Source organism: Dendronephthya gigantea, unplaced genomic scaffold, assembly GCF_004324835.1.
Source record: "Dendronephthya gigantea isolate DGI-Jeju-01 unplaced genomic scaffold, DenGig_1.0 000053F, whole genome shotgun sequence".
NCBI classification, from domain to species: domain Eukaryota; kingdom Metazoa; phylum Cnidaria; class Anthozoa; order Malacalcyonacea; family Nephtheidae; genus Dendronephthya; species Dendronephthya gigantea.
Genome location: NW_021163063.1, coordinates 547,008 through 835,365, shown reverse-complemented (window position 1 = coordinate 835,365; position 288,358 = coordinate 547,008). Strand labels below are relative to the sequence as shown.

At 38.0% G+C, this 288,358-nt stretch overlaps 27 protein-coding genes, 2 non-coding genes and 1 pseudogene across 35 annotated transcripts in view; 11 read left to right on the top strand and 19 right to left on the bottom strand.

The window, feature by feature from the left end:
- The window catches only part of LOC114529102 (guanine nucleotide-binding protein subunit alpha-13-like), a 9,019-nt gene extending 8,499 nt beyond the window's left edge, over positions 1-520 (bottom strand). Inside the window, exon 1 of one of the 2 annotated variants that reach the window (XM_028550848.1) lies at positions 1-520. This exon is cut by the window's left edge and continues 33 nt beyond it. In XM_028550848.1, the coding sequence (XP_028406649.1) occupies positions 1-420 (420 nt within the window). In that variant the 5' untranslated portion in view covers positions 421-520. The other variant, XM_028550847.1, reaches the window with a different exon arrangement.
- A 4,830-nt stretch (positions 521-5,350) lies between these two features.
- LOC114529095 (serine/threonine-protein kinase/endoribonuclease IRE1b-like) lies at positions 5,351-7,790 on the bottom strand. The gene has a single exon (XM_028550841.1). It carries the CDS (start codon positions 7,560-7,562, stop codon positions 5,592-5,594), a length of 1,971 nt encoding a protein of 656 aa, XP_028406642.1. The 5' UTR covers positions 7,563-7,790; the 3' UTR covers positions 5,351-5,591.
- Positions 7,791-9,946: 2,156 nt separating this feature from the next.
- Positions 9,947-12,442, bottom strand: LOC114529045 (serine/threonine-protein kinase/endoribonuclease IRE1-like). Its single transcript, XM_028550769.1, has one exon. It carries the CDS (start codon positions 12,440-12,442, stop codon positions 9,947-9,949), a length of 2,496 nt encoding a protein of 831 aa, XP_028406570.1.
- A 1,308-nt stretch (positions 12,443-13,750) lies between these two features.
- LOC114529016 (centrosomal protein of 112 kDa-like) lies at positions 13,751-48,077 on the bottom strand. Of its 2 annotated transcripts, XM_028550743.1 has the most exons (30): positions 47,685-48,077; positions 47,440-47,583; positions 45,824-45,896; positions 44,925-45,042; positions 44,735-44,785; positions 44,538-44,595; positions 43,992-44,257; positions 43,598-43,655; positions 43,276-43,340; positions 43,066-43,152; positions 42,721-42,820; positions 42,333-42,454; positions 41,507-41,746; positions 40,803-40,861; positions 40,521-40,650; positions 19,651-19,803; positions 18,925-19,004; positions 18,719-18,854; positions 18,087-18,194; positions 17,835-17,936; positions 17,520-17,600; positions 17,112-17,156; positions 16,882-16,980; positions 16,580-16,666; positions 16,411-16,473; positions 16,095-16,147; positions 15,392-15,488; positions 14,730-14,819; positions 14,460-14,525; positions 13,751-14,119 (listed from the first exon to the last, which is right to left on the bottom strand). In XM_028550743.1, the coding sequence occupies exons 2-30, from the start codon at positions 47,570-47,572 to the stop codon at positions 13,976-13,978; spliced, it is 2,964 nt and encodes a 987-aa protein (XP_028406544.1). In that variant the 5' UTR covers positions 47,573-47,583; positions 47,685-48,077; the 3' UTR covers positions 13,751-13,975. The 2 variants fall into 2 exon arrangements, with proteins under 2 accessions (XP_028406544.1, XP_028406543.1); XM_028550742.1 differs by having other exon boundaries at positions 47,440-48,077.
- On the top strand, positions 20,315-29,314 carry LOC114529017 (kelch-like protein 5). Its single transcript, XM_028550744.1, has 2 exons — positions 20,315-20,766; positions 28,048-29,314. Exons 1-2 carry the CDS (start codon positions 20,452-20,454, stop codon positions 29,263-29,265), a joined length of 1,533 nt encoding a protein of 510 aa, XP_028406545.1. The 5' UTR covers positions 20,315-20,451; the 3' UTR covers positions 29,266-29,314.
- A 181-nt stretch (positions 48,078-48,258) lies between the features above and the next one.
- On the top strand, positions 48,259-49,703 carry LOC114529044 (tubulin epsilon and delta complex protein 1-like). Its single transcript, XM_028550768.1, has one exon. The coding sequence runs from the start codon at positions 48,381-48,383 to the stop codon at positions 49,701-49,703; it is 1,323 nt and encodes a 440-aa protein (XP_028406569.1). The 5' UTR covers positions 48,259-48,380.
- Positions 49,704-50,337: 634 nt separating this feature from the next.
- Positions 50,338-55,236, top strand: LOC114529174 (probable flavin-containing monoamine oxidase A). The gene is made up of 13 exons (XM_028550942.1): positions 50,338-50,453; positions 50,534-50,653; positions 51,100-51,187; positions 51,413-51,587; positions 51,956-52,058; positions 52,166-52,323; positions 53,047-53,136; positions 53,275-53,368; positions 53,600-53,788; positions 53,873-54,015; positions 54,088-54,174; positions 54,286-54,386; positions 54,521-55,236. The coding sequence occupies exons 2-13, from the start codon at positions 50,536-50,538 to the stop codon at positions 54,765-54,767; spliced, it is 1,593 nt and encodes a 530-aa protein (XP_028406743.1). The 5' UTR covers positions 50,338-50,453; positions 50,534-50,535; the 3' UTR covers positions 54,768-55,236.
- A 368-nt stretch (positions 55,237-55,604) lies between these two features.
- LOC114529175 lies at positions 55,605-60,926 on the bottom strand. The gene is made up of 8 exons (XM_028550943.1): positions 60,721-60,926; positions 59,498-59,603; positions 58,512-58,613; positions 58,165-58,212; positions 58,011-58,040; positions 57,421-57,504; positions 56,930-56,991; positions 55,605-56,432 (listed from the first exon to the last, which is right to left on the bottom strand). The coding sequence occupies exons 1-8, from the start codon at positions 60,736-60,738 to the stop codon at positions 56,430-56,432; spliced, it is 453 nt and encodes a 150-aa protein (XP_028406744.1). The 5' UTR covers positions 60,739-60,926; the 3' UTR covers positions 55,605-56,429.
- Positions 60,927-62,699: 1,773 nt separating this feature from the next.
- On the top strand, positions 62,700-64,881 carry LOC114529186. The gene is made up of 2 exons (XM_028550954.1): positions 62,700-62,754; positions 64,238-64,881. The coding sequence occupies exon 2, from the start codon at positions 64,270-64,272 to the stop codon at positions 64,840-64,842; it is 573 nt and encodes a 190-aa protein (XP_028406755.1). The 5' UTR covers positions 62,700-62,754; positions 64,238-64,269; the 3' UTR covers positions 64,843-64,881.
- Positions 64,882-71,001: 6,120 nt separating this feature from the next.
- Positions 71,002-75,662, bottom strand: LOC114529184 (SUMO-conjugating enzyme UBC9-B). The gene is made up of 7 exons (XM_028550952.1): positions 75,439-75,662; positions 73,717-73,780; positions 73,347-73,366; positions 73,159-73,231; positions 72,881-72,990; positions 72,426-72,505; positions 71,002-71,673 (listed from the first exon to the last, which is right to left on the bottom strand). The coding sequence occupies exons 1-7, from the start codon at positions 75,502-75,504 to the stop codon at positions 71,610-71,612; spliced, it is 477 nt and encodes a 158-aa protein (XP_028406753.1). The 5' UTR covers positions 75,505-75,662; the 3' UTR covers positions 71,002-71,609.
- Positions 75,663-76,173: 511 nt separating this feature from the next.
- Positions 76,174-90,135, bottom strand: LOC114529183 (microtubule-associated protein futsch-like). 2 transcript variants are annotated; one of them, XM_028550950.1, is made up of 6 exons: positions 89,891-90,135; positions 79,511-87,949; positions 78,402-79,313; positions 77,557-78,027; positions 77,077-77,417; positions 76,174-76,850 (listed from the first exon to the last, which is right to left on the bottom strand). In XM_028550950.1, the coding sequence occupies exons 2-6, from the start codon at positions 87,939-87,941 to the stop codon at positions 76,446-76,448; spliced, it is 10,560 nt and encodes a 3,519-aa protein (XP_028406751.1). In that variant the 5' UTR covers positions 87,942-87,949; positions 89,891-90,135; the 3' UTR covers positions 76,174-76,445. The 2 variants fall into 2 exon arrangements, with proteins under 2 accessions (XP_028406751.1, XP_028406752.1); XM_028550951.1 differs by lacking the exon at positions 89,891-90,135 and having other exon boundaries at positions 79,511-88,479.
- A 2,034-nt stretch (positions 90,136-92,169) lies between these two features.
- Positions 92,170-93,147, top strand: LOC114529125 (autophagy-related protein 101-like). The gene has a single exon (XM_028550871.1). The coding sequence runs from the start codon at positions 92,170-92,172 to the stop codon at positions 92,824-92,826; it is 657 nt and encodes a 218-aa protein (XP_028406672.1). The 3' UTR covers positions 92,827-93,147.
- Positions 93,138-94,702, bottom strand: LOC114529126 (FAD-linked sulfhydryl oxidase ALR-like). The gene is made up of 3 exons (XM_028550873.1): positions 94,493-94,702; positions 94,071-94,330; positions 93,138-93,567 (listed from the first exon to the last, which is right to left on the bottom strand). Exons 1-3 carry the CDS (start codon positions 94,589-94,591, stop codon positions 93,405-93,407), a joined length of 522 nt encoding a protein of 173 aa, XP_028406674.1. The 5' UTR covers positions 94,592-94,702; the 3' UTR covers positions 93,138-93,404.
- Positions 94,703-94,817: 115 nt separating this feature from the next.
- On the top strand, positions 94,818-95,752 carry LOC114529042 (histidine protein methyltransferase 1 homolog). The gene has a single exon (XM_028550767.1). It carries the CDS (start codon positions 94,818-94,820, stop codon positions 95,748-95,750), a length of 933 nt encoding a protein of 310 aa, XP_028406568.1. The 3' UTR covers positions 95,751-95,752.
- Positions 95,753-126,121: 30,369 nt separating this feature from the next.
- Positions 126,122-130,411, top strand: LOC114529041 (annotated as a pseudogene).
- Positions 130,412-136,936: 6,525 nt separating this feature from the next.
- On the bottom strand, positions 136,937-148,913 carry LOC114529082 (meteorin-like protein). Of its 2 annotated transcripts, XM_028550809.1 has the most exons (4): positions 148,683-148,913; positions 143,449-143,701; positions 138,971-139,410; positions 136,937-138,310 (listed from the first exon to the last, which is right to left on the bottom strand). In XM_028550809.1, the coding sequence occupies exons 2-4, from the start codon at positions 143,550-143,552 to the stop codon at positions 137,997-137,999; spliced, it is 858 nt and encodes a 285-aa protein (XP_028406610.1). In that variant the 5' UTR covers positions 143,553-143,701; positions 148,683-148,913; the 3' UTR covers positions 136,937-137,996. The 2 variants fall into 2 exon arrangements, with proteins under 2 accessions (XP_028406610.1, XP_028406611.1); XM_028550810.1 differs by lacking the exon at positions 148,683-148,913 and having other exon boundaries at positions 143,449-143,977.
- Positions 148,914-158,621: 9,708 nt separating this feature from the next.
- LOC114529040 (diacylglycerol kinase epsilon-like) lies at positions 158,622-159,327 on the bottom strand. Its single transcript, XM_028550766.1, has 3 exons — positions 159,223-159,327; positions 158,983-159,054; positions 158,622-158,753 (listed from the first exon to the last, which is right to left on the bottom strand). Exons 1-3 carry the CDS (start codon positions 159,325-159,327, stop codon positions 158,622-158,624), a joined length of 309 nt encoding a protein of 102 aa, XP_028406567.1.
- An 8,483-nt stretch (positions 159,328-167,810) lies between these two features.
- On the bottom strand, positions 167,811-169,484 carry LOC114529039 (kelch domain-containing protein 8B-like). Its single transcript, XM_028550765.1, has one exon. The coding sequence runs from the start codon at positions 169,482-169,484 to the stop codon at positions 167,811-167,813; it is 1,674 nt and encodes a 557-aa protein (XP_028406566.1).
- Positions 169,485-172,067: 2,583 nt separating this feature from the next.
- On the bottom strand, positions 172,068-172,900 carry LOC114529193 (diacylglycerol kinase epsilon-like). The gene is made up of 3 exons (XM_028550961.1): positions 172,789-172,900; positions 172,539-172,650; positions 172,068-172,200 (listed from the first exon to the last, which is right to left on the bottom strand). The coding sequence occupies exons 1-3, from the start codon at positions 172,827-172,829 to the stop codon at positions 172,072-172,074; spliced, it is 282 nt and encodes a 93-aa protein (XP_028406762.1). The 5' UTR covers positions 172,830-172,900; the 3' UTR covers positions 172,068-172,071.
- A 3,861-nt stretch (positions 172,901-176,761) lies between these two features.
- LOC114529192 (beta-scruin-like) lies at positions 176,762-180,886 on the bottom strand. The gene is made up of 3 exons (XM_028550960.1): positions 180,863-180,886; positions 180,613-180,724; positions 176,762-180,272 (listed from the first exon to the last, which is right to left on the bottom strand). Exon 3 carries the CDS (start codon positions 178,851-178,853, stop codon positions 177,417-177,419), a length of 1,437 nt encoding a protein of 478 aa, XP_028406761.1. The 5' UTR covers positions 178,854-180,272; positions 180,613-180,724; positions 180,863-180,886; the 3' UTR covers positions 176,762-177,416.
- LOC114529038 (diacylglycerol kinase epsilon-like) lies at positions 180,864-188,406 on the bottom strand. The gene is made up of 7 exons (XM_028550764.1): positions 187,636-188,406; positions 186,683-186,826; positions 185,941-186,086; positions 185,335-185,389; positions 181,447-181,560; positions 181,222-181,293; positions 180,864-180,986 (listed from the first exon to the last, which is right to left on the bottom strand). Exons 1-7 carry the CDS (start codon positions 188,383-188,385, stop codon positions 180,864-180,866), a joined length of 1,404 nt encoding a protein of 467 aa, XP_028406565.1. The 5' UTR covers positions 188,386-188,406.
- A 1,440-nt stretch (positions 188,407-189,846) lies between these two features.
- Positions 189,847-197,469, top strand: LOC114529158 (anoctamin-4-like). Of its 2 annotated transcripts, none has more exons than XM_028550924.1 (8): positions 189,847-190,175; positions 191,375-191,625; positions 192,535-193,352; positions 193,736-194,563; positions 194,773-194,909; positions 195,424-195,667; positions 195,881-196,030; positions 196,587-197,469. In XM_028550924.1, the coding sequence occupies exons 2-8, from the start codon at positions 191,395-191,397 to the stop codon at positions 196,987-196,989; spliced, it is 2,811 nt and encodes a 936-aa protein (XP_028406725.1). In that variant the 5' UTR covers positions 189,847-190,175; positions 191,375-191,394; the 3' UTR covers positions 196,990-197,469. The 2 variants fall into 2 exon arrangements, with proteins under 2 accessions (XP_028406725.1, XP_028406726.1); XM_028550925.1 differs by having other exon boundaries at positions 195,970-196,030; positions 196,587-196,713.
- A 6,119-nt stretch (positions 197,470-203,588) lies between these two features.
- LOC114529131 (anoctamin-4-like) lies at positions 203,589-213,238 on the bottom strand. 2 transcript variants are annotated; one of them, XM_028550878.1, is made up of 8 exons: positions 212,828-213,238; positions 211,815-211,915; positions 209,688-210,091; positions 206,520-208,045; positions 206,105-206,238; positions 205,354-205,597; positions 204,842-204,991; positions 203,589-204,380 (listed from the first exon to the last, which is right to left on the bottom strand). In XM_028550878.1, the coding sequence occupies exons 3-8, from the start codon at positions 210,066-210,068 to the stop codon at positions 204,068-204,070; spliced, it is 2,748 nt and encodes a 915-aa protein (XP_028406679.1). In that variant the 5' UTR covers positions 210,069-210,091; positions 211,815-211,915; positions 212,828-213,238; the 3' UTR covers positions 203,589-204,067. The 2 variants fall into 2 exon arrangements, with proteins under 2 accessions (XP_028406679.1, XP_028406680.1); XM_028550879.1 differs by lacking the exons at positions 211,815-211,915; positions 212,828-213,238 and adding an exon at positions 210,674-210,985.
- A 685-nt stretch (positions 213,239-213,923) lies between these two features.
- Positions 213,924-217,330, bottom strand: LOC114529120 (high mobility group protein B1-like). Its single transcript, XM_028550867.1, has 5 exons — positions 217,246-217,330; positions 217,034-217,104; positions 215,573-215,636; positions 214,964-215,233; positions 213,924-214,532 (listed from the first exon to the last, which is right to left on the bottom strand). Exons 1-5 carry the CDS (start codon positions 217,321-217,323, stop codon positions 214,164-214,166), a joined length of 852 nt encoding a protein of 283 aa, XP_028406668.1. The 5' UTR covers positions 217,324-217,330; the 3' UTR covers positions 213,924-214,163.
- A 395-nt stretch (positions 217,331-217,725) lies between these two features.
- LOC114529197 lies at positions 217,726-217,844 on the top strand. The gene has a single exon (XR_003687591.1). It is a non-coding gene; the product is annotated as a 5S ribosomal RNA (ribosomal RNA).
- Positions 217,845-218,273: 429 nt separating this feature from the next.
- Positions 218,274-218,392, top strand: LOC114529198. Its single transcript, XR_003687592.1, has one exon. It is a non-coding gene; the product is annotated as a 5S ribosomal RNA (ribosomal RNA).
- Positions 218,393-223,994: 5,602 nt separating this feature from the next.
- LOC114529005 lies at positions 223,995-225,281 on the top strand. Its single transcript, XM_028550725.1, has 3 exons — positions 223,995-224,637; positions 224,848-224,906; positions 225,095-225,281. Exons 1-3 carry the CDS (start codon positions 224,383-224,385, stop codon positions 225,177-225,179), a joined length of 399 nt encoding a protein of 132 aa, XP_028406526.1. The 5' UTR covers positions 223,995-224,382; the 3' UTR covers positions 225,180-225,281.
- Positions 225,263-267,813, bottom strand: LOC114529003 (exocyst complex component 7-like). Its single transcript, XM_028550723.1, has 27 exons — positions 267,666-267,813; positions 267,475-267,540; positions 266,418-266,517; positions 237,400-237,484; positions 237,094-237,199; positions 235,762-235,879; positions 235,617-235,661; positions 235,390-235,452; positions 235,236-235,293; positions 234,705-234,759; positions 232,558-232,588; positions 232,297-232,371; positions 231,754-231,820; positions 231,248-231,305; positions 230,873-230,977; positions 230,672-230,791; positions 230,285-230,344; positions 230,087-230,125; positions 229,950-230,012; positions 229,558-229,624; positions 229,341-229,406; positions 228,810-228,942; positions 228,567-228,665; positions 228,248-228,314; positions 228,030-228,071; positions 227,588-227,721; positions 225,263-227,224 (listed from the first exon to the last, which is right to left on the bottom strand). The coding sequence occupies exons 1-27, from the start codon at positions 267,732-267,734 to the stop codon at positions 227,122-227,124; spliced, it is 2,094 nt and encodes a 697-aa protein (XP_028406524.1). The 5' UTR covers positions 267,735-267,813; the 3' UTR covers positions 225,263-227,121.
- LOC114529004 lies at positions 258,402-260,307 on the bottom strand. The gene has a single exon (XM_028550724.1). The coding sequence runs from the start codon at positions 260,266-260,268 to the stop codon at positions 258,535-258,537; it is 1,734 nt and encodes a 577-aa protein (XP_028406525.1). The 5' UTR covers positions 260,269-260,307; the 3' UTR covers positions 258,402-258,534.
- Positions 267,814-277,299: 9,486 nt separating the features above from the next.
- LOC114529037 lies at positions 277,300-285,084 on the bottom strand. Its single transcript, XM_028550763.1, has 16 exons — positions 284,982-285,084; positions 284,329-284,490; positions 283,773-283,899; positions 282,953-283,044; positions 282,725-282,808; positions 281,989-282,131; positions 281,483-281,558; positions 281,311-281,406; positions 280,279-280,425; positions 279,828-279,927; positions 279,405-279,685; positions 279,237-279,313; positions 279,040-279,137; positions 278,595-278,833; positions 277,917-278,024; positions 277,300-277,669 (listed from the first exon to the last, which is right to left on the bottom strand). The coding sequence occupies exons 1-16, from the start codon at positions 285,046-285,048 to the stop codon at positions 277,425-277,427; spliced, it is 2,142 nt and encodes a 713-aa protein (XP_028406564.1). The 5' UTR covers positions 285,049-285,084; the 3' UTR covers positions 277,300-277,424.
- Positions 285,085-288,358: the final 3,274 nt, after the last annotated feature.

Below are 288,358 nucleotides of genomic sequence, written 5' to 3'. Positions count from 1 at the left end.
CTGAATACCCTCGTCCTGCCATAACTTGTTCACGGCGTCGACGTACTGAAGAAATAAGCTCGTCTCGATTTTCTGAGGAGCTTGAAAGTCCAGTATAGTTCGGGCATATCTCTGATTGTTTGGGTCTCCCCATTCAATACCAAGCTTTCGTCTAGCATCGGCCAGTACCTTCATTCCTTTTAAAATATTACTATAGACAATCGGCCTGAACTCGGCGAGTGCAGCTACATCGTAGTCTTCACCGTGAATAATTCTCATTTGCTTCAAGAAGGTGCTCTTTCCTGACTCACCGGCTCCTAAAAGCAAGATCTTAACTTGTCTTCGAAGCCGCTCCTTTTCCCGATTAAGCCTTTTATCGATATCCTTGGACCTCTGCTTCTGCTGTCTCGTCTCTTCATCGTCGCAACAAGGTAAAACCATCTTTTAAACGCACATAAATTCGCTTCAAAACACAGCCGTAGACATTTTTCCACACCCTCAGATAGCAAGCACACCGAAGGATGCGATGTTTGGGAGAATTTCTCGACCGATCGGCAACTTCCTGCGCGCGCCTGATTGGCTGCGTCAGTGCGACAATATTATTACCAGATTCACACACACACACACACACACACAGGGATTTCAATATTCAAACACTGTTCGCAAACAAACAGACAAAAAAATACTAATTAAAAGCCCGGCAAACTTGCCTGCCCATTCGCGGGGCCTAAATAACCGACATCTACACCCATAATTCGGCGTAATAACAAACTCGTAATTATATTTATATTGAAAAAATTTCGCAAGTACAAGGACACTTCAGCCCGCATAACAACGTGGCTCATAACGCCGCCCGCAATGACGGGCGCCAGTGGGCGTATGACGTCACCGCGGCAACAATCGTACGCTAATTACGCAAAACAACTTGATATAACTGCTGAATTTTTCATCAGATGAAGCCTATGATATTTTCATATTAAATAAACAAAACGAGCCCCAAATGTAATGTGTGGGCTCCGACGATTAATAATAAGAATGTCAAAAGGTGAAGAGGGGTGGGGTAAGGGGGAGAGGGTAGGCCACATAAATTATAAGCGGTCAAATTTTGGTCTAAACATTCAGTTTCTGTTAATTTTTCATTTTGAAAGCTCGTTTACACCTGCAACTATTGCTGTGATTTTCGGCCAGATCTTCATTTGACAGATGCATACGAGGGAATAGTTAATGAATGCGTTGATGTGTGAGCGCCCTTATCTGAACATTCATAACTTAACCACTCGTTTGCATCTGTCAAAAGAAGAAAATCGGAGCGAAAATTGCAGCGAAAACCGCAAGTGCAAAGCCGTAAGAGTCTGTTTGCATAGTCTCGCTTACTGGCGCTTATTCGAGATGAAACGAAGCGTCAATGACTTTTGAGGTATTGAAATGAGTATATAATATGATCCTGGCAGTCGTGTACTCATCTCCCCAATAGCTCGTGCTTGTTTCTTTCATCAAGACTTATTTCAATAGCTCAAAATCATCTGAAGCCTCGTTGAATCACACATATCGGGTAACCGGGCTCATGTAAACAGCCCCCGCTAAGTATGGCTCAAACATTGAACCCTGCCATACGTTATTTACTTTCATTGTTTGAGATATTTCTCGATCGCCAATCGAAACTAATACACAATCAAAGACAAATTCGAGCCTAAAACTCCATTTTAAAACGATTTTTTACGCATGTAATGAGAAACAAGATGTCCTCAAGGGCAGTCTGGCAAAAGTCCCACATTAGATGCGATATTTTTGTAAGGGGTTTTATCAGATTGGCATCGCCCGATCTATTAATAAAAGTCTTCCCACATCCGCACGCTTACCAATAAGAATATATGGTCAGCTGTTGTAAGCGTGGGCTTGCGCGTATATCTCCTGATATAAATCTGTATAATTGCATCAGAACAACAGTGGGGTCACTCGGCTGAGGGGATAACATTGCCAAAACGGGGGACGCTAAAAAGCAAGGGAATTATAAAGGGGTGGGTGTGTAGGGTGGGGGATGGATGCGTAGGGAGGGAGGGGGGTGCTTGTGTAGGGATGGAGGACGGGTGGATGTTTGGGGAGGGAGGGTGTAGATGTGTAGGGAGGGAGGGGGGTGGATGTGTATGGAGGGAGGAGGTGGAGGTGTAGGGAGGGAGGGGGTGGAGGTGTAGGGAGGGAGGAGGGTGTAGGTGTAGGGAGGGGGGGGGAGGTTCGGCCTCCTCAAGCTTGTTTTCCACCAGGAGAACTTGTTCACTCGAACTGGTAAAAAGTAGGAAGCGATTTTTGCGGCGACTTTTTTCACAAACCAATCACATCATAGGATTTCAGATATCGTTTCGCGCCGTGTGAATAAATATTCGCCAAGTGGCGACTATAATTTACCACAGAAAGATCCGTCTACAAGAGTTTGGTTCTGCTGCTAGCTAACTACGTAAATTTCTTCACAAAAGACGAGTTAATATGATTACATCAACGACTAGCTTGAACGTATGTGCCGTTGAGGCTGTTTACATGATCCCGCTTAGACAAGATTCAACGAGGTTGAGATGACTTTGAGGTATTGGAATGAGTGTATAACATGATCCTGGCAGTCGTGTACTCATCCAGACAATAGCATGGGCTTTTTTGGTGTCATAAAAACCAATTTTAATACCTCAAAATCATCTTACGCTTTGTTGAATCTCGGGTAACCTGGCTCATGTAAACCGCCCTTAATAATATCTCAGCGAAAAATTCTGAAAAGGCAGTCACGATTTAAAAAGGTTTTGTTATTCCATAAATCATAACGATTGCTGTCAATGTCAATGTCTGTCAATGAGCATAAAAAAATTTCAATATCCAGCATAAGCCGCATTACTATAACCTTCGTAAACAACAGTATGCAGCCGAAATGACGTTCACATGATGACGTCAAACTTTTTTTACTGTTTCAGTTTATATTGCGGGATCAGAGGGCATCCGCGGCACGTAAAGAGCAACAGGAAATGATAAACTGGGAATGTTTGAACAATAATTGCTATTTCGTCATCCACTGATCATGCGATTGCTGTTTGCGTGTTTGTCGTGGAGAAAAAACAGCTGAAAAGATGAGATATTTCGACGCGAAATTTGCTGAGCTACGCGAAGCTAATGCAACTAGTGGAAATCGATTTTATATTTTGCTTCGGGAGGATTGGATGAAAATTTCAAACGGAAACAATGTAATAGGCTCGAGGAATGAACAGGATATTGCCATTCAATGCACTTGCACGTTATAAGCACATAAACATGGTCGAGGTATGCAGCCTCGAGGGCCTGGTAGTTCAGCAATGCATTCACGAAATTACTGAATATATTTTCCGCGTTCCAGAGTGGTGCGACAGATTGTTTATGAAGATCGAACCATGTCGTAATTGGCAATGGCATATATGGTTGAAAAAAACTCAACTCAAGCGTGGTACTTGCTTAAAGTTGCCAGTGTTGAGTAACACCGCAGAAATTGGTGTTTATGAAGTTTCAACCCGAAAATCTAGCCACTGGTTCACATTGTGCATTGCTGTATCGCTATCAAAGAGAAAACTATTGAATAACTTTAAAAAGTTCGGTTTTCTTTCCAATAGGCATTCTGCAATCTTTTGACAGCTCATCATACACATCTGACAGCTGTGAAATGGCCATTTTGAGGCTTAAAGTATACACAAGGTTATTAATTCAGACGATTCGTTTTTGCCATGTGCAAGCTTCAAATCTTTTGTGCAAGACATATTTTGTGTAGTATCTATAAATCTTTTTTCTCACCAAGTTTCTCGCCTAAGTATTGAGAATTGCGGCTAAGTATTTTTCAATTCTACCAATTTCCGCGGTGTCGTGTTGAGTTGATTTTGAATGATTAATATCGATTCTTCTCCCAGTCAGTGCATATGCGGTATGTTTACAAGGAAGTGGATTTCAGTTTTAGGAAGTGAAGACGGTGAACATTGAGTGATCAGGAAGCGACATGTCGCAGCTCTCGGAAGCTTTCGTCCAATTGGACAATGCTTTTCTACGCTTTCAAAAGAATGAAGCTATGCTATTGGTTGAAACAGAAATGTATTGTAAAGTTCAGCCAATGAAAATCGTTCTTGCGAGGAGCTGCGACACTATCCATCAGGAAGATATAGTTAGAGCTATTTATAGGCAAATAGGTAAGATTCTGCAATCACGTGAAATCACCAGATATCGAGAAATGTTCACGTGAAAATGCTAAACAACTCTAGCCTGCTGTTAGTGCTGTACCCTGTCGCTGATGGGTATACAATTGTCTGCCAATTGTCTGAGGTAAATAGGAGGATGTATCAGCCATCAGGGGACCTGAATAGACCTTTTTCATAATGACGTCAAACGCGGAAAGTCTGATGTTACACGAAACTTGATTGGCTCGATAGTTTTGTGGAGCCAATCAAATTTCGCGTAGGTCGACGCTTACATTGATGAATCAATTTACTTTCTTATTCAATATAACCAAGAAGCAGCGTGACAGCGTCTTCAAACAACTTAGCATCGAATGTGGTATAACAACTGCCTAAATAGACAAAACACTTCTCGACGTTTCGACCTGAGGGCCTTCATCAGGTGAGTTACGTCGAGTGATACTAACTCTCCTGACGAAGGCCCTCAGGTCGAAACGTCGAGAAGTGTTTTGTCTATTTAGGCAGTTGTTATACCACATTTGATACTTTCTTATTCGGTTTAGGATGAATGAAAATTCAGTGCTCTACGTCGGCAACTTGCTCAACACTTCCAGTTGTTGATACCATTCATTTCTCGGCATTCCACAGCATGTCAGATGTTTCGAAGATCTAAAAGTCTTTGTTGTATTTTTATCTCTTTGCGCGCGCCATTTCATCGCAGGAATGTATTTTAAATCTATATTTAACATCGCACATTGTCCAAAGAAATGCCCCCAAAATAAGCACAAAAACCACACACAGCGGGTAAGATAAACGTTTCTTATCGTTCGTATAATTACCCTCGATCACTTACATCGTCTATCACATTACATTATCATTTACTTGTTAAAGAAATAAGCAAATAGACATACAATTCCAATCTTACGTTGAACTCTGAAAAAGTGGCAACGTTTCTGGCGCGTAATGATATTCTAAAATAGTTTTCGGCCTATACGAAAATTTAACTCATTAAGTCCAATTACTGAACAAAGTTTTACCGATATTCCTGAATGGTTCCGATCAAACACCATCCATAATTTTTCAAGGTTTCAAGGTAATTTAATAATAACTCGTGGTCAGTGGCGTAGCCAGCCTGACGATTTTATCCCGTTATGTAAATTTCGAATTATTATAATTATTCATGTCTTTAGAAATCTATTGTTTTCACAGTCAGTGAACACTAAAATATTAGCATAGCGGGACAAATCGACAGGCTGGCTACGCTACTGCTCGTGGTCTCAAATACTAGGCAGTATGACATCTAAATTCGAGCAAGTTCTTAAAAAATTTTGATTAAATCCTATATTTCTATAATTAAAATATAGCTGAAAAGTTTATTAAGGCTAATATGTTCTAAGTCTTACCAAGAAAACTGTCGCTAGTTTCAATGAGGGATTTTTTGCATCATGTATCCAAGCTCAGGGCTTCTCGAATATTGCTGCGGTCATCATCGAGGCCCAATTTTTGTACAACGCCAAAGACATCAAGAACAAGCGAAGGATGGACCCGAAGGAAGACGTTTTCATCCAGATATTTCCTCGCCTCGGGCGTTCTCTCTTGCTTGTGGACGTAGGCATTGCGAATGAATCTCAACAAGTCGATCGCTTCATCAGTACGATATTTCTTCTGTCTCCACGCTCTTGTCATCTCATCATACAACTCGTCGATGTCTTGATCCCAAGACACAATCTCGACTCTTCGCCCAGTGTTTGTCGTTTGCAAACTTTTTTCCAACGTCAAAAAAGGGAAATTTCCCGGATTTACAGCTTCAGGTTGATCGCCAACTGCCTTTAGAAACTCAATCTTTTTGCTCTCGCTCCAGAGAAATGGATGCTGTTTGAGATAGGCCGCTGGCGGTCGCTTGGAAGGATCTTTTGTTAAAAGAACCATTAGGAAGCTAGTAGCCTCCTGTCCTAACGCCCGATCGAAGTGGATCTGCATATCTACGATCTTACGCTCAATAACGTGAGGTGGTTCTTCACTCTTTGATGCAAAAGGATGTTTTCCGAGAGTGAGAAGATAATGAAGTACCAGGCCTAGAGCGAATACATCAGACTGTTCAGTATGTTCTCTTGATGTCATGCTGACCAACTCTGGTGCCATCCAACATCGCGAACCGGGTGCCATGGCAACACCACTCCCTCTTGTCGACGTCATCGTGCAAGAAGTGGACAGATTCTTCGTCAATCCAAAGTCGGCGATCTTGAAATGCAATGTTGGATCAGTTGTGTACAAGATGTTTCCAGGCTTAAGGTCGCGATGAATAAACTTCTTCTCGTGAAGGTAAGTCAAACCATCGATGATTTCCTTGGCGATTTGACCATGAATTAACGGATCTTTCATGATAACTTTATTGGCGCGGTCGTTGTTGACAAATTCGTTAAGATCACCGTCCATCAAATCGAGGCAAAGATATTGAAAGGAAGGATCTTCCTCAGCTTCGTGACATTTGATGATGTTCTCACACTCGCCAGATATTTTTAGCAAGGTCGTGACTTCTCGTTTGATTTCCTGCGGATTTATCTTCGCCTTTTCAAGCCGTTTCAACGCGTACGCGCGACATTCGATTATCCCAGTTTTGCTGTCGACAAACTCATCTTTAATGGCGATAAAAACCGAACTAAATGCTCCAGTGCCGATCACAAATTGATTGGAATAACGATATTTCCCTACGACAAGGACGTCGGTTGATGGGTTGGTTAAACGTTGGGCGTTTTCCTTGTGACGCTTCGGACACGATCGTAGCTTTCGTGTTTCATTCTTAATACGCAAATTGGATATTCCGTGAAGCAAGCTGGATTGAGGAGAGGGTGGCTGGTGTTTCAATGCCGTAAGAAAGGAATTGTTTCCTGCGGTAGTACATCTTCTTGTGGCTCCGCGTTTGATAAGAAAGTCAGCGCATTTTTTGTAAAGAACCTGTCCTTTATCGAGATGCTTGAGAGTGACATCCAATGGGGTAGATCCCGTTGAGTCCAATGCATTTACGTCTGCTTGGTGGTCGAGAAGAACTTGGACTGCCTGTAAGATGAATGCTTCTCTAGTAAACTTTTTTTTGTTTTTGTCGCCCATGTCGAGTAGAACATGAAGAAAACTTTGGCCTTTTTTGTTTTGTCGTTTCATATCAACTGGAGTCGCAGATCGCAGTATTTCACGCAGTAATTTCATCAATAATGTTGGTAATTCGGCCGCAATGTCTCTAGAATGCGTGTAAACATCATGTGATGAAATCCTGATAGCAATCAGCAGTAGATCAATGGCGGTGTTCCCCTGCAGGTCAGGAATCCACACTGTTTCCTTCGCTTCGTCATTTTCTGATATGATCGTTTTTAGGTTTCCCAGTAGTTGAACAGCTTTCTTCACAGATTTACGCACCATTATCTCCACATAACCTTGATCCTTGAGCTCAGCAGCGGCAGACGTCTCGGCAAACGCGAGTTCGAGCGATTTTTTCAGGATGAACAAAACTGGTGTTTCATCGCGATCATTTCTTGCCCGACATACGGCGCCATTCTGAAGAAAAATATCAAACACTGAGGGGTTATAAGCGTAATGAAGAGGCGCCTCGCCAGCGTCGTTTTGAGCTCTTAAATTTGCACCAAATTTTAGCAAATTTTTTCTTTAATAAGCTCTTGTTGAACGATTGTAGACATCGCGTATTCGTGTAGTACTGTGTTGCCATTTTCGTCTTGTGACTTTCCCAACAGAGCAATGTCTTTCTCTGATAGTTCTTTGGAGAGCAGTTCTAACAGCTTGACTCTATCCTTAACGAACCACTCTGTCTTAGCAACGCGTTCATTCGTCAAACGCAGCGGAACATAGTCATCTATCGCTTTAAATCGACCAAATATGATGTGTAGAAACGTTTTGCCGTCTTCGTTTGTCGCCAGGGGATCAACGCCAGCTTCTAGTAAACATTTCACTAAAGTGTTGCAGTCTATGCTAACACCAGGAAGAGCGGCCATAAAGTGCAGCGGAGTATTGCCAAATTCGTCCTTGCAGTTCCTCAAGTCATACAAATAGTTTTCCATTATTTCACAACATCTAATCAAAATCATCTCTCGATATTTTGCGACAGTACCTTCCTCGAAGTCTGTGTAATTAAATTCTTTGTAAACATGCTCATCTTCATCTTGGCTGTCTTCAGAGCTGCTGTCACTATCGCCTTCGACAGATATTATATACGTGCCTTTGACACCAGGGATTCCCCTTATAAAATCGAACCATCCGCCATGGGTGATATTACCCAAGCCAAAGAAATCCATCGGTCGATAACCAGTCTTGTCCTCGAATTTCTCGCTCAATTCGCGATAGTCAACTTCATCCTCATCGTAGACGATATTATAAAGCAATTCTTCGGTGACTTCTATCAAGAATGGTTTTATCGACTCCATTGTACAGTCCGGCACAATAAGACAAAATTCCTTTACGTTTAATTTCGCAATCTCATGAACTATTTGTCGATAATAATGCACTTATTTCATATGAAACTCGAATATTTGTAACAAACGTTCTGTCGTACGGATATTGAGTGGTATTTTTAACCCTGGAACGAATTGATCTTATATCTTTGAGATGTATTACGAAAATAATATTTGTTATATTGTCATGGTTTTCTTCGAAAAATGGCTCATTTTTCTGGGTATTCCCAGCAGTCTAAAAATAACAGATCAGCAGGTGTAATACGCGGATTGATTTCAGCAAGGATAATTCCGTAAAAAGAGGAATTCAACGTATATCATACCGATTCATACTTAAGACCTTTGGACTAAGAACAAGATAATAGTTTGTCTGAAAATCCTTCTGCGTTTTCTATGTAGAAACAAGGGCAGATGATCCAATACTCACACAAACGGAGACAAATATTGTCTGGTGGTTTTCAAACGCACACATGTGAGACATTATAGTATGATAAAGCAATATAAGACCACATACAAGTAGTTTTGGGAAAACTAAGGATTCTATATTGTTTATGCCGAGGAATTCGCATATAGAAAGCTTCACGAAAGCTTCCTTATCAAATGTTGTTTTAGGAACTGCCTAAAATGTCTCCAGTCTCAACGAGTTCATTTACTGAAGCAAGCTTTATGATTTCCCGAAATAGTTCTGATTAATTAAACACCATCCCCGAATTTAATGTTTCAACGACAAAGGTACAAAGATTTAACAAAAATTTTTTAACAAAACTAAACATACTCGTAGTCCCCTGCTAGACTATGATATTTAAATTCAAACAGGTTCCTAAAACGTGATAGTGCGTGCATGTTACTGGTGAATTAATATTGTGATGGTGCTACTCTGAGCAGTGACGTAGCCAGGCCGACAATTTAGTCATGCATGCTAATATTTTGGTGTTCATTGACTGTCGGAAAACAATGAATTTCTAGAGAAAAGAATAATGATAATAACATAGCTTTGCATGGCATAACTAAATCGTCAGGCTGGCTACGCCACTGACTCTGGTTCACAAACTGGGCAAGCTTAAAAATCAACTCAAGTATAACAAATAATCTAGTTCCTGGACATCTTTGTCGATCATGTCCTAAAAAGCATTGATTAAATCTTATTTCTACAGTTCAAGTACATATAAAAAGTTTATTAAAGTTTCTAATTTTCTAATATCACCTAAGAAAACTGTCACTAGCTTTTAATGGCGCATTTTGTGCTTCTATAATGTCACGTGTTCATCATCCTCAAAACAAGAAAAACTGGTAATACGATCACCAAAGGTAAGGGTTTTGAAAGCATTTATTTCTCCAATGTCATAAATTTAAGCTCAAAGCTTGGCGAATATTGCTGCGGTTTTCGCCCAGCCCAAACTGTTGTACAACGGAAAATACATCAAGAACAAGTGTGGGATAGACCCGAAGGAAGATGTTTTCATCAAGATATTTTTGTATTTGGAGCGATCTCTCTTGTTTGTGGGCGTAGGCATTGCGAATAAATCTCAGCAAGTCGATCACTTTATCAGTACGATATTTCTTGAATTTACACGTTCTCATCATCTCAGCATACAACAATTGAATGCTCCTTTCCCAAGAATTAATCGTGACCCGTTGCCCAATGTTTGTCATCTGCAAGCTTCTTTCAATTGCTGAATTAAACGGATTAACAGCTTCGGGTTGATCGCCAACTGCTTTCAGAAATTCAGTCTTTTTGCTCTCGCTCCAGAGAAATGGATGCTGTTTGAGATAGGCCGCTGGTATTCGCTTGGAAGGATCTTTTGTCAAAAGGTTTTTAAAAAGGCTAATGGCTTCTGGACCCAACGCTAGGTCGAGGCTGATCTGCATATCGACGATCTTACGTTCAATAAGATAAGGTGGTTCGTCATTTCTGGTTGCGAAGGGATGTTTTCCCAAAGTGAGAAGATAATGAAGAACCAGGCCCAAGGAGAATATATCAGACTGTTCAGTGTGCTCTCTTGATGTCATGCTGACTAACTCTGGCGCCATCCAACATCGTGTACCGGCTGCCATGGCAATACCATTCCCTCTTGTCGACGTCATTGAGGAAGAAGTGGACAGATTCTTCGTCAATCCAAAATCGGTGATCTTGAAATGTAATTTTGGATCAGTTGTGTACAAGATGTTTCCTGGCTTAAGATCGCGATGAATAAACTTCTTCTTGTGAAGGTAAGCCAGACCATCGATGATTTCTTTAGCGATTTGAACATGAATCGATGGATTTTCTTCCATAACTTTGTTGACGTTTTCATTGTTGACAAATTCGTTAAGATCACCGTCCATCAGCTCGAGGCAAAGATATTGAAAGGAACGATCTTCTACAGTTTCGTGACATTTGATGATGTTGTCACACTCGCCAGATATTTTGAGAAAGGTCGTGATTTCTCGTTTGATTTCCTGGGGATTTATCTTCGCCTTTTCAAGCCGTTTCAACGCGTACGCGCGACATTCGATTATCCCAGTTTTGCTGTCATACTCGTCTTTAATGGCGATAAAAACCGAACTAAATGCTCCGGTGCCGATCAAATATTGATTGGAATAACGATATTTTCCGACGACAACGACTTCCGTTGATGGGTTGGTTAAACTACGCGCGTTTTCCCCGTGACGCTTCGGACACGATCGTAGCTTTCTCGTCTGAATACACAAATTGGACATTTCTGGAAGCAAGCTGGATTCAGGCGATGGTTGATTTGAGAATGATTTACCCGTTACTGCTCCGCGTTCGATAAGCAAGTTAGCAATTCTGTTGTAAAGGGCTGGTCCTTTGTCGAAGTGTTCACGTGTGATGTCTAGAGGAGTGCGTCCCTTTAAATCCACTGCGTTTACATCCGTTTGGTGCTCTAGTAGAATTTGGAGGCTTTGGAGAACGAATATTTCTTGAATGATCTTGTGTTGCTGGTCATCACCCATGTCGAGAAGAACATGTAACAAACTTTGACCCTTGCTATTTTGGTGTTTCATATCGATTGGTGTTGCATGGCGTACCATCTCGCATAGTAGTTGCATCAAAGATGTTCGAATTCCCATTCGATGAGTGCATCGAGAGCGAAAATCATACGATTCAATTCTAATAGCAATCAATACCAAATCAATTGAAGTGTTGCCGTGTAGGTCAGGAATCCCAAATGTATTTGTCGTTGGTTTTTTGTATGAAACTGTGTTCCTTAGTTCTTCCAGTATTCTTTCAGCTGACTCAATAAACATTCGGTCGCTTGCTACCTCCACATAACCTTGACTCTCGAGCTCAGCAGCGGCAGACGTCTCGGCAAACGCGAATTCGAGCGCTTTTTTCAGGATGAACAAAACTGGTGTTTCATCGCGATCATTTCTTGCCCGACATACAGCTCCCTTCTGAATGAAAATATCAAACAAAGAGGAATAATGAGCATAGTGAAGAGGCACTTCACCGGAGTTGTTTGGAATCCTCAAGCTTGCACCAAAACCCAGTAATTTCTCGCATAGAATGAGTTCATCTTGAACCATTGTATTCATCGCGTATTTATGTAACACTGTGTCGCCATTGCAATCTCGTATGTTCACCAACAGAGAACGCCTTTCCCCCGACAGTTCTTCGGAGAGCAGCTGTAACAACTCGGCTCTATCCTCAACGAACCAATCTATCTTATCAACATATTCTTGTGTTAAACGAAGAGAACTGTCAATTTGTCGACCAAATATGATGTGTAGAAACGTTTTGCCGTCGTCGTTCGTCGCCAGGGGGTCAACGCCAGCTTCTAGTAAACATTTCACTAAAGTGTCGCAGTCTACGCTAACACCAGGAAGAGCGGCCATAAAGTGCAGCGGTGTATTGCCAAATTCGTCCTTGCAGTTCCCCAAGTCATAGAAATACTTTCTCATTATTTCACAACATTTAATCAAAATCTTCTCCCGAATTTTCGCAACGAAACTTTCGCCTAAACTTTTGCAATTAAATGCTTTGTAAATATTCTCACTACCATCTGTGCATGCGATCTCGCGAAATAAAGGTAGAGATATTGCGCCTTGAGGGAAATCATTTATGACATATTGTACCCTCCTACATTCTATACCAGGAATTCCACACATGAGATCAAACAATGTACGGCCAGTGATATTACCCACACCAAAAAAATTCATGGGTTCATGGCCAGTGTTTTCCCTAAATTTCTTGCTTACGTCGAAAAGGTTGATTCCATTCTCATCGTAGACAATATTATAAAGCAGTTCTTCGGTGACCGTCTTCAGAAATAGTCCTTTTGACTCCATCGTATATAGTCATAGGTCGCGGTCACACTAGCGCTAGAACTTTACTTTAATTTTTTCGTCGAAAATTGTTGGCTGTTTCTGGGTATTCCCGACAATCTAACAACAACAAGTCAGCATGTGACAATCTCATACATGAATTGTTCCGTATTAAAAAGAATTCATACTACCAAAAAGACTGTCAATTTGGTGTCAGTGGAATGACTACTTCATGGCCTAGCCCGAGCTAGAAAGCTAGAAAGCCCAAGCTAGAAAGAAATGGTCAACTATACCAGTTCTATAAAACAATAAAGACAGAACAAAGCAGAAATCAGTGAAGGAATTCTTTTGGAAAAGGAATTCTACATTCTCCTTGACAAGGAATTCGCAATTACCGTGTATGAGGAAGCTTAAAGGGGTTATGAGGAACTGGTCGTCCCATTTTGACATGATTTTATAGATATAACTCATATACTGCATCTACAAAACGCAAATTCGTTTGAATCTGGTTGAAATTATCCAGAAATGCCAATTTAACTTAGTACATGCAAAATTGTTCATAGTATTTTTAAAACAGGAAGAGCGCACTGTGTCACACTGCATACGCCATCATGACCCCTTGGCCTTGCGAGGAATTTCATCAATTTACACTTTCATAGCCCAACATTGAATCTAAAATCTTCAATTTCTGGTTGGAATTATTTGACAAGGATGGTATTGAAATGAGCCGAGAAGATTGAAGTTTCAGATGATTTAAAAGCCTGAAAATCGACATTTTCATTGCATACACACTCTGTAAAAACTTCTCGACGTTTCTACCTAGTAAATAGGCTTCGTCGCGAGTTTTTATTACGGAAGTGGTATTCTTATTCAGATTATCCACTAATCTTGGCAACAGGAATTCCCACGATTAGCGAGATTGTAAAAGATACAAAAAGAATTTAATTCAACTAATAATTTACAGGATAAAAATATAGATTTATATTTATAAGGGGATATCTTAACTACCCTCATCTTTCGGGAAAACATGGGCATAATGATATAGGTTATAAAGAAAAATATTTGCTCAGGGGATAAATAACGATCAAATATGGATACTATGAACTATTCGCATGTTTTATCTAACCGTGACATATCCCAGGTCGAGGAGAGAGTGTTCGTCGCGTCCAGTTCCTCTTGCAAAACATCAGCACGTGACTGCAGTAGGGAAATTTGCTGACGTAGCGAACGAATTGTATCCTCGAGTTCCTATATTAAACAAGAAAACGTTTTGAATAATCCACTAAAACGTTATTACATGAAGTTTCTACATGATAACGTGAGCGCGCATTTTCCCTCCTCCAATCACAACGCAGAAAGCCAGGTTATGCTGTGTGCAAAACTTTAACTAGTATTAAGAATTGCTTAAGTCTTGAAATTTTAACACTTTTTGCACTGAACAGCTTTTTCCAATAGCTGAAGATTCATATGAAGAACGTTAAAACAATCTCGGTGATTCGTGGACCACAGGAAGACAGATTTTAGGATCAGGTTCATCAAACGAAGTGTCCGCAGATGAACTCAATCAAGATTATATGCAACAACAAACCTCTTTAAGCTCTATTGGCAACAGGCTCGTCATTCTCTCCTCGTAGTCATATTGCAATTTAGAAATCTGAAAGAAAACAGTATGTTGTAGCGATTTTCTTCTTTTGATAGATGTGAAGGAGTAATTAGTTACGAATGCTCTGATGATGAAAGCTCTTACTAAAATCGCAGCATAAATCTCAAGTGTAAACACGCCTTAAAAAAGGTATGAGTACATATTTTTCAAGTGAGAAGCATTAAAAAACTATAAATCCAACTTGCTTTCACAAACCTTCTCTTGCAACCTGATTTCGGCATTTCTTGCATGTTTTTCAACCTCTTTTGTGACAGATTTCTGTCTTTCAATGTCTCTCTCTAGCGACTGCAGAAAAAAAAATTTAAACAAAATTTAAAAAATGACGATAATTTCGACGTACCTTTTTTATAAATCCCTCTAGCTTTCAAAATAGACTGCTGTTTAACAGAAAATTGAGATATATACTCGCTTAATTTCGTGAAGAAATCCCAAATTTAATTTCAAATTGTGGTTTATCGCAATTGGATTATGCAACGGTTGTATTTCACGCGGTTGTATCACAGTTAATAGAATATACATGGTTTAGAGACTACATAAAAGTACAATAGAACTCATTAACTATGTCGGGGAACATTTATGCAAAAAATTGTCCCTTAATCGTCACGTGTCTATTGTATCTTGAACAAATAAAGCAATGGTAAGGTCTGAATTAACATGCTGTTCAAGTCACGGTTGAGGAGCTAAGCCAAGCCATTCCTATTGGTTAGTTGGGCAAAAATACAATAGACATGTGACGGATAAGGGACCGTTTTTTGCATAAACCTGGACAATAACATAGATAATGAGTTTTATTGTACTTCCATCTAGTCTCCAAAACATGTATATGTGTTGGTATTGGTAACTGTGGTTGTATTTACCTTGACTATTGATGAATGGTGGTGTTTGAGGCTTGCTTTCTCCTCCTCGTGTTTACGTATGGTCGTACTCAATCGTTTCTCTTGGGAGCTCTGTAACCTGAAACAATATTCCAAGTAGTAATATGGCTTAGATCTCGAAAAAGTTCAGAACTTGAGATCCGACCAGCAGTAGCGTAGCCAGCCTGTCGATTTGTCCCGCTATGCTAATATTTTGGTGTTCATTAAGTGTGAAAACAATACATTTCTAAAGACATGAATAATTACAATAGGTCGAAATTTACGTAGCGGGACAAAATCGCCAGGCTGACTACGCCACTGCCGACCAGTTGGGTCTGAGGCATGCACGCACACTGGAAACCACTTGTGCGAAATCCTCGAATTTCTCCGGTTTACCAACCGAGAAATTTGAGCATTAGTCTCGGGATTTTTCATTCTCCTATATAGCAACGTTGTTTTAACCTGCAGGGCAATGGATGGATTCCAACGATTCGCTAACTTTAGAACTGGTTAAGAAGAATGAATTTCAACACCACTGCTGAAAAGAGCATCTTACAACCAATAAGACAGTGATTTTTATTTCTTTCTTCTTTGGCTGTGGCATTTCACTTCAATTTTTTTACCGAGATCAAAGTTCAGTCACGCAAATTTTAAATCAAAGTACGGGATTTAGGGGGAGAAAAAAAACCAACAGAATTTAACATACGTGATTCTTTCATTTTTTAGAGTTTGTATTTCCTCTCTCAGCGCATCCATTGTCTGGAAGAAAATAAAAGAGAAATCGGAAATAGGAAAGATAAACTGGATTTTCCCAGAGATTTAGAAGAAAAGGGATACACAGGGTGAGTAAAATGTACAAAGGATACTGGAGGACAGGGGGAGTAAGGGTGCAGCGTTGGGAATGCAGGGTGCATAGGGGACGTTCAGTGGGTATGGAATACGGTGCTTGTTTTATACAGGGAGGTGCAGGAGTACTAAGGTATAAGAGGGAACAAAGGGGGGAGTTACAAAGTGTGTTGTACCTCCTGCATTTTCTGTGATCTGGTAATGTAGTCTTCTTCCATTTGTTTGAACCGACCGTTTGTCTACAGCGCAAGATTGAAAAAAAAAGTTATACCTTTGACGTTTAAATGTTTTGATTCTCGGAACAAAAGGTTTTGGAAGATGAAACCATTTTAAGCACAACAGTACCTTGTCCAAGATCTGCTCCATGTCTGTGCTGTGCTGCCGTTGAAGTTGTAGTTTCTCCTGTTCAAGTTCAGACCTGAACTTTGCAGCCTGTTTAAAAATCAGAGTTCTGTTGGCTGACTGAATGTTGGCTGTTGCTACTAATACCAGTCTGACTATAGTCTATCGTATTTTGTGAAGTATTTCGTTCAACATTCAATTCTATTTAAAGTTCCTTGTGCCTACGAACCAACCTTGAATGCGAGCCTCCATACCTGCAAGCCCGCAACAGAATCGTTTAAAATCAGCTGATGACAACAATATACCTGCGATTCTTCTTGTCTCTTAAACGTTTGCTTTTCTTCTTCACGTAGCATTCCCAACTCGACCAACTGCTGTTTGTACAACGCTTCCTTTTGCATCAACTGAAAGACAACATCAGGTGAGCATCATTCAAGCCTGGTCGTTCAAAAAGACACTCACAAAAGGTTGCAAACTTGCAAAAGGCGTCTTGCATGATTGCATCGTATTATTGATCATCGTCGTATTTAATTACCTCTTCACGAAGGGAGACGTTGACTTGCTGAAGGTCTGCTATCACCTGGGCAAATTGATAGGAAACAAGTTTAAATATTTGCTTTGGAATAAGCGCGGGAAACCTCTTTCAACTTGACTTACATTTGAATGCGTTCAGCCGCATCTCTAGTCAGTCTATCCTAACAAGGAGCTTGGCTATCATTTGCGGAATTTTAAAATATGATCTTGGAGAATACAACTTGGTTCTTGTTGTTCAAAAAGTGCAATAGTATCATTAAACAAACTTCGATTGTTAACAAGATATAGGAAAAAGCAGCACAAATACGTTATGATTTTGACAAAACAGCATTGCATGGTACAATTCTGTAGAGATTTTCTATACTTGTCATTCTCAGCCTTTATGAACACATCAGCTCAGTGAGCTCACCTTCCCGTCTTTGGACGATTTACTGCGGGACTGAGCTTCGAGCTCTTGCACTTTGCTTTGCTGTTTCTCCGTATAAAGTTCCTAAGACAAACATTATAAATTATTACACAAGATTGCATTAAAAGTAATCTCTAGAAAGGACAGTTTGATAGACTTATTGTCATCAAACAGGAACCCAAATCAAACCAGAGTCCTGGATTATACAATGTTAGTGATATACTATTATAGTTTTAAAGTTTGTTCACTATCAGAGATGATAATAACGTATTTTAAATACTCAAACAATGAAACATGTTTCTCGTAATCATTGCAAACCTTTTCACGTTCGTGTTCCCTCGTTAAGAGATCTTTTTCGTGCTGGTTTTCACGAATGAGGTACGTCTTTTCTTGTTCGAAAGAAATCTTCAACTCTGAAATCTTAAATTAAACCACTCAAAATTGATAACGCGTTCTGAACTGCATGGAAGTACAACAAGTCTCTTCTGATGAGCTTTAAAAGCTTTAGGGGAGATAAAACTAGACTTATTGCTTATTCACACCGGATATCAACCAATGTTTTGAACGTACCAATTTCTCATTGCGAGCGCGTTCGTTTTCAATTTGTCTCGTAAACTCCTTGGCTTGTTTCTCGCGAGATGTTCTGGACTTCGCCAAGTCTTGCTCAACTTTATCCATCTAAACACAACGATTATAATTATGGCATCAAAAACTAAGCATCATTATATTTTCCCGAGGTCTAATAAGGAAGGTCTCTTAACTGTTCTTCCTAGAGGTATAGTAAGGATCATCTCTTATCGATCCAGTGTTACTACAGGAGGAAACATAAACTAAACTAACTTTATTTATACTGGATAGCTCTATCAGTTCTAAACTGTTCTTCCTAGAGGTCCAGTAAGGATCATCTCTTATTGATCCAGTGTTACTACAGGGGGAAACCTAAACTAAACTAACTTTATTTATACTGGATAGCTCTATCAGTTCTAAACTGTTCTTCATAGAGGTCCAGTAACCATCATCTCTTATTGATCCAGTGTTACTACAGGAGGAAACCTAAACTAAACTAACTTTATTTATACTGGATAGCTCCATCAGTTGTGAACTATTCTTCCTACAGGTCCAATAAGGTTCATTTCGTATTGATCCAGTGTTACTACAAACGGAAAACCAATCAAGTGATTTGAAAAGCAGGAAACTCGCACCTGGGTTTTTGTATCGTCAAATATCTTCTTTGAGGTCTCCTCCATCTTTCTTTTCAACTCTTCCAAGGTATTCTCAGCTTCTTCTTCTTTCTGTCTTTGTACTGCAACTGTCTTCTCCAGCTCTGCATTCTTCTCCCTGCAAACATCCCCGCCGCGATGATTAATAAACACACAAAAGATTTGAAGATGATGCACGAAAAACGTACCGAAGAACTGCTTCAAGATCACAAATGCGTCCATCGCTTTCTCGCCTCACCTGAGCGAGTTCGTCTTGCACGCTGCGAACCTGGATTGGAGGAACGATGATGTTATAATCACAAAGTACTGCCACAAGGCCTCGTATCAGTCGATTCTACAAAGTTTTTTTTCTGGGGCCAGTTGTATAGAACCCTTCAACAAAATTTCGCATATAACCAGGGAGCAGCGTGGCAGCGTCTTCAAACAACTTAGCTCTCCTGACGAAGGCCCTCTGGTCGAAACGTCGAGAAGTGTTCTTGTCTATTTTAGGCAGTTGTTATACCACATTTGATGCTAAATTTTGCATAGTACTAATCCTAGTTAACTCAGAAATACACAACTCTGAATGGCCAATTCTGTCCTTAACTACAGTTAAAAGTTAACTATATAGTCTTCTATACAACTGACCCCTGATTTTCAAGAACACAACACGAGTTTGTTTTGTAACTGTTTAAAATATCAATTGAAAACAGTTATCAATATCGTGTTATGAGTGACTATTTGGCAAATAGCAACCAACGCAAATTTTGGAATAAGAAACAGTAAATTACAGATTATTTTGAAAAAAAATTCATCTCGCTGGAAACTCTGGAATTCTCTGAAGTTATATAATAACCCCACACGTATCCACAGGAAACACGGGGTATCCCAAAACCTTGCTTTAGATCCCGTTGCGATATTTTGATGATCCCTACCTTGTTTTCAAAATTGTGTTCAAGATCAGTTCTCTCCTGACGATGAAGGCTGGCGAGTTGTTGAATTTCGTCTTGTTTTTGTTGTTCGAGATTCCTCAGTTTCCGCTGCAGTTCGCTGACGTCATTCTTCAACTTGGTGATTGTTGAAGAGGCCTGAGGAGAGAGATTATAATGATCTATTTTCAATTTTATTATTACCCAAGTCGAGTATACCATATTCCGTATATTCGACCTTCACTATTTTTTTACCAAAGTCGAGTATACCATATACGGAAATATTCGATCTTCACTGGGATTTTATCACCAAGGTCGAGTGTACATGAACCGTCAAAGCAATTGATTGTGTATTTGCAACACTGACGATGTCATGGCGACTTTTAATACCATGAACATTCTAGAGATGTTATTCAAATCGTTAGAAAAATGTTGCAAATGTGTTTCGCTTGCTCAGCATAATTATGGCGCCTCCCGTTTCGTTGTTATTGATCTGCTGTGTGCTCACGACTCATCATTATCAGCTGAATATAGTTGGAAATTGAGTATGAATAAAATCATATGACAATTTTTGATATAATATTGGCATTTCCATGTATTTGCAAAGGTCACGACCTCAAATCACAAGACTTATTTCGCAATTTGCATTTTCCTGGAAGAACAATTCAAATTCCTAGTATACATTGCATGAGTTTGAACGAAGAAATTCGACTTGAAAGACTTTCCATCGTACTAAAAGACAAACGCAAAACAATTTGTTCAGGTCGAACAGCAAGATGTGAGTTTATTTTAACGTGAAGAAAACATATGGCTTCAGGTTACGACACAGCTCGTTTAAAATCATTCTTTGACGAAGGCTTTGTCTGCGCGATATGTCTTGGTGTTTTAAAAGATCCGATGCAATGTGAAAACAACGAACATTATTTTTGTTCGGGATGCATCAAGGAACATCTAGAGAAGACCTCGCACACTTGTCCAGTCTGTCAAGATAAACTGACCGTAGAGACGCTGAGAAAAGCACCCAGAATTGTCGAAGATTGTGTGTCTCGTTATAAGATTGCTTGCGACCACGAAGGAAGAGGCTGTGCTGCAGTTCTCGAGATCGGAGCTCTACAAGCACACATCCGAGACTGCGGCTTCACGCCTGTCTCTTGTTCAAACGATGGCTGTGATGACGTCGTTAACAAACAAGATGTGGAACAACACGAGACCGAGTTATGTCGTTACAAGACGACAACCTGTGATGACTGTGGAGAAAGAATGGCTCATCACAAGTATGGCGGGCACGGCTGTGTTTTACGACGAGATGTCGATGAAATGAAGAAAGATCTGGCGGATGTTAAAACCACGCAAAATGAAATGATCAATGAGATGAGAGAAAGCATGAAACGAATGACGACCGCGATTGAAAAGATTGAAAAGTCGGGTCAGAATGTAAACAGCGTGGTCGACTCCATGATTCATGATATTGTTGACATCGCTGGTAAAGAATCCAAAACAAACAAGCTCCTTTCTTCCGTCGAACGATTCAATCTGTTCAACCAAACCTGGACCCCACTACCCGAGTTGAAAATAGCACGATGGGGTCATGTGATTGTTGTATTTGAGAACCAACTCCTTGTTTGTGGTGGTTTTACCACTGAAGCTATCAATGAACCCACAGATAGTATAGAAGTACTGGATTTGAATCGTCATCCTCCAGAATGGAAGACGTTTTCAGTCAATCTTCCAATCAAAGTTGCTGGTCACAAGTGCGTGGTTCACGAGAATCGTTTGTTGATCATTGGTGGTTTTGACGGAGGCACGTTTTTGGATACGATCTACGAGTTGTTTCTTGTTCCTCCTTATTCGTCCAAGCTGCTTTGTCACATGAAGACCAAACGGTCTGACCATGGGGTAGAAATGTTCGATGATAAAGTTCTCATTGCTGGCGGACAAAAAAAGAAAACCGACGTGGAAATATTCGACATAAGAAAAAATCAATGCATTGAAATGCCACCATTACCATTTCCTGTTTACTTCATGGCGACAGTTCGTCGTGATGAGACCATGTTGTTGATTGGAGGAAAAAGCAAGAATGACAAACCCAGCAATGAGATTATCGAGTATGATTCTAAAACTGGCCAGAGCAAGGTTCTGTCGGTCATGGAAAATAAACGATTTGCTTGCTCGGCTGTCTTACATGAAAACACGCTTGTTGTGATTGGTGGTACTGGCGATGGAAATGCAGTGGATTGTTTCAATTTTTCATCAAATTCTTGGAGGAAATTACCCCCGCTCGCTCAGGGGAGATACAGTGCTTCAGCAGTTATTGTGAATAAGAGTTTCGGATTTTGAGAACATTCAACTAGTTATATTAGAAAAAGCTAATAGTAAAATAGTACCTGAAGTGTATAACCAAAATTTAACCGAACAGACAATATTAATATTCATCGAACATTTAATTAAGAAAATATAATCGTAATACTCTTGGGTTATTCTGTATTTCGCAGGAAATTCTTTTTTATTGATTTGTAGTTAAAAATAAACAGTATCGCAGCTGAAATCAATATTTCAACCCAGAATAATCGGGATTCCCACCTGCACCATGAATTCAGCAAGGTTTTCGCTTACGAATCATTTCTTACTAAATTGCAAAACAATAGCCCGCTTTTTGAATCACGTTCTCCCCCCCCCGGCCACACTCAAAACCTCCTGCTCCCCCCGGCCCCACTCAAAACCTCCTGTAAGAAGCTTTTATTCCTGAACTTCCATTAAACAAATCAACTCCCGCGCCAATAAAATTCGACACATCCAAAAAAATCCTATTTCATGAAACCTTTCAAACTAACTACAAGCATTCTCCTCTAGAGTTGAGAGGTAATAAAATTTAAAAAATAGGCACTCGAGGACTTCATAAGGATTTGCAATTTTGTCAGTTTTATAATGCAAGAAAGATGTGGAAAAATATTGCCCAAAATGTTGTATAACAAAGCACAACATGATGTCAACTTGAAGATCTTTTAGCGTTTTTAAAGACGAAATACTTGAATAAAACGACAAACGCACAACGAAATTGTGCTTATAATAAAGTATTTGCGATTGTATTTGCAAAGGTCACGACCTCAAATCACAAGACTTATTTCGCAATTTGTATTTTCCTGGAAGAACAATTCAAATTCCTAGTAAACATTGAGTTTGAACGAAGAAACTCGATTTGAAAGACTTTTCGTCGTTCTAGAAGACAAACGCGAAACAATTTGTTCAGGTCGAACAGCAAAATGTGAGTTTATTTTAACGTGAAGAAAACATATGGCTTCAGGTTATGACACAGCTCGTTTAAAATCAGTATTCGACGAAGGCTTTGTCTGCGCGATATGTCTTGGTGTTTTAAAAGATCCGATGCAATGTGAAAACAACGAACATTATTTTTGTTCGGGATGCATCAAGGAACATCTAGAGAAGACCTCGCACACTTGTCCGGTCTGTCAAGATAAACTGACCGTAGAGACGCTGAGAAAAGCCCCGAGAATTGTCGAAGATTGTGTGTCTCGTTATAAGATTGCTTGCGACCACGAAGGAAGAGGCTGTCCTGCTGTTCTCGAGATCGGAGCTCTACGAGCACACATCCGTGACTGCGGCTTCACGCCTGTCTCTTGTTCAAACGATGGCTGTGATGATGTCGTTAACAAACAAGATGTGGAACAACACGAGACCGAGTTATGTCGTTACAAGACGACAACCTGTGTTGACTGTGGAGAAAGAATGGCTCATCACAAGTATGGCGGACACGGCTGTGTATTACGACGAGATGTCGATGAAATGAAGAAAGAGATGAGAGAAAGCATGAAACGAATGACGACCGCGATTGAAAAGCTTGAAAAGTCGTGTCAGAATGTAAACAGCGCGGTCGAATTCTTGATTCCTGATATTGTTGTCATCGCTGGTAAAGAATCCAAAACACAGAAGCTCCTTTCTTCCGTCGAACGATTCAATCTGTTCAACCAAACCTGGACAACACTACCCGAGTTGAAAATAGCTAGACAGGGTCATGCAGCTGTTGTATTTGACAACCAACTACTTGTTTCTGGTGGTTTTAACACTGAATCTGCCGATAAAACCACAGATAGTATAGAAGTACTGGATTTGAATCGTCATCCTCCAGAGTGGAAGAAGTTTTCTGTCAATCTTCCCATCAAAGTTGGTCATCACAAGTGCGTGGTTCACGGGAATCGTTTGTTGATCATCGGTGGTTATACCGGACGCGAGTTTTTGGATACGATCTACGAGTTGCTTCTTGTTCCACCTTATTCATCCAAGTTGCTTTGTCACATGAGGAATAAACTGTCTGCGCATGGAGTAGAAATATTCAACGATAAAGTTCTTATTGCTGGAGGAATTGGAGCAAAAACTGACGTGGAAATATTTGACATAAGAAGAAATCAATGCATTGAAATGCCACCATTACCATCTCCTGTTTACTTCATGGCGACAGTTCGTCGTGACGAGACCATGTTGTTGATTGGAGGAACAGGTAAGAATGACAAACACAGCAATGAGATTATCGAGTATGACCCTAAAACTGGCCAGAGCAAGGTTCTGTTGGTCATGGAGAAAGAACGAGCTGGTTGTTCGGCTGTCTTACATGAAAACACGCTTGTTGTGATTGGTTGTTTGGGTGGGGATGCAAATGAAGTGGATTGTTTCAACTTTTTATCAAATTCTTGGAAGAAATTACCCCCGCTCGCTCGGGGGAGATACGGTGCTTCAGCAGTTGTTGTGAATAAAAGTTTTGGATTTTGAAAACAGTCAACTAGTTATATTAGAAAAAGCTAATAGTAAAATAGTTACTGAAGTGATATAACCAAAATTTAATCGAACAGACATTATTCATCGATCATTTAATTAAAAAAATACAATCGTAAAATGCAGGGGTATTTTTGCATTCCATAAGATATTGTTTGAAATTGATTTGTAGTTAGAATAGTAAGTATTGGTATAATATAAATATCATTTAAACCCTGAATGATTCTGCATATTTGAGTTTGGCAAGGTTGTTTCTTGCGCAAAATTCGATTCTCAAAATATCAACAACATTCCGTTTAATAAATCCCCCTGCTCCTACCCCACCCAAAACCTTCTGAAACAACTTCTCACCCTACCACAATCCTTTGTGAAGAAACCTCTCAATCCCATTAAAACCTGGGACATACTTTGAAAACCACCTCTCACCCCACAACAATCCTTCTTGAAGAAACCTCTCAATCCCATTACAACCTGGGACATACATTGAAAACCACCTCTCACCCCACCACAATCCTTCTTGAAGAAACCTCTCAATCCCATTACAACCTGGGACATACATTGAAAACCACCTCTCACCCCACCACAATCCTTCTTGAAGAAACCTCTCAATCCCATTACAACCTGGGACATACATTGAAAACCACCTCTCACCCCACAACAATCCTTCTTGAAGAAACCTCTCAACCCCATTACAACCTGGGACATACTTTGAAAACCACCTCTCACCCCACCACAATCCTTCTTGAAAAAACCTCTCAATCCCATTACAACCTGGGACATACATTGAAAACCACCTCTCACCCCACCACAATCCTTCTTGAAGAAACCTCTCAATCCCATTACAACCTGGGACATACATTGAAAACCACCTCTCACCCCACCACAATCCTTCTTGAAGAAACCTCTCAATGCCATTATACAACTGGGCCATTCATTACCAAACCACCTCCAGTTTTGATTCATTTTTCCTATATATCGACTTAGTTTACCACCAGGGGTCGGTTGTATAAAACTTTTTAACTACATTTTGCTTGCATAGTTAAATCCTCAGAAATGCACAACTCTGGTTGGCCAATTCTGTCCTTATGCTTGGTTTCCATTTAGTCGTGAGTGTCGTGAACATGTCAAGGTGGCTGATGTTATAGAATCATTTCTATACGTGTGCAGTCATCAATGACAGATTTGAATACAGGAATGAAGACGAATTTACATCCCGGCAATTTCTCATCGGTGAAAATGACATGTTCACGACAATTACGACCAAATGGAAACCAGGCTTTAACGACAGTTAAAAGTTAATTATAGTTAGTTATACAACTGGCTCCTATATATTTCCTATAAATTTCCTGGATTCTATAAAATTCATCGATGAAGCGAAACTATATTGAAATAATGATAGTGTTTCTTTACTTCCGCGTGGTAGATTTGGCGCATGTTAATTAACCTCGCTATTGAACAAAGTCAGGTAATGAAATGCATCGTAAAAGCAGGTTTTTTTTCCAAATGTGCTTGTTGTTCTCGAGTAGATCTCCCCTTATCGTTGTTTTTCAATCAGTTGTAGGAAAGACAGTCAGGTTTCTTCAATTGCTTAACATTCAATATAAAGTATTTAGTAATTATACTTTCGTTTTAACCACGTAGAACAACGATGTCATAGCAACTGTTCACCACCATGAAAATTTTCAAGATATCATTCAAATCGTTAGAAATATGTTGCAAGGGTGTTTTGTTTGCCCAGCATAATTATGGCGCCTTGCGTGTCTCTGGCATTGTTATTGATCTACTGTGAGATCATGACTCGTTATTATCAGCTAAATATAGTTGGAAATTGAGTATGAACAATGATCACAAGACAGTGTTTGATATTGTGGGGGGGGACAGGGGGGTCAACATCTCCCGCCTCCCGTACCTCCTCTTCTGCCTCCCGTACCTTTTTGCGAATTGTCTCCCGCCTCCCGCCCATTTTCTATTAACTTGGCTATGTTGCTATATTAAGCTGTCCTATGTAATTTTGCTCATGACTGGCATCGAGTTTCAGTTTAACAGCTAATACGCCGAAATTTTGTGGCAATTTTGCAACCTATTGATTTTGTAATATCACGTTTTGTAGTTTTCTCTTGTCAGAAGGACAATTACTAGCACCGCCACGCTTGGCCGCTTTGTTGTATCAGTTATAATACACTGTAACTCCGAATGGAATCTTAATCTTAAAGGGAAAACTCGAAAACGTGATGTTACCATTCATTTCCACAGCAAACCATTCAAATTTCTTTGATATTGCCAAAGAATTTCCTTGAAATGAGACGCAATTTCTTTGAAATTTCCTTGATTAACTGAAGTACTATTGGACACTATTCGTCAGTACTCATCAATACGTATATAGAGCAAGACAGTCATACATTTTTGGCGCAACTCTTAAAATGAAAGTACACGAGAATTTTGAAAGCTCTGAAATGGACTAAAATGTAAAATTCTAGAGTTTTAAAATTGTTCTCAACGGCTGGGTTTCAGTCACGTGGTACATTTAGACCATTTAGCGCTTGGTGGTCGACTCCAAAAGACCAAAAGGAAACACAGTTACCAGAGCAAGTTAATTTTTCATTGTAAATCCTAATGACTTACTCATAGACTGCAAAACAGTTTTTTTATACAAAAAATCTTCAAAACAATTCAGTACAATTTAGTTACTCTAAAATTCCTTAGATTTCCTTGATTCATTTTTGGCCCTTTTCCCCTCCTTGAAACTCCTTTTTTCGGTCAAAATATGTTAAAAAGGAAATTTTCTTCAATGTGGAAACACGCCGACAGAACTCCAACCACCTGCGGATTTAGGCGACTTAAGCCGAATGCCATTTATAGACATTAAAAGGACTAAAAAATGCCTCCGATGACTGTCATGACTGACAATAAAGTTTAATGCCAGTTAAAATAGTAAATAGTCAATATTGTTTGGTTCTGATTTTTGATAGTTTGCTTAAAAAGGGACTAAAAAGTCATTAAAAACTTAACGTCCCTCATTCTTCTCCCGCCTCCCGCCCTCGCATGACTCCCGCATCCCGCCCCGTCTTCTCCCGCTTCCCGCCCACCTCCCGCCCTTATTCTCCCGGGTTCCCGCCCCCCTGTCCCCCCCCACGATATTAGCATTTGTTTGAAGAGCAGTTCTCGGTAAACAGGGTGTAATTTCAAATCTATACCGCTACACATTTCGCTGTAAATTCTGCTTAAAAGACAGAAAAATTTCCATGTGTAGAAAACAAATAAGTGTTCTGGTTCCACAATAAGATGTGAACTTACTTGAAAACAAACATGGCTTCCGGCTATGACACAGCTCGTTTAAAATCAGTCTTTGACGAAGGCTTTGTCTGCGCGATATGTCTTGGTGTTTTAAAAGATCCGATGCAATGTGAAAACAACGAACATTATTTTTGTTCGGGATGCATCAAGGAACATCTAGAGAAGACCTCGCACGCTTGTCCAGTCTGTCAAGATAAACTGACCGTAGAGACGCTGAGAAAAGCACCGAGAATTGTCGAAGATTGTGTGTCTCGTTATAAGATTGCTTGCGACCACGAAGGAAGAGGCTGTGCTGCGGTTCTCGAGATCGCAGCTCTATCACACATCCGGGACTGTGGCTTCACGCCTGTCTCTTGTTCAAACGATGGCTGTGATGATGTCGTTAACAAACAAGATGTGAAACAACACGAGACCGAGTTATGTCGTTACAAGACGACAACCTGTGTTGACTGTGGAGAAAGAATGACGTATCACAAGTATGGCGCACACGGCTGTGTATTACGACGAGATGTCGATGAAATGAAGAAAGATCTGGCGGATGTTAAAATCACGCAAAATGAAATGATGAATGAGATGAGAGAAAGCATGAAACGAATGACGACCGCGATTGAAAAGCTTGAAAAGTCGTGTCAGAATGTAAACAGCGCGATCGAATTCTTGATTCCTGATATTGTTGTCATCGCTGGTAAAGAATCCAAAACACAGAAGCTCCTTTCTTCCGTCGAACGATTCAATCTGTTTAACCAAACCTGGACACCACTACCCGAGTTGAAAATAGCCAGATGGCGTAATGCAACTGTTGTATTTGAGAACCAACTCCTTGTTTGTGGTGGTTTTACCGCTGAAGCTGCCAATGAAGCCACAGATAGTATAGAAGTTCTGCATTTGAGTCGTCATCCTTCAGAATGGAAGACGTTTTCTGTCAATCTTCCCATCAAAGTTGGTAATCACAAGTGCGTGGTTCACGGGAATCATTTGTTGATCATTGGTGGTTTTGACGGACGCGTGATTTTCGATACGATCTACGAGTTGCTTCTTGTTCCTCCTTATTCATCCAAGCTGCTTTGTCACATGAGGAAGAAACGGTGTGCCCATGGGGTAGAAATATTCTATGATAAAGTTCTCATCGCTGGTGGAATTAGAGCGAAAACTGACGTGGAAATATTCGACATAAAAAGAAATCAATGCGTTGAAATGCCACCATTACCATCTCCTGTTTACCACATATCGACAGTTCGTCGTGATGAGACCATGTTGTTGATTGGAGGAAGAGGTAAGAACAACAAACACAGCAATGAGATTATCGAGTATGATTCAAAAACTGGCCAGAGCAAGGTTCTGTTGGTCATGGAGAAAGAGCGAACTGCTTGTTCGGCTGCCTTACATGAAAACACGCTTGTTGTGATTGGTGGTGCTGTTGACGATGCAAATGCAGTGGATTGTTTCAACTTTTTATCAAATTCTTGGAGGAAATTACCCCATCTCGCTCGGGGGAGACACAGTGCTTCAGCAGTTGTTGTGAATAAAAATTTTGGATTTTGAGAACTGCAAACTAGTTATATTAGAAAAAGCTAATAGTAAAATAGTTACTGAAGTGGTATAACAAAAATTTATTCGAACAGACATTATTCATCGATCGTTTAATTAAAAAAATACAATCGTAAAATGCAGGGGTAATTTTGCATTCCATAAGATATTGTTTGAAATTGATTTGTAGTTAGAATAGTTAGTATTGGTATAATATAAATATCATTTAAACCCTGAATAATTCTGCATATTTGAGTTGGGCAAGGTTGTGGTTTGCGCAAAATTCGGTTCTCAAAATATCAACAACATTCCGTTTAATAAATCCCCCTGCTCCTACCCGACACAAAACATTCTGAAACAATTTCTCACCCTACCACAATCCTTCTTGAAGAAACCACTCAATCCCATTACAACCTGGGACATACCTTGAAAACCACCTTTCACTCCACCACAATCCTTTTTGAAGAAACCTCTCAATCCCATTAAAACCTGGGACATACATTGAAAACCACCTCTCACCCCACCACAATCCTTCTTGAAGAAACCTCTCAATCCCATTACAACCTGGGAAATACATTGAAAACCACCTCTCACCCCACCACAATCCTTCTTGAAGAAACCCCTCAATCCCATTACAACCTGAGACATACATTGAAAACCACCTCTCACCCCACCACAATCCTTCTTAAAGAAACCTCTCAATCCCATTACAACCTGAGGCATAGATTGAAAACCACCTCTCACCCCACCACAATCCTTCTTGAAGAAACCCCTCAATCCCATTACAACCTGAGACATACATTGAAAACCACCTCTCACCCCATCACAATCCTTCTTAAAGAAACCTCTCAATCCCATTACAACCTGAGGCATAGATTGAAAACCACCTCTCACCCCACCACAATCCTTCTTGAAGAAACCTCTCAATCCCATTACAACCTGGGACATACATTGAAAACCACCTCTGACCCCACAACAATCCTTCTTGATAAAAAACTCTCAATCCCATTACAACCTAGGTCATTCATTACCAAACCACCTCCAATTTTGATTTATTTTTCCTATATATCGACATAGTTTACCACCAGGGGTCGGTTGTATAAAACTCTTTAACAAAATTTTGCATAGTTAAATCCTCAGAAATGCACAATTCTGGTTGGCCAATTCTGTCCTTAACGACAATTAAAAGTTAATTATAGCTAGTTATACAACTGGCTTCTATAATTTTCCTTTAAATTTTCTGGAGTCTATAAAATAGATCCATGTAGCGAAACTATATTGGAATAATGATAGTGTTTCTTTACTTCCGCGTCGCAGATTTGGCGCATGTTAATTAACCTCGCTATTGAAGAAAGTCAGGAAATGATATGCATCGTCAAAGCAGGTTTCTTTCAAATGTGCTTGTTGCCTCCAGTAAATCTTGATTTATCGTTGTTTTTCAATCAGTCGAAGGAAAGACAGTCAGGTTTCTTCAATTGCTTAACATTCAATATAAAGTATTTAGCAATTATAGTTTCGTTTTGATCATGTAGAACAACGATGTCAAAGCAGCTGTTCACGACCATGAAAATTTTCAAGATATCATTCCAATCCATAGAAATATGTTGCAAAGGTGCTTTGTTTGCCCAGCATAATTATGGCACCTTGCGTGTCTCTGGCATTGTTATTGATCTGCTGTGAGATCACGACTCGTCATTATCAGCTAAATATAGTTGGAAATTGAGTATGAACAATGATCACAAGACAGTGTTTGATATTAGCATTTGTTTGAAGAGCAGTTCTCGGTAAACAGGGTGTAATTTTAAATCTATCCCGCTCTATAAATTTCGTTGTAAATTCTGCTTAAAAGACAGAAAATTCTCCATGTGTAGAAAACAAACAAGTGCTCTGGTTCCACAATAAGATGTGAGCTTATTTTAAAAGAAATATGGCTTCAAGATACGACACATCTCGTTTAAAATCAGTCTTCAACCAAAGCTTTGTCTGCGCGATATGTCTTGGTGTTTTAAAAGATCCGATGCAATGTGAAAACAACGAACATTATTTTTGTTCGGGATGCATCAAGGAACATCTAGAGAAGACCTCGCACTCTTGTCCAGTCTGTCAAGATAGACTGACCGTAGAGACGCTGAGAAAAGCACCGAGGATTGTCGAAGATTGTGTGTCTCAATATAAGATTGCTTGCGACCACGAAGGAAGAGGCTGTGCTGTGATTCTCGAGATCGGAGGTCTACAAGCACACATCAAGGAATGCGACTTCACGCCTGTCTCTTGTTCAAACGATGGCTGTCATGATGTCGTTAACAAACAAGATGTGGAACAACACGAGACCGAGTTATGTCGTTACAGGACGACAACCTGTGTTGACTGTGGGAAAAGAATGACGTATCACAAGTATGGCGGACACGGCTGTGTATTACGACGAGATTTCGATGAAATGAAGAAAGATCTGGCGGACGTTAAAACCACGCAAAATGAAATGATGAATGAGATGAGAGAAAGCATGAAACGAATGACGACCGCGATTGAAAAGCTTGAAAAGTCGTGTCACGATGTAAACAACGCTGTTCGTTCCATGACTAGTGATATTGTTGTGATCGCTGGTGTAGAACCCAAAACAAAGAAACACCTTTCTTCCGTCGAACGATTCAATTTGTTAAACCAAACCTGGACACCACTACCCGAGTTGAAAATAGCACGATGTGGTCATGCAGCTGTTGTATTTGAGAACCAACTCTTTGTTTGTGGTGGTTTTACCACTGAAGCTAGCAATGAAACCACAGATAGTATAGAAGTACTGGATTTGAATCGATCTGCTCCAGAATGGAAGACGTTTTCTGTCAATCTTCCCATCAAAGTTGGTAATCATAAGTGCGTGGTTCAAGGGAATCGTTTGTTGATCATTGGCGGTTTTGACGGAGGCGAGTTTTTGGATACGATCTACGAGTTGCTTCTTGTTCCACCTTATTCATCCAGGTTGCTTTGTCACATGAAGAAGATACGCTATGTCCAAGGGGTAGAAATATTCGATGAAAACGTTCTTATCGCTGGTGGATTTGGAACGGAAATCGACGTGGATATATTCGACATAAGAAACAATCAATGCATTGAAATGCCACCATTACCATCTCCTGTTTATTTCATGGCGACAGTTCGTCGTGATGAGACCATGTTGTTGATTGGAGGAAGAGATAAGAATAGGAAACCCAGCAATGAGATTATCGAGTATGATCCTATAACTGGCCAGAGCAAGGTTCTGTTGGTCATGGAGAAAGAGCGAGCTGCTTGTTCGACTGTCTTACATGAAAACACGCTTGTTGTGATTGGTGGTGCTGCTGGCGATGCAAATGAAGTGGATTGTTTCAAATTTTTATCAAATTCTTGGAGGAAATTACCCCCGCTCGCTCAGGGGAGATACAATGCGTCAGCAGTTGTTGCGAATACGAGTTTTGGATTTTAAAAACAGTCAACTAGTTATATTAGAAAAAGCTAATAGTAAAATAGTGACTGAAGTGATATAACCAAAATTTATTCGAACAGACATTATTCATCGATCATTTAATTAAAAAAATATAATCGCAATATACTTGGGCTTTTTTGTATTTCATAAGATATTGTTTGAAATTGATTTTTAGTTAGAATAGTAAGTATATTGGTATAATATAAATATCATTTAAACCCTGAATAATTCTGCATATTTGAGTTTGGCAAGGTTGTGGTTTGCGCAAAATTCGCTTCTCCAATATAAACAACATTCAGTTTAATAAATCCCCCTGCTCCTACCCGACCCAAAACCTTCTGAAACAACTTCTCACTCCACCACAATCCTTCGTGAAGAAACCTTTCAATCCCATTACAACCTGGGACATACATTGAAAACCACCTCTCACCCCACCACAATCCTTCTTGAAGAAACCTCTCAAGCCCATTACAACCTAGGCCATTCATTACCAAACCACCTCCAATTTTGATTTATTTTTCCTACCTATCAACTTTGTTTACCACCAGGGGCCCGTTGTATAAAACTCTTTAACTCCATTTTGCATAGTTAAATCCTCAGAAATGCACAACTCTGGTCGGCCAATTCTGTCCTTAGCGACATGTTAAAAGTAAACTATAGCTTCTTACACAACTGGCTCCTATAACTTTCCTATAAATTTTCTGGAGTCTATAAAATTCATCGATGTAGCGAAACTATATTGGAATAATGGTAGTGTTTCTTTACTTCTGCGTCGTAGATTTGACGCATGTTAATTAACCTCGCTATTGAACAAAGTCAGGCAATGAAATGCATCGTCAAAGCAGGTTTGTTTTTCAAATGTACTTGTTGTCTTTAGTAAATCTCGCCTTATCGTTGTTTTTCAATCAGTCGTAGGAAAAACAGTCAGGTTTCTTCAATTGCTTAACACTCAATATAAAGTATTTAGCAATTATAGTTTCGTTTTGACCATGTAGAACAGCGATGTCATAGCAACTGTTCACCACCAATTTTCAAGATATCATTCCAATTCTTAGAAATCTGTTGCGAGGATGCTTTGTTTGCCCAGCATAATTATGGCGCCTTGCGTGTCTCTGCCATTGTTATTGATCTGCTGTGAGATCACGACTTGTCATTATCAGTTAAATATATTTGAAAATTGAGTATCAACAATGATCACAAGACAGTTTGATATTAGCATTTCCTTGAAGACCAGTTCTCGGTAAACAGTGGCGTCGCCAGCATGATAAGTGGGGGGACTTATTCATATATTCGGGTTTTACATTATTCATTTCTATTCAAATTAAATGTTTTAACGGCTGTGAACACGAATATATGAATATGTCCACCCCACTTATCGATGCTAGCGACGCCACTGTCGGTAAACAAGGTGTAATTTCTAATCTATACCGCTACACAATTCGCTGTAAATTCTTCTTAAAAGACAGAAAAATTTCCATGTGTAGAAAACAAACAAGTGCTCTGGTTCCACAATAAGATGTGAACTTATTTTAAAAGAAATATGGCTTCAGGATACGACACAGCTCGTTTAAAATCAGTCTTTGACGAAGGCTTTGTCTGCGCGATATGTCTTGGTGTTTTAAAAGATCCGATGCAATGTGAAAACAACGAACATTATTTTTGTTCGGGATGCATCAAGGAACATCTAGAGAAGACCTCGCACACTTGTCCAGTCTGTCAAGATAGACTGACCGTAGAGACGCTAAGAAAAGCCCCGAGAATTGTCGAAGATTGTGTGTCTCGTTATAAGATTGCTTGCGACCACGAAGGAAGAGGCTGTGCTGCAGTTCTCGAGATCGGATCTCTACCAGCACACATCCGGGACTGCGGCTTCACGCCTGTCTCTTGTTCAAACGATGGCTGTGATGATGTCGTTAACAAACAAGATGTGGAACAACACGAGACCGAGTTATGTCGTTACAAGACGACAACCTGTGATGATTGTGGGAAAAGAATGGCTCATCACAAGTATGGCGCACACAGCTGTGTATTACGACGGGATGTCGATGAAATGAAGAAAGATCTGGCGGACGTTAAAACCACGCAAAATGAAATGATGAATGAGATAAGAGAAAGCATGAAACGAATGACGACCGCGATTGAAAAGCTTGAAAAGTCGTGTCAAAATGTAAACAGCGCGGTCGACTCTAAGATTCCTGATATTGTTGTCATCGCTGGTCAGGAACGCCAAACAAAGAAGCTCCTTTCTTCCGTCGAACGATTCAATCTGTTCAACCAAACCTGGACACCACTACCCGAGTTGAAAATAGCACGATATGGTCATGCAGCTGTTGTATTTGAGAACAAACTCCTTGTTTGTGGCGGTTTTACCACTGAATCTATCGATGAAACCACAGATAGTATAGAAGTACTGGATTTGAATCGTCATCCTCCAGAATGGAAGACGTTTTCTGTCAATCTTCCCATCAAAGTTGCTGGTCACAAGTGCGTGGTTCACGGGAATCGTTTGTTGATCATTGGTGGTTTTACCGGACGCGAGGTTTTGTATACGATCTACGAGTTGCTTCTTGTTCCACCTTATTCATCCAAGCTGCTTTGTCGCATGAAGAAGAAACGGTCTGCCCATGGAGTAGAATTATTCGACGATAAAGTTCTTATCGTTGGAGGAATTGGAGCGAAAACTGACGTGGAAATATTCGACATAAGAAGAAATCAATGCGTTGAAATGCAACCATTACCATCTCCTGTTAGCTTCATGGCGACAGTTCGTCGTGATGAGACCATGTTGTTGATTGGAGGATGGGGTGGCGAACTCAAACGCGGCAATGAGATTATCGAGTATGATTCTAAAACTGGCCAGAGCAAGGTTCTGTTGGTCATGGAAAAAGAGCGAGTTGGTTGTTCGGTTGTCTTACATGAAAATACGCTTGTTGTGATTGGTGGTGCTACTGACGATGCAAATGAAGTGAATTGTTTCAACTTTTTATCAAATTCTTGGAGGAAATTACCCCCGCTCGCTCCGGGGAGATACGAGGCTTCAGCAGTTGTTGTCAATAAGATTTTTGGATTTTGAGAACGCAAACTAGTTATATTAGAAAGAACGACGGTAAAATAGTACTTAAAGTGATATAACCAAAATTTAACCGAACAGACAATATTCATCGGACATTTAATTAAGAAAATATCATGGTAATATACTTGGGTTATTCTGCATTTCGCAGGAAATTCTTTTTTATTGATTTGTAGTTAGAATAAACAGTATTGCAGCTGAAGGAAAAATTAAAACTCAGCAAAATGTCACCTATATCATGAATTCAACAAAATTTTCGCTTTGGAAACATTTCTTTCTAAATTGTAAAACAATAGCCCACTTTTTGAATCACCTCCCCCCCCCCCGGCCCCAGTCAAAACCGCCTGTAAAAACCTTTCGTCTCTGAACTTTCATTTAACAAACCATTTCCTGTGCTAATTAGTCATTTCCTAATGGAGCCGGGTGCTGGGTTTTGTCGCGAACCTCAAAGCGTCTATGGACTGTTTGGAGGGACAGCCTGACAGGAAATATAAGTCTGAAATCATTTATCCCTCCAAACAGTCCATAGACGATTTGCGGTTCGCGACTATACCCAGTATCCTGCTCGATTGGGAAATAGCTAATAAAATTGGACCCATCCAATAAAAATCCTATTCCATGAAACCTTTCAAACTAACTACAAGCATTCTCCTCTAAATTGAGAGGCAACGAGACGCCTTTTCATGCAGTTAGGCGTAACACTCAGTCTGCAGCGAAATATCATAATGCCGTAAGGGAGAATGTTGCCTCTAAAGTTATCATAAGCACAGTTCTTAGTTTATAAATCGCAATCACTGGCGATGGCCATTGAAAGAAGAGAAAAAAATCAAGATATTTTTATAACAGTTCCACCATATTTGTTATGTAAAACTTCAAAGGTTCCGACTTCAGATTATCCCCAAATGCACATTGACGACGGGCATATTTCACAGGCGGAGTAATAAAATTCAAAAACACTAAGGATTTGCAATTTTGTCAGTTTTTTAAAGCAAGAAAGATTTGGAAAAATATTGCCCAAAATGTCGAATAACAAAACACAACATGATGTCAACTTCTGATGAAGATATTTCAGGGTTTTTTAAGACAAGATACTTTCAAGATAAGATCGTTTCAACTTTTTATCAAATTCTTTGAGGAAATTACCCCCGCTCGCTCCGGGGAGATACAATGCTTCAGCAGTTGTTGTGAATAAAAGTTTTGGATTTTGAGAACTGAAAACTAGTTATATTAGAGGTTCAAAGGGTCTTAATTTCCATCAACTGTTCCTGGCTTGAATTTGAAGTGTGTATAATTCCACAGGAAATTAAGACCATTTGAACCTCTGGAATTTACCTGCATCGAGTGCCAAAAATCACAATTTATTTACCCCTAGTTATATTGGAATTTTAAAAATAATGACAGTAATCCATAATCCACATAATGACAGTAAAATAGTAAGTGAAGTGATATAACCAAAATTTATTCGAACAGACGTTATTCATCGATCATTTAATTAAAAATATAATCGTAATATACTTGGGCTTTTTTGCATTCCATAAGATTTTGTTTTATATTGACTTGTAGTTAGAATAGTAAGTATTGGTAAAATATAATGAACGTATAAACCCTGAATAATTCTGTATATTTGAGTTCGGCAAGGTTTTGGTTTGCAGAAAATTCGCTTCTCAAAATATAAACAATACTCCGTTTAATAAATCAACCCTCCTATTCCACGCAAAACCTTCTGTAAGAAAACTTTCAACCCTGCACGATCATGAATACCAATTCTCCCCCTACCACAAACCTTCCTGAAGAAACCTCTCAATCCCATTACAACGTGAGCCATTATCAAACCATGCACCTAACTCAGTACATTTTGTAGAGTTAAATCCTAGTTAACTCAGAAATGCTGGTTGAGCCAGGTCAGCCAATTCTGTCCTTAACGACAGCTAAAAGTTAACTAGCCTGTTATACAACTATCTCCGATGATTTTCCTATAAATTTCCTGGATTCTATAAATTTTATATATGTAGCGAAACTATATTAAAAAAATGAAAGTGTTTCTTTACTTCCGCGTCGTAGATTTGGCGCATGTTAATTAACCTCGCCATTGAACGAAGTCAGGTAATGAAATGCATCGTCAAAGCAGGCTTCTTTCAAATGTGCTTGTTGCCTCGAGTAAATCTCCCCTTATCGTTGTTTTTCAATCAGTCGTAGGAAAGACAGTCAGGTTTCTTCAATTGCTTAACATTCAATATAAAATATTTAGCAATTATAGTTTCGTTTTGACCATGTAGAACAACGATGTCATAGCAGCTGTTCACCACCATGAAAATTTTCAAGATATCATTCCAATCCTTAGAAATATGTTGCAAGGGTGCTTTGTTTGCTCAGCATAATTATGGCGCCTTGCGTGTCTCTGGCATTGTTATTGATCTACTGTGAGATCACGACTCGTCATTATCAGTTAAATATAGTTGGAAATTGAGTATTAACAATGATCACAAGACAGTGTTTGATATTAGCATTTCTTTGAAGACCAGTTCTCTGTAAAAAGGGTGTAATTTCAAATCTATACCGCTATATACATTTCGCTGTAAATTCTGCTTAAAAGACAGAAAAATCTCCATGTGTAGAAAACAAACAAGTGCTCTGGTTCCACAATAAGATGTGAACTTATTTTAAAAGAAATATGGCTTCCGGCTATGACACAGCTCGTTTAAAATCAGTCTTCAACCAAAGCTTTGTCTGCACGATATGTCTTGGTGTTTTAAAAGATCCGATGCAATGTGAAAACAACGAACATTATTTTTGTTCCGGATGCATCAAGGAACATCTAGAGAAGACCTCGCACACTTGTCCAGTCTGTCAAGATAGACTGACCGTAGAGACGCTGAGAAAAGCACCGAGGATTGTCAAAGATTGTGTGTCTCGTTATAAGATTACTTGCGACCACGAAGGAAGAGGCTGTCCTGCAGTTCTCGAGATCGGAGCTCTACAAGCACACATCCGGGACTGTGGCTTCACGCCTGTCTCTTGTTCAAACGATGGCTGTGATGATGTCGTTAACAAACAAGATGTGGAACAACACGAGACCGAGTTATGTCCTTACAAGACGACAACCTGTGTTGACTGTGGAGAAAGAATGGCTCATCACAAGTATGGCGGACACGGCTGTGTATTACGACGAGATTTCGATGAAATGAAGAAAGATCTGGCAGAAATGAAAGTCACGCAAAATGAAATGATGAATGAGATGAGAGAAAGCATGAAACGAATGACGACCGCTATTGAAAAGATTGAAAAGTCGTGTCAGAATGTAAACAGCGCGGTCGAATTCTTGATTCCTGATATTGTTGTCATCGCTGGTAAAGAATCCAAAACACAGAAGCTCCTTTCTTCCGTCGAACGATTGAATCTGTTCAACCAAACTTGGACAACACTACCCGATTTGAAAATAGCTAGACAGGGTCATGCAATTGTTGTATTTGAAAACCAACTCCTTGTTTGTGGCGGTTTTACGAAAATTTCCAATGAAGCCACAGATAGTATAGAAGTACTGGATTTGAATCGTCATCCTCCAGAATGGAAGACGTTTTCTGTCAATCTTCCCATCAAAGTTGGTAATCACAAGTGCGTGGTTCACGGGAATCGTTTGTTGATCATTGGTGGTTTTGACGGACGCGAGTTTTTGGATACGATCCACGAGTTGCTGCTCGTTCCTCCTTATTCAGCCAAGTTGCTTTGTCACATGAGGAAGAAACGGTCTGCCCATGGGGTAGAAATATTCGACGATAAAGTTCTCATTGCTGGCGGAATTGTAGCGAAACCTGACGTGGAAATATTCCACATAAGAAGAAATCAATGCATTGAAATGCCACCATTACCATCTCCTGTTTGCTTCATGGCGACAGTTCGTCGTGATGAGACCATGTTGTTTATTGGAGGAAAAGGTAAGAATGACAAATACAGCAATGAGATTATCGAGTATGATCATAAAACTGGCCAGAGCAAGGTTCTGTTGGTCATGGAAAAAGAGCGAGTTGGTTGTTCGGTTGTCTTACATGAAAACACGCTTGTTGTGATCGGTGGCTTGGGTGGCGATGCAAATAATGCAGTGGATTGTTTCAACTTTTTATCAAATTCTTGGAGGAAATTACCCCCGCTCGCTCAGGGGAGATACAGTGCTTCAGCAGTTGTTGTGAATAAGAGTTTGGGATTTTGAAAACAGTCAACTAGTTATATTAGAAAAAGCTAATAGTAAAATAGTACCTGAAGATATATAACCAAAATTTAATCGAACAGACATTATTCGTCGATCATTTAATTAAGAATATACATTTTATAGAAAATAGTTTTAGATTGATTTGTAGTTTGAAGAATGAATATGGCTGTAAGTATCATTAAAACCATGTGTAATGAGTTAATTTTGATTTGCGCAAAATTGGCTGCAAACGTGTAAACAATTCCTGGCTTTACGAAAACTTCTTAATTAATCATTTTCGCCCCCATTCCAACGCTTAGCTTTAAAAAACCTCTCCATCCCACTACAACCCGAGCCCTTCATTCTTCCATCATTTACAACAACCTTCCTACTTCATAAAAGCTTAACAAGCTACTACCCCCCCATCCCCGGCGACCTTGCACACACAACCCCCCCCCCTTATATCAAACCTCAACCAGAGAACCCCTTTTCCCATAACGAGCATACACTATTATCAAAATACCGAATGAATCTTAAAGTAAATGAATGAATCCTACCTTGGCAAGCGCTTTTTCCTTTTCTGACTTTTCATGATCAACGTCATTCTTCGCTTTCTTTTCAACTTGAGCAATATTCGTCTCGAAATTACCAACCAAAGTCTGCTTCTCTCGTTCGTAACTTGACACGCTGTGTGAAAACATAGAAAACAAAACATTAAAAAGAGGTTTTCAGCCGAGGTTGAACCTGACACAACATGAGAGAGTTTAGCAGTGACTACGTGTACAAGATTCGTCATTTTCGCGCAAATTCGTGCAAATGAATGAATCATCCATACAAACCTCTCTTTAAGATCGTCACATTCTGATTCGGCAGATTTCAATTGCTTTTGCAGTTCCGCCTGTAAAAGAATTCCAACGATTTCAATGGATCATAGCAAAAGAAATGGCCGCATGTACATTTGACCAGAATGCATTGCAGGCATCAAGAATAAATTATCTTTTTCGTTATGGTCAATTTTATTTAAGGTCGCATGGCCGCGTTTAATACGAGGCCAATATATAGCAAATAAATGGTTGGTCTAAACTTTGCAGTCAGTTTTACTCATTCTAAGATGCTCTTTCTAGCTGAGGTATTGGTTCTCTTCTTCTTGCTTAGATTGAAACTTCAATCACAGGAATTCCACGCATGAACCAGTGAACTCTATATAGACTGGAACGATAACTAACAGTTATTTTTCCGCCATCTTCCACCGAATAGACCATTTCAGCTTGCATGCAAATGAACCCATTTCAGATGTTCTGATCATGGAATAGCTAATAAAACTTTAGACCATGTGATTTGAAATGATTAATTTGCATAAAAGCTGAAAAGGTCTATTGGGGACCAGTGCCAGTCTCTTTCTATTCTTTTCTCGGCGCGATCGTTGACGGTAGGAATGACTGGCACTGGTATCCAATTCAACTTCAAATTGGCTTTAAAGATGGCGACCGAGTTATTGATCCAGTTCACATAGAGTTCACCGGTACGAAGCCCCAGTCCCCACCTTCTCATGTTCCAAGCCCATCCTTCCGCGCCGCAACACCTCACATTCCTCGCTTAATCTCTGTGTTTCCACTTCCAAATTCTTAACCATTCCATTCGCTGCTTCCACTTGTTGATTACTTTCACTTTCCATTTTCGCGATTCTCCCGTTTGTTTCGTCCAAAATTTCCTGAATTTCCTGTGTGTGCTTCTTCTGCATCTCAAACTTTTCCTGCTCAAACTCCGCGATCTTATCGTGCAGCTTAAAAAGTGAAAATAAATCGTTTACACTTGCGATTCCTGCTGCGATTTTCACCTTTTGATAGATGTGAACGAGTAATTGGTTACGAATGCTCTGATGTATAAAAGCTCTTAATTTGAATATCAGTAACTAATTCACTCGTTCACATCTATTTAAAGAAGAAAATAAATTCAAAATAAATCTTTTGAAGATTCTGCGATTTATGTGCGATTTTCTTCTTTTGATAGATGTGAACGAGTAATTAGTTACGAATGCTCTGATGCATAAGAACTTTTATTTGAACATCAGTAACTAAATCACTCGTTCACATCTATCAAAAGAAGAAAATCGCACATAAAAACGCAGAATCTTTAAAAAAGATTTAGTTTTACTTTATTTTCTTCGCAGCAAAATTGGCAAGTGTGAGCACGCCGCTAGAACATGACTGTTCTCAATTCAAAAGAAAATATGCAAATATTTTGCTAGCGAACTATTCCTCCGCAAGTGGAAATCCAGCCTTGCTATTGCTGATGCCTTCTTTTCTTTTTTCTTCCCCGCATAACGATTGATTGTGAAGTTTTGAAAGTCTGAGCTCGTGAAAAACTACCTTTTTCTCAAAATCGTTTTGCATCGTCGTTCCTTCCTTTTCTTGGGCTAAATTTTTCAGTTCATCTCGTTGTTTATCGCGCTGCTGACGTAGCGACTCGAGTTCACGCGCTTGTTGGACGACTATAGAATAAAAAGAATAATGCAAACTATAGCTCGGACACAATGCAAATATATCGGAAACCGACAGAAATATATATTTCAAGAGATATTTAACAACTAGTGCCATTCGTTTCCCGCCATTTCAGAATCACCTGGCAGGTCAGATATTCCAAGAAAACTAGTTTCTTAGAAGGGAAGACTGCTGACGAAGAATATATTCATTCTCTGAATTCTAGCAGTACATTGATTCGCCGCGCATGCGTTGTTAACAGTTCAAATTTCCTTACTCTTTTTATCTTGCTTCTTCAATCTCGTCTCGATCTCAGTTACTTTACTGCGATATTTCGCCTTCACTTCTTCTAATTCATTGTTTTTACGGTCAAGAATCTTAGAAGAAATAAATAACAAAATAATAAAAAACAGTTGACATAAAATACCAGAGCTGCACTCAGCAGTTCAAGTTTTAATTTTGTAGACAACGTCTTGATAGGACTTGGACGAGTATATCGCTTACTGGTCAACCTTATATTTACCTTCAATTTAGGTGAAAAGATATATAGCTATACTATAATTGTTCGAAACACAAGGACACGATCTTACCATTGATCGAAGGGACTATAATCTATATATACCTTTTGAACAGAAAGGTCATGTTGTTGTTGAATTTTGAGCTTATCTTCATGAAACCTCGCTTCGGCCATTTTCGTTCTCGCTTCCACCTGTAAAGTGAGAAACTCTAGAAAACATCTGCAATATTTAACGATGCTTTTAAATAAAAGAAACTTCGGTGTATATGAGGATATTTTGTTGCTCGTATGCTTTGAAACTACATGCACACCCACCTCTCTTTCTTTGCCGACTCTTTTCAATAAATCTTCCTCCTGTTCTGTCGTGAACGATGGCAGAGCTATTTGGAATCGCAGAGGAAAATGCAATCAGCCGCCCATTAAAAAAAAATGAGCTTTAGCAGTGAGTACAAGATTCACCATTTTCGCGCCAAACGAGGTTATTACGTCATCTGACGAAAGTCGTAGTTGTTTGGTCACGAGTTTTCACTGATGGCGTAAGCAAACAACCTGCGAGAATGACGAATCCCGTACTTGTATTCGTACTCACTGCTAAAGCTCCCTAATGTCTGACTGTTGTTAACAATTAACTTTATACCTCTTGTTTGAGATAGATAACCTCCTTGTTCACCATTCATCCTCAATGCAGCTTTGGTCTAATTTAGAGAAATGATAACATTATAAACTAATACTTCAAGTAGAAATACCTATTCCAGGTGATTTCCCGCTCATTATTTCAACCAATCAGCGCTCAGGAGGTTTAATTGTCGAAATAGAAATCCTTTCTGCAGTATTTAATCGATCATATCTTTCGTTATTCTTTATCAAAGTAGTCGAAATTTTGTGATCATGTTTAGTTATAAGAACTATAGCTCTGACATAAATTTGAAGGCGAAATAAAGTATATTTCCAGAGATATGAAGTTGTTTCAACTGAGAAATGGAGTTTTATTCGACAACTAATCCTTGTCCTCAATCCCCGGTTTATCTTACAGGCGTTGATGTCGGGTATCCCAAATCGCTGTTCAAGATCTCTCGTAAATAAACCGGTTCGTATCTGAATTTCCCACCGAGAGTTTTCCTGGCTTGATACGGCGAACGGGCGTGCGAGATATCTCCGTTTTCCGTGCCGGAGGAATGGTTCCTCAGGCTGGAACTACCCGCGTAAGACGACACCAAGCTGTTCTCGTCTCCGTGATTTCGATACGATTTCCTCGAATGGGCTCTTTCATGTTGGGAATCGTCTTGAAAACTGCCGTCTGAAATTGAATCATTGGGAGACGAATGAGACAGAAATACAAGTCACTCAAACGTGTTTGGAGAATTCTTACTGTAGCCTATGGTCCTATAAAGAGTAGGGCAATATATAGGGTCAATTTTCCCTGGATAAAAGGGAGCTTCAAAATGACTAAGTTAGTAATGGCGTATAGAATAGATAAAAGGGTAAATCCGGCCCATGGGAAAAGGGGTAACCAGTACTTTCTTTTGAAAGCCCGGATACTAACTTTTTCTTTGCATGCTATGCAGTCTATTCGGTACCTGATGAGTTTGCAAGCTCGCCTCTGATCCAGCTCGGAGCTGTGTCACTATCGTCAGCCTGGATTGTTAAATAGAAATTGGTGGTATTGATCATGAATCACGGCTGAATGCGGCAGATGTATTGTACTACACGTGATCAGTGTTATTACTACACCTGATTGCACGTGATCAGTGTTAAAACTTGCCATTTTAATTACCTCTTGTTCAGAAAGTGAACTCTGTACCGTAGGATCATCCGCGTAGATGGACTGCGCAAAGAAATGACATGTTAACTAGTTAATCCCATGCCCAGCCGTCACGAGGTGGAGGGATCTTTTCATTTTTCTAAGCACCCTAAAGCAACCTCGTTTTTAGGGGAAGCCCTGGTGACGAGTATGCTCGACTCACCATGTAAGCTGGCATAGTAGGTAGCGGGCCAGGTTCTGGTTGTTGAGAGAAAGGTTCCTCGATCAAATCACGTTTCAACATCGCCAGCAATACTTGAGCATACATGTTCCTGTTTTTTCTAAAGCAAGCGAGTTAGTTGGGTTAGTTGCAGCATAGCTAGAGCTGAATTGAATTATTGTTCTATGGTTTGCTTTATTTATCATAATTAATCGTTTCTAGGCTGAATTCGATTCATTCAGCATTCAGCTCACGATATATGGTAAAGATCAGTTACAGGAGGATAAATCATATTTTTGTTTTTTTAACTGGATTCTATATAGCTCAGTGACCCATCTAGCCAATCAGAATCAGTTCCCTTAAAATTTGACTTTTCAGGTTTATTCATAACGATAGGCAGGACCCAGATACCTTTACGCGCTCGCTCTAGCAACTGATCTCTATATTACCAGTTGGACGCAGAGATCTTTCATGCCATGCAAAAAAAGTGCCCGGGGCCTGGTCACGATTCACTCACGAAGCTGGTTATTCCTAACTTTTTGGTACGATTTTGAGGTGTGGCCAAAACGAATGGCCGCAAAAATGGGTCACAGTTGGGGGAATATTAAAAATTCACGAATGAAAATGCTACAGGTCTTACGGGGACGAAAAACCGTTAAATTCTCGAAAAGTTTACTATTTTAATGCACGTATGTATACATTTAACTTCTGGCGGATTAATATGTTAATTGTGTTCTTTCGTGTGCCATAGTAAATACACAATCTCCAATGATTTTAGAAGCGAAGAATATGTTTCATCCAGTGGAAAATTGATAATAACAAAGGCTTGTCAGGTAAAACAGGTTTAAATATCGTTCTTGAACTTATTTTGGATATTAATTATAAATGTAATATTTAATAACCTTGACATGAGCGAGGCACCGTTTCCCGGTGGCTCACAAAGCTTCTTGATCCACATTGCGATCCTTTGACGTTCTGTTTAAAGAAATTACTTCAATTTTATACGTATAAATAACAGATTATACCAGCAGCTTTCTTGACTTGAGGCAACACTGCATAAAAACATAGAAAAAAGCAAATGTTTGGGAGATCTGAGCGCTACATTACAAACTGATGAGTTATGAAATATAATCATTGGGTGCATGGCAGTTAATTTTGTAGAGCACTTGTCATTATTTAAACTGGCAGTTAATTACACTCATTCACTCATAAGTTATAACATAACCTGGCATCTGACAGAGTTAGATACTAATAAAACAGAATGGCATCTGGATGTATTAATGCATAAATGCAAGCCAATAAGTTGAGAAATTACTGACAGCTAAATTTTTCATTCCTCAACTCACCAGAAAATCACCTGCTAATATTAGACATAGCAAAATACTAAAGGAGAGCATATTGTATTAAACCATTTTGCAAGATAAAAAGCTCAAATATTGTCCTATAATATGATAGAATAGCATTCTACGTACGCTCTAGATAGCTTTAACCACAAAACGTCCTCAAATGGCGCATGAACACAATCAATGGCACTTTTAAAGTGCGACTTATAAATAAATATGCAATAATACCTTTAGCATCCCCTGAGCCACAAGGACTTGGTAGATAGAGCCAAGGCATAATGTTAAATATCTCTAGTTTTCAAAAATTGAATACCAACTTATATTTTTCAAAACATATAGGAGGGCAAACCGTTGTATTCAATAACTGCACAAATAATATATTTCTAATTACCAAAGATTATTGATGAATGGGTGCAATTTGAATGTCAACTGTCATCCGTAAACGAACTGTTCATGCAAACAGTCTTTGGCAAACATTGTTAATCCAAAAAGCTCAGAGGTATTAGTAGGGATTATAACAACAAATCATTTTTCAAAAACATTATTTACATTTAGGAAATGAACACAGAATATACAATGAGGTTCTGATTGAGATATTTACAGATGAAATATCCCAGGAGGCATTGCTTAAGTGATGATTTTGTCAGCGAGGAGGGAGGGGAGGTTGACATGATGTTGAAGGGCTTTCGCTAAATGGGCCCTGGTAAAATACAGTAGGTTGAATTGTGCAGATGTAGTGGGTTGGACTTCTCACACAAAGTTGTCCCCCTTTTTGTGTGAAAACATAGATTTTGGAAAACATAGAAACCAAGCTGGCAAGACCCATCTCACTCATGCTCCTATATAAAATGAGTCATGATTTACACTATAGTGAATCAACCCACAACGCCATCAGAACAGGACACTTAGGCCAACAGTTGGGTAAGAAGGGAAAGAACTACATTCCATACTCTCAAATGCACATTGTTCAAGTATGCATCAACATTTGTTCAAAGCAATTGACAGGCTTCGGTGTGGCACATTGAGTATGTTCACTGTCCATGAGACCAATCCAAATGTTTGAACTTGTCAAAAGTGATTTCACTGAAGACTGTTAAAAGCTATTAACAAATACAAACACTTCCAAATGCAACTTCTTCATGCAAACAAGTCCACAAATAATGCAAGATACTTACCAGTTTTCTTGGCCAACTTCAGCACAAACGGCTTCATACAATCCACAAAACTATTAAAAGTGTCATCGAGTTTTTCGATAGCAGAGCCTTCCCTGGCGCTTTTCAAATCACGTTTCCGCGCCGAAGTTGTCATATTTCCCGTCGCTTTCACACAAAGTAAACAAAACCAATCTCTTGAGCTTCTTAACGTTATGGACCAAACGAGAGCATAATAAAAAGCGTCAAATCCAAAGTTATTTTAGTACCTTGTTATAATACTCAAGCAAGGATGTTTACAGTTGCATTCCACATTAAAACAATCCTCTCTTTCATCTCTGGCTTCGTAGTTTAGTGTTTACTTTGCCCTTTTAAAGGGATCCTGTCGAAATTTAATCCAAGAGATCTGATAAAATGAACGCTATGAACCGTCGATCGCTGCTTTTTGCGTTTAATTTCCTGCCGATTTTCCTCGATTTTCTTATTTCAACGTTAAAAGACGACAGAGCGATGAAAAACGTATCAAACTGGCCCTTTAAATATATAAAAGTAGCAATTTCTCTTGAAATTTATGCAGAAACAAAATTCATATTCTCCCGCGAACCGTTTTCAACCGTTGAAATTTCGGAAGAGAATACGAGATTTGACCCCGTCGTTATGCTCCCGGGGCTCTACTTCGGCATGACGATGGTAATAAATTGGGGGTTTTTTTAAACAGTTTGGAACAAATTGAAGAGTTATTCATAGTAACTCATAAACCTAAGTATAGTTTTTGCCTTAGAATTTGTTTTATTGAAAAACAAACGGAGTTTTAAAAAGCAAAATAAAGACAGAGCTCAGACAACCGACCGGAGACCCTTACCTCACTTCCTTGTTAGGTGCAATAACCGTATTTTGGTTTTGCCATTCAAAATGGCGGACATTATTTTGCAAACTCGGTCACTTTTTAGGCGCTTTTATTAGGAATGGCGTCGAAACAACACATAAAGGAGGTGATCAATGCCTTATGTAGGATAATTCTTCACAACGGTGGGACAAAAATAGCTCCCGAGACCTTTCGACTCGCAAAATTCGGTAAAAACGAAGTCACAGGAGTGATGTGGAAATTGCTGTACGAGACGGTTTGGTTTGTCAAGTTTAACACTTTCCGAACTACCGAGAAATTTAAGGACGAAAATATGCAGGATGCGATATTGTGGACCAAATATGAGCTTTATGCAAGGGGATATTATATTCAGAATTTCTATGAATTGCCAAATGACATTAGTTCTGGGAGTAGGGAAATTTTGCTTGCCTTCGGCTGGCTGGTGTCAAAGTCGAAACTGCTCAATAGTTTACTGGACAATTGCAATAACATATTTGAGGAGTGTTTGCCAACAGAATGGGAATCATTGATTGCCTCACACAAATCACATTCAGAAAAATCAGACAAATTTTCTAGGAATTTAGAACTAGAAACTGACAAATGTACTGACTTTAACCAGCTCTCTTGGATTCTAGGAAATTTGATGTTAAGTTTTAAAGGATTGTTCTCAGCAGAGAACCAGTTAGCGTCATTGCTTGCCAAAGTGCATTCAGCCACCCAGGGTGTAGCCACGCCCAAAGGCCACCTTTCAGCTTTGGAAGTGTTTCTGCTCCGACACCCAAAGGAACTTTCAAAATTCTTAGAAAAAACTATACAGTATAATGAATATCTTGGAAATTTATTGACATTTACTGAAATGCAAGATATCTTTTGGAAATGGTTGGAAAGTGTGTATGAAGTCAAAGGTCTGCAACACACAGGCTCAGAAAGCTTGATGTGGAATGGAGAGAGGACTTGCAAAAAGTGTCGTGAAATTTCTGAGAGAAAATTATTGAGTATTTGTCGCATTCAACACGAGATCCAGAAAGTTATTGATGATAACAGCAAGCAGTGCTCAATATCATCAGAACAAGCTGCGTCTGATGATATGGAAACTGTATGCCAAATAAAATTAGAAGAGCTTAATCAGAAGTTGGATGCTTTATGTCTGGGTGGCAAAACTCGATCCAAACAAGCCGAAAGACAAACATTTCCAGAACTGAAGCATGTTGGTAATACTGGCAATGTCAAACAACCAGAGAAAAGCAGTGCACAGAGGGAAATTGAAGTATTGAAAGTGAAACATCTGGAGCTTGAATTAAAACTTATGGAACTCAGAAATGAGCATTTTGATATTTTGAATAACTTAGCGGGAAACATAGAAGACACTGTACTTATTCCTCCAATTGGGAAAAACAAATACACTGAACTAAGAAATAAATAAGTGAAAAATATTTGTTAATGTATTATATTGCCTGACAAATGAAATAAAATGCAAACAAGCAGCTATCTCGAACAGTCAGGTTTAAACCTATTGTTGCTCACTGAGCTCGGCTAAAAATTAAAAACAATGGCAGATCAATTTTATCACTACTCTCTCAAGTCTCAACGAATTGTTTTTCAGTTGTTCTGCTTCTTGATAATTTGTCAATTGCTTGTTTGCAGGTGATTACAAGGTTATATTATTGCCTTAATTCAATTGTTAAAAGTTTTTCGGACAATTGGTTTCTGCCATCATAGCTGCCATTCAACCGACTTATGATATTACAAAATTATTGCAACGCTTGAAAAGAAACGTGATTTTTGCTCGTCTATAAAATGCACAAGGTTTTCAATAGGAATACTATGACATACAGATTGTGTATTTTTGCATTAACGCACTAGCGTTACAAATTGTAAAATTCAACGAATATAAAATACCAAGTTTCAATTTTAATATAGCCATTTAATATTTTATTATTTTTCGTTAAATTATGCCTAGATCCTTCTTTTCCATTCTGATATATTATAATCTTATTTTGATAGTAATTTGAAACCGGAAACAGGAAACATCACTGTGCTTGGCCTTGTATGCCCTTCAAAACAAATTTGTAAATAAATTGACATTTGATCTTAAAATAAATCTAAAAAGACTAGAATGACGCAAGATTTTTGCAGTGTTGTAGAAGAAACGAATTGTTCATAAACTAGCAAGGTATTGATTCAAAACTTCGCTTCGATTCTTTCATTCTCATCCCTAAAATACGCTTTTATGATTGCTATATTTTCCACAAGGGATGAACGAAATCGTCTATGATGTTCTTGTTATCGGCGGAGGGTTATCGGGATTGACTGCGGCTTATCGATTGCTCCAACATAATCGATCATTGAAAGTGTTAGTCCTCGAAGCAAAAGGTATAGAGTAGTTAACAGAAACTGCAAATGTTTCCGTAATACCGTGACCATTTGATTTATTCAAATAGCAATTATAAATATTCATAAGTGATATAAAGTTCTGCAGTAAGTGCAGTGTCTAATATGTCCCTCTTTTTTATATGGGACTGAAAAAATAGGTGAAACTTAAGTAATAGTGCAATACTGCATATTTCCACTAATGTTTTTACTTTAAAAATGTGGTTGTCATAACTAATCTCATAATCAGGAATTATAGGATTAAATGCCCCAATCACATCTTCCTCTGGTTTAAGAGCTTGAAGCAGTTTCGACTTTCAACCATTTAATTAGACTGTCATTAGGGCAAAAATCCACCTTCCTTAAAACGTCCCTTAAAAGTTTACTTCTAAGAATGTTTATGTAATGTTTTCACTGCAAATGCAATTAATGCAATTTAAATATAAAAGACAGGATTGGTGGCCGCACCCTGTCAGCAAAACTCAAGTGTGAAAATGGCAAGGATATGTGGGATCTTGGTGGGCAATGGGTTGGAAGGTAATGTGACCATTAACTGTTGCATTGTCTACTGTTATATCCTTGTAAATTGTTTTAAATTGCATCCCATTTGTATAATCAGTGTGCTTAGATGCATCAACTGGGTATAATCTGGGTGCATTACTCATATAATCTGGGTGCATAACCAGGGAAAACACTGAAGTAGCAGCATTGAAAATTTGTAATTGACTTGTGTCTTGTAATTGATATATTAATTGACCATAGCCCACAGGTTCATGTTATGAAACTTATTGAGGAACTGGGACTTGAGGTTCACAACCAGTTCAACAAGGGTGCAAAGTTTGCCAGATTGAGTGATGGGAAAATCCGCAAGTACTCATCGGCTTTACCAATGGTATCACCATTTTCCCTCCTGGATATTTACTTTTTTATCAATAAGGTAAGGTGTGTCAGTGGATGATAACGACCAACTTTATGCTCATCATTATTACTCTTGGTAGTGCTGATTAAGTGACTTGAGATGGTGATTGATAATGATGATTATAATCAATGGTAATGATCATTAGTGGCGATGATGATCAATAGTGATGATAATTAATGGTAACAATTGGTGATGATCCATCATAGTGATGATGACCAATAGTGATGGTGAATCATGGTAATAATCGATGATGATCAACAATAGTGATGATTATGATTAATGGTGATGATTGGTGAAATAATGATGAAGCAATAATGAAGCACTGTTCGATCTAATTTGTAACCCTTTCTTCACAAGTTATCTTATATTGCAATCTGGATTTTTAGGCAGACAAATTATCACAAGAAACGCTGTTAAATTCAAACCTTTCAAAACGTCTGGACAGTCAAACGCTGGAAAATTTTAAACAAAATCATTGTTGGACCGAAGGTCAGGGTCTAACCTTAAATATTTCCCCCTAATAACGCAAAGAAACACTAAACAAATGAACCAAACGAACGCCATAAACCTCACCTGCTGTACTCTTGAAAATATAGGAGCGAAAGAGTTATTCGACTCTGCCTGTGGTGTAATTTTCGGGGCTCATCCATCCCAGATATCGTTGCTTTTCTTCCTGCACTATTGTCAGTGTGCTGGTGGCGTAGAACCGATCTTGGAAAGCGGCAAAGGTTCCGGCCAGGAGTGGAGAATAAAGGTTTGACTCCCAGCGCCGTTTTTAGAGCGCTCGAGAATCTCACAGACAAAATCACACGCCATACTGGCATACGCCAAACCATTAATGATAATAGCGAGGTTAACGCCAACAATGATAGCAATTACAAACAACTTCATATGAAAGTTTGCAAACTTTTAGTCCACTGGCACTGTTGGCCGTCTTGTGATTCAATCCCACAGTTTGATTTTGTTAAAGTCCGGACTATGATATTAGTAAAAAGTCCAGCGTTATTACAAAGCAACTATATGTTAGATATAACTTCGACTGTCTTCTAATAACAGGCGTTGAAAACAAGAGCTGAGATTATGCAATTTGCTGTTGTAAACGCCTTTGGGAATTCAACAATTATTCATTCTTTTCTTTTCTTTGCTAATTTTATTGTTTAATCAGCCGTCATTGTTCTCGTTTTCGTCCTAAATCTTAAGTTCCTAATCATGACAATGCCTAAGGCTTTTACGATCCACAACTTCATTTACCAGGTATTAGAAAGTTCTTGAATTCCGTTACGATTCTTTGAAGCATCCCGTAACAAGTCTGTTAAGTCAACATTGACACGACAACCTTGTAACCAATAATCATTTTTGCCCAGTTCAGTTTTCAAATTGTATGAAAGAAATTGAAAAAAGGGCAACTATCCGAATGGCAATGATATTGTCTGCTTTTAAAAACCTTGATTCGTTATGTTGATCAACATTTTAACAGGGAGGTGCACAGACGATTTCTCACAAACTATTGGAAATGATAGGTGATGAAAACGTTTGGCTTGAAGAGCCTGTCACCGAAATATCACAGGTAGATTTGAATGATATCAGTGTTTTGAAATGCTTTACATATTAACAAGAGACGCCAGTCTGCCTGTTCTTCAACACCTCTTTTCTTCGGCGAATTAAACTGATTTGGTAAAAATTGAATTGAAATATTTCGTTTCAGGAAAACGATAATGAAACGATAGATGTGGTGACAAGAACTGGGAAGAAAATCACAAGCAAATACGTTGTAATGGCGATACCACCTCATCAAGCATGTAAGCTAGGCAGCAAATAATGATGTTTTTCATTGTTCTAGTCGAAAAACTGAGATCCTGCCGATTTAAGCGGCAACTCTCATTGACTTCTGCTTCAGCATGCAATAGAAATGTTAAAATGTTTATTCCTTTATGTGTTAAGTCATGGAATTATAAAGCTTTCTGCTAAAAATACGACTTTTAAAAAGAGCTCAACTGATATGCGAATTCAAGCCTTTAAATTGTTTGCAGTGAATATCAGTTTCACACCGAATTTACCCTTCGACAAGGAGCATCTATTACGTCATATGCCCGTTGGTCACCTGATCAAGTTCGTCGTCACTTATCCGAAGACTTTTTGGCGGGAAAACGGCCTGTCCGGAGAGATCGTATCATTTGACGATTTCAAGTTTTCCGATAAAAACGTTAACGGGAACAGCGGTTAGTGTTTTGTTTTTAAAGATTTTACAGTTCTTTCTAAATGTTCTACCCTTATACAAAAACTATGCTTTCATTTTTTCTTAGAATCAACAAATGAATTTGACGATATTTCGTTCGTGGGCGAAGCTCCGGTCAGCATTGTATACGATGCAACCTCGGCCAATGGGAACGCGGCATTAGTCGGGTTCATTTCCGGTGTCGCGGCGGCGCGATGGACTCATAAAAAGGTGAGCTGAACTGGACTATATCTGACCTGATGATAATGCTGAAATATGAAATTTTTAACACAACTTTCCTAGGAAGACGAGCAAATAAAAGGAATAATCAAGTTTTTAACGAATTTCTTTGGAAAAGAAGCGGAAAACTACTTAGACTTTGGTATCAAGGTAAATCATATCTCACACGCCTAAAGTTTGCGTTAGATTTAGTTTAGAAGAGATTAAGGATTAGATTTATGGATTTAGGATCAATTTATGATCTCAACCTTGTCTTTATAGGACTGGTCTAAAGAGGCTTGGAATGGCGGGTGTCCAGTGAATTATACAACCCCAGGAACTTTATCCATTTATGGAGACTGCTTGAAAAATCCATTTGGAAGGTATAACTAAACCTTCCCAGCCTCGTACCCAGGCGCTTTAATTAATAGTGAAATAGTCCAGCGTATTATATGCCAATCAGGTTTTAATATGTCTTGTGAGACCCCAGTTATAAAATGCTATTATTTCTTTGCAGGATCCATTGGGCAGGAACGGAAACAGCAACGCTTTGGTCCGGTTTCATGAACGGTGCTGTACAATCTGGTACACGAGCTGCTAACGAAGTACTCACGAAAATTGATCCCAAGTTTATCCCTGTCTATCAAGACAACGAACAGCCGCGACAAAATATTGCCCGAAAATCCGGAAATAATTTCTTGAAATTTGGTATTTTAACAGCAGTTTCTCTGATTGCAATATTTATAGCAATGGTATGGTTTTAAAAAAGAACTTCTAGATACAACAAACAATTTCGCGCAATTCTCTAAATTTTACCGCAATATAATAAACGACGCATGCGCATGTGTTAAATAATTGGTTCCCAGAACCTGAGTTTGATGAACTCTATAGACACTGGAACTTTAACTGACGGTTATTTGGTCGCCATCATTGAAGCCAATTTGAAGACGAATTGGGTACCAGGGATCGTCAAAAAGGGATCGTGAGTGCAAAAACGATAATAATGGACTGGCACTGGTAATTCAATTTGGATTTAATTTTGGTGACCAAGTTATCGTTCCAGTTTACATAGAGTTCACTGCATGAGCTCTATTATAGTTTTATAGGAAATTTTTATACTAAATATTCTAATTTATGATAGGGATTATTTAAATTTATAACAATTCGGAGGGAAAAAACGTAAAGAGTAAATTAGTTGTTAAAGAGAAATAGCAATGAAAGTTTTTTGTTTCTCGTTTTAATTAAAAAAAACACCTAAAAATTACGTTCATAAAATATATTGGGTTAGGTGAAGACACAAGTGGACTTTGCACCACTTGTGACGTCAAATTTTCACTGCTATTTCTCTTGAGCATACTCAATTTTTTAATATTATGTAAAGTAATTATTTAAGTATTTTCAAATCATTCGTTTAATAGAAATCTTTAATTCTTTGTAACCGCGTTTTTTATTTAATTTCGCATGTTTTAGTTGGTAAAAAATTCAATTTTGAACGTTTTCCAATTTTAAACATGTATTACCCATGAAAGACCTACAACCAGCATTGTCCAAGGGAAGGGAAGGGCCTGTAAACCTGTAAACTAATGCATTAGGATCAGACATTTTTTAAGTTAAAATCAGCATACGACTACATATATTAAAACACGAATACGTTTTACAATAAAATATAGAGAAAATTGAGAAAGACAGAGTTGGTTCGTTGCCATCGATTCGAAATCGACACAAGTGCCTTTCCATTCTTCATGCATGTGCAAACAGAAATTTGCGTAATCCAGACTGTGATTTCATGCATACAGATCAGTGGTTCCTATCGATGTTTTTCATAAAGATTGCAGCCTGTAACTAGTTTTCACTTTGGACAAACTTAAAAAAAGTACTTTCAGGCATTCACAGGGGCTGTGAGGAAAGTGACGAGTAAAATATAAAACCTTCACCATCCTCGACCCTAGTTTTTGTGATGAAATATTTTCCCTGTTTCCAAGATTAATTTGTCAAAAATAAAAGTTATTTTGCATGCATACGGTAAAGAAAGATGTTCTCTTCTTTCTTTCCATAACCGTTGGAAAAAACTGGAAGTCTATCATTCAATTTAAAGTAGTCAAAACTATAAAACAGCCTTGAGTTCTTCATGAAAAACATCTATTCTATAGCTAAAGTCCCTCTACGGAATAAAATTATTCTGAAAAACTTTATTGTTTATAAGTGCAAATTGATATACTCATGCAAACACTATTTATGCAAATCCTCGCAACACGTGTGCAGTTTAACTTATTTAACTTATTTTTTTGTGTTTGTTTACAGAAGTCATAAACTGGACGTAAATTACATAAAAGTTGAAAATTAGCGACGATAATAAATAAAACACAGTTTTTAACAAAAATGATACATACAGTTGTTGTATATTCCCCATTGTTCATACCATAAAATCACTAGAAAAAGAGAATAAAGTTACCCTTGAACATTTGAAAAACACTAAAATGAATTTCTAAAGATTTGTGTCAGTAATATGAATGTCAGTCATTGTCTATGCCTGCCTTTTACTGTCAAAGTGGAACTTAGATTGGCGAATGTGATTTTGAAAGAAAAAAAAAACTGCCCTTGGAAAGAGAATGACTGCTATTGTTTCAAATACATAACGTATATAGATCATTCAACGAGTTACAAGATGCTAATCTGTGCCATTTCTCTTCAGGATGCCATTACTAACAGATGCAATAGACCTTATGCATAATGACGTAACAAGCCGTGACACCTGCAGGGAATTCTGGTCTTAGTAGTAACGGCGGGAAATTTTGAAGTTTGAATTTTTCGCCGTGACCACTAAAACCAGAATTCCCTGCAGGCGTGACGGCTTAATATGTCATTATATGCATAAGGTCTATTACGTCTGATATACATAACCATTTAAAGATTGTTATTCACTTACATTTGGAATATGATAGAAAGCCAATCCGACGAGGACTAGCAGGAAACTCACGCTCAAAGATCCTAAAATGATAACAATCACGTTCCCTCAACAACTCAACATTTTGTGACTCGATTTAAACGCTGGCAATTCAGATTAGTTGATGCAAGTTGTTGAAAACATGACTGTGAACAATGGAATTGTGCGATATCCAATGAACAGCATTGTTAACAATAGTTGTTCACCCATCAATATTGTTGCAACTTGTTGGTAATCATGTCAACAAGTTGCGTCAACAATGATGGTTCAACATGGTTCAATGCTTCGAGCAAAAGTTTCAATCAGAAATGTGATTAGCCAATCAAGTTCAACTGCCTGAACTATCCAAGACGCAACTGTCAGATTGGTAACCGGGCTATTGCAAATCCTGCGTCGTGTGCATGAGCAGGTGATACGAAAATTATGTTCGGGTAAAACATTCATTACGTTTGCATTAAAATGCATCTATATACCTTTGTTTTGATTACCACTACTCTTCTTGGTTGTGTTGCTTGTGGGAGTTACAGAAGCCGAAGCAAATTGCTGCTGATCGATGCCTAAAATATACGAAAAACAGGGTGTTTTAAAGAAGTGCTACTACTTCAAATAGAGTGACAAGTTCAGGGTATTTCTACAATCTTGGCAGCAGAAGGTGCAAAGTCGGTGAAAAAATAGCGACGCGCACGTGAATAAATAATGTAAAGTCATGACGGATGTAATGATGTTGTTGTTGAATTTCCTATTCTCTCCGCATCACTATTCTCCTATTTCTTATTCTCGCGCCCCAAGACGATGGAAAATGCTATAATCAGATTTGGTTTGGTTCAATTCGACACATGCACAAGTCACATACAGGACGAATGGCTGAATAAATTGAGGAGGATAGCCTCAACGCTATTCTTATTCAGTGGCGTAACTAGAATGATAATTTGGGGGGTGAATATTCATGCATGCGTCTATTCAGTTCTGCCATACGAATTTCTTTTGTAAGATCACCCCCCCCCCAAATTATTGTTCTAAATTCGCCCCTGTAATTCTATAGGTGGAGATTCGGATGGTGTACCTGAAGTTAGCGTTGAGTTTGCGTCATTTCCTAGAAAATTTTGACATCAAACACATTATCATATATAGCCGCCTCATTGAAAATTGCATGAATTATACTAGAAAAATAATAAAATACATAATGTATATTCATATTAAAAAAAAGCATGATATACCTTTATCAGAAGATGCCATTGTAACATAGGCTGAAGTGGGGGTGACACCTAGATTTCATCAAAATAATAGATAATGAAGCTCCTATAACATCCCTGCTATATATGTTGCAAAAGTTTACTGAAGGTTGCAAAAGAAAATGTAAACTCGTATATAGTCTTTGGCGCTGGCCTGTATAGTTGCTGCAACCGCAGTGTGATTTGTATCATGCATATGAGCGACAAAGGGACTATAAAATTCTAGTGAAGGGGTATTAGCAGGTAATCTCGGGCTCAAAAATCAGCCAATCAGCGCTCAGGTAGGTTGTCGAAAAAAAATCCATTCTGCAGTATTTAATCGATTATATAACCTGGAGTATGCGTAATTGATTCTTTGTCATAGTTGGTCATAGTTGTTGCATCAGAAGGAGTCACAGATAACGAAGCTTTTTGACTGGATCCCATCGACATTTCTACAAATGAAAAAGCATAATTAATACCGCTATGATATACGTTCTGTATTATATTTACACTATATGCATGTGAAATTTGTATATATAATCTCGTTATCTCGCGGTTCATTGTTAATTATGTAGAATTTGTTTGAAATAGTCATGAAGAATGCTAAATTAAAAATTTAAGTATATAATTTTTCCGGCAAAGTGCAGAGGTTTCAAAGCTTTTCAGTTGCGGATGATACAACGAAATTGTAGGCCCAAAGTGATCAAGTAGTGTGTTTTTTTAGAGAACAAAGGGACAATTCAGTATAGCAAGAAATAAACAGTTTAGACAAAGCAAGTAAGAAAACCCAAAAACAATTAAGTATAGCATCCATGTTGACAAACAAATAGACTGTAAACAAACAATCATGCATACAAACAAATACCGCTATGCAAACAAAGTAAACAAGCGCTTAATGAAACGAACAAACAAACAAACATATTCAGAATGTAAACAAACTGTACCCGGGCAAATCAGAAAGATGCCGAGTTCCAACTTCCAATAAATATCATGTACATATATTGTTCCTCACGACATATATATATATATATATTATATATATATATATATATATATATAAAAGTTGCGTTGTGCCAAATACAAGTGTAGATATAGAAAAAGGTTGCTTGTCAACTAGAGAGATATTATTCGAAATAAACATTGTGAATAAAGTGATATTAAAAAATACAAAGCAGTGGTTATGTTCGAATAATATCTCTCTAATTGACAAGCAACCTTTTTCTATATATATATATATATATATATATATATATATATAATATATATATATATTATATATATATATATATATATATAATTTAACAAAAGAGTTATAAGGAATGCAAAGCAAACTTGCCTGATTTATTCATTGACTGGAGTGTCGGTGATGGAATGATTGAAATAGTCGAGGCCTGTGCATATACTCCATGCACGACAGTAACCGCCAAAAGAACTGCGCCAAACTAAAAGTACAATATCGCCAAGAAGATTATTTTGATGTGTTTATTGCAAATGGAGATCAATATAACGAAAGTAGAATCGGCCGATTGTATGAAAACAAATTTTACTTGATGGCAGAATTGGCCAATCAGAGTCGTTCATTTCTGTTTCAACCGCGTCGTTTTAAGAAGGCAATTTATAGTTTGAAGTTTTATACAACAACCCGAGGGCCGAGGTTGTAAAGATCAAGCGATGTTGATTTATTTATCCAAATAGAGGTATAGCTATATTGTAAATAGGCAATAATTCTCGAATTCTCGAAATTCCGAATTCGTCATTTAAAACCTTCTCAAAGACAACAACGCTGATCCAGCATCGTGACATTCAAAAACTGAGTCGATGTTCAAGAACTTATATATTGTATTTTTCACGCTTACCTAACTTGAAAGTTAAAATGTTGTTAGCACTTATTGAAATAATCTTGGATTATATTTCTGATGTTTTAGATCGTTTTTTATTATAGATTACACTTTTTACAAATCTCCAAATGGTGTGGGGGGGGGAGGGAATTACCCCCCGACCCTAGCTCCTATAGGGTTGAGGCCCGCCTATAGACTCGAATTCTTTTATATAATCTGGCTTAACAAACGCGGTGTGTGGTATTGCTCTTAATCCGGTTATATTGTCCCATCCAATTAGCCAACGATTTACAAAAACGTTAAGTTAGGCAAAAGAAAATGAAATGGTCGCGAACTTGGAAACCATATGACGCTTGTATTATTAGAAACAAAATTGTTTCGTGACAAAAGATTTCAATTCATGTTATAATGGAACTGATAATGATCCCAGTTTTACCTCGCGTGTTCTCGCAAGATATACGTGATCATTTTCCACAATACTGACTTATAATATTACATCATGCAGACATATGTTAGCTCCATTACAGCATTTTGAATTCGAAGCATGGCAATCGCTCGTCAACTTTGAGCTAGTTCGAATTTTGGCAATACCTCCACAATTCGATTGAAATTTCCGCGTGGACAATTTTCAATTCAATCCCCATCGACCAGCAACAGAATCACTACAAACACTTTAAACGACTTTAAACATTCAAACTATACAAGCTTTGCTAAAACTTACCATACTAAACTTAGCCATTAGCCCGAATATGATATGAACTTGATCGAAAGTTCGTTCTTCAATACAACCTTAGGTCTGTTGAGACGCCTGAAGTGTAGCGGTAAACTATATCGCAATTAATCAATGCTTTAACGCTTTGGTTCAAAGTAGTTTTAAGCCCTGCACAAAAAGCGTTTATCTTCTTTCGTTTATACGGAGATTAAAAAGATAAACAGTGCTTAGACAAGAAGCGAGCTGCTAGGCAACACAAACAAACAACGAAAAGTCCAAGTAAAAAATAAATGCAAACATAGTTAGATATTCATATGCAGACTTGTGTCTCCAAAGGAGAAGAGCCGAGCACTTCCGTATATTTCAGAAGAAACTGGTACCGATTATTATATATCAATTTAATAATGTTATTGTCCAAATCTACGTTAAATCCACAATTCCGCAATTAACACCTTGATTTTTCAGTGCAAGAAATGCGATATCTTTTTTTGTGTCTTGAAATAACCGTCACCTTGGTTACCAAGAGCTTGCGACAAAAATTTAAATTGTTTGTTTAAGAAAAAACGGTTTGTCACTTTCCTATTCGACGACAATGCTTTTAGTTTGTATTTCAAATTTACTTCTGCAATCTAATAATTTCAGCTGCTGTAGTTATTTCAGTTTCGTTTTAAAATTAAAGTTGATAGTTGTATAGTAGGTGGCTTGACTTCCGTTGTATCCTTGTTATTCTTGTATACTACGGATGTAAGATAGCATTTCTGTTATAACTATGATCCTTTATTGACATTAAAACCAGTCTGTTTTACTTAATAGCCGTTATATATTATTCATAAAGATCTAGAGCAAATATGGCTGAATATTTTTCAACTATATTGCAACTATTTCCACAAACGCCATGCGAATTTGGGATTTTCAGTGCTAAAACTTAGAAAATATTAGAAATTTATATATGAAAATTGTACATTTTTTTTAACTGAAATTAGGATTGAGGGCATTGTTATTCTAATCTTGTGAGCAAACTATGTTCTAATTTGAATTTTTTTATGACGCTATGACGCTGCAAACCTGTAATGGTAATGCAAATATAATTTTTCTTTCATTTTCGATTTTGTCATCATTTTCAGCGATGTGAATATAATTTCGTTTTTATATTTAAATTGGTCATCGGTCATCATGTTGACCGCACACACGTGGCAATATTCTATCAGATCAAGCACCTTGACATGATCATGAAAAAATACGACTAAAATACAGTGATAATTTCATGTCCAGAATCCACGAATATAATCCTTTTTCTAATCCTTTGGTGTAAGTAGTTAGGTAAGGATTAGGGCCAGGTTTAGGATTAAAAGTTAGGATTATATTCGTGGATTCTGGAAATGAAATTATTACTTAAATTACAACTAAATGGCAACCAGGCTTAACTGGAATCCGGTAACCTTTGTTCGTTTTTTTAATAGTGCACCCGCTGCAAACTAAAACCTTAAAACCTTTGCCCAAATATTGAGAAGCAACTTGTGCGCCAAAATGGCCGAATGCCATTTTTTACTTCCTTCCGAAAATATCCGACTGTGCGTCATATCTTATTTTGTGTAATAGGGTTTGGTCACACGGAGGGAAAGATAACAAACAGATGGGCCCAAAAATCTGCTAGCATTAGCTTTGTTGAATATGAGAGATGTGGGGGACGTGCTCAACAATTTGATTTTGGGGGCCGTGGATTGCTCTCACCAACCCGGGTTGAGTTCATCGTTTAAGAGTTCATAAAATTATAGTACATATAAGCAAACATTTATTTCATTGCAAGTGTCCTGAAACAGGCAAAAGGTTGTCATTTTTTAATTCTAAGACTTTTGCAATTCTAGGTAATTCTACAATTGTAGATGAACACCTAACGAATTCTAGGTAATTCTACAATTATAGGAATACCTAACCCGCGAACGGGCATATTTTAGAAAATTTTTGAAATTATTGCATATTTTTAATAAGAAACTGTGTTTTGTTCTTCACTACAACAATACAGACGACCTCACATTTTCACAGGTAAGGAATCGTTTTAACAATTTCTATATAGTTAATAATATCACTCAATATAATATCTTATGTCGGAAATGGTTGGTAAACGAAGACATGCATGCGCACCATATCGAAAAACACCAGTATTTGAAGGTTCAGTAATTTTAGATTCGTTTGTGTAGTCCATATGACGACATATAAATTGTCGGAAGACAGGAGTAGAAACACTGACTTTACAATTCTCCTTTTGTGCTTCATTATGATCAATATAACTGTTCCCGGGAAAATAAGCTGGCATGTGTTATCTAGGTTTATTTTAGGTAAAGAGATATTCGATATTTTCAAATTCATCAGTTAGTTCCGATTCATTGCCCTTCCTGGAGTTATAGTAGATGTTTTCATTTTGCACTTACAAGTATATCGAAGTTATTCTTATTGTTTATGCACAAGTTTTCTGGATCCGTAAATATTTCTACCCCAGTGCAGGAATCTATAGTGTCTAAGCAGCTATGTTGTTCCACATACGGTATTAAACCTGTTCAGCTGCCAAACACGAACAATCATAAATATTCAGGCTATAAATACGAATTTGTATATGTGGCGGCTTCTTTAAGTCCTGTTATACGGCGTATATAATTAAAACCAAAATCATATAAAACATAGTGTCGTTGAACATAAAAAATATATCTTTGTGGTTAACAGCAAATGTAATTAAAAGTGAAAATTTTCAAAATATGGTCGAAACAAATTTCTGAAAGGCGAATTTCTGAACGTTTTAAAATAGACCCGCGCATTAGGAAATTTTAATCTAGATTTTAATCTAGGCCATTCTCCACAAGAATTTTAAAAATGCGTCACAAAGCTACGAAAGTTTCGTTGCAAATAGTTGCAAAATATGAAAAATATAGTCCATCAACGTTTGTTTATTTTGTATGAATTAGCGTTACGCGGTTGAAATTAATGCTTTTCAGAAACTTACGAATTTTATTAATTTTGTCATACCCTCTCCTGCTGAAATTAAGTTTCGTTATATCAATTTTATGCACCGTGGATTTTTCTATAATAGTGAGGCATTCAAATCATTGTAATGATAATCACCTTAGCCATGTCATTCTGTTCTACAGGGGCCGGTTGTATCAAGCCCGTTTAGTTTAAACGGTGGATAAGTTCAAAATGGAAAGCAAGTCTGTCGTTTTATTCAACAAGCAAACTAAATGTTTTTCACCTTAATACAAAGATATTGTTTACAACTACATATTCAGTGCATAATATTCAAGTTGACTCTTTCAAGATAGTTGTAAGAGTGTTATTTAATTTTGACTTATCCACCGTTTAAGCTTAACGGGCTTGATACAACCGGCCCCTGAGCTATAGCCTAATAGAAATAATTACTAAATAGCTATTTGTGGCTCTCGGAATGTTCAAGGGCACACACATTAGTATGTAAACTGAAACTTCTTTGTACTATTGCAGGAGGCATAAATTAAATATCTTCTCCTATTTTTTCTAGCTGCATTTTTGGAAACTGTGTCAGATGTCATAATGGAGAGGTTTCTTGCAGTTCCTGGTAGTGATATACAACTTAATAGGGAATTGCGTAACAGTTTAGAAGCTTCAAAAAAATCGATAAAAGAAGCAGAAAAAGCCCTCAATGGCAATCGTTACAAGTCGTTAAAAGAAGAATATTTATGTGATGCTTTTAAAGAAATCGAAGAAAATGATTTCGAGAAAGTGGTGGATGAATTGCAAAAGTTACTCAAATTGCGAGATGAAACAAAAACAGCACTGCTTGATGCATTGGGCACGACTGAACGGCTAGTAACGGATTGGAGCTATTTTGAGATTGATGATAGCAAATATGAAATTATTTTCATTCAAATTGTCTTCCAGAAAAAAAAAAAAAAAGTGAATCTAGGGGTCGCAAAATATAGCATGAAGTTTGAGTTGGCCATGTTGGTCGAAAAAAGGCTTCGTTGGGGGTGCATCCCCATTAAGACCAGAAGGTATTTGGATGAAGAAACGCTAGCTATGACTATTGAACGTCAGAAAGAACAGTTCAAGATTCTGTGCAAAGCCAAGTTATTTCGCTATGTTGATGAAAAATGTGAAAACTAAAAAATCAAAAGCTATGTTTAAATAAAACGAATGTAATAATTGCACATAAATGATGGGCGAATCATTATTTTAGAAAGGGATATGGTAAGGCCATATTGAAATGTGATATTGGGGGATCAGCTTTCTAATGCCTATTTCACGGGTTTTTTCCCACCAGCGCAATTTCTGACTGAATCTATGATGGTGTTTGGGTGGGACACACACCTTTTTTGTAGAATTTCTGAAGCAATAATCCATTCGCCCTCACGTCGAAGCGTCAAGACGTGTTTTTGTCTATTTTAGCAAAGTTAATAGAATATACATGGTTTGGAGAATGAAAGTACAACTCATTTACTATGTTATTGTCCAGGTTTATGCAAAAAAATTCTTTCTCGTCACGTGTTTATTGTATTTTAACCAAATTTACCAATGGCAAATACAATAGACGTGTGATGAGAAAGGAACAATTTTTGCATAAATCTAGTCTCCAAACCATGTATGTTCTATTAACTGTGATTTTAGGCAGTTGTTACACCACATTTGATGCCAAGATAAAACAGTCTTCCTTATAGCGATATGCAAGCACGCAATTTTGCCTTTATGAGAATTCTACTTTTTCTCCTCGGACACGGTACTTAATTTTCCCTCCCTATCTTTTTCTAATGGCTATTAGGGGAAGTTATTCTTACTGCCAATTCACATGTTTTCTGGCTCTGTAGTTATTTCTACGTAGGCGAAAATGTCTAAGTGTCTAAGTTAGCTATACTTGATTTATGGTTCAACATACGCTTTTAAACCGGTTCAGCTGCCATGCAAACACGTATATATTAAAGCCATTCATAGTATATGTGGCGTTTTCTTTATCAAGATCGTTGTGTATAAAACCAAAATGATATAAAACATATATAGTGTGATTGAACGTAAAAATATCTTTGTGGTTAACAGAAAATCTACTTAAAATTAAATGAAAAATTTCAAAATATGATCCAAACAAATTTCTGAAAGGCGAATTTCTGAACGCTTTTAAGTAGACCCACGCATTAAGAAATTTTAATCCAGATTTTAATCTAGGCCATTCTCTAAAACGCGTCACAAAGTTAGAAAAGTTTCGGAGTTTCGTTGCAAATAGTTGCAAAATATGAAAAATATAGTCCATCAACGTTTGTTTATTTTGTAAACCCTCTCCTGCCGAGGTAAAATTAGGTTTCGTTTAATATATCAATTCTATGCACTGCGGATTTTTCTATAATAGGGACGCATTCAAATTCAAACTAGACCTTGTTTTCATTGTGAGCGAAGTTTCGCAGTTTCGTTGCAGAAGGTTGCAAAGTACGAAAAATATAGTCCGATTAACGTTTGTTCATTTTGTATAAATGTTTTCTATTTCTTTTATAATATAACTCAAAAACAAGATTTTGTATAAATTTTTTGATTCGATCAATTGATCAATTCTCATTACACACTTCGCTTCGAGGAAACAATTTAATTAATTTAGTTGACGAATTTAAGTTTTACATACATACGGCTTTATTCTAATTCAAATTCGCTTCAGCCGCCTGGTCGTATAATATATCAGCACGATAACGTTCACATCTAGAAAGGTAAGGACTGAAACAATTTTTATATGTCAGAAATGACAAGTAAACACAAACAAACATGGGTTTTTGATGGTAAATTTGACTCTCATTGCCATTGCCAATGGGAATTGATCGTAAATGACGACATAGCTATATAGGTAATCAGTATCAATTAGGACTAGATATATTATTAAAGGAACCATATAATTCCCTTTAACGTTTAACAGTAGCAATCCAACATTGACGAAGAAGATATGACAGCATCTATATTAGGGAATTTTACGGAAAATATAACGCCGGATTATTGGGGACGTCGTTAGTCTGTTCGACGATGTATAAATTGCCTCAAAGAACACACCTCAGTCTCTAGTAATACTTATTATGCTCTATAATTGTGAATTTCGAGCTTATATATACATATATTATTCCAAATATATACAGTCAGGTTATTACTCCGGCGCCAGCGACGGAGTTGAAAATTCGCCTCGGTTTTTTTTTTTTTTTATTTTTCGTCGTCGCAAGTCTGTAATGGCACGAAAATTAAAATACTAGTATTTGAAATGTGTATGTGACCGTATAGTTATCTACGTCCCAGTCTTATCTCCCAAGAGTTGTGCTGCACAGCTTTGGCTAATTTTCCGATGCGCGATTCGATTTCGCTCGCATGATACGGCAATTCCTCCAAGAGGAACAAATAAACCGTTCTTTTCATGCTGTTCGATTAGTTTAGATTGAATTGGGGTAAGAACATATTTAATACGTGTAGATTCTGGTCCTATTTTAATAATATCGCTGCTATTTTGCCGTTTAACAAGATGATGTGGTCGTGTATGGGCGCGTTGACACGTCGTAGTTTGGACAGGATTGAAGATTTAATATAACTATATAAGCGCGAATTCCAAAAGCAAAGTGTAAGACAAAGCGAATGTATCATGCGGTTTATTTACATTTTTGAACAATTGAACTTCTATACTTTTTTAAGTACGATGTGCTTCTGAATTTCGCGATCGAACATTTAGGTTCGCAAGGCATCTAAATAGATATGAACTGTAACTGTTCAGAAGCTTTATAATATTGAAGACTGGCACGTGCGCCGGAATTAACGCCAGAACAGGCGTCTTGTTCGGTTTTTAGATTCATAAGCTTGTTCCGACCCATTGCCCTTCCTATAGGACTATATATTGTACATACACTTTCACTTTGTTACATACCGTAGTTATATATGGCAACTGTACGTTGCACTTTTTTTATCAAAATCTGGGCAACTGATACCAAGATGCATGTGTGAAACTGTGTCATTGAACGTGAAAATATTTTGACTTATAGCGAAATTCTTGAATGCGTGGTTCAACATGAATGCAATTGTAAAGTCTTCGAATAGCTTAGGGGTATTCAATTAACTCTCGGTCAAGCGATCTCACAGCTTTTGTTCGATCGCATAAGCGCTATTTGTGGAGGACTTTCCCACAAAATGTTTGATTCAGGCATTGCCAGAATGTTTCCACATTTTACAACGCGACCCAAAAGTTCCTGTTATTGACGTCATGCTTCAGATGGCATTTCAATGTCTGGGGCTAAAGTGAATGCGGATTGTTTACCAAATGCGAGTGTTGAATATGCTGAACTACAGATTTTAACAGTCCACACATAAAATAGATATTTTCTTCTATTTTTTCTAGCTGCATTTTCGCTTAACAGGAAAAATTGTCAGTTGTCATAATGGAAAGATTTCATGTACCTCCTGCTAGTGAAATGATTTTCAAACTTTACAGACAATTGCGTAACGTTTTAGTCTCTCCCAGAGAGGGGATTAAAGAAGCAGAAGAAGCCGTCAATGGCATTCGTTACAAGTCGTTAAAAGAAGAATATTTATGTGATGCTTTTAAAGAAATCGAAGAAAATGATTTCGAGGAAGTGGTGACTGAATTGCAAAAGTTACTCAAATTGAGAGATGAAGCAAAAACAGCACTGCTTGTTGCGTTGGGCACAGTTGAAAGGCATAGCGATTGGAGCTATTTTGAGGTTGATGATCACGAGGGTGAAATTGGTTTCGGGCAAATTGTCCTCCATAAAAGCAACGGAAAAGTAAATCTCGGAATTGCAAAGTATAGCATGAAGTTTGAGTTGGCCATGTTGATTGAAAAAACGTATATTTTAGGAATCTTCCCCCACACGACCACAATGTCTGCAGATGCTGGACCACTAAGCATCAGTGAACGTCAGAAAGAACACTTCAAGACTGTGTGCAAAGCCAGGCTATTTCGGCACGTTGACGCAAAATGCCGAGAATAAGAAATAACAGACTATTTTGGACACTGGAGACGATGGAGCGAATCAAGGCTATATATATCACGTGACTATTAAACATGGCTTATTTTCTTCACTTTTCTCTGGTTTCTTTATTAATATCATATTGTTCGCCTTACCGGGATATTTAAGTAATTTTCAAAAGAGAATTTCCAACGATTTCCCATAAAATTAACGTAGATATATATACTGTATAGCAGAACAAACTGCGTTACAGTGGTAAAATTGGTGAGCCATATAAAAAAAGTATATATCATGTAACAACATTAATTTTGCGTAGACACTGGATAGTATTTTACCAAATAAAAGTTGCACAAATATATTGTATTTATTCACATAGATCAATTATAGTGATGAAGCTTTGATGAACCTAATGCTTCGCAATAAGATATCTACAAGTCCGAAAGGTATGGGGTCAGTGCGTCTGGGAACGCAGTTAGTAGGAGCCCCAATTATTAATTATCAATAGATAGATAGATAATTACTACATCAGGGTGGCTTAGAACCAGACTTCTTCAGAGCAAAAATCCTAGTTATTGGGACGGGGGTAACGGGGTTGGCCTCTTCAAGGTATAGTCGATGCGAATATTCCGTGAAACCTAGAAGCTTGAACTTGCATACTCGTTCAACACAGCAGCCAAAAGGACAATATGGAAATTCCGTTAACTATGGGGGCAATACACTAGGGGAGTAACCCAGCTTTCTAGAGAGTTTGATATTAATGTGTCGGTAGATATAAAAAATTGTTCTGAAAAATTGAACTGTAGTTGATATTAAAATTTCCCGCCTATTTTCATTCTTTGGCTCGTGCGCAAAATCTCCGCGATCCGTTATGAAATTTCAAATGTTTTCGTCTTGCGGGGGTTTATTTATTGATCTACAAATGGATTTTAGCCAACCAGTGCCTCCTGCAATAAATGTTATAGTCCGGAGTCTGAGTCTAATATATTTCACTTCTGTAATCTGGGCGGAAGAACCATGCACTAGCCTGAACACAGACCTTCGTTTCGCCCACCTTAAAATTCGCGGGGAGACGCAAAGGCGAAACAAAAGTCTGAGGAAAAGTGCTCAAAAGCGTATGCAAGCTGATTGGCTAATTCGCAGAAAGATGCCTTTTGATATAGCTAACGTACATAACAAAGGATATTTTGAAAGGTTCGTTGGCAATCTTCAGCAATTAGGTGAAATGACAAGTATTTATACTTTTTATATTTGAGTAGAGATTTTACGAATCACAGAAATGGATGTAACGATATTCGCGTGCGATAAGTAGAAAAATTAAAACGTCTCGGAATCCGGCTGTGTCCTACGCACCCTCAATGAAACTGTTTATACAGCGACAATTATTATTACTAGTGAACACTTCTGTGTAAACGGCTAAAAATTACCGAAACAAAAGACACACTCACCCGACATACTCCGTGAATGTTTACATGAAACTATAGTTAGCATTGAAATAACATTAAATGTGTCAATCATCAGCGAAATTATTTAATTAAGTAGCAACGTGGGAGAAACACGCGTTTGAACACTTTTTCATCAGGCTCAGACCTTTGTTTCGCGAATTTTAAGGCGGGCGAAACGAAGGTCCGTGTTCAGGCTAAAGAACCACCAGTCTTTGTAGCGATTAATGCCCTTAATTTTCGCTCAAGAAAAGAAGGATATTTCTGGCTTCTTGAGAAGTACAGCAGGACCGCGATTTAGAACTACAGTGAAAGACTGACTGAATATTACAACATTCAGAAAGCGATTAGTACTGTAACGTTTGGAAAATTATAAGTACAGTATTATCACTGGCAATTCCGTTTTTTGGTACTTCTGCTTTCTCGACTTAAGGCGGATTGCAAGGGACATACGGGGTTAGCGTTATGATTTGACAAGAATTTTACCCAAAACAAAACTGAAATCTAATACCACAGCTCGAAGTTAGAATTAGGGTTAGATTTAGGATTAGGGTTAATCTTAATCAACCATAATCCTAATATATGACACCTAATTTTAACCCTAACCTAATTTCACGTTTAAATCCGTGTAATTGGGTTTTACTAAACATGGAATTACCCCAGAAAGAGCACCTCGGAATGAGCATACCTGCATGCAACGCTTTTTCCTGGTCATCAATTCACTACTTTAAACCGTTTAGCAGGCAAACTTTGCCGTTTTACTCATTTGAAGATGCTTTTTCTAGCTCTTTGTGCTCTGATATTTACCTAGAATAAATTTTGTTGCTTGGCTGGAGTCGTCCACATCAATCGCCATTTTCCACAACATGCATTCCAACAAAACTACATTTGCATTTCAGAGATCTAGCTTTTAATACAACTTGAGAACGGCAAAACATTGTAAAAAGCAACGAATCTGCCTCAGTGTTTAACAGATGATTCAAACGATAGACTAAATTTCGAACAGAACAAAAAGAACATAATGCAAACAACACAACTAGAAAGAGCATCTGAAATAAGTTTCACTGCAAAGTTTTGCTAAAAACATTTCGCCGAAGCAGAAAATACTAGCCTGAAAATCTGCAAATCTCATATTTACAGGCGGAGGAAATACTCATTTTCGGACGGAAAAAGGCTATTTCCTATATTTTTACAATATTTCAAAATCAAACTTTGGGGTTTAACTCAATCTAAGATGCTCTTTCCAGATGTGGTGTTGAATTATATTCTTCTTGTCGGGATCAAAAACTTTGTCGATAACCGGAGCATTAGTCTACCCATTGGCTGGTACCAGCTGTCGCTATCTTGCTAACTATTACATGATCAAAAGATGTACAATTATAGGTCCTTTATAGCCTATGTCAACGCCATTACAAAATAAATACTTTTAATATGTCTTATTATTTTGAAATTGTGTTGTCTTCACTGGACCACAGGCGACGGATCGTTTTGAAAGCGGCCTTCATGTGGCCGCGTGTCTCTGGGCCTGAGCTCGAACTCTTTTCTCGTAGTCGACCCGATTTTGACTAAAAATAAAGGGCCGCGTGCGTGAGAGAAAACACACGAAAACGTTTTCTGGCCTGGCATGCTCAATTTAAGCATGCGCTGACACTGCAAAAAAGAGGGCTGCTCTTTCAAAAAACAAAAATCCTGGTGCACCCTTTCTCTAAAAGGAGGTATGGTGCCCAAAAAACTGGGTGCCACCTCGACCAAAAATAGCTTGGTTTCTCGTTTCAAAAAAAAGTGCAAGAAGTGCGCCTGCCCCATAAAATAAGGGGCGTGGCACCCAATGTAAAAAGGCCAGGTGACCCTTTGAAAAATAGGCCTGACCCTGGATAGAAAAATATACCATGCCTCTTCAAAAATATGAGGGTTGCCCCCCCCCCCCATGAAAAGAGCCTATTGCACCCTCCTCCAAGGAAGTGGACTTAGTGCTCCTCTCAAAAAAGGGGCCTGCCTATCTCAAAGAAAAAGAGAGGCTACTGCCAAGGGTAAAAACAGAGGCTTCCCCATTGGAGAGGCCTGGTGGTGGCCCATACATGAACAACCACATGCCCCATTTAAAAAAAGTAGGCATGGTGCCAGCACTGGTGCTAAATTCATGATGTGAAATTGATCTCAGATGAACTTTCTGGTTTAGTTCAAGCAACTGGGTAAGATAAAAATCTTAGCCTCAATGAGAATTCCATTGGCAATCCTGGATTGCCAATAATAACTCTTGACCAGGAGTCCAGGACTCCACTGGCCACAAATACTTGTTGATGCATTGCAACGGTACCTGTATATTGTATAAGCTTCAGCTTGCGCGGGATCCTTTATATTTGGATCATTTAAGAGATCTTGTACGCCTAAAAGAATCTGGAAATAAAAGGAAAGAACATCTTAGAGCTCTGAATGAGAGTCAACTTTTGACTTACAACAGATTATGATGGCTGATTGTAGATCAGTTATGATTTTTGGCACTTCACTCAATGCAGGTAAATTCTAAAGGTTTACAGGGTCTTAATGGCAAGAGCATTGCATCGGCATCGCAAAAGCGTAGGTTCCATTCCTGCCGGAGGACCTATAGTTTACTCATTTTCCCATCAACTGTTCCTGGCTTGAATATGAAGTGTGTATAATTCCACTCGAAATTAAGACCCTTTGAACCTTATGATGGCTGATTGACTATTCTGACACAATTCACAGGAGTTTTATAAGGTTATTCATACGTCTGTAGTATTTTAGACTTACTTGTTTTATAGTGACCGCTGGTCTCCAATCTTTTTCTTCATCTAGTAATGATAGACAAACCGTTCCCGAAGGGTATACATTTGGGTGGAATATCGGTGGTTCAAATTTACCTAAAAGTGATTGTATAACATGGTTAATTGTCTCCAACCTTGAAAAACAAAAAGGCTTGGAAATTATTGTGTTATAATAAGTAACTAAATTTGTGTACCCCAACACGGAAAATCTGATTTAGCACATTTGGGTCCATAGTGAGAGTCAGATGGATGATGTCAACTTACATTTTGGTGGTGACGAGGGATAATCATCTTTAAAAATCATTCTTAATTTATACTGTCCACCTTCCCATGGAGTCTATTGAGAAACAAAACAACCAAATTAACAGGAGTATTTTTTGGTAATTATGTGAATAATATTTGTGTAACTTCCAGAAAGTTGTACTATCATATCCATAATTGCTTATACATACTCCTTTCTTCCCAGGTATAGCTGCAAAAATATACAGAGATATTAAATAAATGTGGCTCAGCCAAATATATGCAGGCATGTTAATATTCAAGAACTACCATCTATGTTAGCTAAGGTTGTATTTTGAATAAATAACAAACTCATAACCCCCAAGACCCTAAAAGATGATTCAAGTCAATTTTTCCAATAAAAAAGGGTTTTATTTATATATTTCCATCTCGTTATAAGCAAAAGATATACACAGAACAGACTTCACTTCATCTTAATGAAGAATTGCTAATGTGACTCTCAATTATACTCAAGTATGTTACATAAATATTCTTTAATATTTCAGTGAAATTAATTCATAAACAAATATACACAAAACATACCACATTCCCAATTCATAAGATTTAAAGTTCCATCAGGATTTTTCGTAGGTTTGGCAACAAAACCCTAAAATGACGTAGTTAAGAAGAATTTGAGACAAAGAAACTTGACTTAGCTTGAGATTATCAGAGAAATTCCAAAGTCCACCACTTTTGGCATGTGGCAAAGTAATGTGTTAACAGCCAGGATTTAAGTGTTGCTTATTATGGCAAATTCACACAGGGATAAAACTGTAGTTTTAATTGAACTGATGCAAATAGCACAGCCTGTCAAACAGTTTAGTCTCAGTATTCTCACATTTTTATGTTTATTGACTGTGTAAACATATTGACTGTGTAAACAATTTTTTTCTAAAGAAATGAATATTTACAAAAACTTCAAATTTCCATAGTGGGCTTAAAGCTATGCAACTGGATTTCAAATAGATTTCCTAAAAATAAATTAACTTAAAAATAACCCAAATACTCAGTAATCCTTTACACTTTAACAGTCAAAGTATATGAATAGCTACTGTAAAAAAAATTGTTCACATCATTGACCTACTAAATTTTCAACAAAAATACCTCCACTTCCTGCTGTAATTAGCTAAGCTGGAAATGTGCCCAGATGCGTTCTATTTTGGCATTCTATTGTGTCATAAGCATTATGGGAGTGCCACAGACTAATAAAAATTGTCTGGTGTTAAACAGAGCGAAATACTGATACAAGGCAGATTTGGATACAATGCCTGTGAAAGGTTTTATTCAGAGACAAAAAGTTATTTTTTTTCTTGAAAACATTACTCAGCAATACGCTTAGTTTCAAGGGGATAATATCCAGATTGCTTATATACACTGTATGTGAACATAGAATATTGTTCATGAAATCATCTTGGCCCTTGAATGTGATAATCAAAATGCTACACAATGATTCGCACTGGCCCATCACGAAACAATCCTGGCAATCCACAACGATTCGCACTGGCTCATCAAGAAACAATCCAGCGAAATATTATATGCTTTTTTATTTCGTGATTGTCTTTTCTTCTATCTATTTCACATGTTTGAGACTTATAATACATATACACAGGACCATAACATGTTGAGAACCAAGCCAAAAGATTGAGGGCCAACTTTTGACTTTTCAAATCCTCAATGCCATTAAACATGAATAAAATTCAGAAAAAAAACATTTAAAAAGAAATCAATTCTGCATTATTTTACACCTAACATCTCTAGCTATTTCTCTGCGAGAGGAAGTCAAATTATATTTATTTGTCATGTACTTTATATATTTCACAAAAAATATGAATAAATCAAGGACACTTCATGTGTATACAACTGAAATAAAACGAAACATAAACAAGTGTAATTTTTTGTACCTAAAGATCGCTATCACGGATAGTTAAAGCAAACGAACTCGCTCTCAAACAGAACACTTTGCGGTTACAGAAGTACTGTACAAAATTATAAAGTTAGACAACATAGAATCAGACGTGACTCATCACAGAATTGTATAGAAGATGCTTAGCTATAAAAAACTCTCTATGAAAGGGGAAAGTGTTGCCAGATAAAGCTATTCTGTATATATCATGAAGCAAGTTTGAGCTTTCTTTCAAAGTCTCAATGATAGACGGACAAGGGATGGTCATTACACGGGCTGATCGGAACTGTCCGGGTCTACATCGTGTATAAACAAAGTTTCTAACTTCTAACACAAGCCACATGTCAACTTTGAATACGTACAAATGGGTGATCTTTTCGCCAGGCTTTCCTTTCCTCTGACAAACGACCAAGAGCAATGCCAGACATCGTTAGAAATTCACCGAAAAGATGCCAAATTTGAGAGATCTCCTTGAAATCTACATTGGAAATATGAAATTTTGTGATTTCAAAAACGATTCTTGCCAAAAGTTTACCTCAGCTTTTCAGAACCGAGGACCGCGGTGCGCCTTGGGTAATATGTGTTTCCACCATGTGTCAGCTAAATTTCATCCGACAATTTTCCTTATATTTTCACTATCCTCCTGGAATTGAAACACAATAAGTATCCATGATTTTGTCACGAAAAAACATCAAATTTTGAATTACTACCTTTTTTATATAAACTCGGATTGGCCCTCGCCAGAATTAATGAAATACTGTTCATGCCTAGAACACTTCATCATCCAGGAAGTATTAAGTTTCCATGGTGGAAACATAATGCCTGAGGGTGTGACTGATAGGAGAATTTCGTTTTTGATCAACTTGAGCGATTTATGTTAATTAGGAATATCCGGCGCTTTTTACCTCGATATTGGCCAGCGATATAGGCCCTGCGGAAACAAAAGATCCGTCACAGGCCAAAAAACAACTTGAAAATATAGCAAAAACAGCTTAAAATTTTTCATCAATTAGGGATTCTAAAAAGAATAATGTAATCAAACCTGCTTTACCTGCATTTGATCTACGCATTTCATTCTTATTTAGCAAAAATTGAAATCAGCTTATTACATTTAGCAACAGTAAACAGTTGGTTATTTATATTTAGAAAGATTACATATGCATATATTTTCTATTAAAAAAGTATAAAAGTGCTGCCAAACCCATGATAATTTGTATGGCATGGCAGTTTTTACAAGAAGAATTTAAAACATTTGAAAGATACAGAAAATCTTCCCGAAAGGTCGAGAGATCTTCTGTATTCCAGAATATTCCAATACAAAAATATTATGAGTATTTTCTTTACATAACTTTACATAAAATTATCCAAATTACAGTGTTTTTGAATGAATTTTGTAATTAAACTTCATCTCTTTTCTTCCAGTAAACTCATCGTCGGACGAATCATCATCTATGGGTACATTTGAACTCCGAGGGTTCTTTTGGGTCGCAGGAATCTTTCTTGGTCTCTCGAGGCTCTTATACACTCGTTCCATAAGTTTCGGATCAAATTCTGAATCCTCGCTGAAGGAGTAAATCGCCGAGGAGACTTCGTTGTGTGAAATGGAGCTATCCTCAGGCTCCGATAACAATTCATCATCGCAGAGTAACCGTTGCAGTCGAACCAAAAGATCTTCGCTCGTATCACTTGCCGTTGTTCCTTTTTTCTTCCGCTGTTTCATTGATTTTGAAATTGAGGACACTTCTTTACTCTCATTTTTCTTCATTGCATCATTCTAAATAGATAACAATCTGCTGTAGTTACTAGTTTTAAAAAAGATATTTTTGGAGAAATAAATTACGGTAATTTTTAAAAAAAAAGATCAAATGCTGGCTCTTCCCTTCAAAAGAAATTTGCCAAACGAAAATTTACTAGTGCGTAAGAGGTTTTCACTCCAGAATACATGTTTTCAAATGAATTAATTTACAGAGACTTTGATCAAGTCCATTCGTTCTACTCACATCTTCGCTCTTGAGTTGTTTGAATGTGTGAACGGTCACACCACGAGATGCCAGTCTGTCTTGCGAGGTTTGTGTGGAAAAGCTTGTGCTACTGGTAAACCCAACCCTCTCATTTCCATTCGAAGAGTTCAACATCTTTTGTTCATCCGCGCCCCGGGCGTTGTAACTTTCTCGTGACGACTGAAAGTTGACAAACGAGAGGCTGCTATTTTGCACGTCCATGAATCCAGCTGGTTTCCTCTGATGGTGTTGCAATGATGGTCTCTCCTCTGTCCTCTCTGCCTGAGATACCCCATTTTTACCCAACACAGCAAGATTTGGATCTTTTACCCCATTTCCACCTATGGAAGCAAAAGACCTTTGAATTATTTTCATCATTTCATCATTCAAACTAATTTTGTGTTTTTACGTTTTGTTTGGGGTTAAAAACACAGACATAAGTAGCCAGCAAGTAAACCTCAAGATAGCAAGATCACCTACCTTTATTTCGCTTAGGTTTTGGAGGAACAGGTGGAGGTTTTTGTTTCTGTTGAGATGCAAAATTTGTTCCAGTTACGGTTTTTGCTGTCATAGCATCTCTCGAAATTTTGACTTCCTGAAAGTGAATATTTTCTTGCGATTTTGAAACAGTGGCGCTATCGTTCTTCGCTTCTTTATACAATTGAGATTTGGGTCGAGTGAGCTTTCTTTCAACATTACTTCCATTTTGTCGCTCGACAGAAGGGATGACTGTAACACCATTGGTTGTTCGTTGTTTTTGAAAGTTACTGGGGTAACTCTGGGTTTGATTTCTTGAGTAGGGCGTTGTTGTCCCACTGGGACTTAATTGGAAAGGTTTCACGTCTGTAGATTTTACCAAACTGTTTAAAATGGAACTAGAAGATTGAGCTGTGGACGGTATTTGCCCGGGAGTTGTTGTTGGATTTTGGGATGCTCCAAGTCTCTTCTTTTCTGAAGATGAAAGAAGAAAACTCAATGTAAAATATGGTATGCTTGGACATGGCATGGTATATGTATGCTTTGTTATTTAAGCCATGGTCAAACTCGTTTAGCTATGATGTGATATATATATATATATATATATATATATATATATATATATATATATATATATATATATATATATATATATATATATATATATATATATATGGTATATATGATATATGGTATGTGGTATGATATGGTATGGTATGGTGTGGTATATTATGTGATAATAAGGTGCAGTGTAGAACAGTAAGGTATAATGTGCTACAGTATGGTATAATAAACTATAGCATAACAGCAGCACATGCAGAGTAGTAAAACATGGTTGTGTATTGTACCTTCTGCATCTAAAGGTCTACCACGACCAGCTCCATCGGTCTTGTCCACTTCTAACGAGGCAGTACGAACCAAGATTGGAGTAATAGCACCCTCACGCGAACTACTCAACAACAAAGACGACTCCTCGTCAATGGACAGCTTATGTTTCCCAGGTTTGTCATCTTGTATCGGTGTGGAAGAATCCTCCGGTTGTAATTGCTTTGGAGTATCTTGAAATGCGATTTGATCCTCAATAAGTTGAAGTAACTCGTCTCCAGCATCATCGATGTTATTGGTTTCCTCGTTCGCAAAGTGCGTCGTTTCAGCTTCATTTTTCACGGCGAATTCTTCGACAACATGGCCGCTGTTCTTTAAAGCCCGTTCTTGGGACCTCTCTTGTTTTCTCACGGTTTTGATAACGTCTTTCTCAGCGCTTGAACGGGCCACCTTAGCTTCCTCACTAGTCACCCCAAGCGTTGATACAATATTTAAACTGTTTGAGTCATCCTGCACATGATTTCCAGAACCAGGACGCGCGGACTTTGAAGACATGGAAGCTGGGTACGAGAAACGCCCTTCGGACATATCCTTTGCTATATCTTCTTTGGACATCTGGTGAGTCAGCCCTTCCTCACCAGAACTCGAACGGACGTGATTTGAAAACTTGGAAACTGGAGCCGAGGAAAGCTCGTTCGATTCTGCAGTAGTCTCGGTAGGTTCTCGTACCAGCTTCTTCACATCGCTCGCGCCACGGTGAACAGACACCATGACCTTTTCGACGTACTTCATTTGCTGTTCCTTGTCTTCGTGATTAACAAGAAAGGCTGTAGTACCACGTCTTGTTTTATTTTCATCCTCTTGGCTCGATTTACTCAATTCCGTCTTCTGAATGTCAGTTTTTGAGCTTGAAGTTTTCATATTTCCTGCGTTGGCTTTGAGAAAAAAGAGAATGATTTGATTATAAAAGATGATCAAAATCGAGTTAAACTCTTCTAGGTTGTCTTCGATGACAATCAACTTATTGTTATCTGTTATTTGCAAGACAGAAAGACGAGAATATACATGTCTTTCAACAAAAAGGTACAAAACTGATATACTGTGAAACAAAATATGCTTTTAACATAAATACCTTGTTTTCTATCCAAATCATTTCGTGCCGAATTCCCTTGAACTTCTTTACCAATGCCATCCTCTTTTCCAATGCTTTCCAAACTATCCTCCAAACTCTTGCTCATAACCAGACTGCTAGTCTTCTTATGCATGATGGTAAAACCTTTGATCTGCTCTGAAGTTTTGTCGCTGTTCGAATCCTCCTCGAGATTGGTTAAAGAATGTTTTGTGTCAACCTCTGTTCCGCGGACTCCTTTCTCGGCCGTCTCTTCAAGGTTTTCTTCTTTATTCAATTCTTCTTCGAAGAAGTCAAAGGCCAAATCAAAGGCTTCAACGTTATCCACTACTTCTGTTTTTGTAATGGTCTCATCTTGTCTAGCAGGTGTCTCGAATGAAATCCCTCTTGTGACAGGACCACTATAACGCTTCCAGCCATCTTGATTCTTCTCTGTTGCTAAAGTTTTTAAGCTTCTTTCATCCAAACTTATCCGTTTCTCAATGTTTTCCACTCGTACTGTATTAGAATCACCCACATGCCTCACCTTCGAGCCATGATAAGTTGCTCTTCTTTCTGGATTTGACGAATCCACTACGATTCCTCCACGTTTCACACGCTTTCTTTCATCGTCTGAGGCTCTGCTCTTCTCGTTGTCAGATTCTCCCAAATGTTTTACCACGAAAACGGCCCTTTGTGATTTTGTTCTGCTGTTTACTAGTTGTTCGCCATCTTTGCTCTCATCTTTCTGATTTGCTGTGGCAAAAGCAATCGTGGTTGTGTTGTTATTTTCGTCCAAAGTTGGATCCAATTTCTCTGCTTTTTCTCTGTCGGAAGCTGTTTCATCGTTACCTTTCTCAAGTTTGTTAACAGTTTTGTTCTTTTGCGGTAAAACTTTGGTAAAGATGCCTTTAATCTTTGTACCAAATTCACCTTTCTCCTTCTCATCTTTCATCTTCGAGGGTCGACTTTCTTTTGCTTTTTCAATATCTTCGATGCTCTCGTTCTTTAAAACTTCAACTTCCACCTTGTTTTGATCCGGCTTGGAATCTTTCAAAGTTGGAATTTCTTTCTTACTTTGTATTAGCCCGTTCTCTTTACCAGACTCTTTTCGACCAGAATCGATTTCATCCTGAGATGAACTACCTCCCTTCGAAAACATTCTCTTCTTAAAAAAGCCACGATGCTTGGTTTTAGGACTTGCAATTTCGGGTTCTTTACTGTCCTTTTTGCTAAGATCTTCTTCTGACTTTGAACCATTCCTGACTTCTTGCTCTTGAAGTATTCCCGACTTTATCTGAACAGTCATACTTTCCATGGTCACGTCATCTTTGCTTCCCACTCTCAAATCCTCGTCGACGGAGTTTCGTTGCTGGTTATTTGGACCGTTTGGATAGCCAGCTTTGAATTGATTACCAGCAATATCTTTAGGTTTCTTGTGACCATCACTCTTGAAAATTGTTGAATCTTCGTGTAGCGAATATCGTTGCCGGTTTTGTGTTTCCCAGGCTGTTACCCGAGTGCTTGAGAGAAGATTTTCTACCGAACTTGATTTCATATTACCGCTTCTTCCGTCTTGATTGTACAAATCAATATCCTTAAATGGCTTGCGAAGATTAGGATCGGTTGAGGTGGACGTTTGCTTTGCATTGCGAGCACTTCTTCTCAAAACCACACCATCACTTGACGATTGATTTGTAATATAAGCAGTAGATTTGGCAGGCAATTTACCAGACGCCGACTCCTCTTCACTTGTGGAACTCCGAACGAACCTTGAACCGTTTTGGCTTCCGTTGTCAACGCCTTTCTTACTTGATATTGTTGACCTCGAAGTGACTTCGGTAACGCGATAACCAGTTTTCCTTTCTTTAGATTCGGCAGTTTGATTTTCAGTTGATTCGGGCGACACTAGATCCTTCGTTGGTCCTTTATCGCTCTCAGAAGTACTAAAAACTGTACCCCTGATCTCGCTTTTACGAATTCCATCAGAAGTTAACATCGAATCCGAGGTATGTTGCTTAACAACAGAAGAGACTGGAATAACACGGATTCCCCCAGGAAAGAAGCGCTTCTTTTTGCTTTTTGGGGATGTTACAAGACTTGATGGTGAGACTTCATTTTCCCTGCCACTGGCATTTGAAGACCGCTCAACTTGTGCCACGTTTTTGGACACTTCAGTACTATCGATGTAGGATTCTCTAGGACTAGTTGGATTTGTGCTTCTCGACGAAATCGAAGAATCGATGGGTTTGTTTCCGATGTCATCAGGTGCAGCAGCATCACCTGCACTTTCACTGAGCTGAACAGTTTCTCTTTTGATTCCATCATCCGAGAGAGCTGCTCTTTCTAAACGGTCTTCACTTTTCGAAATATCCTGCCCAGAATCCACACTGCTATCCTTTAGACTTCCTCCAGCTTTGTTCTGCTTCGACTTCGAGAAGTTTTTCTTGAAATTCTTCAACTTGGGATAAAACGACGAGGCTTTGAGACCACTCTTGGAACTGCTTGGTAATTTCTCCTGCGAGGCAGCGGGTGACGTTTCCTGCAAGCCTTCATCTTTTTCACCTTGTTTTTGAGGACCCTCCTTCTTTTCAGCAAGATCGGAGTCGACATCAAACACACTAAAATTCTTGTCCAGATTTGGTTCAGACTTCGACTTTCTAATCCTGCCGAAGAAATTCCGAAATCCTCCGTCTTTCTTCGAAGTTTTCATCGGTTTCTCTGTTGATTGGTCTTGAGGTTGGGGCAATGTCTCAGTTTTCTTTGTGTCATTTGATGCGAGTTCATCGGTAGACTTTGAAAGGTAGCGCACGCTTGCTCTTTCCCCACCAATAATATACCTCGCTCTTTGCTTCACGATTGGTTTTCCATCTTTCTGTGTTGTATCCACCTCCATCTTCTTTGCTTTCCTCGTCGATTCTCGCATTGCCACTTGCTTATCACTTCCAATTTCGCCTGCTGTAATGGACACGATATTTGAAGTCGACCTTCCAACCGCATTCCTTTTAAATTTCGGATTCTTAGGATCTCCGTTTGGTCCAACTTCGACCACATTCAGTAGCAATACCGAGGAACCACTCAGCTTTGTAATATTCGCCACTGGTTCCTTCTCTAAACTTCCTAATTCTTCTTTTTCGATTCCATCTTCAGACACCTCTATTTTCCCGCCGTTTTCAAATCTTTCCGGTCGGCTCTCGGGCTCGGAACGACTTCTTCGATGAAGCACTTCGCGGTCGGCAAATCTTGAATCTGATTGGTCGACGTTCCTCGATGCAGCTTCGGGGGAGAACCACGAGTTCTGATCATACGGGTCGTACATCGCTTTCAACTGGTCCACGCTAACTTCGCTTTTCGATTGCTTCAACATCGGTTCATCAGCAAAGCTGGTGATATCAAATCCCGAAACATCAGCAGATTTTGGACGAGATCTTGGTCTTTGAGTTGGATTAACCACATCTTTATCGCCGTGTAACTTTGTAGGTTCATCATAATAGCTTGTCGCATCGAACCCTGAAACATCAGCAGACTTTGGTCGAACCTTTGGTCCTCGCTTCGAATCAGAGCCTTCCTGACTTCTTGATAACTCGTTTCGCTTTTCTACGACAGGTTCTGATGACAGATTCACCGCTCTGTCGTGATGGATCGTCATATCGTCAAATCGGGAAACTTCAGCGGATTTCGGCCCAGCTGTGTTCAATGTTTGCATTGTACCAGACAGGTTTGTTGTCATCTTATCCTGTTTTTCTTTCATCGCCAGACTCCTCGCTTCTTCGTTGTAAGTTCTGATATCAATTTCAGAAACATCGACAGATTTTGGTCGAACTCTTATCGGCTTATTTTGGCTTGAGTTAGTCCCTTCCATTTTCTTATCCATTCTCGGTTCATTTTCACTCGAGGGAAAATTCTTGTCTTCATTTTTACCAATGCCAATGTCATATCTCGATACATCGGCCGACTTTGGACGCGTCGCGAGTCTGTTATTCGAACCATCCCTCAACTTCACTGGACTTTCTTTTGATAGACTCTGCTGTGGCTTCTCCTGAGACAGATTTCTTTGATTGTATTCAACCTCGGTGTCTTTTTCCAGTGGTGTTAGCGGTAATAATCTATCCTTGGCTGGCTCATTTGCACCATTCGCTTTCGACACTTTCGTGGCATCTTCGAATTTCTGTGTGTTTCGTTCAAGCGAATTCGCTTTGGTGATGACTCCAGACGCTGGTATATGAACAACCTTTGCCTGGTGTTTACTGGGGTTTGGCTCGAAATATTTGTCGTCAAAAGGATTATACATAGCATCGAGTCGTTCAAAATCCAGTTCGCTTTTCGAATGCTTCAGTTTATGATCGGAGCTTTCGCCACGGCGTTGCTTGTGAAGCTCGACAGATTTCGTCCGTCTTAAACTTGGCTCTCTGCTAACCTCTCTCTTAAAGTTTATTCTCTGTTGCTCGATCCAAGCGGATGTCAATCTTCGCTTGTACGAAGCGTCGCTGTTGAAAGATGAAAACCTTGCCAGGCTTGTATTACCGCTGTTTGCTCTGCCGTTGCTAGTTTTACTGTATAAACTAGGATGGGAGACCTCTCCTTCACGACTTTCCATCCTCTTAAACGTCTTCTTCGGGGTATCATACACCACTTCCGCCTCGGGTTTTTGCGGACGCAAATCTTCCTCTGAAGACAGACTTTGTTCGCTGTTTCTTCGTGGACTATCGTCGGAAATCCGAGCATCTGCCTGATCGATTCCCACCGAAGACGTTGTGGATTTAACCGGTTTCTTCGAACTAACTTCGCCGTTGTAAGTCACACGACTCGCCTGGCCGTTCGACCACAATGAAGATGACGACTGTTGGCTTCTGTTTGCCAGTTTATTCTTCGGTATCTCGCTTTCCTTGAGGTTCCCCTGCAGAAAATTGCCTGATAATTCGGCTTTGGGTTTGAACGTTTCAAAATCTTGAAACTGAGAAGGCTTCATAACTTCGTACCCAAGTTTGGAATCTGGTTCATCGTGGACAACATCCGTTGTGGTCTTGGGTACTTTGTATAAACTTGTTCCCGCCAATTTCGAAGGTGGATTCATCTTCTCATAATCATATTCTTCGTATATTCTTTCTCCAGAGAAATTTGGTTGCTCGTAAATGTGTTCCACTGTCTCTTCGTAATGATTTGTGCTGTGATTTCTTGATTCAATTTCGTCGTCAAGTGGACATCTTGTGGATGAAAGATTCGAGTTATTTGGGACCTCGTAGTAGCTTTCGTTCGGAGTAAGCTGTGTTGGTGTAACTGGCAGCGGCTTTTTGTAATCATTTCCATGAATTGCTGGACATTTTTCTGGCAAAAAATTCGAGTTCTCATCCGTCGGCTCTTCGTAAAGGTCTTCGTTGGTTTCCAGTTCAATTCGAGGAGGTGGCGTGGTTTCAACTTTTACTGGAGACTTTGGTTGTTGATAATATTGTTCATTTTGATAAGTCGACTGCTTTTCCGAAATTATGTAGGTAGATTTGGTGTAGTTTCTCTGGATTTCGCTTTTCTCTTGTCTACTTCGTTGTGTGTCCTCGTTCCTGCTGTCAAAATTCGGTTGTTGGTAATAATCGCCATTCTTGATATAGCCTGATGTTGGTTTCCCAGGAGTGACATACGATGAAGATTTTATGTTTAACTTCTTGTTCACTGTGCCTTCAACATGCTTTGAAGGAGATGCCTGCTTTGTTTCAACCCTCTTCACTTCAGGATTTGGTTGATGGTAATAGCTTTCGTTCTGGATAGGAGCTGGTACATCATGCGTCGCGTTCCAATGATATCTTAAACTTCTCCTGTCGACTGTATTTTCGTCTTGTTTGGGATAACCATTCTGGTCAGTTTCGAGTTGTTTATTTTCCCTCATTAATTCAAAACTTGGCTGTTTGTAATAATCTTCATTTGGCTCTGTCGTCTGTTCCCCCGGATGAATTATGATCGATGGAGATTTTGAATTCCCATTCATATAAACGGTGCTTTTAAAGCGTTTCGGTCGGATGCTTTGGTCTGGCTCGAAGGATTCCACTTTTCTTACCTCAACACTTGGTCCGGAAGTCGTGTTCAATGAAGAACTTGGCTTGCCGCTGTAAGCTGAATCTTCACCTTCACTAGGAGGACTACTTTCAAGATTTTCATTTGTTTTAAACCTTTTAACTTCTTGTTCTGGTTCTTCACCTTGGCTACGCGGTTCTGCTTCGGGAATATCGTCCGATAAAGATTTCAACTTTTTGGTATAAACTGTGTCTTCCACTGGTCGCTGACGGTCGTCATCCTCCTCTGTCTCCAGTGGATCCGTTGTGAATATTTCAAGATCTGGCAGTTGGAAATAGTTCATTTTGTAGTCACGAGTAACTTGCTCAGAAATTGCATTCACAGTCGAACCAGGTTGATTGCTGTGGTCTTCAGCGCCAAATTGGCGAGGGTAAGTACTATCGGGAGCTTCAAGTGTCTTCGCTTGTTCATCTTCAAAACTCGGTTCTTGATGGTAGAAACTTTCATTCTGCTCGGATATTACCTGTTCCAAAACTGGCTCCACCACGGACTTCGGCTGCTGATTTGTAAAGTTATCTCTGCTCTCAACATCCATTGGTGAAGATGGATTTTCAGTTATCGATAAACCTTGCCAGGCGAATGAACTGCTAGTCATCGATTTTTCATTTTCAGGCTTTAACTTATTTTCATCTACGGATGATTCAATTGAAGATGCTTCTCCCATCATCAATGGGCGTTTATCCACTGGATTCTCATCTGGAGAGCCTTTGACTACTGATGGATCACTATTCAAGGATGATTCTTCCGAAACAGGTTTGATATCATCAGGCACTGGTGTTGATTGAGAGTAACCAACCTTAAATTCTTGAGGTGGCCAATCATGATGAGGACTTGCGTTCAATTCTGAACCAGGCGGACTGTGATATTTTTTATCCGTCCCAGGCAAACCGAGACTTGGACGATGTGAATACGCTGAATGGTTACCAGGTTTCTCCATTGCTGGACTGCCACTCGTCCTTGTATTAACTTCTGACCCGAATTGCCGGGAAGGGGGAACTTCCTGGGGTTCATTTCTTCCGGGTGTTGTTTCCTTGGGTGATATTTTCCGGGAGGAGAATTCGTATTGACTAACACTTTGATATGTAAACTTTGTGCTTGGATTTGAAAGAATTCGTGGCGTAACTTTTTGCGGAAACTCTTGCTTTACACCTCCGACGTAGGCTTTATTCCACGATAGAACATCCCGCTCTGACATTGGTTCTTTCGATTTTTTTCTCCGTGGTGAACGGTTCCTGCCGGTGGACTCGGGACGAGACTGTCTGGTGCGTGGCGAGTGCACGGAACGAAGGAACGTTTCGCTGTCCGGTTTCTTCATGCTTGACCTGAGCGTGCTGATCAAGGAGCGTGCTTGGTTTGTGGGATCTTGCGTGCTGTAATCTGGTGAATCACCACCGTCCGTCTGGTCATCACCTCGAATGCTGTAACCGTTTCTAGATTCCACGTCACCATTCATGACGTCACCATTGCCAATCTGATAGGATATAAAGTCATCAACAATGGCACCGTGAGGCTTCGAAACACTACCTGTGACATTTCTTGTTGTGGTATTCGTAGTTGCGCTGTTTAGATCATCATTATTTACGACTTTATCGATTGCGACACCATTATTTCTGACGCCATTTCTGCTCCGGGAATTGCTGGCATTATCTCCATATGAACTGCCAAAGTCTTCATCCCAAAATTTCGAATCAAAACTTTCGACTTCATTGACTTTTTGAGCGGATATTCTCTCGTGGGCCAGGCCTCTCGGGTTCCCACCGGAACTTTGTACAGCCATTCCGCCCATATTCCGACCGGCATCTTCTCCTACCGGCGTATCCACTTCATCGAAACCAAACGGATCGTCCATTGACATTCCTAAGGATTTCGACCTTCGATGAATGGGTTCAGGCATATCCAATGCATCATAATTAAAAACAAAAGACCCTGGTGGGGCAGATCTCCGTCGTTCAGGAAAGGCCCCGGGTTTCGATCCTACCGGAGAATTGAGTATACACAACTTGCTATCCCCGTGAGCTACGTCACAATCTTCGAAAGCTCGTCTCCACGCCACTACGTGAGGCTTCTCGATCTGGCGGTCGAACGCATGCGTGTATTGCGTGATATAAATTTCTTCCATGCGACCTTGTTGTTGGGACGTTTCCCCGGTCGGTTTTAGCGTGACGCGGCAAAGTTCCGGTATGCTACGTGCCCGGTAGTACTTCATGCGCCCGCGCTGGTTATTCTGGGGGCATATTTTCAGCTCGATACGATCGGGCAGCGGTTCGACTCGCCTCGGAGAACGATCGCGCGTGCCTCGCTCAAAGGCGGAAACGTAAATTTTTTGATCGTACACCTTTCTCCCTCGCTGGGGATCGACATTGTCAGGCACCTCAAGATGAAGCGGTTTCATCGCATCAGCTAAAAAGTCGCAATAGAAAATGAATCAAAAGCTAATGAAAAATTAAATTGAACAGCATTATGTCTAGATATGGCATGCACAGATCCAAAAGTTACTAATAGCTGAGATAATATTCAGGGATTATGCTACCTTTTCAAACATTCAGAAACTACGAAAAACACATCGTCTTAGCGAACAAGCATTACAACCTTTCAAACTGCGAGCACACCTTTCGAAAGTATTTCATACTACGGACCCTGTATTCATCCGACAACGTAGGCGTCCCCCCCCGCCGTTCAATAGAACAATATATATTAACACACAATACCGGGTCGTGTGTCTTCCGACTGAGAGAAACGCGTTCAGCTTGATAATTATGTAGAAATGTATTCACATAACTTATTTTAATTGATCAGATATTGACAATTGTAACTTTAGTCGAAATGGTTGTAATTAGCCAGAGTTAATTGCCTATTGAATGCAGGAATCTCATTTAAACATTTTTGTTATCGTTTGTATACTATTGCCCCTTAATCTATTGTATATAAACTCATATTGTTTAGTTTAAGGACTCGCAATCAATCTTCACCATGCAAGCGGTGAGAATTGAAAAGCGAGAATTTTCTAGAGTCAACCTCGAAAAAAGGACCATGGAAAAATTATTGCCTGTTATGCCAACAGGAAACCCAAGCAGATAGCTTGCTATTAATAACCTATCAACTAGCAGGAACCGGTTGTATAAAAATGTAGTTAATTCTTAACTAGGTTTAATGAAAAAAATGACCAATCAAAATCGCCGATTTTGGACTTACATATGGCGAAAAAATACTGAAGAGTTTTACATGACTGACCCACGTCCTTTTCCACTGACGTGAAAAATAAAAATGAGCAAAATGACAGGGTAGAATGATATAGATTTTAAAAACACTGTGATATTGTATAAAATAGCAGAAGTAGCTAGTTCCCAGTCACAGTTACATTTTCTATGCATTTTGCACCTAACTTTACTACTTCACTCATTTTGACACGCTCTTTCGAAGAATTCCGCTGTTCTCGCGCCTGAATCGAAATTTAATCTTTTAAAGGAATTATGTTTTGGCGGTAAATCTTCATGCAGAAGTTACAATACTAAATCATTGTAATAACAATCAAACTCATTAACAAATTCATACACTTCGGTGATCAGTGATGCGAGTCAAAACAATCAAATTTATATAAGACAACTTGCGGGGTTGCTGAAATTCACCGGCTGAATGGAATGAAAACTCTCAAACACTATCTCTTTCGTCAATTTCCCTATGCGACAACTTTAATTTTTGATTCACTATACATATAAGAAGTCCAAGTATCCGACAGTTCAATTTGAAACCGGGTCTTTTCGGAAACTATAACTATAGCTACAAGCGAAGAGATTTCTCATTGTGCATGCAATGAGGAACTCTCATGACAGCCACTTGCCAACTTTCATATAACTTTTGAGTTAGAATATAACGAAAGATTGTGTGTTTTAGGAACGCAATTCATAGAGAGACATATTATAAAAGTTGAACGAAAGCATTGCTCGCGAGAAATCGACTTCCAAAACTCCCACGGGATTTAAGTTCTGGTTTGATTAAATCACGAAAGTGTTGCAAACTCGCAAGGTTCGTATTTAGGAACTCGCTTACGGTGCTTGTACACGTTTAACTAAGTCATACAACCGAGAAAGCTTTTATTAAAACCCAACAAGCTAAATTATGCCCTCTCCTGTGTCTATTAATATTCCGTTTGATCGAGCAACGAAACTCAAGGAAGCTCTCTTAGCAACGCTCTTGCTTCTTAACCAACCTTTGTGCAACTTTAAAACGCCACAAAGTTTGGGCAACCTTGATTCAAACTTGCATTTTGTAAATCCTCGTTCATAAACTTCTATGCTAATCGTTCGGGCGACTTTAAAAAACAAAACAAACAATAAAATTTACCTTAGCAATTGATGCTTTGCTTTTATCCTTCTTGAAACGACGCGGTCACTTGAACACTTGAAACTTTCACGACGAAACCGGAGTATTTTTGAGGAAAAAGTACGAAATTTTTAAGTCGACACTAAGTATTTTCCCAGCTGTAGTAATTTGAAAACAGACTGAAGAGTTTCTCACGATATTTTTGGTCGCCTTTTGTGCCTTGATGCCTCCCCGTTGGGAGCTTTTGAAATTTACATCGCGTGAAACAAGTTCAGTAATTAAAATATTTTTATGAATGCTTGCTTATTTTGAGTGGCCTCTTCAAAACAAAAATTTGTATGGATACATTTTGTATGTTTTGGGGTATATAGTTATTTGCTTTTTGGATGGGTTGTTTACCAATCTACGATCATCGAGCAACCCAAAAATATCATTTTGGCCAGAAGTCAAAAATAAGATATGCAGCATATCTATATAGGAAAATACCCGTACGGGTAAAATGCCTATATAGGTTAAACATGCATTCAGGCAAAATTTCCATGTGGGCAAAATGTCCACATGCTTGAAAATCTCAATTGGCAATCGTCCGTATAGTTGAAATGTCCATTGGGATAAAATGTCCATATAGGCAAAATGTCCACATGCTTGAAATTGCTATATAGGCAAATTGTCCATATAGTTGAAATGTCTATATGGGCAAATTGTCTGTATGGTTAAATGTCCATATGGGTAAAATCCATATGGTTGAAAATCTCCATATGGGTAACATGTTTATATATATGGGTAAAATATTCATATAGGTAAAATCACCATATAGGTAAAATGCCCATATGGAAAGAATGCCTGTATGGGGTAAATGTCCATAAATAATTATATGCATCATTTTCCATAATAATCTTGCATAAAATCATTTGGAAACTAATAAGAATCCCACAAACTAGGTATAAAAACATATTAAAAATATATCACACAACATATTCGTAATTCACACAACAAAATATTTTTATTTTATCAACATGGTACCTCCAGACATAAACTATATTTCGCATCAAATAACGTTCTTTGCTTAAAAAATGTCACGTCTCCTCATTCATTTTACTAGCAGCTCCATCAGAGATGGGATCTACAAAAATTGACATAATTAAAATATTGTAGTTTTGCAAGCAGACACTCACAAGGTAATATATTTATACATATGCCTGGGTACATTGCCACCTGATAGGTAAGCAAACTACACCTGCAAATAGTTTTGTGGAATAAATAAAATAACCAACTTCATTCCATTTGGTACGATGAAAACACAGCTAATCAATTGTACTAACTTATTGTGTAGTCAAGGTTAAGTTACTTATGTAGAAGAGCTTGGAATTGCTCAAAATTTGTCTGGACAAAACTAGCAACTGGAATGAAATACTTCAATTTGATTAGACTGTCATTTCATATTCTGTTATCAGCTAATGGTGCCCCATGTTAAACTTGCAATATTAACTATCTTGCGTTTATATTGGCACCGCTCTTCTGTCTACCATATAAATTATATTTATTTATAAATATTGTGTTTTAAAATAGCAAATATACATACATGGATATTTCATTGGTATGGCATTGTTCTTTTCAATCGTTCTTTCACTCAGTGGACTGAGAAAGACAATTAATGGACCTGAAAATACGAAATATTTTAGAGCAGATATTTCTCTCAGATAACTCTCGAACTTTAATAGTACCTGACACTTGGAACAAAGGTAAAATGTACAATTTATACATATTTGAAAAGGAAAAACATGACGTGGATATAGTGTACATCTTACCTAGCGCTCCAAATACCGTAGAAACGAAAAGTACAGGTTGTTGAACCCAAGCTAACTTCAGGAATTTTATACTCCTTGAATATAACGTCGCCATATTGCCTTCGTCTCCGAGCTTTACGCATGCTCAGTTTGCCCCAGCTTCCACTTCAATGCTAAAGATTCCTCAAAATGTCCAAATTTCCGTAAATCACACTGATCTCAGTATAGAAATAGCTAACGAATCTTTATAAAGAATCCATAAAAATCTTTTCCAGCTGCTTTAAAAAGTATTTTAGACGAACAGTATATCGTATATGTTTGACAAGGATTCTTAGAAGTCCCATGGCTTCTCGTAGATAATGTTTTGGGACTTTAAGGCATAAAAATGCGGCGATTTTAATACCATAAACTTTACCGAGTTTACGACAGAGATCAGTGGAAACGCAGCTGCCGCTGTCAATATGTTCCACGGACTCGTTTCACTTCAAAACAATAACCAAAACAATAACAAAGATGAACGCAAAGTCGTACACATTACAAATTTCTGTCGAAGAAAAGCAAATAGACGATGTCCTTCTGAGCTTATTGCACACCATTTTGTTCCACCGAACGACGGGGAAGTTCAGCTACCAAAAGGAAGGCTCGTATACGATAGGAACGCTCGGATTTATCGACACGGATTGCTCAACTTTTGATTTGACTTACGTACGATGCAATTCCAAAACCTTGGACCAAAACCTAAAGCGACAAATCTCTCAGTTTAGGGAGGCTTTGAGAGGCAATCCCGCCGCCAAATGTGGCACGGTAATACTAGAGTTTTACCAAAAAAAGAAGGGCCGTTGGCCGTTTGGTATTGAACTTATTTCATGGGAAATTTGGAACATAACTTTGGCTATCAATCGTGCTAAAGGCGAGTTGGAAAGACAACGATTTCGAGAAAAAGTCGCTGAAAACGTGAGCGAAAGGATCATGGAGATTGCCCAAGCAATAAACAGACCGGATTACGTACCAAAGATGCCAAATCAATCCGAACTTGCCAACGTTTTTGACACAAGTTATACAAACATTCAGCCATATTTATTTAAAATTCACTGTCAGATGTCAAACGAGGTTACGACGTCCGTTGGAAGCACAATGAGAAAACTCATACGAGACACATTTTCTTATTAGATTTTGGGCAGTGTGTCTTGTAAAATGATGTTAAAGTATTTGATATCAATAGCACCTAGAGTGCTTATGAAGTGAAAATTTACCTTTAAAATTTAAAAATTTTATTTTTTTGTTGGAAAAAACTTTTGAGATGATTACGAACTGATTATGTGATTTCCAAAAATTCCACATGCGAAAATGTCAGCCCCAAAGTAAACCTATAATTCAACCTATTTTATGCAAATGAATTCTACTTCAACTGCCAAATTTTCTTGGCCTTCAGTACAAAACTATTGTACACAAATCTGAGAAACATGTACATAATAAAGTCGTGTAAATAATATTGTGTAAAATCAAATATATATATTTCCAATTATTTTATATTACTAAATTGTGTGTTTATCTAAATCATCTTTAGCAAGTGGTATGGCCCCTACATTTTCAATTGTATCCACACCTGGTGATTATAATCTAAGAAATGCAATTATTTTAAAGCACAAATAAATATTGTTTTAGCCTAAATAGTGACGTTAAGAAAGGCACCCTGCAATTCTAATGCTTTATAGGTTTTGCTTTTAAGCTGTTTCCTAATTTTCCATTCAGTCGCAAGAGCCGTCTTTCCAACCATCTCTCCATCGCTCATCAACCTTGGAGCAATCAAATTCTTGCTTTCCTAACCTTTTATTAATTTCATTATGTATCCCACACAGCCATTGGGATAGCTCCACTCTATTCTTTGTTGCTGGCGGATTGTCCTTTAATCTATAAGAACAATTTGAACGTGAGCAAATGATTATTTCTTTACTTTCCACACATGTGTAGCGATATCTACGACCTCTTTACAGAGACCCTAAACATACATGAAAAATATTCACTCCCCTTTTCCCTTTTGTATCAATGCTCCCCCTGTCAGTCACAGCCATATACGCACATTACTGGGCTATTATACTCTGTCTATTGCCAGATGATATTACTTGTAAGTAGCCAAATGGCAAGAATTCAATTCATCAATGAATTTGCAATTGTAATAGCATAATAGATCTGGGTGTGTACTTTGTAGAATGATAGATAGTTTCATTTGTCACTGAACAAGAAGAATCAATTGTTCAGACTTCAGAGGATGTAGTATTCTTCTGTATTAAATGCAAACAAGTCCACAGTGATTCCATGAAAGAGGTCCAAGAAGAACCAACAGGAGAACCTAGAACTAGGCGGTTGTCACTGGTCAGGTACAATACATACAGCCTCTCCTAAAAAAGACTCACCTGTCACGTAAATCCTCTGCACAATCTTCACAGGGAAAAACTCGTGAAAATGATTTGAAGAACTGACTCATATTGCTCTGTTGTTCCGTCGTGGGCTTGTCAGGATAATATGCAGCCATTGTGTGAAGGAATCCCCATGTTCCCTGACCCAGTTCTGTCAAGTCAAGTGGACACTCCACCTTGGGGTCCTCTGTCTCTGAGCTTGCCAGTGTTTCACTGCCTGAAGTATCAGCACTTGTTTTGCCATGGACTTCATTTGCCTACATAACAGAATTTTTTCTGTGCCATTAAAATGACTCTAAGAGTTAACCTATTTGTCTAAAAACGATACCCCCCTGCATCCACTATACCTACGCGGTACCATGGACGGGGGGGGAACACTCAGCACAATTAATCCACTACAATATAATAAATTTTTATACCTGTTCGACTTTCTTCTGTTTCGTCCAAGATTTAAAATCAGTACAAACTCTACACGGTCTTTTCCCGGGTTTTTCATGAGACAACGAATCCTCAGTCATGTTAAAATAATAAAATCCGTCCCAAAATCATCGGAAACTGCAGAATTTTCTCTAATGTACCTTGTGAAGCATGGTATTTACCAGATTTGGATAAAAGAATACGTGTTAACCAATGGCCAGCCTCGAAGTAATGAATATACTCGATAAGATCTCTCAAAAGTATGATCAAATATATTCGATACATTCTGAAAAATTTGGATCCAAGCTCTCACGGTCAAAATCTAAAATGGCCGCCAATTTTTGCTTTAATTTTGAAATTCCTGAACAAAACCCCGAGTTTTCTATAAACGAAGAAAAATCAGGACATAAAGAAGTAAAGGGTTCTGTAAAGGCCGAAGCCACGTTTTTAAATCCGAATCAAAATGAGTTAGAAGTTGTTTTGAAAGGAAACTATGAGGCCAAAGAAGTTGAAATCGCTGGTTTTGACAATGGGCCATCATCACGACTTGTCCATTTGTCGGAGGCTTTTGTTGAGAACCTTATTCGGAACTCCGAAGAATATTCAACAACCGCTAGTAAGCGAGCGTTGGAATCAAACACGGATCTCATTCCTTCATTTTATGAGGGAGGACTGAAGATCTGGGAGTGTTCTCTTGATCTTGTAAACCACCTTAATAGACTTTTCCTAGAAAACAAGTTGTATTTCCAAGATAAGGCAGTTCTAGAACTGGGCTGCGGTGCTGGCTTGCCAGGAATTTATGCGTGCCTCAAAGGTGCAAGTGTTTGTTTCCAAGATTACAATGCAGAAGTATTGAAACTTTTTACAATTCCTAACGTGGCATTAAGTATGAATTCTGGGAATTCTTTTGACTTTTCCAGGAACCCAACACTTCTAGAAAAGATCAATCGTTGCAAATTTTTGTCAGGAGATTGGGAATTCGCTAAATCATTACTGGAACCTATGTCATTCGATGTCATTCTTACTTCAGAGACAATTTATAACAGTGATGTACAAAAATCGTTGTATGAACTTATAAAGTTCGTATTGAAGCCCTCTGGCGTAGCATTTGTTGCGGCAAAGAGCTATTATTTTGGCGTGGGTGGTGGTACGGACCAGTTTTCCCAGCTGGTTAAGCAAGATGGGGCGTTTGATATTTCCAATCTAACAATGTGTAGTGAAGGTGTTAAAAGAGAAATATTAGTCATGAAAAGAAAATAAATTTTTGAATCAGATTAAATGAGTCTTTGTTTTTTTGGATTCCTACAGTCAGGTCCAGAATTGGATGCAAGCATTGGGGATGGGGTGGGCCGTGGGGGGTGTGGTCGACGCTCTGTATTTTATTGGTATATCTATGTCTATATAGAACTAATATTCTAAACCAACATTCCACGGGAAGTCAGATGCTAGATTTACGGAAAAGTTTCAGTTTTAGATTCATCGATAAACATTACCCTATGAGATATAACTACCTGGAGTATGTCGTACGCGCGTTTTCAAATGCCGCGAAATCTAGACAAAGAAAACTGTCCGTGAGGAAATGATTTACTGCAGAGAACTGAGTTTCTGAGAACTGAGAATTTGCACTAAATTCACACTGCACTAAATATGCTTGCAAAGCAGTATTCACTAAATTTGCTGTACTGGCAACTTTCGCTTTCTGCTTTCTAGGAATAAAATGTCCTTCGACACTTCCGGTCTCTCGGTGCTTCTATAAAATGAGGCTATTTTGAACGGCTTCGTATTAGACTATTAGTTATAAATATAGTATTTTTGTTTACCAGAAGGCAGAAGCAAAAGCTCACAGAAGCACCCTTCAGTATAGGCGTATAAGCAGTATGATATCTACGCGTGACGATGTGTTATCATCTGACTGGCTCCAAAGCGATTTCAAATAATTTGGCGGGCTAAGTCCTGGTAAAACGTACAGTCATGATAAATATTCTGCCTACGTCAATAATCGGGTAATATTCTATGCTATAAGATGGTACACCATTGTACACCAGCATTGTGTTGATGGACTGCTTCCTGTATCACAGGCCAGACGTTTTCTGGAAGACGTCGCAATACAAACCAGTCTGTTGCACCCCCTCTTGCAGGATCTTTAACTGCTCCAAGTAGTGCTACGATCGCATTTTGAGCCGCTGTTTCAGCGCCTCTCATGTTATTGGCCATCACAAAATTATACAACGTAATGTTTGGGTTATTCTCTTGTTGCTGTATCTGATTCAGACGTACAAATGGATTTCCTGAACAACCAATCTTGTGATATCTTGTGTTACCTGCCGTGTAGGTCATTAGATACACGTAACCTAGACCATCCCATCGCCCGGCAGCCCCACCAACTTGTGCCATCTTGCAAATGTAAAATCAAATACCAGAGCAGCTCTTAGCCTCTTGTTAACTACACACACTTGGAAAGCAAAAGTGCTCTAGATAAGCAACTTTTTACTGTAAGCGCGCTTCCGCAACGTGCTTTGGACATGGCACTGCAGGAAAATTTTACGTAATGCGATCACTATATGTCAGCGGTCGGTTGTTTAGGACTCTTAGGACTGCTTTGCCACGTAGGTACGCGCACGTAAAAGCTTAAAACCTTCTAAGTTGTTGTATAATCAATTTTATGCCAGAAAAAAACACACCAAATCATCAACAGAATCCAACCCTATGCATATATTCAATCGTTGATTTCATAAGTATCATTTTAATGATTTTAAGCTTTTACGCGTGTACGTACGTGCAAAAAACGTGACACTAATAGGAAAGCGGCGCTAATAGATACATTTATACCTCCAACCTTTCTCCCATATTTATTCAAAATTTATTTTGGAGGGATTGAAAATCCTTGGGGATTAATGATGAATCTTTACTCGGACATAGGGAGAGGAGAAGGGTTTAGATAACTTAGGTTTAATATATATCGCTTTTGTAGAACTTAGAAGGCAGGAAGAAGCTTAGCCGACCAAATCGCCTTGAAAATATGCTGGAGTGTTTATATTTTGATTTACAACGCCTTCCTTTAATTTCCATTAACTTATGCTGTAGATAGACTGTAGATTGTTTGTTGGAAGAACGAAAGCTTACAATATCAAACAAACTTAACAAGACCAGACTTGTCAAATGTTAGTACAAAAAACCTTAAACCTATTTTAACCTATAAAACTTTTCCTTTCCGCCTCTCCGTTGCTTCCTGTTTTCCAGGAAATATATGTCATACGATACTTGGAAATCAAAGATGAATATTATGAACAACAGACATAGTCAGTCAAATAAGAGGCAATATACTCGTGGGTCTACTCTATACTCTAACATGGCAAATTTATTTACTGAATATTACAGGATAAAAATATCTGTTACAGTCTTAATAATTAACAATTAGGTATCACTACTCGCTACTCTACTATAATAATAAGTCTTAATACTTAACGAGTAAGGCAGTTGTATAAGTAAATTAAATTCATTTCTTAGTCTTGTTGAGCACGATTGTGCCGATGGACAGCTTCCTTTATCACAGGCCAGACGTTTTCTGGACGAAGTTGCAATATAAACCAGTCTGTTGCACCCCCTCTTGAAGGATCTTTAACTGCCCCAAGTTGGGTTACGACTGCATGTTGGGCCGCTGTTTCAGCGCCGTTCATTTCATTGGCCTTAACTGAATTATACAACGTAATGTTTGGGTTATTCTCTCGTCTCTGTATCTGTTTCAGACGTTTTTCTGGTTCTCTTGAACAACCAATCTTGTAATATCTTGTGCTACCTGCCGTGTAGGTCATTAGATACACATAACCTGGACCACCCCATCGCCCAGATGCCAAATCAACTTGTGCCATCATGCAAATGTAAAATCAAATACCAGAGCAGCTCTTAGCCTTTTATTAACTACACACACTTGGAAAGCAAAAGTGCTCTGAATAAGAAACTTTTCACTGTAAGCGCGTTTCCGCAACGTGCTTGGACATGGCATTGCAGGAAAAGTTACGTAATGCGATCACTATATTATGTCGGCGGTCGGTTGTTTAGGACTCTTAGGACTGCTTTGCCACGTAGGTACGCGCACGTAAAAGCTTAAAACCTTCTAAGTTGTTGTATAATCAATTTTATGCCAGAAAAAAACACACCAAATCATCAACAGAATCCAACCCTATGCATATATTCAATCGTTGATTTCATAAGTATCATTTTAATGATTTTAAGCTTTTACGCGTGTACGTACGTGCAAAAAACGTGACACTAATAGGAAAGCGGCGCTAATAGATACATTTATACCTCCAACCTTTCTCCCATATTTATTCAAAATTTATTTTGGAGGGATTGAAAATCCTTGGGGATTAATGATGAATCTTTACTCGGACATAGGGAGAGGAGAAGGGTTTAGATAACTTAGGTTTAATATATATCGCTTTTGTAGAACTTAGAAGGCAGGAAGAAGCTTAGCCGACCAAATCGCCTTGAAAATATGCTGGAGTGTTTATATTTTGATTTACAACGCCTTCCTTTAATTTCCATTAACTTATGCTGTAGATAGACTGTAGATTGTTTGTTGGAAGAACGAAAGCTTACAATATCAAACAAACTTAACAAGACCAGACTTGTCAACATAGGCGTACGGGCCTAGAAATTTTGGGGGGGCGGGGGATATTCTGCCCGACGAGCGCCGAGACCGAGAAAAACAAGGATGGTCCAGAGGTCTGCTCCCCCGGTATTTTGGAACGTACAAACGCTGAAATACAATTTTCTGCTTGGGTACTATGACGAAACTTTAACAGCCTTCACATTATTTAGGAAATTTGATAAGTTGATTTCCACTCATAGCGAAGCGCGTAGTCGGAAAGGGAAATCGTTTTGCCGAGTTTAGGCAGCGGCGTAGCCAGAGTCAGTGTTTTGGAGAGCCGAGATGCGAAAGCCGAAAGCGTGTGGCATACTAGGGGGGTCCGGGGGCATGCCCCCCCGAAAATTTTTGAAAATTAGCGACCTGCAAATGTGATTTCCTGCATTTTCCGCGTGAGATTTTGCAGAATAAAGTCAGGATTCTGAGGTCTATCAACGATTAAATCTCGGATTAAATTTTGCACAGTTGCTATAAAAGTTAGTAAAGTTACAAACTTACAGAACGATAGATTTGTTTCGTAACTACATGGTGAGTTTTGCTGCGCCAATCAGTTGTGGCACATAGGGTAGCCAGTGGCACAAACGGAAAAGCATGTTTATTTCAATTATTTTCGTTTTCTTTAATTCGGGTTTACGCAAGCTGCAAGCCAGTTTGCAGAGTGTGTCACGTGCACTCGCGAGATTTTTTTTGAATAAGTCACGGAGCACGCCAAAATTTCACGTGTCACGCCGAAAGAATGTTTTGACCACTGAGTACAGTAAAATGCGTTTCGCATCTAACTGTGGGCGCTTAGATTCCGTATTGATGTATCTTACACGAAGTACTTCAACAGAACAAAAACAAAGATCTAACCGGGGTCCGTTACGAAATTTCGGTTATTCGTTGATCATGCCCTTGTTTGATTTCAATATAAAGATATTTAAAACAGCTATTGTGCCCTGGTTTGCAGTTTGCACGCGATGCACGCCACTAAATTGTTTTTGCACGCGCGAGATCTCGTCGAGAATTGCCCAGGTCTGCAAACTGGGCTGCAAGCATATATATTCTACCATTTTCTACCATATTTGAGGATTCTTAAAACTTTTTATGTAGTGTGGAGACCAAATTCACTTAAGTATAAATTGCCCGACTCGTGAATATAAATTGCCCGACTAATTAATATTTCTGACTAAACTGGGGGGGCTGCAGCCCCCCCAGCCCCCCCGCCTCGTACGCCTATGCTTGTCAAATGTTAGTACAAAAAACCTTAAACCTATTTTAACCTATAAAACTTTTCCTTTCCGCCTCTCCGTTGCTTCCTGTTTTCCAGGAAATATATGTCATACGATACTTGGAAATCAAAGATGAATATTATGAACAACAGACATAGTCAGTCAAATAAGAGGCAATATACTCGTGGGTCTACTCTATACTCTAACATGGCAAATTTATTTACTGAATATTACAGGATAAAAATATCTGTTACAGTCTTAATAATTAACAATTAGGTATCACTACTCGCTACTCTACTATAATAATAAGTCTTAATACTTAACGAGTAAGGCAGTTGTATAAGTAAATTAAATTCATTTCTTAGTCTTGTTGAGCACGATTGTGCCGATGGACAGCTTCCTTTATCACAGGCCAGACGTTTTCTGGACGAAGTTGCAATATAAACCAGTCTGTTGCACCCCCTCTTGAAGGATCTTTAACTGCCCCAAGTTGGGTTACGACTGCATGTTGGGCCGCTGTTTCAGCGCCGTTCATTTCATTGGCCTTAACTGAATTATACAACGTAATGTTTGGGTTATTCTCTCGTCTCTGTATCTGTTTCAGACGTTTTTCTGGTTCTCTTGAACAACCAATCTTGTAATATCTTGTGCTACCTGCCGTGTAGGTCATTAGATACACATAACCTGGACCACCCCATCGCCCAGATGCCAAATCAACTTGTGCCATCATGCAAATGTAAAATCAAATACCAGAGCAGCTCTTAGCCTTTTTTAACTACACACACTTGGAAAGCAAAAGTGCTCTGAATAAGAAACTTTTCACTGTAAGCGCGTTTCCGCAACGTGCTTGGACATGGCATTGCAGGAAAAGTTACGTAATGCGATCACTATATTATGTCGGCGGTCGGTTGTTTAGGACTCTTAGGACTGCTTTGCCACGTAGGTACGCGCACGTAAAAGCTTAAAACCTTCTAAGTTGTTGTATAATCAATTTTATGCCAGAAAAAAACACACCAAATCATCAACAGAATCCAACCCTATGCATATATTCAATCGTTGATTTCATAAGTATCATTTTAATGATTTTAAGCTTTTACGCGTGTACGTACGTGCAAAAAACGTGACACTAATAGGAAAGCGGCGCTAATAGATACATTTATACCTCCAACCTTTCTCCCATATTTATTCAAAATTTATTTTGGAGGGATTGAAAATCCTTGGGGATTAATGATGAATCTTTACTCGGACATAGGGAGAGGAGAAGGGTTTAGATAACTTAGGTTTAATATATATCGCTTTTGTAGAACTTAGAAGGCAGGAAGAAGCTTAGCCGACCAAATCGCCTTGAAAATATGCTGGAGTGTTTATATTTTGATTTACAACGCCTTCCTTCAATTTTCATTAACTTATGCTGCATGTAGATAAACTGTAGATTGTTGGTTGCAAGAACAAAAGCTTACAATATCAAATGAATTTAATAAGACCAGACTTGTGAAATGTTTGTACAAAAAACCTTAAACCTATTTTAAACTACGGAACTTTCCCTTTCCGCCTCTTCGTTGCTTCCTGTTTTCCAGGAAATTGTGTCATACGATACTTCGGAATCAAAGATGAATATTATAATGACAGGCATACCGTAATTACTCGAATAAACGCCGCGGCGTTTATTAAATTTTTACCAATTAAAATGCGGCGTTTATTCGAGGGCGGCGTTTATTCAAGGGAGGCGTTTATTGTAAACTTGTGACAACTGTGAATTTATTGTGTAATTTAAACGCCAATTTAACCAATACAATCTAGTGGTACCGGCAAGATTCTCGGCTGTTACCACGGAATTACGCATCGCAGAAGTTTTGGAGAGAGAGCTAAGCAGCAAAGCTATGAAGTATAGCCACTTTGAACTGAATAACATTCAAATTGAGAAAAAAATTTCCACTACTGGTTTAGATTCAATGTTGTCTTTTTTTGAAGATAGATACTTGAATTTCTTATAGTGGTTATTAATAAATGCTTCGAATAAACGCCGAAAAAGTTGCGGCGTTTATTTGAGGGCGGCGTTTAATGATATTTTTGCTTGTCCATGCGGCGTTAATTCGAGGGCGGCGTTTATTCGAGGGAGGCGTTTATTCGAGTAATTACGGGGTCAAATACGTGACAATACTCGTGGGTCTACTCTATATTATAACTTGGTAAATTTATTTACTGAATATTACAGGATAAAAATATCTGTTACAGTCGTAATACTTAACAATTAGATATCACTAACATTCAGGTATATAGCTACTCTACTATAATAATAAGTCTTAATACTTAACGAGTAAAGCAGATGTATAAGTAAATTAAATTCATTTCTTAGTCTTCTGTTGAACACGATTGTGTTGACGGACAGCTTCCTTTATCACAGGCCAGACGTTTTCTGGAAGATCTTGCAATATAAACCAGTCTGTTGCACCCCCTCTTGAAGGATCTTTAACTGCTTTAAGTTGATCTACGATCGCTTTTTGGGCCGCTGTTTCAGCGCCGTTCATTTCATTGGCCTTAACTGAATTATACAACGTAATGTTTGGGTTATTCTCTATTGGGTGTTTCTGTATCTGTTTCAGACGTTTTTCTGGTTCTTTTGAACAACCAATCTTGTATAAATATCTTGTGCTACCTGCCGTGTAGGTCATTAGATACACGTAACCTGGACCACGCCATCGCCCGGCACCCCCACCAACTTGGAATTGTTCCATAATTTAAATGTAAAATCAAATACTATAGAAACCCTTCGTCTCTGAAGACTCTGAACTATACACATAGATCTTTTAGCGTGAGTATCTGTATGTGACTTGTTGCCGTGCGAATTGATATAAAATACTCAGGACGCTAATGTAATTTCGATATCATATAATTTATTTCACATAGAAATTCGTCGATACAATCAATAGTTTGAAGAGATGTTCTCTTGAGAGCGTAAAGCGAGACTGTATGCTTACAAAAATTGTACAAGTTATTTTATACTCTAGTTAGTAAAGGCGAGGCGGAAAAGCAATTAAGATTAGTGTCAAGATAATTAAGGAGTGCATGTTAACACCATTAGGCCAGAAGCGATAATGAGCTATAAATATGTACAAGTGTTGCTGCCAAGAGGAAATATGAGGTAAATAATATTTGCGGCGTAAAGATTAAACTAGGCGAGTCTATTTCCTAACAGAATTATAAACTATAATCTAGGCGAGGCTATATCCTAAAAGAATTATACATTTAAATAATGTTGTTAAAACTTCCTTGCGCGCAGTCCGGAAACCCGATAATATGCGCAAAGTTATTCGGTGACAAGGCGCTACAATCTCAAAGCAAGTGCTTTATAAGCAATTTTTACTACTACGTAAGCGTGTTCACACCACAATATATGAGGGAACCAATAGGAAGGAGTGTTTTGTTTTGTTTGCTATTATTTCGGCGTGGGTGGTGGTACGGACCAGTTTTCCCAGCTGGTTAAGCAAGATGGGGTGTTTGATATTTCCAATCTAACAATGTGTAGTGAAGGTGTTAAAAGAGAAATATTAATCATGAAAAGAAAATACATTCTTTAAGTCAGATTCAACGAGTCTTTGTTTTTAGATGACGCGATTATTGACACGAGGGGGATGGTCAGGGGTTTGGCAATGCTGTGTATTATATTTACATATCCATGTTTATAGAAATGGGATTTTAAACCAACAATCCGCCGGAAGTCAAATTTTAGTTTTAGATTAGTCGAAAAACATTTAACAACATTCTTCACACATTAGGCTTAGCTGGATATTCTGGCCAACCTATGATTGTTAACTTCTTTATACAAACAGTAGTTATAGAGACATAACTACCTGGTATGTCGAACGTGCGTTTTAAAGTGTCGCCAATAGGGAGCTTAAGATGCTCCAAATCTACGACGAGTAATACTTCACGTCCGCGTCGTAGTTTTGGTGCATCTTAAGGTCTCTATTTTTAGACCAAAAAAACTGTCTTTGAGGGAATGATTTACCGCAGAGAACTGGAGAAAGTTGCACTAAACTTACTGAATAAGCAACTTTCAGTTTCGCTGACAAGAAAAAATATGCTTACAAAGCAGTATTCACTAAATTTGCTGTACTGGCAACTTTCGCTTTCTGCTTTCTAGGAATAAAATGTCCTTCGACACTTCCGGTCTTTCAGTGCTTCTATAAAACGACGCAGTGGCATATACGAATTATTGTTGTCGAACCGCTCATTACTGATTGCCTCCAACGTGATTTCAAATCATTTGGTGGGTTAAAAGAAAATCGTACAGTCATGATAAATATTCTGCTTATTCATCATGATAAATCACACAATCCCTGGAAAACCACACTTTTTACTAACAAAAATCATACAATATTTAGATGAGTTCCAAGCCCTTCGAGTGGAAAGCTGAGACTACAAATGTGTTAAATAGCAACACTAATCGCTAAACTCTGGTATGCCATATACAGTCTAGAGCTACAGGCAACAACAGTATATTTATATAAAGATTACTTGTGGTAATTTCTCGACGCTGTTCCATTCTCGGTGATCATAATTCATACACTTTAAATTAAACCTTTCATGCCAATAGCTAAATAGCACACGATATAAATATGTTAGATTCAAGGCTATAATTTGTAGCACTCACTGTTTGTTACATACTTAACGGTTGTGTTTTATAACAGCGCCGCTGACAACGGGCCAAACATATTTTGGAAGGCGTCGCTTGATAAACCAATCGGTTGCTTGTCCTCTTGAGGGGTCTTTCTTTGCCCCCAGTTGGGCTACGACTGCATTTTGGGCCGCTGTTTCGGCACCGTTCATTTCATTTGCCTGTACCATGTCGTACAACGTGATTTTCGGCATTTTCCCAGAGTTCTTTCGGTTTTTCTCGTTTTGTTGCACCTGATACAGACGTCCTTCTGGATCTGTTGAACAGCCAATTTTATGATATCGCGTTCTATTTGCTGTGTAAGTCATATGATACACGTAGCCATCTCCAAACCATCGTCCTGCACCTCCGCCTCTTTGCGACTTCATCCCAGTGAAATTTTTATACCAAAGAAAACTCGAGTCTCTTATTCAAAACCGACAAAATCAGGTTCAAAGCAAAAGTACTTCAAGCAACTTGCCGATTCAAATATGCCACCAGTTAACAGGCGTTCACGTCACATTATTTGTCGAAACGGGATTGGTCAAGAAGCTCATTACATATTCCTATTTGTCCACTTATCACTATGCGACGAAAAAAGGGGGGAAAACCCGTTGCATCAGTATCGAATTCATCGTTGTATTCTTTGACTCCTCGACAAACTGGGCAGAATTTTATCTACTAAAGTCAGTCAAACAGTTTGAAATACTCGTGGTTTTAAATGGCGCGATATAAGAGAAAAGGTAAGGGTTCTGGGACTTCTGGCCGTTACAACGGACCAGGGTCGGTTTATTTATTCAGGCAAAAGAAAAAGAGAAGAAATCTATTCAAAATAGGATGCAGTAAGCGTCCTAAGCGTCGACTTAACGAAATCAAAAGGTCGGAAAGGAATCGTAATGTGAAGCTCATAGCCTCGTTTAAAGCCAAAAAAATGAGAGATGCCGAAGGAACGGCACAAAGAGCTTGCAGAAGAATTGGTTTGAGGAAGGACAGGTCGAGAGCACCGAATACCGACTGGCACACAAGTGGAGGCCGAACAACAACAAAAATTAAAACGGCAATTGGTGACGCAGTACGCCGCCGGAATGCAAAACGTCGAAACAAGCGTAAATAAAACAAGAGTTGGATGAATTAGCGGATAATTTATAACTTTTTCGAACTTGCACGTAACATAATTTCCTATAAACTTGCACGTAATATAAGTTTCTAAACTTGCACGTAATATAAGTTCCTAAACTTGCACCTAATATAAATTCCTGTGACCTGTATCTTCAGAAAGTAAATATAATTTTGATTCCAGCACGAATTCTTTGAAAATATTATGTTTTAGTGTTGGGGTGCCGTATATATCATTTAGGTTTAGTGGACATGGCGCGTTTGTAGCAGGCAGGAAGAAGCTTATGTTGACCAAATCGAATTAAATAGGAAATATGAAATGTTTATTTACCGCGCCTTCCCTCAAAATTCATTAAATTATGCTGTAGATAAGTACGAATATAACCAAGGAGCAGCGTGGCAGTGTCTTCAAACAACTTAGCATCAAATGTGGTATAACAACTGCCTAAATAGACAAAACACTTCTCGACGTTTCAACCTGAAGGCCTTCGTCAGAAGAGTAAGTAAGATACTAACTCTCCTGACAAAGGTCCTCAGGTCGAAACGTCGAGAAGTGTTTTGCCTATTTAGGCAGTTGTTATACCACATTTGATGCTAAATTATGCTGTAGATTGACTGTAGGTTGTTGGTTGGAAGAATATAAGCTTATATTTAACGAGTTCAAGACTTTACTTGTGAAATTTTTGTACAAGAAACTCAGTAAACCTATTTTGAACTACGAAACGGAAACGAAAAGTGCTTTATAAGCAACTTTTCCTTTGAATAAGTCACCAGTTGACACAACTCCACGTGATGTATAGCCGGAATTTGATTGGCCGAAAAGCTGATTATTTATTACTACTCACGCTTATGTCGCTTAATTCTATACTATACAACAAAAATTTATCAACTGAGAGTTATTACGTGGACAGTTTTGCAATCTCTTCGTCGCTTCCACTAAAAAGCCTCAATCTGATATTTCACAGCTAGTACAGACCTCGCGCTAGGTCAATAATCAGTTGATAATATTCTATACTCTGGTACCGTTGTACATCAGCATTGTGTTGGAGGACAGCTTCCTGTATCACTGGCCAGACGCTTTCTGGAAGACGTCGCAATACAAACCAGTCTGTTGCTCCCCCTCTTGAAGGATCTTTTTTAGCTCCAAGTTGTTCTTCGATCGCATTTTGGGCCGCTGTTTCAGCGTCTCTCATGTTATTGGCCATCACAATATCATACAACGTGATGTTTCGGTTATTCTCTTGTCGCTGTATCTGTTTCAGACGTATAAATGGATTTCCTGAATAACCAATTTTGTGGTATCTTGTGTTACCTGCCGTGTAAGTCATTAGATACACGTAACCTTGACCATCCCATCGCCCGGCAGCCCCACCAAATTGTGCCATCACAAACTTGGAAAGCAAAAGTGCTCTGAATAAGCAACTTTTCACTGTAACGGAACGTGCCTGGACCCGGCACTGCAGGAAAAGTTACGTAATGCGATCAGTATATTATGTCAGCGGTCGGTTGTTTAGGACTCTTAGGACTGCAGTGTCCAGTGTCGCGTTTTTTGCACGAACGTACACGCACGTAAAAGCTTAAAACCTTCTAAGTTGTTGTATAATCAATTTTATGCCAGAAAAAACACACCAAATCATCAACAGAATGAAACCCTATGCATCTATTTAATCGTTGATTTCATGAACATCATTTAAATAAATGATTTAAGCTTTTACGTGCGTGTACGCACGTGCAAAAAACGTGACGGTCCAACCTTTCTGCCATATTTATTCTAAATTTATTTTGGAAGGATTGAAAATCCTTGGGGATTAATAATGAATCCTTACTCGGACATAGGGGGAGGAGAAGGGTTTAGATCACTTAGGTTTAATAGATATCGCTTTTGTAGAAGGCAGGAAGAAGCTTAGCCGACCAAATCGCCTTGGAAATATGCTGGAGTGTTTATATTTTTATTTACAACACCTTCCTTCGATTTTCATTAACGTATGCTGCATGTAGATAGACTGGAGATTGTTGGTTGGGAGAACGGAAGCTTACAACATGAAACGAATTTAACAAGACCATACTTGTGAAATGTTTGTACGATAAAACTTAAACCTATTTTAAACTACGGAACTTTCCCTTTCCGCCTCTCCGTTGCTTTCTGTTTTCCAGGAAATTTATGTCACACGATACTTCGAAATCAAAGATGAATATTATAAACAACAGACATAGTCAGTCAAATATGTGGCAATACTCGTGGGTCTACTTTATACTATAACTTGGTAAATTTTATTTACTGAATTTTACAGGATAAAAATATCTGGCATAGTCTTAAAACTTAACAATCAGGTATCTCTACTGGCTACTCTACTATAATAATAAGTCTTAATACTTAACGAGTAAAGCAGTGGTATAAGTAAATTAAATTCATTTCTTAGTCTTGTTGAGCACGATTGTGCCGATGGACAGCTTCCTTTATCACAGGCCAGACGTTTTCTGGACGAAGTTGCAATATAAACCAGTCTGTTGCACCCCCTCTTGAAGGATCTTTAACTGCTCCAAGTTTGGTTACGACTGCATATTGGGCCGCTGTTTCAGCGCCGTTCATTTCATCGGCCTTAACTGAATTATACAACGTAATGTTTGGGTTATTCTCTCGTTTCTGTATCTGTTTCAGACGTTTTTCTGGTTCTCTTGAACAACCAATCTTGTAATATCTTGCGTTGTCTGCTGTGTAGGTCATTAGATACACGTAACCTGGACCACCCCATCGCCCGGACGCCAAATCAACTTGTGCCATCATCCAAATGTAAAATCAAATACCAGAGCAGCTCTTAGCCTTTTGTTAACTACACACACTTGGAAAGCAAAAGTGCTCTGAATAAGAAACTTTTCACTGTAAGCGCGTTTCCGCAACGTGCTTGGACATGGCACTGCGGGAAATGTGACGTAATGCGATCACTATATTATGTCAGCGGTCGGTTGTTTAGGACTCTTAGGACTGCAGTGTCCACTGTCGCGTTTTTTGCACGAACGTACACGCACGTAAAAGCTTAAAACCTTCTAAGTTGTTGTATAATCAATTTTATGTCAGAAAAAACACACCAAATAACCAACAGAAATAAACCCTATGCATCTATTCAATCGTTGATTTCATAAGTATCATTTCAATGATTTAAAGCTTTTACGTGCGTGTACGTACGTGCAAAAAACGTGACACTAATAGGAAAGCGGCGTTAATAGATACATTTATACCTCCAACCTTTCTTCCATATTTATTCAAAATTTATTTTGGAAGGATCGAAAATCCTTGGGGATTAATAATGAATCCTTACTCGGACATAGGGGGAGGAGAAGGGTTTAGATCACTTAGGTTTAATGGACATCGCTTTTGTAGAAGGCAGGAAGAAGCTTAGCGGACCAAATCGACTTGGAAATATGCTGGAGTGTTTATATTTCTATTTACAACGCCTTCCTTTAATTTTCATTAACTTATGCTGTAGATAGACTGTAGATTGTTTGTTGGAAAAACGAAAGCTTACAATATCAAACGAATTTAAAAAGCCATACTTGTGAAATGTTTGGCACAAAAAACCTTAAACATTTTTTCAACTTTCCGTTGCTTCCTGTTTTCCAGGAAATTTATGTCATACGATACTTCGAAATCAAAGATGAATATTATAAAGAACAGACATAGTCAGTCAAATACGAGGCAACATACTCGTGGGTCTACTCTATCCTATCACTTGCTAAATTTATTTACTGAATATTACAGGATAAAAATATCTGTTACAGTCTTAATACTTAACAATTAGGTATCACTACTGGCTACTCTACTATAATAATAAGTCTTAATACTTAACGAGTAAAGCAGTTGTATAAGTAAATTAAATTCATTTCTTAGTCTTGTTGAGCACGATTGTGTTGATGGACAGCTTCCTTTATCACAGGCCAGACGTTTTCTGGACGAAGTTGCAATATAAACCAGTCTGTTGCACCCCCTCTTGAAGGATCTTTAACTGCTTTAAGTTGTTCTACGATCGCATTTTAGATCGCACTTAAAATACTTAGCTCTTGTTGACCAAATCCAATTAATTAAATAGGAAATATGAAATATTTATGTTTTTAGTTACAGCGCGCCTTCCCTCAATTTTCATTAAATTTATCATGCTGTCGATTGAATGTAGGCTGTTGGTTGGAAGAACAAAACTCACAAAATTTAACGAATTCAAGACCTTACTTGTGAAATTTTTGTACAAGAAACCTAAACCTATTTTGAACTACGGAACCGAAACGAAAAGTGCTTTATAAGCAACTTTTCCTTTCAATAATATCACCTTAAATTAAATTAAATTTATTTCTTAATCTTCTTGAACACGATTGTGCCGACGGACAGCTGCCTTTATCACAGGCCAGACGTTTTCTGGAGGTTCTTGCATTATAAACCAGTCGGTTGCACTCCCTCTTGAAGGATCTTTTACTGCTCCAAGTTGTTCTTCGATCGCTTTTTGGGCCGCTGTTTCAGCGCGGTTCATTTCATTGGCCTCAACTGAATTATACAACGTAATGTTTGGGTTATTCTCTCGTCTCTGTATCTGTCCCAGACGTTCTGTTGGTTTTTTTGAACAACCAATCTTGTGATGATATATTTCGTTGTCTGCCGTGTAGGTCATTAGATACACATAACCTGGACCAAACCATCGCCCGGAAGCCACATCAACGGCTTGTTCCATAACTTAAATGTACGATCAAATACTATAGAAACCCTTCGTCTCTGAAGACTCTGAACTATACACGTCGATCTCAAAGCAAGTGCTTTATAAGCAATTTTTACTACTACGCGGTAACCGTGTTTACACAGTTACACTGCAATATACGAGGGAGCCAATAGGGAGGAGTGTTTTGTGCATTAATTAGCTATAAACTAAATTGCATTGTCGTTGTCATTGAGAATTGTCAGCCGGCATATTAGGGGCTGATTACATGGAGTGTTTTCAACTGAAACTTCAGCCCGGGGTTGTTATAAAATTCCAACAAAATCGCGCACGCGATTACATGACAAGAATTTCTGAAATTTAGTGTTGTTGTCATCTAATGATCTAATCGTTAATAAATTCAAACCCGAACAGAAAAATTCGCCTTGACAATGCTTTTTCGTTTGTTTATTTCATTCTTATGTGCTGTCATTGTCCCGGTAAGGTTGAGTTATTGTCGTTCGGGACTTTAAAGCGCTCAAAGAATCACCAAATCATTAACAGAATGAAACCCTATGCATCTATCATTTCAATGATTTTAAGCTTTTACGTGCGTGTACGTACATGCAAAAAACGTGACACTAATAGGAAAGCGGTGCTAATAGATACATTTATACCTCCAACCTTTCCGCCATATTTATTCAAAATTTATTTTGGAACGATTGAAAATCCTTGGGGATTAATAATGAATCCTTACTCGAACATAGGGGGAGAAGAAGGGTTTAGATCACTTAGGTTTAATAGATATCGCTTTTGTAGAAGGCAGGAAGAAGCTTAGCCGACCAAATCGCCTTGGAAATATGCTGGAGTGTTTATATTTTTATTTACAACACCTTCCTTAGCTTCGATTTTCATTAACGTATGCTGCATGTAGATAGACTGGAGATTGTTGGTTGGGAGAACGGAAGCTTACAACATGAAACGAATTTAACAAGACCATACTTGTGAAATGTTTGTACGATAAAACTTAAACCTATTTTAAACTACGGAACTTTCCCTTTCCGCGGCCTCTCCGTTGCTTCCTGTTTTCCAGGAAATATATGTCATACGATACTTCGGAATCAAAGATGAGTATTATGAAGAACAGACATAGTCAAATACGTGGCAATATATTCGTGGGTCTACTCTATACTATAACATGGTAAATTTATTTATTGAATATTACAGGATAAAAATATCTGTTACAGTCTTAATACTTAACAATTAAGTATCACTAACACTCAGCTATATAGCTATACTCGACTGAGTAAATTAAAGTCTGCTGAGTAAATTAAAATAAAATGTCATTTCTTAGTCTTTTGTTGAACACGATTGTGTCGATGGACAGCTGTCTGTATCACATGCCAGACGTTTTCTGAAGAACGTCGCAATATAAACCAGTCTGTTACACCCTCTTGAGGGATCTTTTTTAGCTTCATAAGTTGTGATAGCTTTGATCGTTTTTTGGGCCGCTGTTTCAGCATCTCTCATGTTATTGGCCATCACAAAATCATACAACGGAATGTTTGGGTTATCCTCTTGTTTCTGTATCTGATTTAGACGTTCTTCTGGATTTCTTGAAAACCAATCTTGTGATATCTTTTATTGTCTGCCCAGACTGCCCATGCAGTAACCGCAAATGAAGCTAGTGTTATCATGTCATGCGTAAACCAAAAAGTTATAGTTATCATCGTTGATCTTAAAACCCATATAATAATTATTATATAGTAATATAACATTTTTTGGTTCTCATCACAGTTTTAAATGCGTGTTATTAAAATGTTTTTAGGAATGTTTACGGTCCATACAAAATTTCGACACCAGCGTCCATCATTTGCTTTCTTTGCACGTTCCATTTACCTTCAGCGTCCCGATTGCTGTAGAGAAACAAGAACTGCGTTGGCTTACTTTGGGCGCATCTATCAAACACACCTTTGGTAGTTTTAGCAAAGTCGATCCCACACCCTCCTTTACCCTCGGTGAAACATGGATAAAGTCTTGTGGCAAGGACTATGAAGTCTGGACAGCCATTTCCGGAGAAAACGCTTGTCATCATCGCGTCAAAATTTTGCAACAACCTCCTTTCAGAGTGGCCTTGATTATTCCCGGATTGTTTGAGAGATTCGTTGACGCCAGCAACTCGCATATTCGATTTTGTTGTTGGCGGCCATATATCTCCATTTTTCAACGGAGGCATCTTTGTAGCAATCTCACTGTTGAATAACTGGTTTACATCATCATTTGTGAAATGAGCATTGTCTTGGTTAGCGGGATGAAGATAGAGGAATGCAAACTGAGCATTGCTGTTTGTGTCGGCTTGATTGAGCCTTGCTTCCACTTTGTTGTAAAGATCAAAGGCAAGTTTTTTTGGCTCCAAAGCAGAGCCACCGAGAAAAGTGGCGTAAAAAATAATAAGCTTGATTTTTAGCATCTTGTTATTTCTGTCGTCAGAAACAAGAGTTGTATTTCTTTGTTCCAGCGGACTAAATTAAGGCTATTTTAGCTATTCTATTCTTAAGCTATTTTATGATATGATATCATCTTCTTGTGGCTGATTTGAGTTAGCTTTACGCATCAGGAAATTAATTCATCTCTCACACAGTCGGTGGTCGGTTGTAAAGGATGCATTTATACGCCCACCTCGTTAAATTTACTCTGACTTTGATGTGACAGAATCTTTAAAACGTCACTATTTCAATATCTAGATCGATAAATAAAGCAAAAGAAACCGTTTAGCATCTTGAATCATACCTCAAACCAGTGGCGTCGCCAGCATGGATAAGTGGGGTGGACATATTCATATATATTTCATGTTCACAGACCGTTAAAACAATCAATTTGAAAATAAATGAATAATGTAAAACACGAATATATGAATAAGTCCCCCCCACTTATCAAGCTTGGGCGCCACTGCCTCAAACACACAAAAGCGCCCGAACTGTGAATGAAATTTGACACTGAGGTTAGACAAGGAATATATTTGTCAGTTCATCACCTGCTAAATAAATTTCGTATGGCTCTAAATATGTCAATAATTTTTTTGCAAGAATGTTGTCTAATGGGGATATGCATGTTTTTATATAGTATTTCATGTTTATGATAAGTTTGCGTGCAAAAATATAAGTTTTAGTGTTAACTTTAGAAGTGTGCCATTATCCTCCGGAAGTGGTTGCACGCAAATTATGCTACTTACCAGTATCTAAACAACATAATCACGGGTACCAACAAAGACGTATGACAGTTGTTAAAAGCATGCTTTACGATATATATAATTTCAACTATTTGCAGTAATTTTCGTTCGCCAAGATAGACAAGATACGAAGTCTGAAATGTTTAAGATAACGGTATTTCTGCTTGTAACCCTTCATGCTCTGCATTGCGAGTCTGGTGTGGGTGCGAACGATCCGATCAAGCATTTAGCAAAGCAAGTATACAATAAAATCATCTCACGGTCGGACAAAGCGGACAAGAAGGGTGGAAAGATAAGTTATCTGTATTTGCATGGATGTTCTGATTATAACATGCCGCAAACGTATGGCAACCAAGATGTGGACGATATAATTATTTTTAAAAAAGGAAAAATTCCAGCTCTTCGCACAGGATGGAAAAAGTATTTTCCGCCGTGTGACGAGAAGAGTAAACTTTTCATTGGCACCGCAGAGTATGCGAAACAGATACTGCCACAAGACCACCGTTTCGACTGCCCACATCTCGCAATACTCGGTAGGGGAAAATTTGCCGCACCGGCCATTGATGTTGATGGCTGGCCGAAAGGTCCCGGTGGCTTCATCGAGTGGAAAAAGAAGGCCGCTCAACGCTGCCCAGGCACAAAGTTCTACTATTACATCTATCAACGAAAACCAAAGGCTGAGCTTGTCATCGAGCAATTCGAAAAAGATCACGTGAACGTCTTTCACCGCTCAGACTTCCTATAAATTGAATATTTCATCAGTGGAACTGTGATTTCCAACTGCACGATATAGTATTGGTTTATACCACAAATAGATTGCAAATGTCGCTTTTAAAATGAGGTAAACAGACTTTAGTCAATATCATTTAGACAATCGATTATATGTATGCATTAGACAATGTCCAGCAGTGTATATTAAGATTTATTGTGGAAATAAAATATGCACTCAATATTTAAAAAACTTTGAACTTCTGTTAAAGATTGAACTACCACGTTACTAAAACTACCATATTAATGTTGGGGAAATCGAGACTTCGATTTATAGATTCTGACAGGGAAATTAATCCAAGTTAAATCGATATTCAAATTAATCACACGCAAAAGTGGCATTACTGGTACTAAGGGAATTAAGTTTTTTTTAGCAGCTGAATGAGCCCTATATTTACAGCTACCTAAGTGAAGTTCCGAGGTCCCTTTTTACACCGATGAAACTGAAAATCAACCTTATTAAGAAACGCTTCGATGGCATTGCTTACTGACATCTTGACACAGCGACCACAAGTAAGTTATGTCAAACACACGCTGAGCGTTAGCAAGTGGTCCTGGAGAGAACTTAAAACAGTAAAAAGTTCAATATATACTCTACTGGATGCTGATTGGTCGAGAGGAGTGCAGCTATTTCACAAATTGTACTGCAATCTGCAATACAATTATCCATTTTGCCAAAATAAACTAAAAACTATCTACTAAAGTCAGTCAAACAGTTTGAAATACTCGTAGTTTTAAATGGCGCGATATAGGAGGAAAAGTAAGGGTTCTGGGACTTCTGGCCTTTACAACGGATCAGGGTCGATTTATTTATTAAGGCAAAAGAAAAAGAGAAAAAATCAATTCAAAATAGGATGCAGTAAGCGTCGTAAGCGTCGACTTAACGAAATCAAAAGGTCGGAAAAGAATCGTAATGTGCTTGCAGAAGAATCGGTTTGAGGAAGGACAGGTCGAGAGCACGGAACACCGACTGGCACACAAGTGGAGGCCGAACAACAACAACAATTAAAACGACAATTGGTAAAGCAGTACGCCGCCGGAATGCAAAACGTCGAAACAAACGTAAATAAAACAAGAGTTGGATGAATTAGCGACATATTTATAACTTATTCGAACTTGCACGTAATATAAGTTCCTGTATATACAGAAGAAAAATATAAAGATACTAACTCTCCTGACAAAGGTCCTCAGGTCGAAACGTCGAGAAGTGTTTTGTCTATTTAGGCAGTTGTTATACCACATTTGATGCTAAATTATGCTGTGGATTGACTGCAGATTGTTAGTTGGAAGAATAAAGCTTATATTTAACGAGTTCAAGACCTTACTTGTGAAATTTTTGTACAAGAAACTTAAACCTATTTTGAACTACGGAACCGAAACGAAAAGTGCTTTATAAGCAACTTTTCTTTTGAATAAGTCACCAGTTGACACACCTCCACGTGATGTATAGCCGAAATTTGATTGGCCGAAAAGCTCATTATCTATCACCATTCACGCCTAATTCTAGACTGTACAACAAAAATTTATCAACTGAGAGTTATTACGTGGATAGTTTTGCAATCTCTTCGTCGCTTCCACTAAAAAGCCTCAATCTGATATTACACAGTACAGACCTCGCGCTAGGTCAATAATCAGTTAATAATATTCTATACTATGGTACACTGTTGTACAGCAGCATTGTGTTGATACAGCTTCCTGTATCACTGGCCAGACGTTTTCTGGACGACGTCGCAGTTCAAACCAGTCTGTTGCACCCCCTCTTGAAGGATTTTTTTAGCTCTAAATAGTGCTACGATCGCATTTTGAGCCGCTGTTTCAGCGCCTCTCATGTTATAATTGGCCATCACAAAGTTATACAACGTAATGTTTGGGTTATTCTCTTGTTGCTGTATCTGATTCAGACGTACAAATGAATTTCCTGAACAACCAATCTTGTGATATCTTCTATTGTCTGCTGTGTAGGTCATTAGATACACGTAACCTGGACCACCCCATCGCCCGGCAGCCCCACCAACTTGTGCCATCATGCAAATGTAAAATCAAATACCAGAGCAGCTATTAGCCTCTTATTAACTACACACACTTGGAAAGCAAAAGTGCTCTGAATAAGAAACTTTTCACTGTAAGCGCGTTTCCGCAACGTGCTTGGACCTGGCACTGCGGGAAATGTGATGTAATGCGATCACTATATTATGTCAGCGGTCGGTTGTTTAGGACTCTTAGGACTGCAGTGTCCACTGTCGCGTTTTTTGAACGAACGTACACGCACGTAAAAGCTTAAAACCTTCTAAGTTGTTGTTTAATCAATTTTATGCCAGAAAAAACACACCAAATCATCAACAGAAAACAACCCTATGCATATACTCAATCGTTGATGTCATAAGTATCATTTCAATGATTTTAAGCTTTTACGCGTGTACGTACGTGCAAAAAACGTGACACTAATAGGAAAGCGGTGCTAATAGATACATTTATACCTCCAACCTTTCTCCCATATTTATTCAAAATTTATTTTGGAAGGATTGAAAATCCTTGGGGATTAATAAGGAATCCTTACTCGGACATAGGGGGAGGAGAAGGGTTTAGATCACTTAGGTTTAATAGATATCGCTTTTGTAGAAGGCAGGAAGAAGCTTAGCCGACCAAATCGACTTGGAAATATGCTGGAGTGTTTATATTTTGATTTACAACGCCTTCCTTCAATTTTCATTAACTTATGCTGCATGTAGATAAACTGTAGATTGTTGGTTGCAAGAACAAAAGCTTACAATATCAAATGAATTTAATAAGACCAGACTTGTGAAATGTTTGTACAAAAAACCTTAAACCTATTTTAAACTACGGAACTTTCCCTTTCCGCCTCTTCGTTGCTTCCTGTTTTCCAGGAAATTGTGTCATACGATACTTCGGAATCAAAGATGAATATTATAATGACAGGCATACCGTAATTACTCGAATAAACGCCGCGGCGTTTATTAAATTTTTACCAATTAAAATGCGGCGTTTATTCGAGGGCGGCGTTTATTCAAGGGAGGCGTTTATTGTAAACTTGTGACAACTGTGAATTTATTGTGTAATTTAAACGCCAATTTAACCAATACAATCTAGTGGTACCGGCAAGATTCTCGGCTGTTACCACGGAATTACGCATCGCAGAAGTTTTGGAGAGAGAGCTAAGCAGCAAAGCTATGAAGTATAGCCACTTTGAACTGAATAACATTCAAATTGAGAAAAAAATTTCCACTACTGGTTTAGATTCAATGTTGTCTTTTTTTGTGAAGATAGATACTTGAATTTCTTATAGTGGTTATTAATAAATGCTTCGAATAAACGCCGAAAAAGTTGCGGCGTTTATTTGAGGGCGGCGTTTAATGATATTTTTGCTTGTCCATGCGGCGTTAATTCGAGGGCGGCGTTTATTCGAGGGAGGCGTTTATTCGAGTAATTACGGGGTCAAATACGTGACAATACTCGTGGGTCTACTCTATATTATAACTTGGTAAATTTATTTACTGAATATTACAGGATAAAAATATCTGTTACAGTCGTAATACTTAACAATTAGATATCACTAACATTCAGGTATATAGCTACTCTACTATAATAATAAGTCTTAATACTTAACGAGTAAAGCAGATGTATAAGTAAATTAAATTCATTTCTTAGTCTTCTGTTGAACACGATTGTGTTGACGGACAGCTTCCTTTATCACAGGCCAGACGTTTTCTGGAAGATCTTGCCGATATAAACCAGTCTGTTGCACCCCCTCTTGAAGGATCTTTAACTGCTTTAAGTTGATCTACGATCGCTTTTTGGGCCGCTGTTTCAGCGCCGTTCATTTCATTGGCCTTGTAATATCTTGTGCTACCTGCCGTGTAGGTCATTAGATACACGTAACCTGGACCACGCCATCGCCCGGCACCCCCACCAACTTGGAATTGTTCCATAATTTAAATGTAAAATCAAATACTATAGAAACCCTTCGTCTCTGAAGACTCTGAACTATACACATAGATCTTTTAGCGTGAGTATCTGTATGTGACTTGTTGCCGTGCGAATTGATATAAAATACTCAGGACGCTAATGTAATTTCGATATCATATAATTTATTTCACATAGAAATTCGTCGATACAATCAATAGTTTGAAGAGATGTTCTCTTGAGAGCGTAAAGCGAGACTGTATGCTTACAAAAATTGTACAAGTTATTTTATACTCTAGTTAGTAAAGGCGAGGCGGAAAAGCAATTAAGATTAGTGTCAAGATAATTAAGGAGTGCATGTTAACACCATTAGGCCAGAAGCGATAATGAGCTATAAATATGTACAAGTGTTGCTGCCAAGAGCAAATATGAGGTAAATAATATTTGCGGCGTAAAGATTAAACTAGGCGAGTCTATTTCCTAACAGAATTATAAACTATAATCTAGGCGAGGCTATATCCTAAAAGAATTATACATTTAAATAATGTTGTTAAAACTTCCTTGCGCGCAGTCCGGAAACCCCATAATATGCGCAAAGTTATTCGGTGACAAGGCGCTACAATCTCAAAGCAAGTGCTTTATAAGCAATTTTTACTACTACGTAAGCGTGTTTACACCACAATATATCAGGGAACCAATAGGAAGGAGTGTTTTGTTTTGTTTGCTATTATTTTGGCGTGGGTGGTGGTACGGACCAGTTTTCCCAGCTGGTTAAGCAAGATGGGGTGTTTGATATTTCCAATCTAACAATGTGTAGCGAAGGTATTAAAAGAGAAATATTAGTCTTGAAAAGAAAATACATTCTTTAAGTCAGATTCAACGAGTCTTTGTTTTTAGATGACGCGATTATTGACACGAGGGGGGTGGTCAGGGGTTTGGCAATGCTGTGTATTATATTTACATATCCATGTTTATAGAAATGGGATTTTAAACCAACAATCCGCCGGAAGTCAAATTTTAGTTTTAGATTAGTCGAAAAACATTTAACAACATTCTTCACACATTAGGCTTAGCTGGATATTCTGGCCAACCTATGATTGTTGACTTCTTTATACAAACAGTAGTTATAGAGACATAACTACCTGGTATGTCGAACGTGCGTTTTAAAGTGTCGCCAATAGGGAGCTTAAGATGCTCCAAATCTACGACGAGTAATACTTCACGTCCGCGTCGTAGTTTTGGTGCATCTTAAGGTCCCTATTTTTAGACCAAGAAAACTGTCTTTGAGGGAATGATTTACCGCAGAGAACTGAGGAAAGTTGCACTAAACTTACTGTATAAGCAACTTTCAGTTTCGCTGACAAGAAAAAATATGCTTACAAAGCAGTATTCACTAAATTTGCTGTACTGGCAACTTTCGCTTTCTGCTTTCTAGGAATAAAATGTCCTTCGACACTTCCGGTCTTTCAGTGCTTCTATAAAACGACGCAGTGGCATATGAAGCTATTTTAAATGGCTGTGTATTGTAAATATAGTATATTTGCAGAAGCGTGATCGAATTATTGTTGTCGAACCGCTCATTACTGATTGACTCCAACGTGATTTCAAATCATTCGATGGGCTAAAAGAAAATCGTACAGTCATGATAAATATTCTGCTTATTCATCATGATAAATAGTCATGATAAATATTCCCTGGAAAATCGTACAGTCATGATAAATATTCTGCTTATTCATCATGATAAATCACACAATCCCTGGAAAACCACACTTTTTACTAACAAAAATCATACAATATTTAGATGAGTTCCAAGCCCTTCGAGTGGAAAGCTGAGACTACAAATGTGCTAAATAGCAAAACTCTGGTATGCCATATACAGTCTAGAGCTACAGGCAACAACAGTATATTTATATAAAGATTACTTGTGGTAATTTCTCGACGCTGTTCCATTCTCGGTGATCATAATTCATACACTTTAAATTAAACCTTTCATGCCAATAGCTAAATAGCACACGATATAAATATGTTAGATTCAAGGCTATAATTTGTAGCACTCACTGTTTGTTACATACTTAACGGTTGTGTTTTATAACAGCGCCGCTGACAACGGGCCAAACATATTTTGGAAGGCGTCGCTTGATAAACCAATCGGTTGCTTGTCCTCTTGAGGGGTCTTTCTTTGCCCCCAGTTGGGCTACGACTGCATTTTGGGCCGCTGTTTCGGCACCGTTCATTTCATTTGCCTGTACCATGTCGTACAACGTGATTTTCGGCATTTTCCCAGAGTTCTTTCGGTTTTTCTCGTTTTGTTGCACCTGATACAGACGTCCTTCTGGATCTGTTGAACAGCCAATTTTATGATATCGCGTTCTATTTGCTGTGTAAGTCATATGATACACGTAGCCATCTCCAAACCATCGTCCTGCACCTCCGCCTCTTTGCGACTTCATCCCAGTGAAATTTTTATACCAAAGAAAACTCGAGTCTCTTATTCAAAACCGACAAAATCAGGTTCAAAGCAAAAGTACTTCAAGCAACTTGCCGATTCAAATATGCCACCAGTTAACAGGCGTTCACGTCACATTATTTGTCGAAACGGGATTGGTCAAGAAGCTCATTACATATTCCTATTTGTCCACTTATCACTATGCGACGAAAAAAGGGGGGAAAACCCGTTGCATCAGTATCGAATTCATCGTTGTATTCTTTGACTCCTCGACAAACTGGGCAGAATTTTATCTACTAAAGTCAGTCAAACAGTTTGAAATACTCGTGGTTTTAAATGGCGCAAGGAAAAGGTAGGGGTTCTGGGACTTCTGGCCGTTACAACGGACCAGGGTCGGTTTATTTATTCAGGCAAAAGAAAAAGAGAAGAAATCTATTCAAAATAGGATGCAGTAAGCGTCCTAAACGTCGACTTAACGAAATCAAAAGGTCGGAAAGGAATCGTAATGTGAAGCTCATAGCCTCGTTTAAAGCCAAAAAAATGAGAGATGCCGAAGGAACGGCACAAAGAGCTTGCAGAAGAATCGGTTTGAGGAAGGACAGGTCGAGAGCACCGAATACCGACTGGCACACAAGTGGAGGCCGAACAACAACAAAAATTAAAACGGCAATTGGTGACGCAGTACGCCGCCGGAATGCAAAACGTCGAAACAAGCGTAAATAAAACAAGAGTTGGTTGAATTAGCGACATAATTTATAACTTTTTCGAACTTTGCACGTAATATAATTTCCTATAAACTTGCACGTAATATAAGTTTCTAAACTTGCACGTAATATAAGTTCCTGTATCTTCAGAAAGTAAATATAATTTGATTCCAGCACGAATTCTTTGAAAAGATTATGTTTTAGTGTTGGGGTGCGGTATATATCACTTAGGTTTAGTGGACATGGCGCGTTTGTAGCAGGCAGGAAGAAGCTTATGTTGACCAAATCGAATTAAATAGGAAATATGAAATGTTTATTTACCGCGCCTTCCCTCAACTTTTATTAAATTATGCTATAGATAAGTTCGAATATAACCAAGCAGCAGCGTGGCAACGTCTTCAAACAACTTAGCATCAAATGTGGTATAACAACTGCCTAAATAGACAAAACACTTCTCGACGTTTCGACCTGAAGGCCTTCGTCAGGAGAGTAAGTAAGATACTATTAAACTCTCCTGACAAAGGTCCTCAGGTCGAAACGTCGAGAAGTGTTTTGTCTATTTAGGCAGTTGTTATACCACATTTGATGCTAAATTATGCTGTAGATTGACTGTAGATTGTTGGTTGGAAGAATAAAAGCTTATATTTAACGAGTTCAAGACCTTACTTGTGAAATTTTTGTAAAAGAAACTCAGTAAACCTATTTTGAACTACGAAACGGAAACGAAAAGTGCTTTATAAGCAACTTTTCCTTTGAATAAGTCACCAGTTGACACACCTCCACGTGATGTATAGCCGGAATTTGATTGGCTGAAAAGCTCATTATTTATTACTATTCACGCTTATGTCGCTTAATTCTATACTATACAACAAAAATTTATCAACTGAGAGTTATTACGCAGACAGTTTTGCAATCTCTTCGTCGCTTCCACTAAAAAGCGTCAATCTGATATTTCACAGCTAGTACAGACATCGCGCTAGGTCAATAATCAGTTGATAATGTTCTATACTCTGGACATCAGCATTGTGTTGACGGACAGTTTCCTGTATCACAGGCCAGACGTTTTCTGGAAGACGTCGCAATACAAATCAGTCGGTTGCACCCCCTCTTGAAGCATCTTTTTTTGCTCCAAGTTGATCTACGATCGCTTTTTGGGCCGCTGTTTCAGCGCGGCTCATCTCATTGGCCTTAACTGATTTATACAACTTAATTTTTGGGTTATTCTCTCCTTTCCGTATCTCTTTCAGACGTCTGCTTGGATTTATTGAACAACCAATCTTGTGATATCTTGTTTTATCTGCCTTGTAGGTCATTAGATACACATAACCTTGACCATGTGATGGCCCGGCAGCCCCACCAACGGCTTGTGCCATAATTTAAATGTAAAATCAAATACTATACGGAAACCCTTCGTCTCTGAAGACTCTGAACTATACACATAGATCTCAAAGCAAGTGCTTTATAAGCAATTATTACTACTACGTAATCGTGTTTACACAGTTACACTACAATATATGAGGGAACCAATAGGGAGAAGTGTTTTGTGCACAATTAGCTATAAACTAAATTGCCTTGTCATTGTCATCGAGAATTGTCAGCCGGCATATTAGGGGCTGATTACATGGAGTGTTTTCAGCTCAGGCTGAGTTTGAAACTTCAGCCCGGGGTTGTTATAAAAATCCTAACAAAATCGCGCACGCGATTACATGACAAGAACTTCTGAAATTTATTGTTGTTGTCGTCTAATCGTTAATAAACTTAAACCTGGACAGAAAAATTCGCTTTGACAATGCTTTTTCGTTTGTTTATTTCATTTTTATGTGCAGTCATAGTCCCTTAAAGGTCAAGTTATTGTCATTCGGGATTTTAAAGCGCTCGAAGACGTGTCATAACACAGCCTGGGCTGAAACTTGCCATGTAATTGAAAAATACTTAGCTTATGTTGACCAAATCCAATTAAATAGGAAATATGAAATAAGTAGATTACACATGCATATAGCGGAAAAATCGCGGGGCGTCGGGAAGCCAATGGGATATTCTGGAAAAGGACGAGAAATTATGTACTTATTTTGATAAAGCTCAGGCACAAATATGCGAAGCAAGGGTCACGCATGCGCAAGCTTTTACCCGACGTCTCTGCGATATAAAACCCATTGTTAGTGCAATCGAAATGCATCTTGTTGATAAAATTGTGTTCGTCGTATAAATCATTTTTATTCTTAACATTAAAGCCTATTGTTATGTTTAAAAGGTAGTATCGGTCACAATTTTTGTGCGATTCGGAGCAGATGAGCACATGCTCATAACTGCTCATGATCATAAGCAGATGAGCTGCTCATCTGCTCATACTGAAACTGCATTGCTGCTTTATAACAAGGCATTTCCACACTTCTAGTGGTAAGGGAATGAGCTGCCAATTTTTGCGGAAGATACTTTAACCGCAGTTACAATCAGCGTAGACACGAACGGGAATACTGTCCATTACGAGAACAAGAAAGAAACATGTCTCAAACAGACTCGCACAGTCAAGAAAGAGATTTCCAAGATGATATCTCGACAACTTCCACTCAGCAATCTGGAAGTTCGACGACAACTGACTCAGAATGTGAAGAAGAAATAGATCCTTGGATACCGTTAATAGAAGAAGCAAAACAAAGAAGTAACACGGCTTTCGAGGAAATGAAATAAAGCCTGATAAACAGTGGTTACGATGAGCACTCTGCTAAAGAGAAAGCTTACTTGAATGTTATGCCTAGACTCCAGAAAGAATTAGAAAATATCTATTTAGAGCGCCTTTTGTGGATGAGACAACTAAAGAAAGATCCGGTACATAAGAAAATAATGCACAAAAAGATGCGTTTATTACAAATGATGATTTTGACCAAGAAGAAGCAATAGAAGCTGCAGTTGATAAGAGAAAGTTTCTTATTAAGAGGCTTTTAAACGACCACGAGATTGAAGATGTGAAGGAAAGTGAAGGCAGTGATGATGATGACGACGATGATAATATCTACTTTTAAAATGAACAGTCCTCATGGTATTAAAAGAAATATTCTCAATGTTGTAACATGTGTAATTTGAGTAATAAAATATTTTTCTCGCTAATCCTTAGTTTGCATTCATAATTATGTATAGCATAAGCGCACAGCCCTCCCACGCAAGTCATTCCACGTGTAAGGTATGTTGCAATAACATACTTGTGCGCACATCATGTCGCGTGAAGACCACGCAAGGGGGGTAATCTACTTAAATATTTATGTTTTTATTTTCAGCGCCTTCCCTCAATTTTCATTAACGAATGCAATTCTTTATGAATAAGGAAAAAGAGCGAGATAAGTGCAAAATTTTGCCCTATGTTGGGGCAGAAATTGTGAAATATGAAGCCGTGAAATATGAAACTAGTTTTTGTTAAGCCTAAGTTTGATATATATTCAATCGTTGATTTCATAAGTATCATTTCAATGATTTTAAGCTTTTACGTGGGTGTACGTACGCGACACTAATAGGAAAGCGGCGCTAATAGTTACATTTATACCTTTAACCTTTCTCCTATATTTATTCAAAATTTATTTTGGAAGGATTGAAAATCCTTGGGGATTAATAATGAATCCTTACTCGGACATAGGGGGAGGAGAAGGGTTTAGATCACTTAGGTTTAATGGACATCGCTTTTGTAGAAGGCAGGAAGAGGCTTAGCGGACCAAATCGCCTTGGAAATATGCTGGAGTGTTTATATTTTGATTTACAACGCCTTCCTTCAATTTTCATTAACGTATGCTGCATGTAGATAGACTGTAGATTGTTTGTTGGAAGAACGAAAGCTTACGTTCGGTTGCTATGGAATTTGCTCCCGCTAGGTTTCAATTACCCAACTCGGACTTAGTTTCCTGTAGAGCGCATCAGACGCGGTCATTGCTAACCAATATTCCACGGCCTATATTTTCCTATTTTTATTGATCACGGAAATATTGAGGCAATAAGAGATAGTTATATATCTCATCGCAAGGATAAAGCTTTAAAAAACGTTAAAACATTTACCAAAGTGAAAAAAAAAGAGTTCAAATGGACCTAGTTTGCCGGCCATTTCCTGGTTTACACGGCCACATGTAGGACTTAAAACTACCTTGGGGGGTACCCTAAGTAAGATATTGTATATATAAACAAATCCCCCTTGGCAACCCCCACTTCGTTTTTATATCTTGGGAGAAATTGACAAGAAAGGTCAGATATCGTCAATTTTCACGATATATTCTCCTAAGAAACACGATTAAACAGCATTAGAAAAAAAATCTCAAGGGGAAAATTGAGATTTATCAGTAATTTAAATATATGGATGGCCAGTGGCCCGCAACAAAGGTAAGAAAGTGCGCTGTAAATCGAAATAAATTTGCATATTTTGCTTTCATTGTATTTCGCCATATTGATTGCTCGACCCCTGTTGTGCATTTTATTTTAGCTTGCCTTTACAATGTATAAAAAGCCGAAAATGCAGCAAGGTTAGGTACCACGTCGGAAAATGCAATTCGCAAAAGCAATTCAACCGTTTTTGGGAGGAATCGGCGTTCTATAAACTGAAGAATAGCCAACGAGAAGTACGAAAGGACACTGACGATGTCGACAGAAGGCAAGCTGATATTTCTCATGCTGAGCAAGAAATACTTGTAAAGCGTCAGGAAATCGCCGAGGAAGTTAACTCCGCTGCTGAGAAACTAGCAACTGCAAGTATGTCTTATATTTGAGTTACTAATAGTAAACCGAGTGTTTTGGGCTTTTAGATCCCATGTAATTTATTATTCCTATACTCAGTCTAAGATAATACACATAATTGCCTGTAGAAGAATGTTTTGCCCCTTATAGTTTGTTTCATTCTTTGACAGAAAATGAATTGAACACTTCACTTGAAGAAAAAGAAGCCAATGAAACAGAAATAGCCGAGCAACAAGTAAAGCTAGATGAAATTACCAGGCAGTATGAGAAGCTAAAAACTCTTCTTGACCAGAAAGGTTATTCACGAGCGAGAAGAGAAAACACTAGGACAACAATTGAACATATTACAAGCCGCACCTCAAGCCTTCGCTACAGAAGACGGCAAGAGACAAAAAATGTTTTGGAGTATATCCATGGGGGAGAAGAAGCTTCACTGCTTGGCGCTTGGGATTTGGTAGCAGCAAATGCCCCAAAAGAACTGATGGACAATCTTATTGGCAAATATAAACGAGGAAAATATTTAGAAGGTATAGCCTGTGAAGTTATGAAAGGCTTAAGCCAGTCAGAAAGTTCCATGACACAAGCTATTTCATTCAAGTATGAAATTTCTTGTCACGCCGGAAATATAACTTGCTGTGTAAAACACAGTCAACTGTGTTTGATGCAAATAATGAAGTATGGATCCCTCGTAATGTTAAGTGTTTGGGTCTTGACATTCAAGTCTCCCTCTCCAAAATATCAGATGAGAGTGTTGAGAAATTTGTCAAAACCCTAGATATAGGTAGTGTTAGTCAAATTCCTAATGTACCTGGTGTCACCAGGACAGTAACAGGTCTAGTGTTCATGATAATTGATCTGCATTTAAGGTTGCCACATCTCTGCCGGCAGCTTGTGTGGTTCAATGGCAATACTAACCATTTTATTTTCCAGTTCTCCGACGATGGTGCCCCTGAAACCAGCCAGCTCACAATGTCGATAGGTAGTTTGACATTTTGGAATTTAGGAGAAAGGGTTAGGAGTAGAGAATTCCAATATCTTTTGCATTGTGTTAGTCTTGGTGAGAAGCATGAGGTTCTTGAGTCTCTTTGGCAACAGCATACTGATGAAATGCTGTTGCTTGAATCAAGTGTTTTTACTGTGTGTCAGAGGGAATGTACTTTTGAATTCCAGCCTAGTGCAGATATGAGCTGGCAGAACTGGGGCTGCAACGAGGTGAACAATGCAGCAACATACCCTTCTCCATATGCGAATGTTCATAAAGGTAATATGTGTACCATGGGTGGCAGTATTGGTTTTAGTGATAATTTGTGGCAGCCCTATTCTTGTGATATCCGTGAGAAGCACTTGGATATGGTAAATACATATCTTGCTACCCTCCCAAAAGAACTTAGTGTTAAGGCTATACATGCTAAGAAACTTTCTTTTATGGCTGACAATGGCATTCGTCAATTGGGAAAGCCCCGAATTGGGATTTTTGCCGATCGAGTGAAACCAGATCCACTTCATTGTGAGATCAATGCCTGGCAGCATTTTCTCGATCTAATTTATAGTGAGGCATTGAGACGGGGGCTTTTTGACAGGTTTATAGAGATACTGTCTGCACCTGTTGGATTGGAAGTTTCTGAAAGTGTGTGTAATGATACTGCTGTTGCTAATTTAATTCCTTTAACAGGGTCTTCTCTTAATGGGTTAGCTGTTTCAGAAAGTGGTGTAGTAGTTTCATGCAGTGTGAATAATGAGAATGTATTGTTAGGTAGCCCAAGTGTTGATACTGTTGATATTTCTAAGGTTTCACCTGAAATTACCAGGCAATTTTCAGTGCTAAACTTGCAAAAGCAAACGGCTGCTGACAACATGAATATCATGCTCAAAAATGCCGCAAGTGCTGTATCGAATAAACCTTGTACTAGTAATTCTTCAGTGCATGGATGTGGGCTAGCCTATTTAAGGTCAAAGCTAGAAGAGCATTACAGTGATGAAGCAAAACGCTTCAACAAGCTAAGTATCCGTCTTATTGGTGAGCAGGCAATAGTTCTTGCCCGACATTGCTACCGACTTGTTGATGGCTTAGAATATCCGGATGAGACAGAGGGGGAAAAGCTGAAGAGGTTAGCTCTTTCTAAGATAGCAGAATACTTAAGGAATGCTGGTGGATTATTTAATAAAATTCATGTCCAGTCCCTTGGTGAAATTGATCAGCTAGAAGAATTCTGCCAACATTACTTTAATATGCTAGTCCTTTTCTTTCCTGGAAGCATTAATGTTACTGTCTGGACAGTGGCATATGCTATACCATATCATGCACGGAAGTTGTATGATCAATATGGTATTGGTTTTGGCATACTATCCCTGCAAGCCAAAGAGTCCAAGCATGCTGGACTTAAAGCAGAACTTTCTTTGACTAATAGATCAAGGAAATGTGACAATAATGGAAAGTGGTGGCAGATTATGAGGGCAAACTATGTTAGGTCATTTTACCTACCTGAGCACCAACCTTCGCCATCATCTTATGCCTCACATTTTCGGTCCCGTAAACCTCCTCATTGTAATGAACCTTTTTGGTGCGACTGTGGTAGAAAGAAGGTTGCAGTTCAGCAGGCATATTGTAGTGTGTGTCTTGATGCAAGACATGTTGTTCAATGTGCACAACAACGAAAGTTGTCTTCAGAAGTTGTTGCAATACTTAAACCCATTACTTGCAGTACATGTAACGAACGATTTCCAGATACAGCAGGGTTAAAAGTGCACACAGATGTTGTACATACCAATGTGCTTCAATCTGCAGCTATTTCAGTTGGTAACTTAAAATCTTTGACGGTAGAACAGCTTAAAAACCACTTGAGGACAAAAGGACTTTCCACTTCTGGTAAGAAGGGTATTCTTATAAGGCGTCTTGAAGGAGCATTATCTGCTGACTCTTAAATGTATTCCATTCAATTTATAGAAATCAGTGTAGGTCCTTATCCATCGAAAGAGTTTTCAATTGAAAAAATGTCAAAATTCAAAGATTTTGGGCTATGTACAAAATGTACATATTAAAAATTCCTTGAATTTCCTTAAAAATTCCTTGTTATTGCAGTTTACTTGTTTGAAATTTTTCCATCTATCAAACTTACAATGATATCATTTTAAGAAGAAATACCTACAGTACATACAACTTAACATGACCACATATAAGTGTGATAGATGGAAAGTACAAAAGTGTATTCATTTGCCAGTGAAGGCATTTCCTATATTGAAAACTAAGAAGGCTCGCTCTGAAAAATGCTTTGTTTGAATAATATTGCCATTGTCACTGATATTCAATTGCAACAATTTGAGTGTGGCATCCTTAAATGCAGATTGTGATTGTGAATGTAGGAAAATTGATCAAAATATAAAGGTTGGTTTATAACTGTAAAATTAGTGAAATCGAAAACTGTTTTTTGGGCATATGCCATTTATTAGAGTGAAAAATTATGAAAATTTATGTACATGGTAACAACATCAATACAACCTGTTGCATATAACATGATTTAATAATCCAAATACATGTAATATTGTTTCATATAGTTTATGATCTATGTAATGGTATATATAATCTCTAATATAGTTCATGTCATACTATGATTGGAAATTCAAACCTCACATATATCAGTACCTTTGCATTCATAGTTTGATGTTATCCATAATTTTAATATCTAACCCAATAAGTATTATATCACGTAAATGTAAATGTCCACTATGAAAATGGTACTGTAATAGAAATCTCACACACATCTGTCCATAAGTGTTTTACTCCAGAATTTATTGCTAATTTTGTAAATTTGCACACCCAGGCACAATGCAGCTTAATAGGTGAACAAGAGATAATGGTAACAAGACGCCGTTCTGGCGTTAACTCCGGCGCACGTGCCAGTCTTCAATATAGAGCTTCTGAACATAAACAATACAGTTCGCGTATTGTTTCGCATACATATTCGCATTTAGATGCCTTGCGAACCTAAATGTTCGATCGCGAAATTCAGAAGAACATCGCAGTATAGAAGTTCAATTGTTCAAAAATGTAAATAAACCGCATGATACATTCGCTTCGTCTTACACTTTGCCTTTGGAATTCGCGCTTATATAGTTGTATTGAATCTTCGATCCTGTGCAAACTACGCGACGTGTCAACGCGCCCATACACGACCACATCATCTTGTTAAACGGCAAAATAGCAGCGATATTATTAAAATAGGACCGGGTCTACATGTATTAAATATATTCTTACCCCAATTCAATCTAAACTTAATCGAACAGCATGAAAAGAACGGTTTATTTGTTCCTCTTGGAGGAATTGCCGTATCATGCGAGCGAAATCGAATCGCGCATTGGAAAATTAGCCAAAGCTGTGCACCACAAGTCTTGGGAGATAAGACTGGGACGTAGATAAATACGGTCACATACATGTTTTAAATACTAGTATATTTCGCGCCATTACAGACTTGCGACGACGAAAAATAATAAAAAAAAAAATAAAAAAAAAAACAAAAACAAAACAAAACCGGGGCGAATTTTCAACTCCGTCGCTGACGCCGGAGTAATAATTTGTAGGTACACCACGTAAGTATTAAATACTGCAAAGCTTTCGGTCTGTTAACCCGGACCTTCAACAGTGCAATATGAATTATTATTATCATTGCACTGATGAAGGTCCGGGTTAACAGACCGAAAGCTTTGCAGTATTTAATACTTATGTGGTGTACCTACAAGTTATTGTAATTACTAAAGTCGCCATGCAATCGTACAAGTGCAATGACCAGTGCATATAAAGTAGAAAGCTTGCATTGCCTTGCAAAATTGTTTAAACTTAATGGTTTATGATCAGCAGCTCCCAGACTCAGGACAGTAAAGTATGTAATAAAAACAGAACAATTTAATTATATAGTATATACAGTATATTTACATTTTGTTGATGAGTGCCTGAAGACGCAAATCCAACGAGAAATCTTCTTTGTTGTACCTCTGGATGTAGAAAGTTGTTGTTAGCTTTTGCTGTTTCATATTGTACTCAAACAGCAAAGGAGTACATTTGCCAACAACAACTGCAGCCCTCCCGGAGTACTTGAAAATATTTCTGCCATTTTCGTTAACTTTCTCGAAGTGCCTCTTTTTCAAGAAGTTCGTCCCAGAGAACCTCACAGGAGAAAACACTTTCGACGCATTTTCAAATGTTTCTATTGTCACGGACATCGTTTTGCTAGTGCTTGTCAGCTTCCCGCCATAACCAACAGCGATGTTGAATATGTGTCGCAAGATAGTAAAGGGCACAAACAGTCTCACAGGTGGCATTAATCCAGTATTGCGAGATCTTCCGAGCTTTGCATGTATAGATTTTCCCAATTCGCCAAGAAAACCATCTATCAGCGGCCCAGTCAGCTCAAATTTGTTTGAAGCGCGCTCCTCTAGAATGGCATCAAGATTACGCATACCATAGTTTGGCTTGTCCTTACACTTCCATACAGCGTCCAGCCAAAGCTTTTCTACACTAAACTTCATTTCTATAGTAGCCCTATTCCAAAAATGTTCGGATCGCTCTGTATCATCGTTAGATGAGCCGAGATTCATGTTAGAAAGTCTAGATAAAACATCGCTAACTGCATCGCTATTAATTATAATAACTTGTAGGTACACCACGTAAGTACGTGGTGTACCTACAAGTTATTATAATTACTAAAGTCGCCATGCAATCATACAAGAAAATTATTGCATCGCTATTGCCCGCCATATTTTGCGTTGTTATGGGGAAAACCGCTTGCTTGATGCGAGCCCGCACTTCCGGGAGCAAAATGCATAGCAACCGACCACCGTGACAATATCAAACAAATTTAACAAGACCAGACTTGTCAAATATTTCTACAAAAAACCTTAAACCTATTTTAAACTACGGAACTTTCCCTTTCCGCCTCTCCGTTGCTTCCTGTTTTCCAGGAAATATATGTCATACGATACCGGCTTCGAAATCAAAGATGAGTATTATAAAGAACAGACATAGTCAGTCAAATACGTGGCAATACTCGTGGGTCTATTCTATACTATAACTTGGTAAATTTATTTAATGAATATCACAGGATAAAAATATCTGTCACAGTCTTAATACTTAACAATTAGGTATCACTAACATCCAGGTATATAGCTACTCTATACTATAATAATAAGTCTTAATACTTAACGAATAAAGCAGATGTATAAGTAAATTAAATACATTTCTTAGTCTTGTTGATCACGATTGTGCCGATGGACAGCTTCCTTTATCACAGGCCAGATTTTCTCTGAAGAATGTCGCAATATAAACCAGTCGGTTGCACCCCCTCTTGAGGGATCTTTTTTAGCTCCAAGTTGTTCTTCGATCGCGTTTTGGGCCGCTGTTTCAGCGCCGTTCATTTCATCGGCCTCAACTGAATTATACAACGTAATGTTTGGGTTATTCTCTCGTTTCTGTATCTGTTTCAGACGTACTTCTGGATTTCTTGAACAACCAATCTTGTAATATCTTGCGTTGTCTGCCGTGTAGGTCATTAGATACACGTAACCTTCATCAAACCATCGTCCGGCAGCCCCAGAATATGCCATTATGCAAATGTAAAATCAGATACTATAGAAACACTTCGTCTCTGAACTACACATAGATGTCAAAGCAAGTGCTTTATATTTTTACTGTAAGCGTGTTCACACTACAATATATGGTGTAACCAATAGGGACGAGGGCTTGGCGCATAAATTAGCTGAAAGTAAATTGACTTGCCTTGCCATTGGTTCACTATAATTACAACAGATCATATTTCGGCATATCAACCTTGATTAACTTTGATTCACCCACTGCAGGAAATGTTGCGTAATGCCATCATGCACTATGCGTGGAAACACAAATTTAAAAGGTTCAGACTTCAATTCGTATTAGGCCTGGTTTTCATATGTCTCCGATGGTCGGCTGATGGCTATCGTCGGTGAGCACTGATGAATGAAGACTGTGTTTTTTTGAGTAAATTTTCTTTGTCATCGGCCACAAACAATACGTGGCCGACCGTCGGCGGCCCATTACGACAGTTAGCGACTAAGCCGACATTTTTTGTGAAATTGAAATTGAAATTTGGCCTTTTCCCAGCGCTCTCAAATGCAAATAGCTAAAGCAAATCACAAAGTAATCACAATAATAAAACAATCTATTTGAGAATTGTCTGCCGACATATTAATAATTATGGAGTTAAATAGCGAATATCGAAGGACGCAACTGCACATAAACTGCTATAAAAAAAGTTAATTTAGACAGTCCAGTAACCACAAATAAGTGGTTAGTATCAGGCCATGCGCAAACCAAAAAGTAGAACACCTTTAGGTGTTATAGTTATCATCAATGACATTAAAACACAAATAATAATTATTATATAATAATATAACATTTTTGGTTCTCATCGCAGTTTTAAACGCGTGTTATTAAAATGTTTTTAGGAATGTTTACGGTCCATATAATATTTCGACACCAGCGTCCATCATTTGCTTTCTTTGCACGTTCCATTTACCATCAGCGTCCTTATTGCTGTAGAGAAACAAAAACTGCGTTGGCTTACTTTGGGCGCATCTATCAAACACACCTTTGGTAGTTTTAGCGAAGTCGATCCCACACCCAACGGCGCCAGCCCCTCCTTTACCCTCGGTGAAACATGGGTAAAGTCTTGTGGCAAGGACTATGAAGTCTGGACAGCCGTTTCCGGGGAAGACGTCTGCCATCATCGCGTCAAAATCTTGCAACAACCTCCATTCAGAGTGGCCTTGATTATTCCCGGATTGTTTGAGAGATTCGTCGACGCCAGCAACTCGCATATTCGATTGTGTTGTTGGCGGCCATATATCTCCATTTTTCAACGGAGGCATCTTTGTGGCAATCGCACTGTCGAATAACTGGTTTACATCGTCATTTGTGAAATGAGCGTTGTCTTGTTTAGCGGGATGAAGATAGAGGAATGCAAACTGAGCATTGCTGCTAGTGTCAGCTTGATTGAGCCTTGCTTCCACTTTGTTGTAAAGATCAAAGGCAAGTTTTTTTGGCTCCAAAGCAGAGCCACCAAGAAAAGTGGCAAAAAAAATGATAAGCTTGATTTTTAGCATCTTGTTATTTCTGTCGTCAGAAACAAGAGTTGTATTTCTTTGTTCCAGCGGACTAAATTAAAGCTATTTTAGCTATTCTATTCTTAAGCTATTTTATGATATGATATCATCTTCTTGTGGCTGATTTGAGTTAGGTTTACGCATCAGGAAATTAATTCATCTGTCACACAGTCAGAGGTTGGTTGTAAAGGTCTCTTGCGGATGCATTTATACCCCCCACCTTGCTGTTAAATTTACTCCGAATTTAATGAAATTGATTCCTTAAAATGTCACTATTTCAAATTCTAGGTTGATAAATGAGCAAAAGGAACCGTTTAGCATCTTTAATCATACCTCAAACACACAAAAGCACCCGCGTTTGAATCAAATTTGACACTGAGGTCCGTTAGACAAAGATTATATTTGTCAGTTCATCACCTGCTAAATAAATTTCGTATGGCTCTAAATATGTCAATAATTTTTTTGCAAGAATGTTTTCTAGCGGGGATATGCATGCTTTTATATAGTATTTCATGTTTATGATAAGTTTGCGTGCAAAAATATAAGTTTTAGTGTTACGTTTAGAAGTGAGCCATTTATCCTCCGGAAGTGGTTGCACGCAGATTATGCTAATTACCAGTATCTAAACAACGTAATCACGGGTACCAACAAAGACGTATGACGGTTCTTAACAGGCATGCTTTACGATTTATATATCATTTTAATTATTTGCAGTAATTCTGTTGGTCAAAATAGATAAGATACGAAGTTTGAAATGTTTAAGATAACGATATTTCTGCTTGTAATCCTTCATGCTCTGCCTTGCCAGTCAGCTGTGGGTGGGGTGGATCCGGTGAAACCTTTAGCGAAGCAAGTATACAAGGATATCTTCGCACGGTCGGACAACGCGGACAAGTCGGGTGGAAAGATAAGTTATCTGTATTTGCATGGATGTCCTGATTTTAAAAAGCCGAAAACGTATGGCAACCAAGAAGTTGACGAAAAAATTCTCATGAAAAATGGAAGAATTCCAACTTTGACCACAGTACAGGATAAGTCATTGTCGCATTTTCCGACGGGTGACGAGAAGAGTAAACTCTTCATTGGCACCGCAGAGTATACGAAACAGATTCTGCCACAAGACCACCGTTTCGACTGCCCACATCTCGCAATACTCGGAAGGGGAAAATTTGCCGCGCCCGCCATTGATGTCGATGGCTGGCCGAAACCTCCCGGTGGCTTTATCGAGTGGAAAAAGAACGCCGCTGAACGCTGCCCAGGCACAAAGTTCTACTACTACATCGATCAACGAAAACCAAAGGCTGAGCTTGTCATCGAGCAATTCGAAAGAGACAACGTGAACGTGTTTCACCGTTCAGATTTCCCATAAATTGAATATTTCATCAAGGATTTTCAACTGTGATTTCAAATTGCACGATATAGTCTAGCTCGTCACAATTGGCTTATATATATACCACAAATAGATTGCAAATGTCTCTTTTAAAGCGAGGTAAACAGACTTTAGCCAATGTCATTTAGACAATCGATTATATGTAAGTATATTAGACAATGTCCAGCAGTGTATATTAAGATTCATATAGTGGAAATAAAACATGCACTCAAAAAACTTTGAACTTCTGTTAAAGATTGAACTACCACGTTACTAAAACTACCATATTAATGTTGGAGAAATCGCGACTTCGATTTATAGATTCTGCATGAGAGGGAAATTATGATGGTTAAATCTATATATTCAAATTAATCACACGCAAAAGTGGCATTACTAGTACTAAGGGAATTAAGTTTTTTTAGCAACTGAATGCGCCCTATATTTACAGCTACCTAAATAAAGTTTCGAGGTCCCTTTTTACACCGATGAAATTGACAATCAACCTTTAAGAAACGCTTCGATGGCATTGCGTACTGACATCTTGACACAGCGACCACAAGTAAGTTTTTTTCAAACACACGCTGAGCGTTAGCAAGTGGTCCCGGAGAGAACTTAGACCACCGACTTGGTCGAAACCAGTGCTTCATTTGTGATTTTAAATGCTTCAATGCATTATAGAAGATACGGTTTAAAAAAATGATTTACGACCGCGGTAAAACGCAGCTGAATGCATGAGAAATGGATTACTGGAGTGGAGAGTAACAAAAGTAAGAATCAAAATTCATTCTCGAAAATACAATTATCCATTTCGCCAAAAGTAAACAAAAAAGCGGAACAATATTTGCAAACAAACGAAACTTGTTCTATTATATATATTTCGATATTAAAACCTTGTCTTTATAATTGTTTAATTGGTGATATAATTATATATATTTGTATATATAGGCTTATATAGCAGGTCTGTCATATACATAGGTAGTTACACCTTACCAATGCATCGTTTTTGTACAAAACCGTTGATTCCTTGGTTTAATTTACCGAGGACCAGTGCCAATCCCTTTTTATAGTTGTGGTCGGCGCGGTAGTCGACCGTGCTGACTTAAACAACAGAAATGGACTGGAACTGATCCTCCAGCTCGGCTTATTCAATACAATTCGTTGCTTAAAACGCAAAATATACGGGAAGAACAAACGGCTTGGGGCTGGTTGTATATAACCTGTATCTATATTAAAAAGAAAGTTGTGTAACTTTTAACTCTATATTATTCAGTGACAGAATTGTCTAATCATAATATAGCATCAAATAATTCCGAATTAACATCCGAAGCCAGAGACGTTTTCCTTTATACGCTAAAAATGGCCAGACCGGTGCAATTGTACCGTACAGACAGATTACTGGTATTTTTTTGAGTTTGTAAGTGTTTCAAGAACTCTGCATTCAAGTATATATCGTTATTTACATCTGCCTAGCACGGGAAATGCAGTTTTGCATTCATTCGAACTAAGTACTCAATTTCAATTCAAAATATGACCGTTTTGACCATTTCGACCGCCCAAGAGAAAGCGCCCAGTTCTGAACATCTTCCTATTGACGCTAACGGTTATTTTATATAGTTTGAAGTTTCATACAATCGGTCCCATGGCTTTGTTGCAGCTGATCAAAAATTCGCCATGATTTCTTCTCGCACCTTGTGTTTAAGACACTTAATTGCACCGCAATAGTATGTTGTAATTATCGAGCCCTGGATTAACCATTTATCAACGATAAGGGGAAAATAACACGAGCTTTCACATCTCGAATAATTTTACCCAGCAAAGGCCTGAAAAGTATATAAATAATTTTCGGTGTTGTCCGCCAAAATGGCCAAAATTACTGCAATCTCTCCGAAAACCGGCCAGAGAGACAACTTGCCCGCCTGCGCATGCGCTACGTTCTCGCCACGATTGTACTGCAAATTTTCCTGTGGTACAGCCTCCGCCACAATCCGAACTTTATCCGACAGCGAACGACCGGTCCCCATCCGGGTTCCAACTTTCCCGTAAAAAGATAGCCGTGCTTCGAGCGTTTCTTCCAATGGCAATACAGCGGGAAGTTTACGCTTCCGAGAATTTCAGAAGAGCTACCTTTTGATTGGAAAATGTTCGCCGTTTGGCGAAGGACTTTCTTTACAACCACAAGCACCTCTCCACGCTCCTTGGCCCCGCCAACCGTACTCATGTGTTTGACATTGCCATGGACAGCTAAAGAAATAAACGACGATTTATGACTTGAGTTCGTTCAGGTGTTTGAGATCGAGAATATTGCAAAAAAACAATGAGATTTTAGACATGGAAGGAAGAACAACGAGAGTTTGAACATTCCAGGTTATTTCGCGCTCATGCATATTTCAGCCAATCAGCGCTCAGGATATTTGTCGTAATAGAAATCCATTCTGCAGTATTTAATCGATTATATCTTTTGTTATTCGTTATGAAACTAATCGAAATTTTGTGATTATGTTTAGTTATAAGAACTACAGGGTGTATAAAAAAAGGCAACACTTAATATTCATGAATATCCAATGTTTTTTCAACACAAAAGACAAAGATGACAAGCCGATGAAATCCCGATTTCGGAAACCTAAAATCTATTGTTGCTATACACCCTGTATAATTTTTATACAAACATGAATTAAGCGTATTTTGAATTATATTAAATTGTTTCAACCGAGAAATGAATTTCTTTTTTGACAATAATATCTCGAGTATTTTCCCGCCATTCAGATCACTTGGTTGACATGGCAACAGCATATTACTGTGCACTGTCATAATAACGGGCTAAACTGGAGTGTTGTTTGTTATAAAGTAGTCCTGGACAAGAGGAATGTCTGTATTATAAAGCAGTTATCATGCATGACTTACCGAAGTCACTGTTGCAAAAGCTTTTGATCAACTCTTTCCTCGAGCAGATTTTACAATCCTTCGGCCTGCGCGAACCTCGACCGTTTCCAAGAAACACTGTTCTGTACGTAAACACAGCTTTTTTAGTGTGTATATTTTTACCAGATTCCATGTAAATCATAACGTTTTTCCCCTGCGAACTGACGCATATATCCGCGGATGTATTCAACGTTTTGTAGCTCCGTAAAAGCTTAAAATTGTCTTTGTTTTGCGTGAAAATATCAAAACCAGTATTTAACGAGGAGATGCACACATTGTAAGCTCCGTGAGTGTCCTCAGGCACCGCACTTTTGAAGGTCATTTGAACCCCCCCGTACGGTTCCTCCCAAGTTAGCTGACCTCTTTCGCAAGCGTAGAAGTGGACGGGGGAGACGCTGGCTGGCATTGTCCTCTCGGCAGCCCTGTAGTAAATGAGTGATTACATTGTCATTGTGAACTGAGCTCAAGTAAGAACTGGACTCACATAAAGCAACCTGTGACTTCCTGCAAGTTTCGATCGCAACTGATTGATTGGTTTTTGCAGTAAAATAATGATAAGACTAACTATGATAAGATACTGGAAACAGCATGCATATAACTAGAAAGGAAATTAAACTGACTTAGATTATAGACAATTTAAAAACTAGCGAAGTTAGTTCAGAATTCGACACAAAAAATCTGACTTTAACAAAAATTTCCTGGTCTTAAAATCGGCGGGTCACTCAAATCGACTAGGCATCCTGTGGATTTATAAGAGACGTTATTTAGTATATTTTCCTGAAAATATTATTCTCGCCGAGTTACCCCGCAGTGATATAGAAAACATATTTGTTTTGGAGAGGAAAATTCCAAAAATATCGCGCTTTTAAAGCAATGCCGCTTGGCTTGTGTCCCGTTCGACGGGTTCCTTCATTCATTTTGAACTGCTACAAATCAGGTTCGGAGAGGAATTTAATATGATCGCATTCAGATGGCATTTGATGTGACATACGTCAGAAAAGTAAACAGAATTTCCCCAGTTATTCCAAAAATTCCACAGAACAAAAGCATTCCGAAGTATTAGCTCTTAAACAGGGCTTAGCCCGAGACTAATTGGAAAACAAACGAGAGTTTTATGCCAAGCCGGACAATGCGCGGACGGAAATGCTAGCGATCTTTGTTTGTTTTATAAAATCTTGTATTTCAATTGAAGGAAACAGTATATCTGATCTGTTAACAATATCAGCCGACGTAGTTCTGAAAGAGTTCCTTGAGGTATAATCGTATTTCGAATTTTGTAATCATTTTGCACACAATATTCAGAGTTTATTCAGAGTTTTTTCTGGATGTTTGGTTTTTATAGCAGAGCTATTGTTCAATCCGGTGTAATTTGGTGATAGGCAAATGCTCTAACGTGCATTTGGTGATAGGCAAATGCTTTCCTAAAGCTTAACAAAACCCAGCGCCTATGCTATGCGCAATGCTATGTTAAAAAATAGTTCCAATAGATACATGGTAAAGTATTTGACCTTTTTTGAGTGACTTGTCTGAAAAATCTGCAGGATAAAAATGCAAAGATAGAACTAAGTTTCTGCTTGCAAAAACCATAAGAAAAGGAAAATTGAACACGTTTCATGTAATTTGATACAGGTATAATTTGATGTAAGTATTCCATGCATGTTCATAACCAAAGAATTGTTAAAATATTATATGAAGAGGTCAAGGTCTGCATGCAATCACATGCTAATTTATAGATATATTATCAAAAACAATTAGCATTTGAAAACACAGACTAGCAGCTGCTTGCTAAAAATCAATCATTCATCAAATAAAATTTTTTGATGAGGAAATCAGACCGAATATATCAAAATAAATTAGTCATAGAAGACGTAAAACTACATGAAAATATTAAAGAAAAATATGTCATCAGCTTTAAAACATGACTATGTCAATTGTGCAATCGCATAAAGCCATAATATTTATCTTCATGTATATACTAATTTTATTATACAGACTATATGCGAAATTTGTACAAACACGTACAGATAAAATTGAAATGTTTTACGAACATATTTCACAATCTTATAAATCGGACGCCAATTCTATAATTTGTTGCAGTTTCGTGCACGGTAAATGTTGAATCATTCTGTGTCTGATTCAGCAAGATTGAGTATAAAACCGAGTTGTTTTTGCATGCACGGTTGTTTTTGCAAAAGTTTCCCACGAGCGTTGGCAAGCTAGGGTCTGCTGAGAGGTGAGAACTTTTCGACTTAGCTGGCGTCCTGCAGAATCTGCAGAGTATTCTCCGAAGGCGATGCAGTAAATTGCCAAAAACTATGACCAAGTTACGTTTTATCATTAACGCGACATCACGGCGACTGTTTCCTGTGTCCAAAACCGTAGCTCGGAAAGTAAATTTGTTATGCAGAAAGGAACCGCTTCTATTAAAAATTGTTAATGTTTAAAATCACGCAGTTTCATGCTGTTTGGTATTGTAATGGACGTTTTGTTACACTTTCAATACACGGTGGTACTTTCCACAGCGTTTTTTTTTTCAGAAAACTCGAGAAGCCAGCACAAATGAACAATTTCGAAATGATTGCGAGAATATACATTTCAAACGAAGCCATATAGACATATCTTATCGCAGTGAGTCTGATAAAAAATTAATTAAAAATGATCAATTTGTTTATGAAAATTTGAAAGCGATGCTTATGTAAACAGCAAATGTTTTGCATGCGTTTTTGCACGCAATTCTATTAGCGCTGACATATATATTGATAGAAATTTACGCGAAAATTCATGATCATAATTAAAGGTATAAATATTTCAAACGCCGTTTACTGTATTTTTGAAGCAATAAAGATTTTGCAACGAGTACTAGCCTTGATAAATCATATATAGATTGTTGCTATTAGTATTTGCAAGAAACTTGCGAATTATATTAATGTTATATGCATTGCACTTCTAAATATGGAATTCTTCCTGTATATACGAAGCCTTTAAACATTAGAGAAAATGGACTTTGAATGAATTTTGACTGCTAACAAATTTGATCAAATCTTGAGCTGTTCCGTGCTATTTGAATGATGAATACAGAAAGAAGCATTATAATTATTTTACTGAAACGAAAATCGCTTCAAAATGTTGTACTATTTTAAAGTTTAGGGTGCATGATATTGGAAGCCTTGTAAAGTCTATAGCTGAATATTCAGGTTTAAATGATATCTTTATATAGACGTTTTGTGGGAAGAAACAGTGTTATTGTAGGGCCTTGTCAGTTGTTGATGATGTCGAAAAAACTGCACGGGATCTTTCGATGTTGCAAGGATCAATCCTCTTAGACAGGAATTGCTAATCATTAAGTATACATGCACTCATTGATATTTGGAAACCATTTCCAAAACCAAATCTTTCGTTTCATGAAAGAATTAAGACTAGCAACTTGCAGCCGGTGTTGGTTCAAAATCAACTTTGAAAACTCATAGCGTGTTGGTACATATGCAAGATTATAGTTTTATACATGTATATATACATTTCATATAATATAGCTATATATATATATATACAATGGTCTTCCCTAACACGGCAGCAACGTTAAAATGTATACAGAACCTTTCTCCACAAAGTACTTCATTTCCGCTGAGATTGAACGAATTTTCACGGTCTACAAATAAACAATCTTTAAAACCCGACAAGATCGAAAGATCTCTTCGAAGAAGAACTGTATTATTTTGCCTGCCTGAATGCACAGAGATCATAAGTTCAATGATATTTCAATCCGATGGACTTTGGTTTGAGATTTAATTATTTTTATCCCACGCAGACATGAATAGCCCTCGCTAGCGCTTGTACGAAACCAACCCCACAGGGAAACATAAACCTCGTTCTCCACGCTATTTAAATTGAATATTCCAGGCAAACGACGAATTAAGGATCGGTTTCATTGGAAGGGAATTTCGAGAATTCGCCACAAACTGCAAATGCATGCCTTGTTTTCTAACAAACGTGGCTAGTATAACGGGAATCGATACTTTGAAACAGTTTAAAATATACCAGCAACACACGCAGCGATTAAACCCGGCACGAACTCTCCAGATTCCCGAGCCTATATCTCGGGAGATTGAGTTCTCACAACAAAACATACTTCATTCACGGAATTGCAATCGATCCGAATACAAGGAACCTTCGCTCGAATCTCAGAAGAGATGGCACAATTATATACATGGCATTGTTTAAATTAACAAACGTTATTTAAGAATGCAATAACGCCACGCAAATAACCAATGCATGAACGGATCAGTTCGAGTCGATGTTTCCTGGCATACATAAATTGTAGCAAGTGGTTGTAATATACCTTAAAGAACGTCTTTGTCGAATAGGGTTCGGCGTACCCAAGCTAAACTCGAGATGGGCGGTTGAGCAGGCATTGTTTATACGTACAAAGTCTATACTAAGAACGTATTTAAATCAAGACTAACCTTACTGTCCAGTTGCACAGTCCTTCGATGATATCAGATTCTTCCGAGGAGACTAGAACCAATATAAATAACAGCAGATGCCAAGTCGCTCCGAACGAAATCATTTTGTTGGCAAAGCGAGGCGAAGCTGGCGGTGATATCCTCGCGGTTTGTATTCAAAGGAGACTGCTACGGTGCACGGTGCTGGGACCAAAACAGGCTCTTTTGTGTTGGCTGCCGAGAACTCAGGAAGGCGGGAGAAACGTTTTTTGATCTGCAGCAGGAAACAAACAATAAAGACTTAAGCATACATCAATTATATTGTGCGTCGCAATACGTCGTCGAGCGTAGCAAATTGTCCACTTGTCAAGTCGCTAATGGCTTTGCTTTCGTCTTCCTGGTCAACAGAATGTTTGATCAACGTCAAAGTGATTTGCGGTGCTCGATAACGATCGGCCAATATGGATCGGCCTCGGCCTGGGACGCGGGCAGCCGTTAGACTAGACGAAAGCGATTGCATCTAAGAGGACACCGTGTCTATTTGTGTGGGAGGAATTTCAAGAGCCATTATTAAGTGTTGAGGTCAGGGAGCAGGGGCCATGCAAGCGAAGACAGGGGAGGTTGGACCTGGGGAGGGGAGGGGTAGTAGCATATTAAAACGCATGCTTGATGATATTCTTGTAAGTTTACATCGGTGATATCAATAAGTAAATTATTATTACCTGGGGAGGGGAGGGAAAGTAGCATATTAAAATGCATGCTTAATCAGTTCTGTATCTTCTATAGAAGCCATTTAGTAAGTGATTACTTGAAGTATCCAGCTCAAAACTAAGTGATTTTCCTAACGATTTTTGCAAATAAATATACGCAATGTGCTTCGATATAACGAGTATAAAATAATGAACTGTATTTTTGCATAGAATTTGCATGAAAATGATTTCCCTTATAAGCTATTCTAACACCAAGTACAAGGTTAAATCGACTGCCTACGTTGACGTTGTAGATTAGTTTAATGCCATAAAATCATAGGAAGCCCAGACAAATGAGTTGAAGTTAATAAAAATCCGTAAAACACTTGAGATATGTGTTAAAATGAATTAAAGTATGTAATATGCTACAAAACTACTGTTAGAACCATGTATGTAACGTGCTCCAGAGGTGCTGCCATTTGACTATGCAACTAGTGACGTAACTTACTATATTATTAGGAAGGATGGAAACTCTCACCTCAATTTTCAACATGTTCACAAATTAAAACACAAATTACTATAGTAAAACGGCACGCCGACTGCTAAATGCCTACCCTAGGTTTAAGTTGAATAATCAAACTATACTTTCATCACAAAAATAATGCTGAATTCAAAAGAAAGCGCTGGAAAAACGTACACAAACTTTGTAAATTTGCCGAAATTTTCGTAAATTCATGCGGGATGTAAGTACCTACCCAAAATGGCGGCGGCAGAAGAATCTGATTGGTCGAGAAAGGTAAACAAAGTATGATAAACCAATTTGATTGGTCGAGAAAGGTAAACAAAGAATGATCGACCAATCAGATTCTTCTGCCGCCGCCATTTTGGGTAGGTACTTACATCCCGCATGAATTCACGAAAATTTCGGCAAATTTACAAAGTTTGTGTACGTTTTTCCAGCGCTTTCTTTTGAATTCAGCATTATTTTTGTGATGAAAGTATAGTTTGATTATTCAACTTAAACCTAGGGTAGGCATTTAGCAGTCGGCGTGCCGTTTTACTATAGTAATTTGTGTTTTAATTTGTGAACATGTTGAAAATTGAGGTGAGAGTTTCCATCCTTCCTAATAATATAGTAAGTTACGTCACTAGTTGCATAGTCAAATGGCAGCACCTCTGGAGCACGTTACATACATGGTTCTAACAGTAGTTTTGTAGCATATTACATACTTTAATTCATTTTAACACATATCTCAAGTGTTTTACGGATTTTTATTAACTTCAACTCATTTGTCTGGGCTTCCTATGATAAAATATGAGAAAAATTCCCCTCGAGCAAAAAATTTAAAAGCCGAATTCAAAAGAAACGCCTTTCACCATAACCAAACATCGTCAAAGACAATCACTTATGTAACTAAATAATAAAACACGTCTGCATTTTGTTATAATATTATAAGTAATCGAAGCCAATGGCGGCCATGTTGAATGGCCTAACTAAAATCTAATTTGCTGTTGCTGTAATGTCTAAAGTTGTTTTACACGATTTTAGTTGTTGGTAGGAGTGGTTGGGTAAAATATTTCGAAGATATTCATCATAATATTCATCATTTCTAAAATAACAACTAATTAGGGCAATTAAACATGGCCGCCATAAACTTCATTATATTATTAATATAAATGCACTGTTTATAACGAATATCTCGAACTTTTGGAAACTGTATTTCGCAAGGCAGAAGGGAAAAAAATATTTGCTTTATTGCATAGCTATAAGAATCGTAATATTTAGCTTAGTATAGAATTTAACTTATTTATATAGATATTCCATCTTTGAATTTAATTTGCACGATGGCCGTTAAATTCACTAAAGAAAACGTTATTCAAGTCTAGTCTTAAAACATGATTGTATCGATGTTGAGTACAAGACTAAAGTTGACTAATTGTTGGATGATGGTAAATGTAAACTAGTCCAATGGCAAGAAGTATAATTAATATATATTAGCGAATGAGAAATATAGTAAAGAATATAATTTTTAAAAAAAAACTTCTAGAATTTTGAGACCGTAAATTGATGCAGAACTGCTGATCAAAATACATCTATACCCAGCTAATTCAATTAAATTTTACAGCTGCAGGAGTCACGGAATACAATTGTTTATTGTGATTTAATCAAAATAAACACGATTATGATTTGATTAAAATAAACAATTGTATTCCAAACATATTTTTGCGCTCATATTGAACATTTGACAATTGTGGAAGTCAAACTTAAAATATTGAACAAGCTGTATTTGTAGTCTGAAGAACCTACGTATCTCGACTTTGTGTCGCGTTGCTGAAATAATTTGCTAATTCCGAAAAGCATTATCACGTACGATAAAGATGGCTTCTGCGCCAACATAACTCTATAAGTTTTAGTCGACTGGCTCCATACCTGAGTTTGCCTACCCTACAGTACACGTACTATGAAAAGCTAAGATCTGCTTGAATACTCTACAATGATTGAATAGATTTTAGCTTTTGAATATTTTGTTTCACTTGATGTGTTTCTGTTCAACAATATCAAGCTCTTGTAGAAAGACACAATATTTTCGTTTGTTATATGCGTAGATTGTGGTGAAAGCGAGGAGGAAGCAAGCTTTATGATGTAAATGCAAAACCACAATGAATTGTACAATACAATTATTACAGAATGTCGCAATACGTAAACCCAAAACAACACAACTCGCAAGGAGACTTCAAGAAACATAAGAGCAGTTAAGTGCTGCTATAATTACAGCCTACAGGCATTTTTTAGACAATTTCCGGAGAACAGTTTACAGCACTTGAAGCATTTAGTCACGTTCTAATACACATCGCTTTACCGTCTTCAAGATCCTTCCACATGATCACATCGACTTATTTAGCTAACAGATTTCAGGTGCAATGGATCGGAAGAAATAAGTGGATATTCCTCGAAGATTCCGATTAGGGAAGCCCTCAAAATCAGGGCAAGTCTCGCTGCTCCACTCAAAAGAAATTATAGCACCAAAAATGGCAGTAAAATTACATGTCAATCGATCAGGCCTTTAGAATTCTCCATATATAGAGTGTTAATAAATTGATTAGGTAACTGGTGCCTTTTAAAAACTGCTCTACACGAAGTTTGTGTGGAAAGAGAAGTGCGGAGTAGCCAAGCAGATATTGAGAAAGTTAAAGCCTATTAGCTACATACAAAAGGCATGCACAATTTTAGCTCATTTTTAGTTTGATAAAAGAGTACGAATGAAATTTCGACCATCTATTTAGGTAGTCCGAATTTTATCTGTATACGAAACCTAAAATTGAACATGGTGTAAACTGATAAAATCGGTAAAGTACGGATAATAAAATTTGATCAGCTTTTGGCCAGTTGAAATTTCATGCGAATTTTTTTGGGACATGGAAATCAATTTGTTGAAAACGCCATACTGCTCGAAGTTTAGCCAACCACTATCATTTTTTTCTGAGAGCTTGTTACAGCCTCGTGTGTTAATGTAAATAAAGTTTTGCATGAGAATTTACATGATATGTTATATATATAGGGTCCACTGTAATTGGTGTATATATATGTATACGTTGTTGTGGTGACCCTGTCGCTAGGTTTGTGGCAGAGTTAAATTAACTTTTTCGTGTGTACAGGCATGACCTATATAAAACCTATATCATGAATTTGATTTTGACCATATCGATGACTCCTTTAAGCAATCGGCATGCGATTGTTGAAGTTATCACAATGATAGCAAATCTTAAGCCCGGTACAGACGGGCAAGTTTTCCTTGACAAGTTTTCTTGACCAGTTCACTTGCTTGTATGTATGGCGAACAAGTCTTCCTTGACAAGTTTTACGATAATATATATCTCGAGTATATTTACGACAATATGATAAAATGAGTATACAATCGAATCTCAAAACAAACAGAATGATAAAACTTTCGAAAACCGCTCAATTGGCTCGAAGATTTGTTGCGCAGTTTCCTGCTTGAAAAGCTGGCATGACTAGCTTTTGAACAAGGATCCTTGTCAAGGAAAACCTGTCAATTTTTTCACTACACACGAGCAAATAAAACTTGGTAAGGAAAACTTGCCCGCCTGTACGGGGCTTTACAGTGTGTTTATTCCACCGTAACTTTTATGCAAAACATGCCTTCATATAGATTTTAGTTTAGACAGCTTGATTCAAACGAGCGAAGTACTGTCTTCCGTACGAGCGGCGTTGACTAATTCAATCACTATAGGCACGCAAAATAGCAAAGATAGTGCTCCTTTTAAGGATAAAGTCATGCAGATATAGTTCATCTTAATTGTTATTCCGTTTGTTTGTCCGATAATATAAAGGCTGATGGATTATCAAATGAACTATATATAATTTCTTTGCTAAAGTTCCTCTAGATCGAAGCAGATGTATGACCCATATCACTAGCATAAATCTGGCAAACGTTGTCGAAGAGAGCCATTATAAAGCTAAGATTATTAAGTCAAGTTTACACCCATATTTCGTTGCCTTTGTAATAAGCCTATCTACAATACAACAGGGAATGCAAATCGTACCTGTGTTAAGTCGAACAGAACTTCGAATATATCTAACCACACTCCAATCACACTTCCTGTGCAGATCAAATGCTTCGTAGGACAGCTAAAGGAAGGTAGCTTTGGCGTAGATAATTCGCAACAAGCCTTAACTGTAGTGCTGAAAACGTGAAATATACGAGCTTGTTAGAGACAGAGTGTCTGTGCGTGCTATTCACAAAGTACAACGAATGCAGACGCATGTCAAATTAGGCGAGCACACTACAGCATTCCCTAACACAATAGAGGCAAACAAACATTAACGTCCGAATCATTGTCTGACACACGTGCAGATCCATGCATGCGGAACGTTTCAAATAGAGCACTAAACCTTTTAAACACTTCAAAGTTTTAACAAATAAAGCAATTGACACGAACGGCAAACAAAATCTGTCAGAAATCAGTTAAAGTTTTCCAGATACTCGGATTTTTGGCGCGATTAACCTGCCAATTTAAATTGCAAATTTCAAACGCACTTCTTCACTGATTTCTTTATAAATTCACTGTCGCGACCGTTTACGAACGCCAAATTAGTACGAAATCGCCAGGATGACTACGGTCCTAATTCAGACAGATACTGCGGTTATATACACTAATAACAAAATCACTAGAACGGATATTCACATGCGATGCTAGAAATGACAAGTTCCATGGATAATTCCAGGCTTGCAGCTTGAAACTAGCTTTCATATATTTAGAAAAAGAGAATGAAGTTTAATACCAAAGCTGTAGGCAAGCATACTCCAACGAGTGAAGTCAGTTAGTCAGTTGTGAAATTTGTAAAATGTGGGAATGTGCCCGTGTGTGAAAGACTGCAATTTTTAAATATATTGTATTAGTATGTAATAGCGCAGCGTCTAGTGGAGGTACGGAACATGCACGAATCAGCCATTGGGGTGTGTAGATTTGAATATAAAGCTATTCAGTGGCATTTTTTCCATAGTTGCATGCGAATCCAGGATGAAAACAAATCTCGATGCTGAAAAAATAGAATGCGCAAAACGAGTCCCCACCAGACTGCAGTACTCCTGCATTTACGCGTGGTAAAAAAGTATACTCTTTCTGAGACTTTCTCAGCAGAAAATGGTTATATTTTTTTAGTGAGTAATTGAGACATGCATGCCTTCCAGGAATGAGAAAAATGGAACTATATTTCATAGCAATTATAAGTTTGTCCGACAAATGCACAATTGACACAGTTTGTCCGACAAATGTACATATACACAGTCCGACAAATACAGAGCTTACGTCACAAGCATTTATGGAACTATATTTCATAGCAATTATCAGTTTGTCCGACAAATGCACAATTGACACAGTTTGTCCGACAAATGTACATATACACAGTCCGACAAATACATGGAGCTTACGTCACAAGCATTTATGGAACTATATTTCATAGCAATTATCAGTTTGTCCGACAAATGCACAATTGACACAGTTTGTCCGACAAATGCACAGTCCGACAAATACAGAGCTTACGTCACAAGCATTTTGGCATATAGGAAAATGTTTAGAAGACCATGGAACTAAATTATCTATGAAGTAGTTTTATTCATACTAAATGAATGATAAATGAATAGCTCAATTCTGAAGTGTTCCTCCTAGAGGTCTATACTAGGATAATCTCTTATTGATCCAGTGTTACTACAGGAGGAAACCTAAACTAAACTAACTTTATTTATACTGGATAGCTCTATCAGTTCTAAACTGTTCTTCCTAAAGGTTCAGTAAGGATCAAATCTTATTGATCCAGTGTTACTACAGGAGGAAACCTAAACTAAACTAACTTCATTTATACTATAGATGTAGCTCTATCAGTTCGAAACTGTTCTCTTTATATTTTACTGTAACCGCAAGAGCAAACATAAGCTATAACTTTCACAAAATGCCTATGCAGTTATATAATATAATCTATACTAGCTATTGCAATCGATAACAGCGATCGATGATGAACAAGGTTGGACTTACCTTAACAAACAGACGAGGTTTTAGTCTACATCTGATCATGAATCAACGTTTTCAGTTCATGTCAGTTGTTGTGATCGTGTCCACAGCGGCTCCATGCAAGAAAGACTGAACAATATTAATATTACTTTACGCACAAACCATAAATAGACGAACTCTTGCACTTGAACCACTCGAGCAATCAAAGAACTGGAACAATCTAATGTAAAGTGTGAGAAAATAAAGCTGTCTGTCCTAAAAGGCGATGCGATACATTTTCTTAATTATATGGTAATGAGAATGTTTTGTTGTCGCTTTGTGTATACGTATTGTCCTGCGGAAATCTCGCAAACAACTTCTTTCAAAACAATTATATAAATACCATTGTGATTGAACAGTTTATGATATAAACAATAAGCTTTAAAAAACCTTTCATGTCTGGCAGTTAAGGTCCAATGTCTATCAGGCTATGCACAATCCAGTTCCTGATTAATGAGAACCTTATTTGAATCCATGCAAAGTTCAGTATCATTTCCCATCAAAAAAGTAGGAAACAACGGCTGGCGTGTGAATATTTCTCTTTAGCTTTGCTTACACTCAGAGCATAGGCCAGTGTTATAGATTTGAACTAGATTTCAAACAGATTCCATCTAGAGCTCCTCAAAGCACAACGGCCAGTCCTTGCCATGAAAAAAACTGATTCACACGTGACACGTCCCAAAACAGCCTAAATTTCATAGCGAAAGCTCGCTGAAGTGCGTTCACGCCACGCAAATTAAGTTCGAAGCTATATTATAGATGTGTAAAAAGGTCAGACCTACAGGCCCGAGAAGTAAACAAGGTTTTTGACAAACGAGTTGAGGCAATTCTTATACTAATTTTTGATCAAGGCAAGGAGGCGAACTGAAGCACTATACAGGTACAAATGGAAAGAAGATACTAAAATAACTGAAAGTACTTTTGTATTGAGTGAGAACTCTTTGTCATTTCGGCCCAAATGTGGTAACAATTTCCAGGCGCCAACGATAAAAAATATAAAAAATTGGCGAACTTTGTAAGGCTTCATATATTTCCCACATTGTGCTGCAAGGTTTTGTAATTAAACGTAGGAATTTTACTAAAGGTTAGTCGAAGGACTAAATAATTGATCGGAGAATGAAGACTATAGTCTATGAATGCAATGTTGCCATTACAATAGCAGTTATGTCGACTTTGTTTTGGAAAATCGACTTCATTTTTACTGCGAGTATGTTTTTCAAAGTAGAATTTTACATTCGGCTTTGCAATTTGGGCTCATTCAGTAATGTGAGATGTCGCCCAAAAAAGTAATCAATTCGCTATTTAATATACGGAGTCTACGCGTAATGTTAGGAATTTGGTAAAGTGGGTACTTAAAAACTTTAAAGAGATATTTGGCGTGGGAAACGGGAAAATGCTATATTCCCAAACAACTAAAGCGACGTTTCTGGATTGTGCTTGGCAATTTCTGACACCAAATTTGTCGCCAGTCTCCTAGATTCTATGTTGTGATTACGACATTTGCCGCCATATTGAAGAGTTCAAAATTGGGACACTTTCTCCGCGATCCCTTTACGGGAATTTTTCTCGAGAGAATATTTTAAAATTTTCTACATTCCTAACAGAGCTTAGCCTGGTAATGTTGTAAGTTATATCTTGACGCTTGTCTTTCATGATATTGCCATTATAGATCAACTCTCAGATGTGTAATTCGAAGTTTCTGGTCTCTATAAGTGATCTGAAAGACTGGAGAGATAAACATGCAGAATATGATATCAGGCAGACATGCCTAGTAAAGTCCACGAATTTGTCTAGAAACATTGTTCACTGCAGACTCATTGGATCTTCGTTCGAAATGCATGTAAGACAATTGTATTTTCAAAAGCGATTTAAACAGGAATAAACTACGCTACGTACAAGGAGTATTTCAAAATCAGTATATTATATTCTACGCTATTTTGTTAATACTCAAATGCTCATGTAACGACAATGTAAGGGCAAGTTCGATCTACTTAGATCTTATTGCCGTTTATTATAAAACCCCTCAGATATTAATCAAACTTCAACTCAAAAAACTGCTGCTCCTCGTTCGGCTTACTTCTTTTGTTTCATTGTAAAATTCATGACAAAAATCTCTCATGATCTCTTGCAAATGGTAAACTTACACATATTTGCTGTGGGGTGGTAAAACTTCTGCAACTGCATTTTTCCTGGCTTTATTCATGGCAGGAAGATATTTCCATGTGGAATCTCCCATTGTAAAACACCCCACTCAATCAAGCTTGTTACCTCTCTCATCGAAACCTCCCATGACGACAATGGTATTTCCAGTAACAGCCGCACAACATTCACATCTCTTCTCCAACATGGATGGTAAAAGCATGATCTTGTCACTCTTAGAATCGTACATGTAAACATATTTCAAACCTCTAATGTCCTCGTCAAGGCCTTCAATAACAACCACTTGATCTTTCCAGGTAATGGTGGCATTCCTTTACACTTCTTCTTCCTTGGATCAAACTCTAATACGCGGCTTAGAGCATGAACATCGTCACTTTGTCCTCCAAAGATGGTATTCTCGTGGTAGAGGCATTTGACACAACTCTCCATAAATAACTGACCATTATGGACGAAAGATGAGGCTGCTTTATGATTTTCATTCATTGGTGATGCTTTAAACCAACTATTTTTCTTCCAACAAAATATTTCCGTAGACTGTCCACCACCCACTGCAACCAAAATGTCCTCTCTTATGGCGTTCAACATTCCCTCAGTCGGAGATGATAGTTTTATGGATAGTTCAAATATATTAAAATTCTCAAACATTTGACTCATCATTTGACCACAAGAGATTGAATGCGAAATTGTTACCACGAGTGAATAAAACAATAACTTAGTAAAAACTCGTAAAGTAAGGTAAATCAAGGTCTGACTTCGCTCAGACAGGAGATTTAAATAAAATTTGTCTAATAACTTACACAGTTTGCCTTTATGGTTAAATTATCTGGCACTAAAAAATGCTTCTTAAAACCATTATCAAATTATTCTGGTCTTTTACCTGTTTAGATACAGAAAAAAAGGAACATTTAAACAAGAATGAATTAGCTAAAAAGCAATTAGTTTGTAGGACAAACTTTATTATGCTATTTCTAATTTTGAAAGCAACTCGCAAAAGATAGCTATACACTACGCATTACAAGAACATAATTACAAAACTATTATCTATCACAAAAACAACTATTTACAACTATACCAAATTATTAAAAGCCTGATAACCAAATACGGCTATAAAGTTTGGTGTTACGGTAATTCTACTGTAAAACCATTTAAAATAACTTTCTCTGCAATCAAATTTTAAACGACCACTAATACGGCTATATTTTTAACGTTTTACAACTTCGAATAGTACAGTTTACTATAAACTGACGAGCTATACCTTGATATCACGTGCAAATTTCGACGAAAGCCGAATGTTAACTATTTTTATAATTTCTGGTTATGTGTGATGTGTATAACCGACCACAGGCAAGTTCGAGCTTGTCAAATCTTCATATGAACAATGAGAACACTAGCATCGGATTTCATTGTACACAACTGCAGTTCTTAATTGATCTGGCTTCGTTTCATCTTGCATTTATTGTTCATGCTAACAGTCGCCCATGACCTTTTGCTAATGTCAATCTTACACATATTTTTTTTGGGGTGGCAAAACTTCAGCAACTGCATTGCGCCTGGCTTTATTCATGTCCGGAAGATATTTCCACGTGGAAACGCCCATTGTAAAACACTCCACTGAATTAAGCGTCTCACGTTTCTCATTCACACCTCCCATGACGACAATTGTGTTTCCAGAAATAACTGCACAACATCCCCATCTCTTCTCCAACATGGATGGTAAGACTGTGATCTTGCTCGTCTTGCAGTCATACATGAAAACATCATTCAGAACTTTGTCGTCCTCGTCACGACCTCCAATAACAACTACTTGATCTCTCCAGGGAACTGTTGCCATTTCCATCAACAGACGAGGTAATGGTGGCAGCACTTTACACTTATTCTGCTTTGGATCAAACTCTAAAACACCGTCCATAGAATGAAGATCATTCTCTTGCCCACCTAAAATCAATATTTTATTTCCAACTACCTCAGCGCGATGACAATCTCGTGGCTCAGGCATTTGACACAACTCCTTCATAGTGCAAGGTGAGGTAAGTTCCAATTCACTAATCACGTTGGATCTTCGGTTTTTGTTATAATCATAACCACCAATGTGAAAGACACGCTGTTGGTAAACAACAGTTTGACCACAGCCATAAAAAAGCTTTCCAGGAAATATCATCCATACCAATGGAAATTCATTGAGATCCAAGTGCGCGATTGTACTACAGGGATATCCCCCAATAATGAACACCTGATCATCATAAATGAAAGATGAAGCCCCTACATGCTTCTCATGCATTGATGACATCTTAAACCAGCCATTTTTCTCCCAGGAAAATATTTCAGCAGTTTTTCCAGTCTTATTGGAAGTCCCGCCGCCCCCTGCAATCAAAATGTCCTCTCTTGGTGTGTTCAACATTTCCTCAATCGGAGATGTCGGTTTCCTCGACACTTCAAGAATATTAAACCTCTCTAAGATTTGACTCATCATGACTTTCACTTCTTGCACGTCTTTGTTCACTTTGCAAAGATTTTCTTTTACATCTTTGACTTCCTTCTTAACTTCTGCGACTTCGTTCATTGTTTTTGCCCTTGATGCTTCCACTTTCGCATTAAATTCCTCTATTAATTTTCCATTCGCTGCTTCCACTTTTTGATCTAACTCCACCTGACTACTTTGCACCTTTCCACCAACTGCTTCCACTTTTCGATCAAGTTCAACCAAACTTTCACTCAAAGTTCCCACATCTTCTCGTATCTGTCCACAGTCATGACATTTCACCGTCCTATATTCACACTCTACAGTCTCATGACGAACCTTGTCTTTCTTGTTAATCTTCGCACCACAATTTTCGTTTGAACATGACACAGGAGCAAAGCCGCAATTCGCAACATGAGTTTTGAGATCTTCAACACAGACAAACTCTGGACAACCACGACTGGCGTGATCACAATTAATCTTCAGCTTTGATAAATAATTATTCAATACCCGCGGTCGACGAAGCGTGTCGACACTCAAATCTTCACTACATTCAGGACAAGTTTGAGAGTTAACATTCAAATGTTCAGTGATACAGTCGAGACAAAACATATGTTCATTATTTCTACAAGACCTTGGTTCCTTAAGGACATTGTAACAGATTGAACAATGAAAATGTTCGTCAACATCTTTCTCAAACCTGCTGTCGTCGAAGCCATATTTCACTTCTGTTGGACAACAAGCCATTCTTTAAAGCTGACGATAGATTGCTGGACTTTACATTGTTAGAACAGCTAAACAAATAAATGAATTATCTTACATAATGAAGAAGATAACTTGAAAGCAGATAACAGGCGATGTTTTGAAACCCTTCCACTTTCGATTCGCTCACAAACAAGCGAGAAAAAAACAACATTCCAGGAATACATGAAGTATTCCGCACCTTGTGTACTCAACTTCCAGTTCCGCAATTTTTTTGTCAAAACAGATAACTACTTCCGCAGACTACTCGTACGGCTAAAGTTAAAAACGAACAGGTTGCTGCATTATTGACATGAACAGGATTGAAATATGCCGTTGTGCTTTCCAACATCGTATCATAACGGATTATGTTTCAACAATATCGCTCAATGTCATTGACTTGTGTAAACACTAAAGAAGGCACAATATTGTTCGATGTTATTAAAATATAATCTTTTCCGTGTATTTTTAGTTATCAATAGAAACGAAGTCGTCATAAACGTCATGTCATATACGAGATCAAATGACACACATGACCAAAACATGACTTGATATGTTTGACTTGTAGCGAAACGTTTTTCTTTGTTTTAAAGTCATTATTTCTAGCCGAGTGGCGAGGAAATACACTACGCTTCGCTACATTAAAGTTGAAGTTGAAAAAACAGGCTTTACTTTACTTAGCCAAAGTGAATACATAATCTCGAGAATCGTTGATCTCGGTAAGAGGTCATGATTAACTGGATTAACCCACTGATCTCGGATAACCTGAATAGACCGGGTTAGATTGAGTGGATCGGACTGGATTGATCCACGGATTTCAGATAGACAGATTAGATTTATTATTTCTATCGTGTTGATGCTCATTAAATATCGTCACTATCAATTGATAATTATTAAATAAGATGTTTGCGGCGAACTTTAAGAAGATGATTATTTACAACTGATGTGTATGAAATTACTTTATATAATAACTATAGTGAAACACGCAATGTGATTGGTCAATAGCCGTGCAGGATCAGACAATCCTGCACGCGTTTTAGACAATCCTGCACGCGAAATTTAATTTTAATAAAGTTAACCGTTGTTTCACTACAGTTATTTTATAAAACAATTACCAAATGATTTTCCGTGCAGGATTGCGTGATCCATGCACGCGGGATGTTGCTCGACTTTCGGAAAGCGTGAAAATACACTCGCCTACGGCTCGTGTATTTTCACGCTTTCCGAAAGTCTCGCAACATCCCGCGTGCATGGATCACGCAATCCTGCACGGAAAATCATTTGGTATTCCTTTAATCTAAATGCGATGGGGATTGTTGAATCCTCGTACCCAGGAAACCACCCCAAGCACTACTGCGCGCTTTCTTTTTTCAGCTGACCTATATATAAGACCTGAATGCAACGTTATATATTTTACTATTAAAGCGCCTGGGTACGAGGCTGGGATTGTTGTATATCCGACATCGTGAATTTATGTTGAAATAATTTGAAAGAGAAAATTGTTCGATGATCTTGGACCAAGACCTTGGGTTTCTTGAGCGAAGTCTTGGGTGAATTAATATGATATGCATTTACACGCTAATCGCATTAAAATATTTCCCTGTAAGTTTAACTAAGAATGTCAATCCGAATTGGGTACCAGTGCTAGTCTCTTTCTATTGTTTTTGCCAGCGCGATCGTCGACCGTGAAGGTAAAAACAATAGAAAGGGACTGGTACTAGTGCCTAATTCGGCTTCAAATTGGTTTTGAAGATGGCGAACGAGTTACCTTTCCAATTCATATAGAGTTCACTGGTTTTACCCAAATCACAACCCAAGGCAAAGCCAATCACTTGTAAGCAAGCTGTTCATAACTTCCCTACACTGACTAAGCCCTAATCTCACTATACTTATCCGCACGAAGGTTTCATCACAAGGGTATATCACTGGTTAACATCATCGTTTGATTGAGATGAGATATCGTGACAACACTTGGCCCTTGTTCCCAGGGCTCGCCGTCAATCTGCATGGGTAACTTCCGTTTTTCTTTCACAGTTATCTACATTAAAAAATATTGGCGCGTAATAAATATGATGACTTGTTTATATTGACTCGTTACATATTGGAATTCTCCGACCGGAGAATTTTTAGGCAAATTATAATAAAGGTAACAGAGATTATATGTTTGGTTATGGTTGATGCAGCATCGTACCCAAAAGCCATATTGAGAAACGTCAAGGTTGCATCCAGCTACTTTATAGAGATCAGTGACTGGGTTTTGTCTTTGTAAAACAACTTAGGTTGCATGTAATCTCGGAGTTCCTGTAATCAAACTTCAAATGAATGGGTACGTGATATTATACCTTCACTTCATGGGCTTGTCCAAGTAATAATGGATCAGCCAGGTTGACATGCATTCTGGCGATATGAAAGGACGAGTAGAGACCACAGACTTCAAGTTTACCATCGCTAAAACTGGATACGAATATTCTTGCGTAAAAATAATGCATAAATACACCATTGATCGATGCTGAATGAAAATTTATAAGTACGCATGCTTAAAATATTTACCGTATTGAAAGATGGATGGTAAAACGCTACCTTACGGGGGGAAAATCGTCTTCATCATTACCAGAAATCATTTTGACACCAGCGCACCAGCTGTTAATATTCAAAACAACTATTCCTTCCAGTTCAGGCAGTTCAACCACCTTGCCATCCATTTCCAGCTGAACAGAGAAAGTGAAACTCAATGAGGCTATATATAACTATTAAATTCGAGTCCTTGAAATGATATTAGAAGCAGTGATAATAACCATGAAAAGTGTATTACATACAGGTAGTTCAGTGTTAATAACAGCAAAAAAAGATAAGAAAAAAGTTACCACAGCAACAACACCAATAAAAAACAACAACAAAAACAGCAAAAACAAGAGCAGTAGTCGAAACACAGCATACCTGAATCTTTTCTTGCAAATTTTTACAATTAGCTTCTAAAACTTCGTTTACTCCGTAACTAAAGTAAATTGCCTTTAGCGAAAAACATTCAAAACTTAATAATAACACGCCGAGTTTCCATAAAACAAACGAACAAAATGAATAACGAATTCAGTCATTTCGCAGAAATACAAAAGAATACACTTTATTGTACAAAATAACGCTCACAGTATTTTTTGATAATTTTCATAATTTTCTTACCTTGTTAAACAAACGGCTGCTAAAAAGCGATGGTTGTTGTTCACGATGTTTGTGAAATTTTAAGACGACCGTAGCATCGCATCCAACGGAAAAATAACTATTCATTTTAAACACCTGAAATGTAAGGTCACAAACATACAGTTCACTGTACAACCACTCTGATCTGATTTGCGGGCAAATATACAATCACCAGAGATTGATTGCGAGATTGTTATCATGTGTGAGTAGAACTATATTTAGTGATAGCTTGGGTTTGTAAAGGTAAATCAAGGACGGTAATCGATGATTTTCTCAAAAATAAAATGAAAATTAAAAATTGCATCGCCAATATACAAGAATAACTCAAGACACTGGTAAAATCTCTCATATAATATAAGTCTGCTTCGAATAACAACGAACACCGGAAAGCGCGCGAAAGCGCCGGAAGTGAGTCTAACATGCAATACTACTTCATGTAACATGCCACAAAGGCGTGGCGTGGTTTCTTTCTTTTATCTTCTTTATGCTAATGTTAATAATGTAAATATAACTGGAACAGTAACGTTAACAATGTTCATACCCAAAGTATGTAGGAGGGTTTCTTTTACGGGAGGGTCTCATGGGCAAACTCGGTGGACTTGCTTGCAAAACGCCGGGGACCCCTGGTGGACTGGGAGGTACGGGTTCGGCAGGACCTGTGTCCTCATCATCGCTATCATCGGACTCTGTGAAACGTTTGGGAGGAGGTTGGTCGACCCCATCGGACACACGGAAACATTCATCGATTCGAACCTTATACGAGGCTGCGCGCAGCTGTGTGTCGGTGAATTTTTGAACAAAACACCAGGGGAGCTTGATTGATACCACAATATATCGGTTGCGAGCTTTGGTTTTGTCTCTATCGGTGGACAGGTAAACGAGATCGCCAACTTGTATGCTTTGTGACTTGCGACGTGTGTGGGCATTTCTTGAGCCTTTGGACTGTTCACTATAGGGATGGTTCTTAATACGATCGTGGTGTTGCTTCGCGATAACCTCCGTGTCTTTAATTGGAATTTGAGCATTCGAGAACTGATCTCTGTGAGTCCAGAGCTCATGTGCAGATACACCGTTCCGGCGGAGACGGGAATTTAGTCTGGAAATCACAAGGGCAAGCTCAACTGGGGTGACTGGGCTTCCGTCTGGGTTTCGGCGACGTAGTTCTTCTTCGAGTTCCGCAATGGCTTTTTCGGCGACGGGGTTTTTGTTAACATTTTTAATTCTGCCAATCTCTAACGTGACACCTATTTGTTTCAGAGTCAAGTCATTCTGTAATCCGATGAAACCGGGAGCGGGATCAACCCGGACAGTAGCGGGTGGTCCGTCAGGTGAACGGAGAGCAGCAACTAAGGTGGATAAACTGTCCCGAAGTGTCGTGCTCTTCTCATTGGGAATGATGGTGGCTGACGTAAACGACGTTGTAGTTTCCCGTAGTACAAGAATATTTTGTCTGCTTCTACGTAGCACATCTGCCGCAAATGAAACTCCGACCACGCTGGGTGGGTCACTGGTGGTGTGTTGTAAAAGTGGTTGTGGGAGATGTCGGAGTGAGGCGCAAGTGTGACATGTATTGGAGATGCGTTCGATAGCTTTTGTCAAATCGAGAGCATAGAAGTGTCGCTTCATGGCAAGACTGAGTTGGTGGGGAGTAGGATGGTCGAATCGCAGATGGAGAGCAGTTACGAGTCCGTCAAGGGCACTTCTCGGACAATGATTAATTCAGTGCTTGGGGATAAGGGATCTGTGTGGGGCACAACGAGGAGGCCGTCTTTGGCGATGGAAGCAACGTTTAAATACTTCTTGACATCTTTGATGTTTGTAGTCTTCTTTGAGGGACGTGTTCCTTGCTTTAAGTGGGCATGTGTCCGACGAAGATCAGGACACTCGGCTTGAATTGTGCTCCAGGCAGATCTGGTAGTAAAAGGAAGATGGGACAAGTCCCGTATGTCTTGAACCGAGGTGGAGCGAATGACAGAATCTTCAGTAACAGCGATGAAGGTACAAACTTGACAACGCGGCTCAGTGCACTCAGCAGCGTTACGGCTGGAGAAATCGGAGGGGATGTTAGCTGATCCTGCAAGGTGTTGGACACTGACTGCATATCGACTGACAATAGAGAGAAAAGATGTTACACGGGGGCTTGCGGAAAACTCTCCACGGCATAGTTTCTCGATTGCCTGTACACATGGTTTGCTGTCCGTTAATAAACAGGTTTGCTGGGTCGACTGGATTATATAGGGACTGAAATGCTTGATGGCAGTGGCGATGCTAAGTGCCTCTACTTCACATGGCAACCAGGTAACCTGGTGTTTTCGAAGCTTAGCACTGAAGAAACCTGCGAGGTGGATCTTGTTGTCACGGTTGATGTACAAGGTGGCGCCAATACCGTATTTACTGACGGATCCATCTGTGACAATCCACAGCTGGTCTGATGGCCGGGGCAGAGTGATCGACTTGTGTTCAGCAAGAGACTTTTGGGCAAGATGGAACTGCTCCAACAATGTGTCCGTCCATTTTATCTTGGTGCAGGATTCCTGACCTGCACTGACCTGTTCCAGTGGTGCGAGAAGTTGAGAACACCTTGGTAGCACACGACTGAGGGCTTTATAAGCTCCAAGAAATGATCGAAGGCTGCGCACTGTCTCTGGTGGGGGGCAGGAAGATAATGTAGCAATACGATGTGGGCTTGCTGTTAAGGAACCTTGGGTCCATATCCATCCAAGAACAGTAGTGGAGCGAGGACAAATGATGGTTTTAGATGGAGAAAGGTGTAGGTTACACTTCGCAAGGGAATCCAGGATACGTTGCCAGTTCTGAAGAAGTTCCTCGGGTGTGTCTGCTCCGCAATACAGGTCATCAGCCAATTTTGTGGCTATCCCGTCCTGTAGACAATCACCCAGGACTCGGCACATCAACTCTTCTAAGGCAGTCTCTGAGCCAGGCATGCCCATGGCACAGCGGGTGTATGCTCGGATGCCTCGGAATGGTGTGGCTACCCCACAATACTTGATCGATTCTTTTGCTAATGGGATCTGGTAAAATGCACTAGTTAAATCAGTGACGATTAGGTACTTCCATTGAGCAATAGTGCGTAAGGTGGTATCGACATCTGGCATGAGCGATGGTTGAGGCTTGCTGTACCTGGCAACATCAGCAAAGGCTGTGACCAACCTATGACCTCCAGAAGGTTTAGCGACCAAGAACGATGGATTGAGGTATTCTATTGTGACGCCAATGTCCTCTGGGCGTTTGAATACTCCTTGGCGTTCAAGCTCGTCGAATTTATCTTGGAGTTCAAGAAGCTTGTTTCGAGAGTATTGGGGTAATCGACCCTTTCGTTGAGGGGGTTGGACTGGACCCATGTTGACAGTAGCTTGAAAGGGCCAACAGCTCCATTGTATCCGGTGAGGGCGGGGTCGAATACGGTATCATACTTCTGTAGGGCTTTTTTGAACTCGGTACGAATGTGGACAGGTAAAATATTGTCAGGATCCAATTGAACAGTGGAAGAGTGGGCAGCTACAGTAGGTGTTGTAGGGACAACATTGGAGGGAACTGACTGTGTGGTAGGTGTCTCTGGTGTTTGGGTGTGAAGTACCTGGCAGAAATGCTCATTCCGAGCAATTTGTTGTGGCTTGTTGGTGGCATTCAGGATACGCACCTGACCAGCTACAGCTTGGACAATGTGTGGAGGGGGCCAGTCACGACACCTCTTGGAACAATCGGGACGAGGTTCGATTGCAAGGGTGGCATCAGGTTGGATATCAGTTGGTAAGTCTACCTCTAGGTAGTCTCCTGGCCAAACAACTGTTAATGTTGGTGGGGCACGTAAAACTTGGGCATGGGTTCTCCTGATGTGATTTGGGGAGGCCTCTGGTGCATCATCACCGTAATAAGAAACATGAGCTCCCTGAATGGATATTTGCTGTTTGGCAGGTCGAACAGAAATGTCGTTGACTGACATGAATGGTGTTCCTGCCAATATGTCAACGTCAAGTTCGTCTACTACAAGAGCATCAAGCAGGAGGTTTACATGGTTGTGGTGTAAGGTAAGGTGGACCTCTCCAATGACTGTTAGGGGGGTAATGCCATCGGCCTGTAGGGCAGACTGTCTTGTCTTGCATATTGTTGCCCCAATTTTCTTGATAACAGATGTTTTGATCATGCTTGTCTCCGCTCCGGTGTCGAGGGTAAGCTGTAATGCATGGTGTTGGTAGAACACGTTTAGTTGAGGAGATCGTTTGGTGCGGACACGTCGGCCGGTAGATGTTACTCGGTGGCTGTGGGTTGCAGGCTTGGGTAAGACAGGCTCTTCTGGCTCAGAATCAGAGGAGGCTATGTTTGGGTTGTCTGCCATTACTTGTCGAGCGCGAGTTAAATACTGGCGATCTTCTGCCGGAAGGAAAGGGCATCGACTGAGGTAATGGTGGGACTGTGCTCGATTTGCTTGTTTACATAGGGGGCATGACTTAGCTCTTGAGGTCATACCTTTAGGCTTTGAGGCTGTTAAGGACTGTGCGTTTGCAGTACGGGGTTTGGGGGTTGGCGAAATGCAGTACGTAACACCTTGGCTTCATTGGTGGTATGTATTTCATCAAGTAAAGAGTCGAGGGCTTGCGATATCTCCGGTTTCAAACTGGCTAATGTTTGGGATCGAAGCTCTGTGCCATAGCGCTGTTTGACTAGCACAGGTAGGTCAGGGTGTACTAAACGTAACCATGTAATTACAATAAAATTTTCCAGGGTGGGTGTGACTTCCTCATCAGTAGTGGTATCTTCACCATGGTGACGGATAGTGTCACTTGCTTTAAGTAAGTTATCTTCAATAAAACTTACCAGTCGTTGGTAAAGATCCTCAGGACGCTCTCCGGCTTCCAGGTGTATATTGCTGACATCGAGGAAACGTGCGCCTGTTGATTGAAAACCAAAGTGGGCGCGAATGGCTTGCCAAATAGACTGCGTGGACGTGGAATTTTTAACGATAGTATTACGGGATATAACTGGACAAAAGTTAGCGATTTGCCCCAACATCAGCTCTAGATGCGTTACCTTTTGGGCAGCTGTACGACGACTGGCTTGTGGTACGTCTTCGCCGTCGTCAGTGAATCCTCGAGTTGGGTTAGTGCTGGATTTACGCTGCCATGTTGATTCTTCGAGCAGAAAATTGGCAAAATTCGAGTCGAGTGACAAAATATATTGAAGGTTCTGACGCCACGATTCGAATGAGGTAATGGTTTCTTGTTTGGTTAAGGCCCACTGTTTAGGTGCTCGATTGCTTGCCATTCTAGCAGACGAGAAATTAACTTTTCACAGTCTATATAAGCTGGCGTGTCTTTACTAATCTTGAGTAGGAGTACTCTTGTTGGTCTGATATTATGAAGTTTCGCTTCGTCGAAATTTCTTTTATTAATAATAAGATAAGCCGTAGAACGCTGCCACCACGCCAATATACAAGAATAACTCAAGACACTGGTAAAATCTCTCATATAATATAAGTCTGCTTCGAATAACAACGAACACCGGAAAGCGCGCGAAAGCGCCGGAAGTGAGTCTAACATGCAATACTACTTCATGTAACATGCCACAAAGGCGTGGCGCATGCGAAATAATAGCTCAGGCACATTTTGCCTCTGTGGTGAAATTATCTGCATGGGCCTTCTTAAAACCATCATAAATAAAGGAACATTTAAACAAAAAATTATTATGCTATTTCTGGTTTTAAAAGCAATTCACCATTTACAAAACATATTGTTATGTAACAAATTCATAATTAAACAAATTGTACACCACGGTAGTTCTTCATCTGGCTTCGTTTCATCTTGCATTTATTGTTCATGCTAACAGTCCAATGACCTTTTGCTAATGTTAATCCTACACATATTTTCTTTTGGGTGACAAAACTTCAGCAACCGCACGGCTCTTGGCGTTATTCATGTCCGGAAGATACTTCCATGCGGAATCTCCCATTGTAAAACACTCCACTGAGTTAAGCTCGTCACCTCTCTTATTCCAACCTCCCATGACGACAATTGTGTTTCCAGTAATAACCGCACAACATCCCAATCTCTTTTCAAGCATGGATGGTAAGACTGTGATCTTGCCCGTCTTGCAGTCATACATGAAAACATCATTCAGAACTTCGGATTCCTCGTCACGACCTCCAATAACAACTACTTGATCTCCCCAGGGAACAGTTGCTATTTTAGTCAACGGACGAGGTAATGGTGGCATCTTTCTACACTTATTCTTCTTTGGATCAAACTCTAAAACACTGTCCATAAAATGAAAAGGATTCGCTTGCCCACCTAAAATCAATATTTTATCTCCAACTACCTCAGCGCGATGACATTCTCGTGGCTCAGGCATTTGGCACAACTCCTTCATAGTGCAAGGCGAGGTAAGTTTCAATTCACTTATCACGTTGGAACTCCGGTGTTTGTTATAATCATAACCACCAATGTGAAAGACACGCTGTTGGTAAACAACAGTTTGATGACTATCACAGCCATAAGGAAGCTTTCCCGGAAATATCGTCCATTCCAGTGGAAATTCATTGACATCCAAGGTCTCAATTGTACTACAGTCATATCCCCCAACAATAAACACCCGATCATCATAAATGAAAGATGAAGCTCCTACATGATCCTCATGCATTGATGACATCTCAAACCAGCCATTTTTCTCCCAAGAAAATATTTCCGTAGTTTTTCTAGTCTTATCGGAAGTCCCTATGCCCCCTGCAATCAAAATGTCATGTCTTGGTGTGTTCAACATTCCCTCAGTCGGAGATGTCGGTTTGTTCGACACTTCAAGAATATTAAACTTCTCTAAGATTTGACTCATCATAATTTTCACTTCTTGCACGTCTTTGTTTACTTTGCAAAGATTTTCTTTCACATCTTTGACTTCCTTGTTAACTTCTGCGACTTCGTTCATTGTTTTTGCCCCGGATGCTTCCATTTTCGCATTAAATTCCTCTATTAATTTTCCATTCGCTGCTTCCACTTTTTGATCAAGTTCAACCAAACTTTCCCTCAAAGTTCCCACATCCTCTCGTATCTGTCCACAGTCATGACATTTCACCGTCCTATATTCACACTCTACAGTCTCATGACGAACCTTGTCTTTCTTGTTAATCTTCGCACCACAATTTTCGTTCGAACACGACACAGGAGCAAAGCCGCAATTCGCAACATGAGTTTTGAGATCTTCAACACACACAAACTCTGGACAACCACGACTGGCGTGATCACAATTAATCTTCAGCTTTGATAAATAATTATTCAATACCCGCGGTCGACGAAGCGTGTCGACACTCAAATCTTCATTACATTCAGGACAAGTTTGAGAATTAACATTCAAATGTTCAGTGATACAGTCGAGACAAAACATATGTTCATTATTTCTACAAGACCTTGGTTCCTTAAGGACATTGTAGCAGATTGAACAATGAAAATGCTCGTCAATATCTCTCTCAAACCTGCTGTCTTCGTAGCCATATTTCACTTCTGTTGGACAACAAGCCATTCTTTAAAACTCACAGTACATTCTTGGCCTTACATTGTGAAAATAAATTATCACTCATATGATTTATCTTACATTTTAGCGAAGAAAATTGAGTAAATTGGCAGACAAATTTAAACCATCCTACTTTCGCTTTGAGATGATACTAAATGAAGCACTTCCGGCTTTTCAAAATTTCGCAAGGCGCAAACAACTACTTCATGTAGTTTACTATTACATATCACAGGTTGTTATTACATATCACAAGTTTTTTTATTCGATGCTACGACGGATTAACTTGAAGTTCTTTCCCTAAATCTTGGATTTCATAGAATTGAATTTTCCATAATGCCATTTATAATGGGGATTAATGGCAAAAATGACTGGATTCGAAGTAAAAACAATCAATTTTGAATTTAAATCCGTTATCAAATTGTTCTGGTTTTTTATCTGTTTAGATACAGAAATAAAGGAACATTTTAAAGAAAAATTTGCTAAAAAGCAATTACTTTATACGACAAACTTTATTATGCTATTTCTAATTTTGAAAGCGATTCACAAAAGATAGCTATACACTACGCATTACAACAACATAATTACAAAACTAATGTTTATCAAAAAAACCCAACAATATTACCGAATTATTAAAAGGCTGATAACAAAATACAGCTATAAAGTTTGGTTTTCTTTGCAACCAGCAATCTGGGCAAATTTTAAACGACAACTAATACGACTATATTTTTAACGTTTTAAAACTTCGAATAGTACAATTTACTATAAACTGACAGCTATACCTTGATATCACATGCAAATTTCGAAGAAAGCCGAATGTTAAATTTGTTAATTATTTCTGTAATTCCTGGCTGTATGTATAACGAACCACAGGCAAGTTCGAGTTTGTCAAATCTTCCTATGAACAATGAGAACAAGCACCACGGATTTAATCAAAATTTGACTTAATCAATATTTCTTCATTGTACACACGGTAGTTCTTAATCTGGCTTCGTTTCATCTTGTATTTATTGTTTATGCTAACAGTCGCCAATGACCTTTTGCTAATGTCAATCCTACACATATTTTCTTTGGGGTGGCAAAGCTACAGCAACTGCACGGCTCCTGGCGTTATTCATGTTCGGAAGATATTTCCATGTGGAATCTCCCATTGTAAAACACTCCACTGATTCTAGCTTTGTACTTTTCCAGCTCAAGCCTCCCATGACGACAATTGTATTTCCAGTAATAACTGCACAACATCCTTCTCTCTTCTCCAACATGGATGGTAAGGCTGTGATCTTGCCCGTCTTGCAGTCATACATGAAAACATCATTCAGAATTTTGCCCTTGTTATAGCCTCCAATTACAACTACTTGATCTCTCCAGGGGACTGTTGTCGTTTTCGCTAACGGATGAGGTAATGGCGGCATCTTTCTACACTTATTCTTCTTTGGGTCAAACTTTAACACACTGTCCAAAGAATTAAAATCATTCTCTCGCCCACCTAAAATGAATATTTTATCTCCAACTACCTCAGCGCGATGACATTCTCGTGGCTCAGGCATTTGGCACAACTCTTTCATAGTGCAAGTTGGGGTAAGTTCCATTTCACTAATCACGTGGGATTGTCGATGTTTGCTATAATCATAACCACCGATGTGGAAGACACGCTGTTGGTAAACAACAGTTTGATGATCATCACACTTAAAAGTAAGTTTTCCAGGAAATATCGTCCATTCCAGTGGAAACTCATCGAGATCCAAGGTCTCGATTGTATCACTTTTATCTCCCCCAACAATGAACACCTGATCATTATAAATGAAAGATGAAGCTCTTTTACGCTCCTCCTGCATTGATGACATCTCAAACCATCCATTCTTCTCCCAGGAAAATATTTCCGTAGATTTTCCAGTTTCATTGAAATGACCTTCCCCACCTGCAATCAAAATGTCTTCTCTTGGTGGATCCAATAACATTCCCTCAGTTGGAGATGGCGGTTTTTTGGACAGTTCAAGAATATTAAACCTTTCTAAGATTTGACTCATCATGACTTTCACTACTTGCACATCTTTGTTCACTTTGCAAAGATTTTCTTTCACATCATTCACTTCCTTCTTAACTTCTGCAACTTCGTTTATTGTTTTTGCCCTTGATGCTTCCATTTTCGCATTAAATTCTTCTAATTTTCCATCTGTTGCTTCCATTTTTCGATCGACTGCCTCCACTTTTCGTTCAAGGCCTACTAAACTTCCCTTCAAAGCTCCTACATCGTCTCGTACCTGTCCACAGTCATGACATTTCACCGTCCTATATTCACACTCTACAGTCTCATGACGAACCTTGTCTTTCTTGTTAATCTTCGCACCACAATTTTCGTTTGAACATGACACAGGAGCAAAGCCGCAATTCGCAACATGAGTTGTGAGATCTTCAACACAGACGAACTCTGGACAACCACGACTGGCGTGATCACATTTAATCTTCAGCTTTGATAAATAATTATTCAATACCCGCGGTCGACGAAGCGTGTCGACACTCAAATCTTCATTACATTCAGGACAAGTTTGAGAGTTAACATTCAAATGTTCAGTGATACAGTCAAGACAAAACATATGATCATTATTTCTACAAGACCTTGGTTCCTTGAGGACATTGTAACAGATTGAACAATGAAAATGATCGTCAACATCTCTCTCAAACCTGCTGTCGTCGTAGCCATATTTAACTTCTGTCGGGCAACAAGCCATTCTTTAAAGCTGACGATAGATTGCTGGACTTTACATTGTGAGAACACTTAAACAAATAAATGAATTATCTTACATAATGAAAAAGATAACTTGAAAGCAGAAAACAGGCGATGTTTTGAAACCCTTCACTTTCGATTCGCTTACAAACAAGCGAGAAAAAAAAAACATTCCAGGAATACATGAAATATTTCGCACCTTGTGTACTCAACTTCAAGTTCCGCAATTTTTTGTCAAAACAGACAACTACTTCCGCAGACTACATATACGGCTAAAATTAACTAGGGATCCAAGGATAGTGCAAAGTTTTCATGTCCTGCAATACCTAAGCAACCAGACGTTTGTCCCAACATAAACGTTTTGACTTATGCCAGTAAAAATAGAATGAACTAGGTTAAACATTAATCAAAAGGAAATTACTCAAAGTACTCAAATTACGTTAGCCGCGGATACTGTCACTATTAAATTATAATTTTAGTTGCCCATGTAAACCGGCCTAACCGGGCGCGATTTTCTCAGTGTAGTCTCTTTTCTTCGTCAAACAACTGTGACTACATTCACTACATTTATATGATGGCTACAATTTATCCGTCACTTCATAAGAATAGCCAAAATAGTTGCGTAGTAAATAATGTAAATAAACCGCAGTGCATATTATGTCGATGATGTCGATACTTCGACGCGTATAAATCAATACAAAACAATATACTTATAATCAATACTGTATACCGCCAAAATGATTTGAATACTGCACAAAATGTCCGTTTTGAATAATATCATTTTGTACTGTATGCAGAATATCAGGTATCGACTTGCTATCGACAATTTAATATACATGTGTAGGAGTCTATAAATACATAAACAACACAGCGTCGTTTCTTCCTAACCTCTTAGCTCTATTTATGGAATAAACCTTCCAAATTATATTTGTGTTGAATTGAATGCTCGTAATTCATAACATAAGTTGATAAATTGCGTAGCTTTTCAAAGAATTGCTCGATTTTTACGCCCGGAATGTTTCGAAGCAATGCTCGTCGCTCCTCGTCTCTTTACATCGTGAATAATGTTCAAGTCTCGACGGCACATGCGCAGTTGCGAGGTGTGAGAAAGAATCGGGTGTTCCGGGGGGTAATTCTGCGCAAATCCCTTAAAAACAAAACCCAAACCGCGGAAAAGCAATGCTTCAAAATTTACAGTAACCGCCAAAATTCCTCAATATTTTGGTGAACTTTGCAAAAGGGACATAGTACATTAATAAATAAAGCAAGTTAAACTGATTTAAAAACCTTAAATTACTGATCATATTCCAAAAGTTACTACACGCATAAATCAACCCCCGTAAAATTTACACTATGACTGACTGACTGTCTGACTGACTTACTGACTCGTTTGAATTTTCGCCACTCATCACAATACTGCAAAGTTTCTCAAACTTTGCACTAAAAACGAACAGGTTGCTGCATTATTGACATGAACAGGGTTGAAATATGCCGTTGTGCTTTCCCATATCGTATTACAACGGATTCTGTTTCAACAATATTGCTCAATGTCATTGACTTGTGTAAACATTAAAGACGGCACAATATTGTTCGATGTTATTAAAATATAATCTTTCCGTGTATTTTTAGTTATCAATAGGAACGAAGAGGATATACGTCATGTTATATACGAGATCAAATGACACACATGACCAAAACATGACTTGATATGTTCGACTTGTAGCGATACGTTTTTCTTTGTTTCAAAGTCATTATTTCTAGCAGAGTGGCGAAGAAATATACTACGCTTCACTACATTAAAGTTGAAGTTGAAAAAAAAAGCTTTACTTCGCCAAAGTGAATACATAATCTCGAGAATCATTGATTTCGCTCAGAGATCATGATTAACTGGATTAACCCACTGATCTCGGATAACCTGAATAGACCGGGTTAGATTAAACGGATCGGACTGGATCGATCCACGGATTTCAGATAGACAGATTAGATTTATTATTTCTATCGTGTTGATGTGATTAAATATCGTCACTATCAATTGATAATTATTAAATAAGATGTTTGCGGTGAGCTTTAAGACGATGATTATTTACAACTGATGGGTATGGGATTGTTGTACATCCGACATCGTGAAATTTTGTCGAAATAATTGGACCAAGACCTTGGCTTCCTTGAGCGAAGTCTTTGGGTGAATAATATGGCATGCACTTACACGCTAATCGCATTAAAATATTTCCCTGTAAGCTTAACTCAAAATTTGGAAATTTGGAATTGGACTGGTAACTCGTTCGCCATCCTCGAAACCAATTTGAAGCCGAATTGGGTACCAGTGCTAGTCCCTTTCTATTGTTTTTATCTTCACGGTCGACGATCACGCCGGCAAAAACAATAGAAAGAGACTAGCACTGGTACCCAATTCGGCTTCAAATTGGTTTCGAGGATAGCGAACGAGTTATCGTTCCAATTCATATAGAGTTCACTGGTTTTACCCAAATCACAACCCAAGGCAAAGCCAATCACTTGTAAGCAAGCTGTTCATAACTTCCCTACACTGACTGAGCCCTAATCTCACTATACTTATCCGCATGAAGGTTTCATCACAAGGGTATATCACTGGTTAACATCATCGTTTGATTGAGATGAGATATCGTGACAACACTTGGCCCTTGTTCCCAGGGCTCGCCGTCAATTTGCATGGGTAACTTCCGTTTTTCTTTCACAGTTATCTACATTAAAAAATATTGGCGCGTAATAAATACGACGACTTGTTCATATTGACTCGTTGCATATTGGAATTCCCCGACCGGGAAATTTTAGGCAAATTATAATAAAGCTAACAGACGATCATATATTCTGTTATGGTTGATCATACCCAAACGCCATATTGAAAAACGTCAAGGTTACATCCAGCTACTTTATAGAGATCAGTGGCTAGGTTTTGTCTTTGTAAAACAACTTAGGGTCGTAGGTTGATTTGGGTAGAATACGTGTTTAGGCTGAGGTTACATGTAATCTCGGAGTTTCTGTAATCAAACTTCAAATGAATGGGTACGTGATAATATACCTTCACTTCATGGGCTTGACCAAGTAATAATGGATCCGCCAGGTTGACATGCATTCTGGCGATATGAAAGGACGAGTAGAGACCACAGACTTCAAGTTTACCATCGCTAAAACTGGACACGAATAATCTTGTGTATTAAAAATAATGCACAAATACACCTTTGATCGATGGTGAATGGAAATTTAAAAGTACCCATGCTTGAAATATCGTATTTATTTATAATCTGAAAAGATACATGCCAAAACCCTACCTCACGGGGGGTAGGTCATCTTCATCATTACCAGAAATCATTTTGACACCAGCGCACCAGCTATTAATATTCAAAACAACTATTCCTTCCAATTCCGGCAGTTCAACCACCTTGCCATTTCCAGCTGAACATAAAAAGTGAAACTCAATGAGGCTATATAATTATAACTATTAAATAATAATAATCATAAAACTGTATTACAGACAGGTAGTTCAGTGTTAATAACAGCAAAAAAAACATTAAAAAAAACGGTAACCACAGCAACAACACCAATAAAAACAAACAACAAACAAAAACAGCAAAAACGAGAGCAGTAGTCGAAACACAGCATACCTGAATCTTTTCTTGCAAATTTTTACAATTAGCTTCTAAAACTTCATTTACTCCGTAACTAAAGTAAATTGCCTTAAACGAAAAACATTCAAAGTTTAATAATAACACGTTTCCATAAAACAAACGAACAAAATTAATAACGAATTCAGTCATTTCGCAGAAATACAAAAGAATACAGTTTATTGTACAAGATAACACTGACAGTATTTTTTGATAATTTTAATAATTTTCTCACCTTGTTAAACAAGCGGCTGCTAAAAAGCGACGGTTGTTGTTCCCGATGTTTGTGAAATTTTAAGACGACCGTAGCATCGCATCCAACGGAAAAATAACTATTCATTTTAAACACCTAAAATGTAAGGTCACAAACATACAATTCACTGTGCGATCGCTTTGATCTGATTTGCAAGCAAATGCACAATCACCAGAGATTGATTGCGAGATTGTTATCATGTGTGAGTAGAACTATATTTAGAGATAGCTTGGGCTCGTAAGGGTAAATCAAGGACAGATAATCGATGATTTTCTCAAAAATAAAATGAAAAATTGTATGCGTAATAATAGCTCAGCCACAGTTTGCCTTTGTGGTGAAATTATCTGGGCCTAACATATGCTTCTTAAAACTATCATCAAATTATTTTTTTTAATTATTTTTTTTATTTATTTTTTATTTATTTATATGCCCGAAACTATTTAGCTAACAATTTCTGTTAGAATACTTGTTCATTCTGATGTTTTTTTTGTTGTTGTTTGTTTGTTTGCTGTTTGTCAGACAATTTGCATGTTAAATTTGCATGTGAAAATGAGGTCAGATGACTTCGAAACGTCGTTCTTCAATAAATTTGTTATCGCTAACATATTTGTCTAAAATTATTTCTTTTACCTGGTTTAATACAGAAATAAAGGAACATTTAAACAAAAAATAGCTAAAAGCAATTAATTTGTAAGACGAAATTTATTATGCTATTTCTAGTTTTAAAAGCAATTCACCATTAACAAAACATATTGTTATGTAACAAATTCATAATTACACAAATTGTACACACGGTAGTTCTTCATCTGGCTTCGTTTCATCTTGTATTTATTGTTCATGCTAACAGTCGCCAATGACCTTTTGCTAATGGCAATCTTACACATATTTTCTTTGGCGTGGCAAAACTTCAGCAACTGCACTGCGCCTGGCTTTATTCATGTCCGGAAGATATTTCCATGTGGAATCTCCCATTGTAAAACACTCAACTGAATTAAGCGTCTCATGTTTCTCATTCACACCTCCCATGACGACAATTGTGTTTCCAGTAATAACTGCACAACATCCCCATCTCTTCTTCAACATGGATGGTAAGATTTTGGTCTTTCCCGTCTTGCAGTCATACATAAAAACATCATTCAGAACTTTGACTTTCTCATCATAACCTCCAATAACAACTACTTGATCTCTCCAGGGAACTGTTGCCATTTTCGCTAACGGACGAGGTAATGGTGGCATCTTTCTACACTTATTCTTCTTTGGATCAAACTCTATAACACTGTCCATAGAAGAAAAAATATTCGCTTGCCCACCTAAAATCAATATTTTATCGCCAACTACCTCAGCGCAATGGCAAACTCGTGGCTCAGGCATTTGGCACAACTCTTTCATAGTGCAAGGTGAGGTAAGTTCCAATTCACTAATCACGTTGGAATACCGGTGTTTGTTATAATCATAACCACCAATGTGAAAGACACACTGTTGGTAAACAACAGTTTGATGATTATTACAGTCATAAGGAAGCTTTCCAGGAAATATCGTCCATTCCAGTGGAAAATCATTGACATCCAAGGTCTTGATTGTACTACAGGGATATCCCCCAACAATGAACACCCGATCATCATAAATGAAAGATGAAGCCCCTATATGCTCCTCGTGCATTGATGACATCTTAAACCAGCCATTTTTCTCCCAGGAAAATATTTCTGTAGTTTTTATAGTCTTATCGGAAGTCTCTCCGCCCCCTGCAATCAAAATGCCCTCTCTTGGTGTGTTCAACATTCCCTCAGTCGGAGATGTCGGTTTCCTCGACAATTCAAGAATATTAAACCTCTCTAAGATTTGACTCATCATAACTTTCACTTCTTGCACATCTTTGTTCACTTTGGAAAGATTTTCTTTCACATCTTTGACTTCCTTCTTAACTTCTGCGACTTCGTTCATTGTTTTTGCCCTTGATGCTTCCATTTTCACATTAAATTCCTCTATTAATTTTCCATTCGCTGCTTCCACTTTTTGATCCAACTCCACCTGACAACTTTGCACCTTTCCACCAACTGCTTCCACTTTTCGATCCAACTTTACCTGACAACTTTGCACATTTCCACCAACTGCTTTCACTTTTCGATCAAGTTCAATCAAACTTTCCCTCAGCGCTCCCTCATCCTCTCGTATCTGTCCACAGTCATGACATTTCACCGTCCTATATTCACACTCTATAGTCTCATGACGAACCTTGTCTTTCTTGTTAATCTTCGCACCACAATTTTCGTTCGAACACGACACAGGAGCAAAGCCGCAATTCGCAACATGAGTTGTGAGATCTTCAACACAGACGAACTCTGGACAACCACGACTGGCGTGATCACAATTAATCTTCAGCTTTGATAAATAATTATTCAATACCCGCGGTCGACGAAGCGTGTCGACACTCAAATCTTCATTACATTCGGGACAAGTTTGACAGTTAACATTCAAATGTTCAGTGATACAGTCGAGACAAAACATATGTTCATTATTTCTACAAGACCTTGGTTCCTTGAGGACATTGAAACAGATTGAACAATGAAAATGTTCGTCAACATCTTTCTCAAACCTGCTGTCGTCGTAGCCATATTTCACTTCTGTTGGGCAACAAGCCATTCTTTACAACTCACAGTAGATTCTTCGCGTTACATTTTAAGAACAGATTACCAAATATCTTACACTATAACGAAGATAAATTCAAATCAAAAATGAGTCGAGCCTTATGAGTTCTTTGGTGATAGCGTTGTTGTTTCGTTTAACGATGTTTCGTTTTGCGATAACAAAAGCTTGATTATTCAAAATACTTGGAAGATGAAATCATGCGATTTAAAACGCTGGGACTGTCTTTGTACGAAAGCACTACCAAACTATAAAAACAGTTGAGCCGCATACCTCTGCCAGCAGGTCGCATTTTTAATCTAAACATGCATGATTAGATGACTTCCGGTGGTATAAATTTGCTTAATAATTCATTGCCTTAATAATTCATTCACGGCCTTGAATCAGCATTAAAAAAATTAAAACATTTAATCACTGCGCCCTAATATTCCTGCAAAAAATGCCGGCCAATTTTAAAAAAGAAAAAATTTATGCTTTAAAAAAATATAAAAAATATGAAAATATGAATGAAAATATGAAAAAACATAACTTTTGGAGTTTTGGTCGAATAATCTGGCCTAAAGAATGCATTTTAGAAGAACTATCGACCTCATTCTAATTCTATACTTGGTTGAAATTTAGCTCTCAGAAAATTGGCAGCCTAACCCTTTCCCCTCCTTCCCACTAGAAAAATTTGCATCCCCTAAAGTGGCGGATAGTCAAAAACAAAAATAAGATCATTCGAAAAATTGCAATTCTCCAAAATTTGCTACGATTTATTGTAAAAACTGAGGATAGGATATTAACGTATACAGACAAGTTCGATCTAATTAAATCTTCCTGAACGAAATCAGGACCACACCTTAAGGCCCGTTTACACTTGCAATTTTTGCTGCTCGAATTTCTTCTTTTGACAGATGTGAACGAGTGAATTAGTTACTGATTTTCAAATAAGAACTTTTATACACGAGAGCATTCGTAACTAATTACTCGTTCACATCTACCAAAAGAAGAAAATCGCAGCAATAATCGCTGGAAAGTTACACTTTTTCTGCAGGAAAGATAACTGCAGCTTTCCATCTGACTTCATTTCTTTCTGCCTTAATCATTGTTCATGTTAATAATCTTACACGACGTCTTACTAATGTCAATACTACAGGTATTTTCTTTGAGGTGGTAAAACTGCTGCAACAGCGTTTCGCCTGGCTTTATTCATTGCAGGAAGATATTTCCATGTGGGATCTCCCATCGTAAAACACTCCGCCGAATTCAGGGCTTTTCGTTTCTCGTTAACGCCTCCCACCACAAAAATCATGTTCCCAGTAATGACTGCACAGCTAATATATCTCTTCTCCAACATGGATGGTAAGACTGTGATGTTGCCCGTCTTGCAGTCATACATAAAAACATCATTCAGAACTTACCCTTTTTCGTCACAACCTCCAATAACAACTACTTGATCTCTCCACGGAACCGTTGCCATTTTCGTCAGCGGACGATGTAATGGTGGCTTCTTTCCACACTTATTCTTCTTCGGGTCATACTCTAACACACTGTCGAAAGCACCAACGCTATCATTTTCCCCACCAAAAATCTGCAGCTTGTCTTCAACCAGCTCAGCGCGGTGACACTGTCGCGGCTGAGGCATTTTGCACAGCTTTTTGATACAACAGGGTGAGATAATTGAGGATTCGCTGATCACACTCAAGCATTTCTTCTCGTCACGATCATAACCACCAATGTAAAAGATACGCCGTTTGTAAACAACAGTTTGGTGATCAGCGCAGTCATAAGGAAGCTTTCCTGGAAATTTTTTCCATTTCAATGGTAATTCGTTGAGATCCATCGTCTCGATTGTACTACCATTCTCTCCACCCACTATAAACAATTGATCATAATAAATGAAAGATGAAGCTCGTATATGATCCTCATTCATTGCTGACGCCTCAAACCAACCATTCTTCTCCCAGAAATAGATCTCCGTAGATTTGCCAGTTTCCTGCGTCGACCCAAATCCACCAGCAATCAAAATGTCCTGTCTTGGGGTATCCAAAACTACTCCTTCAGCTGGCGACGGCGCCGGTTTCTTTGGCAGTTCCAGGATATCGAGCTTCTCTAAGATTTGACTCATCATGTCTTTCATTTCGTTCATGTCTTTCTTCACTTTGTCAAGATCTTCTTTCACGTCTTGAACTTCTTTCTTAATTTCTTGATGATCCCAAGTTATCTGGTCTAAACTGTTCCTCGTTTCCGTATTTGATGCTTCCAGTTTTTGATCTAATTCTACAAAGCTTCCTTTCATATTTCCCACAACGGTTGACATTCCTGTTTCCACTTTTTGGTCTAGTTCTACTAAACTTCCTCTCATATCAAGCATATCTTCTCGTATCTGTCCACAGTCATGACATTTCACCGTCCTATATTCACACTCTACAGTCTCATGACGAACCTTGTCTTTCTTGTTAATCTTCGCACCACAATTTTCGTTCGAACACGACACAGGAGCAAAGCCGCAATTCCCAACATGAGTTGTGAGATCTTCAACACAGACAAACTCTGGACAACCACGACTGGCGTGATCACAATTAATCTTCAGCTTTGATAAATAATTATTCAATACCCGCGGTCGACGAAGCGTATCGACACTCAAATCCTCATTACATTCAGGACAAGTTTGAGAGTTAACATTCAAATGTTCAGTGATACAGTCGAGACAAAACATATGTTCATTATTTCTACAAGACCTTGGTTCCTTGAGGACATTGTAGCAAATTGAACAATGAAAATGATCGTCAACACCTGTCTCAAACCTGCTGTCGTCGTAGCCATATTTAACTTCTGTCAGGCAATAAGCCATTCTTCAAAGCTAACGATAGATTGCAGGACTTTACATTGTGAGAACAGTTAATTAAACAAATAAATGAATTATCTTACATAATGCAGAAGATAACAAAAAGCAGAAACAGGCGATGTTTTTAAAACCCTTGCACTTTCGATTCGCACAATATTGTTCGATGTTATTAAAATATAATCTTTTCCGTGTATTTTAACTATTTTTAGTTATCAATAAGAACGAAGAGGAAATACGTCATGCTACATACGAGATGAAATGACACACATGACCAAAACATGACTTGATATGTTCGACTTGTAGCGAAACGTTTTTCTTTGTTTTAAAGTCATTATTTCTAGCTGAGTGCCCAGGAAACACACTACGCTTCGCTACATTAAAGTTGAAGTTGAAAAAACAGGCTTCACTTAGCCAAAGTGAATACATAATCTCGAGAATCGTTGATCTCGGTCAGAGGTCATAATTAACTGGATTAACCCACTGATCTCGGATAACATGAATAGACCGGGTTAGATTAAATGGATGTTGGATCGGACTGGATCGATCCACGGATTTCAAATAGACAGGTTAGCTTTATTATTTCTATCGTGTTGATGTGATTAAATATCGTCACTATCAATTGATAATTATTAAATAAGATGTTTGCGGTGAACTTTAAGACGATGATTATTTACAACTGATGTGTATGAAATTACTATCTAAATGCGATGGGGATTGTTGAATCCTCGTACCCAGGAAACCACCCCGAGCACCACTTTCAGCTGACCTCTATATAAGACCTGAATGCAACGTTATATATTTTACGATTAAAGCGCCTGGGTACGAAACTGGGATTGTTGTACATCCGACATCGTGAATTTATGTCGAAATAATTTGAAAGAGAAAATTGTTCGATGATCTTGGACCAAGACCTTGGCTTCCTTGAGCAAAGTCTTTGGGTGAATTAATATGGCATGCACTTACACGCTAATCGCATTGAAATATTTCCCTGTAAGTTTAACTAAAATGTCAATCCGAATTGGGTACCAGTGCTAGTCTCTTTCTATTGTTTTTGCCAGCACGACCGTCGACCGTGAAGATAAAAACAATAGAAAGGGACTGGCACTGGTGCTTAATTCGGCTTCAAATTGGTTTCGAAGATGGCGAACGAGTTACCGTTCCAATTCATATAGAGTTCACTGGTTTTACCCAAATCACAACCCAAGCCAAAGCCAATCACTTGTAAGCAAGCTGTTCATAACTTCCCTACACTGACTAAGCCCTAATCTCACTATACTTATCCGCGCGAAGGTTTCATCACAAGGGTATATCACTGGTTAACATCATCGTTTGATTGAGATGAGATATCGTGACAACACTTGGCCCTTGTTCCCAGGGCTCGCCGTCAATCTGCATGGGTAACTTCCGTTTTTCTTTCACAGTTATCTACATTAAAAAATATTGGCGCGTAATAAATATGATTCACTCGTTACATATTGACTCGTTGCATATTAGAATTCCCCGACCGAGAAATTTTAGGCAAATTATAATAAAGCTAACAGACGAGCATATATTCTGTTATGGTTGATCATACCGAAACGCCATATTGAAAAACATCAAGGATACATCCAGCTATTTTATAGAGATCAGTGGCTAGGTTTTGTCTTTGTAAAACAACTTAAGGTCGTAGGTTGATTTGGGTAGAATACGTGTTTAGGCTGAGGTTACATGTAATCTGGGAGTTTCTGTGATCAAACTTCAAATGAATGGGTACGTGATAATATACCTTCACTTCATGGGCTTGACCAAGTAATAATGGATCCGCCAGATTGACATGCATTCTGGCGATATGAAAGGACGAGTAGAGACCACAGACTTCAAGTTTACCATCGCTAAAACTGGATACGAATAATCTTGTGTATTAAAAATTATGCATAAATACACCTTTGATTGATGGTGAATGGAAATTTAAAAGTACCCATGCTTGAAATGTCGTATTTATTTATATTCTGAAGAGATACATGCCAGAACCATACCTTACGGGGGGTAGGTCATCTTCACATTACCAGAAATCATGAACACCAGCGCACCAGCTGTAATATTTAAAACAACTATTCCTTCCAATTCAGGCAGTTCAACCACCTTGCCATCCATTTCCAGCTGAACATAAAAAGTGAAACTCAATGAGGCTATATATAACTAATAAATTCGAGTCAAACAGAAAGAATAGAAGCAGAGATAAAGCATTAAAAGTGTATTACAGACAGGTAGTTCAGTGTTAATAAGAGGAAAAAAAAACATGAAAAAACGGTAAGCACAGCAACAACACCAATAAAAACAAACAACGAACAAAAACAGCAAATTGAACAAGAGCAGTAGTTGAAACATAGTATACCTGAATCTTTTCTTGCAAATTTTTACAATTAGCTTCTAAAACTTCATTTACTCCGTAACTAAAGTAAATTGCCTTAAAAGAAAAAGATTCAAAACTTAATAATAACACGTTTCCATAAAAAAACGTACAAAATTAATAACGAATTCAGTCATTTCGCAGAAATACAAAAGAATACAGTTTATTGAACAAAACAACGCTCACAATATTTTTTGATAATTTTCTTACCTTGTTAAACAAGCGGCTGCTAAAAAGCGACGGTTGTTGTTCACGATGTTTGTGAAATTTTAAGACGACCGTAGCATCGCATCCAACGGAAAAATAACTATTCATTTTAAACACCTAAAATGTAAGGTCACAAACATACAGTTCATTGTGCGATCGCTCTGATCTGATTTGCGAGCAAATGCACAATCACCAGAGATTGATTGCGAGATTGTTATCACGTGTGAGTAGAACTATATTTAGAGATAGCTTGGGCTCGTAAGGGTAAATCAAGGACAGATAATCGATGATTTTCTCAAAAATAAAATGGAAATGAAAAATTGCATGCGTAATAATAGCTCAGCCACAGTTTGCCTTTGTGGTGAAATTATCTGGGCCTAACATATGCTTCTTAAAACTATCATCAAATTATTTTTTTTAATTATTTTTTTATTTTTTTATATGCCCGAAACTATTTAGCTAACAATTTCTGTTAGAATACTTGTTCATTGTGATGTTTTTTGTTGTTGTTGTTTGTTTGTTTGCTGTTTGTCAGACAATTTGCATGTTAAATTATACTAATTATATAATTAGAGAACTAAGAACGTTTAACTGTCACATAATGACAAATTTATTTGCTTGCGCAATTTGTAAACGCTATTCATAATTAAGTCAACCATTTTCTGCAATCATTTGAACTTGAAAATGAGGTCAAGATGACTTCGAAACGTCGTTCTTCAATAAATTTGTTATCGCTAACATATTTGTCTAAAATTATTTCTTTTTCCTGGTTTAATACAGAAATAAAGGAACATTTAAACAAAAAATAGCTAAAAGCAATTAATTTGTAAGACGAAATTTATTATGCTATTTCTAGTTTTAAAAGCAATTCACCATTTATAAAACATATTGTTATGTAACAAATTCATAATTACACTCATTGTTCACAACTACAGTTCTTGATCTGGCTTCGTTTCATCTTGTATTTATTGTTCATGCTAACAGTCGCCAATGACCTGTCGCTAATGTCAATCTTACACATATTTTCTTTGGCGTGGCAAAACTTCAGCAACTGCCCTGCGCCTGGCTTTATTCATGTTCGGAAGATATTTCCATGTGGAATCTCCCATTGTAAAACACTCCACTGAATTAAGCGTGTCACCTTTCTCATTCAAACCTCCCATGACGACAATTGTGTTTCCAGTAATAACCGCACAACATCCTCCTCTCTTCTTCAACATGGATGGTAAGACTGTGATCTTGCCCGTCTTGCAGTCATACATGAAAACATCATTCAGAACTCCGGTGTTCACGTCCCAACCTCCAATAACAACTACTTGATCTCTCCAGGGAACTGTTGCCATTTTCGCTAACGGACGAGGTAATGGTGGCATCTTTCTACACTTATTCCTCTTTGGATCAAACTCTATAACACTGTCCATAGAAAAAAAAATATTCTCTTGCCCACCTAAAATCAATATTTTATCTCCAACTACCTCAGCGCGATGGCAATCTCGTGGCTCAGGCATTAGGCACAACTCTTTCAAAGTGCAAGGTGAGGTAAGTTCCAATTCACTAATCACGTCGGAATACCGTTTTTTTTTATAATCATAACCACCAATGTGAAAAACACACTGTTGGTAAACAACAGTTTGATGATTATTACAGTCATAAGGAAGCTTTCCAGGAAATATCGTCCATTCCAGTGGAAAATCATTGACATCCAAGGTCTTGATTGTACTACAGGGATATCCCCCAACAATGAACACCCGATCATCATAAATGAAAGATGAAGCCCCTATATGCTCCTCGTGCATTGATGACATCTCAAACCAGCCATTTTTCTCCCAGGAAAATATTTCTGTAGTTTTTATAGTCTTATCGGAAGTCTCTCCGCCCCCTGCAATCAAAATGCCCTCTCTTGGTGTGTTCAACATTCCCTCAGTCGGAGATGTCGGTTTCCTCGACAATTCAAGAATATTAAACCTCTCTAAGATTTGACTCATCATAACTTTCACTTCTTGCACATCTTTGTTCACTTTGGAAAGATTTTCTTTCACATCTTTGACTTCCTTCTTAACTTCTGCGACTTCGTTCATTGTTTTTGCCCTTGATGCTTCCATTTTCACATTAAATTCCTCTATTAATTTTCCATTCGCTGCTTCCACTTTTTGATCCAACTCCACCTGACAACTTTGCACCTTTCCACCAACTGCTTCCACTTTTCGATCCAACTTTACCTGACAACTTTGCACATTTCCACCAACTGCTTTCACTTTTCGATCAAGTTCAACCAAACTTTCCCTCAGCGCTCCCACATCCTCTCGTATCTGTCCACAGTCATGACATTTCACCGTCCTATATTCACACTCTACAGTCTCATGACGAACCTTGTCTTTCTTGTTAATCTTCGCACCACAATTTTCGTTCGAACACGACACAGGAGCAAAGCCGCAATTCGCAACATGAGTTGTGAGATCTTCAACACAGACGAACTCTGGACAACCACGACTGGCGTAATCACAATTAATCTTCAGCTTTGATAAATAATTATTCAATACCCGCGGTCGACGAAGCGTGTCGACACTCAAATCTTCATTACATTCGGGACAAGTTTGACAGTTAACATTCAAATGTTCAGTGATACAGTCGAGACAAAACATATGTTCATTATTTCTACAAGACCTTGGTTCCTTGAGGACATTGAAACAGATTGAACAATGAAAATGTTCGTCAACATCTTTCTCAAACCTGCTGTCGTCGTAGCCATATTTCACTTCTGTTGGGCAACAAGCCATTCTTTAAAACTCATAATACAGTCTTGGCGTTACATTGTGAAAACAAATTATCACTGATATGATTTATCTACATTTTAGCGAAGAAAAATCGAGTAAATTGGCAGACAAATTCAAACCATCCTACTTTCGTTTTGAGATAATACTAAATAAAGCACTTCCGGTTTCCCCAAAATTATGTACAGGGCTCTCACAACGAAATTGATGAATTCCTCAAAAATTTCTCAAAATTTCCCCACATTTCCGATGAATTCCTTAGACATAAATAACGTAGAACTTTAATCGGCCACATGTGACTAATTAGACCAAAATGATCATGCTGCTATTTGCAATCAAACGCGCCGCGCGCCGAATTTTTATCGTTGTTTGCTAGCAGTCAACGTGACGTTCTTCCCTACTCAACGTTACGTTCTGGCCTAATCAACATTATGTTCTGATTGAATATGCAGGGATGATTTGAGTGACAGTTTTAAAAATATTTCAACCGTCAACTCATTAGAACTGGCTAATCAAAACATACGCATTTTAATGATTTTATTGTCGGCTAATTTTATTCAGTAAACACTCTACTGGCGAAAGTGTGCAATGAATCTTATATAAATGTAAGAATATACAGCAATTTCCCCGAAAAAGTTACTCCCCCCCAGATCGCTCCCCAAAAATCCACCAATTTCCCCGTTTTGGGTGAGAGCCCTGATTATGTAACACGCAAAGATTACTTCATCAGCATTCTTGTGGTGTACTGTTACATACATATCACGGATTATAAAAACTTATTTCATATCACAAGTTTTTTTTATTCGACGCTACGAGGATTTCATCGAATTGAATTTTCCATTATGGGGATTAATGGAAAAAATGACTGGATTCGAAGAAAACACAACTATTTTTGAATTTTAATCGGTTATGTATCACAAAAACAAACTCGAAAACAAATTTTAGCTATGTGATGAGGCAGATGAGCACTGGTTATTTTGCCTGCCTGCGAGGTATTGCTTTTGAAGTGAAGCCTTTGAAAATATGATTTTCATGAATTTTTTCTGCAAAAGTGGAAGTTGTTATAACTTAAATTCTATGATTGAATTTTAAAAAATATTTGTATGAAATTTATACAAACCTTTCTTGGTTTTGGCACGTGAAAATACGTGTATGTGTCTATCGTAATCTTCCATCTGTTATAAAGTAGAAAATCTAGCTCTTCAAAAACTCTAACCTCTGTTCAATATTATTATAAGTTTGAATCAAAACTAACTTGATTGATTGATTGAATGAATTTTCAAATGATTTGTGTATTTATAATTTCTAGTCTCCTATAGATTTATTTATATCATGTGTTTTTCATGGGTGAAGGCACAATAGTTCTTTTGAAAATAATAAAAAATATCACCAATGCAAAACACAGAAACAATTGCATCCGAGGGACGGAGGGAGTCCAAATTTTACACTTTCCAGGGGAAGCCCAACCACAACCACCCCAAACTAAGATCCATGGTAATGAATACAGTATGGATGTGCAGCTCAGTCAATGGTTATCAAAACAGGAGACAATAACAAGCATTACAAAAACCAATTGTATAAAATACAGTAATATAACCAAACCCACCACAAATGCTAGGATAGTCAGACAGTCAAAATCAAAGCCACTCTCAGGTAAAAAATGAATAAAGAGCTAAGTAAAGTGTATATATATTTTATAAGTAATTTTTGATAACAAACCAATTACCTGTCCAAAGCAGATGGCATTGCATTTTCAACCTTTTCCAAGATTTCACCCATACTTTGAACTCCAGTATAACCACTGCCCCACCCCAGCACTCGGGCGAGGTCATTACCAGTCCCCAGGGGAAGCACTGCTACATATGGTGGGATCTATAGTGGTGCACAATTTTGCAAGATATAAATTTTGAAGCTCTTGATCAGACAAGGCTGAGTGGAATGATAATGAGACGAGAATGTGCAAAATTGCACAGATCAGGAGCTTGTTAAAGTTTGCAGATTTAAAAATAAGAGAAAAACTCACATCAACTCTGACAAAAGCTGATCAATGAAAGTTGACGAATGTTAAAGAGATTTTTTGGTCATTAAACTATATACTCAAGGGAAATTGACTAAGAGTCTAAATTAATCTATTAACTGGCATTAAATATCTGAAACCTAAAACAAACCATCAACCCTTGCATGATACAATATATCATGAAAACTAAGAAACAAAATTCATCATATAGACCACTTGCAGCATCCCCATTTTGAAGGGAAAATGTTGTAGTTTTTAAATCTGTCAAAGGTTGTGAAGGGCAGCAAATGCAAATTAAACATGTCTTTGCCATATCTAAGTTTGTACAAGGCAGGTGCTTTTAAAGAGTCAAAGTAAGTACTAGTGAATTTATTGTGTTTCACCCCAGAGTTACGACGCTCGTCATGATCAAGTGATGTCACAGACAAGTGGTCTATTTTTAAAATCTTACTTTTATATTTGCAGAATCCAGGGCGCCCAGCACCCAACCAACTGTACCATCGCCTCCACAAATCAATATTCGACAGCGATGGTGCGGCAGCAGTTCACAAAACTCCAAAGCTGATTCTGGAGAGACATCTATCAGGTCAACCACCTGAAAGTCAAACTAACAGTCAAAATTGGAGGTATCTAAGTGCAACCTGGGCCTTCATCAGTGCAATTATAAGCTTTTAAATTCCAAACATCATTTTTTATCAGTTGGTGATACATTTGTTCTCACTGTATTTGCAAATTTTAAAAACAGTTTTACCAATCTCGGCATATAACAAATACATGTGGTGTTCATATTATGATTTAAGTTATCAGTTTAGCTAGCACGCAAAACTTAAAGTGGCACTTAAGTCTGTATGTAAACAAATTATTGTTTGTTTACATTTTGAAGTTCTGTACTGTTTGAAATATGCTGTGTTGTCTGAATATTTAACAACATGTAGATTTGCTATGCCATTAAATGAATATGAACTAGTGTTTTTGATGAAAAAAACTCTTTACTCACATTGTCATGGGAATAACTGATGGGCAGAACAGCATTGAGGTGAATAAACAACATAAATAATGACATTAAGTTGAATAAAAAACACAAATGATGACATTGAGGTGAATAAACAACACAAATAATGACATTGAGGTGAATAAACAACACAAATAATGACATTGAGGTGAATAAACAACACAAATAATGACATTAAGATGAATAAACACCACAAATAATGACAATGAGATGAATAAACAACACAAATAATGACATTGAGATGAATAACAAACAACACAAATAATGACATTGGGGTAAATAAACAACACAAATAATGACATTGAGATGAATAAACAACACAAAACACTATAAAGACAACAATTGGTGCCTTATGCTGCTAATTTCAAGACTCTGACACCAAATCATATTACCTGAATTGGGTTAAGTAATTCTCTGAAAGCTCTCAACAATCTCTCTCCCTCATTTTCACCACTCTTTCGATTCGCCAGCACCAATAATGGTGACCAATCCTTGAATTTCGGTGGATCTACTTCCCGTACCATATACCGTCGGTAGGTGCCCTTCCATCTCTCGTACTTAACCGTCACACAATAGGGTGGCACCACCATGGTTTGGAACTTCCCGAAATCACAGTCCCGAGATACCATCTGGATGCAATTCTCGTGAACCGTTCGCTGGCACCAGACGCACCGTAGATCGCAAAGGCGTGGCTCGGTACCACAGTGCATATTGCACACCTCACACACGCTTGTCAGGGGTAGGTTCCCCCTTATCCAATGGTGTTTCATGGCAGCACGTCTGGACAATACCACAACCTTGCATGCATGCTTCTTGTTGGCAGCATCCAAACATAAGTCATGCACGGATAGTGCACATGTATCGCAAAAACTTCCTCTCACAACTGATATTTTACACCAGTTACAATAGGTAGGCTTATCAAGGAAGTCCGCGTGCTTCCATCTGTGGCCTCGATGAGGGTCACCGACTTGCAAACCTTTTTTTGAACGTCTTCTGCAAAGTTTTGTGATTATCCAGCACACAGCAAAACACAGCAGACAATAGAATGCTATCTGAGACGGATCTCCGCGCCAGTAAAAAAAGTCCTCCACAATTTTCAAGCAATTTTCTAACCTACTTTTCTCGATATTTCCAGCGTTCATTCTGCATGTTTTGAAAATACACCTGCGCCAAATAACATCGTTCAGAAGTTGACTCACTCTCAATCTCCGAACAGGTTTCGCGCCTATCAAGAGTTCTGGAAAATGACAATTTTCGTCGCCACATTGAATTGTAACGCATTAAACGCATTATGGGAAAATATCGAAATTATGAAGATGCTTTTTAAATTTTCATTACAGTGAAAATTATTAAATATTAAAATGAAAAAAAACCACGAATAATTCTTTAACGAAAATTTTAATCTTTGCCAGGAAATGAGCATTTTTAATATAGCAGTAAATATACAGTACACTTGTGTCGTGAAATACGCCATTTTTGTTTTGAAGTTTGTAATATTTGTAATATTTAAATTTGAAACATCTGGGCAATTAAAAGTAGTTAGATTAAAAGTAGGTTTATTATAAAATGCTGTAAGTGAAAACGAAATTAAATGTGAACAAACAAATATATTATCCCTTTATATGCAAGATTTCACTTAAAATAACTTTCTAAACTCAAATTCTGTTCAATTCAAGTTATTCAACAAAGAAAATCACTTCAGGGGATAGTTGTTCGAAGCTAGGTTAACGCTAGCCTACGTCATTAGCGCTAATTGATACAGATAATAACCATAATTAACTTCAGTGTTGCCAAGTTCGGGATTTTATCCCGAGATCTCGGGATTTTTTGAAGCAGTTGGGATTTTTTGGGGATTTATTTCTCAAATGGTAATCTCGGGATTTTTTTAGGGATTTTTGGGAAAGGGAAGTTTGGAATTTGGGAAAAGATGTTTTCGTTAAATTGACAAATAAACATGTTAAAAATCTAAGGTAAATTAATACTTGCGGCAAAAACGCTACTCAAAGTCACTCAATAAAGACTATTTGTCCTATTTGTACAATCGGTTATGCAGAGAAGTACCGCTTTTGAAACGCAAACTGACCGGACTGGGTACTAGGGTGCGCCAAGGCTAAGGACTGGGGTCGAAATTAGAATCTCGGGATTTTAGGGGGAATCTCGGGATATTTCAGGCGCTTACTTGGGATTTTTACAAAATTACAGTTGGCAACACTGATTAACTTTTATATGCAAGCAAGCAATTGAAGTTTATGTAAAAATTTACGTGAGCCCAAAGTGAAGTTAACCGACTTTTTAACCGAATTCAAGCGAATGGATATAAGTCTTATAACTAAATGAGCAACAATTCCAGTGCACATTATTCCCATATTTTTTTGGGACTTTGAATATATTTAGTATTACCACTCTATAATTGCTGAATTTTGTGTATTGTAAATAAATACAAGTTTGATTTCGAGGAGTTTGCAACTTTGTGGGGACATTCTTCATAATAAATTTTGAATTTTCAAAGGTTTTTTGTAATCCCTTAGTACTGACGTGTGTAGGAAGCTTTATAATTAGAGTCTCACATTTCAATCGAAATCGCACAAGGAAATATGCAAATATTATAAATAAATAACTCCAACAGCGGCATTTTGACATTGATTAGAATTTAAATATCATTACTATATAAAAGATAGCTTTTGTAATGTTTGGGAGCATTAAGCGTCGTTTTCATCGTTCGTGGTGGGTTTGTAACGATGGTTGAACGCTTGCAACATTGTATCAATATTTATGTGGCAATGTAATGTCGCATGCAAGCGGAAAGAAAAGATACGAATACATATGTTGATGAATAGACAAATTTTGTCGCATGTTCCACATAGTTCAACTTGTCGCCTTCGTTATGAGCGGTTGATGAAACGAACGATACATATTTTATAAAATTCATTTGGTAAGTAAGTTCCTCTAAATGTGTAGCACTCATAGTTACGGGCTTTATGGCTGAAAAATAATAAATCATACGCCACTACTGCTGTACCATGTACAGGCCTACCCATTGTCATGAAACCGAACGCTACAGGTTGAATTATATCGCTACAGGTTGAATTATATCGCTACAGGTTGAATTATATGACTTGCTCTGACAATTTCGACACATATTCCTAGCCTTACCATGAGCATAAAATGAATGAATCATGTCTGAACTCAATCAAAAGGTCGAGCCAAGGAAGAATATATTTGCTTTATATGCTCGTATTATCTGCGGAAATTTTTATGCTTGTTTATAATATATTGGCTTTCCAATTTAGCTATATGCTTGATACGAACTTCCGCAGCGAACATAAATTAACCACAAAAGCGTTTCCAACATTTGGTAACACGACATTTGTATTCAAGATTTGAACCAAAACTTTGTTTATCCGTCTGTAGGTTTGTATGTATATACATGCATCATTTTGGAAAGTCTACAATTCTACAGGGCAGAGGCGAGCTAATAATGCTAAAGCTTTCTTCCTATGTAAAGTTGTTAGTGTCATTAGCAGAAACTTATCTTTAATTGCAACTATTTTGCAGCTTTCTCATTGTTAACTTTTTAACAAGAAGTCGCAAAACGGCGAATATTCAACACTTTGCGACAAACACATGCTCTTGTGTATACACTTTCGTCAGCCTAATTCGCTTTGTTTGTTGCTGTCGAGGTTCAGCCATGCAAAACCTCCAAAACTTTGACCTTTTGTCCACTGGTATTTGTTGACAATTTCATATTCCATTATAAGTTGACAAAGTAATATTTCCTGTTTTATTGCTGATCTGATAAAATTTCTTTTGAGACAGAGAAGTCGATTACAATGTAAAATTTCGGACTATTACGTTTTATATCACATGAATTTTACTTATAACCTACTTACTATTTTTTTTTTAAAACTTAACCGGTTTTTCTTTTTACCTCAGACGAAATCATCAACCCCTCTTCGAGATCTATAAAAGAGACATTGGACTTTGTTCTGTCTTTTGGACACTCTTTAAGTGTCCTAAAAAGTAGTAGTTCAAGGCTTTTATATACAAACTTTATTGAACAGGTCATGGTTGCGACTTGCCAACAAATTTGATAGAAAATATACATTTCATAATTGAAATTTTGTCCTCTAGATGTACTGCTTTAAGACAATATGGACGCATCAGCAACGACGTCTAATTACAAGTTACAACAATTAAATAAAGAAAATGGCTGTGCAACGGCGGCAAATGATACTTCGCAGACCGAAGACAACAAAATAGACTTCATCCTCGTCTACACGCAATCAGACGATGAAGACAAAAATGCAGACCGGGAGATATTCGAAGGGAATTTAGCATTGCGAGGATTGGAATTGAGACACGTTCCTTCATCTAGCGCCACGGTTTGTAAAATATCTCTTTACTCATTTTTGACTTTCGGTTGTGAAAAGTTAAGAAAAACCTTCTATGTGAAACATCCACTTATTGACATTAGGATGGCTCACCCCACCGCTATTCAGTCTGACAATGACCGGCGGTTAGAGATTTAGTTTTCTATATGTGGTTCCAACAGCATTCTTCTTGATCCTTAACAAGACACCCTGGGGTAAAGAATGGGGCCCCAACCCCAACGTTTGACGTTCAAATGACTAAATTCGCACACATTGAATGGGAGCCCCCATAACCAATTATTTAACAGCTATAATAGAGGAACGATTTCACACTAGTTGCATTGACTGGAATGGCACTCTCCCCTCTCCAAACCATACTCAGCCATACCTCCCACTGACCATACTCAGCCATACCTCCCACCGACCATACTCAGCCATACCTCCCACCGACCATACTCAGCCATACCTCCCACCGACCATACTCAGCCATACCTCCCACCAACCATACTCAGCCATACCTCTCACCCACCATACTCAGCCATACCTCCCACAAACCATACTCAGCCATACCTCCCACCGACCATACTCAGCCATACCTCCCACCGACCATACTCAGCCATACCTCCCAACCGACCATACTCAGCCATGCCTCCCACCGACCATACTCAGCCATGCCTCCCACCGTTTAATTGACCAATCTAGTGTGCACTGGCGTAGCCACCATCGATAATTGGGGGGGTCCATATTCATATATTCATGTAAACAGACTGTAAAGACAATTGATTTGAAAAGAAATTAATCCTGCGTATCACGAATATATGAATATGGACCCCCCCAATTATCGTTCTGGCTACGCCGCTGCTAGTGTGAAACGCGTGTCATTAAACAATCCTATTTCTATTAACTGTGCTACAACTTTAGGAACAAAACTTGGTTTTTGTACAAGTACATGCCCCACTCGAAGTGTTGTACCAGAAAGCAGAAGATATGAACATTCAGATGCCAATCAAAGATAGCAAAAAGAAAAAGAAAAAGAGAGATTCGGAGAAAACCTTTTCAGGAAACCTTTACGAAAAGTACGAGCATCGGGATCCATTCGTCGTAAAAAATCCCACTGTTAGACGTCGAAATCCAAGTACAACAACGACGTTTTCGACGGCGAATGTTGCCGCTTTTGAGACAAAGAATGGCCCGTATTTTTTCGACAATGCGGAAAGAAGTCGAATGGTGCGACGGATATTACAGTTGACGTCATTTAAACGTACGGAAACCTCTGAGGAAGTCGAGGAACACGAGGACGACACGACACTCGAGGAAGGTCATGGGATAGAACAGTTGTGTCACAACGGTGTATATCAATCGTACTACCCCCTCCATGATGGACCATTACAATCACCTGATAATCACGAGATGTCACGTGAAAACCACAATGCGTCAGGTGGTGATGGCAGTGTGACTCGAAGCAGTTACATGACATCACGTGACGATTACACCGATAACGATCGACAAAGATTGCGCCAGGACTGGGCCTCTTTTTCAAAGATATTCAAATACCAACCTCTAGACGCCATCCGGGACTATTTCGGCGTACGCGTAAGCTTCTATTTCGCATGGCTTGGGGTCTACACCACGTTCCTTGTACCAGCTGCGATCGTGGGTTTCCTGTGTTTCTTGTATGCCCTTGGAACCATGACAACGTCTGAACCTCTCAAGGAAATTTGCGATCAGGCAAATGAAAGGTAGGCCGGATCTGTAGGCAAATCTGCCCCATACTTCTAAAGGGTGTTAAGGCGGTGTTACACTATGCAAGTTTCCTTGCAACTTGCAATGCAATTCTACTCCTAAGGCATCTAAAGATGTCAAATACAAACATTTCTTACGATCTGGTAACGTTTTCTTTGCATTTCGAACACTCTTTACTAATTAACATCCCTCGAAATTATAATTGCATTGCAAGTCGCAAGGAAGATTGCATAGTGTAACAGCGCCTTTAGTCTTGGAAGATAGGAGCGGAGAACATTCCGTTCTTTTGACCCTAACCTCCCAATTCTTCCAACGCAACAAAATGTTTGTGTAAACAATGCGAATCGTAATGAAATATTTTGCTTTTTCTTTCATACAGACTGTTTTACATGTGTCCTCAATGCGACCGACATTGTAGTTTCTACAGTCTAACAACTAACTGTCATTACTCAAGATTTGCGCACCTTTTCGACAACGAAGCTACGGTATTCTTCTCAGTCTTCATGTCGATATGGGCGACCCTTTTTCTCGAATACTGGAAGCGCACGGAGGCCACGCTTGCGTTTAAATGGAACGTCTACGACCTTTTGAGAGAGTACGAGCCGCTACGGCCTGAATTTGTTACCAAAGTCAAGGACGAGAGGGAGAATACCGTCACGGAAAAGCCAGAACCTTACATTCCACGCTTCACGAGGGTTCGTCGAACGATGGGTGCTTTGGGAGTGGTGTGTTTGATGGTGCTGGTTGTAATTGGTACAGTGGTTGGAATCGTCGTGTACCGGGCGAGCGTTCTTGCTGCGTTGTACGCAAATTCCAGCCACAGCCTTCGTGAAAACGCCAAGCTCATGACCTCTATCACTGCTGCCGGGATTAACTTGATCTTCATTCAACTGCTAACGTGGTTTTACTTCAAAATCGCCGTGAACTTGACGAACTGGGAGAATCCTCGCACAGTCACGGAGTATCACAACAGCTTTACGTTGAAAATGTACGTTTTCGAATTCGTCAACACGTATTCGGCTCTCTTCTACGTAGCGTTCTTCCAAGCTGGTTATATTAATGGCAATCCGGTGAAATACAACAGAATAAACGGACGAAGAATTGAGGAATGTCACCCGGCCGGGTGTCTGATTGATGTCTGCATACAACTGGCTGTGGTCATGATCGGAAAACAAATTTTAGGAATGCTCATCGAATTTGTTTACCCGTAAGTAGTCAAGAGTCAAGACCTCTCATAAAAGAACTATACTCTGACTTCAATGAGTATATTTTAGGCATATTTACTCGCTGGATATATTTCTGGGCAGAAAAAAATGTCATAAATATTGAAGTATTTCATGCACCCAGATATATTTGTTATACAGAGTCTCTAAACTTGGGATTTGTAAATGCATATTTCAAACTTTTGGTTTTTAGGTCAATTCGCAAATGGTGGTACGACAGACGCTTCCGTCGTCCTAGCAACGCTGACGAAGCCTTGCCAAGGTGGGAAAACGATTATTGGTTGCATGAAGAACCGGAGTTCCGAATGTTTTATGAATATTTGGATATGGGTAAGTGATCAGTGCATGGCTACTACCTTTTGGCGAGTTATGCTCTCTACATGCCGCCCTATTTTTGTCAACAAAGCCAAAGGAACAATCATTTTCAAGCGGGAAAATTTGAAACATGTTGATATGAATATGCTCCTTCGCAGAAAGTAAACTTTTTTACCTTGCAAATACAATTAATGGATGTGGCAAATTTTACATTTTCAGTGAGGTCTGCGCATTCGTTCTGCTCCTAACCGTGCAGAGACCATTGTTTAAGTACTTACATTAATTTCGCAGGCCAGTTTTAAAATGATATCGTGGTTTAGAACCATCACGAACTAAAAGCTATATTCGTCAAAGTTCGTCATCGGAAATTGTAAACTGTGAACAAACATTTGTTTACATTATTGACTGCATCACCTTTAATAATCTAATCGTAAGCGATTTAAATTCGCAAAATATTATATTCTCGATCGGTTTGCCGTCATTTTTTTTTATTTTCATCAATTCACGATAGATCCCTTTGATTTTGTAGTCATTCAATTTGGCTTCGTGACAATGTTCGTTGCTTCGTTCCCATTGGCGCCACTCTTCGCTCTTCTGAATAATTTCGTGGAAACACGAGCAGACGCCATTAATTTTGTCGTTAACTACCGTCGCCGAGTCGCCGAACAAGTGAAAAATATCGGAATATGGTTTAAAATCTTGGAAGTTGTCACCAAAATCTCGGTCGTGGTTAATTCGTTTGTGATTGCTTTTACCACAGAGTTCATACCGAGGTACTGTTAACAACTTGATTTTAGCCAGGTGGAGTGTACCATTTTTCGGTATATTCGACCATAGTCGAGTGTACCATTTTTCGGCATATTCACCATGGTCGAGTATACTATTTTTCGGTAAATTCGACAATGGTCGAGTGTACCATATTTCGGTACTTTGGACCATGGTCGACCACAGGATTTCATTATTATATTCTCATACTTATATTTCAGGCTGGTTTACTCTTATCGGTACAGTGCGGACGGATCGTTAAAAGGTTATGTCAACAACTCGCTAACCTACATCAACATTTCCGATCTAGAACCAGACTCTTTGCCCGACAATCCCTTAAAGAATCTCAACTATTCGCTGCCTTACTGCAGGTATAAAAACACCTTCAAAAGTAGCAAGCCAGACCCTTTTAGTAGCACAGAGCAGGACTGACTTGCCGATGATTGAAAACACTAACAAGAATAGATCATATAAATGAAATAATCGAGAATTTGAAAGCATCCGTAAAACCCAGCCAACAAAATTTCCCTGCTGTTTTCAACGGCTCAAACGATGCTAAATAATAATTTAAACTGAAAAACAAATAGAAAAGTTCGAAGACATTTGTGATTCTATCATTTGGTCGCAGTATCATTGACTAATCTCTACTTTAGAATGTCTAAAGTGATACAGAAATGAGCACTTTTGCATCGACTAGTTTGAGGTGTTTGCACCATTTACAACCATATATAAGAATAGAATACATAAATTTATACTTTATGAACATTATACCTATAGATCACATCTTGCTAGGGCACTGGATTTTATAGCGCCAGGGTGGCGCTGAGTGCGTTCAAAGTTAAGCTGCTTGGCATGAACGACACCTGATGTGGAATTCCTCAATATCTATGACAATGGTCGTAATACACAAACTTTCATTTTCCTTAGATTCAAAGAATACCTGGAACCGAACAAGCCATATGACGTCAGCAAACAGTTCTTATACGTCATGTTATACCGCCTTGCATTCGTCATCGCCTTTCAATATTTTGTATTTCTCATCAAAGACACACTATCCCGTCTCGTCCCGGACATCCCCAGGTCGCTGCAGGCAAAGATCGCACGCAAGTTGCACGTGGAGCGCATGTGCTTTCGCAAGAGTGCCGTGGAAGCCACGCGCGAGTTCTCGCGGCAGCAGCAAGAACGGGTACAGCGAGCATCCGGTCCAGCGCACTTCGACGGCAAAGTACTTCATGTTGGTAAACGAAACTCGAGCAAGAAAAAGAAGCGGGAGAGAAAGCATTCAAATGAATTCCCAAGTTCCTTTTTTCATCACCAGTCCTACGTTTGAAGCAGCTCTCGGTCGAAAATATTTTAAAAATATTGGGCAAATAGCAAAGTAGCAACAGAATCACCTACGATCAAATCAATGAAGATATCCAGCCTTTAGATTTTAGCCAATAGCCGGTCACTTTAACACGTACAAATGTGCAAGCGCTGTTTTCAAAGTTATTGAATAAAGCTTTCCTAATTCCACTCAGTATAAACGATTTGAAAAGCAAGAGACTTAGTAGAAAAGAAACATTATATGAACGATTCATTCCGTTGTAATTTCAATGTCTGAGCAGTATTTTTAAATACCCTCATTATCAGGTGTGTAAATTTCCACCTTTGAAGCATAAATAACTTTCAGTAAAGAAATATCAAGTTGCAGGTAATTCAAACGATCACACAGCCATGGCGAAAATAATAGTTCAGTTGAGAATAAAATGATGAGTATTTATTTAACTACACACAACGGGCAGACCATTTATGGCGATAGGAGTTGTTTTTGATTCCTAAAGCGAAGGTTTAGGGTTTAGCTTAAGGCCGGCGCACACTAGAGCTATGTGCTTAGCAAAAAGTCATTCGTGGCCATTAGCCTAAGCCAGTTGCTCTCGTGTGCGGGCGACTTTTCCAGTGACTTTTGTCATTCGTGCCAAAAGTCGCCGGAAAAGTCGCCCGCACACGAGAGCAACTGGCTTAAGCCGATGGCCACGAATGACTTTTTGCTAAGCACATAGCTCTAGTGTGCGCCGGCCTTTACTACCGCAGAGCCGTTGCGTGTTTCGTAGATGATTGACATGAATTTGCATATAGTATTTTCTCCAAATATTAGGTACATATAATTATTAATAATCATCGGTTTTGAGTATGATTAATGATGTTGAATCGTAGAAAATTTTCAAAAAGATCACACAAGATAGCATTGTCTTTGTTGAAAGACAAACAAAACCTTAAACTTGTGTTTCTTAGTATAACCATGGTCGTATATTTGCCATTTTCCGGCGATTATATGACCATGGTCGTGTATTTGCCATTTTCCGGCGAATATATGACCATGGTCGTATATTCGCCATTTTCCGGCGAAAATATGACCATGGTCGTATATTTGCCATTTTCCGGCGAATATATGACCATGGACGTATATTTGCCATTTTCCGGCGAATATATGACCATGGTCGTATACTTGCCATTTTCCGGCGAATATATGACCATGGTCGTATACTTGCTTGGAAAATTTTTTTTTCATTTAAAAATATTTGATATTTTTAAGTTTCCTTTGAAGCATTTCAAGAGCTCTTGAATCATGTTTATCGCATGTAAAACACGCAACTTCTTGTCGTGTTTAATTTGAGATAAAACATGCACAATATACTTTTTGAACTGCGATTTTGTCTAGACAAAAAATAAGTCGTACCATTTCAGCATATACGCTAGCTCACCATTCGAAATTCGGCCGCCGAATGGCCCATTGAATTCGACTTCAAAATCGCAACAAGTCCAGTGTTTTAAGGCCAAATTAGCGCACACAGGCATTTAGTCCTAGTCAATAATGCGTGGTCGGAACAAATATAAGAAGAAATCAGATAAAACACTTTTAAAAACCCTCAGCCATAATGTACCACGAGTATAATGTTACATTTCAAATGATTTTGACACCCACCTCATTGTTTTCGCAATGGATCAAATGGATTTTACATTATCTCGAGCGCTGCATCTATAAAACCATCAGATATATCTTGCCTCTTCATTCAATCCTGTGGGTTGCTTGAGGTATGTGTGAACAAGCGTAAAGCTAGTCCTATAAAGAAGTATACGTTTAAAATAAGTCTGGAAACATGAACTGGGTACTTTTTGTTGGTGTGATTCTACTGAAGCAGTCTTTCCAAGGTAAGTTCGTATAGACCCAGAACTCAGGTTATGTAAATAATGATGGTGAATTGTTTATTTATTGAATTCCTAACGTGAATAAACTCTATTTTCAATCTCAAATGTTAGAGCATGAATACTTATAAGGTTATTCCATTATCCAGTGTTTTTTGTTTAAAACGACGTGAACGCTGTTTGTATTAAAAACATGCTTTTATAAAAGGGTATATACCCTTAAATACTTTATTTACAGTGTTCCTGGCAATACGAAACTTTCATGTAGCTATAATTTTGATTGTTTAACAAATCCATCCATTTTAAAGACTCAAATTATATATAACCCGCGTCGCAAATTGTATAAAGAGAATATTCTACTTTGATCTATTGATTTATTTATTTCCAATGCTGTGTGTTCATGATGCATGGCAATGATTATGTCCTTCAAGTCGAAATTTTAGTCAGAATTTCAGTGTCAATAACTATAAATAAGGTCACTGCAACACGGTTGAAATGTAAGTTAAATAATTACTCTTAACCCATTCAAAAAGGTACTACCCTTGTACTCAGTAGAATCGACTTAAAAGAGGCCTTGTTTTACGAGAGGAATTTAACGATAATAACAATTTTGATATTTTTTAACCAAGGATATTTTAGCTCCTCACACAACAGCTCTTATATCGCGGACTTCGTATCGCGTGATTTAATAGAACTGATAAGTCTGCCTTTAGAAAAACAACCGCCAATCCTAAATTGTGGGAGTAAGTGGGACGAATTCATATATTTTCCCTGAGTCACGATCACTGCCATGCATGTGCAAGATTTCGCTCAGCGAGGATGCTAGCGTGTTTTGATAGCTAAAATATATCATTTAAGAAAGACTCAATTTAAAGTTAATTAAACAAAACCTGTGTATTCAACCACGCCTTCTGTTTACCCAAAGCGAACAGCGAAATCAGCCTCCCGCGCATACGGAGACCCACTCAGTGGCATGTCTGAGTTGCGCAAAACGTTTCATATGGTGCGCAAAACGTTTCATATGGTGCGCAAAACGTTTCATATGGTGCGCGAGTGTCTCTGATGTACAAAACTCTTCAGAGAGTGCCATGCAGTTACTTTCTTCATATAAGACGATCAACATCGAAGATTTAAAATGTAACGAGGGTAAAATTTGTATCGGCGGTGACATTCTCGTTCGTCTCTTGCAAGATTTTGGAGATAAAATGTTCTTTAAAAAACATAATTATAAATGATATCCCCAAGTGTCCTTGAAGATCTAGGAAGGAATTTTAGAAAATCTCCAGAAAATTTCAATCAAATATCTGTTGAATTTAAGGCGTGAAATTTGATTTTGAAAACAATTGGAAAACATTCCTTCCAAGCGAATTGCATTACGAGGCGCATTTTACGCAAATATTTGTATGCGACGCACTCGTCGGCCTCTTCCCATGATCTCCAGGGGCGATCAATTCTTGATCCAAATTCAAATGCGCCACCTGAAAGACACAGTCGATTTCTCAACTCACAAAAGCCTTTTTATCAATATGGTTCTTTTTAAAGCTCTCACTCATTTCACAACAAAACACCTCAATGGCTGATGCCAACCATTTTCGGGCATGTCGGTTCTTGAAGAGTGTAACTTTGATATTTCATCCATTTTTAAAAATCGATTAAGTTCAGTTTTAGATTTCTTGATAATTGTAAGGACTTTGAGTTTAGTGACATTCCTAGCTTATAGCCAAGCTTACAATGTTTTCTCAACTGGCATCCACTATTAAATCGTCAGCCGGCCAAGGCATTGCTGAGAAAGCTTTCACAGTTTTCACACTATTTCTATATTAAACTAGATAAACAACAAACAGTCTGCGAAAACTTAAAAGCTTGTTATTCATGGCCACGTTGTAGATAAGATTTATTCAATCAGACGCTCTTCTCACGAAGTTGTAATAGAGATAACTAAATATTGATTAAAAACTCAAGTATTTGAGACCACACGTATGGAACCATGTATATTATCAGTCTATCAGATACGGAGTCTACAAGGAAAAACCTGTTGTAATCTTTGTCACAAAACATCGATAATTTCCCACGGAAGTTTTATTTGGTAAACATGCTTTATGGAGCTACATTCGCTATTTGAATGCCTCCTGGGCTTTCGTTGGTAAAAGATTGTCCCCATTACTGAAATTCACCACTAGCCCGCAAGCATTCTTCGCTTAGACGAGTATTTTAAACCCTCGTGTCAACAAAGCCTGCCATGTTGAAGCAGTCATTGCCAGTCAAGTAAATCAGTAAATCAGGAAGTAAACAACCGTATTTCAGACGACAAAACCGTGCGAGATAAATAGATTTGGATGATGTATTTGCACTTATAGTACTTATCACAAACATAGTTAAGTTACCTGCATGGTGGCCCTTCTTTTGACAGTTTACCGAACAATCTTGTAATTAGGTCCAAACAACAATTAGGTCGCCTTCTGTCCCGCAAGTAAAGGAGTAACGTTTCATCATATCAATCATTTAAATTCATCGATTAAGATCAGTTAAGTGTGGTTACATTCAGACAAATGTACTTTAACGTCTTTCCTGTTGATACAAGAGACAAATCAGGCTATAGACAGCGAAGAAGACGATGTTTTCATGAGATTTCAACCTGGTTTCGTTCGTTGGCAAAACATCCATTACCATTGCCATGTTTTTTAACAATAATACCCAATCTTTCTTGAAGGAGATTTGAATAACTGACAATAGCCCCATTCGTTCCTCCCTGCCAGATTATTTGAACAAATTAGCCAAGCATCGTCATTAAAACTGTCACGAAAACAATGAAAACAATAGGTCCGAACAAAATTTTTAAACGACGGGCAAGACATGACTATGTATGGTAATTTATTTAGCCAATTTGATAACTCTTAGGGGCTGTTTACATGAGCCCGGTTGCCCGAGATTCAACGAAGCGTGAGAGGACTTTGAGGTATTGAAAAAAGTCTTTATGACACCAAACAAGCACATGCTATTGTTGTGGTAATTATACGACTGCCAGGATCATGTTATCTGCTCAGTTCAATACCTCAAAATCATCTCATACTTCGTTGAATCTCGGGTAAACGGGCTCATGTAAACAGCCCTTTAGTGAAATACTATTTAACTGCCCGTCATTTGCTGAACTAAGAATAAGTATAACACAAATATCTTTCATTAGTCAATTAAACAGTATTCAACGATAAAGTGTTTATTCTTTTCAAGTTAAATTTAACTCGAGTCAGCTTTGCACAAACACGCTAGGGTTATACAACACCATATTTGAAAGCCAGATTCATGATTAATGCACATTCAAGCTAAATAAATTCATAGTGAATGGTGATGGCAAGATATTTTCTGTGAGTGTTTATGTAAAGTTATGGAAGCATGCTTTGTGAATGCGAATAGCAAAAAAATCATGGTAAAAACTACAATCTGAACAATAAACTGACAACAATATACACTGAGAAATCTTGTACGGTTGTAGTTGGTGAACGGTTTCGCTAATTTGGATATTTGAAATAAGCTGCCACTTTGCTATCTGACTTGGCTTAATTCTCGAATCGTACTGGCTGCATGATTCAATGATCTCATTATTTTTCGATATTTAGTTTCATCCAACGAGGTCTATTACTCCCATATGTACAACTCGGTCGATGAATACTGGTCTTACTGTGGTCAAATGATGTGGCCGTTCGACCCCCATACTCAAATCTGTTGCAAGGGATACGTCCGGCCACTTCTGGGGCCCTGGTACCTCAACAAGTGCTGCGGAACTTTGAACTACAACCGACAGACCCACTGGTGCTGTGAAGGCAAACTGAGAAGGTATTGTGAGATGGAAGCTGCATGGGGAGAGGGAGATCTAGGGGAAGTGTGGGCCTGTGTGGCGCAAAAATTTGAATGTGACAGAGCATCAGCCCCCCCCCCAAAAACCTATAGTTAAATATTGCATATTTTCTTTCAAATTGGGATCTACAAGATGATCAAACTACTATATTTATACTGTCAAACTTTCTCTGCAAATGAAAATCCTTTCCGTAAAACATGACATTATCAATATCTCATGATATATTTCTTTAGGAACGTTTTGGGTCGTGTGACGGCCAGACCAACGTGCTGTGGTCGAACGAGCTACAACCCCACCACCCACAGATGTTGCAAAGGGATCGTCACCCCGAGTAACGTTCCATACTACCTACCCAACTCGTGTTGTGGTCGCACATCCTACAACCCGTTCAGAAACACGTGTTGCGGGGGAAGAGTTCAATCCTTGGTTGGCGGGTTTCGGTATACGCAGTGTTGCGGAATACGGAGCATCAACACCAATGCGGCAAAATGTTGCGCGGGGAATGTAAGGTATACCTCTAAACCAAGCGTCGACAGATGTTGTGGGAAGACCCTGTACCACACCAACTACGCGAAATGTTGTGATCCACGAAGAGATGCCATAAGCTCAATCTGGCGGGATTGTCCAAATAGAAACGAAAAGATTCCGCTTACCGAAATTCGCTGAATGTTTGAATCATTGAAAACAATTATATCAACATTTATCGTGTATAACTAAGTGTAGATAATGTAGAACTCAGACACCAATACATTGATTGGAATCAACTCAAACACATTTCCAAAATCACTTTCCACTCGACATTTTTAGGAAAGTGCTCTTACCTATTACCCAGAATGGAGGCCTTTAACTTTAGTCAACGAAAATAACACACTCGCATATCTTGGGAAAATCAATTACGAAAATTAAGCATCCCTGATTACAGACACCCTATAGCATTAGTACGAACGAAAGTATGTTTATTTTGACATATAGTTATATAAAGCCGTGGTCTACGCGGTAAAAATTGATCAGGTTGTTACATCAGGGGCCAGTTGTATAAAACATATAAACTACATTTTTACATAATTAAATCATAGTTAACTCTGATATACACAACTTTGATTGGCCAATTCTGTCCTTGACTACAGTTAAAATTACCCAGTCTTTTAAACAACTGGCCACTGACGTGAACAATTTTGTGCTGCAACGGATGAACAGTATTGCCAACAGTACAATAGCACCAATGGTAAACAATTGGTAAACGCAATATTGTTCACCCTTGAGTTAAACAACTTGCATTAATATAATTTGTACGCGTGATATAATTATTATATATGCTATGCCTATATGTTCATTGCCAAAGGTATTGATTTTTAATATTTCCTGTTAATCAACAATGGATATTATTCGCAGGGGGAAATAACGATTCGCACGAATGATACGGGGGAGTTGCTGCTTCCACAGGTGTCTCTTGGGTCGCCTGTACCTCGCTCTTGCGTAGGCACAAGCGCGCCACGTGATTTTCACGTTTGATTTTGACCTCCAACGACTTCGGTACGTCTGGAACCAGCCAGGCGAGCAGGTCTTTGACAAAAAATACGATATACTGGAAAAATATGACGAAAAGTACGCGCGCTAATGTGACATGGAGGTATTGTTTGCTAAAATCGTATGAAGGGGCTGGCTCCAGATATTCTTTGAACCTAAAATAAAAACAGTCGTAGTTTATCCACCAACTAACATAGTTACCCATAGTTATCCATAAGCTAACATAGTTACCCATAAACTAACATAGTTATCCATAGTTATCCATAGTTATCCACCAACTAATATAGTTACCCATAGTTATCCATAAACTAACATAATTATCCATAAACTAACACAGTTATCCTTAGTTATCCATAGCTTTCCACCAACTTATATAGTTACCCATGGTTATCCACCAACTAACATAGTTATCCGCGAACAAACATATCGGGAATTTCTGTTCCCAGGGCCGATAGCTATCAGTGCCTCTGGTTACTCATAAACTGACAATGCCCCCCAAAATATGCCATGTCTATATTATTTTACGCGGTCAAAATGCAAAGGGCTGCCCGTAAATAGCTCAAAATTTTTTAGTAGAAGAAGAATTTGTCACCAGCGTGAAGGGGGACAAACATACCTGCAATATGTTCGAGTGAAATTAAGATGCTTGTTTGGGTCAGTCGGCAAAAATTCTTCTTCCAAATCACTGATATTGATATATGCTAGCGAGTTGTTGACATAACCTTTCAGAGTTCTGTCCGGACTGTAGCCGTACAAATACACCAGTCTGAATGAGAAATAGATCAAAGCGTGTGATGATATCCACTCGAAATCAACGATTTGGGCAGGAATTTAGTATTTGAGGAATCTTTCGTATTTCAGTATTTAGTACTGAGGAGCTGCAGCCCATAGTTTAGCTAATCCCAAGGTATTTCAGGCTGTTTTATAGTTTCCCCTAAGGCTAGCCAGGAGTTCTATGCTATATGGTTTAGCTCACTGGAGGAATCTCATGCAATACCTTAGCTATCCCAATCGAATTCCGGGCCTCTGTTTAGCTGCCTCTGAACAATTCAGGGGTTTCTCAAAAGAAGAACACCGGAAATTAAGTGGAATAGGCTATGAATAGGCCAATATCCATGAATTCTTTACCTTGGTACGAGCTCTGTGGTAAATGCGATGACGAATGAATTAACAAGCACGGATATTTTTGTCAAAATCTCAAGAATTCTGAACCAAATTCCGATATTTTTCACCTCTTCTGCAACCGGTCTGCGGTAGTTCACGGCGAAGTTCATGGCGTCAGCACGGAGTTCAAAAATGTTGTTTATCAGAGCAAAGAGTGGAGCCAGTGGGAATGACGCAACGAACATCGTTACGAAACCAAATTGGATGACTGGAAAGGAAATGAAAAGAAACGTAAGACTTTCTAATTTTCCTAAGAGACATTAAGGAGACAAAATAAGTTCTGGTCTTATTTGAAAACACAGTATAGGACCATCGACAAAATGTGTTGCAAATGCGAGGACATAGAATTAGTCAGTAACGTAAACTTTGATTTGCAGATGATTGGGTCGTGTCGCAGCTCCTCACAAGACAGATTTTCATTGGCTGAACTTTACAATACATTTCTGTTTCAACCAATAGCATAGCTTCGTTCTTTAGAAAGCATAGAAAAGCATTATCTAATTGGATGAAAGCTTCCGAGAGCTGCGACATGTCCTAGATGATTCAGTATAGATGTACCCATTCTGTTACAGGGCGGCCAGAGCTCTTCTGAAACATTGTATTTACTTAAACGTTACCATTTCATGCGCCTTGGTGCAGTGATAAAAACTCTTTATAAGAATCCCTGTTTCATCGTGAAATCATTTCCAACAATACAACAATACCAAGAACTTACCCATTTCAAGATATTCATAAAACATCCGAAAGTCCGGTTCAGGGTTGAGTAAATAGTCAGACTCCCATTGCGGTAACTTCTTATTCTCTTTCGTCGGCTTGTGGCGCCATTTGTTCCACGCGCGGACGGCGGACCTTGAATAAACAGTAATATGCATCTTCTGCATAGAACCGAGAAAAACATTATGCTTGAAGCCTGGTTTCCATTTAATCGTTATTGTCGTGAACACGTCATTTTCGCCGATGAGAAATAGTCCGGTTGTAAATTTGTCTTTATTTCCGTATTCAAATCGGTCATTGTTGACTGCACACAAAGAGAAATATTCTATCACATCAACCAGCTTGACATGTTCACGATACTTACGACGAAATGGAAACCAGGTTTTATGGCTGATTCATTACAGAAAATGACTTACGGATACATGAACTCCAGCGCAAAGCCCAAGATCTGTTTCCCAATCATAATAACCGCCAACTGGATGCACAGATCGGTCAAGCAACCGGAAGGATCACATCCCTCGATTCGTCTCCTCTGCATGCGATTGTACCCCGTTGGCCTTCCGATGATCAAACTGCTTTTGAAAAAGGCGATGTAGAAGAGCGATGAATACGTGTTAACAAACTCGAACACGTACATCTTGAACGTGAGCATGTTCTGGTATTCAGATTTCGTGCGCGGGTTTTCCCAGTTCGTGAGCATGACCGCGAGCTTCACGTACACGTAACTCAGGATCTTGATGAAAACCAGGTTCATGACGGCCGCGGAGAAGGACGTAACGAGTTTCGCATTTTGACGAACTTCGTTGCTGGGATTAGCATAAAGCGCGGCCAACGCGGACGCCCTGTAGGCGACGATGCCCGCAATTGAGGCGACGACGACGGAGCCCATGAAAAATATCACTCCTAGGCCACCCAGCGTCCGTTTTAACCGAGTCAAGCTCGGAATGTAGGGCTCCAACTTGTCCGTCACGGGATTGGGTCGTTTGTCGCGCACCGAGAAAAGGAACTGGGGCCGAGGTGGCTCGTATTCGTCCATAAGGTTGTACACGCCCCATTCGTAGCTGAGTCGTACTTGGGTTCGCTTCCAGTACTCTAGGAAAAGCGTCGCCCATATCGACATAAATACGGAAAAAAATACCGTCGCCTCGTTGTCGAATAGATGGCTGACCTTGGCAAAATCACAGCTGGTAGTTAGGCTCCAGAAGCTGCAGTGTTTGTCGCATTTCGGGCACATGTAGAACAACTTTTCGTTCTTTTTGTCGCAGATTTCTTTGGTCGGCTCGAACGTTTCCAGGCTCCCGAGGCCGTACAAAAAACACAGGACGCCCACGAACGCAGCTGGAACGAGCATCGCAATGTACACCCCCATCCAGGCGTAATAGAAACCGATTCTTCCGCCAAAATACCTTCGCACGGCGTTGATTGGCTGATACGCGAATATGCGTCGGAACGACGACCAATCAGTGCGCAGCCTTTGCCGATCGTTTGCCACGTGATCGCCCTTTTGAATCGACGGCCCGTCGTGCAACGGGAAACACGCGGTGTAGACTTCGTTGTCGCATAGACTCGAAATCCCATAGTCGTTATCCTTAGGACCGAATGACGTCAATTGGAGCATGCGGTACACCATGCGACAGCGGTCAGCGGTATCAAAAAACAATCTTCCGTTTTTCGACTGAAATGACAAGCGATTATTATAACTAAAGGTGGCAGTGACAAGTTTCTCCATCGGTTGGATACATGGAGATTTGTTTACGAAGGGATCGACCTTTTTCCACCAGCGTAGGAATCGATGATAAATGTTCGGTCTCTTCATCTTTTTCGGCGATAAATCTGGCGAATCATCGCTTTTTTTGACGGGCATTCGTATCATAAGTTCCTCAGCAAGTTTAAATAAAATTTTCAGCGGTGCGTGGACTTTGACGAAATGAAGGTTTTCATCCTAAAATATAACGGAAATATATAATTTTAAAATTCACTTCTAAACTGTTCTTCCAGAGCTCCAGGAGGAAATCTATAAACTAAACCAACTTTATTTATCAAATTCGAACAGTTCTTCCTAGAGGTCCAGTAAGGATCATGTCTTATTGATCCAGTGTTACTACAGGAGGATTGAGGAAACCTAAACTAAACTAACTTTATTTATACTGGATTGCTCTATCAGTTCTAAACTGTTCTTCCTAGAGGTCCAGTAAGGATCAACTCTTATTGACCCAGTGTTACTACAGGAGGAAACCTAAACTAAACTAACTTTATTTATACTGGAATATGAATAGAATACGTAATAGCTATAATTAAACATACAAATATTGCATTGCTATAATTATCCAATGTTTAGCATACCAGTTCGTTTGAATTATCAACGTAATTATAATAAATTGTAACGGTTAAAAGTAACAATAAAAATTTAATTTCTTTTTGTTTGTGACTGCGTTCACATGCACAATACCGGATCGGATCTGCTTGTCAGGACATCTTCGTTTGCCGTCACAAAGCAACCGTTATTAGCAAATGCTTATGAATTTGAAAGATTTAGTTTATTTATTCTGGTCTCGAACCTTAAAGATCTCCACTGTCTTTTATTGACTTCGCAATTTGACCTGCTTCGCTTGCATTCTTGCAATAATCTGGTACCGTGCGAAACGGGGGTTATGTTTATATTATTGCCGCGTGGAGAAGCGGTCATCAATGTTTCATGAATCACAGGTGGTGTGCTTTTGACATTTCAAGTACCACTTAATACATTGTTGATGTATTTCAATGATTCAAACAATCGCACGTATTCGATATCTTAGTTTATATTTACAATAATCGCAAATATTTAGCGAAGATTGTATAAATATACCACCAAAGTCAAAGCCAAAGGCAGGCGATACGCAGATTTCGCCCAGACTAAACAATATTTTGAGACAATCCTTAAACAAGGACGTCTTTCAAACAAAACTTTCATAAACTAAAAAGCCAATGCTAGAAAGGGTGCAACTCGCAAGCCGGTAATGCCATACAAAAACCAAAATATACAGTACTATATTTCCTGACGCACACAGCGTATATCGCGAGTTATTACCGAAATCTTTTATGTATCGCATTTTTTCAGCCTCTCCCCTAGTGAGACTTCCGTATTCATGTATTTGGGAAGCGACAGGGCACGGTGAGAATAAAATATCAGGAGTTTAATATTTTATTAGATGAAAATTCTTCCCGAGCGTAAGATCCGTGTCGCTTCTGAGTGTGATGAGAAAATAGTTTTTCCTTAACGCAACTTTACACCTAAGGAAGGCCAGCACTTAAAAAATTTACACCAGTAATTTTCATCATAAACTTGAGACATATTCAAAAGCTAGACACAAGAATTAATTCCCATACACGACAAATCCTAAACACCTAAAACCGCACTTTTCACGAACGTTTCCAGGAACTGCTCGCATACATTCGCACCATGTGCGTAGGAACGAAGAGTCCACCCCTTCATGCACAGAACCTTTGATATCAAAAGTCTACTTTGAAATTGTTTACAATCCGTTTGAATATCACAAGCTAAATATTCCCCGGCTTCTACTGATCTCATGATACATGATACCAACCAGGAGTGAAGGCTCTTCCTCCAATTCCAAGCCATGTTGCCTGACAAGATTTTTCTGATATTCCCTACGCGTCTCCGCATTTGGATCGACTCCGTCGTCGCCTCGACTGGTTTGATAAACCAAAACAAAGTCGATTTTTCTTTGTCCATCGCCAAAGAACAAAGTCTCGGGATAAGGAGATTGTTTTTGACCCGAGTCTTGTACGAGCAATTCGATATTTTCAATCCTTGAATCCCGACCATTTTCCTTGTCGATCAGGCCGTCTGATGATGCCCACATTTTGCCTCCAGGAACGCCAGTTTGATGAACTTTTGCACTGGCAGCACGCGATGCTTCGTCGCCCAACGGCTTAATTCCGGCGGAAGTCGGGTTGTTGTCCATGTATTAAATATATATAATTTAATCTGAAAGAACGTGGGAATGTATTAATTATTCATGGCAGAATTAGAATCCGTGCAGTGAATGCAGTGTTCTAAAATGCATGGATTGAAAGCAATTTTAATTATTTATCAAACTCGTGTAGCATAAATTACCCATATACCTTCTTCCTAAGTTTCTAAAAACCGCTTTGAAAGTTTTTGAATACTTGATTTGGTCTATGCTCGCATCATAGACTACATCCTTCATTTATATAAACCGTGATTATTTCAATAAGCGCCGCCCTCGAATACACGCCGCATCCAAAGTGTCGAAAATTTAATAAACGCGGCAACGTTTATTCTAATAATAATAATTACATTAGTCCACCTTGAACTGATTCAAAACTTTCAAGAATAAATTCGTTCTCAAGATTTAACATACACTACACACATCAACAACCAGTCAACTTTCTCAATCCCTTGTGCAAGACACTCTTGTTTAATATACAAATTTATATGTTTATACAAAGCGGGTTCCTCCCTTACTTCATGTTGTATTCGGTAAAACGATAAACGCACATTAAGAACCCGAAAAGTACGAGGCTTAGCTCGATTGGTTTGGCTTACCTTTCACAATATACAGACTAAGGTCTCAGACGTTTCAAGGTTTACATCCTGTTTATATTGCTTATTTTACTTGAGGATTATAGTTCGCAATTGTCAAAAAGATCCGTCCAAACAGGAATATAGCCATTTAATCATAGTTATTCTTCTATTTAACCGTAATTAAGTGAAGCATGTGATAGGTTTTGACACGATTGAAGACGCGTTTCTATAAATGTACCTTTGAATCATGCACTCTTGAGCTACGACGGAAAATGCATCATGATCATGAGCAATATTTTTGACTTGTATGTGACAGGTATACGTGTACTACATAAGATACCGTCAGCTATAATATTGGCCCATTTGTCCAGAAAGTATGAATTGTCGTCGGAATCGTAGCCTATTGGAATCGCCAATAGCGCTTTGAACCAAAAATGGTGTTGAATACTCCGAGAATACATGATATTTTTCATGTTATCAGTTTGATGAATTCGTATAGAGCAGTTCAAAGCCAGGCATAAAATACAAAGGTTTGCAGTGAACCTATACTGCAAGCGCTTCTTAGAAAACCACATGGACTTCCGGTAGCAGTCATTGCTACAAATTAGCCACACGAAACACTATTTAAATCGAATTAAATAGATTAAAATACTACTTTTTAAATGAACCATGCTTCAAACAGAAGATGTCCCATTGCCAAACGAGCTATGAAGTGTATATCTAGTTTTCCTCCGTACCTTTCACTTTTAAAACATAACTGACTGGTCCTACTATAATCACGACCGACAAAACTTGGAAAATCGTACATGCTGTCAAAGTTGCCCAGGGGTCAGTTGTACAGAAGACTAGTTAACTTTTAACTGTAGTTAAGGACAGAATTGGCCAATCAGAGTCGTGTAAGTTAACTAGGCTTTAACTATGCAAAATTAAGTTAAAGACTTTTATACAACCGGCCCCAGTTAAATCGTGAATAACCCTGAATGTGTGAATGAACATTGGGGGACATATCCCTATCGGCATGCACACAACAGTTTACCCCTCTTTAACCCATTGCCTCCCTCACTTAGGCACCATGAAACCTCAAGTTTGCAAAGGTTGTTATGAAATGAATCCGGCAGCTGTAATTTACGGAAAAAAAAGCTCTGAATTTGAAATCGTTTACCTGAACAATGCCAAAGTGACCTCATCAAGACCACTCCCTAAACGCAATATTTCCACTGCCAAAACTCTGGGCGAACTTGACTCGTGTATATGGCTTGAAACCTAAATGGTTAATGACATGCAATGACAATAATGATAGTGTTCATAATATACTTTAATATACCGATAGCTCACATGCAAATGCGCTTTTAATAAACATGCGATGTTCGATTTTGTCCGAAGTATTAACTGAGGTTGAACGAGAGTTCCCGGCTTTCCGCCAATTCTAGACAAAATTCCGCCATTTAAAGTGTTTGTCGTTGTATTTTAACAATAACAGTGAAAAGCCATTCCCTACGTTAGTTATGCGATATGACACAATATCTAACGTGATATTTTTGACAAGCTCATTTCAAAATTCGCAGACGAGCCAATGACTTCGAAACAAAACCACCTTAAGTATCGTGTCTCGTATTGTATCAATTCATCGATACAGCATGGCGTACAAGAAATTGATATCAATTTGCGCTATCAATGTATCAAATCAGGCTTGTCTGCATGGACAATGTCGCCAGCTGTGAAATTAATAATATTTCATCATATAGAATGGTAAAATAGCCCCTCTGGCTGCTTTCCACTGTCGCGTTTTTTGCACGTTCGTACACCCACTAAAAACCCTCTAAGTTGTTGTATAATCAACTTTTTGCCAGAAAAAAACACAGCAAATCATCAACAGAACCAACCCTATGCATCTATTCAATCGTTGATTTCATATCGAAGTAGCATTTACATTATTTTAAACCTGGAAGCGGCCCAAAGAATGATTTATAACATATAGAAAAGCAAAGCTTGTCGACACGGTTGGATAAACACTTTAAAAATCAACGCGCGAGCATATTGAAGTACAAAAAAATACAAGGTGCTTGATAAAGCTGTGAACGAAATGTATTGTATTTAGAGCTATGCGCGACCCACAACCCGCGTTCGCAAGCTAAAGACCAAAGCAGAAATATATCATTTAGGCCGTCCACTTACCCAACAGTAGGCTATTTGAAAGAAGTTCTACTCAATCCTTGTGTCAACTTTCTCCAGAAGAGAACAATATTTCTTCCCGCTTCGGCCCGAAGCATCGTCTCAGTTGTAAACACATTTGAAGCGATCTTGTGGTGTAGCTTATGTCATGAAATGTGATCTACTTAGCGGCGGTATTGTCTTGATTGAAACGCCACTTTCCCAACGGGAATCTTTCAACAAGTGCTGGAAAACTTCACGGCGGCAGTTCACATTGCCTTGTATACAACAGCGAACATTTTTTGCTCCAAAATCGTCTATAAAAACACTTGCAAGTGCGCTTAATTTGGAAATTTAATATAGTGGGTGTCGTTATTAGAAATCAATGATTAGTTAGGCGGCAAAATTCATAAATATTTTAACTTATTTATTATGTTCCTTAATTCAAAAAACATAAACCCACTCGATAATATCAAAGAAGTCATGTGTTGATGATATGCAGGATTCGCTCTCACGGCATCCATGGCCGGGCCAATCGAGCTAAACACGTCTAAAACGCTATAATTTTGCATTGCCCTTGGGAAATAGATGCGATATCCCAGAAAGCACTTGCTAAGATTCATAAAACGGACAATTAATCGCAGAATGTTAGAAGATGCGGAGTTTTGATGCGGAGAATATGGTTTGTTTGAACGGTCAAGTGTGTAACTAAATTATTAGTCTGCTTTCCGCAATTAAATACAAAAGCATACAAAATATTTTCCTCATTTTACAAAATTTCCCAACTTAACTTTGCTTTTGTATCAATTTTAGTACGTCTTACAGCTTTGTAATGCAATTCCCGGGATATTTCCTATATTTCTCACCTGAGGATTAAAATATCTGGATCTTATAAATATTGGATTGCAATCCATTACAAAGGCGTTTATTGGAAGAGTTCCTTCTGTGCTGAATTAATTTGCCCTCGTTTTTGGGGTGGTAAAACATTTCTGGAATTCGAAATGAAAATTACCTATAGGAAATGCCACATCGTTTACGACGAATCGAATAGAACGTCAGGGCTCAGGCAACCTCGTTCCCAGGGCGTTTCCCTTCAAAAAGGGAAAAAACTTCACCACTCTATACTGATTGTTAACAATTCAATATTTCGATATCAACTTTCGATATTACATCAGCCCTGCAAAGGCTTTACTGCCACACTGACACTTATGCAGATTTTCCGTCATGCATATGGTGCAATTGGTGTTGTTACCACAAAGCCAGGATTATGGTATTATTATCACAATATTCTTGGATATAAAGTGGATATAATTATATACAAAGTGTCCCACTGTCTCAAGCATCGGACATTTCAAATTTTCTAAACGGTATTATACTCAAAACTATTGAAAGAATCATCGTCGTTGATATCACCGCCTATATCCAACATGGGTGAAGGCAGGTCGGTGGAAAATGACATATTGTTTAAAAGATTGAACTGTGACGATGGCGACTCATCGTTCTCTAAGGAGTCGGTCCTAGGCTCTTCCATCGGTACGCAGCCTACGGGGCTTGGGGATGACTTTGTCAGCTCGACGGGTTTCGGTGGGGCTGTGGCGGCCGCCTTCTTTGTTTTTTGTTTTTTAGTTTTAAGAATTCTCGTTGGTTCTTTAGGTGTTTTCTCTTTCGCATATTGTTTCATTTCCTTATCGTAACGTGCTTTATCTTTTTCGTACATCTTATAGTAAACCTAAAATTTGAAAAATGGTCAAAATGCAAAGTCATTAACAGACTAGCCAAAAAACTTCTTGATAAATTTAAAAATATCTTTGTATGTGCACCCCCCCCCGGCTGCTCGTTGTTCAAATTCTGATTTACTAAGAATGAGGATGTGCAGCACGGGGGGGGGGACGGGTGATCACATTTAATTTGGGTATCTGTACAAATTTTAGTATAATCAAAGAAAGTAGGAACCCAATCATGATTATTCTGGTCAACTTGGAAGTATGGAATCTTAACTGAGGCTGGGACAAATCTTTGTAAATCATAGTAAAACAAATCTTAAATATCATCAAATTTCACAATTTGACCCCACCCTATGACCAGGGGCTGGCCTGCAACACCCCCTCTCCAAAACACCAAACTGAATCTATCTCTATGCGTATTTTAAAGAAATCTGACCTTCTTTCCCTCTGCCCCTAAAGTGTTCCATTCTTTCGCGAGATGTTTCGTCAACTCGTGGTGTCCAACAGTTGGATCTTTCTGATCATCGTGCATGGAATTTCTTTGTTGTTGACAAAACATGAAAAAAGCATTGGCTGGTTTCTTCGGCGCGTCAGGATCCAGCTTGTGATGTGCACGTCTCGTACCTTTTTTTGTCAACGCGGCAGATTTTGTGAGCTGGGAGCGATTGTCTTCGTAAGGTGCGTTTATTTCCGCGAGCATTTGGGCCTGGAACGAGGAAGAGGTCATTGAACTATATAGGAAAACTGGAGGGCTAACTCAGACAAAGGCGGGGAATGAAAGCAAATTGAGTTTTTCTAAGTTATGGACAAAAGTTGTCATATTATTATAATAAATTAATTTGGTATAATTAAACTAATTAAATAATAATTAATTATTACACTAAAGTAATTAATTAATTAACAAAGGACATTGTGCTTAATATGAAATGAAGGTTAAAGTTGGAAATTTCCATGAATGCATCTCTGAGCTGAACTGAAGATGAGTTTTAAAATTTAAATTAAGGTCAAAAGCCAGTGTAAAGAGTCAAACTCAAAGCTAACTCACCGTGTATAAAGATTGTGCCTTTTCGTAGTCAACGCCATATGCTTCACATTTCTTTAAAAGGTAGCTAATTACAATTAAAGAAAGAGCGCTGGAATTTTTCCATGAAATGAAGAGGAATGTATAAAGACAGATGTAGCCACATTTGTTGACAATTTTGAGTCTATTTTTCACAGTATAAAATAGTTTATGCTATAGAGTATTGAATTTTGCTGCCTTTGAGCTCTGTATGCTTTTTTTTCAACAAGATCTGAGATGCAGGAGATATCTAAGATAAAAGTGTGCTAGCTTAGTGCAGGTGTTGGGGATTTAATTTGATTCGCACAAAGAACAAAAAGCAGTGTATATGCAGATACCATGCAAGGAAAATTTTGACATGTTCAAGAAAGGTTCGATGTAAAATGGAGGCCCTCATTGTTAGTGGAAATAGAAGAACATAGGAATCTAGGCCACCATTTCTGCAAGATGACAATTAAGTACATTTGATGTAATTAAATCAATGAGACAGAGTTAAAAAAAATTAACAGAAAAATTTCTGATTTAGGAAAAAAGTTCTTGATTGCATATTGGTTGACAAAATTGCAATCTACAACCGCCATTTTGCTTTTCTTTCTTAGTTGGCACAAACAGGCCATTGGAAAATTTACATCATTATTTCTTCACAATTAAAATCAAATTGACGGAACTCAGGCATCTTACGCCTTTGTGCATTTAGCCACCCTCATATCAGAACCACCCAATAAAATGGTGCATTTAGCTACCCTCATATCAGAACCACCCACCAAATGAGAATACAAAATGCATTAATTGTGCACAAAAAATGTGGTGTGTAAGTACAGATGACACCAAAAGTTATATTACTTAATAATATAACCAGGGAGCAGCGTGGCAGCGTCTTCGTCAGACTCTCCTGACGAAGGCCCTCAGGTTCAGGTTGACACGTCGAGAAGTGTTTTGTCTATTTTAGGCACTTGTTGTACCACATTTGATTCTTACTTAAAAATATCTAAACCCACACACATTTATTATAAGCCTGTCAACCAAATTTCTCCTATTCCCTCTTTCATGCAACAATGGGTGAAATGTTGAAACAGCACTCTGGAGTCAATTTTAATCAGACTGGCTATAACAAGTAGTTGACTAATGCATGATTGCTTCATTCTTTGCCTCAACATCACTCTCTGTGCATGTCACTGTGTCCTTAACTCAAAGCGTCCAGGGACGAGGTGTCAAAGTTGAGGGAGTTCGAAATCCAGATTTAATTCTTTGAGGTAAACCTGGTGGTGCCTAGTAAAATGGGCTCTCTTATCTTAGTTATTCACTGCAAGAAATGACAATCTCCCAGATTAATGTTGATGAAATGACAATCTCCCAGATTATTGAGATTAACGTTCATCAGGGAACAGATTTCTACCACCCTAAACTTTGGGATGCATTCTGTCTGTCCCCCTTGTAACTAAATACCTTCTCTCGCTTCTAGACCTCTTTAAATGCTTTCGAACATGATAGATTCTATTCACAATTTTCTGATTCTCCTAGAGAAAAAAAATTTTCCAAAACCAAAATTACAAACTTGAATATAAAAAATGTTCGTAGCATTAACGATAAATAGCTGCATAATCACATCTCTAGGGATGAATATCCTGCTAAGAAGCAAATAAATAACGCAGACTTACCAATTCGACGTGTTTTACACGACTTTCGAGCGTCAGAAACTTTCTCTTCCAAATATTATCAGTATTTTCGTCCGCCATGTTGAGAGAAAATATTTTAAAAGACTGGGCGCTAATTAGATGCACAGCGTTCCCAAGCCAACTCTTGAGAATAAAAACAAATTTGAAACTAAATGGATTTATAATTCTCATTATTTTTACTATTCCTATGCATAATGTATCGTATATAACGTGATTTTTAGTCAGATTATATGAACCAGTATTACCAAAAGATTTAGTAGTGTTCTTCAAAGGATAAAGGGAAACGAAAGCAATTCTATTAAATCTAATAAATGTATTTCAAAAGAATATCACATTTTGTCTTTGAGTTCTCAGCATAAGATCCCTAATTCGACGGTTTTTGACATAAATTGCCATATAAATTGCAACATGAAACATAGGCTTGATACGACCTTTTTTATACCGTAATTTTCAATAGCTAGTGTCTACGATCATACCACCAGTAAAATTCCGGTTCTCGTTCGATCACCGAAGACAAGCCTGGTCGGGCGAAGTTAGTACTTGGATGGGTGACCGCCTGGGAATACTTCGTGTTGTAGACTTTTTAATTTTTTAAGTCCAGTAAACCGCAGTTCCAAAAGAAACAAGTTTCTTCTTCTGTAATCTGTATTAACCAAAAGGTAGAAATGGACAAAATTACTATTCTATTATAAAATACTTTGAGTTTAAGCAACAACAATATTTTCCCCTGAAACAACGCTTTGATTGTGAAGAAAAGGCTAGTTCCTAACAACTATGACTACTTCAGCTATTCTCATTCTACACAGACTACGTAGTCAAAGGATAAAGGGAAACGAAAGCAATTCTATTAAATCTAATAAAAGTATTTCAAAAGAACATCACATTTTGTCTTTGAGTTTTCAGCATAACATTCCTAATTCGACGGTTTTTGACATAAATTGCCATATAAATTGCAACATCAAACATAGGCTTGATACAACCTTTTTATACCGTAATTTTCAAAATCTAATGTCTACGACCATACCACCAGTAGGATTCCGGTTCTCGTTCGATCACCGAAGACAAGCCTGGTCGGGCGAAGTTAGTACTTGGATGGGTGACCGCCTGGGAATACTTCGTGTTGTAGACTTTTTAATTTTTTTAAGTCCAGTAAACCTCGGTCCCAAAAGAAACAAGTTTCTTCTTCTGTATTAACCAAAAGGTAGAAATGCACAAAATTACTATTTTATAACAATTGCTCGAAATCCCTGGGCAGAAAAGCTTGCCAGATAGACTAGACTGTCAGTCTCTGTCTCTCTGACAGGCAGTAACAGATTTTTACTATGTTTATTTTTCTTTATAATGTCATTAATGTGCCCTATTTTTGAGCTTCAGAAGTCTCAGTACAAAAATATTCAACTAGAGATGTCAAAATAATGGAACCACGAATTTTGCATTTTCCAATACAATTCTATAACAATCCATGGGAATTCCGAATTTTGGGGAATTCTAGAACACATTTGTCCCGCGAGATTTATGGGCGTTTTGAAATATCCACGAAAAAGTCTCGCATCGTTTAAAGCAACAACAATATTTTCCCGATATCTAAAGCCAATTTTGGTTAATTTATCACTGAAACAACGCTTTGATTCCGAAGAAAAGACTAACTCCTTACAACTATGAGTACTTCAGCTATTCTCATTCTACACAGACTACGACGTTCTCGGCTACCGTTTCTACCGACGGCTCAACAAGTTGTGTCTTCTAGTGGCGCGTTCAATTCTTTTCCTCAACGAGTTTCTTTGGGTCTATTGAAAGTTTGCGCCATAACCGTGCCAACAGTTTACATTGGGGCAGAATTGGCCAGGATGTCGGCCACTTTCCTTGAAGATTGGAATATATTTGTACCAGATGATGATGACGATTAGAATATATTGGAATAGTCTTTGAATTGTTCTAATTGGGATTTGGTAAATATTTAATTATTGAAGTATTTATTGAAGTGGAGTGGATGATTAGGGTCATTCGGGGATTCTTAACTAGACTATTAAGGGTTCATTACCTGTCTTAATGATCAGGACTCCTTTGCGATTACATGAACAACCCCAGTACTGGTATATATTGCTGGATTAACTTGATCGCCACCCATCTGATTTCTCTTTTTCATCTAATCAAAATACTCAATTAGACGGAAGCATTTTGTTTTGTGATGACTGAAAAAAAGGCTCAATTAAACTTCTTAAGCAGTCATCTCTGCCTAGGGGTGAATTTGCTTCTGTGATGTAATATCTAATAGCCAAAAAAAAGTTATTTTGAATCCAAACATTAAGACTAAAAATTGGCTCTCCTTATTATAACCGTAATAAGCCAACCACATGGCCATGGCTAGGACACTGCAAGTCCAAAGTTGAACTTGGACACTTTACCCAAACTGAATATAAGTGTGTGAGGGGTGAGGAATGTATCAAAACAAAAGAAACAGTGTAATCAAATATTAAATTTTGCTAGATTTTAAGGTTACTTAGGTTGAGGTTTGAAAGTGTTAAAAGTGTTACCAGTATGTAATGGCACAACTTATGTTCCACATGCATTAAAACATAACTATGGCATTTTTTGTTTTTTCCAGGGACTTATTCTCAAATCCAATGTTTGGACAAGTTGTGGTTTAATTTATGGAACATGAACTATTGAAAACTATATTTTTTATACTTTGAATTCAGAGTGTGTTGAGTTCATGTAAATACTAGAATGGTAATGTGTATATTGGATTATTGGAAGTAAAATGCATCATTATAGGAAGAGATTTTGTACTTTGTTGATTTTTGTGGATTAATGCTTGTAAAATGTGGAATAACCAGCAAAAGATGAACTAATATCATCAACTTGCCATGCCAGACTCCCAAAGCAAGGTACTTCATTGATAGAGAATAAAGGAGGGGTTAAAAGAAAAGTAATGGTTTGGTCAGTCCCATCCCATTGTTCAACTTTAGTTTATTCTGATGGTGGTTGAAACGAGTTGAAGCGCGCGAAAAATGAGGAAGCAATTTTTCCAGTTTTTCATAATGCAACTCTGAACATTCTTTGTTTTCACTGATCTATATTAACTGATGATGCACTGAATGCGGATTGAGAGATTAGACATGAGAGTGATGAGACCACTGATGAGACCATATAATGGTTGTGAAAACAAGTTCTACCAGGAAATGCTATATTTTCGAAGAGCATCGCACCACCTTTACTCAAATTTTAATCTCTAGGCGCTTCACGTCTGGGCATGTATAAGATCATGTTTCATGATACACAACCTCCTTCCTTAGACGAGGACAGATATTTACAATTTCCCAATAAAAACAATACCCATTAGTATCATTAGGATAAAAAACTAACATTCTAAAAACTTCGAATGGCCTTAAAACTCGCAGATTTCGAACAGATTATAATTTGACATCCGATTTTAACCAATAACTCGGTGTTTTCATGCGTAAATCGGTAAACGTGATATTTAATTTTATAACCGACCGGAAAGCTCTTGTCATAACAAAGCACCCTGCTGTGCATAACCTTAGCCAGTTGGATTCAATTTTGCCAAACAGCCAAAAAGCACTCGTCAAATATCAAAACTCCCCGCCGGTTTGTATGTACTAAATTACTATAGTCAGTCCAGTTTAAATGATAATCGAATTTGGCACGTCGCCACAAGTTGAGTTCGTGAAAACATTTAAACACCGTCTTTTTGATAAACCTTGAACGAAAGCACTTTAATCTGGGTAAATATTTGCCAACACGAGCATGTGTTCTAATTGGAATTCCTTCGGTTTTGGGTTTATATTTTATTGAAAGTCTTGAAACTGGAATCCAGATTATAAACTCATAATAAAACTCTGGATTTTGTGTTAATCCGAATACACCGTATCCTGAGAGAATGACTATTTCTAGATGGAATTTGATAAATACACGTGAATGCTGAAAAAATTCACACCTGTGCATTGCTTGGCTTATGTAACCGAATAGCTTGAATACCATAGCAAATGTTGCATAATATTAATTTACATTTATTTATGAAAATAAACAAACTTTGTACTGTGTACAAAAGTACATACTCCGATTATTATTCAGTGTATTGTTAAAAACACCAGCTTCCCGCCATTTTGAAGTTACGGCATACAAAATAATTCACGACGGTTTATTTTTTGCAACATATACAAATATCAGACCGTTCCTAAATGTTTACCAAATCTTCCGGCAAAAAAGGCACCAATAGACTCATTAGATGGTGGTAGAAATACAGTTTATTCATTTTATTTTTTTCCTCCTGTTACAACCATTTCAAGAGTTATTTCTGGTGAATTTTTCAAAGCAAATCTACTATAAAGAAAACAACAACAAATATATTTAAATGTTATGCCCTAAGGATTGCCAAGAGCGAAGCATTCTCGAACGTCCGCCTGTCTCGATGGGTTTCCTGTTTTCTGCCGTTAATGCGAGCACGACTGACAACTATTAAATAGAGCCACTGCAGTTACAGTTTAGACATACTAGAAATTATATATGGTACAAGCAGACGTCAGTCCGCAGCAGAATATCAAAATACACAACGTTGAATTGTGGTGTTCGCAAAACTTTCGTTGCAAACAACTCGTGGGTGTCATAAGTATTAAAGTAACGACAAACCTCACCCAGTGTGCTACAATTTTAAATGTCTGAAAATGTCAATGTTTTTTTACAATCTTTCATATAAACTACTGTCTACACCAAACGTTTAAATGTTCCTTAAATAAATATCGACAACAATTCCATTTTCTTCGAATGACTGTGCGTTTCCCGTAGAATGTCACATGCTAGGACTTCCTTTAAAATGGAAGACCTCGCTTCCAAATTGCCAATGTTTTGTGATTATTTTTGAAGCGATTGCTGTCCTATACGAGTATACTACAACCAATTAAATACGTAGTTTCTTTTGAAACAATCGCCAGCTACCTACGTACTCCTCCTAGCTACCCAATGTTTACGTTTCGTCAATTTCACTACATATCAGACTTCGTTTCGTTTTCCTTCATATTTCATGTCCGAAGACACTTGTCGATTCTTTTTTATTCTTTTACGGTTAAATTACTTGATCACGGTGCATTACAAGATCAATTTTATATGAAATCATCGTGTTTTTAATCGGTTTTCTTCGACACAACCTTGCCCGCCAGCGAACAAGGTGTCCACTACAACTATGATACAAACGTATATATACGCGGTAGCGTGGTCAATGACAATGGTGGCATCATCTTACAACTTGTTGGCTATTTTTCGAGCTGTTTTCCGACGCAGATAGTCTCTGAAAGGCTAGCAGTGCTTCAGGAAAGTTCGGCGGTGTAGCTGGGGTATTCGCCGGCGTCACAAGCTGTGAAAATATCGAGATAGTGAAAAGAAAACATTTAGCGTCACGACAACAAACGTGCGTAAGAACCAAACACACTACAAAACGTGCCCGAATAAGTTGAAAATTATACTAACCGAATGCTGTGAATGACAGGGAATCGCTGCTTCTTGAAAGAACAGGCTTAAAGCGGTCTACAAGGGACGAATAAGATGTGTAAAAACTGGCGGGAATCGGATAATAACACAAGGAAATGAATTACAACAGACATCATGGCCGGACAAAAACAAACACATTCGCTCACCTCGAATTGCCAATTTCCCGCTTGTAAAAGCATTTTCGCTTGATCAACGGCGCATCCTGCGACGTTTACGAACTGATTTATCATAGCTTGTTGTCGAAGGGCATCCATTTTGTCGGCAGAAAGAGAAAATGAAGGTTTTCACACAGGAATTACAAGCCGTGAATTCGCCGCGACACAGTAACACGCTGCCTGAATAGCACAAAAACAATGACGTCAAGATTTTTTGTTTAGCTAGCAAACGCCTGACAAAAACAAACGCGCTGATTGGTCAGAGAAGCGTTTAAACAGGCCAAGGGCATCGCGATTAACCAATCAAATGCCCGGATACTGTTGATACGCGATAATTTATTCCAAATGCGCGAAAATGAACTATTTCACAATACACTGCAGGTGATCATACACGTCGTAAACGACGTAGTAATTTTAGCGATAGATATTGTTACTCAATGGCCAACATGGCAACCCAGTAACAAGTAAAAATATTGGAATTTCAAGCCTTAAAAGTACACTACTTTCAAAGGGATATAAACATCTGTATGAAATATATACGGCAAAGCGTATAGAATTTCGCAAAGCTCCCAAAACCCTGACTTTTGCTTTCAATACAGATGACAAATAAAAATTCTTTGTATCGTAAATTAACATAAATATCAATTTTCACGCGTGTATGGCGCGCGTGGACTATATTTGGCGGGAAAACGTAGTATTCGCGGATTGTAAATTGCAAAAAGAAAACAAACTCATTCTTTCTCGAAATATCTTGAATGATGCGGCCACGAAAGCAGAAACATCCTAAATACAAAGCGTATTTTGATCATCAGCAACGAATAATGCAAGAAAGGTTTCCATTTTTGAGCATTCGGCAAATAAAAGCGAAAATTTTGTCATCTTGGCAAAGCTTTTCGCCTGAAAAGAAGGATGATTGGGGCAATAAAGGTTGGTGAGAATGTATTGTATATATTTACAAAAACATTCAAGGCTTGAACTGTTTCACTGACACGTTTACAGTTAAGGGTAGTCTTCTTAGCGACTCACGGTCAATCAAAACTTTTGCCTTGCATCGATTAAATGCTCATGTTTGCAAACTCAAAATGAGATTTTGTAGTATATCAAAATTATACTTGTCTTTTTCAAAATGAGTTCAGTCTTTATCAAAATGAGTTCAGAATACAGAAACTAGGGCAATGTTATACATGCACATCGATTTTTTTATAAACTTTTCCAACGAAACCAAACACAACGTAACATTGAATTTCATTTCAAACACTTCTTTTCTGTTTTGAAAGGTAACTCTTCACAAGGTAGTGATGGAACAGGGGTTAGCCCCTCTGAAAGAACACCTCAACGCTCCACCTCAAAGTACGGCTCCCGTAATCTGACACCCCCTCGTCCCAAATACAGTCCCGAGAAGGTGCGGTTCTCAAAACCTCCTTCGGACATTTCGGGCGCCTCGGAATCACCCGTAACGATGACGGAGTATTCCGAATCATCTACAGAAAATTCCCAGAATTCTTTGCCCGAACTCGGTGCGTGGCAAATTTCGGAGGAATTCAATCTAATCTCAAAACACAAGCTTGTCGTGGAGCAGAGAACACGTGACAAGGAGAGCCAATCACCACAAGATGAAGAAACGTCTCCTGGGGACACGGGTGTATGGCCGGCACTCTTTGGGGATAGTACGTCTATCTTCAACGCCAACAAAAACGAAATTGACACAGAAAAGGTGATGACGTTTACCCGTGGGTGGTGAAGCTCTTTTACGCATGCGCACTGAGAGCGCGTGACTGGATGTCAAATTCACGTGAACCCTGTATGCCACCTGGGCCAGGAATATTATTTCTTAATCCTGTTGAAATGAACAGCTCAATTTTTTTTAACTTTAAGGAAATTATGACATTCCTCTAATGTTAGGAATACCTTTGTATAATTTTAGGAACAGCCCATGTGCGGCTTATTTGAGAAGGCCGAGCGAAAGCATTTCTCACAACGCAGGTACGAGCAAAATATACACAAGCATCAGCCATTCAACCTCTACTGAACTGAGAAACCGTACCAACAATCAAGGGGGAAAATAGTTGGAATAGATTGTTGAATATAATAATCTTTGTTATGTTACGGCCGAAGCGATCCAAACAGTCTCTTCATTTCAGATCTCTTGATAAGGTATCTTTTTATTTCAGAATTCTCGCTGGACTCAGTCCATCGGAGGTGAAAGCGAGCAGAGATATATTCGAAGGCGATGATGCCGAGGATATATTTGCCTAATGCACAATATGTGACCTAGTTTATTTTGTGTTTGTAATAGAGCTGTTTTAATCAATGTAAACAAAAAAATCTTCGTTGACAAATAGTACATTGGTTAGAAAATTAAAGAGATTTTCCGAGATCTATGCATTGCACTATGAATTATCTATATACTAAACCCACCATGGTGAACTTTGCGAATCAAAACATTTTTTTCCAAATCAGTCCTTGGCATAATTACTTTACAAGACAAAATATATAATGAGTGAGTGTTTATAAAACATGGGCGGATATCACTGTATCATAATTAAAGGAAATGGGATCTTTTTTACAATAATTGCTATATTGTGCTATAGGGGAATTGAGTATGGACCAAAACTGTCATTGAACAGTTCTTCTAAATACTTTCCACAGACGTTAGAGAGGGGATTACAGACAACCCGAATACGACAATGTACCACATCCTGGTGACTTTTTTCCCAAACCTTTTCCACGCACTCAAATTCAGCCTCAATTCTCGAGCGTGTTTAAGCTGTTGTTTGTTGCGTGCGGTAATAGGTTCCTGGAGTGTTGTCAAGATTCTATCGCAGTTCAAGGGAAGCCGCACCAAAAATATCAAAATCCCCTCGTAAGATGAGACATCTGCCCGTGTCTTCCTGGTGGTACTTAGTGCCCAATAACCCGTAGCAGAGCTGATATTATAAATTTAACAATACCCGGAAATTAAATCTTCAAATCTCGGCCACAACACGAAAATCTGAGGAACATCAATAATCAAAGAGCCTGCTTTATAATACACCACGTTTGTAGTTTTGGCTGGATTTTAGATGCGATTTTCTTCTTTTGGTAAATCCGAACGTGTGGACAGGCTACGGATGTTAAAATGTGGGCGCATTTACGTCAGAGCATAACTGTTACGTCAGAGCATAACTGATCGCTCGTTTGCATCTGCCAAAGGATAAAAAATCGCACGAAAAATCGAGTGCATGCTAAAGCTGGCGGGTAACTTTGTTATTCCATGCGAAATAAATGAAAACTGTCTAAAACTGCTGTGAATTGAATTATTGAGATGACTAAATTAATTTAAGTAGGATTCGGCAGGAAAAAGGGGAAATCTTTGTGGGGGTATTTGAAATCGCATTCATGAAGCGCTGAGTCACAAACACGTCAGTAATTTCCGGGCGTTTTATATTGGAAGCACTTGCGTCTTGCGACGAATTCCAGCGGGCTCAATGACTCAAATGTGGCAGCGGTTTACAGAGCTGAAGATTAGGGTCTTAATGCGGCTCCAGACAATGGGTTTCTTGACTCTTGTCACTCTCCTTAGTTTCAATTCTTATAATACAACAACTGGAGAAAATTCTATATTTCAGAGGAATATTTTGAAAATGAAAATATTTAACCAGCAGAGTTTTGGTCGGCAGGATTGAAAGACCGTAGAAGATAAAAATATAGAAATTTATCGCGATGTCCAAATCCAGTACTAGCTAGAAGCTTGTTTGGGCGGTGGGGGTAATCGTATTTTCGTCTCATGCCCGACTGATTAATCAGTGAAAGCGATAATTCCAACGGTATGTAAACATGAATATATGACTATATCCCTCCCCGGAACAAGCGGTCTAGCTATGGAAAATTATAATATGATCAGTCTCTGTTTATCAAATTACTATTCTTAAAATTTGTTGTTTCTTTGATTTTCCATAATTAATCTATGTATTATCCACCGGTCCCCCAGGAAAAGTATCACTAAAATCGTGAAAACCATCAGACATAACTCAGGCAGGAAGTTGCAACCAAAATAAACATTAGGCCAAATATCATCCTCAGCATTGAACAGAAATTAACTTCCGTAGTTTCAAAAACCAACCCTTAGAGTTCCTCTTATCGGTTTGGACACCAAAATCAGAGCATACTCACTACTGAAATTTCCGATTTAAAGAATGAAAAAAATTCAGGTGAAAATTTAGGCAGATAAATCGAACAACGTTGACAGTTGTTTTTTAACGTCTTCTGGCGTGTACTTGACGTATTTTTCGACGTTCTTTGTGAATTGAATGGCCGTGTACCTAGAAAAGCGAGGCCATTTTGCTGATTTAATACGCTTTTATAAAATTCACTCGCAAACAAAAAGTGTCCGGTATATGGTTCTCTAGGGGTCTATATTCATCATCTCTCGTGTGGAGATATTTTGACTTTGAACACTCCAGTTCAAATGAACTAATTTGCTAATATATACAGAACAGTGGGACCGCGGGTGTCATCTATTCTGGCTTGTCATCAAACCCTGCTGACCAGAATTACAGCGGACGCAGTTCGCTTTGACTAAGTAAAAGGTCAAATTGTAAGTTGCTCTAGCACCTTATGGCGCAACCTGACCCATCCGGGAGCACTGCAGTCACAATGGAAGTGTCATTTAGGTCCATACTTACTTTTCTTGAAAGGAACGATAATTATTTACAATCAAATCGATATTTTCCTGGCGTAGTTCATCCCTCAGATTTTCGTCAGGTACGGCATAAGTTTTTTGTGTTTGACATATCTCTTCAAACTCGCTGTTAAAACCCTGAACGTTCGAATACATGAGTGGCTGGGTGGGTGAGTTGATGAACAAACAAACAAACGATTGAGTGATATCTGGCATTTATCTGCCTATCTAAAAATCTCATCAACAGGGACATTTCCCATTGATCTTAGCTGTGACTAAGGGACATTTCCCATTGATCTTAGCTGTGACTAAGGGACATTTCCCATTGATCTTAGCTGTGACTAAGGGACAATTCCCATTGATCTTAGCTGTGACTAAGGGACATTTCCTATTGATCTTAGCTGAGAATCCTTCAGGGTCTGGTTGAGAAGAAAATTTCAACTTACTTTGAACTTATCTTTGATAAGTTGCTTTTGTTTTTGACCAACCTATATTGATAATAAACACAATTAACATTATAATGTTGAAAACTTTATTTTCATCTTTTTCAAGCCCGCATTATATTCCCACTTTCTGGGCATGCGCAAAGAGGAATGTAGATTACTTATACTTAACCAGAAAAATAAAAAAGCACAGTCGCGTCCGTTTCAACAAATTGACTCACCTTTGCGTCTTTGCTTTGAGTATATGGCTTGTCCATTTCGAGAAGGCAGTTCATGACTTTCGACCAACTAAAAGGATACAAGTTTGAACGGTTATAAAGGCTAGTTTCCACTCAGGAAAAATCTCCTTGGGATCGGAACGGACAAGAAAATTTCCTTTGTCGGTGAGTTCCCAGGCGGCGTTTATACAAAGGAAACTTTCCTGTCCTGTCCGATCCAAAAGAGAATTTTCCTGAGTGGATCGAAACTAGCCTTAAAACGCCCACCAAAGTATTCACACAAGAAGTGATAGTTTTCAATACATAAACGATCTTTAAATACCCCTTCTGGTACGTAATTTTCTGCTCTTTAATGAGAGTGATGTATTGTGTCTCAATCTTAGTAAAGCCTCCTTCGGTCATCAACAAAAGCACGCCAGTTCTACAAAAAGTATATAAGGTCAGTTACCAGCATATGTTAAGGTCGATGGCTAACACCCCAGAAACATATAAAGGTCAGTGGTAAAAAGGGTGAATGTATAATGAATGATAAATTCTAAGGAAACGGTAGGATAACGAGGGATACCTTTGTAATCCTTTCAGAATGTAGTTGTAGTTATTGAGTAAGAATATTCCCGATAAAGCGACTTGTCCAACGATATGAACGTAACTTTTGGATTTGAGTTCAAGATTTAATCCAAGAGCAGCGAGTACTCGAACTGCATGGGGATAACGAAAATACATCAGTCGTTATCGATGATGATGATGATGATGATGATGATGATGATGATGGGTATAGCAATCATGATAATTACAGGATTATTTTACAGTGATTGGCAATCATAGTTGTTGATTAGGAGTGTGGCAATGATGGCTGATTATATGTGACGATAGTTGATTATGAAGATGAAAGTTGATCATTGGGATTATCCGATTATGGCTGATCAAAGTGATGATGACCGATCATTTGATCATGTTATTATGTATAGCGATAGTACTTGCAATTATGTCATCGATAATAATGATGAAAATGGGGGTAATGATAAGGATATATATTTTCTGTGAGGAGGATGCTGAATTTTGTTTCAAAAATATTCTTAAAGATATGGCAACTAACAGATATATTTCGCCACAGTTCTTTTTGGCGACTCAACATCGTTGGTCGTCGGATCGATCACTTGTTCTAAAAAAGCAATGATACTCAGACTAGAGTAAATTAACAAATATCAACTTAGTTAACTTTCATTAATTTAACCACATCATGATTGACCCTCGATGACCGTTGAAGGTGACCACGATAAGAAGTCATATAGGCGACACAAAACACCACATACCTTTTGAATTGAGCATGTTCCCGACGGTATCAGTATAGCCCAGTAAATGCTCCAAAAATATCAGCGTCTACAACAACGATTGAAAAAGTATGAGACATACGAGTGTATCAAAAATTCTAGCTATTATTACTGATCAATGTTAAAGTCCTTTCTTAATCTACGAAAGGATGGAAGGTAAAACATTGAAAACTGAAGCTCTTATTTCTGAAAATACGGCTAAGGGATCGATATGAGAAGAACGAGATCTCTCGAGTTTGAATGTGAGTGAGCTTTTAGAATACAGGCGATAGTCTTTAATGCATTTACATTATATGAAATATTTTTGGTCTGGACAAAGCGTTCTAAATCAAAGTTGACCCCGTGGCGAAATGTTTCATAATTATATGACATACATTACTGGTGAGTTCGTGGACTGTACCATCTTTGGGCATATTTGATTGCTTGTCCGGGTCGTGCTGTACAAACAAAGAGACAAGAAAACGTGAGTATTCATCAAGCATTTACGACGTTATCGCCTGGAAAACCCCACCTTGATATTCTCAGTGAAATCTTCCAGTGCTTTAGCGCCCTACAAAAAAGAAACATGATTACTCACAAATCGAAAACAGAGTTGAAGACAGCAATGAGGTACATATTTGCAACTGGGAATCTTTGTTGGGATGGTGCTTAAGAAGATATGTATCGCTGTCTTATCAAGCGGGGTGAACAAATACATTAATCTACATACCACAACTTCCAAGTTCATAAATAGATTTGTGACTGTGGCTTGGGTTGCCTGACGAACATCCTTAACAATGAAATGAATGAATGGGAATGAACGAGAGGATGTATGACTGAATGCAGGCTTGAGAAAATTAATCAGTATAACAAGGGGGAATTTCGCTTTAGACCAATCAGCAAGTTTGTTTACATTTTCAGTAAACCAATCAAAAGCATAAATTTTGACCACTTCCAGTAAAAAGGTACATCATTTACCAATGTAAACATGTAAACAAATATGCCGATTAGGTAAAAACGAAATTTCTCCTTGTTAGTCAGTATAATTCATTGGCTAACTTCGAGATCTTGAAAACATTGATACTTTAATGAAAATGGAACGGCGAAGAAAGATTACCTGGAGAACGCTTGAAAACTTGATGAGAACTGACCCAAGGTACTTCAAAACAGGCAACAACGGGAGCAACGAGAAATATTCTCTTTTTGCAATGAGTCGACGAGCAGAGTTTGCCATACACTGAAGAGCAGATATTGCAGAATGTGGTTGGATTCAGTGTATAAAATAAATAATAGCAATGTGGCTACGAGCAAAACATACCTCGCCATCAAAGGCAAGAACTTCCATGGAACTTTGAATCAACACATCAAATATATCAGCCCGGTGGCTTTGAGGAATGATCACATTGATGAGACTCTGTTCACTCTAAAACACGATCAGACAAAAAGATGTTTAAAGCATAGCACAGAATACGTGGTTCATTTCTTTAAAACAAACAAACAACAAACAACAAGCATTGAATTACAAAGAGACTCACATACTTTCAGAGGGACAAATTTCTATATATTAAACATTTCGACAATGCTGTCCCAACTAATTCCAATTTGCAAGGATTTATGTTTACGGCATTTCTCTATATCTTTCTTATTCTGGTGATTTATAAAAGTAACATGCTCACAAGTAGACGACGATTACCTGTAACAATTTTAGAAGGGCTCCACAAAGCGTGACGAAGCGACCAGCCTCAATTTCACTAGAATTTTTAGAGTTAAAAACAAGTTTTCAAGTTTTCCGTATCTTAATAATATTTTTGTAGGTTTGCATGGTGACAGTCGATAAGTAATTTAGCTTGTAGGTACACCACGTAAGTATTCAATACTGCAAAGCTTTCGGTCCGTTCACCCGAGACTTCACCAATGCAATACACAGAATTGCACTGATGATGACCCGGGTTAACATGCAGATCGAAAGCTTTGCAGTATTAAATACTTATTTGGTGTACCCGCAAGCTAAATTATTTTCCGTATCTTGCTACCCCATGCACTGATCCGAATATTATAACTGCATGGACACAGAGTCTGTTGTTCACATGAAGTCAGATTTATAGGTCTGTTCAAATCTCACAAGTTCACTCCAAAGTACAACGAGACATGTCGTTTCAAAACTAAAATACATTCAAAAGAAAGTAAAATTTATCATACTCCTCATCTTCCTTTAGACCGGGAGAATCAAACGTTGACGCGGGAGCTCCAATTTTTCGACTTCCTCCTAAAACACACAATTTATGAAAATAAGCAAAAAATATAAAAACGTCAGTGTTTGGGTTCAGCAGGAGATCTGTTCTCATACAACTGGAGCAATAAGTGGTGATAAATATTCCACAAATAGCCTGAATCGATTCAACCTTGGTAATAAATCCATACGTTTCTCAATTGGAAAGCATATAGAGTTATCTATCTGGGGCTAGTTGTTCGAAAGGCGTTTAGCTTAAACGGTGGATAAGCCAAAGTTTAAAAATACTCTCATACATCTTGTGAATGACTGAACCTGCATCTTATGCATTAAATATGTACTTTCGTTGAAAATTAAGCTATTTACATCGAAATATTTTAGCTTATTTGTCCAACAAAGAGATAATTTTGTTTTCCATTTTGAACTTATCCGCCGTTTAGGCTAAACGCCTTTCGAACAACCGGCCCCAGAGAAATAAGCTAGGGTACAATGGAGAGATCTTGGAAAAGTACCATATTCAAAGGTTTTCGATGGCACTCGACGAACGACACTTCTTTTCAACGTAGATTTTCTTTGCGGAGTTGAACCTGGAAAAGAAATCCATTCGATGATCTATCGATGTATCGATCGAACTATATCCCCCGTGCAGCTATTAGTGATTTGGTAAATTCTAAGCAGCAGGCAAGGTTTATCATTAACTACGATTTAAGAACCAACGCAAGGTGTGCTTGAAAGTTATATGTACAACTGGCTCCAGTGTGGTTAAACTTTACCTGTGCTGGACTTGATCTTGGGACTTATCATCTTTAAAAGCAAAGGAATGAAATTACACAGTTATTACGGATTTTAAGTAGTCAAAATCCCTTTTTTAGCTCGCCTGCACTTTAGTGCAAGAGAGCTATTGCTATAGTCTTGGCGTCCGCATCCCCGTCCCGTCCCCGTCCCCGTCCCCGTCACTGTCCCCGTCCGCGTCCACACTACATGATAAGTAGAATGTTAAGATGCCACTTTTATTTTCCCATTATTTTCAACTTATCTACTTAAGGAGTCTATTTGTTGCAAAAGAACCATTTACCAGGGGGGAGTGAACATTATACAACAAAATATAATGATAAGGTCAATGTTAACATGCTATATTTTTTCTATACTTTGGCTTTACATCAGAGGAATCATTATCAATATAAGTCATCAATATGCATTGTGACTATTTAGTGCCATTTGGTACGCATTTATACAATAATAAAGAGAGTTTTGCTCAAAATTATCAAATGATAAGGTGAATGTTAAGCTAATTAGCATAATGATAAGGTCAATGTTAAGATGTTATATTTTTTAAATATTATGGCTTTGCATTGGAAGATTCTTTATAAATATAGCTCATCGATATGTCTTGTGACTATATGGTGACATTTAGTACACATTTACACAAAAATAATGGGAATTTTGTTCAAAATTATCAAATGATAAGGTGAATGTTAAGCTAATTAGCATAATGATAAGGTCAATGTTAAGATGCTATATTTTTTAAATATTATGGCTTTACATCAGAGGAATCATCATAAATATAAGTCATCGATATGCATTGTAACTATTCAGTGCCATTTGGTACACATTTATACAATAATAAAGAGAGCTTTGCTCAAAATTATCAAATGATAAGGCAAATGTTAAGCTTATTAGCATCATGATAAGGTCAATGTTAGAGTTATCCAGAGTTATCACGCTCATTACGATTTTCAGGGCTATTGTGTAGCCCTGTCTTTTTTAGTTCAAAGTTGTAGCTGAATCATATTTAACGAAAGTATTTGTACAACCCTAAGCCAAATGAGAAACTTTCAAATATTTTCACCTGTATGCTACCATATGTTTGTATTGTACATGTACAATTATAAATTATGAGATTGTGTTGTGACATGCCGTATCAAAATTCAATCGCTTAATATAGAAATCATTCAGGGAGTGAATATATATAAAACATAGTGCAACGTTAAAGTTTAAAGAATATTGTCAGATAATTCGCAATTACAAGCTTTAGCACATAAGTATTTATAAGTAGAAAGCCGATAGGCTCGGAATGCAAAGGCAAATGGCAACGCATGTGACATATATTTGCATATTACTTATGTAGATACACATGCAAATATATTATTAAAGCACCTATAAGATTTATGTACATACTTTTTCGTTGTTTGATGCATAATCCTTTTTTGTGTAGGTATAAAAATCCAATCTTGTCTTTTTCATAAAGCTAGGCGCACACACGACGATTTTAGTCGGCCGATTCCTGTCTAGATTGTCTAGATGGATGTTTTCATCAAAATGTGGCGACTGGCGATCTATACTTGGTCAGATTAGACCAAGTAGACTCGCGTACACGCGCGAGGCGCGAGCGCCGCGAGAAGGAAAACATGTCTGGGCAAGGGCTGCCTATATGTCTAAACCTGAATGGACCAACTACCGTAAAATCGTTGTGTGTGCGCCCGGCTTAAAGCAGGGCCTTTTGCCTGGTCCGTTAACTTACCTGTTGATATCACGTGCGCGGATTGTGAGAAACGGAAGAAATATTGGTCACAAATAAAACTAATGTAATTCCGAGGCCGGTTTTGGCCAGTAATTCTGAGGTCACAACTAATATCTGAAGTTTGTGCTTAATATTACCTTCCAAAGCGGATTTTAGCCTTGTAGTTTCTAATAAAAAGATCGGTAATTTGTGCTTCATACAGATACCTTTCATACATTCCTTATTCTAGACAAACAGTGCAGGCGAGCGTTAGGTGGTTTCAGCACCTCTCTGGTTATAAACTACAACAACAGTTTTTTTTGGTCAAGTGCATGCATACCACGTGAGAGTATGTTAACCATCGAGTGCTCTATCACATTTCAAAAATAAGAGAAAAAACCGGCGTTTTATGAAACTTACAATATTCGCTGGTGAGTAACTTTCTATTTTTCCTTGTGAATGTGCTTCGATTAACCTTCAAAGATACATCAGACGTTATCGCAAATATGCGCAAGAACTAAGGTGTTAATCATGTTGAAATAAGACGAATTATACGTTTAGTTATAAAAGCTATAGTTTTGGGGCCGGTTGTATCAAAGCCGGATAGCGCTATCCACCGGATAGCGATTTTTTCAACCGTTCTAAAAATGCTCGAAAAGCGATAAAATTTCAGCTTGGAAGCAACAATTAAATTAAAAAGGACCTTCGATTTAGGAATACTAAGATTTAATCAAAGTTGTAGCATATAACGGGCGATTTTGAAGCGATTGAAAAAACCACTATCCGGTGGATAGCGCTATCCGGCCTTCATACAACCGGCCCCTGACATAAATTTCAAACCAAAATGAAGTTAATTTCAAGAGATATTTAGTTGTTTAAATGAGATTTTCAAACAACAACTAGTCCTAATCTTTTCCCGCGCCATTTCAGATCACCCGGATTCATACATACCCTTGCAATGTTCTGCTAAGCATACTGGATCGTATTTGAGCATACACATTCATGAAATCTTGAAGGAAAGAGGACATTAATTCAAGTCAAAGGATGCAGAGGAATCGGGCTGGAATTTCAGGCCATGCGGGCAACATCGGCATACGATACTAACCATTACTTTTCGTTTCGTTCACCAGCCAAGTGGCAATCTTACTCAAATCCTCGATCACTTCATCTGATTTGATTTAGAAAAAATACAGAATTTAGAACCCAATGACTCGCAATATTTAAGACTCACAAAAGCTTAATGAAAATGCTCGACCAGGAAGCTACGATATATATAAGACTTTGATTTAAAAGATGCCATAGAATATGTGTAAATTCACTAAAAACACAAACCATTTATTTGCTTCAGTTGAGGTTCAGCATCACCTTCTTGTAGGTCTAAAAAAACAAGCCGGTCGATTGCAAAAATATAGGTACCTGGGGCTTTTTTCTCGCAACTTTTAGATCGTGGCTATATAGAGAAGTAACTCTTCTATACCTTCTCCTGCGCTCAATATATCCAACAGAGTTGTCGCCGAAACTGGACTGCTGCTTCGAGTTAATAGATTTCGAAAAGATCTTTCCATTTGTTCTCGTCCGGTCTCCATCAATGATGTCTACAAGGAAACATGAAGGCATGGTGAAATGAGCAGGGTGAATGGTGTTTTGAGTCTTGTGCTGTTGTTGCTTTAGTTTCTAACAGTCTTGCATGTTGTGGCTTTGTATGTTGTGAGTGTTGCATGCTGTAGTTTTTACATGTTGTGTGTGTTGCATATTGTGGCTTTGTATGTTGTGAGTGTTACATGTTGTGGCTTTTTATGATGTGATTGTTACATATTGTTGCTTCGTATGCTGTGAGTGTTACATGTTGTGGCTTTGTATGTTGTGAGTATCACATGTTGTCGTTGTTGCACGTTGTGATTGTTACACGTTGTGGCTTGGTATATTGTGATTGTTACATCTTGTTGTTGTTGTTGTTGCATGTTGTGATTGTTAGAGGTTGTTGTTGTTGTTGCATGTTATAATTGTTACACGTTGTGGCTTGGTATGTTGTGATTGTTACATCTTGTTGTTGTTGTTGTTGCATGTGGTGATTGTTAGCTACATGTTGTGATTGTTACATGTTGTTGTTGTTGCATGTTGTGATTGCTACATGTTGTTGTTGTTGCATGTTGTGATTGTTACATGTTGTTGTTGCATGTTGTGATTGTTACATGTTGTTGTTGCATGTTGTGATTGTTACATGTTGTTGTTGCATGTTGTGATTGTTACATGTTGTTGTTGCATGTTGTGATTGTTACATGTTGTTGTTGTTGCATGTTGTTGTTGTTGCATGTTGTTGTTGTTGCATGTTGTTGTTGTTGCATGTTGTTGTTGTTGAATGTTGTTGTTGTTGAATGTTGTGATTGTTACATGTTGTTGTTGTTGCATGTTGTGATTGTTATATGTTGTTGTTGCATGTTGTGATTGTTACATGTTGTTGTTGCATGTTGTGATTGTTACATGTTGTTGTTGCATGTTGTATTGTTACATCTTGTTGTTGTGTGTGCATGTTTGTTGTGTGCATGTTGTGATTGTTATTTGTTGTTGTATGTTGTTGTTGTTGAATGTTGTGATTGTTACATGTTGTTGTTGCATGTTGTGATTGTTACATGTTGTAGTTGTTGAATGTTGTGATTGTTACATGTTGTTGTTACATGTTGTGATTGTTACATGTTGTAGCTTGGTATGTTGTGATTGTTACATGTTGTAGTTGTTGAATGTTGTGATTGTTGGTTGTTGTCATCAATGTATGTTACGTTGTGAGTGTTTTTGCATTTTTAGAACTTACCAAGAGAGATAACTCGGGGCTATTTGGATTATTTATTTCAAAGAATTCAATGGCATCTTGTACTTTCTCTAAACTTCTCAAATAGCTATCAACGTCTGTCCCGGGTCTATGTGGGTAAAGAATCGTAACAAAACTTGTTTACTAACAGTCTAAACCAATAAGGCTGAAATATGCGAACGAAATGCCTTAAAAAAGGAAAATTTTGCTTTTAAGACAAAAATTGGCAAAGACAAATTTAAAATATGTCATTACTGAACTATTTCAAACTTATCCTAGAATATAATGGATAAAACTTTATATTCTTACCCATCTCTGATATCTTGATCTTCACTTGAGGCAACATTATGATAACTAATAACGTTATCCAATCCACGTAACACTTTGTCGATATCTGATATTAGACAGTTAAGGAAGCTACGAGGTTTATCAGCACGTGAATCAAACGATAAAACGTTGTATGCATGAGGAGTTTGGTTGATGGAATATACGAGAAGAATTCATATGTTTTAAAAACCTAAACCATATAAACAAAAACAGCAGACTAAAATTTAACCCAGGGCTAGCACTATCCCAGCTTCGAACAATCCCCTCCCTTTATCTCTTTGGTAACAAGCCTGACTAAGCCAAAGGTGAGGTTCAGCGTTATAATAATCTTAAAACATTTTTCACAGCTGAACATTTTACAACTGATGTTCTAGCATGACACATGACTGCTACACGTGACCACCACGTGTATGCAAAGCTTCCACCCTGGACAAGGGAAGATAGTTGATGAACAGTTTGCAAGCGAGTGTTCGTATAAGAGTTTCATCCATTGTGAATCCTTTATTTACCGGCAAAAATAAAAACCCGATTTCCGTCCTCCCTACCCCAAGGACATTAAACTATGCTTCGTTTATTCACAAGCAAATATGACGCATGGTTACGATCATGATTACATTTGAAAAAGACAAACAAAGAGACTTGCCTTTTTGTTAAGAGCAACCGTTTTTTAAAAAACCTGCTCATGCAGGCACCAATACAATTGCGACGAAATTTATATTTATTAACTTACAAGTCCATAGGATATAGGTCAAAATTACATTATAAAACGAAGTCAAGATTATTATTAATTCAGAACTGACGCTAATCTAGATTAGCGTTTCATTAGCGAATTACAATTCCGCTGGAAACTTTTGTTTCAGATACAAATTTTAGACTTTTGTGATACATAAATATAGATATAAGTAAATTTAATAGCTCATCAATTGAACTGATGAAGGTCCGGGTTAGCGGACCGAAAACTATGCTTACTTATAATTATTGTGATATGCAAAGTTACAAGAATATTATAATGTATTATAAAATAATGTATTAATTGAAACTTACTACATGCATATATCAGTAAGGAACACATTGAATGTAAAAAGTTAAAAACTCCATCGGGCATCAACATTAGAATAAAATTCCCCGAACAGAAAAAAAACCCTATGCAATGAGCTGTACTAAATAAACAGTCAATTCCCAGGGAATAACAGCCAAACACAGAGAGTTGAGGGTATTTATTATGAATTTTACTATTCTATATTTATTAATTTTATTACTAATTTTAGTTATAATTTTATTACTAATTTTAGTTATAATTTTATAACTAATTTTAGTTATAATTTTATAACTAATTTTAGTTATAATTTTATTACTAATTTTAGTTATAATTTTATTACTAATTTTAGTTATAATTTTATAACTAATTTTAGTTATAATTTTATAACTAATTTTAGTTATAATTTTATTACTAATTTTAGTTATAATTTTATTACTAATTTTAGTTATAATTTTATTACTAATTTTAGTTATTTTATTACTAATTTTAGTTATAATTTTTTTACTAATTTTAGTTATAATTTTATTACTAATTTTACTAATTTTAGTCGTAACTAGAGTTTTATTACCATGCATTAATTGTCGCTTAACTTGGATGGAATTTAAACATCCCCACCTGATTTTATTAATTACAAAATTTATTCCAGGACGGGGCAACCCAGCATGATTTGAGCAGCTATGCTTATAAAATATTCATTTATGGTGACACTGGATCGCAGTGCATTTTATAAATTTGCCTTGACGAAAAGATCTCCCTACAATTGAAGGAAAGATATTCCTATCAAACTAACCAAAGCAACCGCACCATGTGGATTAGAAAAAACATGAGAAAGGCGGACACCCCTCAGATGTATATCGTCTTTTAGTTCTCCAGTTTCTGAAAAACTACAAATACATCTTCCCAAGCCAGTATTAACCAGGATCCGTTTTGTGATATGATTTATTGCAACAGAATGAATATATCCATATTTTTTAGGTATCCTAACTTTGCGTTCCAACTCGCCGTTCTCCTTGTAGATATAAAAACAATCTTCATTATAACCAGCGCCAATTATTTTTGTTCCATTATTATCTAGAAACCGTATCATATGCACTCTGCCAGATAATTCTTTGAGATAAAAACTATTATCGAGTGCAAATGAATCCGTCTTACATGAAGTTCCGACATGTAGAATTTGTTTCTCGCGATCAAAAACGGCGATCATTTTGTCATTGTTTACTGCCATGCACACTAATGGGCATGAGCGGTGTTGAAAAGGTAATAGAGACTCAAATTTTTTGTCTCCATGCTCATCAAAAATTAACAATTTAAAACTCCTTTCTCGGAATGTCGTGATGACGTAAAGGTTATCTTCGGCATCGATATCCATCGCAACAACCTCGCAACCTGCCAAATCTTCTTGTTTGAAAGGATCAAATATTGTACGGGATTCTCCTGAGGGTTTCAATATTTGAACAGAATCATTACTCGCTATTTTCGCAACAATTTCTCTTTTGCTATTTACAACACAGCGAGATTGATAAATACTTTCGGAAAATGTGTAACCCAGGTACGGCGACGTAATTTCCACACCAGACTCTTCGTATTTTTCAATAAGGCGATCACTCCCGACTAATGGATGATGAGTTTTCTTTCCAAGCAAAATCTCGGGCCAAATAAAAAACACTGTTTGCAAGTTCGAAAACCTTTTGGCAAACTCAAACAAAAGCAGATTCATTTGGTGAACAGACGAAGCATTGTTGAGTCGCTTCGTTTTATTAAACCGAGATTTAAATCCGCCGTCAATCACATTAGAAAATATTTCTTGAATAGCTTTGATATTATGAAGCTCCTTCAGGTATAGCAGGCAATCGCTTACCCCCGCGTCAGGATCTTCTGATTTTTCTAAAATACTGGCCATCATTCGAACCTGCGTCGCTTGAATTCGGTCCTCGATGGACAAAGCTTCGTTGCTGAATGCTTCGGTGGCTTTTTGACGAGCGACTTTGAACGACTCTATGGCAGAGAGATAGCGTTCCTTGGAATGTATTTTCAATGAATTGAAGGTGTTTATCAAAGACGTGACTTCGTTGATTTGAGAAACAAGACCAGTTTCTTCAGAAGACGTAGCGCCAGCTGAGGTTGCTTGTTCGGTCGATTCTGATCCATTCTCGGATTCCTTAAACTGCTGTAGCGACTGATAAAGACGATTGATTCCTTCTTGAAGAAAACAAAAACTGCTCAGTAAATCCTTTCTCGCCAATCCATCCAACTTCGTCTTAATATCATCGAGTTCTCTCACGATCAAGCGTCGACATTCTTCGTCCGTGACGTCGCCATCGTTTAAACGTTCTGAAATTTTACTGCGAGCCTTGTTCACTAAAAATCCAAACGTCAGCTTCAAAACTCCGCTTACGATCTCAGTCATTTTGAAATAAATGAAGCGTTCTCCAAAACAAAGACATTATATTACCTTTGTTTAGTTTATGACTTTATGTCTCTGCAGCAGCTGCACCAGCAGCTGGTGTACATGTCAGAGAGACAAACAAAGTAAAGATGAAAATACCCCGCAACACAGAAGTTTTAACAACAACAATCAGTCACAAGATTAAAACACCCATTCATCGCGTTGCAAGACGACTATTTCGATTTAAATTCAAACTCTAAATTTAATTTTATTTTCCAACGATGAGCTGCTTTTATGCTGATGACTAATTAAAAATTAATCTCAAGTGTATGACTGTATAGACGATAATGATAAAGGCCTTGTAGGCTTGTAAGTCCTTCGCGTTTTTTTTTGCATGTTTGGTATGCAATATCACGTTTACACATATCCATAATCATGATTGATAAAAAGTTTGAATATATCTTACGTTTACTCGAAATGTAAATCCCCATATTGAGCTATAATATCTTTATAGTTCAATACGGTCTTGTATGGAAAAGAGATTGATATAGGTTTAATAAAAAGTTTATCTTTATAGAGACTTTATCTTTATGTTTATATTGACCGACATTCTTGAGATTCACACTTAGGATATCTTTATAAACCCAGACACGCACAACAGATCAATTATAAATCGTAAACAAAAAATCGCAAGAATTACTTCTCGGCAACATCGAGGGAAAGAACTCTTGGATAAAATTGCCCTAGTCTCCCCACACTTCTCCCCGCCTTGAAACGTCAAACGTGTGCAGGTCATTTCATTTATAAATATTGTAAACACAATTCTGTAAAATATTTCTTTGTGCTGAACAGGACGGCGCCCACGCAAATAAATACTAAAATATTGTCTGGAATACAAAGTATTTTCAATTTCCGCCTACGCCAATACAGAAGTGAAATAAATTTCCAACTTTGATTGAAGCAGCTCTCAGGAGATTGTTAAGTTATGACCTGGGTATAGGAAGGAAAAATAAGCCCCATTAAATACGTTTCATTTATTCACAAGCATTATATACGATCGTCATTACACTTGAATGAGGCACATAAAGAACTTTTGTCTTCCTGTTTTTAAAACATACGTTTCTGAAATTATACAGGAAACCTTCAGCAGGTTTGTTTTCAACGGTGTTTCACTCACGACCAATGTTTAGGATTTTAATTGCACTGGTTGTAACAGTTGGGACATCAGCTGTTTGCAGAAATGATAAAATGCACTGGTTTATAATTATTACATTCAAAGCAAGTATTTTGCCAAGATCAGCTGTAATCAGGTCAGTGATAATCACTGCTGACACAGCGTGTAATAACGTTCCTAGTATTTGTTAGAAAGCAAAAGCAAGTAAGGATTAGTTTTAACATGGAAAGAAATAAGAGTATATACTCGGTGAACTCCCACCTTTGAAACAAATATACAGGAGAGAACTCTTCATTTAAAATTACCCATTTCTTCCCACACTTTAAAACGTTGGCAAGTCAATTTTTTGATAAAATTATTCTGATAAAATTTGCCAGACAGGAAGCCTTTGCGTTGAAGGGAACTACTCCAACACAAGTTGGTTATTATTAAACATAATTACTAAAATAGGGTCGAGAATACAAAGGATTTAGAAATTTCGATCACGCAAAGGCAAAACTCAAGTTATAGGTACACCCTACAAGTAATAGATATTTATTAACTTACATGCTGAAGATAATAAGTCAAAATTCAAAACTATATTACACAACTAAGATTGGTCACTTGTTCAGCGTAACTAATCTAGAGCTACAATTTTGCTTGAAACTTAGATACAAATTGAAACTTTTGTTATATAATGTATATTTGAAACTTATTTACTGCATATCTATGAGAAAAACTTCCAACATAAAAAGTTATAAAATAAGGAATTTTCGAATTTTTTCGCTGACAATAAAAAACTAAAAAATAGCGTAAAATGCTTCCTTAATGACCTAAATACTAAATAAACAGTCAATTGACACGACAGTCACACAAGTTTTATTACCAGGCATTGTCGTTCATAATTTATGATCATAGTGCATTTTATATATTTGCCTTCACGAATCCAACACTCTTACAGTTGAAGAAACGTTACTCGTTCGACAGTAACCAAAGCAACTGCACCATGTCGATTAGAAATAACCATAGCATCGTACAATTCACCATATCCCGGCTTAGACATCAGACATACGTGGTCTCTTAGTTCTCCTGTTTCTGAGAAACTACAAAGATGAGTGCTTCCCTGGCGGTAAGTTTCAACCAGAATCCGTTTTGTGATGTAATTTATCGCAACACAAGTAAGATCTCCATATTCCTCGGGTATCATAACTTTGCGTTCCAACTCGCCGTTCTCGGCCTTGTAGATATTAAAACTAAAAAAATCTGCGACAATAATTTTTGTTCCATTATTATCTAAAAACCGTATCGCACGCACTCTGTCAAATGATTCTTTGAGATGAAAACTATTATCAACTTTAAACGAATCAGTCTTACATGAAGTTCCGACGTGCAGAATTTGTTTCCCTGGATCTACAACGGCGATCTTTTTGTCATTGTTTACTGCAACGCGCACATGATGTACAGAGCGGTGTTGAAAAGGCAACAGAGACTCAAGTTTTTTGTCTCCATGCTCATCAAATATTAACAACTTGAAGCTCCAAAGCTGATCATCGCTTTCTCGAAATGCCGTGATGACGTAAAGGTTATCTTCGACATCGATATCCATCGCAACAACCCTGCAACCTGGCATATCCTCTTGTTCGGAGACATCAAATATTGTACGGGATTCTCCTGAGGGTTTCAAAATTTTAAAAGAATTATTCCATGTTCTCGCAACAATTTCTCTTTTGCTGTTTACAACACAGGAAGTTTTATGAACACGATTGGGAAATGTAAAATCTGGATACGCCGACGTAATTTGCTGTTTCTCTTCGTATTTTTCAAAACGGCGATAATCAGTGACTAATGGATTGTAAGTTTTCTTTCCAAGAAGAATCTCAGGCCAATCAAAAAACACTGTTCGCAAGTTAGAAAACCTTCTGGCAAACTCGAACAAAATCAGATTCGTTTGTTGAACAGACCAAGCAATGTCAAGTCGCTTCGTTTTATTAAATGGAGATTTAATTCCGCCGTCAATCACAACAGAAAATATTTCTTGAATAGCTTTGACATTATGAAGCTGCTTCAGGTATTGCAGGCAATCGCTAACCCCTCCGTCAGGATCTTCTGATTTTTCTAAAATTCTGGCCATCATTCGAACCTGCGTCGCTTGAATTCGGTCTTCGATGGACAAAGCCTCGTTGCAGAATGCTTCGGTGGCTTTTTCACGAGCGAGTTTGAACGATTTCTTGGCATACTTAAAGAGTCCCTTGGAATATATTTTCAATAAATTAAAGGCGTTTATTAAAGACACAGCTTCGTTGATTTGAGAAACAGCAACAGTTTCCTCAGAAGAGTCAGAAGACGTAGCTCCAGCTGAGGTTGCTTGTTCGAATGCCTTAAACTGTTTTAGCGTCTGATAAAGACCATTGATCCCTTCTTGAAGAAAAAGAAGACTGCTCAGTAAATCCTTTCTCGCCAATCCATCCAACTTTGTTTTAATATAATCGAGTTCTCTCAAGATAAAGTCTTCGTCCGTGACGTGACTAACCTTTAGACGTTCTGAAACTTTACTGCGACCCTTGTTCACTAAAAATTCAAATGTCAGCTTCAAAACTCCGCTAACGATCTCAGTCATCTTTAAATTTGCGAGGCGTTCTCCACAACCAACACTATAAATACTTGCAACTTGAGATGGTCACAAGATCAACACATGACAGAAATATCCGGTTCTCGTTCTCGAGACATTCACAAGATCAACCACAGGATCAACCAACAAGTCAACACACCGCTTCGTCGCTCTGCAAGACCTCAATGGAATCCATATATTTTCATTCAAATTCAAACCGAATATTTCATTGTCTTATACTCGAAAGAATTCCAACGAAGAGGCGCCTTAATGCTGATGGTACACAAAGTTGGCTAATTAAAATGAATCTAACGAGTATATAAGTGCCTCGCTATTAAATTATATATTTTGAAATCCACGATGATTGTTGACGCAAAATTTTCCACTCATAATATGATTTCCAATTGAATGCTAACCCTCAGTTAATAATATTCTGTGTGATAATATTGACTACCTGATAATTTCAAGATGGTATTGACTATTGTTATTCAGGATTTGTTTGATAAGTGTTAATATTCAATTCGTGGTTTTTCCAAGCGACGACATATCACAATGTGTTTGATATTACTCGAAATAACGAAGTTTTGGTTGCTGTATAAAGATCACATAATTTTTGTATTAGCACACACTAGGACATTTCAGTTAATAGCTAACAATACATCTCAGTACGGTAAAGAGTTATGCCTCCCGCATCCTCTCATAATAACTAATTAAATTGTATATTCGGGTGTATATTTTGCCGGAAGTTGGGGAAGAGGAGTGGCCGTTTGGTTTCATACATGCATGCAGACATTTCAAAGCCTCGAAATTACTGCGCACTTCCGTTAATCTCGCGCGTTTAAAACGGGTCTTATGGTCAAATATTGAGTCTGGTTTTAATGCATTATCGATTATTGTAAATTTCCCTAGTACTAATGAGAAATCGTATTCCAAGACCAAGACAAAAAAAAATAAATAAATTGAGTGTGGTGTGGGGCTTAAGTCCGGGGTCATCTGCATTCATATTTGACAATAATTTCCACGGTGGACAGTAAGCAGTAAAATAAAACGGACTATTTTAGTGAGGTTTTTACTGCTGTTGGTGATCTATCTGCACTTCTTAGCCAAGGTCAGAAAGTAGTCTATAATGCGAAAGGTCATTAGCTGCATTGGGAATAATTTTAGCGATAATAACTTGAGAGAGTCACGATAACAACACATTACTTAAAATCATATTTAACTACACTTTTATTGTCCTATATACTTGCGAAACAAAAATTCTAACGACAAACCATCGCTATACCCTGATGATAAAAGGTTCGCCATTAAAATGACTCTGTATATAGGTGTATCACGGTAATCGAACCTGACGCCTTTGCTTTTAAACATAGAACAATGCATTTAACAGCTGAGGTACTTATTCATTCGCCAAAAGTCCTAAAATAAACTATTTACTTCAGGGAAATTATTTTGCAGAGGCTCAACTGGAATCATGTCAATGATAAACACTGGTCGCACAGCATGTAAAGAATCTCTTGTGTTGAAGAGAATTTCACCCACGCAAATGGGTTATTATTAGATATAAATAGTGTCAGAATTCAAAGAATTTTCAACTTCCGACCACGCAAATGCTAAACTCGATTACATTGCAGTCTTCGATTCAACTAAACGAAACAAACTCTCTCGCCCCATGAAACATGTTTCCTTCATTCACAAAAAAATATGACACAAGGTTACGATCACGATTTATACACTTGAACGAGGCCAATAAAGAACTTTTTATTAACATCCGTTTCTCAAACGATTAAGGTTTAGTACGGCACTAGTTTATTTATTGTATAGATCTACACATCGTTTCAAGGTTTGCAAAAGATCAAGAATGTTAATAAAATGCTGATATAAATTGATAAATATTCCTAGTGGTATGACTGGGAAACGTTTAGTGATTGAATACAGGGTGTATCAAAAAAAAGGTAATCCAACTTCAACAAGCTATTGTACGTGAACTACTCAGTGTATGAGCGAATTTTTTTCATATTCAGAAAGATCAGGCTTTTAACTATCGGGTGACATGTTTTTAATACCAAATGGTGAAAAAGTGAGCACATACGAGGCTGATAAAAAATGTTAGTCGCAATCGCATATTTTCACCTTTGAGCCTAATTAAAGCAGTGCATAACAAAAGAAAAAAACAATTAATCATGAACATGTCACAGCTTGCACCGGTTTTATGCCGCATTGCTTGGAATGTTCTCCTTATTCCTACTTAATATGCATATGCGGGTAGTTTATTCAAAAGCAAAATTCTTCAATTAAGTCCCAAAGAGAGTTAATTTTCAATGGTTTCAGTCCCAACTCTCAGAGGTGAAAATATGCGATTTCGATTAACACTTTTTATCAGCCTCCTATTTGCTCATTTTTTCACCATTTGGTATCAAAAACATGTCATTCGATAGTTAAAAGCATAACCTTTCGGAATGTGAAAAAAATTCGTTAATAGAATGAGTAGTTTACGTACAATAGCGCACCAAAGTTGGATTACCTTTTTTTTGATACACCCTGTATAATTCTCGTGTGGGGGAGAAAAACTGGAGTACCCGGAGAAAACACCCTGCAACATCCGCCAAGCATACTTTTTGAAGCATATCCGGTACAGTATCCGACCGGAGATAATCCCTTCCTGGACCTATTTTTTCACAGGCCTGACTAAGCAAGAGGTAAGGTTTAGCGTCTTTACCATCTTACAGATTTTTTACCCAACAGCTGAACATTTTACAACTGATGTTCCACCATGACACATGACTGCTACACGTGACGATCACGTGTATGGATAGCTTTCGCCCTGGACAAGGGAAAATAGTTGATGAAGAGTTTGCAAGCCAGTGTTCATATAAGAGTTTCATCCGTTGTGAATCCTTTATTTACCGGCAAAAATAAAAACTGATTTCCCTCCTCCCTACCCCCCGGACATTAAAACAATTGCGATGAACAAGTAATAAATATTTATTAACTTACGTGCTGAAGATATGTAATAAAGTCAAAACTATATTATACATCTAAGATTGGTCATTAGTTCAGATTCATTAATCTGAAGCTATACAATTCTGTTTGAAACTTTTGTTATAAAATGTATTAATTGAAACTCATTTATTGCATATCTATATGAGAAAAACATCCAATATAAAATTTTTATAAAAAAGGCAATTTTCAAATATTCTGCTGACAATGAGAAGTTTTTATTACCGTGCATGTATGTGCTTTAATTTATAAAGATATATAAAGGGCATTTTATGTAATTGCGTTCACAAATGTAAGTCTTCTACAGTTGAAGAAAAATTACTCGCTCGGAAGTAACCAAAGCAACTGCACCATGTGGATTAGAAATAATCTCAGCATCGTACAACTCAGGATATTCCGTCTGAGATTCCGGACATACATGGTCCTTTAGTTCTCCTGTTTCTGAGAAAATACAAATATGAATACCTTTCGAGCCAGTTTTAACCAGAATCTGTTGAGTGACGAAATTTATTGCGACAGAATTGATATCTTTATAACCCTCCGGCATCATAATTGTGCGTTCAAACTCGCCGTTCTCCGTGTAGATATGAAAACAATCATAATCTGCGACAATAACCTTTGTTCCGTTATTATCTAGAAATCGCATCGCACGCACGCTGTCGATTAAATCTTCTAGGTGAAAACTATTATTGACTTTAAACGAATCCGTATTACATGAAGTTCCGATGTGCAGAATTTGTTTCCCTGGATCTACAACGGCGATCTTTTTGTCATTGTTTACTGCAACGCGCACATCACGTAAACAGTCGAGTTGAAAAGGCAACGGAGACTCGAGATTTTTGACTCCATACTCATCAAATATCAACAACTCGAAATTCAATAATTGATCGTCGTCTTCTGCAAATCTCGTGATGACGTAAAGGTTATCTTCGGCATCGATATCCATCGCAACAACCTGGCAACGTGGCAAATCCTCTTGTTTGGAAGAATCTAATATTGTACGGGATTCTCCTGAGGGTTCAAAAATTTGAACAGATTGATTGAACATTTTCGCAACAATTTCTTTTTTGCTATTTACAACACAACGAGATTTATAAACAAGACTGGGAAATGTGAAATCTTGATACGGCCAAGTAATATTCACACCAGACTCTTCGTATTTTTGAATAAGGCGATCATTAATGACTAATGGATGGTAAGTTTTCTTTCCAAGCAAAATCCCCGGCCAATCAAAAAACACTGTTCGCAAGTTCGTAAATCGTCTGGCAAAATCATACAAAAGCAGATTCATTTGATGAACGGACGAAGAATTGTTCAGTCGCTTCGTTTTATTAAAACGAGATTTAATTCCGCCGTCCATCACAGCAGAAAATATTTCTTGAATAGCTTTGATATCATGAAGCTGCTTCAGGTATTGTAGGCAATCGCTTACCCCCGCGTCAGGATCTTCTGCTTTTTCTAAAATTCTGGCCATCATTCGAACCTGCGACGCTTGAATTCGGTCCTCGATGGACAAACCTTCGTTACTGAATGCTTCGGTGGCTTTTTCACGAGCGACTTTAAACGATTTCTTGGCAGACTTGAATCGTTCCTTGGAATGTATTTTCAATGAAATAAAGGCGTTTATTAAAGACACAACTTCGTTGATTTGAGAAACAGCAACAGTTCCTTCAGAAGACGTAGCTCCAACTGAGGTTGCTTGTTCGGTCGATTCTGATCCATTCTCGAATGCCTTAAACTGTTTTAGCGACTGATAAAGACCATTGATCCCTTCTTGAAGAAAAAGAAGGCTGCTCAGTAAATCCTTTCTCGCCAATCCATCCAACTTCCTCTTAATATCATCGAGTTCTCTCACGATCAAGCGTCGACATTCTTCGTCCGTGACGTCGCCATCGTTTAAACGTTCTGAAATTTTACTGCGAGCCTTGTTCACTAAAAATCCAAACGTCAGCTTCAAAACTCCGCTAACGATCTCAGTCATCTTGAAATAAATGAAGCGTTGTCCAAAACAAACGTTATATTTATTGTTCATGAGACAGTCACAAGATCAACACACCCATCCGCCGCTCTGCAAGACGACTATTTTTATTCAAATTCAAACTTTTTCATTGTGTTTTTTTCGCGAAAGAATTTCAACGATGAACTGTCTTTATGCTGATGATATATACAAAGTTTGCAAATTAAAATGAATCTAAAATGTATTTCATTGCATTATTAAAATCATATTTCGAAATGATGCATCTAGTCTTCTCTTTGACTGCAAACAGATGATATTGTTTTCCCTTCTTCGGCCCCATAGCTCATATAATCATGTTTGGTATGCAATATCACGTTTAGACATATCCAATTATCCATAATCATGGTTGATAAAAAAGTTTGTAAAGATCTACTGTTTCACTCGTATATCCCCATATTGACTTTATGTCTTTATATATCTTTATTTTTACGGTTTTGTAAGGGAAAGAGATTGATATAGGTTTAATAAAAAGTTTATGCATGGGTTGATATATAAAAACGTTTGTATATATCTTATGTTTCACTTGAAATGTTAATCCAAATAGTGTTCATTTTATATCTTTCTTTTTTGCGGTCGGAATAGAGAATGATGTAGGTTAATAAAAAGTTTATCTTTATAGAGGCTGTTTATATTGACCGACATACTTGAGATTCAAAGAAGTATGAAATGTTTTGAAGCATTAGGATGTCTTTATAAACCCAGACAAGCACAACAGATCAATTATAAATCGTGAACAAAAAATCGCAAGAATCACTTCTCGGTAACATTGAGGGAAAGAACTTGTGGATAAAATAGCCCCAGTCTCCCCACACTTCTCGCCGCCTTGAAACGTCAAACGTGAGCAGGTCATTTCATTTATAAATATTGTAAACACAATTCTGTTAAATTTTGGAAGTTGAAATGTTTCTTTGTGCTGAAGAGGACAGCGCCCACGCAAATAAATACTAAAATATTGTCTGAAATACAAAGTATTTTCAACTTCCGCTCACGCTAATACAGAAGTGAAATAAATTGCAAACTTTGATTGAAGCAGCTCTCTCTCAGAAGTATGTTACGTTATGACCTGGGTATAGGAAGGAAAATTTAGCCCTATTAAACACGTTTCATTTATTCACAAGCATTACATACGATCGTGATTACACTTGAATGAGGCACATAAAGAACTTTTGTCTTCCTATTTTTAAAACATCCGTTTCTGAAACAAGACGCCCGGCAGGCGTTAACTCCGGCTCAATAAATACACTGCACTGAAACTGAGCTATATTGATACACTGTATTGCCTGTAAATACGCGACTGTCCGCGCGGAAGACTAAGCCTGCGACACGAAAAAAAAAATAATAATAATAATCGCGAAACCTAGACTCGGCTACCACAGGTAGCCCGAGTAATTATACAGTAAACCTTCAGCAGGCTTTTTTTAACGTTGTTTCACTCACGACCAATGTTTAGGATTTTAATTGCGCTGGTTGTAATAGTTGGGACATCTGTTTGCAGAAATGATAAAATGCACTGGTTTATAATTATTACATTCAAAGCAAGTATTTTGCCAAGATCAGCTGTAATCAGGTCAATGATAAACACTGCTGACACAGCGTGTAATAACGTTCCTAGTGTTTGTTAATAAGCAAAAGCAAGTAAGGATTAGTTTTAATATGGAAAGAAATAAGAGTATACTCGGTGAACCCCACACCTTCGAAACAAATATGCAGGAGAGAACTTTTCATTTTAAATTACCCAATTCTTCCCACACTTTAAAACGTTGCCAAGTCAGTTTTTTGATAAAACAAGACGCCTGCTCAAGGCGTTACTCCGCCTGCAGGTGAGGAAACTACAGAAGGTGACAAAAGGTCACAAAATGAGGTGATTTTACTTTTTGTAGTGTTGGATGTCATACTGTTGTCTGTCATACTTTTGGGATTTTTTGTTATACATTTTGTATTCATTAATATAAAATTATTCATTGATTGATGCATCTTTATTCATTGATGTAACTTTATTTAATGATGTAACTTCATTCAGTTGCTTAACTTTGGTTACAGATGTAACTTCATTAATTAATAACTTTATTCATTGTAACTTCATTGTTGGCATTCAAAGGTAAGTTGGCATTCAAAGTTAAGTTGGCATTCAAATGTGACTTAAATTGGTATTCAAATGTGACTTGGTATACAAATGTGACTTGGTATTCAAATGTGCATTCATGGAATTCACACTCAGGGACATATTTTTTTTTGCAACTTCCTGCAAATGAGCACCAAAACCTGGAAATTAGAACAAAAATAGGGTTTTATAAGTTTGGCAAATCAATCCTGTAATAGGAACAGTTTTAATACCCCTTTTAACCCTGTTATGGCTCGCTACTCTGTTTATATAAATGATCACAAAGCCTGGTCAAATTGTAATCAGGACCTAACGTTTCGACAGTCAAGTCTACTGTCTTCATCAGGGGTGATCTGAATCATACCCAAGGGATGATGTCACCTGCCAATAAGATTCATATATTCCTCTGGCAAATGGGCAATGTCGTCCCTATTCAGAGCATGATTACTCATATTTATATGCCACGCTTTTAGGCAAAGTCTTCGACCATGTATCGATTGTTAGTGGTAATTACTTGTGATTGTTAGTGGAGTTTTCCCATGCAATCTTGTGTTTGGTGTCACACAGGTGCTCTTCCAAGGGAAAACTCTAAAGTAATTACCACTAACAATCGATATGGTCAAAGACTTTGCCTAGAAGCGTGGAATATAAAGATGAGTAATCATGCTCTGAATAAGGATGACGGTGGCTATTTGCCAAAGGAATATATGCGTCTCATTGGCAGGTGACATCATCCCTTGGTTATTTAAGAAGCTTCGATTCCATGCAGCTTTAGATCACCCCTGATGAAGACAGTAGACTGGACTGTCAAAATGTTGGGTCCTGATTACAATTCGACCAGGCTTTGTAATAATTTATACATTTATATTTGTGATAAAAGAATATCTTGGTGTAATCTGAAATACGACACAACTTGGCCATTTTTGATTCTGTGAAACCAATTGCAAAGAACTGAAAGAAGCATGTTTCACATAAAAATTCATTGCCGAATTTAGGCATTTTATAAAACAGGCTTTAAAATAGACTCTAGTAAATAGAAATATCGAATTCTTAAACATGCAGGGTCGCTAAACTTGTAGTATGTATAATTTCTGAGAGCAAACAGTACTTTGTATATACCTAGTTTGTATTATAAAAACACTACGTCAACGTGAATCACTACACCTAAATCAACTATAAAACAGAAAATCGTGGGTATACTAATATGCAATTACCGCCACAGCATATGAATACAAACTAAATCTTAATAACTTACCCTTGTAGTTGTTGAACATGGTTCTGAAAGCTCTTTCAATTCGACATTCATATTTTTCAATTTTTCACAAGGGAAGAACCTCGATTCAAACACGAGGCACAAGGCCACGAAGAAAAATAAACATTGCACAAAATCAACCCCAAACCTCCCTAAATGCCAACTGATGTACATATTGATGTACATAATTCATCCGTATTCATCCGTGTAACCCAGGGCTTCTCGGTCAAAATGTTTTGGGTTACCTGTAGAAATGCCAACTTCTGTCGCCCAAAACTACGACGACGACTACGACGAAAAGGAAAAAAGACCATGGCATTTTAAGACTCCGCTGCGCATACGCAGGCGGAGTAATTATTCTGATAAAATTTGCCAGACAGGAAGTCTTTGTGTCTAAGAAAACTACTCCCACATGCACAAGTTGGTTATTATTAAACATAATTACTAAAATAGGGTCGGGAATACAAAGGATTCAAAAGTTTCGATCACGCAAAGGCAAAACTCAAGTTATGGGTACACCCTACATGTAATAGACGTTTATTAACTTACGTGCGAAGATATATAATAATGTCAACGATACATAAAAATAATGTCAACTAACTATATTATACACAACTAAAATTGGTCATTTGTTTACAGTATAGTTAACTAATCTAAAGCTACAATTCTGCTGAAACTTTTGCTTTAGATATGAATTTAAACTTCTGTTATATAATGTATCAATTGAAACTTATTCACTGCATGCAAATCTATACGAGAAAAAAGTCAAAAAACATCGAATATAAAATGTTATAAAATGAGCAATTTTCAAATGTTCAGCTGACAATGAAAAACTCCATCAAAAATAGATTAAAATGCCCCTAACATAAAGTGCAACCTTATTGAATGACTTGTACTAAATAAACTGTCAACTCCCAGGGCACGACAGTCAAACACAGACAGTTCCGGGAATTTATTATTACTTTTACGTGACTAACTCAAGTTTATTACCGTGCATTGTAGTTTAATTTATAAAGATATATAAAGTGCATTTTATATAATTGCGTTCCCATATGTAAGTCTTCTACAGTTGAAGAAAAATAACTCGCTCGAAAGTAACCAAAGCAACTGCACCATGTGGATTAGAAATAATCTTAGCATCGTAGAACTCACGATATTCCGTCTTAGACTCCAGACATACATTGTCCTTTAATTCTCCTGTTTCTGAGAAAATACAAATGTGAATACCTTTCCAGCCAGTTTTAACCAGAATCCGTTTAGTGATGCAATTTATTGCAACAGAATTGATATCTCCATATCCCTCCGGCATCATAACTTTGCGTTCCAACTCGCCGTTCTCCGTGTAGATATCAAAACAATGCCAATCTGCGACAATAATTTTTGTTCCATTATTATCTAGAAACCTTATCGCACGCACTCTGTCAAATAATTCTTCTAGATGAAATTTATTATCGACTTTAAACGAATCCGTATTACATGAAGTTCCGACGTGCAGAATTTGTTTCCCTGGATCTACAACGGCGATCTTTTTGTCATTGTTTACTGATATGGGCATATCACATCCTGACTCAAGTTGAAAAGGCAACAAAGACTCGAGTTTTTTCTCTCCATGTTCATCAAATATTAACAATTCAAAATTCCATACTTGATCATCGTCTTCTGCAAATGCCGTGATGACGTAAAGGTTATCTTCGGCATCGATATCCATCGCAACAACCTCGCAATATGGCAAATCCTCTTGTTTGGAAGGATCAAATATTGTACGGGATTCTCCTGAGGGATTCAAAATTTGAATAGAATCATCCTCCACTCTCGCAACAATTTCTCTTTTGCTATTTACAACACAGCAAGATTCATCAACACCACTGGGAAATGTGAAATCTTGATACGGCGACGTAATATTCACACCAGACTCTTCGTATTTTTGAATAAGGCGACCATTGATGACTAATGGATGGTAAGTTTTCTTTCCAAGCAAAATCCCCGACCAATCAAAAAACACTGTTCGCAAGTTCGTAAATCGTCTGGCAAAATCACACAAAAGCAGATTCATTTGATGAACGGACGAAGAATTGCTCAGTCGCTTCGTTTTATTAAACCGAGATTTAATTCCGCCGTCCATCACAGCAGAAAATATTTCTTGAATAGCTTTGATGTCATGAAGCTGCTTCAGGTATAGCAGGCAATCGCTTACCCCCGCGTCAGGATCTTCTGAATTTTCAAAAATTCTGGCCATCATTCGAACCTGCGTCGCTTGAATTCGGTCTTCGATGGGCAAAGCTTCGTTGCTGAATGCTTCGGTGGCTTTTTCACGAGCGAGTTCAAACGATTTCTTGGCGGACTTAAAGCGTTCCTTGGAATGTATTTTCAATGAATTAAAGGCGTTTATTAAAGACACAACTTCGTTGATTTGAGAAACAGGAACCACTTTCTGAGAAGACGTAGCTCCAGCTGAGGTTGCTTGTTCGGTCGATTCTGATCCATTCTCGGATTCCTTAAACTGCTGTAGCAACTGATAAAGACCATTGATTCCTTCTTGAAGAAAATAAATACTGCTCTGTAAATCCTTTCTCGCCAATCCATCCAACTTTCTCTTAATATCATCGAGTTCTCTCACGATCAAGCGTCGACATTCTTCGTCCGTGACGTCGCCATCGTTTAAACGTTCTGAGATTTTACTGCGAGCCTTGTTCGCTAAAAATCGAAACGTCAGCTTCAAAACTCCGCTAACGATCTCAGTCATCTTGAAATAAATGAAGCGTTCTCCAAAGCAAACGTTCTATTTATTGTTCATGAGACAGTCACAAGATCAACACACCCATTCATCGCTCTGCAAGACTCCGACCATTTTGATTCAAATTCAAACTATTTCATTGTTTTTTTTTTCGCGAAAGAATTTCAACGATGAGCTGTCTTTATGCTGATGATACATACAAAGTTTGAAAGTTAAAATGAATCTAAAATGTATTTCATTGGATTATTAAAATTATATTGTGAAATGATGCATCTAGTCTTCTCTTTGACTGCAAACAGATGATATTATATTCCTTTCTTAGGCCCCATAGCTCCTCAAATTTCAAAATCATGTTTGGTATGCAATATCACGTTTAGACATATCCAATTATCCATAATCATGGTTGATAAAAAAGTTTGTATATATCTGCTGTTTCACTCGAAATATAAATCCCCATATTGATTTTATATCTTTCTTTATTTTTATGGTTTATAAGGAAAAGAGATCGATATAGGTTTAATAAAAAGTTTATGAATGGTTGAAAAATCATATCTTATACTATGTCTCACTTGAAATGTTAAATCCAAATAGTGTTAATTTTATATCTTTCTTTTTTATGGACAGAAAAGAGATTGATATAGGTTTAATAAAAAGTTTATATTTATAGGAGCTGTTTATATTGACCAGCTGACATTCTTGAGATTCAACGAAGTATAAAATGTTTAGGATGTCTTTATAAACCCAGACAACAGATCAATTATAAATCGTGAACAAAAAATCGCAAGAATTACTTCTCGGCAACATTGAGGGAAAGAACTCGTGAAAAAAATTGCCCCAGTCTCCCCACACTTCTCGCCGCCTTGAAACGTCAAACGTGTGCAGGTCATTTCATTTATAAATATTGTAAACACAATTCTGTAAAATATTTCTTTGAGCTGAAGAGGACGGCACCCACGCAAATTGGTTATTATACTAAATAAGCATGGTTGATAAAAGTTTGTATATATCTTATGTTTCACTCGAAATGTAAATCCCCATTTCGAGTTTATATCTTTATATATCTTTATTTTTACGGTCATGTAAGGAAAAGAAATTGATGTATAGGTTTAATGAAAAGTTTATGCATGGGTTGATAAAACCGCGTTTGTATATATCTTATGTTTCACTTGAAATGTTAATCAGAGTATAGTGTTCATTTTATATCTTTCTTTTCTACGGTCGGAAAAGAGATTGATATAAGTTTAATAAAAAGTTTATCTTTATAGAGGCTGTTTATAATGACCGACGTACTTGAGATTCAACGAAGTATGAAATGTTTTGAAGCATTAGGAGGTCTTTATAAACCCAGACAAGCACAACAGATCAATTATAAATCGTAAACAAAAAATCGCAAGAATTACTTCTATTCTCGGTAACATTGAGGGAAAGAACTCGTAAATAAAATAGCCCCAGTCTCCCCACACTTCTCGTCGCCTTGAAACGTCAAACGTGTGCAGGTCATTTCATTTATAAATATTGTAACACAATTCTGTAAAATATTTCTTTGAGCTGAAGAGGACGGCACCCACGCAAATTGGTTATTATACTAAATATAAACACTAAAATATTTAAAGTATTTTCAACTTCCGCTCACGCGCAAATGCAGAACTCAAATAAATTTCAAACTTTGATTGAAGGAGCTCTCAGAAATATGAATGTCAAACAGAGAACGTTGTGACCTGGGTATAGGAAGGAAAATTTAGCCATACTAAACAGTATAAACGTTTCGTTTGTTCACAAGCAAATATGATCGTGATTACATTTGAATGAGAAAAATAAAGAAAAAGAACTTTTTGTCTTCCTGTTTTTAAAACATCAGTCTCTGAAATTATGCAACAAACTTTCAGCAGGTTTTAACGCTGTTTCACTCGCGATTAATGTTAACAACTGCACTATTTGTTATTATAAAGGACAAGACAACAGTTCAGAGGAAATGTCTCTTTGTTTGTACCAGTTTGCACCCTGGACAAGGGCAGATACTTCATGAAAAATTTGCAAGCGAATGTTTGTATGATATATAGCAATTTTGAATCTTTTCTTTACAAATAGTACGATAAAAACAAACTGATTTCCCCTTCTTGCAGCTCAGCGTATAAATACTGACAATTGCGATGAATAAGTAAGGGATATTTATCAACTTGGTTATGAAGATAGTTATGAAGTATATGAACTTGGTTATGAAGATATTTATGAAGTATATGAACTTGGTTATGAAGATAGTTATGAAGTATATGAACTTGGTTATGAAGATATTTATGAAGTATATGAACTTGGTTATGAAGATATATATGAAGTATATGAACTTGGTTATGAAGATATTTATGAAGTATATGAACTTGGTTATGAAGATATATATGAAGTATATGAACTTGGTTATGAAGATATATATGAAGTATATGAACTTGGTTATGAAGATATTTATGAAGTATATGAACTTGGTTATGAAGATATATATGAAGTATATGAACTTGGTTATGAAGATATTTATGAAGTATATGAACTTGGTTATGAAGATATATATGAAGTATATGAACTTGGTTATGAAGATATATATGAAGTATATGAACTTGGTTATGAAGATATTTATGAAGTATATGAACTTGGTTATGAAGATATATATGAAGTATATGAACTTGGTTATGAAGATATATATGAAGTATATGAACTTGGTTATGAAGATAGTTGTGAAGTATATGAACTTGGTTATGAAGATAGTTATGAAGTATACTATACAACTAGCTAAGATTGGTTATAAGTTCAGAGTTCCTAGTCTATAGCCACAATTCTGAAGTCACGAAAATTGAAGAAAAAGTACTCGCCATAGCTTAACCAAAGCAACTGCACCATGCGGATTAGAAATAATCTTAGCATTGCCCAATTCAGTATATTCCACCTTGGACTCGAGACATACATTGTCTTTTAGTTCTCCTGTGTCTGAGAAACTACAGAGATGAATATTTTCCCAGCCAGTTTTAACCAGAATCTGTTTTGTGACGTAATTTATCGCAACAGAATCAAGACCTTCGTATTCCTCGGGCATCATAACTTTGCGTTCCAACTCGCCGTTCTCCGTGTAGATATAAAAACAATGCCAATATGCGACAATGATTTTGGTTCCATTATTATCTAGAAACCGTATCGCACGCACTCTGTCAAATAATTCTTTGAGATGAAAACTATTATCGACTATAAACGAATCCGTTTTACATGAAGTTCCGACGTGCAGAATTTGTTTCCCTGGTTCTACAACGGCGATCTTTTTGTCATTGTTTACTGCAACGCGCACATCATGTGCCGAGCCGTGTTGAAAAGGCAACAGAGACTCAAGTTTTTTGTCTCCATGCTCATCAAATATTAACAACTCGAAATTCCATGGTTGATCATCGCTTTCTCGAAATGCCGTGATGACGTAAAGGTTATCTTCGGCATCGATATCCATCGCAACAACCTCGGAATATGGCAAATCCTCTTGTTTGGAAGGATCAAATATTGTACGGGATTCTCCTGAGGGATTCAAAATTTGAATAGAATCATCCTCCACTCTCGCAAGGATTTCCCTTTTGCTATTTACAACACAGCATGTTTCATCAACAAAATCGGGAAATAGGAAATCTTGATCCAGCAACGTAACATTTACGCTAGACTTTTCGTATTTTATAAGAAGGCTAGCACTTCTCACTAATGGATGCAGAGTTTTCTTCCCAGACAAAATCATGGGCCAATTAAAAAACACTGTTCGCAAGTTCGTGAACTCTCTGGCAAAATCAAACAAACGCAGATTCATTTCGTCAACAGACGAAGCATTGTTTAGTCGCTTTGTTTTATTAAACCGAGATTTAATTCCGCCGTCAATCGCAACAGAGAACATTTCTTGAATAGCTTTGATACCATGAAGCTCCTCCAGGTAGTGCAGGCAATCGCTTACCCCCGCGTCAGGATCTTCTGAATTTTCAAAAATTCTGGCCATCATTCGAACCTGCGTCGCTTGAATTCGGTCTTCGATGGACAAAGCTTCGTTGCTGAATGCTTCGGTGGCTTTTTCACGAGCGAGTTGAAACGATTTCTTGGCAGACTTAAAGCGTTCTTTGGAATGTATTTTCAATGAATTGAAGGCGTTTACTAAAGACACAACTTCGTTGATTTGAGAAACAGAAACAGTTTCCTGAGAAGACGTAGCTCCAGCTGAGGTTGCTTGTTCGGTTGATTCTGATCCATTCTCGGATTCCTTAAATTTTTGTAGCAACTGATAAAGACCATTGATCCCTTCTTGAAGAAAACTAAGACTGCTCAGTAAATCCTTTCTCGCCAATCCATCCACTTTCCTCTTAATATCATCGATTTCTCCCACGATTAAGCGTCGACATTCTTCGTTCGTGACGTCGCCATCGTTTAAACGTTCTGAGATTTTACTGCGAGCCTTGTTCGCTAAAAATCGAAACGTCAGCTTCAAAACTCCGCTAACGATCTCAGTCATCTTGAAATAAATGAAGCGTTCTTCAAAACAAACGTTATATTTATTGTTCATGAGACAGTCACAAGATCAACACACCCATTCATCACTCTGCAAGACTCCGACCATTTTGATTCAAATTCAAACTATTTCATTGTCTTTTTTTCGCGAAAGAATTTCAACGATGAGCTGTCTTTATGCTAATGATATATACAAAGCTTGCCAATCAAATTGGATCTAAAATGTAATTTATTGCATTATTAAAATTATATTTCGAAAAGAATCATCTCGTCTTCACTTTGACTGCATACAGATGATATTATATTCCTTTCTTAGGCCCCATAGCTCCTCAAATTTCATAATCATGTTTGGTATGCAATATCACGTTTAGACATATCCAATTATCCATAATCATGGTTGATAAAAAAAGTTTGTATACATCTACTGTATCACTCGAAATACAATAAAATCCTCATATTGAGTTCGTATCGTTTTGTAAGAAAAAGAGTTTGATATAGGTTTTATAAAAAGTTTATGCGTGGGTTAATAAAAACGTTTGTATATATATTATGTTTCACTTGAAATGTTACTCCAAGTAGTGTTAATTTTATTTTTTTATTTTTTACGGTCGGAAAAGTGATTGATATAGGTTTAGTAAAGAGTTTATCTTTATAGAGGCTGTTTATATCGACCGACATACTTGAGATTCAACGAAGTATAAAATGTTTTGAAGCATTAGGATGTCTTTACAAACCCAGACAACAGATCAATTATAAATCGTGAACAAAAAATCGCAAGAATTACTTCTCAGCAACATTGAGGGAAAGAACTCGGGAATAAAATAGCCCCAGTCTCCTCACACTTCTCGCCGCCTTGAAACGTCAAACGTGTGCAGGTCATTTCATTTATAAATATTGTAAACACAATTCTGTTAGATTCTGGAAGTTAAAATGTTTCTTTGTGCTGAAGAGGACGGCGCCCACGCAAATAAATACTAAAATATTGTCTGGAATACAAAGTATTTTCAACTTCCGCTAATACAGAAGTGAAATAAATTTCAAACTTTGATTGAAACAGCTCTCTCTCAGAAGCATATGTTACGTTATGACCTGGGTATAGGAAGGAAAATTTAGCCCCATTAAACACGTTTCATTTATTCACAAGCATTATATACGATCGTGATTACACTTGAATGAGGCACATAAAGAACTTTTGTCTTCCTGTTTTTAAAACATCCGTTTCTGAAATTATACAGTAAACCTTCAGCAGGCTTTTTTTCAACGGTGTTTCACTCACGACCAATGTTTAGGATTTTAATTGCGCTGGTTGTAATAGTTGGGACATCAGCTGTTTGCAGAAATGATAAAATGCACTGGTATATAATTATTACATTCAAAGCAAGTATTTTGCCAAGATCAGCTGTAATCAGGTCAGTGATAAACACTGCTGACACAGCGTGTAATAACGTTCCTAGTATTTGTTAGAAAGCAAAAGCAAGTAAGGATTAGTTTTAATATGGAAAGAAATAAGAGTATACTCGGTGAGCCCCCCACCTTCGAAACAAATATGCAGGAGATAACTCTTCATTTAAAATTACCCAATTCTTTCCACATTTTAAAACGTTGGTAAGTCAGTTCTCTGATAAAAATTAATTATTCTAACAAAATTTGCCAGACAGGAAGACCGAAGACTTTGCGTTGAAGGGAACTACTCCCACACAAGTTGGTTATTATTAAACATAATTACTAAAATAGGGTCGGGAATACAAAGGATTTAGAAGTTTCAATCACGCAAAGGCAAAACTCAAGTTGTAGGAAGACTCACCAAGTAATAGATATTTATTAACTTACATACTGAAGATATATAATGTCAACGATATATAATAATGTCAAAGATATACAATAATGTCAACTAATAAAGCTATAATTCTGCTTGAAACTTTTGTTTTAGATGCAAATTTAAACTTCGGTTATATAATGTATTAATTGAAACTTATTTTTTACTGCATGTATATCTATATGAGAAAACACCTCCAACATAAAATGTTATAAAATGAGCAATTTTCAAATGTTCTGCTGACAATGAAAAACTCTATCAAAAATAGATTAAAATGCCTCTAACATTAAGTACAACCTTAATAAATGACTTGTACTAAATAAACAGTCAATTCCCAGGGGATGACAGTCAAACACAGAGAGTTCAGGAAATTTATTATTACTTTTACGTGACTAATTCAAGTTTATTACTGTGCATTGTAGTTTAATTTATAAAGATATATAAAGTGCAGTTTATATAATTGCGTTCACAAATGTAAGTCTTCTACAGTTGAAGAAAAATTACTCGCTCGGAAGTAACCAAAGCAACTGCACCATGTGGATTAGAAATAATCGGAGCATCGTAAAACTCACTATAATCCCTCTTAAAATCGTTATAATCCGCCTTAGAATCCAGACATACATTGTCCTTTAATTCTCCTGTCTCTGAGAAAATACAAATATAAATACTTTTCCTGGCAGTTTTAACCAGAATCCGTCTTGTGACGTGATTTATTGCGACAGAATCAATATATCCATATTCCTCCGGCATCATAACTTTGCGTTCCAACTCGCCATTCTCCGTGTAGATATAAAAACAACCCGACTCTGCGACAATAATTTTTGTTCCATTATTATCTAGAAACCTTATCGCACGCACTCCGCCGAATAATTCTTTGAGATGAAAATTATTATCGACTTTAAACGAATCCGTCTTACATGAAGTTCCGACGTGCAGAATTTTTTTCTCTTGATCTACAACGCCGATCTTTTTGTCATTGTTTACTGCAACGTACACATCACGTGCCCGGTCGTGTTGAAAAGGCAACAGAGAGGCGAGTTTTTTGTCTCCATGCTCATCAAATATTAACAACTTGTAACTGCATAGTTGATCATTGCTTTCTCGAAATCTCGTGATGACGTAAAGGTTATCTTCGGCATCGATATTCATCGCAGCAACCTCGCAACGTGGCAAATCCTCTTGTTTGGAAGAATCAAATATTGAAAAGGTTTCTCCTGAGGGTTTAAATATTTTAACAAAACCATAAGAGCCTGTCGAAACAATTTCTCTTTTGCTATTTACAACATATAAGCAAGATTCCCTAACACGACTGGGAAATGTGAAATCTTGATACGGCGACGTGATATTTACACCAGACTCTTCGTATTTTCGAATAAGGCGATCATCAATGGCTAATGGATGGTAAGTTTTCTTTCCAAGCAAAATCCTGGGCCAATCAAAAAACACTGTTTGCAAGTTCGAAAACCTTTTGGCAAACTCATACAAAAGCAGATTCATTTGATGAACGGACGAAGCATTGTTGAGTCGCTTCGTTTTATTAAACAGAGATTTAATTCCGCCGTCCATCACAGCAGAAAATATTTCTTGAATAGCTTTGACATCATGAAGCTGCTTCAGGTATTGCAGGCAGTCGCTTACCGCCCCGTCAGGATCTTCTGATTTTTCTAAAATTCTGGCGATCATTCGCACCTGCGTCGCTTGAATTCGGTCTTCGATGGACAAAGCTTCGTTGCTGAATGCTTCGGTGGCTTTTTCACGAGCGAGTTTGAACGAATCTATGGCAGAAACATAGCTTTTCTCGGAATGTATTTTCAATGAACTGAAGGCGTTTATTAAAGACACAACTTCGTTGATTCGAGAAACAGGATCAGTTTCTTCAGAGGACGTAGCTGCAGCTGAGGTTGCTAGTTCGGTCGATTCTGATCCATTTTCGAATGCCTTAAACTGCTGTAGCGACTGATAAAGACCATTGATTCCTTCTTGAAGAAAAAGAAGGCTGCTCACTAAATCCTTTCTCGCCAATCCATCCAACTTCCTCTTAATATCATCGAGTTCTCTCACGATCAAGCGTCGAAATTCTTCGTTCGTGACGTCGCCATCGTTTAAACGTTCTGAGATTTTACTGCGAGCCTTGTTCACTAAAAATCCAAACGTCAGCTTCAAAACTCCGCCAACGATCTCAGTCATCTTGAAATAAATGAAGCGTTCTCCAAAGCAAACGTTCTATTTATAGTTCATGAGACAGTCACAAGATCAACACACCCACTCATCACTCTGCAAGACTCCGACCATTTTGATTCAAATTCAAACTATTTAACTGTCTTTCTTTCACGAAAGAATTTCAACGATGAGCTGTCTTTATGCTGATGATACATGCAAAGTTTCAAAATTAAAATGAATCTAAAATGTATTTCATTGGATTATTAAAATTATATTGTGAAATGATGCATCTATAGTCTTCTCTTTGACTGCATACGGATGATATTATATTCCTTTCTTAGGCCCCATAGCTCCTCAAATTTTAAAAACATGTTTGGTATGCAATATCACGTTTAGACATATCCAATTATCCATAATCATGGTTGATAAAAAAGTTTGTATATATCTGCTGTTTCACTCGAAATATAAATCCCCATATTGATTTTATATCTTTCTTTATTTTTATGGTTTTATAAGGAAAAGAGATCGATATAGGTTTAATAAAAAGTTTATGAATGGTTGAAAAATCATATCTTATACTATGTCTCACTTGAAATGTTAAATCCAAATAGTGTTAATTTTATATCTTTCTTTTTTACGGGCAGAAAAGAGATTGATATAGGTTTAATAAAAAGTTTATCTTTATATAGGGGCTATTTATATTGACCGGCTTGCATTCTTGAGATTCAACGAAGTACAAAATTTTTTGAAGAACTTAGGATGTCTTTATAAACCCAGACAACAGATCAATCATAAATCGTGAATGAAATTTCGCAAGAATTATACAGTATAACAATTCTGTTAAATTTTGGAAGTTTTAGGACTTTGCACTGGTTGTCATAGTTGGAACATCTGTCTGGAACATAGTTGGAACATCTGTTAAGCGTAAGCGAGTGTGGTTTAGGTTTAACATGAAAAGAAACAAGAGTATACTCGGCGAACCCTTCATCTTCGAAACAAATGCATGAAAGAACTCTCAGTTAAAATTACCCTATTCTCCCAAAACCTTGAAACGCTGCCAAGTCAGTTCAGTGATACTGCACGATCCTGATAAAATTTGCCAGGCAGGAAGCCTTTGCGTTGAAGGGAACTACTCCCACACAAGTTGGTTATTATTAAACATAATGACTAAAATATATCACGCAAAGATTTACGATCACGCAAAGGCAAAACTCAAGTTATAGGTACACCCTACAAGTAATAGATCTTTATTAACTTACATACTGAAAATATATAATAATGTCAACGATATATATAATAAATAATGTCAACTAACTATATTATACGCAACTAAAATTGGTCATTTGTTCAGAGTAACTAATCTAAAGCTACAATTCTGCTTGAAACTTTTGTTTTAGATACAAATTTAAATTTTTGTTATATAATTATGAAAAAGAAAACATTTTCCGTGTTTCTATACAGTTATAGAAATACGCGTGGGAGTTTGGGAGAACCGACCTCTGAACTATGGATTGCAAACTTGGCAGAACTTCACAGGGTTTCGACTCGGAATTTTATTAACTGAGGGCTTGGTATAACTCGAAATGATGAAGTTTTGGTCGCCGTATAAAGATCGCATCATTTTTGTATTAGCACACACACACTGATGAGATATTTCAGTCAATGGCTAACAACAATACATACATCACTGTACTAGAAAGTTGTGCCCTGTGTCAAAATTCCCTTGAGCTGCGCAGCAGGTAACTGCAGGTAACTCAGTGGTGACAATGTCGCAATGAAAGATGGCAAGATTCGCATTTGGTCAGGACATTTGTTAACTTGTTTACTGCGCATTTCAAAGGAATCTATGTATTCTCTAGTTTAGAATGTGATTTGGTATAGTTTTGTACTCATGTCAGACACTGAGCTTAACACAACACAGTGAATAACATAATATAGAGATCAGTTTTTTGCCACTGATCTCTATAGCAATATGAATATGCATAAAAACTTCAATTTTCGAAGTTTTTTTGCTCTCATTTTTGGGAAAAACTATACATGGTATACAACAACTTATTGTTGTATGTGAATGTTGTAAATGGACCCCACACAAGAAGTACAAACTGCACCTCCACCAATAGCAAGAATTTGAAATAAATCTAAACATATTGCCTACCACTTTTGTCATAGATTTCCTTGAACTGAAACTGATGTAGTGGACTTTTCCTAGTCACTTCATGTAAGGATACTTTTCTGTCTCCTCTGCAGGTCGACAGTTTCACGGTGAACAGGCAGTATATTTCCTTCCAGCTTGCTCAAACGACTATCAAATGACGACAAAATGCCCAGCTAAAATAGATCACAATACAGGAAAATTAATCATCAAGAGATTTGTCACATTTCATCAAAACAAAATCTTTACCAACTCAAAGCAAATAGACACCTCCCATTTGCTTGATTGCATGCAAAACAATAGCCTCAAAATGAGGTGGACAATGTAATCTATCATGGTTACCGAAGGTTATCAATGGTTTTCATTTCCCGAGAACAAATTTGAGAAGTGTCTATTTAACAAAAAGTCATCGAAGGCAAGGTGGTTACAAGTCTATATTCTCTGAACTTAAGGAAAAGTAAATATAGGCTTGTAATTACCAAGCCTGAGGAGAGAGTGGGGATCGAGAGAGGAGAAAGTGGGTGAGCTGTGTATTCTGGGGGAGGTGATCATGAATGTTTTGTGAAATTGTCAATTTTCAGGCAATCATATATACAGGAATGTTAGAAAAATTTTGTTGAGTCAACAAAGCTTCGCTCACATGTAGAAACGTCGAGAAATGTTTTGTCTATTTTAGACAGTTGTCATACCACATTTGATGCTATATTTTATTAGCAATACAGTCCCACTGGAAAAAGATGACATTTGGCGCTAGGTCAAGGGGGTATAGATAGATTGCTAGCTCTTTTGTACCTATGGTGTGAATGAACTCTATGATTGCAAAATTGGACCAGTTAAAACTGCCATTTTGCATGACATTGACAAAAGGTACATTACAACAAAGGGATTCCTATTAGATTTTGCAAAATATCGATTTTGACAAGTTCCCTTGATGGTTCATCAGGTTTAGGGACATCTCAGATATATTTCAGGTCACATCTCTGCTAGGTATGAATAGGTATGGGTATGAGCAATCTGGACCTCCTACATCTATGGTTGAAAGCCTCAATTTATGAATTGAGTCAAAAGCAAGCATGAACTATAATTTTCAGGGGAAAATAATTATAATTTAATAATTTTCCTAATGTACGCACCATATTTTGTGTTAACTGTTCACTTTTAGTCAGACTCTCTTTCAGGAAGGACAAATTAGCTTGTTCCTGTGGATAAAAAAGCACTTACATTTAGCATTAAGGCAGAGAGGTGCAGAAATCATATTTGCTATGAAATTTATTCAGCACCATCAAAATCATGGAGCGTATTTATTTGCGCTGAAACTCCGCACCTTTGAGAGTTTTTCTGCAAGAATCTTCTTCCTTTGAGTGACATCGTCTCCAGCTCCACCTAGCGTCATATTGTCAAAAAGATCTCGATTCTGCGAAGTTTATTCGCAGTTCAAAAACAAGGAAACACAAGACTCACTTCTCGATCGATCGCCATTTTGAAATTTTGACTTTAAATTTGCGGGTGTTCAGGCTGAACGCAATCAGGCAGCTTCGCCATCCAGTAATGTAATGACAGATCAGATGAAGGTTAAATCAGAGTCACTGATCAGAGCACTGGATCAGAGGTTGTTTTCAGCCTTTCAGGTTATCCGTGAGATATGATTTGAGTGAATTTACTTTCTCTTTACTGCCACAATTCAAACCACTAATATTAACCGTGAGCCAATGACAGATTTCAGCATTCCATAATAGACCTTTTTCATGATGACGTCAAACGCGGAAAGTCTGATGTTACACGAAGTTTGATTGGCTCGATAGTTTTGTGGAGCCAATGAAATTTCGTGTAACATCAGACTTTCCCCGTTTGACGTCATTATGAGAAAAGTCTATTAAAGATGCATATGCATGTGACAATTGGCCTAGAGTACAAAATATCACCATTACCTTCCTATAGCCCCCACATAACCACATTGCGTTGTGACGTTGTGTAGAGACAAGACTAAAGAACAAAGACAATTAGACAGACAATTCCACCTTAGCTATATGATGTAGAAATTTGTTATATAAGAACCGAAGGACGAAGGTCACCTTTCGTTTCACAAGTAGCATGTTTCTATTGGAGACTTTATCACCCTGCGAGTTACTTTATCGTGTGACCAACACAAAGTGCATTTCATGTGAACTCAACTGCATGTACACAGCAGCATTGCTATTGACTTCAAACACGCTTTCTTTCAGAAACTCTGGTCAAATGAGAATAATTTATTTATTCTGTGATCATTACTTATATACAGTATTCTGTAGTGTATAAGATTGTACAGTAAGCACTACAGTACGTATTGATAAATGATAAATACCCTAATTTTGTCAATGGTATATAGGAGTGGAAGTAGTGGAGTAGTAGTATTGTACAACTATTGGAGTATTGTAGTGTTTACATAGATTTTGGGTCACATTTCACAACTAAATTTGATCCCAAAAAGGCCAAAATCTCTTTTGCCGCGGCTTCTTTTCGCAATTTTCCTGTAATTTCATCATTTTGAAAGCTTGACCTAAAAACTTCACATGCAAACTTTTCACATCGACCAATCCTAATAATTGATAAAGTTAGTGACAATGCACATTCCTCAGTTACCCATATCAACTCTAGTATCTTGGATAAGGCACTTTTGCTTTTCATCAGCAAGAGATTCTTCTAAAGTTCTAATGATCAAATAAGTGTTCACTGTTCAGTGAGCTATAAAATGCATGGGACACAACACCAGTCACTTCCGCAGCTTTTCTGGAGATGCACAGCATATCAGGCATTGCGTACGAATAAATTTACGAAACTTAATTAGCTTAATGCAGAGTAATGATTGCGCCCGAATTGTTTAATTATTTTAAGGTCAGTGTTCTGGGAATCCAACCCAGAAGCCAAACATACCAATTTTTAACAGTTCATTTGTACAAATATTTGTTAATTTTTTGTGTAAAAATACGGAAGAAAACTTTTCATGATCACCGAACACGTTTTGGTTTGGCCCCAGACATGGACACTGTTTTTTGTTTGCCAAATATGAAAAGGAGGGAAACCGGAGTCCCCGGAGAAAAACCCTCCTGACCGCGCAATATGAAATCGGGATTTCAGATTACCTGGTCTGGCCAGCGGCCCGAATTTGTTATTTTGATTTAGAAATAGTCCGCAATGAAGGCAGTACAGACAAGTTTTGTTTTGATCTGTCGTAATTAATTAACCGTTTTAGTTGCGCTCATTTGAACAGAGAGTCCCAAGAATTGCCATGCAATTTTTGAGCTTCCATCAAATGGATCCTGGTGGTCTAGCGTGCGCATGCGTGCATATCGTGCGTTACAAAACAGCAGGCTGTTATCATCTGAATTGAATTGAATTGCATTTCGTCCGACAGTGGCAACAAAAATTATTTTTGGGCGATCGCAACTTTGGTGAAATCGTCGAAAAACATTTTTTTAATTCTGAAATTGTTGTAAGGATTTCTCAAGCGTAATCTCATCTTCATTCATACACGACTTGCATGCTTTTTGATCTTAAACCGATGTAGACAACAACACTCTTCTATTACCCTTCTCAAGAAATTTCTCATGCACCGTTTAAGTATTTTTGTAGATTACGGAATCGACAACGTTATCGGAATCAACATGCATTTTAATCATAATAGCTACTCCTAACATCTAGTATACTCAAGAATGGATGATGGTCCTTACCTTTTACGCCTTATAATTACCTTTCGTGAAACGTTCATCAAATTTCGCTTGCCTTGTTCGCTTGATTGCTCCGCTCCATTCCAAACATCTTAACAAAATCTCAAAACACGGTGAAGTGTGCAAAAGATTAATGAAACAAAATGAAACAAAATAATAGTTGTGTCAAAATTCAAAAGGGTCTTTCTACCGTACAGTTAGTTAAAACAGACAAAATACAATATTTTATTAAATAATTTAATGAAGTTAGCCAAAATGATTAATTAAACAAAATTTAGACTGTGATGCGAAAATTGAAAAACAATGAGAGAAACAGAAGAGTGTTGTGTGTAATCATCATCAAACCATTGATTTTTTGTTATTTGAAAGCTAAATAATCCGAAAGCAAGTTTTTACGTGAAATTTTCATTCGCTTTTACACAAGGATACATGCAGCATGCTCTGAAATGTTAAAAGTATAACTTTTGATGCCACTGACGTGCTTCGAAGCGGTCGATTTATAAGCAGGCTGAACAGAGGAACTTATATGATCATATAAGTGCTCGCGATTACCTTCGTATTAATCTAAAATTAGGCTAATACGAATTCGAATATGTATTTTCGCATTGCGTGCGCGTCGACCATGCTAATTGCGTTTGTTAGATTCATTTTAGCGCTTTAGAGCTGGCATGCGTCTTACGCAGCAGTTGGAATTCACACGCAAGTGACAAAACTGGGAATGTTTCATCGAGTAAGTTCGAAAATGTAGTCATCGGAACTTTGAAAAAATTTAGTGTTATCATGCACTGCCGAAAAGGGAGAAATGTCACTTGGTATGTGAATATACTAGGTTAGACCACCAGGATTACCCGAACCCAGAAAAAACATGCAATACTCCAATCAGTATACTTATAGTATGTACCTCAAAAAGCTTCTACTTGAACACTCGCCTTTTCGTCGATCCGATCATCATCTGGTTGGCGGTCCTTCATCATTTAGTTGGCGATCTTTCATCATCTGATTGGTGATCTTTCATTATCAGGGTGGCAATCCTTCATCATCTGGTTGGTGATCTTTCATCATCTGGTTGGTGATCTTTCATAATTTGATTGGCGATCTTTTATCATCTATTTGGTGATCCTTCAAAGGGTGAAGTGTAAATATACTAGGTTAGAACAACTGCTGAATCACCAAAAGCTAGAACAACCATGCCTTAAACAATATATTGGTATAATATAGTATGTACCTCGAAAGAGCTTCCACTTGAACACCCGTCTTGTCGTCCAATGTCAGATTGGCGATCCTTCATCATCTGGTTGGTGATCTTTCATCATCTGGTTGGTGATCTTTCATCATCTGGTTGGTGATCTTTCATCATCTGGTTGGTGATCTTTTATCATCTGGTTGGTGATCTTTCATCATCTGGTTGGTGATCTTTCATCATCTGGTTGGTGATCTTTCATCATCTGGTTGGTGATCTTTCATCATCTGGTTGGTGATCTTTCATCATCTGGTTGGTGATCCTTCATCATCTGGTTGGTGATCTTTCATTATCTGGTTGGTGATCTTTCATCATCTGGTTGATGATCTTTCATCATCTGGTTGGTGATCTTTCATAATCTGGTTGGCGATCTTTCATCATCTGGTTGGCGATCCTTCAAAGAGTGAAGTGTAAATATACTTGGTTAGAACAACTGCTGAATCACCAAAAACGAGAACAACCATGCACTTAAACAATATAATATAAATATAATATAGTATGTACCTCGAAAGAGCTTCCACTTGAACACCCGTCTGGTCATCCAATGTCAGATTGGCGATCCTTCATCATCTGGCTGATGATCCTTCATCATCTGGTGGGTGATCTTTCATCATCTATTTGGTGATCCTTCAAAGGGTGAAGTGTAAATATACTAGGTTAGAACAACTGCTGAATCACCAAAAGCCAGAACAACCATGCACTTAAACATTATATAAGTATAATATAGTATGTACCTCGAAAGAGCTTCCACTTGAACACCCGCCTTTTCGTCGATCCGATCATCATCTGGTTGGCGATCGTTCATCATTTGATTGGCGATCTTTCATCATATGGTGGGTGATCTTTCATCATATGGTGGGTGAACCTTCAAAGGGTGAAGTGCAAATATACTAGGTTAGAACAACTGCTGAATCACCAAAAGCATGCACTTAAACAATATATAAGTATGATATAGTATGTACCTCGAAAGAGCTTCCACTTGAACACCCGTCTTGTCGTCACCAATCAGATTGGTGATCTTTCATCATCTGATTGGCGATCTTTCATCATCTGATTGGTGATCCTTCATCATATGGTGGGTGATCTTTCATCATATGGTGGGTGAACCTTCAAAGGGTGAAGTGCAAATATACTAGGTTAGAACAACTGCTGAATCACCAAAAGCATGCACTTAAACAATATATAAGTATGATATAGTATGTACCTCGAAAGAGCTTCCACTTGAACACCCGTCTTGTCGTCCAATGTCAGATTGGTGATCCTTCATCATCTGGTTAGCAATTCTTCATCATCTGGTTAGCAATTCTTCATCATCTGGTTAGCAATTCTTCATCATCTGGTTAGCAATTCTTCATCATCTGGTTAGCAATTCTTCATCATCTGGTTAGGAATTCTTCATCATCTGGTTAGGAATTCTTCATCATCTGGTTAGGAATTCTTCATCATCTGGTTAGCAATTCTTCATCATCTGGTTAGCAATTCTTCATCATCTGGTTAGGAATTCTTCATCATCTGGTTAGGAATTCTTCATCATCTGGTTAGGAATTCTTCATCATCTGGTTAGGAATTCTTCATTATCTGGTTAGGAATTCTTCATCATCTGCTTAGCAATTCTTCATCATCTGGTTAGGAATTCTTCATCATCTGGTTAGCAATTCTTCATCATCTGGTTAGGAATTCTTCATCATCTGGTTAGGAATTCTTCATCATCTGGTTAGGAATTCTTCATCATCTGGTTAGGAATTCTTCATCATCTGGTTAGCAATTCTTCATCATCTGGTTAGCAATTCTTCATCATCTGGTTAGGAATTCTTCATCATCTGGTTAGGAATTCTTCATCATCTGGTTAGGAATTCTTCATCATCTGGTTAGGAATTCTTCATTATCTGGTTAGGAATTCTTCATCATCTGCTTAGCAATTCTTCATCATCTGGTTAGGAATTCTTCATCATCTGGTTAGGAATTCTTCATCATCTGGTTAGGAATTCTTCATCATCTGGTTAGGAATTCTTCATTATCTGGTTAGGAATTCTTCATCATCTGGTTAGGAATTCTTCATCATCTGGTTAGGAATTCTTCATCATCTGGTTAGGAATTCTTCATCATCTGCTTAGCAATTCTTCATCATCTGGTTAGGAATTCTTCATCATCTGGTTAGCAATTCTTCATCATCTGGTTAGCAATTCTTCATCATCTGGTTAGGAATTCTTCATCATCTGGTTAGGAATTCTTCATCATCTGGTTAGGAATTCTTCATCATCTGGTTAGGAATTCTTCATCATCTGGTTAGCAATTCTTCATCATCTGGTTAGCAATTCTTCATCATCTGGTTAGGAATTCTTCATCATCTGGTTAGGAATTCTTCATCATCTGGTTAGGAATTCTTCATCATCTGGTTAGCAATTCTTCATCATCTGGTTAGGAATTCTTCATCATCTGGTTAGGAATTCTTCATCATCTGGTTAGCAATTCTTCATCATCTGGTTAGGAATTCTTCATCATCTGGTTAGCAATTCTTCATCATCAGGTTAGGAATTCTTCATCATCTGGTTAGGAATTCTTCATCATCTGGTTAGCAATTCTTCATCATCTGGTTAGGAATTCTTCATCATCTGGTTAGGAATTCTTCATCATCTGGTTAGGAATTCTTCATCATCTGGTTAGGAATTCTTCATCATCTGGTTAGGAATTCTTCATCATCTGGTTAGCAATTCTTCATCATCTGGTTAGGAATTCTTCATCATCTGGTTAGGAATTCTTCATCATCTGGTTAGGAATTCTTCATCATCTGGTTAGCAATTCTTCATTATCTGGTTAGGAATTCTTCATCATCTGCTTAGCAATTCTTCATCATCTGGTTAGGAATTCTTCATCATCTGGTTAGCAATTCTTCATCATCTGGTTAGGAATTCTTCATCATCTGGTTAGGAATTCTTCATCATCTGGTTAGCAATTCTTCATCATCTGGTTAGGAATTCTTCATCATCTGGTTAGCAATTCTTCATCATCTGGTTAGCAATTCTTCATCATCTGGTTAGGAATTCTTCATCATCTGGTTAGGAATTCTTCATCATCTGGTAAGGAATTCTTCATCATCTGCTTAGCAATTCTTCATCATCTGGTTAGGAATTCTTCATCATCTGGTTAGGAATTCTTCATCATCTGCTTAGCAATTCTTCATCATCTGGTTAGCAATTCTTCATCATCTGGTTAGGAATTCTTCATCATCTGGTTAGGAATTCTTCATCATCTGGTTAGCAATTCTTCATCATCTGCTTAGCAATTCTTCATCATCTGGTTAGCAATTCTTCATCATCTGGTTAGCAATTCTTCATCATCTGGTTAGGAATTCTTCATCATCTGGTTAGCAATTCTTCATCATCTGGTTAGCAATTCTTCATCATCTGGTTAGGAATTCTTCATCATCTGGTTAGCAATTCTTCATCATCTGGTTAGCAATTCTTCATCATCTGGTTAGGAATTCTTCATCATCTGGTTAGCAATTCTTCATCATCTGGTTAGCAATTCTTCATCATCTGGTTAGCAATTCTTCATCATCTGGTTAGCAATTCTTCATCATCTGGTTAGCAATTCTTCATCATCTGATTGGTGATCCTTCATCATCTGGTTAGCAATTCTTCATCATCTGATTGCCGGTGATCCTTCATCATCTGGTTAGCAATTCTTCATCATCTGATTGGTGATCCTTCATCATCTGGTTAGCAATTCTTCATCATCTGATTGCCGGTGATCCTTCATCATCTGGTTAGCAATTCTTCATCATCTGATTGGTGATCCTTCATCATCTGGTTAGCAATTCTTCATCATCTGATTGGTGATCCTTCATCATCTGGTTAGCAATTCTTCATCATCTGGTTAGCATTTCTTCGTCATCTGGTTGATGATCCTTCTTCACCTGATTGGTGATCTTTCTTCATCTGGTTGGCAGTCCTCCAACATCTGATTAGCTATCCATCGTCCGGGTGTCGATATTTTCCACGCCACTCACCCGGGGCCTTCGCATTGTGCAGGCAAATACAAAATATATGTCATGCAATTTTGTAAGAAATATTGATCGAAAAACATGCAGCTTTGTTTCCGTATTGGTGGCGAGAAAGCAGTAACACTCGACTATTATCTCCTTGCAATATCTCATGCATTTTTTATGATTTAGGCGCTCTGTAAGCGACATTTTTTCGTATGTCGGACTATTATCGTTCAAGTTTGAAGAAAACACAAGTGATGGGGCCCCAGAATCACTTGTATTTACTCCGCAAGCGCTTGACACGACCAGTTTAACCCAGGGGTTGGAGGAACTAAAACTGTAATTCGAAAAAATTTGAAATTCAATGAGGTAAACAGAAGAGGGTTCGGCATATCTGAGCTAAAAATACGTATTTTTTTTCTTTGTTTATAAAACCATGCAAATATTTTGACCGAAATTAAAACTTTTGTATTTGCGTGCACGAATTGTTCCAGCTCCTGTCTCATATCTCTCAACTTCGGCGTTTCTTTTATCCTAAAACAGAAGTAAAACGTAATTTGTAAAGGAAAATAGTTCACGGACAAATAAAGTTTGTTTAAAATGACTTGCTTTGCGAGACAAAAACCTTTTAACTGTATATCTAAAAATGCGTATTTTTTGGTTGTCATTGTGAAACGAATTGACATAAGAGGAACAAAGGAATCCGTACAGAAAAATACTGATACTGAAGTAAAAAACAAGTTCCGAACCGATTAAAACTACAGTCTACAATTTAGGAGCTAAAATATACCCTGGCACGCGTTAAGTTTATCACGGTACAATGATATAATATGATATGAAATGAAATGGTTCTAAACAGCTGAAACCCAGTTGTACGAGAGACATGAAGCACATACATTGACAAATACGGAAAATTATATGCATTCAATCCAGTTTAAATCTCTATTATCCTATATAGAAATGATGTTTACGATACGGCATCGTATGTTCGAGACAAAGTCATGTATAGGAGAACGTCCCGGAAAAGTTTGATTAAACTATCCTAGTTTCGCTCAGCGTTTTCAAACGTGTTATTTCAAGCCTCAAATACAAAATACACATGCATTGATTAATAAAACAATACCTATTATTCGCTGCAAGCAAGCGTTTGTGTTTCGCTTCAAACTTCGATCCCCATCTTTCAGCGCCGTACAATTCGTTCTGAAATGAAATATTGAAAGGAAAGCAAAATCAATATCACAGCCGATTCGTATCTGATAAAAAATACACAATATCGCGCTGAAATCATGAAAGAATGTGCCTCCAATTGCGAATGTCTTCTCGCTATTCATAACAATACAAAAGGTCAGAGCGATGAATTAATCTACGAGGACAAATAAACGGTTTCTTTAAACCAACTATGTACCTGGTCACAGAGCAAAATTCTTCTCTCAAACTTCTTCTCAGCTTCTTCCCATTCGACCGACTTGAGATCCTTCCACGAAGACTTTACCACATTTGATTTTCTTCGAGAATACATCCAGCTTTTATTGCCTCAAACTCGCCTCGCACGATCCATTGTTTCAGATCTCTTGCATTCTAACGGACAATGCACTTTATGCATCGAAGACACTTTACAGTAAAAGCCTATGTAAATGATGTAGTTTCCCCGACCCAGTTTGGCAAATTTGCCCGGAAAAATTGAACAAACAAAGTTTTGCAGACTCGGAACAATAGTTTTTGAATATTTCTATTGTCCTTTGCAAATTAATGCAAAATAATTAATGCATTGTTTGGTCTTTTAGGCCTAGGGTTATACGTCGCATTTTGGTCGCCTCGAATGCAATTCAAACAATAGACGAGATGATAAACCTCATGAAGCTTCATTATCATCTCACTATCAATTGTTTGAATGGCATTCGACGCGACCAAAATGCGACGTTTAACCTAGCTTTACTTGTAATCGAGAAACCACATACAAAATTAGCCGTTAACAACTGTGAGAGTAATTCTCCCGAGCGTTGAATTAAACAATAAATAAATACACAAATAAACTTCGTCTGTTTAATTCATAATCGATCGCTTTAACACCACAATAATAGATATCATTACTACATCATTCATACTAACTTTCTTGCGCTAAAACTAAGAATAACTTGACTTGCATCGATTATTTTACCCAGCTCGTCTTATTTCGGTGTCGATCCAATTTCTGAACTTCGCAACGCGAGCGAAAACGGTGTAGCGCTCAGAAGATGAGCATCTCGGAGAACCCCAGCTGACGGCTCCTTGAAGAACGAAACGATTGTTCCTGTCCCGGCATACATAGGGGCCGCCGCTGTCACCATGACAACCACTTAGGATGCTGTCGTCAACCCCGGCACATAACATTTGCTCTGTGATCGATAATCTGTCGCCACCTTGCGAAAAATAAAAATAACACTTCAGTAAATGCTTTTAAACTTTGTGTGGCGGGTAGGTGGGCGGAGGAGACACTGGAGGGGTGGTGGGTGGTGGAGATGCAGGGGTCACTAGTACGGGGGTCTGGTGATGCACAGAAAGATGGGAGGGGTGGCACCAGTACGAAGCAGGAGTTTGGGAAGCTATGACTTCAATAAAAACTGCAGGATTACCTAGTTGATTGACGAGAAGATTACGCATACTTACCAGGAGATTGTGCGAGTTTTCTTTTGCATTCATCCTGACTTCTTGGTGGTAACCTTGCTTGCTGTAGTGTGTGGTGAGAGCTTCCCGGGTGCCGGATTTTACCCCAACCTATCAAAGGTAAAAAACACAATTACAACCATCACTTGATGATCATTTCACAAGTCGCGAACTGGTTAACTTAACACAGGTAAAAAAGCGATTGTGACTGTCAAAAAGTTCTCAAAGTCCGGCTGAAACGAGAAGTATGTTCAAACTTTAAAGACGTTCGTAAAGAGACAAAATGAATCCCGTTCATTTTGATAATTGTAAATGGAGGAAGTCTGGATCCTAAGGGTATTATTATACTAAGAAAGTTTGCTAGGATTTATTTGCCGGATTTGTTAGTTGCCTTCTTATTTTTCCTTATTGAGTATGTAAAAGCAAAAAGTAGAAGCGAGCAAATCCAAAATCTTTTACTAATTTTCCTTGCGATATTGAGAAGACAAAAGTCGACTGATATCGTTTGTAAAAACATCGTATTTTTACAGTAATTCTCTCAACAAACAGTAAAATGAATGGCTGTAGTCTCTTCCTACCGTTTAATTTCTGCTAAATACATTTCATGTAACGGCTCAATGCTATTCAACCGACTTACCAGTTGAAAGATGCAATGTTTTTCACAACCATCATCAAACTTACCAGTGATATAACACTCAGAGTTCAAGGGAACATCGAAGTTATGGCTTGGTAAACAGACAGTTGAAATGCGGTTGTTCAATTTTGCGGGTCGTTCGAGTTGGATCAACGCGATGTCGTTGTTGAGAGTAGGTCGACCATACTGTGGATGAACTATCACCTTCTTTGCTCTGATTCGCTGCTCGTGATTCTGCGGCGAGTTTCGGTTGTGCGCTCCGAGAAGGATGGTGTAAGATGAAGCACTAAAGTAAGAAAATTCGCTGTCAACGTGAAATACTCATGTGAAATAAACACAAATATAAAATAATTTTAGAACTATGTTAAATGGAGTAAATTGAAATAATAGTCTATTATATTACAATTTTATGACAATGATAAAATGGCTGAAAAGGTGTTCGTGTTGGGGGGGTATACGTAGTCGTCGTCCTTGGACTTGTAACAGTATTACCTCGGCGACCGAGATACGCAGTGGGCAGCGGTCACAATCCAGTCGGCATAGACCAACGAACCACCACAACTAAATCTTCCTGATCTCAATAGGGCGACCTGGAATGAAAGAAAATTCAGTGTAGCGCATTAAATAGGGAGCTCCTTGAAAAGGCTGGAGAAACGAATGCGTTGAAAGGGGGGAGGGCTGTGGTTTACCTGCCAAGGCCAAGCCCCTGGGACTGCATTCGTTCCACCAATCACACGACCGCTGTTACCACCAATGCCACATGATCCTAAACATACGAAGGTCAATATTTGTTACAAATGCTTATGAACGATAGCAACAGTGCAAGAAACAACTACACATTATCCTAAGAAACTCACCGACTGGGGGTCTGGTAACTGGTACTGTAGGTCTCGGGGTCTCCGGACCCGGTCCCCCTGAAGAAATAACCGTCATTATCTGACTAGGACCTAGGCGTCTCGGCTTTGTAACCTGTCTTATCCACGAAGGTCTCTCAGGTCCTGAATATCCCACCAAGGCATACGATCCTCGATAAGCAGGTCTGACTGGTTTTACGCCGCCGACACGAAGCATCGCGGTCTGAAGTGCTGACGTCATCCTCGAGGCACCTTCGTCCTGGATGGCGATCAGAATAATTTTTCTACAAAAAAGTGCAATAAGATCATTTTCAAAAATGGCACCAAAGTTAACGTTGCAATGAATTCTAAAGCCCTCTCGCTAACATAAGCCAACCAGCAATGAATTACACTTTTTGAGACCGAGGAAATAGTACATTTGCCTACCGCTGTTTAGCATTAGCCAAATCATTTAATTTCTTTGCCATTTGTCCTGATTGATAAGTGGATCCGTGAGTGTCGTATGCTTTTCTGTACTCAACGCGACCTATAAATAGATGAGTCAGAGATGAGCCTTGCAGGATAGACCTGAGTGGACTGTTTAGAACTGACATCTAACTGCATCTCAAGAAAAATAGGTTGTAACTGATGGAGCTGTCTAGTATAAAGAGTTTAGTTTAGGTTTCCTCCTGTGGTAATACTGGAATGACTAGATCAATAATAGATGATCCTTACTAGATCTCTAGGAAGAACAGCTAAGAACTGATAGAGCTATCCAGTATAAATAAAGTTTGTTTAGTTTAGGTTTTCTCCTGTAGTAACACTGGATCAATAAGAGATGATCCTTACTGGACCTTTAGGAAGAACAGTTTAGAACTGATACCAGAACAGTTCTCACCAGTTTGCGAATTAACAACAACCAAATTATGTCCTCTTCTCTTAGGGGCATAATCCACTCCGTTGACCTTGATATATGCGCGACCACAGTGGACTGAAACCAACTTCGGGTCATCACAACCTTCGCTTCGCAACTCAACTTTGATTCCTGAGAAAAGTAACGTGTTTATTTAGATGAGGACAGTGATAACATCAAACATTTATGGCATACGCCAGGCCATCCGCCATGAAGCCATGGTATCAGTCCTAGAGAAAAGTGAAATGCCTGGGAGCGGGGTGGCTCGCTGGGTCAATAATTTTTCCGTAATTATAGTCTTTAATTTCGAATATTTTTTAGTCCACTCAAATTTACAAGCAATATTTTTAGCAATTTGTATTTTTTGCTTACTTCTTCAACGTATATTTTAATAACCAATTCAAACAAATGAGTATTCTAATTTCCAACGATATCGTAATAAATCCGCCATGCTTACAAATGGATTGAAATTAGTTATGTCCAGTACATATGTTTGGCCAAAAAAAAAGGACAAGAAAGGACAAGCATTTGACCATTAAAACAGCGTTGTTATTTATGTCAAAATATTTGACATCATAACTAAAGCATGGTTATATTGTTTAATGTTTGTATATGAGCGCCAAACACGCTGGAAACTTTACATAGGACAAGCATTTGACCATTAAAACAGCGTGGTTATCCATGTCAAAATATTTGACATCATAACCAAAGCATGGTTATATTGTTTAATGTTTGTATATGAGCGCCAAACATGCTGGAAACTTTACATAGGACAAGAATTTTACCATTAAAACAGCGTGGTTATCCATGTCAAAATATTTGGCCATGCTGGAAACTTTACATAGGACAAGCATTTGACCATTAAAACAGCGTGGTTATCCATATCAAAATATTTGACATCATAACCAAAGCATGGTTATGTTGTTTAATGTTTGTATATGAGATAGAAAAATGTTTGAAACATGTTCGGCAAATTTATGGGGTAACAAATATTATCAATACAGGCGCTATACTCACCATTAGAAGGTGCCGTTGGTCTAGTGGGCACGGTGGTCACTGGTCTGGGGGGCATGGTGGTGACTGGCCTGGGTGGGGTTGTGGGGCGAGGGGTAGCTATATAAAACATTGATTGAAGTCAACGAACGTTCAGGATAACAGGGTCCTATCGCGACCATCCTGGTGATCCTACCTTCTCCACATTTGTACATCAAGTTCATCTGTCGAACATCACTGGGACTCAGACCCCGTCGTTGTCCGAGTGTCACCTTGAATGAAAAACGTCACAAAACATGCATTAGTTGAACTCGACACACCCTTGGCCTGTTTTCCTCTCCTGTTCCGTGTTGTAGCGAATCGTGTCGTATTCTTTACTTCTAGTCATTGCATAATGCATCAGGGGTCGAGGAAGATCCTTAAATGTAGGGATAGGGGCTAATATTCATAGATTCATGTTAACACACCGTAAAAACAATCAATTTTAAAAGAAACTAGTAATGCTGAACGTGAATATATAAATATTAGCCTCCCCATATTCAAGGATCTTTCGTGGTGCCTACATTTGTTCTAACTTGGGTAAAGTACTCACGCATTACATTTCTCTACAAAACGATGTTGTATAATCTGTCATTAGGCGCCTACTTTTTTTTTCGGGTGTTATATGACCGCAATATTTAATGGACGTGTCTGGAGTCTTACATCAGATTTCTTTGGTACGATCGTATCCTGACCGTTGTTCGAAAAGGCTCGTCTTCCGTAGTGCATGATACTTCCATAATCATACGGAACATTTAGAGAATCAATCTGTGTCCTGGTGTATTTTTTGAAGTTGTGACGATTGCCTAAAGAAAGAAAAGTAATATTTCAAATATTACACGCTCTCCTGCCTTTTTGATTATGTTTCAAAATTACTTTTGTTAGGCTGACCGCCTGACCTAGCCACTGGCCTAAACCCATTATCTCACCCTATGGTCGAAGAATATTACTTAAAATGAACATCTTTTAAAGTGAACATCTCGCCCCAAAATTTCATTGGCGAAAAGCGTTTTGATAAAACTGAAGAAATTATGCTCCGAAGTAGAAACTTTTCTCCATGTTTGTGTAGTTTCGACCAGGGATGATTTTCCAATTTATATGAACCCCCACCCAATTTATATAACCCCCCCACCCAATTTATATAACCCCTCCCCAATTTATATACCCCCTACCTAATTTATATAATCCTCCCACCCAATTTATATAACATCCCCCCACCCAATTTATATAACCTCCCCCCACCCAATTTATATAACCTCCCCCACCCAATTTATATAACCTCCCCCCACCCAATTTGCATAACCTCCCCCACCCAATTTATATAACCTCCCCCCACCCAATTTATATAACCCCCCCACCCAATTTATATAACCCCCCTCTACATAACCTCGACACTCACCGGAGGGGATGTTATCCCACATAATAGTGACATATTCATCACGATCAGGTCTGGATTGTTCGTGCCAAAACCCTAGGGCATGTCCTGCGGAAAAGATAAGCATATGTAACATCAGTCCACCATATAATGTTTTGAAAAGCTTTAACCTTTTCAATTGCAATGTGACTTCAATCCAAGGAAAGCGTTCTTTAATTATAAGGCATATTTAATCGTCCACATTCAACGTACCAATTTCATGAACAACAATTCCGTGATGCCAACATCCACCGGCTAAACTGATCTTTTGCTTATGGCCTGTCATACCTACATACGACCAACATCTATAAAAAAGTTTCATTCGAACCACAGTTAATAGAATATACATGGTTTGGAGACCACATAAAACTACAATACAACTCATGAACTATGTTGAGGTAGATTTATGCAAAAAGTTGTTCCTTTCTCGTCACACGTCTATTGTATTTTGCACAGATAAACCAATAGCAATCTTATAATTAACATATTATTAAAGTCAAGGTTGAGGAGCTTAGAAAGACGAATGTCATTGGTAAATTTGGCTAAAATACAATAAACACGTGACGAGAAAGGAACCATTTTTTGCATAAACCTGGACAATAACATAATGAGTTGTATTGTACTTTTATTTAGTCTCCAGACCATGTATTATCTATTAACTGTGTTCGAACTTATTACGTAAGTAAAACAAATTATTCAGACTTTATAAACGCTTTTCAAAAGAAATCTGAAGGAGACGCTATGATTTTAGAAGGAGAAATCATTTATTGCTTTCGGATTGAACGAAAATTGAAATAGTATCGCACCCGTTCACAGAGTGAGGTTTTTAAAGCCGCTTTTGAAGGAAATTTTAAATTCAAAAAATGATTGGCTTAAGTTCGTGAAACCCGCCCTTTAACAGTCACATGAATAAAAAAAAAATAGGAACTAAGCCCAAAATTCACAAATTATTATTGGTAAGGTGTTAAAGGGGATTGTTAAAATCTACATGTAGAAGAATCTAAAAAGAAAGTTCAACAGGTAAACGACTTACCCTCCACCCTTGTAGAACTCTGTATATGCCCTATCGTTGCTAGCTCTGCGTTCGAATCGTATGCAAGTTTTATCCGACCATTCTTTCATTGCACTCGCAATCACTTGCATGGCGCTTGAACTACCGCCTAAACCACAGCAAAATACGATAAAAAACAAAATGAACTGACGCGGTTTAACCAGTTGTTTGAACTGCTTGTTTGAACCGATGTGGTCAACATTTATACTAAACAAGAAAATACAAGTGACAAAAGCAACAAACAAACTTTTTGTCCAACTTCTTCTAAAAAACACGAGAAGTTATGTACAAGATCTCGTTAGACTTTCATGGTTTGTTTGGTTGTGATATTTTCACCGAAAGAAGCAGGCGAGTTGCTTGTCATTTTAAGAAATTGCATGAGGATTGAGGGTTGAGGATTGAGGATTGCATGATGACTTCAGGTGCGAGATATCCCATTATAAACGAAGCTTTTTAAACTTGACCAGCTGTTTAATTCTACGAAGTCTGCTCGGTCGAACAACAGACGATTTTCTTGCGAGAAAGAAAAACAACTTACTCAATGAGCTTGCGATGACGTATTTGAAGACGCCATTGGTCCATCGTTTGGTGCTTTTCGCAGCTCCGAAAGTGTTCGCAGGCTCCAAATCTAATTCATTATCGATCGCGTTTTTCTGTTCCCGGGTAAGTTTAATATCACCTTCGAATTTGCCCGCGAACTCTAAAAATAATGGAAACCACAAATGTATGTCTGTATTATTGTATACGGAATTGCACAGACACTTGAGTTTGACCTATATAGAAATTGTTTATCATGCACTGATCGGAGATTAACGGAGATAGTTTTTTCTTCATCAATAGAAAGATTTAAGGTATAAGATATTCAAAAATCTAGCTTTTCTTCGAGTTGTAATACCGCTTAAAAGAATCGCTGTTAAATAGATGAAGTATCCTATTTAATGTACGTGTCTGAGTGTGAGAGAGCTTTCAGCTTTTAGAACACAAAGGTAGTAAGAATACAAATGGAGAAATATTCGTCTTCTTCAAGTTGAAAATTTCAAGACTTACACTGAACTTATATAAATGCTATGAGGTTATTCCGAATTTCAGTGTATAGGTAAAAAAAATTGGCAAGTATTTGTCAAAATTTTTTATCTACACAATCGGAATAACTTTGTTTTAGGAAATTGATTTAGGAATATACGATTTTACCTTCAGGTGACCTGGCAAAAGTTATAGAAACTCCAAGTACGAGAATGATGATACTCGACCAAGCCATGGTTGAAATGATGAAGCTGTTCTCAAGATGAGATCTTTTAACACGGACGGCTTCTTTTCATTCGCCGCCAACAATGGAACTGACTCATCAGCTGCGGCCATTGTTTAAACACTCGACCAACAAATACTCGCTTACGCGTTGGTGGTGAAGGCCTTCCCCCGGACACCAAGCTGGAAAAATATTTGATTCAGCTGAGATAGCGTTTATTTCCTGAGAACATCGATATGACTTCACGATATTAAATAACAGCAACAAACTCTTATTTCTCCTCAGTATTTACGATATAGCTACGGTTCTTCGAAACTATACTTCTATAGAGTCTGTATATTCAAATTTTGCATGTAATTTATCACTTAGTCTGAAGATGTCTTAAGTTAAGACGAAACGTGGAGTTATTTTTATACTTTCAAATTGTTGAAATTGTCTTTTATTGCTTTACTAAAAGCACCATAAGTTGGGTCTCTGGCAACAGTATTAAGTTTTTTATGATGAAAATGGTACATTTTCTCATGCTAAATAGTAGCACACACGTATATTCCAAGCCTTGAAAACCTGGCAGACATTTTATGGCCACGGAGCGGGTTTTCGCAACGCGGCGTTTTTGTTCAAACGAAATCCGTCCTTTTTTCGTGAGAATTCGAAGACTTCAGTAGTCAAGAATTGCAAAAAAATGAAACGAAAACATGAAAAATTCTGATTGAAAACCGCCTGAAAAGACGGCGAATATGTACAAGTGCATCATATGTGTACGGACACTGAGAATTGTTGTGCAGAGTGAAACACAAACAGCTGATTAATTATGAACAAATTAGCTGAACAAACACAGTGGTTTGCATTAAGGGAGTTTAATTTCAAGCTTAATTTATAACCAAATAACACTGGTCAAACATCATAGCCATGCATGCAAATATAGGCTAAACATATCCTGGACAAATATTGTGCATTATTTTCCAACGACAAAGTGTTAGAAAGTAAAAACAATTTGCAGGACGAAAAACCACGATAGTTTTCCAAAGCTACATCACTAAATTCCCGAGTAGATTATGCCTTAATGAACACTTAGCTAATATCAGATTAGATTCTTTCAGTAGCGAGGTTCAGATTTGGCTTCTACTACCACTAGCTACCGCTACCTCTCGCTAATCTATTAAGCTCGTGATTGGTTAGTCTGATCGACCTATCGCATTTGATCGATTGGTTTATATTTCCTCAAGGGTTGTGGTAGTCGTAGTGGTGGTCAAATCTGAACCTCGCTACTATACCAGGAGCGAAGGCAAACTATATTCGTTATGCCAGTATTTGATATACTCGACTTTGAATGGTGATAAATGATTCAGTTATGGTCTAATATACCGGTATATGGTATACCCGACCTTGGTAATAAAAAAAAGTGAAGGTCCAATATTAACTGATTATTGAGTCTATTGAACGAGCGTAAGGTCTGTACTGTGAAATATCAGACCCAGGCTTTTTAGTATGGACCGAGCAACAAAAGAGCGAGGTTCACATGCTAAAGACCTTGATCTGATATTCCACAGTACAAATCGAACAAGCGAGGGTCAATAATCTGTTTATTATATGGCTGAACTGCATGAGACATCCGAGATACTGGACCAGATACGGAATATACTAACTACGGTCCGGATATGGGTTTTTACGGACCACTCGCAGTAAGTATCTACCTAATAATTATGAACGGGTTTTGTGATTGACTTTTTGTAACAATAGTGAACAGTGTTTATGATTCGTTCTTTTAGAAGTCAATTTCTATAGTTCATTGTGTTTTATTGTTATCATCAACCAATAGCAAAGCTTGTTCGTATAGGTTCGTACCAGCCCACCGCTCGTCAACCAATCAGATTAGAGGAACTTCAAAAGCCATATAATAAACCGGTATATGGTATACTCGACCTTGGTAATACAAAAAATTGAAGTCGAATATACCGGAATATGGTATACTCGGCTTGGTAATGAAAAATACTAACTAATTTTCTTTGATGGATCCTCGTGCCCAGGCCACGCTCGTACACAGGCAATTATAAACGTCACAATCTTTCAATTATAGCGTGAAATTATTTTGCTTCATCCGTGTGTTTCAGTGACATAGCGCGATGAAGCAAAACGATATTATAACATTTTTGATGGCAATTTTTGGATTATTGATGATCCTGTTTGCGCAAGAAGGTTTTGCATTAAGTTTCTGTCCTCCACGAACCATGGCTGTTTCCCTGCCCGAGGCGGGAGACGCTGGTAAATGCGTTTGCCAGGAGGAATTTACTGGCCCACACTGCCGGTACAGAGGTACGAGAATATCTGAACCATCTTATTTATAGGAACCGGGAACATACCAAACAGAGGTCGCCTCGATTTGAAATTGTTTAAAACTTATTGAACCTTAAATGCAAGTTATTAGCTATATGATCCTTATAATATAGACTTCCGTCTTCCTATAGGAACAGAGCAGTTTAGAACTGATAGAGCAATCCAGTATAAATAAAGTTAGTTTAGTTTAGTTTTTTCCCCTGTAGTAACACAGGATCAATAAGAACAGTTTAGAACTGATAGAGCTATCCATGCAGTATAAATAAAGACAGTTTAGTTTAGGTTTCCTCCTGTAGACTGTGGTAAAACAGGATGAATAAGAGATTATTTTCGGCGACAGTTTTAGACATCGAATAGCTTTGCAAAGGTAGAACTGTTTTTCAGTAAATAATCTTCAGAACGAGTGGATTTATTTGGGACGTGTCTTCCAGTAACACTCATAAATTGCACAGCAAATTTAACAATTTATAAATTTTTTATAAGCTTTTATAAATAAAAGTTTTTATGACGTATTTCAGCGCGTGCACATCAATTAATTGACAATTCCAAGCGCGCGCCATTTCGCCGAATCTTGCATGCGTCTTTTAATTTCCGCATTACATTGCTGACAAAATATTACAAAAATGCCAAAAGTTCACATTTCTCTCAAATAACAGCAGACATTGGAGGTAGACTCATGCATGTCTTGATATAAGCATCAGCATTGTTTCTGAGATAAACCTTGCTTCATTGAATTAGAATATATAGCCTACAATTCTAAAAATTTGTATAATTGTCGAAATTCTTGATTGAAAATACAAACGGACGCGATCGATTTGCATTCACTTACGAAGTTTAAAAATGAGTTTAAACGAGAAAATTGCAAGTGAAGTTTTAAGATAAACCGAAATGAGAGGCAACTATTTCAAATTAAATAACTTTTGATCAAATCCGTTCTATATAACAAGTGTCCAAAATATATAAGAAAACTTATTGCTATTTTGACGTT

Coding starts and splice junctions, on each gene's coding strand:
- LOC114529095 (XM_028550841.1), bottom strand. CDS start 7,562: ATGGTGCGTAAATCTGTGAAGAAAGCTGTTCAACTACTGGGAAACCTA.
- LOC114529045 (XM_028550769.1), bottom strand. CDS start 12,442: ATGGCCGCTCTTCCTGGTGTTAGCGTAGACTGCGACACTTTAGTGAAA.
- LOC114529017 (XM_028550744.1), top strand. CDS start 20,452: ATGGCTTCAGGTTACGACACAGCTCGTTTAAAATCATTCTTTGACGAA. Junction 20,767..28,047: donor TCGGAGCTCTACAAGCACAC/ATCCGAGACTGC, acceptor GCTCTATCACAC/ATCCGGGACTGTGGCTTCAC.
- LOC114529016 (XM_028550742.1), bottom strand. CDS start 47,572: ATGACAACTTCGGCGCGGAAACGTGATTTGAAAAGCGCCAGGGAAGGC. Junction 43,341..43,597: donor TTATCTATCTCAAACAAGAG/GTATAAAGTTAA, acceptor GATTCCAAATAG/CTCTGCCATCGTTCACGACA. Junction 17,157..17,519: donor AATCGTCCAAAGACGGGAAG/GTGAGCTCACTG, acceptor CAATTTGCCCAG/GTGATAGCAGACCTTCAGCA.
- LOC114529044 (XM_028550768.1), top strand. CDS start 48,381: ATGGCGTCGAAACAACACATAAAGGAGGTGATCAATGCCTTATGTAGG.
- LOC114529174 (XM_028550942.1), top strand. CDS start 50,536: ATGAACGAAATCGTCTATGATGTTCTTGTTATCGGCGGAGGGTTATCG. Junction 52,059..52,165: donor AAATCATTGTTGGACCGAAG/GTCAGGGTCTAA, acceptor TTGAAAATATAG/GAGCGAAAGAGTTATTCGAC. Junction 52,324..53,046: donor GCCAGGAGTGGAGAATAAAG/GTTTGACTCCCA, acceptor ACATTTTAACAG/GGAGGTGCACAGACGATTTC.
- LOC114529175 (XM_028550943.1), bottom strand. Junction 58,213..58,511: donor ATCAATTACGCATACTCCAG/GTTATATAATCG, acceptor GATGAAATCTAG/GTGTCACCCCCACTTCAGCC. Junction 58,041..58,164: donor AATGGCATCTTCTGATAAAG/GTATATCATGCT, acceptor AAAATTTTCTAG/GAAATGACGCAAACTCAACG.
- LOC114529186 (XM_028550954.1), top strand. CDS start 64,270: ATGGAGAGGTTTCTTGCAGTTCCTGGTAGTGATATACAACTTAATAGG.
- LOC114529184 (XM_028550952.1), bottom strand. CDS start 75,504: ATGTCTGGCATTGCTCTTGGTCGTTTGTCAGAGGAAAGGAAAGCCTGG. Junction 73,781..75,438: donor GGCGAAAAGATCACCCATTT/GTACGTATTCAA, acceptor ACGTCATTTTAG/GGTTTTGTTGCCAAACCTAC. Junction 71,674..72,425: donor GAAGCTTATACAATATACAG/GTACCGTTGCAA, acceptor CTTTATTTTTAG/TCAAAATCGGGTCGACTACG.
- LOC114529183 (XM_028550950.1), bottom strand. CDS start 87,941: ATGAAACCGCTTCATCTTGAGGTGCCTGACAATGTCGATCCCCAGCGA. Junction 79,314..79,510: donor TGATTTGGATAGAAAACAAG/GTATTTATGTTA, acceptor TTTTTCTCAAAG/CCAACGCAGGAAATATGAAA. Junction 78,028..78,401: donor TAGACCTTTAGATGCAGAAG/GTACAATACACA, acceptor TTTCATCTTCAG/AAAAGAAGAGACTTGGAGCA.
- LOC114529125 (XM_028550871.1), top strand. CDS start 92,170: ATGAACGCAAAGTCGTACACATTACAAATTTCTGTCGAAGAAAAGCAA.
- LOC114529126 (XM_028550873.1), bottom strand. CDS start 94,591: ATGACTGAGGATTCGTTGTCTCATGAAAAACCCGGGAAAAGACCGTGT. Junction 94,331..94,492: donor AACAGAAGAAAGTCGAACAG/GTATAAAAATTT, acceptor TCTGTTATGTAG/GCAAATGAAGTCCATGGCAA. Junction 93,568..94,070: donor GCAGAGGATTTACGTGACAG/GTGAGTCTTTTT, acceptor TTGTTCTTATAG/ATTAAAGGACAATCCGCCAG.
- LOC114529042 (XM_028550767.1), top strand. CDS start 94,818: ATGGCCGCCAATTTTTGCTTTAATTTTGAAATTCCTGAACAAAACCCC.
- LOC114529082 (XM_028550809.1), bottom strand. CDS start 143,552: ATGATTTCGTTCGGAGCGACTTGGCATCTGCTGTTATTTATATTGGTT. Junction 139,411..143,448: donor CTGTGCAACTGGACAGTAAG/GTTAGTCTTGAT, acceptor CATTTACTACAG/GGCTGCCGAGAGGACAATGC. Junction 138,311..138,970: donor CTTTTGCAACAGTGACTTCG/GTAAGTCATGCA, acceptor TTATTTCTTTAG/CTGTCCATGGCAATGTCAAA.
- LOC114529040 (XM_028550766.1), bottom strand. CDS start 159,327: ATGAATAGTTATTTTTCCGTTGGATGCGATGCTACGGTCGTCTTAAAA. Junction 159,055..159,222: donor GCAGCCGTTTGTTTAACAAG/GTAAGAAAATTA, acceptor TTTTCGCTAAAG/GCAATTTACTTTAGTTACGG. Junction 158,754..158,982: donor ATTTGCAAGAAAAGATTCAG/GTATGCTGTGTT, acceptor TTCTCTGTTCAG/CTGGAAATGGATGGCAAGGT.
- LOC114529039 (XM_028550765.1), bottom strand. CDS start 169,484: ATGGCTTGTTGCCCGACAGAAGTTAAATATGGCTACGACGACAGCAGG.
- LOC114529193 (XM_028550961.1), bottom strand. CDS start 172,829: ATGATTTCTGGTAATGATGAAGATGACCTACCCCCCGTGAG. Junction 172,651..172,788: donor GATGACCTACCCCCCGTGAG/GTAGGGTTTTGG, acceptor ATTCGTGTCCAG/TTTTAGCGATGGTAAACTTG. Junction 172,201..172,538: donor GTCAAGCCCATGAAGTGAAG/GTATATTATCAC, acceptor TTTTTAATGTAG/ATAACTGTGAAAGAAAAACG.
- LOC114529192 (XM_028550960.1), bottom strand. CDS start 178,853: ATGGCTTATTGCCTGACAGAAGTTAAATATGGCTACGACGACAGCAGG.
- LOC114529038 (XM_028550764.1), bottom strand. CDS start 188,385: ATGAACGCTGGAAATATCGAGAAAAGTAGGTTAGAAAATTGCTTGAAA. Junction 185,390..185,940: donor ATGCCATCTGCTTTGGACAG/GTAATTGGTTTG, acceptor ACTTTATAACAG/ATGGAAGATTACGATAGACA. Junction 180,987..181,221: donor ATTTGCAAGAAAAGATTCAG/GTATACTATGTT, acceptor TTTTATGTTCAG/CTGGAAATGGATGGCAAGGT.
- LOC114529158 (XM_028550924.1), top strand. CDS start 191,395: ATGGACGCATCAGCAACGACGTCTAATTACAAGTTACAACAATTAAAT. Junction 194,564..194,772: donor CTCATCGAATTTGTTTACCC/GTAAGTAGTCAA, acceptor TTTGGTTTTTAG/GTCAATTCGCAAATGGTGGT. Junction 195,668..195,880: donor ACCACAGAGTTCATACCGAG/GTACTGTTAACA, acceptor CTTATATTTCAG/GCTGGTTTACTCTTATCGGT.
- LOC114529131 (XM_028550878.1), bottom strand. CDS start 210,068: ATGGACAACAACCCGACTTCCGCCGGAATTAAGCCGTTGGGCGACGAA. Junction 205,598..206,104: donor TTATGAATATCTTGAAATGG/GTAAGTTCTTGG, acceptor TTTCCTTTCCAG/TCATCCAATTTGGTTTCGTA. Junction 204,381..204,841: donor TTCACTCGAACATATTGCAG/GTATGTTTGTCC, acceptor TTTTTATTTTAG/GTTCAAAGAATATCTGGAGC.
- LOC114529120 (XM_028550867.1), bottom strand. CDS start 217,323: ATGGCGGACGAAAATACTGATAATATTTGGAAGAGAAAGTTTCTGACG. Junction 215,637..217,033: donor AGGTCTAGAAGCGAGAGAAG/GTATTTAGTTAC, acceptor AATTGTAATTAG/CTACCTTTTAAAGAAATGTG. Junction 214,533..214,963: donor TAGGGGCAGAGGGAAAGAAG/GTCAGATTTCTT, acceptor TTCAAATTTTAG/GTTTACTATAAGATGTACGA.
- LOC114529005 (XM_028550725.1), top strand. CDS start 224,383: ATGACGGAGTATTCCGAATCATCTACAGAAAATTCCCAGAATTCTTTG. Junction 224,638..224,847: donor ACGAAATTGACACAGAAAAG/GTGATGACGTTT, acceptor GTATAATTTTAG/GAACAGCCCATGTGCGGCTT. Junction 224,907..225,094: donor AAGCATTTCTCACAACGCAG/GTACGAGCAAAA, acceptor TTTTTATTTCAG/AATTCTCGCTGGACTCAGTC.
- LOC114529004 (XM_028550724.1), bottom strand. CDS start 260,268: ATGAACAATAAATATAACGTTTGTTTTGAAGAACGCTTCATTTATTTC.
- LOC114529003 (XM_028550723.1), bottom strand. CDS start 267,734: ATGACGCTAGGTGGAGCTGGAGACGATGTCACTCAAAGGAAGAAGATT. Junction 235,294..235,389: donor GAACGAAACGAAAAGTAATG/GTTAGTATCGTA, acceptor CTTTCCTTCAAG/ATTTCATGAATGTGTATGCT. Junction 232,589..234,704: donor GTTACTCACCAGCGAATATT/GTAAGTTTCATA, acceptor TTGCTTTTAAAG/ATGATAAGTCCCAAGATCAA.
- LOC114529037 (XM_028550763.1), bottom strand. CDS start 285,048: ATGGCTTGGTCGAGTATCATCATTCTCGTACTTGGAGTTTCTATAACT. Junction 282,809..282,952: donor AATTGTTGTTCATGAAATTG/GTACGTTGAATG, acceptor TCTTTTCCGCAG/GACATGCCCTAGGGTTTTGG. Junction 280,426..281,310: donor ACCAACGGCACCTTCTAATG/GTGAGTATAGCG, acceptor TACTTTTCTCAG/GAATCAAAGTTGAGTTGCGA.